General features: G+C 37.9%; 48 protein-coding genes, 2 long non-coding RNA genes, 1 other non-coding gene and 1 pseudogene across 74 annotated transcripts; 30 read left to right on the top strand and 22 right to left on the bottom strand.

Annotated features, from left to right (window-relative positions):
- The first annotated feature begins 526 nt into the window (after positions 1-526).
- Positions 527-8,155, top strand: LOC114518052 (lisH domain-containing protein ARMC9-like). 2 transcript variants are annotated; one of them, XM_028537959.1, is made up of 28 exons: positions 527-717; positions 866-988; positions 1,513-1,683; positions 1,893-2,039; positions 2,410-2,502; positions 2,652-2,679; positions 2,807-2,907; positions 3,004-3,078; positions 3,345-3,431; positions 3,516-3,559; positions 3,671-3,779; positions 3,901-3,999; positions 4,211-4,301; positions 4,442-4,565; positions 4,762-4,901; positions 4,988-5,064; positions 5,176-5,250; positions 5,357-5,447; positions 5,551-5,615; positions 5,689-5,790; positions 5,960-6,001; positions 6,076-6,154; positions 6,338-6,523; positions 6,663-6,697; positions 6,810-6,865; positions 7,052-7,203; positions 7,330-7,393; positions 8,087-8,155. In XM_028537959.1, the coding sequence occupies exons 1-27, from the start codon at positions 667-669 to the stop codon at positions 7,359-7,361; spliced, it is 2,475 nt and encodes an 824-aa protein (XP_028393760.1). In that variant the 5' UTR covers positions 527-666; the 3' UTR covers positions 7,362-7,393; positions 8,087-8,155. The 2 variants fall into 2 exon arrangements, with proteins under 2 accessions (XP_028393760.1, XP_028393759.1); XM_028537958.1 differs by lacking the exon at positions 8,087-8,155 and having other exon boundaries at positions 7,330-7,563.
- On the bottom strand, positions 7,657-11,939 carry LOC114518060 (solute carrier family 35 member E2A-like). The gene is made up of 8 exons (XM_028537970.1): positions 11,577-11,939; positions 10,533-11,067; positions 9,937-10,052; positions 9,301-9,433; positions 9,160-9,210; positions 9,017-9,089; positions 8,675-8,805; positions 7,657-8,293 (listed from the first exon to the last, which is right to left on the bottom strand). The coding sequence occupies exons 2-8, from the start codon at positions 10,895-10,897 to the stop codon at positions 8,095-8,097; spliced, it is 1,068 nt and encodes a 355-aa protein (XP_028393771.1). The 5' UTR covers positions 10,898-11,067; positions 11,577-11,939; the 3' UTR covers positions 7,657-8,094.
- A 340-nt stretch (positions 11,940-12,279) lies between these two features.
- LOC114517950 lies at positions 12,280-13,791 on the top strand. Its single transcript, XM_028537803.1, has one exon. The coding sequence runs from the start codon at positions 12,280-12,282 to the stop codon at positions 13,789-13,791; it is 1,512 nt and encodes a 503-aa protein (XP_028393604.1).
- Positions 13,792-14,327: 536 nt separating this feature from the next.
- LOC114518071 (G2/M phase-specific E3 ubiquitin-protein ligase-like) lies at positions 14,328-15,403 on the bottom strand. The gene is made up of 3 exons (XM_028537985.1): positions 15,391-15,403; positions 14,905-15,190; positions 14,328-14,585 (listed from the first exon to the last, which is right to left on the bottom strand). The coding sequence occupies exons 2-3, from the start codon at positions 15,122-15,124 to the stop codon at positions 14,353-14,355; spliced, it is 453 nt and encodes a 150-aa protein (XP_028393786.1). The 5' UTR covers positions 15,125-15,190; positions 15,391-15,403; the 3' UTR covers positions 14,328-14,352.
- A 3,581-nt stretch (positions 15,404-18,984) lies between these two features.
- On the top strand, positions 18,985-21,853 carry LOC114518056 (probable RNA methyltransferase Y17G7B.18). The gene is made up of 4 exons (XM_028537964.1): positions 18,985-20,658; positions 20,750-20,968; positions 21,143-21,267; positions 21,446-21,853. Exons 1-4 carry the CDS (start codon positions 19,450-19,452, stop codon positions 21,567-21,569), a joined length of 1,677 nt encoding a protein of 558 aa, XP_028393765.1. The 5' UTR covers positions 18,985-19,449; the 3' UTR covers positions 21,570-21,853.
- Positions 21,854-21,997: 144 nt separating this feature from the next.
- On the bottom strand, positions 21,998-24,909 carry LOC114518066 (polyhomeotic-like protein 2). Of its 2 annotated transcripts, none has more exons than XM_028537976.1 (6): positions 24,625-24,909; positions 23,883-23,970; positions 23,540-23,811; positions 23,263-23,320; positions 23,066-23,168; positions 21,998-22,777 (listed from the first exon to the last, which is right to left on the bottom strand). In XM_028537976.1, exons 1-6 carry the CDS (start codon positions 24,712-24,714, stop codon positions 22,570-22,572), a joined length of 819 nt encoding a protein of 272 aa, XP_028393777.1. In that variant the 5' UTR covers positions 24,715-24,909; the 3' UTR covers positions 21,998-22,569. The 2 variants fall into 2 exon arrangements, with proteins under 2 accessions (XP_028393777.1, XP_028393778.1); XM_028537977.1 differs by having other exon boundaries at positions 23,540-23,802.
- An 87-nt stretch (positions 24,910-24,996) lies between these two features.
- On the top strand, positions 24,997-28,166 carry LOC114518061 (ribokinase-like). 2 transcript variants are annotated; one of them, XM_028537972.1, is made up of 3 exons: positions 24,997-25,596; positions 25,850-26,275; positions 27,727-28,166. In XM_028537972.1, the coding sequence occupies exons 1-3, from the start codon at positions 25,275-25,277 to the stop codon at positions 27,966-27,968; spliced, it is 990 nt and encodes a 329-aa protein (XP_028393773.1). In that variant the 5' UTR covers positions 24,997-25,274; the 3' UTR covers positions 27,969-28,166. The 2 variants fall into 2 exon arrangements, with proteins under 2 accessions (XP_028393773.1, XP_028393772.1); XM_028537971.1 differs by lacking the exon at positions 27,727-28,166 and adding an exon at positions 26,446-26,736.
- Positions 26,936-27,828, bottom strand: LOC114518075. Its single transcript, XR_003686451.1, has 3 exons — positions 27,753-27,828; positions 27,415-27,594; positions 26,936-27,189 (listed from the first exon to the last, which is right to left on the bottom strand). It is a non-coding gene; the product is annotated as an uncharacterized LOC114518075 (long non-coding RNA).
- Positions 28,167-31,052: 2,886 nt separating the features above from the next.
- On the top strand, positions 31,053-34,090 carry LOC114518058 (cleavage stimulation factor subunit 2-like). The gene is made up of 8 exons (XM_028537966.1): positions 31,053-31,124; positions 31,366-31,444; positions 31,547-31,710; positions 31,902-32,038; positions 32,121-32,240; positions 32,355-32,712; positions 33,217-33,572; positions 33,762-34,090. The coding sequence occupies exons 1-8, from the start codon at positions 31,085-31,087 to the stop codon at positions 33,876-33,878; spliced, it is 1,371 nt and encodes a 456-aa protein (XP_028393767.1). The 5' UTR covers positions 31,053-31,084; the 3' UTR covers positions 33,879-34,090.
- Positions 34,091-34,165: 75 nt separating this feature from the next.
- On the top strand, positions 34,166-36,118 carry LOC114518062 (GPN-loop GTPase 2-like). The gene is made up of 5 exons (XM_028537973.1): positions 34,166-34,723; positions 35,106-35,262; positions 35,413-35,573; positions 35,680-35,813; positions 35,896-36,118. The coding sequence occupies exons 1-5, from the start codon at positions 34,331-34,333 to the stop codon at positions 35,972-35,974; spliced, it is 924 nt and encodes a 307-aa protein (XP_028393774.1). The 5' UTR covers positions 34,166-34,330; the 3' UTR covers positions 35,975-36,118.
- Positions 36,119-36,404: 286 nt separating this feature from the next.
- LOC114518068 (ras-related protein Rab-10-like) lies at positions 36,405-38,422 on the top strand. The gene is made up of 3 exons (XM_028537981.1): positions 36,405-36,674; positions 37,473-37,521; positions 37,644-38,422. The coding sequence occupies exons 1-3, from the start codon at positions 36,515-36,517 to the stop codon at positions 38,059-38,061; spliced, it is 627 nt and encodes a 208-aa protein (XP_028393782.1). The 5' UTR covers positions 36,405-36,514; the 3' UTR covers positions 38,062-38,422.
- A 423-nt stretch (positions 38,423-38,845) lies between these two features.
- Positions 38,846-41,460, top strand: LOC114517949 (prostamide/prostaglandin F synthase-like). The gene is made up of 6 exons (XM_028537802.1): positions 38,846-38,905; positions 39,400-39,535; positions 39,642-39,693; positions 39,815-39,878; positions 40,449-40,842; positions 41,059-41,460. The coding sequence occupies exons 1-5, from the start codon at positions 38,846-38,848 to the stop codon at positions 40,821-40,823; spliced, it is 687 nt and encodes a 228-aa protein (XP_028393603.1). The 3' UTR covers positions 40,824-40,842; positions 41,059-41,460.
- A 238-nt stretch (positions 41,461-41,698) lies between these two features.
- LOC114518069 (EF-hand domain-containing protein D2-like) lies at positions 41,699-44,114 on the top strand. Its single transcript, XM_028537982.1, has 4 exons — positions 41,699-42,001; positions 42,721-42,868; positions 42,964-43,117; positions 43,397-44,114. Exons 1-4 carry the CDS (start codon positions 41,841-41,843, stop codon positions 43,507-43,509), a joined length of 576 nt encoding a protein of 191 aa, XP_028393783.1. The 5' UTR covers positions 41,699-41,840; the 3' UTR covers positions 43,510-44,114.
- On the bottom strand, positions 44,089-46,514 carry LOC114518057 (2-phosphoxylose phosphatase 1-like). The gene is made up of 5 exons (XM_028537965.1): positions 46,258-46,514; positions 45,635-46,000; positions 45,318-45,521; positions 44,796-45,012; positions 44,089-44,702 (listed from the first exon to the last, which is right to left on the bottom strand). Exons 1-5 carry the CDS (start codon positions 46,385-46,387, stop codon positions 44,153-44,155), a joined length of 1,467 nt encoding a protein of 488 aa, XP_028393766.1. The 5' UTR covers positions 46,388-46,514; the 3' UTR covers positions 44,089-44,152.
- An 87-nt stretch (positions 46,515-46,601) lies between these two features.
- On the bottom strand, positions 46,602-54,040 carry LOC114518051 (calsyntenin-1-like). The gene is made up of 11 exons (XM_028537957.1): positions 53,873-54,040; positions 51,014-51,508; positions 50,521-50,747; positions 50,173-50,410; positions 49,574-49,864; positions 49,211-49,402; positions 48,930-49,096; positions 48,632-48,799; positions 47,814-48,446; positions 47,385-47,647; positions 46,602-47,116 (listed from the first exon to the last, which is right to left on the bottom strand). Exons 1-11 carry the CDS (start codon positions 53,943-53,945, stop codon positions 46,924-46,926), a joined length of 2,940 nt encoding a protein of 979 aa, XP_028393758.1. The 5' UTR covers positions 53,946-54,040; the 3' UTR covers positions 46,602-46,923.
- A 412-nt stretch (positions 54,041-54,452) lies between these two features.
- On the bottom strand, positions 54,453-56,503 carry LOC114518067 (protein LZIC-like). 2 transcript variants are annotated; one of them, XM_028537979.1, is made up of 7 exons: positions 56,413-56,503; positions 55,972-56,085; positions 55,744-55,879; positions 55,500-55,598; positions 55,297-55,392; positions 54,932-55,013; positions 54,453-54,763 (listed from the first exon to the last, which is right to left on the bottom strand). In XM_028537979.1, exons 2-7 carry the CDS (start codon positions 56,070-56,072, stop codon positions 54,705-54,707), a joined length of 573 nt encoding a protein of 190 aa, XP_028393780.1. In that variant the 5' UTR covers positions 56,073-56,085; positions 56,413-56,503; the 3' UTR covers positions 54,453-54,704. The 2 variants fall into 2 exon arrangements, with proteins under 2 accessions (XP_028393780.1, XP_028393779.1); XM_028537978.1 differs by lacking the exon at positions 56,413-56,503 and having other exon boundaries at positions 55,972-56,231.
- A 72-nt stretch (positions 56,504-56,575) lies between these two features.
- LOC114518070 (eukaryotic translation initiation factor 5A-1-like) lies at positions 56,576-58,874 on the top strand. 2 transcript variants are annotated; one of them, XM_028537983.1, is made up of 3 exons: positions 56,576-56,652; positions 57,329-57,517; positions 57,987-58,874. In XM_028537983.1, exons 2-3 carry the CDS (start codon positions 57,356-57,358, stop codon positions 58,293-58,295), a joined length of 471 nt encoding a protein of 156 aa, XP_028393784.1. In that variant the 5' UTR covers positions 56,576-56,652; positions 57,329-57,355; the 3' UTR covers positions 58,296-58,874. The 2 variants fall into 2 exon arrangements, with proteins under 2 accessions (XP_028393784.1, XP_028393785.1); XM_028537984.1 differs by having other exon boundaries at positions 56,584-56,652; positions 57,333-57,517.
- A 67-nt stretch (positions 58,875-58,941) lies between these two features.
- On the bottom strand, positions 58,942-62,275 carry LOC114518059 (prolyl 4-hydroxylase subunit alpha-1-like). Of its 2 annotated transcripts, XM_028537968.1 has the most exons (12): positions 62,089-62,275; positions 61,882-61,908; positions 61,455-61,506; positions 61,179-61,321; positions 60,790-60,960; positions 60,627-60,697; positions 60,374-60,479; positions 60,107-60,160; positions 59,958-60,020; positions 59,791-59,859; positions 59,320-59,416; positions 58,942-59,174 (listed from the first exon to the last, which is right to left on the bottom strand). In XM_028537968.1, the coding sequence occupies exons 1-12, from the start codon at positions 62,257-62,259 to the stop codon at positions 59,080-59,082; spliced, it is 1,119 nt and encodes a 372-aa protein (XP_028393769.1). In that variant the 5' UTR covers positions 62,260-62,275; the 3' UTR covers positions 58,942-59,079. The 2 variants fall into 2 exon arrangements, with proteins under 2 accessions (XP_028393769.1, XP_028393770.1); XM_028537969.1 differs by lacking the exon at positions 61,882-61,908.
- Positions 62,276-64,841: 2,566 nt separating this feature from the next.
- LOC114518053 (neprilysin-4-like) lies at positions 64,842-72,678 on the top strand. Its single transcript, XM_028537960.1, has 21 exons — positions 64,842-65,211; positions 65,617-65,748; positions 66,938-67,024; positions 67,369-67,611; positions 68,024-68,283; positions 68,594-68,662; positions 68,847-68,987; positions 69,063-69,134; positions 69,344-69,483; positions 69,601-69,823; positions 69,938-70,036; positions 70,157-70,234; positions 70,470-70,573; positions 70,659-70,717; positions 71,083-71,134; positions 71,371-71,438; positions 71,529-71,653; positions 71,810-71,875; positions 72,174-72,272; positions 72,387-72,463; positions 72,543-72,678. The coding sequence occupies exons 1-21, from the start codon at positions 65,124-65,126 to the stop codon at positions 72,640-72,642; spliced, it is 2,382 nt and encodes a 793-aa protein (XP_028393761.1). The 5' UTR covers positions 64,842-65,123; the 3' UTR covers positions 72,643-72,678.
- Positions 72,679-73,279: 601 nt separating this feature from the next.
- LOC114518018 (tetratricopeptide repeat protein 17-like) lies at positions 73,280-75,806 on the top strand. The gene is made up of 3 exons (XM_028537896.1): positions 73,280-73,662; positions 74,465-74,693; positions 74,757-75,806. The coding sequence occupies exons 1-3, from the start codon at positions 73,385-73,387 to the stop codon at positions 75,297-75,299; spliced, it is 1,050 nt and encodes a 349-aa protein (XP_028393697.1). The 5' UTR covers positions 73,280-73,384; the 3' UTR covers positions 75,300-75,806.
- Positions 75,807-76,217: 411 nt separating this feature from the next.
- Positions 76,218-77,931, bottom strand: LOC114518019 (cytochrome b5 domain-containing protein 1-like). The gene is given in 6 exon segments (XM_028537897.1): positions 76,218-76,599; positions 77,127-77,152; positions 77,155-77,265; positions 77,268-77,343; positions 77,480-77,556; positions 77,714-77,931. Coding segments are annotated over 6 exon segments (657 nt in total). The 5' UTR covers positions 77,850-77,931; the 3' UTR covers positions 76,218-76,368.
- Positions 77,341-108,951, top strand: LOC114518011 (arginine-glutamic acid dipeptide repeats protein-like). 5 transcript variants are annotated; one of them, XM_028537890.1, is made up of 19 exons: positions 77,341-77,422; positions 97,675-98,019; positions 99,032-99,102; positions 101,445-101,553; positions 103,341-103,434; positions 103,603-103,707; positions 103,898-103,946; positions 104,056-104,130; positions 104,473-104,528; positions 104,616-104,715; positions 104,975-105,073; positions 105,174-105,254; positions 105,359-105,497; positions 105,661-105,721; positions 105,863-106,152; positions 106,397-106,512; positions 106,649-106,741; positions 106,830-107,141; positions 107,292-108,951. In XM_028537890.1, the coding sequence occupies exons 2-19, from the start codon at positions 97,755-97,757 to the stop codon at positions 108,294-108,296; spliced, it is 3,120 nt and encodes a 1,039-aa protein (XP_028393691.1). In that variant the 5' UTR covers positions 77,341-77,422; positions 97,675-97,754; the 3' UTR covers positions 108,297-108,951. The 5 variants fall into 5 exon arrangements, with proteins under 5 accessions (XP_028393691.1, XP_028393688.1, XP_028393686.1 ...); XM_028537887.1 differs by lacking the exon at positions 77,341-77,422 and adding an exon at positions 92,763-92,879; XM_028537885.1 differs by lacking the exon at positions 77,341-77,422 and adding an exon at positions 96,241-96,347.
- Positions 79,362-81,854, top strand: LOC114518012 (high affinity cationic amino acid transporter 1-like). Its single transcript, XM_028537891.1, has 2 exons — positions 79,362-81,420; positions 81,576-81,854. The coding sequence occupies exons 1-2, from the start codon at positions 79,473-79,475 to the stop codon at positions 81,845-81,847; spliced, it is 2,220 nt and encodes a 739-aa protein (XP_028393692.1). The 5' UTR covers positions 79,362-79,472; the 3' UTR covers positions 81,848-81,854.
- LOC114518016 (hydroxyproline O-galactosyltransferase GALT5-like) lies at positions 82,260-83,547 on the bottom strand. The gene is made up of 2 exons (XM_028537895.1): positions 82,821-83,547; positions 82,260-82,731 (listed from the first exon to the last, which is right to left on the bottom strand). The coding sequence occupies exons 1-2, from the start codon at positions 83,545-83,547 to the stop codon at positions 82,271-82,273; spliced, it is 1,188 nt and encodes a 395-aa protein (XP_028393696.1). The 3' UTR covers positions 82,260-82,270.
- LOC114517948 (synaptotagmin-16-like) lies at positions 84,213-87,165 on the bottom strand. The gene has a single exon (XM_028537801.1). It carries the CDS (start codon positions 87,163-87,165, stop codon positions 85,675-85,677), a length of 1,491 nt encoding a protein of 496 aa, XP_028393602.1. The 3' UTR covers positions 84,213-85,674.
- LOC114518015 (translocation protein SEC62-like) lies at positions 88,311-91,704 on the bottom strand. The gene is made up of 10 exons (XM_028537894.1): positions 91,560-91,704; positions 91,289-91,415; positions 90,344-90,449; positions 90,029-90,146; positions 89,853-89,900; positions 89,657-89,710; positions 89,461-89,521; positions 89,098-89,217; positions 88,683-88,976; positions 88,311-88,610 (listed from the first exon to the last, which is right to left on the bottom strand). Exons 1-10 carry the CDS (start codon positions 91,593-91,595, stop codon positions 88,372-88,374), a joined length of 1,203 nt encoding a protein of 400 aa, XP_028393695.1. The 5' UTR covers positions 91,596-91,704; the 3' UTR covers positions 88,311-88,371.
- LOC114518538 lies at positions 90,603-90,731 on the top strand. Its single transcript, XR_003686500.1, has one exon. It is a non-coding gene; the product is annotated as a U6atac minor spliceosomal RNA (small nuclear RNA).
- Positions 108,884-111,368, bottom strand: LOC114518014 (D-glucuronyl C5-epimerase B-like). The gene is made up of 3 exons (XM_028537893.1): positions 110,493-111,368; positions 109,987-110,346; positions 108,884-109,775 (listed from the first exon to the last, which is right to left on the bottom strand). Exons 1-3 carry the CDS (start codon positions 111,310-111,312, stop codon positions 109,099-109,101), a joined length of 1,857 nt encoding a protein of 618 aa, XP_028393694.1. The 5' UTR covers positions 111,313-111,368; the 3' UTR covers positions 108,884-109,098.
- Positions 111,369-111,568: 200 nt separating this feature from the next.
- Positions 111,569-115,839, bottom strand: LOC114518013. Its single transcript, XM_028537892.1, has 6 exons — positions 114,674-115,839; positions 114,158-114,505; positions 113,683-113,922; positions 113,281-113,587; positions 112,653-113,055; positions 111,569-112,252 (listed from the first exon to the last, which is right to left on the bottom strand). The coding sequence occupies exons 1-6, from the start codon at positions 115,070-115,072 to the stop codon at positions 111,925-111,927; spliced, it is 2,025 nt and encodes a 674-aa protein (XP_028393693.1). The 5' UTR covers positions 115,073-115,839; the 3' UTR covers positions 111,569-111,924.
- Positions 115,840-116,151: 312 nt separating this feature from the next.
- On the top strand, positions 116,152-129,484 carry LOC114518010. Of its 2 annotated transcripts, none has more exons than XM_028537883.1 (10): positions 116,152-117,580; positions 118,648-118,985; positions 122,480-122,667; positions 122,881-123,106; positions 123,333-123,638; positions 123,825-124,315; positions 124,566-124,949; positions 125,079-125,169; positions 125,463-127,887; positions 128,778-129,484. In XM_028537883.1, exons 1-10 carry the CDS (start codon positions 117,550-117,552, stop codon positions 128,831-128,833), a joined length of 4,536 nt encoding a protein of 1,511 aa, XP_028393684.1. In that variant the 5' UTR covers positions 116,152-117,549; the 3' UTR covers positions 128,834-129,484. The 2 variants fall into 2 exon arrangements, with proteins under 2 accessions (XP_028393684.1, XP_028393685.1); XM_028537884.1 differs by having other exon boundaries at positions 125,463-127,896.
- On the bottom strand, positions 129,484-131,188 carry LOC114518020. The gene is made up of 3 exons (XR_003686447.1): positions 131,113-131,188; positions 130,423-130,608; positions 129,484-129,959 (listed from the first exon to the last, which is right to left on the bottom strand). It is a non-coding gene; the product is annotated as an uncharacterized LOC114518020 (long non-coding RNA).
- A 140-nt stretch (positions 131,189-131,328) lies between these two features.
- On the top strand, positions 131,329-141,814 carry LOC114518215. Of its 2 annotated transcripts, none has more exons than XM_028538169.1 (9): positions 131,329-131,607; positions 135,857-136,086; positions 138,100-138,682; positions 138,889-139,356; positions 139,513-139,686; positions 139,802-139,947; positions 140,080-140,371; positions 140,609-141,270; positions 141,469-141,813. In XM_028538169.1, exons 1-9 carry the CDS (start codon positions 131,568-131,570, stop codon positions 141,499-141,501), a joined length of 2,628 nt encoding a protein of 875 aa, XP_028393970.1. In that variant the 5' UTR covers positions 131,329-131,567; the 3' UTR covers positions 141,502-141,813. The 2 variants fall into 2 exon arrangements, with proteins under 2 accessions (XP_028393970.1, XP_028393968.1); XM_028538167.1 differs by lacking the exon at positions 131,329-131,607 and adding an exon at positions 136,501-137,641 and having other exon boundaries at positions 136,001-136,086; positions 141,469-141,814.
- A 343-nt stretch (positions 141,815-142,157) lies between these two features.
- LOC114518531 (UPF0415 protein C7orf25 homolog) lies at positions 142,158-145,589 on the top strand. The gene is made up of 11 exons (XM_028538568.1): positions 142,158-142,381; positions 142,490-142,739; positions 142,930-142,973; positions 143,051-143,144; positions 143,324-143,453; positions 143,555-143,636; positions 143,785-143,860; positions 143,933-144,023; positions 144,163-144,256; positions 144,599-144,679; positions 145,157-145,589. The coding sequence occupies exons 1-11, from the start codon at positions 142,226-142,228 to the stop codon at positions 145,232-145,234; spliced, it is 1,176 nt and encodes a 391-aa protein (XP_028394369.1). The 5' UTR covers positions 142,158-142,225; the 3' UTR covers positions 145,235-145,589.
- A 10-nt stretch (positions 145,590-145,599) lies between these two features.
- LOC114518530 (trithorax group protein osa-like) lies at positions 145,600-147,876 on the bottom strand. The gene is given in 3 exon segments (XM_028538567.1): positions 145,600-146,818; positions 146,820-147,245; positions 147,414-147,876. Coding segments are annotated over 2 exon segments (1,461 nt in total). The 5' UTR covers positions 147,222-147,245; positions 147,414-147,876; the 3' UTR covers positions 145,600-145,759.
- Positions 147,877-147,883: 7 nt separating this feature from the next.
- Positions 147,884-151,482, top strand: LOC114518527 (protein REDUCED WALL ACETYLATION 1-like). 3 transcript variants are annotated; one of them, XM_028538564.1, is made up of 8 exons: positions 147,884-148,135; positions 148,758-148,855; positions 149,000-149,208; positions 149,358-149,677; positions 149,775-149,868; positions 150,027-150,226; positions 150,376-150,527; positions 150,705-151,482. In XM_028538564.1, the coding sequence occupies exons 2-8, from the start codon at positions 148,770-148,772 to the stop codon at positions 151,306-151,308; spliced, it is 1,665 nt and encodes a 554-aa protein (XP_028394365.1). In that variant the 5' UTR covers positions 147,884-148,135; positions 148,758-148,769; the 3' UTR covers positions 151,309-151,482. The 3 variants fall into 3 exon arrangements, with proteins under 3 accessions (XP_028394365.1, XP_028394364.1, XP_028394366.1); XM_028538563.1 differs by lacking the exon at positions 147,884-148,135 and having other exon boundaries at positions 148,423-148,855; XM_028538565.1 differs by lacking the exons at positions 147,884-148,135; positions 150,705-151,482 and having other exon boundaries at positions 148,423-148,855; positions 150,376-150,531.
- A 191-nt stretch (positions 151,483-151,673) lies between these two features.
- On the top strand, positions 151,674-155,253 carry LOC114518532 (annotated as a pseudogene).
- Positions 155,254-155,338: 85 nt separating this feature from the next.
- LOC114518529 lies at positions 155,339-167,054 on the top strand. 2 transcript variants are annotated; one of them, XR_003686497.1, is made up of 9 exons: positions 155,339-155,730; positions 155,939-156,243; positions 156,316-156,456; positions 156,717-156,857; positions 156,939-157,159; positions 157,478-157,609; positions 157,773-157,931; positions 158,015-158,341; positions 166,952-167,054. XR_003686497.1 is itself a non-coding variant. In XM_028538566.1 (8 exons), the coding sequence occupies exons 1-8, from the start codon at positions 155,519-155,521 to the stop codon at positions 158,189-158,191; spliced, it is 1,488 nt and encodes a 495-aa protein (XP_028394367.1). In that variant the 5' UTR covers positions 155,339-155,518; the 3' UTR covers positions 158,192-158,374. The 2 variants fall into 2 exon arrangements, 1 of the variants encoding a protein (XP_028394367.1); XM_028538566.1 differs by lacking the exon at positions 166,952-167,054 and having other exon boundaries at positions 158,015-158,374.
- LOC114517947 lies at positions 163,079-165,121 on the bottom strand. Its single transcript, XM_028537800.1, has 4 exons — positions 164,843-165,121; positions 163,754-163,981; positions 163,361-163,631; positions 163,079-163,243 (listed from the first exon to the last, which is right to left on the bottom strand). Exons 1-4 carry the CDS (start codon positions 165,016-165,018, stop codon positions 163,079-163,081), a joined length of 840 nt encoding a protein of 279 aa, XP_028393601.1. The 5' UTR covers positions 165,019-165,121.
- LOC114517945 lies at positions 165,265-169,006 on the bottom strand. Its single transcript, XM_028537798.1, has 9 exons — positions 168,421-169,006; positions 168,200-168,271; positions 167,975-168,055; positions 167,747-167,840; positions 167,331-167,567; positions 166,131-167,219; positions 165,743-165,983; positions 165,561-165,671; positions 165,265-165,466 (listed from the first exon to the last, which is right to left on the bottom strand). The coding sequence occupies exons 1-9, from the start codon at positions 169,004-169,006 to the stop codon at positions 165,353-165,355; spliced, it is 2,625 nt and encodes an 874-aa protein (XP_028393599.1). The 3' UTR covers positions 165,265-165,352.
- Positions 169,007-170,403: 1,397 nt separating this feature from the next.
- Positions 170,404-172,574, top strand: LOC114518184 (galactosylceramide sulfotransferase-like). The gene is made up of 3 exons (XM_028538126.1): positions 170,404-171,125; positions 171,224-171,702; positions 171,876-172,574. The coding sequence occupies exons 1-3, from the start codon at positions 170,836-170,838 to the stop codon at positions 172,529-172,531; spliced, it is 1,425 nt and encodes a 474-aa protein (XP_028393927.1). The 5' UTR covers positions 170,404-170,835; the 3' UTR covers positions 172,532-172,574.
- Positions 172,575-179,076: 6,502 nt separating this feature from the next.
- LOC114517944 (protein PFC0760c-like) lies at positions 179,077-181,223 on the top strand. The gene is made up of 7 exons (XM_028537797.1): positions 179,077-179,272; positions 179,428-179,486; positions 179,598-179,897; positions 180,149-180,379; positions 180,477-180,669; positions 180,810-180,850; positions 181,079-181,223. Exons 1-6 carry the CDS (start codon positions 179,077-179,079, stop codon positions 180,842-180,844), a joined length of 1,014 nt encoding a protein of 337 aa, XP_028393598.1. The 3' UTR covers positions 180,845-180,850; positions 181,079-181,223.
- Positions 181,224-181,810: 587 nt separating this feature from the next.
- LOC114518077 lies at positions 181,811-185,324 on the bottom strand. Its single transcript, XM_028537988.1, has 9 exons — positions 184,554-185,324; positions 184,233-184,380; positions 183,888-184,086; positions 183,516-183,603; positions 183,322-183,369; positions 182,921-183,081; positions 182,618-182,690; positions 182,373-182,520; positions 181,811-182,019 (listed from the first exon to the last, which is right to left on the bottom strand). Exons 1-9 carry the CDS (start codon positions 185,154-185,156, stop codon positions 181,952-181,954), a joined length of 1,536 nt encoding a protein of 511 aa, XP_028393789.1. The 5' UTR covers positions 185,157-185,324; the 3' UTR covers positions 181,811-181,951.
- Positions 185,325-185,469: 145 nt separating this feature from the next.
- On the top strand, positions 185,470-194,423 carry LOC114518076 (ATP-binding cassette sub-family F member 3-like). Of its 2 annotated transcripts, XR_003686452.1 has the most exons (27): positions 185,470-185,640; positions 185,937-186,078; positions 186,161-186,237; positions 186,366-186,424; positions 186,532-186,635; positions 186,751-186,867; positions 186,967-187,071; positions 187,293-187,344; positions 187,428-187,537; positions 187,815-187,857; positions 188,074-188,120; positions 188,247-188,306; positions 188,385-188,441; positions 188,590-188,612; positions 188,836-188,891; positions 188,982-189,098; positions 189,172-189,255; positions 189,381-189,457; positions 189,546-189,590; positions 189,803-189,851; positions 189,933-190,013; positions 190,101-190,189; positions 190,298-190,389; positions 190,688-190,820; positions 191,046-191,133; positions 191,510-193,323; positions 194,335-194,423. XR_003686452.1 is itself a non-coding variant. In XM_028537987.1 (26 exons), the coding sequence occupies exons 1-26, from the start codon at positions 185,565-185,567 to the stop codon at positions 191,657-191,659; spliced, it is 2,133 nt and encodes a 710-aa protein (XP_028393788.1). In that variant the 5' UTR covers positions 185,470-185,564; the 3' UTR covers positions 191,660-194,423. The 2 variants fall into 2 exon arrangements, 1 of the variants encoding a protein (XP_028393788.1); XM_028537987.1 differs by having other exon boundaries at positions 191,510-194,423.
- Positions 194,424-195,855: 1,432 nt separating this feature from the next.
- LOC114518263 (tachykinin-like peptides receptor 86C) lies at positions 195,856-198,126 on the top strand. The gene is made up of 3 exons (XM_028538228.1): positions 195,856-196,888; positions 197,070-197,283; positions 197,718-198,126. The coding sequence occupies exons 1-3, from the start codon at positions 196,163-196,165 to the stop codon at positions 197,720-197,722; spliced, it is 945 nt and encodes a 314-aa protein (XP_028394029.1). The 5' UTR covers positions 195,856-196,162; the 3' UTR covers positions 197,723-198,126.
- Positions 198,127-198,606: 480 nt separating this feature from the next.
- Positions 198,607-202,473, top strand: LOC114518262 (myosin light chain kinase family member 4-like). Its single transcript, XM_028538227.1, has 2 exons — positions 198,607-199,488; positions 200,530-202,473. Exons 1-2 carry the CDS (start codon positions 199,359-199,361, stop codon positions 201,843-201,845), a joined length of 1,446 nt encoding a protein of 481 aa, XP_028394028.1. The 5' UTR covers positions 198,607-199,358; the 3' UTR covers positions 201,846-202,473.
- A 2,362-nt stretch (positions 202,474-204,835) lies between these two features.
- On the bottom strand, positions 204,836-206,172 carry LOC114518416. Its single transcript, XM_028538406.1, has 2 exons — positions 205,878-206,172; positions 204,836-205,171 (listed from the first exon to the last, which is right to left on the bottom strand). The coding sequence occupies exons 1-2, from the start codon at positions 206,076-206,078 to the stop codon at positions 204,872-204,874; spliced, it is 501 nt and encodes a 166-aa protein (XP_028394207.1). The 5' UTR covers positions 206,079-206,172; the 3' UTR covers positions 204,836-204,871.
- A 746-nt stretch (positions 206,173-206,918) lies between these two features.
- LOC114518477 (nuclease-sensitive element-binding protein 1-like) lies at positions 206,919-210,026 on the bottom strand. Its single transcript, XM_028538477.1, has 9 exons — positions 209,853-210,026; positions 209,541-209,631; positions 209,308-209,341; positions 208,554-208,643; positions 208,379-208,442; positions 207,993-208,302; positions 207,612-207,915; positions 207,383-207,484; positions 206,919-207,280 (listed from the first exon to the last, which is right to left on the bottom strand). Exons 1-9 carry the CDS (start codon positions 209,908-209,910, stop codon positions 207,215-207,217), a joined length of 1,119 nt encoding a protein of 372 aa, XP_028394278.1. The 5' UTR covers positions 209,911-210,026; the 3' UTR covers positions 206,919-207,214.
- A 331-nt stretch (positions 210,027-210,357) lies between these two features.
- LOC114518102 (msx2-interacting protein-like) lies at positions 210,358-220,305 on the top strand. Of its 4 annotated transcripts, none has more exons than XM_028538024.1 (13): positions 210,358-210,585; positions 212,796-213,020; positions 215,015-215,145; positions 215,324-215,548; positions 215,629-215,740; positions 215,887-215,969; positions 216,122-216,309; positions 216,403-216,528; positions 216,634-216,861; positions 217,043-217,647; positions 217,822-219,130; positions 219,208-219,366; positions 219,468-220,305. In XM_028538024.1, the coding sequence occupies exons 1-13, from the start codon at positions 210,497-210,499 to the stop codon at positions 219,594-219,596; spliced, it is 3,609 nt and encodes a 1,202-aa protein (XP_028393825.1). In that variant the 5' UTR covers positions 210,358-210,496; the 3' UTR covers positions 219,597-220,305. The 4 variants fall into 4 exon arrangements, with proteins under 4 accessions (XP_028393825.1, XP_028393826.1, XP_028393829.1 ...); XM_028538025.1 differs by lacking the exon at positions 210,358-210,585 and adding an exon at positions 211,951-212,032; XM_028538028.1 differs by lacking the exon at positions 210,358-210,585 and having other exon boundaries at positions 212,927-214,575.
- A 282-nt stretch (positions 220,306-220,587) lies between these two features.
- On the top strand, positions 220,588-222,919 carry LOC114518427 (myeloid leukemia factor 1-like). Its single transcript, XM_028538420.1, has 6 exons — positions 220,588-220,731; positions 221,180-221,420; positions 221,558-221,762; positions 221,842-221,928; positions 222,207-222,278; positions 222,653-222,919. Exons 1-6 carry the CDS (start codon positions 220,688-220,690, stop codon positions 222,889-222,891), a joined length of 888 nt encoding a protein of 295 aa, XP_028394221.1. The 5' UTR covers positions 220,588-220,687; the 3' UTR covers positions 222,892-222,919.
- Positions 222,920-223,374: 455 nt separating this feature from the next.
- LOC114518428 (carbohydrate sulfotransferase 11-like) lies at positions 223,375-224,658 on the bottom strand (the record flags this gene model as incomplete). The annotated part of the gene is made up of 2 exons (XM_028538421.1): positions 223,375-224,248; positions 224,569-224,658. Coding segments are annotated over 2 exons (924 nt in total), but the record flags the coding sequence as incomplete, so codon positions are not given.
- Positions 224,659-225,434: 776 nt separating this feature from the next.
- LOC114518236 (protein RER1-like) lies at positions 225,435-227,939 on the top strand. Of its 2 annotated transcripts, none has more exons than XM_028538195.1 (8): positions 225,435-225,580; positions 226,253-226,332; positions 226,444-226,548; positions 226,676-226,775; positions 226,851-226,938; positions 227,063-227,198; positions 227,354-227,428; positions 227,592-227,939. In XM_028538195.1, exons 2-8 carry the CDS (start codon positions 226,258-226,260, stop codon positions 227,628-227,630), a joined length of 618 nt encoding a protein of 205 aa, XP_028393996.1. In that variant the 5' UTR covers positions 225,435-225,580; positions 226,253-226,257; the 3' UTR covers positions 227,631-227,939. The 2 variants fall into 2 exon arrangements, with proteins under 2 accessions (XP_028393996.1, XP_028393998.1); XM_028538197.1 differs by having other exon boundaries at positions 225,436-225,580; positions 227,354-227,457; positions 227,592-227,938.
- An 834-nt stretch (positions 227,940-228,773) lies between these two features.
- LOC114518534 (NAD kinase-like) lies at positions 228,774-236,593 on the top strand. Of its 4 annotated transcripts, XM_028538576.1 has the most exons (12): positions 229,751-229,969; positions 230,151-230,290; positions 232,008-232,112; positions 232,960-233,092; positions 233,220-233,328; positions 233,456-233,538; positions 233,625-233,727; positions 234,082-234,191; positions 234,469-234,568; positions 234,693-234,850; positions 235,163-235,245; positions 235,872-236,593. In XM_028538576.1, exons 4-12 carry the CDS (start codon positions 232,982-232,984, stop codon positions 235,996-235,998), a joined length of 984 nt encoding a protein of 327 aa, XP_028394377.1. In that variant the 5' UTR covers positions 229,751-229,969; positions 230,151-230,290; positions 232,008-232,112; positions 232,960-232,981; the 3' UTR covers positions 235,999-236,593. The 4 variants fall into 4 exon arrangements, with proteins under 4 accessions (XP_028394374.1, XP_028394377.1, XP_028394376.1 ...); XM_028538573.1 differs by lacking the exons at positions 229,751-229,969; positions 230,151-230,290 and adding an exon at positions 228,774-228,973; XM_028538575.1 differs by lacking the exon at positions 230,151-230,290.
- Positions 236,594-238,221: the final 1,628 nt, after the last annotated feature.

Here is a 238,221-nt window from a genome sequence, read left to right as displayed (position 1 = left end):
GTCTTTCTTTGACATTTATGACTATTTTTCAAAGACCGCAAACTACTTGTTTTTACTCGGTAATAAAATATATATGGGAACAGCTGCTTCGGTGTCTTGTTTGATTCATAAGATATAATATATATGCGCATAAATTCATAATGCTATGTCATTCTGATAATTGACAATATCAGTTATATGCTAAATTGAAATCCATTCGCATCTTGCCATAGATCCGGCTGAATCCTGATAGTTTTTGAAAAAAAAGGCAGTTTATTTTGCATCCACCTGTGTGTTCTCTGCAGGCGAAACAAGTATCTTCCATAATTTCATTTCTAACTATTTCTAGTTGTTAATTGCTCAAACAAGTAAACGGAAGTCGGAATGGGATATCTTAATTCCTAACATCTTCATTGTTTGGAGTTTGGACCACAGTGGTAGAACTAAACATCCGTTTAGACAATTTTGAGAGATGGGAAATAAAAACGACAATTTTTATATTCGTGTCCAGGCCACCGGTTTTTTGGCCGTCGTTTTGGTGCGAATTTCAAGATGGCGACCAAAACAAGTTTCTTGTTTATAGGTGCTTGGTTACTGTAAAATATTGAAAATACCTTTAACCTGTAAGTTTGATGATTTTAAATCGGCTTTAAAGTTTAAAACAGCACCTTGACAGCTAGTTACAAGATGGACGCGGTGATCGGAGTAGAACCACAGCTTAATGCTATCGTTAAACAGGTCTGTTTTATATAAATACCGACTTAAAATACTGTTTGTAAATTTGATTCACAAAGTATGTGATGAAATTGATAACCGATTGTGTTAGTGTATTAATGAAATCGGACTGATCTTGGTTATCAAATAATACCTTTTTTTCCCTCTTTAGTATATGGAATACATGAATTATGTCTCAGCGGCAGAAGCTTTTGAGGAAGAGTTGTCGTCCGTAGGAAAATCTGCTTCAAGTCCAGTAACCTCCATTCACGGTGACCGAAAAAAGGATGTGGGGGTATTGAAGTTTGTGTTATTATATATTCAATTGTGAATACTTCCCTAACGTTATTTTTCACTCCGATTTTGACCGTAAAGGCAGACTGGAAAGTTTGCAAAATGTGCAAAGGAGGCTAACCTTTCGCAAAAATATGTGCATATGAAATTTTGAAAATTGCGCAGATAAAAAATTTTTCAGGTTTGGTCAGCGCACAAAAAACGACCACAACATGGCTCTTAATCTGCATGCTAATGGCACACAGTGGCAAATATACTATCATACACTTTTAAATCATATCCAGCTGTTATTAACTTATTATTATATAGGTTGTAATGAATTGCTGCGCATATGCGCTCAGTTTCGTAAAATGCGCAGATGCAAACGACCGAGGGTTTAAAGTGCGCAAAGGAGAAATCCTTTGCGCAGTACAAACTTTCCAGTCTGGCGTAAAGCCGCTATAATTTAAATTGTACATGGAACTGCTGTCTTTTATAAATTTTCTTGTTTCGTGGTAATGAAATGATGATATGCCTTTGCTGCAGGAATCACTGTTGAGTTGTTTCGCAAGTGGAAACTACCAACATTTCTTTAAGTTGTGGACAGCAAATATCTCGTCCAAAACGCTGCATGAAGATGTTGAGTGTCGGAAACTGGAGTTCAATTTACGTCTATATTTTGCAGTTTTTCCATTGGTTAATAATATGGACAAAATGGTATGTTCCTCCTGAGATTTAAGAAAAACTAACCATTAGACCTTTCATTAGGTTTAATACAGTTTCATATGTTTTACCTGCCGTAGAATAGTCCAGTAATTTGAGTAAACACGTTTCGCGAAATAAATTGCTATGGCATTAAACGTTTCTGGCTGTACTTGTTTCAGTTCACAATTATGTTTCTTGACAGTTTGTATGTTTCTTCTTAGGAAATAGAAAGAAGGAAAAAGCATTTTAAAACATATTTAGAAACAACTGGATCTTCTCTTAGTCAATCTGAAGAATTTCTTCCATATTATGCATTACCATTCATTCCAGATGTTATGAAACACCCATCATTTAAACCTCTTTTCACTGTAAGCAATGCCATTTTTAGTGTATTTGATTTTATCAGCTATTTCCCCTGAATTTCAGCTAATATTTGACTTGACTTGTACATGCCCAGTCTCTTGAATAGGAAAAACTATGATTGCAGGTTGGAAAGTTTAAGGCTAAAATTTCAAGCAATCTCCTTTCATAGTTCCCACTATCCATCCAATGTTTGCCACACTGATCTATATATATTATGATGTATAATTACAATATCAATGACTGGGAACAGTTCAGCTGCTGGAAGATTGCATATTGTCATCTCATAATGCAGTTATTCTCCCTCGTGTTTTCCCCTTTATCCAAATTCATATTAATCATAATATATTAAATCATATAACTTGACCATTCTGTTAGGATTCCTGGAGAAATGACCTCCAAAAACAGCTAAAAGATTTTTTGTCAGAGCAGTTGAAATCTGACGAGAAACCAGAGCTTTATAATCTATATGTATCCTTCAATTTAAAAAAAATTAAATTATACCATTCATTCTGGAAAACGATGAAAAATAATAGACAGTTCAAGGCACAAATTGCGTGGTTCTCAAACATGTAGTAATCATATATTTTGTACAAAGTTTTCTTTAACTGTGTGTGTAGAAAGCACGACCAGCGATTATCGAAAAAGGTGAGTAGAGGATAAAATAATAGACGGAAATATTTCGGTGAATACAAAAACTCACGTAATTGCCGGCACTTTTCCGTAATTGATAGTTTCGCATAAAAATTTGTCCCAAATTTGATCGTATTTTTAGAACGTCAGCAATATAACGACCATATCAAAGTTTTGAAAAACCAGCTCGCCGAGGCGGAAACCAAATTGATGAGTTACTTTAAAAAGTTTAGCCAAATACAGGTATGGTTTGTCGACTAATCTCATGATAGGAAACGGATTAATTTATCCGTCGGGTGGGATGGGAAAATTCTTAGCATTTTTCAATGTTATTTCAAGGGAGACTATCATAAGCTAATTGGTATTGCGGCTGAATTAGTCGACTCGTTGGAGGATACAATTCGGGGTAAATTGGTACGTTTAGTAAAATTGTACATTCTATAAATGCTGCTCATGTGCTCAGTTCGGCCTCGTAGCCAGACGCCTTATCGGAAAACAGAGAAGGTTGCATTCAGGTACTATATAGATATCAGTGGCTATGAATATCGTGGTTGCTTAGGGATGGGGTAGTAGCGCACTGCTTGGGATGGGGGCTTACTTTTCTCAGGTACATTGTGTTGTGGAGACTAGTTGTGCCGGTTATCGGAGACAAAGTCAAAATGGCTGAAATATTGTTTCAGATTTCTTCAGAGTATATTCAAGATCTCTGCGCCCGGCTGTTCAACGCTCCTATGCAGCAATCATTGGACATTAACAAGCCAGGAATGGTAAAATCATATTTCTATTTCAACGAAATGAAACACTAAGAGGTACATTTTACTGAGGCGTATTACAATTTGTTTCGTTTGTAGACTTCCAATATGCTGCGAGCCTCGATTGCCCAAACTAGTCTAAGGTAAACAACAACAACCTGGCCCTGGGGGAGATTTTATCAAATCTCTATTAAATTTTTGGTAAATTTGTCAGTGTGAAAACACTCGATCATCCTCATTTCTTCTCATCTCAGCGGTATGGACAACTTAAATCATCAACCGTTGGACTTTGAAAAAATCAAAAACGACTTGACGAATTTACCGGAACGAAAGAAGGCATTTTTACTGCAAGCTTTGAGATGGGTTGGTGTAGACACTTGAAATTATGTTTGAACTGTTCTGACAGCAAATGTTTTGAATTCAGAAGCTGCCTATACCTAAAACGTTTCACAACTGAGATGAATGATATTTTTCCTTTGTCTAGCGACTTACTCGCAGCCCAGGAGAGGAACTAAGACACTCAACAATGAGAGCCTACATTGGCAATGATTTGCTTGGTTGTGCTTTTCGTGGAGAGTACCAGGTAAAATTATTTTGCTGTTACTTGCCAAAGGACCGCGCAACTGCACGTGCTAAACGAGCTAAAATTCAATGATTTCTCGTTTATTGGCATCGACAGAAAAGGTTTTGAGTGTGTCCCAATAGTTTTTAAGCGTGTACCGACCTTCACAAACGATGTCGAAACTCGCCGTAGACAAAGATATGGTATTTTACTACATTTGTTTTGTTTTCAGGACACATTAATTGAGTTTCTTCAGTCCTCCAGCGCGGTCGTGTGTCAGTATTTTGCAGGGTTGTTAAATACCATGGCATCAATGTCTGCCGGTGGGTGAAAATTAAAAAATATAAACAAACTCCCGTCAGTTCTACCCAGCTGCACTTTAAGCTCAGAGCATTGCTATGTATATTGATGGGTTCAATGCATCTTTGTTGTTTAAGTTTCAATTATTTTTTTCCATACACAGGAAGAAGCTATTTATCCCAAAGCGTCAAGTTAGTCGAAGCTTTGCAGAAGACTTTGACAACTGAGCCAAAAAATTCGCTCACGAGTGAAAATATTCTTGGATGTCTGCAGAAACTGAGTTTGAGGTAAGGGCGGATCTGATCTCATAATAAACTGGATTTGTCATAAAAGACCTCCGACCCGTATTCAAGTTTTACTCAATCCATGAATAATAAAATCACTTTTAACTATCCATGCTCAATCATAGGCGTTCATCACATGCCCCAACATTCGTAGAGGAATTGCTCAACTTCAACACGTCCTCGTTATTTATTACTTTAGACGTCATCTTCAAACACAGATGATTGAAAGTGACCTCGTTTCCTGGCTAATTGATGCTTTAGAGGACCATGATTCACTTTCGGATTACACTTTAGAGTATTCTGTCGCTTTGCTGATGAATTTGTGCCTGAGGACGTCCGGTAATTTACTGTATTTCACTGCGAAAATTGACTTTTTAACTCCATTCAGCAGCAAGACAAGAAAATGTATTTATTCCGTAATTTAGGAAAGCAGAAGTGTTCAGATGATGCCAGCCATATTTTAAGAGTTTTAAGTGACCTTTTGGGCCACGAAAACCAGGAGGTATTAATTCTTTGATTTGTTAATAATTCGGACTTTATCAACTCATTTAATCTTTTATACCTGCGGTTATCTTGCAAACAACTTGTGTTTTTTTCCATTGCTTATATATAGATCCGCCCCTACGTAAATGGATCACTTTACAGCATCTTGGCGCTGCCACATGTTCGAGAAGACGCCAGAGAGATGGTAAATATCTTCTAGTCTCTTTCACACCTTGTTCAGGTGATCCAATGTTAGTTTTAGATGCGGGAAACTTCGTACTGTAGTTTGACAAGCTGTGTTCAATTTTGAGGGGATGCAAGAAATTCTGGAGTGTTTTCTTAAAGACGAAGACGTTGACATGCAAAGACAAGTTCAGTTTATCATCAAGCAACTAAATCTTGGTATAAAAAACCTCCTAACAAATATTGCGGCCAAATTATGATTCAAATGTCCAAGTCAGGCGAATTATGTCACGACCAATGGCAAGTTCTCGTTGTTCTTCAGGTTCCGACGAATCTCCGATTAATTACGATGTCGATTCCGACGACGAAGATGATGACATTGACGAGGTAAAGCTAGATTGCTTTAATTTTCATTCCGGGGACTACGATGGATAATATGGTTCTTTTTTCGGCTTTTTAGGAAGGTGACGCAATCGATGAAGAGCTGGATAAGCAGGAAATTCTTGAACCAGGATCCAACGAATTAGCTGGAGAGGAATTATTGGAGAGGGAATACCTGATTGTGAGTTGATGAACCTGTTAGTTGAGAATACAACAAGTGATTCTGGCGAAAGGAAGAACGAATACCAATCGTTTGATAGACCGGGACGTTCCATGTCAATTTTAGGATATTGGTAGTCCATAGCCTAATCAATTATGGTCTTTAGTAATATTTCTTTTTCTCTTCTTAGCTTCCTTCTGACTCCAATAATTTCTTGCGAAAATCGCGAAAAGTGAGTTACTTTGCGACCTGTCATATTTTATATTCATTTATTTCATCTCATTGTCACTTCTCCAATCTTGTTAGAATCACCTTCTTTTGAGCCTCGATCAGCCACTTAGTCGACCAGTAACACCAGGAAGCAGAACTGGCGACAATAAACATGGTAAGAGAAGTCGGACGACTGTAGAAAGTGCTTATGATAGACTACAATTCTTCCTCAACATATGGAAAAGGTCTATTCTTTCCCTCCCCTCCCCTCCCCCCATCTCTCCTTGAAGCTTTACACCAATCGCAATACACGAAGACTTATAGAGAGGTTACTAAAGATTTGATTGGTCATTTCCAGATAATATACCTCGACCGGCAACTAATGTTCTAGTTCAAATACCCGAAAGTATTTCGCCGCCAATGTCGAGCAGTAGACCTGGGGCTTCGTCAAAACCAGGTTCATCCAGACCAAGTTCTGCTCGGTTAAACTCTGCGAAGCCGAGCACTGCGGATCCAAACAAAAACAGACCGCGGTCAGCAAAAGGTAAAGGTTAAAGGAATCTTTCATTTACGGAGAAAGGGAAGTTAGTAAATGAGGTTGATAGAATTTTAGCTGTGAATACTGTAATTAGAATTGTGAGAACGAATGTGAAAATGGTTTATTCTATCATTACTTTTTTAAGAAATGTCCGAAAGCCACGAAGAAGCGATTAAGGTGGTAAGTGTTGTCCTAGCTTGCTTTGAATGTGCTGATGAGAATGCACCAGATGTTTTTCGTATGAATTCCAGGTTGTGTTGTTGGTTTATATGTGATATACCGGAATTTTTAGGATAAAAATTACGCGGCAGAACAGGAGGAGAAGATGGAAAGACTGTTGCAAAACAGGTGTGTGGATTTGTCTTTTTGGTCCACGTGTCTTGCAGTAACATGAAATATTTGTGCAATTTTAAAATGATCTCTGAGTTCTCACGAATGCTCGCACAAGCAGAGCTACAAGCAGGTTTTCTAGTCCGTTGCAATGTTCTCTCTAATCCTTTTAACCTAATAATGGTCTTTCTTTATTTTTTCCAGCGCTCTTACGCAAAGTGAAATATTTGGAACGAAAAACAAACTGCGTCGGTCACACGATTCACGTAATAACTCGCCAAGATCTGGACCTCAATCTATCCCACCGTTGACCCGCTCTATCTCTCCACCACCCCCCAAATCCACAAGCAGACCAGGTACGGTTCAATGCATGGCCCTGTCTGTCTCCATACAAGTACAGTATAGCATGGCATGCTTACCAGTCCCCCCCCGTCATAATACTGAATCGTCTTTAATAACATACACCTAAATTTAAATCATAGGATCAGCCAATAGGGCTCATAAGAAGAGGTGACGTCATGCAATCTGACGATTAGTGATTGGACGGTGAGTACCTGTTTGTTTCCCGATGTAATGAACGAATACGAATCACGCGATACTAAGAACACATTGAAAAAAAGTTCTCCGGGCTAAAACCGCAATCTTTAGAAATTGTTTTTAAACAGTGGCTATGAAAAGGCGATATCTCGTATATTATAATCGCATTTTATCGTTTTGAATAAATATTAAATCAAATAATCTTTTACATTTAAATTACTGTATAAAAAATAAATGTAAATATTAAATTGAAAATTATATGATATCCCTTTTCCAACACGAATGGCCAAACTTTTTTTATTCATATTATTATATTGGGTGTTCATATATCCTACAAAAATATTAAACTCACTCCGAGGTCCAAACTTCAATTCAAACATTTATTCAGTTGTTTCCCAATAGTTACGTGCGCAATAAACAACTGCACACTATGGGCAATAAACAACTCCGCATCGCTTAATTAGGGCTGGGGTGTATATTCATATATTCATGTCAGTTGTATACCGTTGGAACAATAGCGTACAAAATAAATCAGTCGGGTATGAGACGAATATATGAATCTACACGTCAATTAAGCTTCTAGCTACGAGCCTGCTTCACACATGGTGAATGGGTGATAATCATTGATCACAGAACAACCCTTACTGTCCTCAGTAGAACCGTGCATCTCTCACACTATTTATTACTACATTATTATTGCAGTTTAGATGCTATCTGTGGGGATGATCCACATTACTGTTATTAGATTGCTGTTCTCTATCCCTTGCCTCGATTTGTTTGGCTTTTTGATAGAGTACAACGCCCAGGGTCACTATCATTGTTCCCAGTCCACTGAGCCACGTCACGTGGTTCGCGAACACCACAACGGACAACCAGATAAGCAAGGTTCGTTTCACTGTGTTTGCGACACTGTAAAGAAATAGCATAATTGTGTCAAGAATATATATGTCTGGAATGTTATTACCAGATCCAATAGAAGTGCAATATTTAGCCCTAATTTAGCAATGATGGAGAGCACGTTGTCACAGAATACCTAACAGAAGTGGAACTCCTGTACTTTTTTCGTAAGTGTGATTCGTCACTTAGCAAGTGCATTTTTTTGAGGCTGTCACCCCCCTGATAATGTCCAAAATGAGCCCATTTTTAGTATTGGCAGGGGGGTGACTACGTCAAAAAAATGCACTTGCTAAGTGACGAATCATGACGAATCACACTTACGAAAAAATAGTATAGAGTTCTACTTCTGTTAGGTATTCTGTGACGTTGTGCATTGCGTTACAAAATACAAACCTGAATGTTATGGGAGATATTAGCGCCATTAAACCGTACGCCGTGACACTTTGAAGATAAAATGAAAAACTATCCAACATTAAAATTCCAACATAGAAATAATCTGGTTTCTCAAAGCTTTTTTGGAAATCCTGAAAATATTACAAGATTTAGGGCAAAGTTAGAAAACATGTACAACAGATACTGAATCTTATATTCGGAGGGCAAATCACGGCATATTTGGATATAGTATATTTCCATGTATAGTATAACCTCACGTATAGCATATTCCCACTTGGCAAGTTTGGAGATATCATAGGGTTGATCACATTAATGCATGCATCAATATCAACTATGACTTACAGTTGTGTAAACCCAATACGGTATCTGCATTAGCAGCGCTGCGGCTCCAGTGTAGAACTGGAGTTCTGGTGGGCTACAACGATAATTGAAATAATTTTCAAATCCAAGTCCAGGCCATGCTAAAGAAATCTCTCATATTTTACCTGTATGATGCTTCACCGGAAAGAAGCTTCTTGGAAAAAACATTTTGAATGCTGGAAAAAGGACGTTTAGTTCGTAAATAAACGGCAGTGTTGATGCTAAAATTTGCTTCATTTTAAAAACAGGCGAAAATAACTACTAACCAGTCCATTATGTTGTTTAATATAGCAGCAACAAAGCCGATTGTATTAAAACTAATTTCATTGGCTGAACACAGCGATAGACCAGCCATGACTGGGATAAGAGAAAACATAACTAGAAGACCAACTTTTTCCCCTGAAGAAAAAACATGCATGGTCACAGGTGAACCAACTTAAGGCCAGCCCTACCCGGGCCATGTCGCAGCTCTCGGAAGCTTTCGTCCAATTGGATAATGCTTTTCTATTCTTTCTAAAGAACGAAGCTATGCTATTGGTTGAAACAGAAATGTATTGTAAAGTTCAACCAATGAAAATCATTCTTGCGAGGAGCTGCGACACTAAGGGTACGCCGCAGGGTACGCTTTAGGCCTCTCACACGTTTTTGCAAAGCTGTTCTATTGTTTTTACTATTGTTTTTAGTCCCCCACATGGTGTGAGCCAAGATGGCGTCGTAAACCTTGAAAAGGCGTACTCTTTATGGTACGCGAATTCAATCCTTTACTGCACATTAAATTATAGTTAACTTTATATAACCAGTGTGGACAAAACAATATCATGAGAACACGGTTGGCGGATTTATATACTTTATAAAGGTGAATATCTGTAAGGTATTCTCTTGTACCATTGCACGTTACTTACTGAGGATCATAAATGAAAGAATTACTGTGAATAATGGAGCAGAAGCCTTCACTGTTTCTGTAAACGATGCTGCAACATGTTTGAGGCTTATCAGCGAGCAAACCACAGTTCCAAACCTACATTGATATAATTGGTGAGTACGATTTTTATCATTTAATATTTTTCACACACAGTAGCATAGCTATGCAGTCTGACAATTTCATCACACTCAACAGTATGCTAATATTTTGATGTGTTCATTGACCGTGTAATGATGACTTAGCAGGACTAAATGGTTAGGCACTATCGATACATATGTAAAGGAATAGAAATGCACACATGTTGTTCCTGGTTGGTGCAACTAGGAAAGAACAATGTTGCGCTGCACCCCACAAACATGGTTATCAACATGTGAAGTTGAACTGTGAATAAAACTTAAAGGATGAGAAGTGGGAACCTTTCAGCCAGGTTGAAAAACTTCTATGAAGTTTGCTGTGTTGTTGTGAGCTATCTGAAGTGATCAGTTTCAAGGGGCAAGTGGATCAGTAATCTAATGTGAAATGTGACAAAATTACAAAAAATAAAGCCATGTACAAAGGGGCTAATGAATTGCTCACCTCAGTACACCTAGAATTGACATGTTCCTAAGAAAGACTAATTTCTTTCCCACAATGCCAGTTCTCCTTGCAAAACAAGGCAACCCATATATTGTAATTCCACCAAATATCACAGGCATTAGCATTTGGGTTCTTCCAAGATGACTTGGGTCTCCTCCAAGCATTGTCAGTATATACTTATTCAAAACAATTGTGAAAAAGCTAAACATATACCATAGTCCAAGCAGTGTTGCTTGCTTTAAAAATAGATTGGACTTGCTTTGAACACTCACAGTGTCTTCAATGTATGTTTTTTGGTTTTCATATGAGTTGAGCTGAATAGTATGATTCTCATGGTGGTGAATATGCTTGATTGTTGGTGACATGACTTTGTTCCTACTCTATATATTTTGTTATCGTTTGAATGATTTTAAAACATATATGATCTTGATACTTCAAGCTGTTATTTCCTTTGCATATATTGATTCTGTTCTATATTCTTTGATTGGATGTATTCAAATCATTTGTTGTCAATATCAACAAGGTGGTTGTTCAGCTGTAAAATTAAAAATTAACAGATTTAAGTTGAAAATATGAATGGCTTAAAAGTCTTAAACATTACAGCATGCATTCCACTATCACAGTAATTCTCCAGACCATAATTACCACTCATAAAGCACCTCCCACAGTCCCATGTCCCCCACCCCTCTAAACTTTGAAGAGATGTTAGATTGTTTTTACAGCTGAATTTATTTATCGATTGTCCCCCACCTGTATTAGAATAACACTATAGACCCATTGCAATATATAAAAATGGCGCCGAATTCTTTGGAAGAATTCATTTACAGTAAGTTGATTGTTTGAAAGGAAGTTTTTTAATATGTATTAATTAAAACGTATATTTTTCAATTGGTCTACAATTACATAAAAAACCCGACAATCGGCAAAAATAAATTAGCTGCTGCAGCAATCAGAGTAGTCTGAAAACCAGTATAAAATTAAAAGTTTAAAATACTTTAACCGGATAATATAAAATTGGGTGAAGTCGATCGTTGTAGCCCATACCTTTACAGTAAAATCCGTCGATCAGTCGATGATCTTTTCAAATACCTTCAATAAATTACTTATCTCCCAAATGAAAAATCAATGTTCCCAACGAGAAACCCTTTCGTGTTGTACTCTCTGAAATGCTACAAAATTTAAATGCATCATTTACAAAGAGACATTCAAATTGGAACAAAGGTCTAAAGAAATTATTTCTAGCGAATCCTATCCAAAAAAGAACATCTTTGATCGTTAATTTTTTCCCACTGAAAATACGTATTTTTACGAATATCGACATCCAATCGCGAAAAAAGTCGAATGATAACAAATGGCGCAAATGGCTTCTTTTCTCAGGCAACATCGCCCGGCCAATCACAATCATTCGACGAATGTTGGCATGTTGCATCCTATGGTTGCCGAGTTGTAGCAAAATTCAATACAGGCAATTTATATGCAATACACTGTTAAAATATTCAATAAACTCATATAATATTCAATAATCACAAAAATGTTCAATATACCCCTTTGTGTAACATTGTGTAACTGCGTTAAATATTCAATGCGACAGGCGAAATCTTCACTAAATTACACTGTAAAATATTTAACTCGGCAAAAAATATATTCAATAAAATCTCGAAAAATATTCAATAGCTTTGGAACAGCGGTCAGTAGCACCCCCTCTGCTTTACTTGGCCTTTTCACCAAGCGAAGTGTTATTTCAAACATGGCCGAACAAACTTTTGAAAATGAAGAAAATGACAACCCCTCATGGATCGATGTTTTTAACGGAGTTGATCAGTTACTGCAGATGATTAACGAAAAAGTCGACGATGGAAGGATATCCTTTCATGAGGCTTCTTTAATTTTCAACAAGCTTGAGACAGCTTTATCAATGGTTGTAAATCTTACCACATTGGATATCGATTTAACAGAGAACACTAGACTTGTACTACTGCAGCTTTCCCAGTGTTTGACAGAACTACACAACTACTGGGCAACTAGAATAGCTAATATAAGACGAGCGACAGTCACTCTGCCCAATTTAAGAATTGAAAATGTCAGCATGTCAAGTGATCCAGGTAGACCATCTCTATCTATACCAAAGGAAATTCTTGAAGACCTAAGGAATTCTGGGTACTCATGGACTGAAATTTCGAAAATTTTACAAGTATCGAGATGGACTGTACACCGTAGGGTACGGGAATATAATTTGCAACACCTTGACAGATTTTCTGACATATCTGATGATGAACTAGACCAGCTAATCATGGGCTATATATCGAGACATGGCAATACCACAGGTGAATCCTACCTTATTGGCTACATTAGATCTCAAGGTATTCGTGTTCAGAGAGACAGGGTACGTTCTTCCCTAACGCGTGTTGATCCTGAAAATACTGCCCTTCGTTGGGCATGCGTAATTACTAGGAGAGTTTATACAGTTCCAGGACCAAATGCTCTCTGGCATATAGACGGTAATCATGCTTTGATTCGATGGAAGTTTGTGGTGCATGGGTGCATAGATGGTTTTTCCAGGCGGATAATTTACCTTCTATGTGCAGACAACAACCGGTCCGACACTGTTGTGAATGTTTTTGCCGCAGCAACTGACGAATTTGGTTATCCATCCCGAGTTAGAGGGGATCACGGAGGGGAAAATGTTCAAGTAGCAAGGTTAATGGAAAGAGAGAGAGGTGAAGGGAGAGGAAGTTTTATTGCTGGGCCATCGACAAGAAATCAAAGAATAGAAAGATTATGGAGGGAGGTATTCCGTTGCTGTCTATATTTATTTTATTGCATATTCTATGCCATGGAGGAAACTGGTGTCCTTGATTTGGACAATAATGTCGATCTATTTCTACTGCATTATGTATACTTACCGCGAATTAATCATTCTCTTCAAGAGTTCGCAGCAGCCTTTAACAATCGCCCCATGAGAACTGAGAACAATTGGAGTCCAGAAAAAATTTGGACAAATGGAATGATAAATCACGCCGTTAGACAGCTTTTAGAAAGGCATGAAATTGAAAACATTGAACTATATGGCGTTGACTGGAATGGTCCTATTCCTGCCGAAAATCAAAACATTGTGGAGGTGGAACCACCGAACTGCCCATTTCCAATTGAGTACCTTCATCAACTTCAAGATCATGTTAATCCGCAACAAGAATCAAATAACTATGGTATAGAACTGTTTACACAAGCGAAAGACTTTCTGAATGAACTGTTCGAATAGCAAAATTGTTAATGTTAGTGTAATTTTTGCAGTTTAAGCTTCGCGTTTTCCGGAAACGGCAAACGGCAGGGCCTGTGCCTAGGGTTTTCGGAAAACGGGTCCATTTGCTCTTTATTGCATGCCTTTGTCGTTACACGTATATCGTAAACTTAAACATTCTAATATAATGTGAACATTTAGTCATCAACGGCTCATCAACAGCTAACAAAATTAGGCAAGCAGAATACAAAAATGTTTTCCAGATGCCACAGATGTAGGATTGCCTTATCGGATTATCTATGTTGAAATTTACAAAATTTCTATTTTCACTATATCTCGTACTACAAACTAAGAAAAAAGGCATCTATAAAAAAAGGTAACAGAATGTAAACGACTTAAAATAGGATACACTACACTGTCAGCTATTGTGCAACAACAGTCGACGACTTTCTATCCATTCAACTTCAAGACTGCATCATAGATGTTGCCAAAAACAGCAATTTAACATAACAACATTAAAGAAACTACTTTTTACTAACAGTAATTAGAACTGGATACTTTAAAGGATAAGTTCAACAATATTCATGGAAGAGAAAACGATTTATCTTTCCTGGTGGTGGAAATTACACCTAACACTGCTGCTTTAAATAGCTCATAACTTTCTTGGCTGAACCTTGATGGAAAAACCAGCTTGAATAGGCAAGTAGACGCAAAAATACTTGCCGCATCTGGTGATACTTCTACGACAATATTTTCCGTTGGTGGGGGAAGAACGTAAGAACAGCCCGTTGAAAATTTTATGAACTTATCAATATCTAAAAAAGATACCATTATAGTGATTATTGATATAAATATGCATCGTGAGTTGCTAATCTCTACTTGCGCTCTAGGGGGCTGTTCACATGAGCCCGGTCACAGAGATTGAAATGAGTAAATAACACGATTCTGGTAGTCCTGTAATCATACTCACAATAGCTTGTGATTGTTCTGTTTCAACAAGACTTTTCAGTTCTTCAAAACCATTCCACGCTTCGTTAAATCTCGTTAACCGGGCTCATGTGAACAACTCCTAATTGTTCCATGCAATCTTCTGTTGTCTATAGGTAATTGAAAATTTTTCATGTAATCATTTACCTTCTTCAGAGCATTCTTCCACAAATTTCTGTAACATGTTAAACACTGCCAAACCACTAGCTTCAATCCCAGTTTCTTTCAACTTTAATAATCCCTTTAAATATTCTCGCGTTTTAGTCTTTGCACAGTGAACAAAATGCTGTAAAAACTTGTCTGGATAACGTCTGATAACATCAATTACACCAAGAGTTTTTAGACCACTAACGAACTGCTCCAACATAGGCACATTTTTCACTACAGCGCAATGTGCAATTATTGCTTGGACAACAGAAAGTCTATTTTCATTCTACAAAAGAAAAATATAAAATATAGAATCTATTCATCCCGTTTAATCAGCACAGCAATTCATTTATGTTTTGGCATGTAGAATTAGTAGAAAACAATTAACACTATTAACTTTTAAAACTAAACATAATTGATTCACTAGCATTTAAAATAACCAAAGTAAATTCTGTTGGCAGTTGAACTAAATCGATCAAAACTTACTGTGACTTGACATTGCAATCCAGAGTTTGCAGCACTTTGAACTCAGGTGACTGGTTCATTATGTCTAAATCAGACTTTTTGACATCATGATCTGTTGGTAGAAATACCAAATACTCTCTTTATTTCATTCAAATTTATGATTCAAAAGAAAAACCTAACACAACTGCCAGGCACAACCAGAGGGATGCTTCCAAACAGGGTATTTTGCCCCAGGCAAAAAATCAATGTTAGAAATATGTAGTCCTCTTTTCTAAGTTACACTGATAATAAGTTCTGCCCAGGTTGGTCAGGTAAAGCAATATATTAGGTTTAATATTGTAAAAATGTAACCCAAAATGAAGAAATTACATTTTGCAGCTATTTTGCCCTTGGAATTGCAGTCCTAATGGGAATTTTCCCCCGGCCCCAAATTTCTTCCTAGTACCCCTGATCACAGCCAAAGAAAGCATGTTAGAATAAGTACAGCTGCAAAATGTTCTGAAAAATATAGCTCTGCAAAGTTCATAAAAGTAAATATTTGTGCACAAAAATATATTTAAAGGGCTGGCTTAAAGCAAACTAAATTAGAGCATGTTTTTTCATGAACTATTATGCTATATGTTTTATATTTATATTGACTTTATTACAATATTTACCTGTTCAACATAAGACTTTATCTCATAATCATGAATGTCATGGATAGATGCATATGCAATGGCTTTATTGATATCTCCAGTGGCAACATAATAATATTGGGAAGGTGCGAGATAGGGAAATCCTGGCCCATTTTGACAAAGACTGTGTGCAATCATGGTGCCTAGTTTTTGGCATACCACACGTCAATGCAGTGTGGTTGTAGTGGAACTGTAGCTTATCAGAGGGGCCTTCAAAGATACGAACTGATGGGTTGTTGACAAATTCCTTAAAAACATCAGAATAAAACTCACGAAGGACACCACCAGTGTCTACAGCTGGTTGTTGTTTGTACTGGACAATGAATGGATGTGTAGGATCAAAACTAGGATGCTTATATACTTGAAGTGCATCAGATAGCAAGTCCTCTGGATCAATCTTTATCTTTCTTGTATCTTTGCTGATCTTGATACTTAACAACTCAAATACACTCTTGGTTGGAACCTTTTCATCATCTATTCCATCACCTTGGACACTTTCACTTGTGGTGACTGTTTCTACAAAGCAGTCACAAATTATTTCACAAATTTCCTTCTTGCCTATTTCCTGTTCTTTACTCCAAACCAACAAATTTACAAAAGTCACTGTATTTGAAAGAGGATCCAGCTACTGAAAATCATGTAACTTTTTTAAACAAATTTGTTACACTTACATTTGTCCTGAACTAAACAATTTTAATAAATTACAAATAATTAAAAAAAGAAAAGACCAATCTTAATTGGCCAAATTTATTATAAACAAACTTGTTGGATACACACACTACAAAAACAAGTTTGTTGGGTTGTGTAAAAAATGGTCAACAAGATGACTATGATACTTTCCGTAATCTCAATGGATCAATAAAGGAAATTATTAGGTTATACCTCCAATTTCAGTTGTAGTATCTAGCCCTTTAATAAGCTGAACATCATCATCTAAAAGATCAGCTATGGAAAGGTCTATATCTTCATGATTTCTTGATAATACTTCTCTGATTTCTGACTCTGTTTTTGTGGAAACATCATGCAAAGTTGAACTGTACTGCTACAATTTGATGTGGAAGAACCTGGAGAACCAAGATCAGATCCATCTTTTTGAATATTGGACGATCCTAGCAAATCAGTTGACTGATTCAAACGTACATAAAGTTTTCCTTGACCAGCAATCACTTTTACTCGTGAAAAATCCCAGAACTGGCCAGGGCTACACACTGGTGTTGAAACAGTTTTCCTACTAACTTTCACAAAATCAAAGTCAACTTCTGTAACATTTGGAAGTCTAACACTGATAACTTTGCATATTTTTTCTCTCATTAGTTGTTCACTGTCATCTGTCATGACATCCACAGTCCCGCTAAACAGAACATCATCTTTGCATATAGAGTAGTCTGGGACAATACCACCAGATTCCTGTGATTCCTCCTCAGCTAACTGGGAAACATGATTTAGGCATATAAGTTCAAACGTCTTCTTTTCAGGAGTTTTTTTCTTTTGCTCTTTTGCATATGAATGGCTTACTCTACGGCGCTTTGGAATCTGAGATGATATATTGGAAGATACAGAAATAGTGTTTGCTCGAAGCAAGTCACGAGCTCTGCGCACCACCCCAGTCACATTTTGTGTGTCTAAAGTAAAATATTTAATTAAGGAAAAAGGTAATTCATGCACAACTTAGGTCTAGCCATTTAGCCTTCAAGGTAGGCAAGAATAAAATTTAGAGGAATGATAACACTTCAAAATATATTCATGCGTATATACCTAAGTGATAGGGGGTTAAGCTGAATATACTGTAACATATCTTGGTTGGTATATTTAATATTTATACTTGTTTATAATTAACTATGAAACAATGGTCGTTGCTGTATTTATGTAGCAGTTTATAACAACATGTTGTAGGTTTGATTTCTGTCAACTCATACATACAAGCATTAATAAAATAGGCTGTTTGATTTTAAACGTTACTATAGTTTGCGTTGTTTAATACTCTTAAAACATAGCGATATTATATTATAAACGATACTGATATGGTACATACCTAGACGACTTTGACTCGTTACTCGACTATCTGATGTATTTGCCACAGGAAGATTGCTAGTCGATTGCAATCCACCACTCACAGCCGTACGATTCCTTTCGGTGATAACCTCCTCTACAATTCTGCGTATTTCAGACTTTCTGTCCATAGATTATAAATGTAAATTTATACTGCTCGCAAAAGAAACGTGAAAAAAAACAAAAAAACGGCAGAGCACATGCAGCCTCGCTCGCCTCGTTTCCAGGCGACAATGACCGTATATGGACTATGCTATGGTCAGTGAACTGCTATCGTAAATTGGGAACTATGGTCCATTAATTCTTTCGCTGTAGACCGCTGTTCCAAAGCTATTGAATATTTTTCGAGATTTTATTGAATATATTTTTTGCCGAGTTAAATATTTTACAGTGTAATTTAGTGAAGATTTCGCCTGTCGCATTGAATATTTAACGCAGTTACACAATGTTACACAAAGGGGTATATTGAACATTTTTGTGATTATTGAATATTATATGAGTTTATTGAATATTTTAACAGTGTATTGCATATAAATTGCCTGTTTTGAATTTTGCTACAATTCGGCAACCATAGCATCCACTCATATTCTCACTGAGTATTCATCCCTGACCAAAACATTTTCAGACAAGTTCTAATCGTTTTATGCGCTAATGATTCCACCGTTCAAAGAAAAATTACTGAAGTACGAATATATTTCCAGTTTATTCCGTCATCGATGATGTTTGCACTTTTTGTGCGCGGAGACACAAGGCCCAAATGAAAACGCTCGAAAACATTGCCATGTGCACGTACTTTTTATATCGCGGCTTCCGCGTCGATGACTCGGTGAAGTTTCGCCTTCGCAAAGTGGAAGCACAGCATGCATTTCTAAAATAAGACAAAAATATCGACGTCTCGAAAACGTCTCAAATTCCGTGGACTAATCGTGTCGGGAAAACTCGCTAAAGAAGCAAGGCAAGAGCATTTTACATGCAACACTTTTGTTCATAGAAGAGATAAAGTGTTCCCAAAGACATCTGGGCTGCTCAATTGCAATTAGTTGTAAATTTTAACGGGAAAATTTGAGTTTCCGAACGGTGTGTATCCATCGTGACGCTATAGGTTGGAGTTACCATATACGGTAATAAGGGTATGTAAGCTATATTAAAATTGGAGATTTGGAGTTCAAATTTCATCAGAATTATTTCCGCGACAAAACGGACAGATGTTACCTTAGAGAACTCCTATTTATCTTTTATGCAACCGTTAGTCAAGTTTGCCTTTCAGATGGAACAATTTTGATATTTTTGAAATCCTGTTGTCTGCAATTTCCCATTCTCATATCGAATTCTGAATAATTAATGAGCTAAGCACAAAATGGAAAAGGGCCTGAAGACTCAACACCCGGGTGGGCAAAAAAAGAAATTCCGCAGTCCACTTAGCGGGAAACGTCCCCACAAGACATCTATCTTACCAAAATTTGCAGTCAACCTGAATGAATCTGATAAGCCGGTAACAAAAACAAAGCATGGAGGAAAAAGGTCAAAGTTGATGTTTCAAATGGGCGGCGACAGTACAGACCCATTGAATCTAAACAGCTTAATTGATAGAGACCCTGCAGATGTGACACCACAGTGTTCCCCTCTTGTTGACCGAATGAAGGAGTTGTCACCACAGGTTGTTATTGCCAGGGATCAAACTGATCCGTTGAACCTGAAGTGTGATTTGTATCAGGATCTGAAGGGAATTGTGGTCATGACACCAGCAAAAAAGAAGAAGAAGCGTAAAAGGAATGATAGTGGTTGTTTTGACGACGAGCAAGAAAATAAAACGAGAAAAGAAACGGATGTAAACAAAGAAGATCTTGCCTCACCCAAATTAAAAAAGAAAAAAATGCAGAAACCAAAGGATGGAAAAGAAGGTAAAATAAAGGAGAAAATAAAAGATGTAAAAGAGAACAGTAAAGTTGCAGGATCAGAAAAAGAAATAGACAATGCAAGTGGAGCTTCAACTGGACAAAAACTAAAAGAGGAGGGAAATTTTTCAGAGGACTTGACTGACAAAAAAGAAGAGAGCATAAATGATAAAAAAATTATTTCCAGGGAGAATTCTGTAACAGACAAAGATACATCTAGTGTGCCAGAGAAAACACAAAAATTGGAAGAAAGGAATAGCTCTTCCAAACATCACAAAAAGTCCAGAAAGACCTTCCATTATGGTAATTATAATCGCTACTATGGTTACCGTAATCCAAAGTTCTTACAAGATCCTCGCCTAAAACTTTTCCATCAGGAGTGGTTTGAAGATAAGACTGTGTTGGATATTGGTTGTAACACAGGCAATGTTACCTTAGAAATTGCCAGGGATTTTTCCCCGAGGCATGTGCTTGGCATTGATATTGATAGCTCTTTGATAACGACTGCCAATAAGTGTTTAAGGTGCACCATTCAAGAAAACCTTAGAAAGAAGCCAGCAGTCTCTGCAGAATTTCCAATGTCGTTTATGGTTTGTCATGGTCCAATTGTGGCTCGGACATCTCCAACTGAGGGACGAACTGGATATCCTTATAATGTACAGTTTAAAGAGGTTTGTTGTCTAATTTGTATTAATTCCTGTAATTACAGGGAAGGTTTGCACCCAGTATAACTTATTGTGTTTTTTTTCCTATTTTGTCTAGGAAAACTTTGTTCCGCAAAATGAAAAGTCACTGGCTAAACAGAAGCCAACATATGATGTGATTCTTTGTCTAAGTCTAACAAAATGGATTCACTTGAACTGGGGTGATGAGGGACTCAAGAGGGCATTCCAAAGAATGTTTCTGTTATTAAATCCAGGTGGAAGATTATTGTTGGAGGCACAACCCTTCAACTCTTATTCCAGAAGAAAAAATCTCAGTGTAAGTTAAATATCTCATTTTTTTGTATAAGCAAATTTCGTATGGGTATTTTAATAGAAATAATGTGTTCTATAATTATAGACATTAAATATAATCCATAGTATACAGATGATTTAGAAGATGATTAATATATTGGCAATTATATTGAAGAAAATGTGTACAATATTTTTGTAGGAGCAAATTCGAAAGAATTACAACTCCATTAAATTCACACCAAATCAGTTTGTGGATTATCTAATGTCGGAAGATGTTGGATTTGCGTCATACGAGGCGTTGGGAGTTGCTGAAAATAATTCAAAGGAAGGTAAATAAGATGACTTAAATTTTGCCATGAAGATTAATGTGTTAGTTTTTATGAAGTTTGAAAGTTTTATTCTTTACTTTACAACTTAGTTTTCATGAATGAGTGAATCTGAGGTTTCTTGGTCACTTCATCTTCATGACTCTAATACCTAACATTGTCATTGATCTTTCTGCAGGATTCCAGAGGCCAATATACGTCTTTACAAAGAGTGTTTCAGGAGAGAGTTACGATGCGTTAGGCGTAAACATCGCAGAGAACAGAAGAAACATGAATTTGAAACTTTACGACGATTATTAAATGTCTGAAGATGAAGGAGAGGACGGGATGACATGGTCACGGTCTGGAACATCGATGTCATCAGTTTCATTGTTAAATAAGTCTTGTAAATAGCTTGGGTTCGTCTGTGTTAAGAGAAAGTTATGAGATAGCAGAAAATGAATGCTTCAAGAACAGGAATTTGCGACGAAATTATTTGCGAAAGTTATTTTAAAGTGTTATAAACAGAGTGTGACACAGTCTTTGTACAAGTGTTGTTTTTTAAGTGTAATATGTTTACTTGATATTAAAGAGGTTCTGGGGTTGTACACGTGAATATTCCTGTTAAAAAACTTTTTTGCTTCACGCTGATAATACGTACTTTCTGACAAACAAAAGCTTTGGTTTTTTAAAGTAATTTTTTAAAAAATAACAATATTTTTACAATGAACCACATAAAATGGTCCCAAATATATAATTATATGTACAACATTCTAACAATATGAAATTAAAATTAAATAATTTCAACCACCCTCAAAGGTTCATATCACCACACCACTAGAGAAATAGGAAGATGTTAAACGCAACACCCTTCTCAAATGCATGCTACCTCTTCTCGTCAACATGGCGTCATCATAATTATTGACCATGAAGGTTTCAAACGACACGTGATGCCGGCGTTGAATATTCCAATTCGTGTCGCAAAATTACAATGAAAACCGTCTTCGAACTTATGCGATATGTTGAAAAAATACGGTATTTGGGATACATAGTACTTATCGTATTTGTGAAATCTTGAAGTTTTATGTAATACACGTTTACCGATATCGCAATGACCCCGTTTTAGAAACGCGATTTTCATTGACCGTGCGTAGTGCGCGTCTGCGCGACACGATACGATTACCCTTGTTAAACCAAGCATTCGTGTCAAAAAACTAATTTGGTCTTTCGAGTTAACTTTCAAATTGAACTTTTCGGAGGGGTAACTATTCAAAAGGGGGGTTGACTTTTCCTCATATATAAAACTAGGGCTTCTCCCCCCCTATCCCATTCGAAACCCGTTATTAAAGTTCATGTTTTGTAAGGCTTCTGTCTTCATTTGATTCACCCGACCAACCAGTTTCAAAGCTGGACCGAGTTTCATCTGCAAGCCCACGACCAGGTGCTCTTCTTTCACCAACATCAAAGCGTAACCATCGATTTCTTGAGAGACAAAGCTTTCGGCATATTCACTGCATCCGCTAACATCTCTGGAATGATAAATTGCGCGCGAAAATTTAATGATGGCGTGGAAGACTTAGAAAGACCACTGGATCAGAAACGGGGGGGGAGAACATATCGCCAAGCAAACAGGAAACCGCACTTTCTCCAACTTTAGAGCTTCACAGAATTCAAAAACCTGGACGAAAAAGTGATAGCCCGGATCACTTAAATTAACTTGCTTTTTTCACCAGTGAACTGGGTGACGGCCATTCTATCACTTCTTCTTCATGTACCGAGACTCTCCGCTTTACTGATCATTTCAACGTTATAATTACCTAACAAAAGCGGCCACTTCTTTGACGTTCCATTTGGCAGCTGGAACGTATTCAAACTGCCATAAACAGTCAAGTTCATTGTCACTTCTGCCGTCAAACGCTTCTAAAGCAATAGGGAAGAAAATTATATCGAAAGAAATTTGCGCTTCTCAATCAAGCAATGGAAACTGATGGCTATGTTTCTCTCTCAAACTTACCTCTCAAAATCGTCTCGTCCACTTGCGTGGAGGCTTCGTATGATTGATTGCTGTACGACTATAACGAGATGAAAACGAAAATCCTGTAGCTCGTTTCATCCTAGATCTTAAAATTCAAGTCTTCTTTGTATGTGCAGTTTTTGAAAAATAAACTTATAGAAATGCAAACTGCCTTTTTCAAAGAAATTCATCAAAAGATGTTTTAAATAAATTTTATTATAAAATCTTTCTGTCATGATATGATGCAGCTGGTTCCCAAAACAAAACACCAACTTACTCTGGCCATTTTTCTGGATTGGGTAACACTAGGTTTTCTGTTGAGATAATGTTTCCACCCTCCCCTCCCCCGACCACCAATTCCGCTGCCAGAATAGCCTCCCCGCTTGGGCACAGGTATGCCAAACAGTCTAGCACATGTATTTGAACAGAACTTCTTTGATTCAAAACTTCGTGCCATGGAGGTGCATGCTCTGCCACAGTATGAACAATTGTCCAAGTCAAATGAACCTTCGCTTGATTCTTCCTCACTTGTTGCAAAGTCTGTAAAAACTATGAAGATAAGTTCAGGGTTTTGGTGATTGCAAAACACTAAAACCAATTCCAATTGATATTCACTTTACCTTCATTTTCTGTTTCAAAGAATGGGGTGCCCATAATATCGGGTTCATCTGTTGGCAACTTTCCAAATTCATATGTTTGCCCTTTTACCTAATTAAAATAAGTCAAAAAATTGAACAGTTATAATTTTGTTAACATCTGTCACACTTCCATAACTTTGTCAATAAAGTATATGACAAAAATTGTCGAATAAAAAACTTATAAAATGTTATTAGTATTTTTCATTTGAAGTTACACTTAGGCTAAGGCTTACAAATGCATTGTATTACACAGGACAGGTTTATATTTGGTGAAGTTTAATACCACAATATAACTTTTATATTCAAGATGTCATTCATGAGTGGAAAAAACCAGATGAGGTTGTGGGGTTTTACTACGCTACATAATTGCAAGACGTTCCAAAAGTATATCTTCATATTATTTCAATTCAGCCCCCCACATAATCAAGATGTTGACACATCCAGGGGGGGCAGCCCCCTATGTACATCAAATTTGTCATAGCCATCACACTCAACATTTGCAACTTGAGAAACGAGTTCCTATTTCTTTTACCACTACGACTTAAAAAAACATAAATGTAGAACTAGATTTAGACAATCCAATAACACATATTTTCAAAGATATAATTAGCAAAAAAGCGAAAAAAATATTTTCGCAGTTTTGTAGAATTTAGAAAATTTAAGACGATGTTCGACGGAGGCGTTTTTATGCGACATAAAATCAATGTTATAGATTAATACTAACGGTAAACGGCCAGCTACTTTCTTGGATAATAAAATTTTCAATAAAATGATTTAGCACACACGGCTCTCCATTGGTTGACATGTCAGCCATCTTGAATTTGAGTTAAACTCTGCCACGAAAATTTTGGAAATTTTCTAACACATTTGAACTTGATTGAGGAAGCTTTATTAGCACGACGACATCTAAAATCCACCAAAGCGAAAATTGTTATTTCCACACCGAAACTCTTCAAAAAGTCCAAAAATAAATTCGTCGAAAATTGTTTTTCGTTTTTTGCTCAGCACGATTTTTTGCATAGTGATTAGGATCACGTGCTCAACCTTGATCTCTGCACCAGACTGGATGGATGTTCAATTCTTGACGACAATTTTCAGAGCGAAATAAGAAAATAGAGGATTGTGATTATTTTATACGTGTTTCACGTTCACGAAGAAAATCACACACTAACATTGCGGAATTCGTAATTTTGGTAATATTCCTAACACGATAAATACGAAAAGAGCGAATTTCAGCCAGTGCTTGCTCGACCAATCGTTTCCATTTAATTTGTATGAAATTCTAGAAATGCGGTTTTAATTCGAAATTTAGGCGATTTAAAATTCCCGGCGCGTAATTCGCATATTGACATTCTGCATTCTAGGAATTTCCGCATGGAGATATTCAAAGTTATAAAGGATCGTCGGTTCGACGTCGTTGTGGTTGGGTCTTGCTTCTGCGATTTGCAAACTTACATTCGGAACCTCCCGAAACCCGGCGAGACTGTTTTAAGTGAAAAATTTCAAATGGATTTTGGTGGTAAAGGGGCTAATACTTGTGTAATGGCAGCAAAATTGGGTGCCAGGACCGCCATGATTTCCTCAATTGGAGACGATGTGTTTGGAAGAGAGACATTGGCAAACTTTCATAAGTTTGGGGTTCACACAGAATGTGTTAAAATCACTAGTGATGCTGCAACTGGAATTACTAATTGCAGTATGTATCAATTATTAACATTTCATTATAATACATAACATTCCTGTAAGAGTTACCAGTGGCATAACACCATATCTGGGCTGCTCCCCCCCTGTAAAAATTATTATTAAAAGCCCCCCTTCCATAACCATATTATAAATTGATAGCCTTACCTAACCAAGTAGTACAGTACATTCTGGAGAGGGCCCTCTTAGTCCAGTTCTGAGACCTTAATAGTAATCATACTGAAAGTGACTTTACTTTTTCTTTGTAGTTGTTAATGAGGATGGAGAACCTTCATATATAAGTGTTCCAGGTGCAGGCAAATGCCTCTCAATTTCAAATATAAACGATGCAAAACACATCATCGAACAAGGCAAGATAGTAATCAGCAATAATGGTATCCCACTATCTACAGCAATAGAGGGGTTGAAACTTGGCAAACACTATGGAGCTATAACAATGTATAACCCTTCACCCAATCTGCATGAAATGCCTGATGATTTGTGCTCAAATATGGACATTCTTTTGCTGAACACAACAGAGGCAACTACTTTGACAAAAATCAAGGTTTCAGGGCCTTCTGATGCTGAGGATGCCTGTGCTTGGTTTCATGACAAAGGTATACAATGTGTTGTCATGACAATGGGAAAGGATGGTGTTGTAGTGTCTGCTGTATGCTTAGAAAGTGCTGATAAAGGTAAGTTTTGCGTAACTATTTAACAACCAACCTTACTTGTATTGACATCAAGTGTGGAATGTCTGATTTACACAAAATCATTATAAGTAAGGTTTATTCGATCGTGAGCTTAAAGAAATAATAGTGTTAAAAGTGAAAAGAATAGTGTTAAAAATGGTTTAATCTTCTAGGTTCTTCCAGGATGGTATTTCATACCCCTGCAAGGAAAGCATGTGTGGTTGATACAACAGGTGCAGGTGATGCTTTAGCAGGGTCCTTTGCTTTCTTTCTTTCCTGCTATCCACAATTATCCCTGAAGGAAGTTATTAGGCGTTGTGTTACTATAGCGACACAGACTGTTGAAACAGAAGGTGTACAAAAGAGTTATCCAAGCTGCAAATTATTGCCTCAAGAATTGTTTGAAAGATTAAAAATAGCTTGAAATTTTTATAATTCACAAAATTAGTATATTTTTCCAAATTTAAGTTTTCCAAATCTAAAGTTATAGTCAACTAAAATATTTTGAAAATAAAAAACTTTCAATGGAACAGCAACTGGTAGAAAATCAATTTATTCACTATTACAAGTTGAATATGCAATACAAAATGATATTTTAAACTATTCTACTTCAGGTTAGGTAATCGTATGCAAGGATTAATTAAAGTTTTGCCTTAATTTATTTACTCTTTGAGAGGACTAGGAGCCGGAGGCAATTTCTTTATAATGCTCCTGCATTGGCATATGGTATCAAGCGCGTTGGCATAGCACACCCATTCTGGTTGGCCCGACAAAAGAACACACTTTCGATAGACACTGCAGGCTTTCAGACAGCATTCGTGAACCTCTTTATGACAGACGTAGGCAAACTTTGCTATATTGCCCCATACGAACGGAATTTTGACGACACACACTTTGCCACAGTCAAATGGACATGGCTATAAAAGAGAGTAATTGCATTACTTTTACATGCGAGAGTCAAGGCGATTCCTCGATAAAAATTAAACATCTGATTCAATTTTAATTCCACGTTTTTCTAACATCTAGATCTAAACCCGACGATGATATTTCGGAATTGAAAAATGACATGTCATTAAAGTTCCCCTGCCCGTTAACCTGTTTAAGTATATTTTATAACATTCTAGTTGATCAGGTCAACCTACCGGCCAAATTGCAGGTGGTACGACGTTATTCGGAAGTGCCGCTTTTTTCGCCATTTCAACATCTTCAACCATCGTCTCCGGAAACTCTGCCTCTGGTCTAGCAGACACAAACATGACCGCCATGGTCAAAAGGATTATTTTTATGACGCTGTTAGAAAGCATTGTTGCCTATGAATGAATCTAAAGGGGAAGCATAATATCGCTTTAGTGGCAGTTCGGCTGTCATATGTACCATGTGTTTCCTCCAACCCCTACAAAAGAAACTCTTGCATGGTATACTCTGTTCTCAAAATCTTATTTAATATGTTTCAGTAAAACACTGTCAACGACGAACTTACTCTTCCGAAAGAAAGTCTTTGGTTGTTTGTCTTCTCGTCTTCGGAAAAAATGCAGTTTCTTCTAGCTATTCTTCGAGGTGTATGGATGAAACTTGCTTCATGTGGTTCCCTTTTATATTCGATCATGCTGTTTTCAATCTTCCTATTTACGTCAGAAAAATGCGTGGTGCTTTTGGTGCTAAGGATACGGTAAGGGAGCTTAGCTTGAGGAGGTAATTGTTTACAATTGTTGCAAAGACCTTGCTCGAAACTGATATTTTTGCCAAGGCCAAGGAAGAATCAGATTCGGTATTTGAGGTAATTCCGGTAGATTCAATTACCACCCACAACTGGAACAAGAGTTCTTTATAAAACTTTTTGTTTTTTCATAAATTAACATCGAAACCCACATCAACATGTTTGTTATTTACAGGATTACGGGTTTTTTTGCTACTCAATCTCAGATTTGTAAATTTTAACCGTGGTACTGGTACAAAGGATAGACTGATATATTATCGCCATTTTATCAGTGACAGAATGGAATAAAACTGAGCATTGTTCTTGCTGGAGAAAAGGGCTTGCATCCTGAAACAAATTTTTAGTTAAATTAAATTTTCATTTGTTGGTGGTCACTTAAAGCTCCTCAGCTTATTCTACTGTTCCTCTACATTAGTTTGACATAGGTGAAAACATCTATCAACCAAAAGTTTTTCTATTTGGATAAAACTTTTCTACTTTTTTATTTTTTATAGAAGTTTTTTATGTAGTTTAGAAAATAGATTGAACTTCCGGCATAACAAGATCATTAGACCTTAAGAAAAAGATTTCTTAGGTCCGGTAAACTGGGATCATTTAGTTTTTTAACGGCACATAAGCCCTTACAAATTACAAATGTTGAAACAAATCTCTACAAAGCACAAGCATTTTTTTCAAATTAATCATTGTTCAAATTAATAAAACTAAATCATTGTTCTCTTTACATATATATCTTTGTTTAGATTGTATATCTTGATTTTATTTTGTTGTATAAGATATTTTGTCTTTACTGTGAGGATATAGAATTAGGGATTGTAACAGAATTTTCTATCCCTCCATGCAAACGTGTGACTTTTAATTTTTAACAGAACGGAGTTCTTATGAAAAGTCCTTGTTGTGGAAGGCATTTTTTAATAATTGTGCCTTTGTGTCCGGCAAGTTGGAACCGCCTATTTGCGAGTCTGATCACACTCGCCAAGACCCTGGCGCGGTCTAAGTCTGGAAGCTGCGAAATGCGAAGGCTTCGTCAGATTCCGTCTTGGCCTGACAATATATATTGTATCGGATGGTACGCTTCATTTAAGTTTCTTGTTGTTTTTTTCGGTTATTTGTGAATGTCTTTGTGGGTTGATATTTGGATGAAATTGCTTTCAATATTGGTAGGCTATTACCGATACAAACTATTCCGTGACCAGGAACAAGCTTTTTTGCCGACACCGGCGGCAGGCGTGGGGAGTGCATAGTATATTAATAGTTTACTGAAAGACATTACCCCGCACTACGAGAACTATAGAGTTAATGGACGTGAACGAAACGAAAATGTTGCACGTGAACAGGTAAATTTGGTGTTGTTGACGGCGGAGTTCATTGAAAAAACCGAACGGAAGAACATTTTTTCTTTTGCTTCATTGACGTGTTTTTAAATAAAGGTTGTTTTGTTATATTTCATAATTTCATTAACTGAAATATACGGTATAAATTAGTGCACATGGTGATACCTTGTGTATGGAATACATGGTCACTCGGATATGAAATTATTTTTTTAGATGTAGTCTGCGTATGACGTCAAATCAGCTGTTTGTGTTCCTGTGCTCATCCTGTGCTCACCAGAACATAAAATTTATAGCTTTTCTGTTATGTTTTCGTCAATATGGCGGAAATATGACGTAAATGAGAAATATCTATTACCAGAACTGTTCTATTCTGATAATAAAACCTTTCTATTATCTTTTGTGAAAGATTTTGATGTAGTCTAGACTCTAGAAAATCGACTACCGGTATTTACAAGTTGCACTACAGTCTAAAAATGTTTGAACCAATCTAAGTACAAGAAGTTTTTTCGGAATAAAAATTGTTCTTTGTATCATTGTTTAACATTTTTTTGGTATATTCGACAATGGTCGAGTATACCATATTCCGGTATATTCGACTATGGTCGAGTATACATCTATTTCATCCATTCGACCATGGTCGAGTATACCATATTCCAGTATATTCAACCTTGGTCGAGAATACCATATTCCGATCACGTGATTGATTTTGACCATTGCACGCAGGCGCACAAAGATTGTGTATTAAATTTTGGTAAATCATGGTCATGATCATGGTCTATTTAACAAATAGATTACAATGAACCGTTGTCTGTTCAGTTATACAGGGTGTCCCAAAAAAAACGAAAACTATTGAAATCACTCATTGTTAAAATTTGAATGCCGTGTGCACGAATTTTAACCCGTGGGGATTTAATGCAACTCAGTGAAATGCTAGATGCTTTGTGTTGCTAGAGAAAGGGGACATGTCAAAGGTCATGGTGATTGAGATGCACATTTAAATATTGTTAATAAATATCATTTTCGCGTACGAGCAAATTTTACTGCATCATATGCATGCATAAAAATGCTTATGGCAAACATTTACACACTTGTGGGTCCCAACAGAGTGCTTAGGCATTCAAACTTTAACAATTACATTGTTATGGGTGATTTCAATAGTTTTCGTTTTTTTTGGGACACCCTGTAGATACACGGTATGACGTCATATGTGATAAGAACAAAAAAAGTGGCCACGAGCCGCCGGGGCGAGTGGTCACTCTTTTGTTCTTATCACATATGGCGTCATACCGTGTATCTATAACTGAACAGACAACGGTTCATTGTAATCTATTTGTTTTATGTAATAAAACTGAAAAAAATCCAAAAGTAATTGAATTATTTGTTTGCAATTTAAAAACAAGAAAATTGCTGTGACGTCATTCCGTGCGTCTGTCCTCTTATAGATCATGGCTCTCGACCAATGAAATTGCTTGAATTCTTTACGTTATTATATAAAGAATCATATCTTAGTTCCTTAAATTCCTTAGTTTTCCGAAAAGGCATCAAATTAATGCCAGCATTTTATTATTTATTCACATCATTTTTTTTACACAGAGATTGATTCAATAATTTTGCGTCTAGAAACTTCATCGATGTGCAATGCTTGGTGAAATTTGAAAAACGTTCCTTGAACAACTGACTCTTGATCCTGATACAAGATTATCACAACTCCTTTTTTTGAGGATATCTCCATAGAAATGAAGTGAGCAAAGCTCGTGTTGCAAGATGGCGGTTCCACCAGAGCGTTCTTTACGATCTGTTTTCGGTAAAACATTTTACACGTTTTATATTTTGTATTCACTTAAAGATCAGTAATGATTCTTTAGAGTTCTATATTTTTTAAATACCCAGTAGTTTTTCAATATTCATTAATTTATGAAAACTATATATATAATAATATATTTCTTCATAGAATTCACAGTCGCTATAAATTGTTATATAAATATTAACATTACTATCTTTAGTGATGTGTAAAATATCTTTGACCATATTTATGGTTTATTTAGTTGGAAATATTCCTTATGAAGCTTCAGAAGAGCAACTGAAAGAAATATTTTCTGATGTGGGGCCAGTTGTTAGTTTCAGGTGCATACAGTTATTCTATAGTCTATACTATGAAATTTCTAAGCTATTGAACTGACGCATGATTTCAAGCAAAAAGAGTTAAAACGCTATGTTTCAATTAAGGTTGGTGTTTGATCGAGACACAGGTAAACCAAAAGGTTATGGTTTTTGTGAGTACAAGGACCAGGAGACCGCAGTCAGCGCAATGAGGAATCTGAATAATTATGAACTCAATGGCCGCACTTTGCGTGTGGACAGTGCTGCAAGCGAGAAAAATAAAGAAGAAGGTGAGAAATTTAGCTTTCAACCTTCGAATTGGTATTAACTCTTTTGTAATTATCGGCAAGATACATCCTCACACAAGTGTCACATTAATGCTACGTAATTGCACTAAAATGCTATTAATGTACGTAAGTGCTATAGTGGGTTACATACATACAAGCTAAGAATCCAATGTAACATGGTTTGATTTTTTTAGAGATGATAGCAGCTGCTCCTCCGGAGACCAACCCTTTTGGACCTGCAGTTCCTCCCAGTGAAGCTCCTTCAGCTATCACACAGGCTGTTGCAAGTCTACCTCCTGAGCAAATGTTTGAACTGATGAAGCAAATGAAGGCATGTTATTTAGTTTGTGCATGGATCTTCATGCACACGTATTTTTTTGTATCACCACCAACTCATTTGGTATCCTTTACAGCTTTGTATTCAAAATAATCCGGAGGAAGCCAGACAGATGTTGCTCCAAAATCCTCAGCTGTCGTATGCTTTACTTCAAGCTCAGGTTGTTATGAAGATTGTCAATCCTGAAATTGCACAGGTTCGTACAAAAGAAAAACATGCATGTCTGCTAAACAGCTAAACAAAACAGCTAACGTTAGAAATGTGTATTCTTTTTAAATTCATTTTATCAGTAATCGTTATTTCTTTCAAGGCCATCTTGTATCGTCAGGCAGAACCTCCACAACCATTGCAACCTGAGCAACCAGGGGGGCACCTTCCTCCTGGTCACATCCCACCTCATCCAGATATTCAAAGAGGTCCACCTCCTGATATGCGAGGACCCCCAGACATAAGAGGTCAGTCTGACAGAAGACCTCCATCTGATATGCGTGGTGATGTGAGAGGTCCACCTTTGGATAGAAGAGATGGAAGGGGCCCCCCAGATGACAGAGGTCCCCCACCAGATAGACGTGGACCACGGGATATGAGAGGATTTGATAGACCATCAGATGCTGGGGATCCGAGGCGGAATCCTGACTTTAGAGGGCCTGCTGACTTTAGGTCCCAAGGTACTTTCTGCATTGCTTATCATCTAACCATTGAGATGAATAAAGCATGTTTATACTATTATAACCATGTTTATTCATATCAATGCATTTTGAGGTAGGCAGGTTCAATTGGGGCTATGCTCTGTCTGCTCACCTATCATCTGCGTGTTGTAACTCGTTTTTGATGATGAAGTTATTAAACTAAGCTAAACTAAACTCCACAACTTTTCCACTTATTTATCAAGTCTGATGTTCACATCAGCCATTATCAGTGAAACGAAACTGTTTTAGGTCACTATAATTCAGATTCTTGTAGACATATGTGCCTATACATTTGTGCTTATGTAAGTGTCCTTCATCTGGAAATCACATCCCAAAGTGTTGTATAGAATTGCCGTTCGTATTGCCACCAATGGTTCTGACAAAGTATTTAGGAATATCAATTTGATTTGTTTCTGTATCGCTATGATTCATTGAGGAAAATTGAATCAGACAAAACTTGATAAATATTTTACCAATCTTCAGATCGTGGAGGCCCGGATTATCGTGATCCTCGTGGCTTTGATCGGGGTCGCTCTGACGACCGTCGAGGACCACCGGAGACACGTTCTGGTCCCTCAGATACACGTTCTGGTCCTCCTGACCCACGCTCTGGTCCTCGTTCTGGACCTCCAGACCCCCGGAATACACGTGGACCTGATCCAGGCGGCAGACGTGATCGTCCTGAGGAAAGATTTAGTGGTCCACCACCCCCTTGGAACAAGGCAGGACCACCCCCAGCCCCTCCTACGAGTGTCCCCACGTCTGTACCATCCGCACCCACCGCCCAATCCAGTATAAACCCAGCAACAGGTGACGTCACTTCTCAGGATCAGGAAAAGGTCAGTGCTAAGTGAAATATTTGGTCTTTTAATCGTGTTTGTGATGGTTGTTTTGTCTCGTAAATATTTACAGTATTTCAAGTTTTCATCTCCCATTTTCAATTTTGAAAATAAAACATTTAATTTTTGGGAAGATGTACAAGTCCTATGACCATCAGGATTTTCTGATGAACTCTTTTGTGTCTTCAGGCTGCTCTGATCATGCAAGTCTTAAGCCTGACAGATCAACAGATTGCGTTACTTCCTGAGGATCAACGACAGAGCATTATGGTACTGAAGGAACAGATTGCTCGGAGTTCACAGTAAAGCAATATCTTCAATTTTTTTTCATAATTTTTCTGTGTAAAACATTGTTTTTGCTTTTAGTAAATGCCTGTTAATAGCATCGTGTGTTTAGTTTTCAGAAGATTTAGGTTTCTTTTACAAAACGTCTTCAAAAAAAAGACGTAATATACACCAAAGTCATAATCTGTTAAGGTCTGTTCACACGATCCAATTTTGTTGGATCCAATTCACTTCTGACGTATGAAATATAGTTAGTTATTGATAAAGCACTACTGCATTGGATTTGCTGCTCATATACATTACAAAACAACAGACTGTAAAACATTCATCAGAAGTGAATTGGATCCAACAAAATTGGATCGGACTTATATAGCTCAGTGGTTTGCACGTGAAATCCAATATGGCCGCCAAAGTGGCTCAATTTCACTGTGTTTCATTTATTTTGAGTTTAATTACAATATCGTGAATTAACGATGACAATTTTTGGACAAGTTGTTATCGGACCTCCAGGGAGTGGAAAGAGTACATATTGCAAGGCAATGAGGGAATTTTTGAGTGGTTTGGGTCGCAAAGTTGCAGTCGTTAATTTAGATCCAGGGAACGATATTTTGCCCTATGAATGTGAAGTTGATATTTCCGCACTCGTCACGTTAGTAGACGTGATGGAAAACTTGAAATTAGGTCCTAATGGAGGCCTTATTTACTGTATGGAGTACCTTGAGACTAATTGTGACTGGTTAATTGAAAAATTGGAACATTTTAAGGATTGTTACATTCTGTTTGATTGTCCTGGCCAAGTTGAATTGTATACACATCATAAATCTGTCAGAAATATTGTGCATAGACTGCAAGAGAAAAATTTTCGGGTAATACTGTAGTTTAAGTAATTGTTTTATATGGTGTTAAGTTAGTTGCACAGACCTCTTCACTCAACACAACCATTCTCACTTCTCAGTTGGTTATACCAAAAGACAGAGGTGTGCAGCTCATCTGCTCAATCTAGTGCACTATGGGTGTGTAAAAATATACCACAACACCTCAGGTGGCTCCTGGCATGCTAGTTCTTGATAGGAGCAGAATTGACAATATTTTTTGCACATAATTACAAGCCTGAAATAAATATATATGGGTTTGACCACAGTATTTCAAATTTTCTGTGGAGGTAATCTCTACACGGTAAAGGGTAAATAAAATATTAAATAAAACACACCATTTTACAATCATGTATTGACTGATAATTTTTTTTAGTTTGCCGCAGTTCATTTAGTTGACTCGCATTACTGTAATGATCCATCAAAGTTTATTTCTGTTGTTTTAACTTCTCTATCAACGATGGTCCAAATTGAGCTACCTCATGTTAATGTTTTGTCAAAGATTGATATCATTGAACAGTATGGAAAGTTAGGTATACATTTTTTGTCTAACCAGTTTTGAATAATGAAACAAGTACTCAACACGTCCAGAACAAATAAAACAAATGTCTACTGCTTTTCTTTCACCTGCAGCCATTGTAGTTACCATGATGAAACAATCAACCCTTTTTTGTTCTACTTAGATTTTAATCTAGACTACTACACAGAAGTTCTAGATCTTAAATTTATCTTGAATGAACTTCAAGATGACCCAGTGACAAGAAAATTCAAGAAATTGAATGATGCTTTGATAAGTGTTATAGAGGATTATAGTTTAGTTTCTTTTTTACCTCTTAATGTTCAGGTACATAGTAACAGTATTTTGTGTTCAACATGAAATTGTTGAATTTCTTATTTATCCACCAAATGGTAATTTTATGTTTTTATTAATATGATAATCATTATTAAAGGATAAAGAAAGTATGTTAACATTGGTGAAGAAAATTGATAGCGCCAACGGTTATGTTTTTGGTGGTAAACATGAGGAAGGAAATTTAACTGAAATGTTATCTTATGCAGCTGGAGCTGATTTTGAGTATTTCAAGTATCCTTTTATTGACAAATTAAAAACCCAAAAATGAAGAGTGATTCAACTTAGCTAATAGTTTGATTTAACTGAAAAAAAGATCGGCAAGTGTCCAAGAAAAGTATGGTCAACCTACGTCAAGAGAAGAAAATCAGTTGAACACTCTGGATTCAAGTTAAATGTGAAAAAAACATAATCATAAGTAGAACTGGCTAACCTACTCCTATTTTGAAATATATTTTATCTAGTCGACCTTCTTTAAGATCAGTTCGTGAATGTGGAATGAACCTTTATGTAACGCACAGCCTATTACCTAAAAAAATTTTGTGCCAGAGACTTGTTCTTTGTGGTCATGAAGGGTGTAATAAAGGTTTTTTATAAAAGGATAGAACAGAAATTTCCTTTCTCATGGGTGAGAGATGCTTAGATCTGTACACATCTACTGAATACGGAAATCTTTTGCGAAAGGTTTGGTTTGGATTTAAACTAATTATATGCGACGCGAGTTTGTTCCTTTCCCTTGGTGATTAGAGAGAGGCGATGAGGAACCGAATTACCGAACCACTGGCGTAACACAATAAGGCCACACCTCTTCCGTTTTGACTTTGAACGACATCCGCCATCTTGTAAAACTAAACCACAAATCGTCAAATATGAAACTGAGAATGATGTATCACATTTTCCTCTGGTTGTAACCTTCACATTTACAAGATCTATGCATGGCGCAAAGCGACTTCGACTTGTTTTTCAAATTTCTACTCATTGGGGACAGCGGCGTTGGAAAAACCTGCATTTTGTTTAGATTCGCTGACGATGCCTTTAACCCTAACTTCATACACACAATCGGAATTGATTTCAAGATAAAAACGTTGAAAATAGGTTCGTAGAATAGTACGACTTTTCATTATAGTTCACTATGTTGTATTTCTTGTATATTGAATTCTTATTGAAAAAGAATACTACAGCTAAATTTATAATATCAAGCTATAGGGGGCTCTTTTGCTAAAGGCAGATTTTCTAAATATTGATCAATATTTATTTTTGACATTTTCTTAATATTTTGAGTGATTAGGGTAGTGGATTTCTCTAGGCCTTGCTGTATTTTGCCTAGGTTCTACGAGGCAGTTTTGCGATTTGTCACGTACATTCCTGCCAAATCTTGATAATACAATAACAATTGAATGTCAAGGCGACTTCCTTGTACCGTCTATTCAGGCACGATATTTGGTGTAAAATTCAAAGTTATTTAAAGATTGTCTTTAGCAGTACTTCGTGCACTATTTTATAATGTGCTTCTTTGGTATTACTGACCATATTTTATAAATATTATTTAATCTTTCGTTTCTTGATCATTGATAAGAACTGCTTTGTCATGCATATATAAATAGTGATTATCGTAATTGGCATGTATCATGGTCATAGACAGAATGTTTCATGAAGAAAGAAACTATTACAGTAAAGTTTTTTGGACATTGTGCTGAGGATATTGTGCACTTCATACATGGATCATTAGATTCTGCTTAGTTTAAATTATTTGGAACATTAATTAAGGTGACCCAAAATTGGCATAAATACTTTTTTATTTTGTCTTCAAACAGGACATGTAAAAGTTTGGGGAAATTCAGAGGGACCTTGGTAGTATAATTAGGTCACATGTTGAATCTGTTTTATACTTAGGTGAAAAAAGAATCAAGCTACAAATATGGGACACAGCCGGACAAGAGAGGTAAAGTTAGAGACAAGTGATGTTGTTTTACTAGTTCAATCTCTAGCATTAAAAGCATGGAACTCCAGTGTTGCTAAAGATGAGTTTATTACATTATCCACAATTATTTTCCATTTCACTAGATTTCATACAATCACAACAGCTTACTACAGAGGTGCAATGGGGATTGTTCTTGTTTATGACATAACAAGTGAGACCTCATTTAGAAATATAACAAAATGGTTTAGAAGAATTGAGGAGAATGCCAATGAAGATGTACAGAAGTTGATAATTGGAAACAAATGCGATCTGGAGAGCAAAAGAGAAGTCAGCAAGGAAAGTGCAGAACAATTTTCTCGCAGGCATGATGTGAAAGTGATGGAATGCAGTGCAAAACAAAATATAAACATAGACAAGGCATTTCAAACTATTACAGAGGATATCCTGAATAAAGTTTGTCCACCTCAGGAAAAGGAAGAACAGTCAGTTGCAAAGAAGAAGAAAAAGAATAAAAACGTAAAATTAAACAAACAGAATAACAATGGTGGTGGCTGTTGTTGATTATGAATGATAAATTAGGACAATGATGGGCATTATAGGGTGTTACCAGTTGGTTTGAAAGAGTTGATGTATAATTTATATATTTGTTTTCAATCCTCACACCCTAAATATCAACAATGAGGTGTAATAACTTTGTTCTAATATTAACAAAGATAAATTATGTATTTTTATTATCACACCAGCTATTACAAGGGCTGAATTTACCACAGATATTCATTTGACACTTTTTAGTTCTAATATATAACATTCAACTTTATTGTTGTAACAATAATTAATGCGTATATTGTAGGTAGTGGGTTGTTTAAAACCTTGAATTATATTTTGATATGTTTATTTTTATTAAAAATTGTATATAGTAACGTGAAGCACGATTTCATGTGATCAAAATATAAGTGAATGGATTAATGGAAATTTAATTGAAATTTGAAAATTGAATAATTTTAGAAATAATCACCTGGTAATCACGTGCAAACTCGTGTGCTCCTGAAGGGCTGAAACTGGAATGTGTGTGGGCGTGTCGCCAATATATGGCGGACTATTTAAGAGCGAGTGCACAATCCTGAAATTATAATTTTGCTGAAGTTTCATAAAGAAATAAGGTAACGTCAAACTGTTTTAAAGGTATTTTTAAAGTAACACAGTGGCTTGTTTCCTTTCTTATGAGTCATCGTATAATGGGAGCTACCAATTCTTGATGTTCTTGCAAAGATATTATGTGGTCTATGTTGACGGAGTTTTAAATATTTCATTTTGATTTAGAGGCGTTTAAAATCAAGGCGAAGCGATGGCAGTCGATCTGTCAAAAATAGCGAACAATATGGTTCGTTCTGTCGCCAGTGGAGAGGTATGTGTTTTTAAAATTTTCTGATGTAACCAATCAATCTTTGGCTCTCCTGCCTCTCCAAATGTGCTTATAACCTTATACGCACCATTAATTTTATTATCAACCATGAAAGTGTTTGTTATATTCTCTATCTCATTCTTTAACAAAATTACCAGCATTGGTCATATTAATAAACTGTTGCTTTTTAATATGTGGTAATAATCTACCATAATCTAGTAAGCTACCATGACAATCCACCATCAATCTCATGGTGTTTGCTACCATCACAGTCCATCATTCACTATAACATGTTTGATGGCATTTTCTACAATAAGCATTATCACATTGCATCAACTATCTTCTGAAGATATCAACCTATAAGGGATGATCATCTGTGCTTGCCATAAACACCAATGATTGACTTTGAGGAATGTTTCTCTCTACAGATGGTGGCAATGAGTAGTCTCTGGGCAAAGAAAACGGCAGTAATTGTATTCCTACGCAGGTTTGGATGACAACTGTGTCGACTGTGGGCGGTCCAGCTGAGTGAGATCAAACCACAGTTAGACGAAAATAACATTGCTCTAATTGGCATTGGCCTGGGTGATGTTAGCTTGGATGAGTTTGTGAAAGAAGAGTACTTTAAAGGAGGTCAGTACAATAAAATATTTGGAAAATTTTCCAAGCTGCAAAAATGGCACTAATAGCCCAGGAATTCAGTAGCTTATTGTGATATTTTGCCACTTTTATATTTTAGACTTATATGTTGATGTGGAGAAAAATAACTACAAAGCTTTGGAGTTTAAACGGTGAGGTTATATTGATATGCTAGTAGAGTCAGAATAAGCTTTTTCATTTTCTAAAAGGTTTTGCTATTCCAAGTGAGTTATATAAGTTTCTCTTAACACTGTCATCCAACTTAAAATAAAGGTACAATGTTTTGTCCATCATACCAAGTTTGGCTACCAAAGAAACGAGAAATGCAGCATCAAAGGTATGGGTACTAGCTAAATATTCACATGGTTTATATTAGATGGCTAGGGTGGCTGGGATGTACATAGCAATGGGGTGGGTGTATAGCATCATCTCAGATTTTTTTCAATGGTTTCTGTAACATTTTTTTGTTGGTAAAAAGGCATTTTTAGCGAATTGTTGATATAATCAACAGGGAATTTTCAGCAAATGGATTTTTATCAATTCTGAACTAGTGCGTAAATCAATATTACACATCATAATGATGTTAAACACTGAAAGCGAATGTTACACGAAGTTTTTAGGCTTTTATTTTGCTGACCAGCATTGCATCATTGCCTGGGAGATGTTCATGCATTTTGAGTTTTGACCATTGAGTTCACTGATTTTGACTGCTTATATTTGTACAGATTCATAACTTGTAAATATGCATAGCGCGACTTGGGGAACTCGACTGAGTTTCTTTTTCTTTTGTTCAAATCTGGCATGTTTGAAACAAAGCTCAATAAAGCGACCTAAAGCATTATTCTGTTCCACATCCTTCAAGCTATTCTGAACAGCTACATGTCTGCGTGTTTTTATGTACCTTCAGGCCAATCTAAAAAAGATTACAGGCAATTTTAAAGGAGATGGCCTGCAGACAGGCGGTTTAATCATAGTCGCAGCGGGCGGTGAGAAAGTTCTGCTTAGTTTTAAGCAGAAATCACCTGGTGATCATGTGGAAAATGACGCTATTTTGAACGCCCTTGGGATTACGTCATCGGGGGCGGAAGCCGTAGGAGGAGCAGATGGTGCAACAAAAGCAGAATCGAAAGAGGATGATGCAACAGCAGGAGACGAGGGAGCGGTGGGACCTAAGGCGGAGAAGGGTGAGACGACAGCAGCAGCTGAAGCAGAAAATAATGAAGGGGAGAAGAAAGAACCCGTTGAAGAGTGTAGCATGGAACCAACGGGAGAAGGTTGCTGAGGATAGCTGAGATCAACTGGTGAGTGTATTGTAAAAATTTGTGACCTTGTTGTATAAGTTGAAGTGAACTACACCTTTTTATACCACCGGACTAGAAAGCGTATATAGAATAGCACAAGAGTTACCAAATTTAATAGTAAATAAATTATTGTGCGTTTGTTGTAGCAGAAAGTTTGCGAAGTCAAACCGACTCGAACGTTTCCATTTATGCAGTTGACTTATTTTTTCTTCTTAGGCGTTTGTTGAAAGATTTCGCGTGCTAGTTGGTCTCTTCATGTTGAAAATTTATAATTAGAAATTGATTTGGTTTCGACTTTTACCCGGTATAATCTAATGACGCAGTTGTGTTCAAAGCTTGCAGGCATAACTGTTGATGAATTTTGTAATTATGCCACCGCATTTAAGTCACTTTAGTTAATTTTCTGTAAGAATTAGAATGATATTGATACGTACGGAACGACACACGGTAGATTTTGTCGATATTCTCTGACCTATTTTATGATGCAATTGAATGCAAAGTTTACTTTTATAAACGGATTTAATTGTTGATGAACTCAGTTCATATTGTCGGACGAAGAACGGCAGATTTGTAGCATTAGTTTCTATATACAAAATTAAAAAAAGCAAAAAACTTTTTTCTGTCGTTGATGATTCATTTGTCGGGGCATTGTTGCTTGTTATTATGGTGTTGGTGAACGAACCAGGAAACTCTGCATATACTGCTGATAAATCAATTATCCATATTTGTATGGCATAACTATCACAACATACAGAATAAGTATGAAAATTTGAAAGGAACCGGCAACATTACTCCTTCAGTGCGTGCAAAAATGCCCATGTTTGGTGGTGAATAATTAACATAATTAGCGGAAGCAACACCCTTTTGAGTTGGATAATTATGAGTCGAATTACAATGTGACTTATGTTAGTGCCGATCAGAAAGGCTAAATTTTTCCATCGTATTCACACAACGAAAGGTTTTAAAAATATAATAAGCTGAACAAGAAGATCTTAAACATGAGCGAGACCAATGAACTAGCTCAAAAGCTTGCCAGAAGAAATCAAATTAACGAGGGCGAAGATGTTCCACGGAATCAACTGGAGGTTTTCAACCCGTATACAGAATTCAAGGAGTTCTCGCGCAAACAGATCAAAGACTTTGAGAAGATGTTTAAAAAGTAAGTAGAGATGGATAATACACTATTAATTTGTTGTAAGGTACTAAGGTTTTAATCCCCGTTATGAGTGAATAGCTATCATGTTCATATTTAACACTGGAATGATTTGTGGCATTTTTGGCATATTGGAATGTAAATTGGGGAAAACACGAGATCAAGCGATAAATTAGACCGTTTCAATCCAATTTTTTACATAGTTAAAAAATGTTTTTATGCTTGTTTAATAGCGTATTAAAACATGTCTTTAGCTCAATACTGTGATTACGCGTAGATTGATTACTGTAGTCCTACTGCGTTTATTAAATTTTGTCAAAACTCATTGTTGGAATCTGTAAACAAGGAAGTTCAGTTTGTGTCTAACGATTCTTACGCGAAATTGCATTTGAAATTGCACTTCTTTTGCTCAAAGTTCAAAGATCGTAAATTACATTACCTCAAAGTTTAATGTTATATAAAATATATTAACTCAGTTAATATTTAAGCAAGTCATTTTAAAAATGGTGTTGATTTCACAGATGGTGGAGACCCTAATTAATACACATTTTCAATAAGAACTTCCTTATAAAGTAGAGCAATTTCCTGGTCTAATTTCTCTTCAAAAATGGTTACTATCTTATTAGATTATTTCCATACAGTCTATGCAGCAATAATGTGTGCTTTTTGAAAACTATCTGTCAGCAATGATGATTTTATTCTTATTAAAAAACCCTGGTGTTTAGGTATGATGTCAACAATGACAAACATTTAGACTTAATGGAAATGAAACTGATGATGGAAAAATTAGAAGCTCCCCAAACACACATTGGTTTAAAAAACATGATCAATGAAATCGACGAGGATCATGATGGCGAAGTCAGCTTCAGAGAGGTAATATTTTGAGGATAGACCACATGAATTGCACAATGCAGCATATTCCAAAACATCCAGTTGAGAATCAACACAAATCGACATTGTATTTTCAGTTTTTGCTGATATTCCGCAAAGCTGCAGCTGGGGAGCTGGTTGATGGTTCAGGCTTAAGTGAACTTGCCAGGTTATCTGAAGTTGATATAAGTGATGTCGGCGTTAAGGGTGCAAAAAGTTATTTTGAGGCAAAAGTAAATGAACTTGCACAAAGTAAGTTGAAACATGATATCATTATATATTTCTTTTTAAATCTGGTGTAAACTCACTTTGAGTGCTTGCATAGTGGTTAGAGACAACAAATGCTTTTAATTGCATGAAAACACATGGGATCTGCAAATATTAGGAGTAAGCAGTACTAGTTGATTGAGACAATTATTTCTCTTAAATCTGTAAAGCATAGTTTATGCAATAGTGGGTTTCAAAGTTTTATTCATGTATTCATACTTTTCATTCAATCTTCTATACTATGGTATTTTATTGCGCTTTTAGGTAACAAATTTGAGGCAGAGATCCGGGCCGAGCAAGAGGAGAATCGCAGAATGGCAGAAGAAGCCAAAGTTAGAAAACAGCAATTTAAAGAGAAACAAGCTGCCTTCAAGTAGGAAAATTGAAAGTAGAAAGTAATGCACACTTCAAATTGAAAAGTAGAAAGTAATGCAGTCAAAAAACAAGTCCTGATTTTTATATTCAAATGAACATAAAGGTTTTGCAAACGACTATGGTGATGGTGAGTTCACCAGTCTCAAAGCTGTTATACAGATATGTTAGAGATTTTATATTTGTCTTGTATTGTTCACTTGTATAAAGTTGCTTGCATCTATGAATGGTAAAAGTTCTGGGGCTGGTTGTGTCAAGCCCAAGACACTGTTTACATATTCAGTGCATAATTTCAATTTATCCACTGTTTAAGCTAAAGAGCTCGATATAGAACTGGCCCCTGAAGTATACCCATGCATGGCAGGGAAAGTGCATGTTTGGTTAAGAGGTAGTTATACTCTGAAACCGTTTTTGTAGATAAATGCTAAAAATAACAGTGCAGATGAATTGAGAGGTTTTAGGGCAATGATCCTTGTGTGTTACTAAATGCAGTATTTTTAAGCCAGTGGTAATTTCCTGTTGCCTTTTATAACAATAATTTAATTATTTTATTTGAAAAGAAAGGTTACAATTAAAACCAAGTCCTGGAGATCTGATTATGGCAAATTAAGATTTGTGTATTTTTCATTAAATTGCTAAATCTTCACATTAGCCTGCACATAACCTACTATACTCCACATCCATACTTTCAGAGTGGCCCTCTAGTGCCTTTATAAAAGCCTTCAGTGGACACAACTTTCCAAACTTTAACTTTCCATTACAAAACTTTAACTTTTTTGTAAAGTCACGTCCATCATATAGCACTCTAATAAAATACTTGTCCATATTTTCTCCTGCAAGTTTACTTCCCAGCAAACCTCCAGCCTCCCAAAGCTCAAACACAATTCTTGAAGCATAACTTGGCCATTGGTTCTGAAAAATGCCCAGGTCAATCAGCAATGGGGCAACAGTAGAGTCATGTGCAGCAAATAGAACCAATCTTGTATAACCTCCATTGGTTATGTGGGTGAGCATTTGTTGTGCAATCTTTGACAGCAGAGGGTGGGCAGCAAGTGTGGCAGTTGCTGTGTATTTTGTCGTTATAAACTCGTCTATGGCTTTCAGGAGGTCCAGTTTTACTGCATCGTCAATGCATCCCCCAGGGCCACAGGGAGGTGGGTGATGATGACATTGGTGTGTAGCAACTATGTCAAACAATCTGACAAACAAAAACAAGTGCAGGTTAAGAATTGAGAACTACTGGTATCCTAAACAGTCCTATTTGAAGTGTAAGATATCTTTGCAGGCTTACTGTGTCATTGTGGGAAGTTTTTGTGCAGCGAGATTAAATCTTTCGGAGATTTTATTAGACAAAGGTCCAAGGCTGCTGGAGTGTCTTTGCTCCTTTTTGATTAGTCGCTTAAGTTCCGGACAAGATGGGATCTCATTGTTTTCATCTTCCCTAAAGTAACCCAGCACATCTGATGATACTTGAATCTTTACTGTTGGAGAAAGATCTGAAATGTTTGCTGCAAAGTGAAAAATTTATAATACTTTTGTTATTTTTGCTTCTCAGTTTTATTGCCTTTACCTTAGCAACCCTGCTTTCTCTGCTAAATTTTCTGTTGTTCCTACATTTGGAAACAGGCCATTGACCTCTGACATTCTACGCAATACTCAACCAAAATAGCTACTCGGTAAAGTTGGTGGTTTCAATATTATATCAATATTATATTAATGGGCATGTAGGATTTGACAAATTTTACCAAACCAAGTTTTTTCTGCTGTTCTATTTAATGTATAATATATAATTTCTGAAGCAATCAATATGCACCTGGGATATTCTTGAACATCCTGTCAAGCATACCAACTAGGAATGCTGCAGCACTCTGCTGAGTTCGTTCAAAAGGGGTTGCAAACACAATTATTTGCTCTTCTTCAACACTAGCAAGGTCCAAGTGAAGTCTTCGTCCATACATATTCTGCATATATTCTCCAAGATATATGAATTGAAGGTAACCTCTTCCTGTCAACTGACCTGGAAATAAATTACTTACAGTGATCTCAACTCTCAAATGGAACATAAGAGTTGTTCGGTCAATGGTATAGGGTTATTCTGTAAAAATAACTTATCCAGATGGCTTCACCAACCTGTTTTACAGATTTTTCTCTCATTCAACAAAAAATCTGAGTCGACTTTTTCTTGTTCCTTTACTTCAACAATTCTCAAAAACTTTGACATTTTCTTCAACATTTGGAGTTTCTGGTCATGCTGCAAATTTGGCGACCTTAGCTCACAATTAAAATGCATCATATTTGGGAAATTTTCTACGATTGATGACCTGTCTCCATGACGAGTGACGACCTGGACTTGCTTCAGTGTAAATTGGGCATATTCCATTGGTTCATTGTGTTCGTTACCAAGCGGTGGTCCTGGTGGATTGCAATAACGTAACAGTCTCTTCCTTATCAAAGACAGTTTACTAGTGTAGCTCTTCTCTGAATGGTATTTCCAAACTGGAAACACACAAAGAAATTGAAAGAATTTACTTCATGTGAAATGTTATATTTTAGTATTTTTACTGCAATCATCGAACTAGTAAAATTTTACGTTGCACAGACAATGAACAACAAAACACGCACGTGCGTGCACCGTGACTGGCGGGACAGTCTGCAAACTGGATTTATTGAGCACCATAATTGCCGTACTCTGCTATATGTGAAGGCTGGACTTTTAGCGACAAAACCTCAGCGAATATTTTAAGGAAACCTACCGGCTGAACTCACGAAAAGGTACGCGACAATACCTAAAGTAATATATAGGAATTTTCTTTTTCCAGGGGCTCGCGAAAAGCGTTGTAATTTCACCAATAATTTACGGAGAGGGTTGCCATTTAGATCCATTTAAATGATTTATTAATAGTATTATTTCAAATTCTTTGCACAATATATGAATTCGAAATCTTGCGGGAGTACTTTTTGCATGTCATTTATTTCACATTTTATTGTCTTTTTTTAAAGAATCGCCATATTTAAATCCTATTGAAATACTTCATGTAACAATTTGAACATAACCTCAATCTTTGATCATTAAAAAATGACAAAACACTAACATTACTCGAATTCACTCAAATTCTTTCTTATTCAGTACAAAAAATGTTTACATAGGTGTTGCTAATTTTCTCCTTTACTTTTTAAGAATATTTTTTACATCTAGGGTAAAAGCTTCACCATTATTACTGATCAACTATGAATGTAATATACCAACATGTGCAAAAATGGCTATACTGTTATACACTGCTACAGTGCTGTGCTTGTTAAAAAAGTCTACATTTATTTCGCGTTATTTATACGCGTATATACTAAGCTAGTTTAGGTTCGAAAACTTCCAAGTGGACATACAAGGGAGACCATGAGTAGATGGTGGGTAATATGGTACACTAGGCGATGTAAGCATCATCCCATTCCAAGGTCTTTTGGTTGGTTGCCCCTTGAGATCCTGCTTCATCCTCTACGGTGTCGAATTTCTCCAGAGGATTCATCGTAACGTTCATCTTCTCCTGTTCACAGCTCTCGCCTTCAGGAGCAGTTTCGTCTTCCTTCTGTGAAACATCTACGTAGACATTTCTTGAGCTGAAAAGTAAAAATATGCTTCTTGGCTGAGCCATCGTCACTTTATGTATGAAAATATCTGGGGAGTGCTACGATGATAACTTCATAATTTCATCATTATGAAAAAGATGAAGATATTGTGAAGAATGATGGTAAATGATGACGATTATGTGGACCGTAATGAATGCCTGCCTGTTTATGACAAACATATTAAAAGCAAGGAATATCCCTCTCTCGTTGTCTCCCGCTTCGCCTTCGAGCTAACGAGGTTTTCCTATAACTTATTTACCTGTGCATGCGGACAGCCACAACGAGAACGATGAAGACGAAGACGCAGGAAGCAGCGACGATGACACCTATCATCACGCCAAATGAATTTCTCTGTTCGTGTGTTTCATGCTGTTCTTTGTCCACCTCAACTGCTCCTGGTAATGCTTCCTGCTCTTGCCGACCCAAAGCTTGCATGTCGAATTGTGGAGTTGTCTTGTCCGTGGTCAATTCTGTTTGCAGGACGTTGCTGACGAAGCGGTTCTTGAGGTTAGATATCGTTATCTGGAAATTTGAAATTTTTTCAGACAAAGGAATATGGAAAGCATGGAACGCAATTGCCAAAGCTTTATCAGTTTATCTGTTTAGCCAAACCGTTCTTTTATTCTATACATTTTTTATCAATGTTTGAAGTTAGCTATTCCATTTGAAAAGCGAAAACACACGATACCTTGAATTTATGACGAACCACTGTTGATGGATTTCGAAGGTCTTCTAAGCCCAAGTGTACAAACACCATCTCTCGAAGTACCATGTTGTACTCTTCTAACGTTGCAAGTCCCCTGATGATCAAACCTTTCCCATCGGGAAGACTGTCCTTCCAAAGATTCAGAAGATCCACGAGGGGTCCAGGATTAACCAAGGCCTCATCACTGCTCAAAGGTGGATCGACTTCTACTCGAGCAGAATCGACATACTTCGAGCATTTGTCGGCAGTGATCGTTAACTTCTTAGCGATGAGAATTCCATACTTCTGTAAGTCTTTCAGATCTATTACTTTCCGGCCGCCTCCAGATAACTTCAAAGCTCTTTTCTCGTTATCCGAGACGAGAACATCCAGATTAAGCATGGGCAGCGGTTGATTGTTTATCGTAGTTTTGATCTGCAATGGTCTACGGCCACTGGTCGGAGAGCGTCGGGTGTTAACGTAGACTAGATTTCGAAGAATGTTTTCGAAGTTTTCCGGTGTTCCCCGGCCATTGATTTCAATAACTTTTTGACTCTTTTGTGTGACCTCGAAACCGCTCGGCGCTGGACTGTCGATCTTAATCTGTTCTTTGCATTCGTAAACGCAGTTGATAGCCTGGAATGGTGCAAATGATTTAGCTATTTTGAACCAGGCAATCTCCTCAATTCAACCAGGCAATATCGCCTTCATTGAAACACTGCAATGACTAGGATCTGATCGTCTCTTTCGCTACCCAGCAATACAATTGTACACCCAGCTCTGTTACACAGAGCAGTCCATTTTACCCCGTATAACCTCACCTGTTCATCGATCTGTTCCCCAAAGTTCACACTCAATCCACCAAGGTATCCATCAAAGTAGTCGCCATACCTTTGTTCCCGCCCTAACCAGCGAGCACCAACCGTAACACGCTTTGCCATGTTTGTCCCATGTAGCGGCCAGTTCTCCTTCTCATTTTCGAGAGCAACCTATAGTTGAGATCGATCGAATATTATTCTATATTAATGCCACTCTAAGCATGTTATCGTTGAAATCAACTGAAACTCCAGTCCCTAACCTTCCCTATTATTTCTACTGAATATTACTACATTCTCTTACTTGTTTGGAATCGACATAAAGTTTTGCAGTCTGACATCCATTCACCGTGACGACCACGTGATGCCAGCGAGTGTTGAATATATCTGGTTTCCAAACGAAGACAGACTTACAGATATCTTCAGAACCAGCACTGGATTCTTGACGATGTATGAAAACAAGTTTGTCATCTGAGAGAAAAGTGCAAAATCACACATCATTTTGTAATACAGCCAGTGGTCTTAAACACCCAAATAACCATCGGTTTTTAGTATCCAGCATGGTAACCACCCTGCCTTAGTTACCTTCAGTGTACAGGGCAAAGTGTTTTCGGTCCAGACGCTGCGGGTCCGTAGCAGAGAGTATATATTGCTGTTGATCTTTCTTCGGCATCCAAATCCATGTCGCTATTGTCATGTTTTCATTTCCTGTGTACTGCAGGAGGAATGACGGAACATCAATGGCTGTCTTATCGTCGAAACGATAAACATTGTCACCTGAAATTACAAAAAAGTTCGCCCTACTTCAAGCAACTTATATAGCAAAAATTGATCAGTCTATAAGCATTCGTGTCATCATTACCAACATTATGGTCATCTTTATTACCATCTCACCCGCCCAACACCCAACCCACACCATGCCCCACCCCGCCCAACTTAAATACCAACCTATAACAAAGTCGTCTCTCATAGTTCTCCCCAACCAAGTCTCCTCACGATAATTTGCCGGCAACAAATCCATAGTCCTGTTAACGTTGCACATTTTGAAAATACCCGATGCTTCGTACGTTTCTCTGTCGCAGCCTTTTAGGACATGAGCGGTCTCCAATTCAACCCGCGCGGAGAAGTTGGCGTACTGTCGGCTCTCGCCGCACATATTGAGGCGAATATTTGGTGTGATTCGGACCATGCCATCACAGCCATTCAGTTCAGGTGATTTGTTCTCAAGTTCCATGAAACCTAGCGAACAAAATATTTTGCTGGATTGACAAGTTGTATTGTCTTTCAGTCGGCATTCAGCCAGTGCTTCTTGCAGTTTAGAAAAATTTTCATGGTCCCAATAATCCCAGATTATATCGAGTTTAATTTTGAGGAATTGAAAAGAGTCTTTATGGAAGGAAATAGATACATGCTAACATCACTTTCAACAAAAATCAATGCCAAACGTTTTTGTTCATAACCACAGGTAAACACAGTCAACCAAACTATTTATTATCATGGACGCAATGTACTTATGACCTATATATAATCTGACTTCAGCAACAAACCTGGAGTACAGTCCTTATCCACGATAACATTCACTGTGGTAGCTTCCTCGGAGATGCGTCCTCCACAGTCCTTGGCCATGACGGTGAAGACAAAGGTATCAGAAGCATCATTACCCAAAGGTTTTGGCAAACTGATCACACCTTTGTTGTTGATGCTGAAAGGCATGTCGGATGTGCGAATGAAATATTCGCAAATATTGCCAAAGTCTTTGTAAGTGTCACCGTCTTTGGCTTTGACCTAAAAACGGCAGACCATTGGATGAATTTCTCCGGTGATATGCACAAGTCGTCATGATAAATAACTTCACCCTGGTGGAGTAAATCTTATATAATTATATAGCTCAGTACCTGAACAATATTCGAGCTCACTTTGCCCTGTTGCACGCGACCGACGTACATTTTCTTCTTAAACACAGGAGAATGTCTGTTCTGTGGCACAACTAGACAGTGGATCTTGATTGGTGGTGAATTCCTCGGCGGAGCACCATTATCCCAGGCTTGCAATGAAAATTTGTACGCAGCCATACGCGATGCATCAAACTTGTATCCTCGTGCTGGTTTCACAGTCACGATGCCTTTAAATAAAATGGAGATTCTATTGAAGTGACATGCTTTTTTGGCTAGTAAAGATCACAGATTTCATATATATTAGTGGTAGAGGCAGTATACGGTACAACGTTGATCATGATATTCTAGAGAGGACAAAACTGTGAAATATCTCAAACTTTCTTCATCAAATCATTTTGATAAAATCGCAACAAATCTTACAGTTTTCAAACTACAACCATCTTACCATGAAAAGCGGTTGTGTAGTTAGTTCAACTATTCTTTGACAACATACCTGTTGCTTGCTCGAGTTCAAGAACAAAAGGTTCATCGCTTTCCCTCACTTGCACCTGTGAAATCATTCCTGCAGGCCCCGGGTCCATATCAGCCGCCCTAATTTGCGGGGAGATCTTAATATGACCGGTTTCCTCCTGGATACGACAAAAATATTTCTCCTCGTTGAAATGGGGACGATATTGATTGTGTTGTAACACGTTGAAAATAACCCAGGTTATAGCTTTTTGGTTCTTGCATTTTCCGTTATTCGCATTGGCTATAACGACGAAAGTATGTTGGGTATTCCTTGTATAGTTGAGTCTTCCTCCTAGGGCTATCTTGCCAGATTCAGGGTGGATAGTGAAGAGGGAATTATCTCGTATGGTGTAACTGACTCCTTTATTCCCACAGCCAACAGCCTTCACTATCCCTTTAGTGAATCCAATGCCATGGTTCTCTTTGATTTGGAACGTGAATCGCGTATGCTCGAACCTCAACATGCTTGGCAAACGATCTAGGAAAGCAAACAGCGTTCATTTTTATGCAGCAGTAATCCAAATCACTTTCTGCTAATATAGGGACTTTTGTAGAAATTTTCATTTATTGACGGATTTTTGTTCACATGCATATTGATAATATTCTAGGTCTCACTATTTTGATTTGCTGTATTGTTGTTTGAGGTTATGCCATGCACGCAGTGTATTACTTCACTATTGTTTAATAAAGATACACTCTGCAGGCAGGATATTCATGTATTTGGTTTGTGTTGTCTTTATATTACATCTTTGTCTTTTTTCATGTACGATTTTTGTTTGTTTCTTCCTTTTCGTTTCGCTTTAATTGTCAAACCTGCTGCAATACGTCACTGTTCAGTGTACGTCATTGCCGTTGGCTGATTTTTTTCCACTTAGAATTTGTCGGGTCGATTCGAATGCACGTTAATAATGTCTGTAATATACGTGTAAGCGTCTGAATGGCGACATCATGCGTCCAGCAAAAGCCAAAATCGGTCCGACAAATCATAAAAGTGTGGACGTGGGTGTGCACTATGCAGGATTGAAAAGTGCTTTTCACCGGTGTCTGAGAGAGAGAGTCTTATAGAAATATTCGACAGGAGCATTGTGACGAATCCTCTTCGGGCTTTTGCATGTAAATTTTTATTGATGGACTTGAACAATATCTTCCATTTTAAGAATTTCCGGGGCAATGACAAGAGATCCGCTGGCATAAAGGAAATTGGCAATATCCAACATCCTCCCTTTGTATCCTTCAAATCTTGGTAAAAGGGGGGTATAACCTGTGACGCCACGTTTCTATTCTTATAAGCATCTACTCTGCCAGATTTATCTATCTATTCTTCATCGTCGGTCGCTTAATGTACAACAAACAAATAAGTCAATTTTAACTGTTGTTGGGTAAATTTTGTAAGAAATCTGTGAAAAGCGATCGGTAACGATCGGTAGACGGTACAACACTCCCTTGATGTGATCTGCCGATTTTAGCGCCTGTGTGCGCACGATAAGATTTAGGTTCGCGATAATTGCCATGCGGAGATTATAGTTATATGAAAATATGGATTCTATAAGTGAAAATAATGAGACGCTGTATAATTAGGATTGCTATCTCTTGAATTGACAAACACTTTGAACCACAAGTACGATGAACACAATTTAACGCAGATTATTATGAAGACACGCTACTGCAAGTAAATAACGTCTTATTTCAACTTTTAGTTACTTTGCAACTTGGCATGTTTCGAAATTTTTCAATCTCTATTTAAAAAGTGCCATTCTGTGACAATATTCGAGTGTCCAAAAAAAACAACAATATTGGAGAGGTGTGCTTATACAGCACGCTACTTTACCATGTTTTGCAATCCCTTTTAAGGTCCTTTTGAAGTGGTAGGAAGGGCAAAGTAAACGTTAGATCCCTGCACAGTTTTAAACAATCGATTACACGGATAGTTTTGTCCTGTTTCTTGTTACAAAAATAAACTATGATGCAAAACATTATTATACTTTTCGTGGTCAATCATGCACAAGAACATTACCGCTGTATTGATCAGCCTAATATACAAAAAAATCTTAAAGTAAAGTTTACAATAGTATCATAATATATTGCTCAAGACTACCTTGATTCATTAGATGTAAAAAATTAACGAAAATGAGAAGGTTTAAAACCACCCCATTGGGCTCGGCTGAGCTTGTTTCCCTTGATGTTAGTAACAGGAACATGCTATTGACAATAAATTATTAACTAACCAGTCTTAGCAAGTTAATATTAAATTCGAATGATTTCCGAGTAGAAATTCTAAAATATCAAAAGATATAAAAGGCTACATCGTTTTGTATCGTCTAGTTTCTTCTTCGGAAAAAACCCTTAACTTCGGAATTTGAATGCCCTCATATCTGCGAACACGCGATGTTTTAAACACAGTTTATCAAGCTATTCTAAGTCCATCACAAAACAATAAACCACATCAACTACAAAAGCATTGTTTTGCGATGCTTTATATACTTGTAGACCTCAAACAAGAGGGATACAGAAGATGAAGGGGCATATTTCTTTTAATCCTTACACGCAAATAGGTTGAGAACCATTGAGCATTTCATACAATTCGGGACAGAACTGTTTCCAATATGTAATTCAATACACAAGGAAAAGGGACAAAGATGATGATATTGTTGAAAACATTTTGTTTGAAAGAAAGTCTAGATTCGTTTGAAACAAATAAAAGAAGGAGGAAATTGCTACATTTTGAACCGAATTCGGTTCGATTGTTGCAATCAGGTTACAAAGACGGCGCCATACTTGCATATTTGTTGGCAAAATATGTCAAATTTGTGAGCGCTTTAAAGAAGTTATGATCAATATCTACCTTGTAAATTGTTCCCAGAAGCAACTGCTAAACAAAAGGCAAGGAATAGGTTTGAAATCTTTGGAATTCCCATAGTTTTACGGTCTTTTAAGTTATAAATTCTGTGTCCGTGTTGACAGTAGACTTTGTTACGCTAACCCCCTCGAAGGCGCATACTAATAACTTGATATTTCACTCGGGTGAATATTTAACTAAGGTGAGGTGAAAATTAGCATAATTGCTATCACGTGTTACCCCACCTCGTCGGGTTCCTTTCGATGCTATTTGCCAATTTGAAAGGGCCCTAAGAGCAATTACCGCTTTCGCAACTTTCGCTGTATTAGTTGACTAAGGAGGTAGAGTTGTTGTGTAAAAATAGCCAGTAGACTTCCGGAAAACGTTACTAACTACTCTTGGTTGCGATGATGAGGCAGAGGGTATATTCTTTACATATATGGCACAGCCACAGTTCTTCACCCAATACAGAGGAAAACACCACACATAACGACATCTTGATCTTGTATTACCAAGATATGCATGACAATTATTCGGACAGGAAAAGAATGATAAATGTCAGTCGGAACCATTAAAATGCTCAAGACAATTTTGGAAAAGTTTAATTTGAAAAATTTAATACATCACTATTCACTAGAGCCTGTGTTTCTTCGCTTTGAACCTATCCTACTAAAGCTAAGTGTCTGTCCGAGGCTAGCGAAAAACCTACAGTATAGCCCTTAAACATTTCCCCAGTCCCAGTCAACATTTATCAAATTCTGTACAAGCACCATTAGTTCATAGGCAATTCAATGTTCTCACAAAATCAAGTCTAAAAATTAGTAGCGAAAAGACCGAATTATCTTTGAGCTTTTTCCACCTGAGATCCAGCGACTGCCAGTAACTTTTCACCAGTACCTTAAAAAAAATTGTGAGAGGTTATGAAAGTTACAGTGCATATACGGTTCTATGAAAATTTCTACGCAAGTTGTCATAGATCGTTGAAAGACAGAATCACCAGAGTATCATATCACTAAAATCAGCGAGGTGCAAATCATTTGAAAACGGTTTTTTAGCTTAACTTACCCATCGATTCTGATATTCGTTCAAATTCACTGAGAGCAGCGCTTGAATTTTTCGCCAAGAATTCAACCTCTCCAGGTTTCAGCTATACATAAAGATTGATAAGAGAAAAAGAAGTTGACTCCGACAATTTAAAAGATGCTTATACATAATATACAGTTGTTTCACTCGCTTGACGGTGGCCTGGAAAGTATTTTTTCACGCGACGCTAGTAATCGGATAAAATAATGTACCAAGATCCAAGGCAATGGTTTTCAAAAGTTCTATATGATACATTATATCTGCAGCGTGCGATCGTTCATAGTCCAGAATGCGACTGGTGTAATCGCTATGAAATTCGAGATTGTTAAAAAATCCTGTCCACCTACAGTTTCTCCTAACTTTTTTAAAGCTGTGAGCATTTCGACTGCTTGTTGGGTGTAAACATCTTCACTAATGTGACCAGTTTTGACATCTCTTTGTAACTACGAGAATAAGCGAAGAAGATATGTACATGAGCATGACTAATACCACAGTTAATACTCATCATGATAGTATAATATCACACACATTAATCAATTGATTAATATACCTCAGCCAATCTGTTCCTGAGTTGGCCTGGTTGTTTTTTAGCAAACATTCGGATCACTTCAGGAGTTTTGAATGCATCGCTTATTGCTGCTTGCAGGGCCTATGGCAATAATTAACTTGTTTTTCGTCTGATTCAAGAGGGTCATGTGTAGAAGTTGTTGATGGATACAATTAGTTAAAAAATGTTTTCATTGCTCTCATATATGCAGACTGATATTTCTCCAATTGGTAAAAAAAAGCTTTACCAGTTGCATGGCACTAATTTCATCAATCAAGGTCATATCTCCTGCAGCAAACTTTACAAGAGATTCTTTGAATTCCTTTAGTTGATCTACGGTCTCTCTCTTCGTCTCTTCATATTCATCTGGATCTAAATCATCTCTGTTGATCAAATGAAGATAATGATAACACAAAACCAATCAACAAAATATACACCACAGGTAGTTCTTTATTCAGTCCATGTTGACACACACCTACATTCTTCTAAGTCTGACAACTGTACCATCAACCTATCAAGTTGTTCTTCAAGATTCTTCTTAAGTTTCTCAGTCTCGGACTTTCCTCTTGAAGCCATTATTGGATCAACTCTTAGATAAGATACAGGAATGCTGTACAATGGTGGTGATGCTTTTTTGAAGCATGTCTTTAGATGATGATAATATTGGTAATGATGGCAATTACAGATATTGATGATGATGGTAGCTCGCAGATATAGCAGTGTTATCATGATGATGCCAAATATGGATAATAGTAAGAATGATAATAGCAAATTATATTGATTGTATCGACAATGAGGACTTTCTATTATGAAAATACTGTTCACAGATTTCGATACATATTTTTGCAGGTGAAGGTCAGAAAATACTCCACCATATATATGATAGAATATAATAACGAATCAAGGCTCTCCTTACCTCTTAAAATGCCTCTTATCAAATTCTAAATTTTGTTTACGAATATATATAATATGTATACTTTATACGTACTTTATTTACATAATAATTGTGTTCGACTGTTCGATTCCTACCGTCGATTTCCGACGTATTCCGAACGAACCGGCCCGAGTTTTCCACGTGCCTGATTTGCCCGATCCGCATCTCGTGGCCTTCCTTTCCCACGTTGCGTAAAGAATCGCAATTTTTTCAAGATAAAAGGTAAGAAATTGAAATATCCTCTCAAATTTTAGGCTATTGGGGACCCGATCTCCGCAATAGACTTCGATAATTGAGTCAATATTAACCTGGAAAGTTTAAATGAGTGCGATAAGGCATCAAAGTCTTCCTATAAGAATTGTAAAACCCAATTTCCATATGTGATTGTAGAATAAGCGTGTGTCTTTGAATGTTACATCAAATTCGGATTGTTTTCGTTACTTTCGTACATAATTATGGGTACAAATTGAAGATGAAACAATCGCTTTTCATTAATTTAAGTTAGTTGCAGGAATGTGCCAGATTAGCAGAGAATTTTAGTGCGGTGTAAATGATTTATTGCAATCGGGTTTCTTGATTTGGGTAAAATGATCATTTCGTTTGCGTGATGGTCAAGAGATGAGTTGATATCGGTCGTAAAATGCGTATGTAAATCCATCGATCGCCCGGAATAAAAAATTGGGGAAAAGTGTTATTTTCGTTTATGATCCGGAGAGGTTTTTGTAGAGTTCGTACCAAATAGCCTTAAAAAACGGGTGGGGTTTAGTTTAGTACAAATAATACTGATCTCTGATCAAAACTGGATAGTTGAATATTCAGTGCATGAGTAAAAATAGTCAACCAAAGTCTTTCCTATTGGGATTTATGTGATTTATGCAGGGACTATACTTTTCCATTGTTAGAAATTTTGGTGCGATCTTTCATTATGGCTGACGAGGATTTTGAAGGTGGAAGCTCAGGTGCCTCAGACACCTACCCTGCACAGTGCTCCTCTCTCCGTAAGAATGGCCATGTCATGATTAAAGAACGTCCCTGCAAAATTGTTGAGATGTCAACATCCAAAACTGGAAAACATGGACATGCAAAGGTATGAAATTTTTTCAGTTTAACCCTAAGTGACTTTTCCTGCTCCTCCAGAAATATTGAAGTTCTCTAAAAACTCAGAGATGCACTCAATTGTTGCTTGTTCCTGAAAAAGAAACTTTTGTTATTATCTTTTAAAGTTATTTTTATATATATTATAATATTTTTGCCTGTCCGCTCATAAATATGCCCGACTTATGGCTCTGACCTGTTGATAGTGTGCATTAGCAGCTAAGGGTTTGGTGAATTCAGCCCCTCTATTTTTACTGTGGTGTGATTTGAATTCTGACTTTTTAAACTTATCTTGTATATGAGTTCAAGTTATTTTTTCAAAAAAAATACCAGAAATTCCTCATTTATATTTTTGTGCAAAATTCTAATAAAAATTATCTAGTATTTCATTCTATATTTTTATAAATTTGGCCAAAAAAACAACAATTTCCTTCATGATTTGAGCACCAGTTCTCACCCAGGTACACTTGGTCGGCCTTGACATTTTCACTAACCGCAAGTATGAAGATATCTGTCCATCCACTCATAATATGAATGTGCCAAATGTCAGCCGCAAAGATTTCCAATTGGTCAATATTGAGGAGGGCTTTGCTCATTTGATGGATGATGCTGGAGATGTGAGAGAAGACCTCAAAGTTCCTGATTCAGATTTAGGAAAGGAAATACAAATGAAGTTTGATAATGGGGAGGAGTTCATGTGCACAGTTCTTAAGGCTGTTGGAGAGGAACAGATAATTGCTTTGAAGGCCTCAGCTAATAAGAGCAACTAACCATTTGAATGTTGGGTTTTTCTCTCGAATGAGGAATTAAAAAACTATTTTGACTTTTGATCATTTTGCGTTCAATTTTATGTTTTGAGATGGATGACTTTATTTTGTTTTATGATAATATTCTTTCTTTGGATCATTTCATAAAAAAAATGCCTGTGCACTTGCCAAGTTAGTTGAAGTGTCTGGATTGAAAGTGATGTTTTCAAACTAGTGGGTTGGTTGTATTATGGAGTGCTAATACCAAAGAAAGAAAGTTTTTTATTACCTAATACTAACTTAATGTAACTGCATTATTATTAAATTGTATGTTAGGGATAGTGTGTATTTACCAGTTTAGGAAATAATCTCTGGGGCAAATGCACAGGCATTTTGAAAACGATTATGTAAGTGAGGTAAACCATAATATAAATGTAGCTCTACTGGCGATACTGCTCTCTGATATATTTTCTCTGGTTTGAAAATCGCTGTACTAGAAAATGTAGACATTGTTTTGCAGTTGTTTGCAAATAAATTGTTAGATTTGTCCAACTGCTCCAAGGGAATGCAATTGATTGAATTGAATAAAGTGTCTTTCGTGAACCAGTAGTTTTATAGTAGTTTTTTCCATTTTTCTTTGGGTAATATAAATAGTCCGACATAGCAACTGAAATTATATTTATTCTATCTTCTCTTTACAAAATGACGTTAGAAAATTAAGCTATTGGCGTAATGCTAATTTTGGCAAGCCGTTTGTCAACAACGACTGTTTTGTGCAAGCAAAGCAAGTGAGCATAAATTGAATTTGTTAATAAACTGTTGTTTCCCAGGCAAGACCGTCGTTCTGAAGGCCGCAAGGTCGCCGAAATTCCTGTCCATGTGAGTGAATCCACTTGTTGGAAACTATTAAAAAATGAAATGCCGGTTAAGCTAACCGAACAACCTGCCCTTGGAGCATTTCTGTCCAATCTCACTGTGGTCCGTGACGCACACAATTCGTGCGTACGTTACCGACCCGTTTTAATACGTCTTTATTCTGTTACCTTACCCCATTTGGATCCAACGATGACAGGGCAAGCTGCGTGCCTTGTAGACGAGTCTCCTGCCCCCGACCTGCGGAGGTTGTACCAGAACACTGCATCACCCTGGGAAAGTTTCATGAACATACAGTTTGAGCATTTCACTAAATGACGCTCATTCAACAATTTATGGAGTTATTCTCTCGTGAGTCGGGTAACTTTGTCCTAAATCATTTCCTCGCTCAAAATGAATGAGGCGTGTACGCGTATGCGGGTGATTATTAGCTGATGCGATTCAATGAGGTTGTACTTAGGTTATTTCCCAAACTGTTGAGTTGTTTTTACGTTGAATTTCTTCTTAAAACTACTTGATTCGTTGTACCAGAACACTGCATCACCATACGCAAGCGTTTACCTCATGCACCCAGATAGCAGAGAAATTGCTCTCAGTACTAATTGTTAGTTGAAGTTTTAGATTGACTATTACATAATGCATGTACCTTGGATGGTTTCACTATTGCGTTTGCTCTCATAAAAACTGTGTATCCACCTGATTCAACATCAGACATCTAAACAAATAGATTTAACATCGCATACAAACCGCACTAAAAACAGAATTGAAATTGAGCTTTGTTTAATATCAAATGCACGCTCGTCCAATACCCACATAAATGAGGAACGTAGCGAGGCGGTTTCCTTTGTGTATTCTTAAAATTGATGCTTTGGGATTCTAAAAATATGAGTGTCATTAAACGACTGATGTTGTTCAATACATTAAAAAATAGCATGTTGACTGAAAATGAATCAGTAACTTACTATAGCATGATCCCAGTGTGGTTCATAGTGACCTCCTATACCATAGTTTGCAACCTGAAAATAGACATTATCTGGTTCTTTAATTCTGGTTCGCTAAGAATAGATTAAGTTGTCGAGCATCAGAGCTCAAGGTAGCAAATAGTGAAATACGTCAAACATTCGTTGCTGCATGCATGGGAAGAAATCGGGAGAGTTATGTTATATCTATTCTATATACGAGTACAGTAAAAGGATTATTTACGAAACGACGATAAACGATTATGTGACCTGCATTGCTTCAGCTGATTCAAGAATCGTAGATAAACCAGTCAAACTGGAAATTCTTTTGCTGATGCGATCTACCACTTCATTTTCGTAATCTTCCAACCAACCTCTGACAGCCGGAAAACACAAGCATTTAATAACTTGACTAAGCTATATATATGTACTATTGGATCCGTTAACACGCACTGATTAACATTCAACCGTTCCTATACCACCAAATACCAGCAAAAGAAACATAATGTATGCAGTAACATACGTTTTGCTTACTCTATATTTGGCAAACTCCAATTTGCCTGTCGCTAAGTTATTGATCGTCGCTCGTCGCAACTATTAATAAAACACAAAATATGTTTCGATCCTGTCTGATGGCATTGGTAGTAATCATTATCCTATTTATATCTGCATTCAACCACACTTACCCTTGGTGTAGCTAGCGTCTTCACCACTTTGATTTCCTCATCAGTGATTATATTAGAATATTTAACAATCCTTGGTTTTAAATTGAGAACCTCGATTTTGGCTGGTTTTATGAAAAGTTTTGGCGTGCTTCTGTCATAATAGCATGTCAACAATGCGAGTTCTTCTGCTGTCTAAATAAAAAGAATCGAATCGGTTCTTTAAGAGAAGGGCAGGTCACTACCCACGGACCACGAGCGCAGCTTATCTATATAATGTGTCACAATATCAACCTTTATTACCCCCCTCCCACAACACACATGCCTAAAGGTTTGAGCAAATTGCTCCACCTGCCCCCAACCCCATGAGGGGCGGTGGACAGTGAACACAGTCACAGTGAACAGTTCTCAACCTTATTAGTTTGCCCACGGCAAAGACTGCTGTAAATATCCATGTAAGGAGGTCTTTTCTTCGTTTGTGCTTGTTTAACTTCGTGTTTTTCAATTACAAGTTGGAAGAATGCTTTGTTTTCTTTCGCGTTCTTGTTGTCTGGTTCTAAAAAACGAATATTATTGCTCTCGATATTGAAATGTTCAGTGGCACTAACAATAACGATGATGGCGATATAATCAATCTGGCTGTAATCTGACGGAATCGACCAGGGACCAAAAGGCAAATATATACAAACCTTTTTCTAGTATTTCATTTGTGATTGACAATGCTTTATAAGCAAAACCAGTCTAGAGAAATGAAGAACTTTTTCAATAACACGCAGTGATCTTTTTACTGCATGTAATTACATTCTCCTTTTTTGAGCATAATGCTGTGCGATCAGTGGTCTTTCAAATATATGATTTTCTTTAGTGTTGGCAGTTGGCGGGCGTTTTTGGGACCTGACATTGTTCAAGATGCCAGGTTTACTGATAAAAGGCTATTCGAACGTGGTTTGTGTTTTAGTGGTAACAAAAGCCGATTATCAAAAGCCGGGCCGTGTTAGGAAGGTTTGCAGGTCACTTGGGCTTTATATCGGCACGTCATAACTTTCCGATGTATCTCCTGGATTATAGTTAAACTGACAGACCGCGTTCGACGTAGATTGGGGAATATATATTTACCTTAGTGGAGTTGAATCTTTGAGATGTCTAGGTGATTAAAATAGATGATAGATTAAAGTAAAGAGATTCAAGCGAGGCGATGTCAGAAAACTGTGCTCGACGCCTGAACCTCTTTGGGGACAGCCGAAAAACATGATCTTCCTGAAAATTTTCATCAGACTCAGCTTCACCGCGGCCGGAGAAGAACTTATCCATATTCTCACTCACCTCATATTCACACCAGGCAATAAACTCCTTCAGCACTGTCTTCGTGAGGTAACTACTGTAGATTGTCGGTTGGAATTTTCTCAGTCCTTCGATCATCCATTCCTTGGCTCTGGAGTAGTCTTTGTCGTGATAAGCGATTAATCCGACCTGGAAACAATCCTCTGTCTCCATCTTTGCGTGTGGATAGTTTGAGGAAAATTTCCTTCGGCAAAGTCTTGTGGTCGAAGATGATAAATTTCTTGCAAGCGAAAAATACCTTCGACAGCACCAACTAGGTCTTCATATTGTGGAAAAAGAGGTAGGTGTAGGTTGATACTTTTGCTTAATTCTATAAAAATGGTTTGCAAATGATTTAATACATGCATCATGCATGTTCAGCTAGTTTTTACTTTTGTTTCGCCTTTGCTGACAAGCCGGAACTATTGAACTTGTCCACCCGGTTAAATCGTTTCACAGCCTGCTGTAAGCAATGGCTGTAAGTGGAGGTGGAACTTTTTACTAATGGAGGAACTTGTGCTTCTTGCGCTGGGCATCAACTATATTACAGCATAACATTCTCCACTATTGCATCACAAGCTCGCTTGGATACAGATACTTTTAGTTCTGGTTTAGCTACGTTGAAAGTCGAGAAGTGGAATGATAAGTAGAAAAGAAAAACTGATGAGTAAAGAGAAACAAAACGATAAACGAAAGTGGGAAAGCTAGGATATGCTTGTGCTACGCGTGAGCGATTAGCTTAACCTGATTAAGCAAGTGAACATCTTGGTCATAAAGACAATGCTATGGACACATATGTGCTAACTTATACTTATGCTTACTCATTCCATTCAAGGCCAGTGAAGACCTACCTGACTTAGTGTCATCGTTTTTGACGATCTCATCAACTTCCAACCAATCTGAAGTGAATCTCTTTATCATCAACAAACCATTCACTGGATGTGACACGAATCTCTCGTGGCCTTTCGCCGCTTCCAAAGTCCACGGTTTTACTTTGCGAAGGAACGTCTTCAGATCAATCATCCTTGGAAAATCATCGCCTTTATCCACAATGAACTCCTCCAAATGTCTCACGAAATTTGTCTCCATTCGAATTAACGTTTCCCATTGGCTAAGCGCGGTAAAAACCTCGCCATCGATAATATAACTCTGTCGTAACAACGAAATGACGGTCAATAGCGCTACGAATGTTGATGAAAAAAGCGAGAATAATTTTCTCTCCCGGAAGTTAATGTTCGCCATTGAAAGAATAGTTTATTTTGTACTGACTTCGTCTTATTTAATTGTATAAATGCCTATATTTTGGTTTCGATTTCTCTGTGAATATGAAGCTTCGCTTTTGACAGGGCAATGAAAAGTTCTGATTTTGTTTTGTTATAATAAACAACCTGCCTCGATACCTGTTTAAGATGGAAAGAATCGTGTTGTGTTATCTAGAATTATACGTGCCTTAACTCACATTTTGACAAGTTGCCTATTGCAGTCGCGTCCGTGATGGCAAACCAAATATTCAAGCATAAAACTAATAAACAGTTTTACACATGATTGCGGAGGAACTTTCCGAGTTGTGACTCGACTATTTCATGTTTTCAATCGACTAACTTCAAGTTATTTCAGTAGGTAGCACAAAAGCCGGGAGTCGTTTTATTCGACAAGATCATATATTAACACTCTCCCAACTGAAAAGTCGGAATATATCTTTATCAGCCATTCAAATTGGCTAATAATTCTTAGTTTCAGTTAAATGAGGGCCCCCGACTTGTTTGGTCGACGACATAACAATATGATTATCAACAGGTTATAGTTGCATTAGAAAATATACATGCCCGACGACTAAAAAAAACTAGAGAACTCGGGAGATTTTCGTCTCGTCAGATTGAGGAAGGAAATGAAGATCTCAAAATACAGATCGGCAGGCGTCCTTCATGTTAATCAGTACGATCAAGTAAAAAAAATGTGGCTAGAGTAGAGATCACCGAATCCCTGGATATGTACATGGAAAAAACTCTCACTTTGTCCTAAAAAAACAATATACATGTATATAGTAATTGCACTATTGTGTGTTATGGATGTAAGGTTTTCGCCTTACTTCAACGAATTCTTTAGCTTCATGTATAGAAATGCCTAGCAACTCGCTTCTAAATCCGTATATCACTGAATCTATTTGTATAATTGTTAATAATTCTACGCTGTACAAGCGTACTGTCTATAAACAAAGTTTGATTAACTGCAATAAATTTGTTCTATTAAATAACTTATAAATACTTTTGATATCTATATATCTCTTTCACAAGAAACAAACATCCTAAAGACGACGCGTTTGTCTAATGAATACTCCCATTTTTGCTTTCAAAAAGCCTTTGTCTTTTTCTCGTTATATATGCGTAGGCAGGTAAATCCTACGTCTTTTGGCAGCCAAAACAAAGGATTTATGACTTTTGAGCTATTTTATACCCGGAATTAGTCAACAACTTTAACTTTATACTAGTTATACACTCCAATATGCTGGCTTTAAACGGCAAACGATAGCTTCTTTTCACAAAAATTAGGGGAAGATTTAATATATTCAGTGTTATAATTTGATTGCGGCTACCAATCACTCAACCTATTATATCGACTAATAGCGTCTTCTTTTGTAATACAGCGGTAAGATTTCAGCCTTGCATGAAACTTTTTCTTTCAAAACAAAACCAACTATAGCTGCTTAATTTCGTATAGCGGTTTATTTACGGTTACACGTAACTTTTGATTTTCGACATCGCCTATTTCGTTTCGGATTCAAAAACAAATCGTTCAACACGGATGAATGCCGTGTCGTCTTTGTGCATGGGTGAAATTTGCTAATGCTCAGATACTTGCATAAATTAGTCGATCTAAATATTGTTGTTAAGACTCGACCGATATAATGACACAACATGAATTGGTTGCTGCTCTATAAAGATGAGATGGTGAAGCTTTTATTATCAACTTCAATCATAGATCATGTTTGAATGGTTATGTACACCAGGAGTTAGTGATAGCACATAACTGTTTATACCATGAGATTTTACCAGCTCTTTTCAGTGATTTTGATATGCTGGAATGTTCGTGCTTCTTTAGACAGCGAAGGCAGTGGTATAAATCACGGTATGTTACTTCGTTTTACTAAAACTAATACATTCTGTATACATATAACTGACCTAAACGAGAGTTACAAGTTTTCTTCCTTGAGGGTTTAGTAAAATACACAAATGTACAGCTTTTAACACTTGGCCAGACATTGTAAATATACCGACGGATCCTTCTTATAAGCTTACGTATAGCGCTACGTATCGCCATTTTGACACTAAGCGGCTGAATAAAAAGATATATACCGGCCTAGATCATCGACCAAATATTTGATTTTATATATATATCTATATACAAGTAAAACAGTACTTGACCAAGAAGCTTTATCGGTAATTTGGCTGATGTAAAAACATCAACAAGTGGACATAATCAATTCCTATATTGATATGCCCTCATATATATATATATACGCTACTTTCATAGGCTACCCTTACAATATTGATGTGCCCTCAGTTCTTCGTAAATATGACATTTACGACACCGGCAAGTCTATTGAAGCCAAGCGAGCTTCTGATGAGAGTAAACAGAGTGAAGAAGATGATGAAACAGACTATGGTAAGTCATACCGAACCTCCATTTTGAAATATTAATAATTAGCCGTCCTTGAATTACCCTATCCGCATTCCGCAGCAATTCTTTTAACGCGTGCATGCAGATTCAGTTCAACTTTAATTTTATAGCCTAGCATATAGCTTTCATTAATTTTAGCAAGAGTGATTTTTTTGGCCCTATAGAACGCTTAGGAAGTCGCGCACCTTGTGCTTCTGACGCCTGATCTAAGGAATAAAACGATCCACCTTGGCAAGGCCCCACTAAGATTTAATGCAATGGATTTACCAACAAACCAGTTTGACAAGAGAGATCGCTAAGACATGCAATCGGGTTTGATTTGGGCATCGAAGCTACGGCTACGATTCGTGGCATGCAGGATTCCATTAGTATAGGTAATAGTATGGTTTCGAGTGCAATTTGGAAAAAACATGCACGAGTGAATTTTTCAAAGACTCAAAATAGCACGAGTCCGAAGGACGAGTGCTATTTTGGGTCTTTGAAAAACTCACGAGTGTATGCTTTTTTCCAAATTGCACGAGAAACCATACTATTACTTGTTAATAATATACATGAAAATGTTCGAGACAAACACACGAGTATTTCTTGTATTTCTTGTCCCTATGTACATTTTGTTGATCAATTTTTCCTTTATATTGAATATTTCCTTTAGCGACGTTATATTTCTTAAATATTTTGTTGTGAAACCATTGTTTTAACGTTAAAAAGTCGCGAAAATCCAAATTTCCGTTTTTGATTTCCGTCGCCATCTTGGTTGTTTTGTTTGGGGCAAGCATTATATTTTTCCCGCCAAAACGTAGCTCAAATTTGATTGGCTGATATATTTATGACAGCCAATCAGATTGGTCTGTTACAAATTTTTGCACTGTTGTTACAGATTTTTGCACTGTTGTTACAGATTTTTGCACTGTTGTTACAGATTTAAGACATGCGATCGGGTTGATTTGGTCATCGAAGCTACGGCTACGATTCGTGGCAGAATGTTTATAAATCCAAGAGACTGAAACTCATGAGGTTTATCAGAACTAGCCGACCGATATCGTAGGATGTTCGGTCACAGCCGAATGCGCTTCGTTTACGCCACCTCCCAGCTTATTGTAATTGTTTTAATCGTGCGGTTAATCCGTGATATCAAACCCATAATCTGAAATCAAGCTACAATATTTCTCTCCAGGAACATACGAACATACTGATGAAAGTCATCGTGATTATGAACGAGAGTATTTGAATTGGAATTGGCGAAGCTATGACCAATCAAACGGTAAAGATACGAATCAAACTTGCAATGTGGATGGTTTGGTTCAGACGAGGAGAACGAACGAGACGTCTGCACTTTATTCAGGGTGGGGAAGTCGGGCCAAGGCTGTGCACATCTCCTCTTCTCCTCTGGTCTTAACCTGTAAACTCCGTGTCAAGTAACTCGTTAGTTTTCAAAACAAGTAGGCTCGGCAATCGATCTGCATGCGTAGGAGCAAATGCCGAGCAAATGCAAATTTAGATCGGTATTTCACGTATTATCAGATTTTACCCGCAATCGTGATTGCTAATCTTTTAGACCGCACAATGACTTTCTAATAAATTCAATTTTTCCTACAACATAACTAGTTTATCAAGCCAGAGGGAAAACGTGCAAAACAAAGGAGTGTTACAGCGCTGCTGAAGAAGTAAAAAGTGGTCTTGACATGTCCATAGACCCTTGTCAAGATTTCGATAGATTTGCATGCGGCGGATGGCGATCTCACAATCCTATCCCCAAGTCCCAGTCTCAGTGGACACAATTTACGAAACTCTGGCAACAAGAGGAAGCGCTTTTGAGGGATCTTATCGAAAGACAAGCTAATAGTTCAGGTGAGCGGCAGTATATAGCTATCACGTATTGTGAGGATCACAGGTCTATACTGACATGCAGCTAAGTACGATTAGCCAGTTCCACTCCATCTGGAGATAAGATAGACGAAAATGGCGACATACACGTCCAGACGCAGGAATGTCAAGGGTGGCAGGGAAGGTCATAAAGCAGTGCATCTCACGTCAGTCACGTGCACGTTATCTTCGTTTTCTTAATTTAGAGCAGGCAAGCATTTAGGTCATGCATGCACGTCACATGAGTATGAAGAATCATACAATTAGAGGAATATTTGCTGCTGCCCCACGAGTGTCTGCCCTCATCTGATCTGTTTGTGCCCACCTGTTATACCTTAATTGTTCGAATACTTTCCATACATTCATCGTCTTTTATTAAACTTGTCTATTTTTCTAGCCAATTCCTCAGCGGCACTTGTCTACGCTTGGTATTCTTCATGTTTAAACGAAACAGAGAGAAAGAAGAGCGGTGATAAACCCTTACTTGAACTTATATTACAACTTGATTCCTGTCCGCTTATCAGTCCAAGCACGTGGTCCCCGCATCGCTGGTCGTTCGTGGATCACTTTGTCTGGCTCAACCGCCTAGCAATTCATCCATTTTTTCTTCTCTATCCAAAAAATGATCTTTTCAATAGTTCTAAAGTATTGTTGACGGTAAGAAAATGCCGCTGTTCTTCCTGAAGTTCCTGTCTGTCGTCTGGCGTGTTGAATCAATGAGCCAACTCATCTGTGATTTTAGGACTGACTTTCTTTTACCAAAAACCTTAAGAAAACCCTCTTAGGGCGTTAGGTCGCCCCCCTCCTCCATGCACACTCTCATGAATGTGAAGCCCTTTCGTTAACGATGTCGTTGCAGTTTCTCGTCATCATGCCGTTGTAGTTTCTCGGCGTCCTGAGTGAGTGTCATCGTCTGTTGTTGTCAGTCCTCTTTTAATTTTGGTTTTTAATTGTTCACCACGTGTAGCTGAGTCCTTCGCAGATGTTGTTGGAGTCTCCAGGTTTCTACATCGCCAGTGGAACATATTACAAAGAAGTATGACAAAACGAAATTATGTTCAATTAATTAGTAAAGCTAGCAGACAGTGTGTTAGAAAGCATGTGCTAAGTATTCTCTGGCAATGCTTTAAAGAAACTGCAGTGATTGTATCGTGTTAGTGTGGCAAGCTTGCATGCATGGTTCGGACAAAAAATGAATTCGTCTTTAATCTTTCTTTCAGGTGCGAAAAGCATACATCAAAATGATGATTCATCTTTTTTTGAAGCTTCGAGAATCTCTTGGTCTGTCTCATATAAATTCTGTTTATTCATTTCGAAATATGATCGTGAATATTTTGATATTGGAAAGCAATATTGCAAAGGTAAGTGAACGTCCACGTTTTAACTATTGAACTGAAAGTCTTGTCAGGAAAATGAATGTGAATTGCTTTTGATAGGTGTTGCTTCGCTGGAAGATGCCGACTTACCAAAAAATGACTTTGAATCGATTACAACGTGAGATTCCAGAGGTTAGATTGCTATAAGCCAATAACCATGATCAATATTTTGGACCCGACAGTCCAGTAAATCAATGAAAATGAGAAGAAATGCAAAATGTTTTGGATTTGGACTGGCGTGATACTCTGGCGGGACCAAGAGTTTAATCAATTTTAATTATTTGAAAAGTGTTTCATTTTCAACAAATTGCAAGAATAACTTGAAGTATCTTTCTTTCTAGTTTCCGTGGAAGCTTTACATTCAGAAGTTGTATTCCAACATCACTCAGAAGAAACCGATTACCGGAAATGAGATGATCGGAGTATCAAAACTGGGTGCATTGAAAAGAATCGCGCATATTTTGAGATTTACACCAAAATCGTATGCATTCGTTTCCATTTTGTCCCGCCCATACATCTTCTTTAACATTGATTCCGTATATATTTATGATCGACAACCTATTATTAACTTAATCCTTTGTATTTCTATTAATTCAAGGATAAAAGCAAACTTTTTAATGTGGAACATTGCTTACCACTTCTCGGGGGATATCAGCTCAGATTATGAAATTGTAAGACATCGCTTTGTCGTCGCGATGTATGGTAATCAGCAGCGCAAGGCCAGGTGGCGTGAATGTGTATCATCCACAAGCGCAGCTCTTTCAATGGCGCTTGGCAAATTATTTGTCGAAGAGCATTTTGACATGCACAGTAAAAATAGAGTAAGTTCTTGAAACGATACCTTGAAAGTAAACACCCTAGCGGTCTAGCAACACCCATCAGTCAATTAAAAGCTGATGTCCAAAGCTGAAGTCTTACTAAGCTCTGTACTTTAGGCGGAAAAAATTATTGAGGATATCCGACAACAGTTGATGAAAGATTTTGAGAATATATCATGGATGGATAACACTACAACAAAGAATGCCGAAGAGAAGGTAATTTTTGTGCAAGAATACAATGAAGTCATATTTAGTTTATGTGTTCGTATATAATTAATATAAAGAATATAAAATTTTATGTCTCGCGGCATAATAATGCATTATATATTTTTGTAGGCAGAAGCAATTGTTAAGAATATTGGATTTCCAAAATTTATTTTGAACGATACCTTGGTTGGATATTACTACAGTGGAGTAAGTTAAACAGTCTCAACACCGTATTTGCTGGCATACCATGATACTCAATGCTATAGGTGTGACGTATCAAGTTAATGGTTCATAGTTGTTCATTTGAAATGTGACTATACGTGCATCAGTAAATGAAAGAATTTTGGCCTTCATTTGTGTAAACACACTTCTTTTATGTAAACACACTCCTCATCTATTATTAGCTCCTTTCCTGATTTTTTCTGATCAATTTTTTTCAAAGATGTCATTCAGCCCAGAGAACTTTTTGAGGAACATTATAGTGCGTCGTTTAGTTATATCACGGAATACATTGATGTCAAGAGAAATAAAACCCAATCGAGCGAGGTGAAAATACATGTGTGGAAAATACTAGCACGGGGGGCTACTTCCCCAGGATGTTTTCACTGAGAAATTATAATTTCTTCTTTAGATGGTCGATGGCTCCACAGGAAATCAACGCCTATTACAGTCAGGAATACAACAAGATAGGTAAATAAATTAGTCAAAATGAAGTCGCAAGTGTCCTCAAAAGGTACTGCATTGCCATATTAGAATAAGCCATTATCCGTAGGGACAGTTTAGATCTGTTTATGCTGATCCAATTTTGTCAGATCCAATTTACTTATGCCGTATGAAATGTAGTCTACTATTGATAATGCAGTAGCTGTTTGACTTTAGTTGATTAGCCTTAAACATTCCAAGTCAACAGACAACAAAAGACTATAAAATATCCGGCCATCATGCGACAAAAATAATAAAATTGAATTGTGTGAATTACAGTGATCGATGACCTAAGTCGTGAAGCCACGTATAGCCACATAATTTAATGTATTGTACTACTTTTCTTTTACTAGTATTTCCAGCTGGAATTCTGCAGCGACCATTTTGGCATGCTTCCTATCCGATGTATGCATATTTTTACTTCATGCTTTTTAAAAGATCTCTACTGATTCAACACTTAAAGCTCTTATTCCACTCATCGCAAAAACAAGCTCGCGACTTTGTGCTAAGTACTCAATACAACCAATTTTATAAACCTGCATGTTGAGCTTTCGCGAGTGAGTTTTGTTATGAGTTGATAAGAGGCTAAACTGTTTTATCAGAATGAGGATGATCATGTTTACGTCCTGTATTTTGATTAGGTCAATGCAGTATGGTGGTTTGGGATATATTGTGGGCCACGAGATTAGTCATGGATTTGATGTCAGCGGTGAGATGCTATAATATGAATATGACACCCAAAATAGGCAGTTTTTATCATCATGGGGAAACATCTTGTTCTATATCTATGTATCTGCAGGAATGCACTACGACAAGAACGGAAATTATATTAGTTGGTGGACTAAGTCATCGAAATATGCCTTTTTGATGAAATCCCTGTGCTTGAGAGACCAATATTCAAACTACACGATCTTTGGGAAACACGTAAGTATATTTCTCCAACAGTGGCTACCCTGGTTCACTGCCACATCAGTCCTGAGCCATCAAATCGTCCCATTTCATGGTGACCAGTTTTTGTTCTTTTAAATGGTTCATGAAACCCAATACCATTTTGGATTACTTGTCTGACTCTGTCTATAGATGAATGGGATTGCAACTTTGGGCGAAAATATTGCAGACAACGGCGGAATACGCTTGGCTTATAAGGTTTGGACATATCTTCATACTATGGTCCGCATACATGCCACAGAATCGAAAGTATAGTCAGATATGGTGAAGATTACTGAACGCAAAAAACTGAGCATTTACTGGCCCTGCCTTACCAAACCTTGCCACAATAGGCCACTTGGCTAGAATTCCGTCTATTCTAGGATTACTCAAAGAACTGATCATGAAGTGATCAAGAAGTCTGAACTTCACAATCCAACCTACAGTTATGCATAATATTAGTTAGTTAGTATACGTAACTTCCGAACTGTGAGCTCCACTGTCTTATTACGCATAGGCATATCAAAAATGGAAGAAAGACAATGGCAGCGATGAACAACTTTTGCCGGATTTTCCTTTTACAAACGAACAGTTGTTTTTCCTGAAAGGTGCACAGGTAAGCATGATGAACGGTCAGCTTTGGTCTCAGCATTCTCCAAATAACAAATTACGTATCCGGTAAGAACAATGTCATTTTATTTTCGTGATCATTCTGTGTTGTCATCGATAGATGTGGTGTGCTAATATCCGCAAGAAAGTTGCTCTTAACATGATCGATACTGATGAACATACGTTGAAAATGTTCAGGTAAATTAGAATTTTTTATTTATATCGAATGAATTTGGTTTTTTTCTACCGAATACTTTGAAATTTGCATTTTTATTAGGATCATTGGTCCGTTTTCCAACTCAGAAGCGTTCTCAAAGGCTTTCAAATGTCCGCCAGGAAAGCGAATGAATCCTGTGAAAAAATGCCGCGTTTGGTAGAGGAATATTTTAAATGAAAGATAAATTATATTTTTGACGCATCAATTTGTATTTTTTTATTTATCTGCATATATATTTATGTGGATAGAATCGTTTATGTTTGGACCAGCATTATTAATGTTCAGCGATAGGGGCCATCACAAAATTCTTCATCATACAGATAGTCAATGTATGCCCTCTGCTGATAAAATGAAACAAATTATTGCGTCTAAAGTGATAAATGAAGCCCAAGAAATGTGGGGACTCGGAAACTGCTTCCGAGGACTTTGTATTACGTGTCGCGTGTCTTTTGCGCAGTGAGCTGACTGAGCTCTATATAATAATAGACTCGTGCAAAAGTCTCCTTCGGCAATACGAGTTGGCTACTACAACACGTTTTTGTTGCAACAAAACCAAGAAAAGATTTGGCAGTACTGGTATGTATAGTAATACTAGAATTTTGAGGTCATCACTCATCAATTTATAAATTATCGTCGACCTTGGTCTGAATAATTCTTGATATCATACTCAGCCTCATCCAATATTTGTAAATTGATTATTGATTATTGGTTTGTAAATTGAGTAATTGTTTATCTATTGTTTATTGATTGTCACTCTTCACCAGACTTCTATATACCCTATGACGTCACGGCGAACGAGTTGTACTTTGCCGAATAAGTTAATATTCAACACACACAGCAGCGTATGTTTACGCCAGAGCACGTTGTAAACTTACACAAAAACTTCGCTCATAAAGGCGGAAATGGCCATGGATTGCCCTTATATTAATTTTATGGCAATCTACATTATTTCTGCTAGCTTTTTAGGCACAAATTCTGGCCGTGGAGTCACGCATTGGAAGCTGAACGAGCAAGGCAGTAGCATAGTTGAAGGCAACGAGAGTGACAGGAATTATGTCAAAACTGACCCGGTATTTGCCTTATTGATTGAACATTATCCACCTAAGACAGCTCCTGCAAGAAGGCCTAAATCGGGAAAGAATAAATCGAGCAAGAAAGCATCTCCAGCAAATCATTTAAGGTGCGTTTTCACGACAGAAATCGCGTTTACAGCGCCGTGTCGGCAGTGACTTAGTTAATAATTATAAATATTCAACTGTGTTTCTTGGGCATATTGGATGCCCCGTTTATTATTATTGCCCTCTGGGAAAACATCTCTTATCCAATCTTCCATCAAACGTTTTGATTAGGAAATAAGGACTTTATAATCTTAATTTATTCTATTGTGAGAAAGTTTCAAGAGGATCATGAAAGAATAAAACTTGCTTCTAAGGCATTTTTGTGTTGTTGTAAAATATGTACCTGTCAGGCTGTTACATTTGTCATGTACTAACAATATTAAGAGAATTTGGAAGGTTTGAATGCACTTGATGCATTGGAGTGATGAGTAGTTTTAATGCATTGTAATAATTTAATTTTAATCTCTGCTCACATGCAACAATGTTTTTTTTATGTTTAGGCTTAAGGCTACTTTGTTTACAACCCTTCAGATGTACATTAGTATGTCTGATAACCTACTTATTACTTATTATTTTTGTGAATGCTCTGAATGATATTTCCTGCAGTACCAAGCATTAAACTCAGTGTACTGCTTATTCGCGTTTATAGTGGCTTTGGACTTTCAACTTAAGATAACAAAAGTCTTTATTTGCGTATGATATTCACTCATCTACGGAACCCAATTATAGGCAGTACAAAATTATCTTGTTTCAATTTAATATCTGAGGATATTACTGTAGCATTTATATCAATAGGTTACACCTTTACAACTAGGTTGTGGATTTCTCCACAGTGAAGATGATAATTATTTTGCTTTGCTGCAGTTCACCCACAATGACAGGTCCACCAGCATATGAAATATTCCAATCGTCAACATTCCACTGTGGTGATCCTGTCAATGAAACAATGTACGACAGCCTACTTGGAATAGCCAGGAGAAAAACCCACCCATTGTTTGAAGAACCAGAAGTCTCCATGATCTTTAAAAAGAGTGAACTTGACCAGCTAGATATGAAGGCGATTGAAGAAAATTTACAGAACTCTTTAGAGGAGGTAAAATAAATAAAATGCATTTGCTTGAGAAAGATAATCTTCTACATCTTTGTGTATTTTTAGAGTCCCATGTCTGTTGTGGTATGCAATCAAATTGGAAACTATTTGAGAATGAAAGGCAACACATACCATGCTATTGAGTGTTTCAGAAAAGCATTGTATACCATGCCAAATAATGCAGACATTCTTCTTAACCTTGCAAGAGTATTGTATAACTTGAAGTACCTTGATGATGCGATCTATCTTACCAGAAGGTCATTGGAAATGCAGCCAGCCAACCTAAACTGTTGGCTACAGCATTTCACTTTGGGTGAAATTCTCAAAGCAAGCGGGGAGAGGAAGGAGGCAGCAATTCATTTCAGAAATGCATTGGATCTCAACCCATCCTTTCAACCTGCCGAGATTCAGCTGCAAGAATTGGGTACGGTTGTCGATGAGTCATTCGACTTTTATACATATTTAATCATCGGCCTTCTTGTCATTGTCGTGTTGTTTTGGTTGTACATAACTAGCCCAGGGAAAGAGCAAAGTAGCCAAAGCAAATCAAATATCCGTCCTCGGATAATACCTGGACCTGTTAGAAGATCAATCAATCGGCGACTGTAATAGGGGGTGACATGGTTTGTTGTCGAGGTTAGCAAGAGCTGGCAATTTGCTGCCTGTTTCACCAGTAGCTAAATAGATTTGAGATGACCTCTTTAGCAGAAGGGAAGTTTCAAAAGAATATATTTATTTGACATAATATAACTTTTTACTTGGTAAGGCAGAAAAAGATTTGGAAGAAAGAAATTATTTACTGTCTAAAGATATTATTTTATGATAGAGCAAGTACTCAGTTCAAATTTTATCAGATGCAGTGAACAGTGCAACAAATTCAGCTCTTGGTAATTTTATGCACCTATCCGTTTACAAGAATGCAGTCGCACTTTCTTAGAATCAAGTGTTCGTAATATGCGCCGTACAGTACCACGACAACATGAACTTTGTTGATGTGATTTTGTCTTATTTAATAGTGCTTTTCAAGTTGTGTAAAAATTTTTAGCTTTCACGTAATTTTTTTCAAATTGAAAACAGTCAAATCTGAACAAAAAATGAATTAAAAAAATAAAGTTTTCCAATATTATAAAGCGTTGTGATGGTTGACAATCTCATTTTCTATGATAATTAGCGGATGGGAAATGGATGGGAAATTGAATGACGAAGCCGATAATTACAATAGATTCATAAAAACAAACAAAAGGAATGATTAGTTGAAATCCCACGGGAGTTTAGGACGTCGTTTATGGCCTGTTTCAGCGGCATATTGCATAATTTAACCTTCCGTACTGACCGTACATTAAGTTCTGTTTGAAACGGCCGCCATTATGTACAAGACTACAAGACGGATGAAATATTACTGTGTTAGAGATTTTCCTAACATTAACCTCGATTTTCACTAAGTCAAACTATTAAATCTACATATCTAAATGGTGAACTAGAAGTGTGTTTGCAATATTTCATGTGAAGCTGTTTGTTTTTGCCGTTTATTCAACATAACTACCATCAGCTTGAATTGACTATCAAGCCAGGAATACTCAACACGAAGGCAAGTAAATTTTAACTAAATACAAGTTGCATTTGTTCGGTACTTTTTATTTGAATATTTACAATTATTTATGAAAGTAATTCCTAACAATTAGGCTTCCGTAAGATCGTCATTGAAGTACAAATGTATAGCAGGCAAATAGTGATCTTCATTAATGCTAAGTTGATAAAAGTCTTCACTCTGATCTGCGATTCCATTTTCTACCAAGGTCTTCTTCATGTCAAGATTAACCCCTTTGTATTTCCAGGTGTAGCTGCCTGCATGCAGGTTATAGTTGATATAACGGTCTTGGATCTCTGTCAGGATTTCTTCAGAGCAAACCTGCAAAGGTAAATATATAGTTTAATTTTTTAAAAATTATGTAGTGGGAATAACAATGTGGCATCATTTTATTGAATGTAAAGAACTCTTGTGCATTTAGCTACTCTATAATCTCACAGCCCCTATCTCACAGCCTCTATCTTACAGCCTCTATCTCACAGCCTCTGCCTCACAGCCTCTGCAAACAAGCTGTTGACGAGGTTGTTTTTGCATTGGTTATGAAGCAAGATTTACCAACCTGTTTGTTGAATGGCAAAGTTCTAATAACTTTGCATGCAATTCACCTGTAATTTTGTAAGTGTGGTGGTTGCAAAATGCAATATTGGAACAAATTTGTGGTGTGAACTGTGAAACAGCCTCTCCCATAAATCATGGCTGAATTTGGCTCTAAAAGAACCTCATGACAAGTCGATAATGCCAAACCATTTTGCATTGATCCACCTTGCAATGTGCTGAGTGCAAACAACTTGTTTGGATGCTTGTTTTAAAGCTTTGCATTTTTATGTGCATGATAGTGTGATGCTAACCTCTAATACTTGTTCCTGGGAGGTCAAGTGTTTATTATCCTAATTTTTGTTGTTTTTCCAGACAACCGACCAATACAGAAAGACTCGTCTCTCCACCATGGTCGTCCAAAATCATTGTCCCAGTCTGTTCTTGGCATTTTGGTGGAATGTGAATGAACCGTCCTCGTGGAGTGTATGGGAACACACAATTAGTTTCTGGGTCAACACAAGTTCGAATCTATATTGAATGTGGTTATAAATGTATGAGATTTGGGGATGCAGCCTGAGGAAGGCATGGATATCGAACCTGATGCTAGGTAGGTCTTGTATCTGTGCATGGCTAGGAGTATACAACAAAACACGGTGCATAATACCTCTTTTGTTTTGCGATCAAACCAATGAGATATATCTTTACCCGCTGCTTCAACGATTGGCTTTAACAGAACATCCCCTGAATAATCATGAAGTTTGAAAGTAAATTTCAGGTTTTTCAGGATTGATATCGGCAATTTAAATGCGGTAGTAACTGCATGCAGTACTTGCTTCGTTTCCATTCGCAGTCACAAACAATAAAGCAGCTTTTCTCTTCTCAATAACAGACTACTTACCTGCGTATTTTTTGCATAACGGGGTAAGATCATACACTTTGCCAAGAAACGAAACCCAAATATCTTTCAGAGTGTTGTGAATGCTGACTTCGTTCGGTGTATAATATTTTGGTCTTCGAGTCGGATTTTCTCCCATATCTTATAAAGAGAAATACAGCGTATTTCTTGTCGAAAATGAAATTGTTTACGATAATTACAAATTTAAAGTTTGGGTTCGTTGTTGCCTAGCAACATGAATCCGGGGGGAGTTCTATATCTGTGGATTAGGCCGTATTCAGGTTCAGCATTTTTCTGCCTCATCCATCACGATTTTCATTTTGAGATAAATGCGAATTACACTGTATCATGAATGGTTAGATCTACAGATTTATGGCTTAAATAATAACAAGGGCGCTATACAAGCATTTGAATAATCATCGTCGTCGGCGACAAAACTTTGGGCCTAGTCTTTTCATGCCAAACACGGACACGCGCGCGGAAGGTGTCGACAGTCGACTGTCGATGAAAGTAGAATTTCGGATGGTATCGTCGTGGTATATTATTATTAGTCCACAATAAGAGCCTCTTTAAGCTAATCTCTGGAAGTTACAACTTATTAAATTATAACTCAGAAAGCTACTAATAGTCTAAGTAATAGGGAATGCTGTTCAGCGGAAAAGGACTGAGTGAAATTGAGATTTATTTCAGCCTTTATACAGCTTAGAGTTAGTAGCTGTTGCTAAGCCTTGCTAGGCTACTTGAACTGATCAAACTCTCGGTTCTGTAAGTCGCAAGTTGATTCAATTTTCACTGAAATTAGAACAACAAAAAAAACACACAAAAACAATAAAAAATACTATAAGAACTACTTAAAAATACTTAGTCTTAGAGCACGTGTACTTCATTATTACAACTGGTTAAGCATTATTTAAGCTCATTGTCTCGCAGCAGGTGCTAGAAAGCTGACCATTCTTTCAAAACCAGGTAAATGCGATGACATCAGAAAACTTCATTGAATAGCATTTCTAAACACATTAAGAATATTGTAAATGTTTATAATTCGGTCGCCCGTTCCGCGGCTTTTCATCGCAGAAATTTGTAAACAACAATTACAAGCAAATACTTGCTAATTGTTGGCGTTGCCTTGATACTTTTGAACAATTGCTGGGTTTCGAAGATATTTGTGTTTTCAAGAAGAGGACAAGTTTTGAACAGTATTTCAAATTACATTTTGTATGCACTTGGATTAAAGTTGAAAGGGGAAAGTTGAAAGGGGAAATTGTCGGAGTAAAAGGCTTCAGTAAAAGTAGTGGTGTATTCGGACTTGGTGACAATTGGATATTTCCTAGTCATAGACATCTCAGCTGAAAATACATTGATTACCAAACCGATGTGACTTTACGATCTAAAGAGAAGTCGTTGCTTTGCAAAGGGTGCTTCATTTCATTAGTGACCAGGCAATAGTAAAGGACTGCATCGAGTGTTAGAGGCTGAACTATCTTCTTCAAGTTTGAAACTTGGATTTAATAAAACGAAACGACTGAAGAACCGTAAAAATAAATACGTCCATTTAATAATCTTTTGACGGTACACCAGATTCGTTTGAATAATTTTTAACAAGTATTGATAGGGAAAACTTGGATCTGGGAGTTTTAACGCGTATGGTAGGTGAAGCTAAATGTCACTCTTGGAATTTGATGAACACAATTAAGAACGTATTGCTTCAAAAATAGTTTATTTGTGAATTTGAGACCGTGCGGACCTCGGGATAAAGAAGATAATGTTCGGTTTACTTCGTTTATTTACAAGACGAAAGGAGGTGTCATCTGAAGTAAGTTCGTCAAACTTGAGCCGTTGTCTGACGACCTGGGACCTTGTCTCGCTCAGTATTGGAGCCACGTTGGGTGCTGGGATCTATGTTGTAACTGGCCAGGTAGCGGGGAGCATCGCAGGCCCAGCCGTCATAGTCTCTTTCACCATTGCGGCCGTTGCTTCAGTCTTGTCTGGTTTATGCTATGCAGAGTTCGGTGCTCGCGTTCCACACACAACTGGGTCAGCGTACACGTACAGTTACGTGACGGTAGGTGAATTCGCTGCGTTCGTGATTGGTTGGAACTTAATCCTAGAGTACATGATTGGCACGGCTGCAGACGCAAGAGCGCTCAGCGGTTGCTTTGATTACGTCATCGGACACGCGATACGCAACTTCACCCTCTCCCACATTGGCACATTTCATATTCCTACCATCGGGGATACGTACCTGGACTTCTTATCCTGTATCCTCACACTAGCAGTGACCGGGGTTCTAGCCTCGGGGGTTAAACAGTCCTCGGTGTTCAGTACTGTATGTAATGTCGTTAATCTTGCCGTTGTTGGGTTCATCATAATCGCCGGTGCCTTCTATGTTAAACGTGAAAACTGGAGTGTTAAATCAGGATTTTTCCCGTACGGTGTCTCTGGTGTTTTAGGCGGGGCTGCGACATGTTTCTACGCGTTTGTCGGCTTCGATATTATAGCTACGACGGGGCAGGAAACGAGGAATCCACAACACTCTATACCTTTAGCAATTATGATAAGTCTCTTTATCGTGTTCATGTGTTATTTCAGTGTTTCCTCGATTATAACCCTGATGTTGCCCTATTATAAGCTGGATAAGCTATCCCCAATTCCCAACGCCTTTGCGCAGCGTGGTCTGCACACAGCAACGTATATTGTTGGTGTCGGAGCAGTTTGTGGCCTTTCCTCAAGCCTCATGGGCTCCCTGTTTCCGCTACCGAGAATAATCTACGCGATGGCAAATGATGGTCTGTTGTTTGAGTCGTTCAGAAAAATCAGCAGTCGCAGTGATATTCCTTTTGTCGCAACAATTTATCCCGGAATCTTAACATCGATTCTTGCTCTAGTTTTCAGCTTGGATGAGTTGGTTGAAATGATGTCCATAGGAACACTTCTTGCTTATACCCTAGTGTCCCTATGTGTTTTAATACTTAGATATCAACCGAACACCCACCTGAGTCCCGGGGATTCCCTCTCAAGTGGTAGTTTTGACTTTGGCGAACTTGCCCTGAACGATAACGTAGACTTTGAGAAAAGATCATCCAAAACGACAGAAAAATTGGAAACGAACGGAGTGGAAAGAAGGAGCAAAAATATCGTTAATCCGAGAAAAAGTGAAGTCGCTTCTATAAACGGTATTGATAAGGATTTTGTGGAAAATGTGTACCACAAAAATGAAAAAAGTACATTTATGGATGGTAGTTCTAATTTGAGTTCGCTCGACATGGACAGTGTTAGTATGTCTAAAAAGAATGGAAAGAGTTTATATACTGATGACCAGGTATCCGCAGAAAGGACAGTTCTCAGTGAAAGTGATTATCAAAATGAGTCAGTTTATTTCTCATTTCCAACGGAGAAGACTGGCCGCATAGTATGCTGGGCGTCGCTGTTGCTGTGTATTTCATCGTCTGCATTCTTCGCCCTCATAGTCCACGCTATAGACTTCATATTACACAAGAACATTGTGGTTATCGCCCTCACTTTAATCGTGGGATTTTTATCCATCATCTGTATCGGAGTCATCGCTGCAATGCCGCAAAACACAACCAGGTTATCCTTCAATGTTCCTTGTGTCCCAGGAATTCCTATTTTGGCGATATTTTTCAATACATTTCTCATGATCAAGTTGTCACGAGTAACGTGGTTACGATTTATCGTTTGGATGATTTTAGGTAAGGAATATTATCATTGTTATCATAAGATAAAGCTCAAAAACTGGCAGCTTTGCTTGTTTTCAAGATAGCTAGACTAAAACTTCTAACATTAGTATAACATTAAGCGATCCATTGATCCCAAAATGACATTTTATTCCTTCTTTTAAATCTAGGTCTGGCTATTTACTTTCTTTATGGTTTACGACACAGCTTTGTTGGATTACAATTGAAAATGAGAGCTCACATGGAACTAGAGCAAAGACCGTGTGTCCTGTCAAAAAATCTTTGTCAATTTGATTATGACATGGACGTGATACCAGCTCATCGCGAGCAAGACGGGGGGAAATCTTCACCGATTAGTCCCATCTTCTGGTCCAGCTTACAGAAGTACCATTTCTTCGCTAGCGATTATGATGAAAAGGACGCCAATCATGAGATGCATTAATATATTAATTTGGCTTGATAACTGTTGCAAAAAATGTGGCTAAAGATGTAATCGTGTAGCATTTGTGATGGCTTGACACTGCGAGATACTCGATCATCTCGTGGATAGCAACGGCATTGCAACTACTGACTCTTTTCTATAATTACAAGTTCTGGTGATGCTGATAAACCCAGCTTATTAGTTTGGCAAGATTTCAAAACCGTAAATAACTTTGATCATGAGATAAAATTGTGTGACAAACCGCAAGACAACGAGACAGAGATAGACATGGACTGTCCTGTAGTGTAGTGCATTACTCTATACAAATTATTAATAAAATTCTAAATTTATAAACTGGTGCTGTAGCAGGCTAGCAGAAATAAAAATTTACGTTCTCTCCCTGTGAGGAGATCGTATGATACTACTACTTTCACTATTCCTCTATTATCCACTTCTACCGCTATAAAACCCGGCTATTTTCCACGTAGGGTTGTTCCTGCATGGTTTTGGTTTAGCGTTGTACATGCCTGCGAAACTCATGTAGTTAAAAGTTTTGTCCATATTACCACATGGATACGTTATAGGAGGTATACTATACTTCTTCTTCGACCCGTTGTTCAAATAATTTAGCCAAAACATTTCAATCTCTAGCGGATAACTACCGTGTAGGGCCAGAAAATTACTGCAAATATCTTGGTAGTACTTTAGCATTTTGTCCTCCGCAGCAAGGTCATGATGTACCCTACGGTCTCCGAAGTATGTCACCCCCGGAATGTTGTTTATCCACATGGACATCGCCTGATCACCGTATGGGTGGCACATGAGTGTCTTGTTTTCTTCACGTAGAAACCGCTGTGCAAGATCATTGCTTACTATCACAAAGCCCTCGTCCACTCGGATGCCACCTGTAGTGGGAAGAATGATTGAATATAGATTTAAAACTATATACTAACAGGTACTTTTGTCAGCTTCAAGGTATTATGTTTTTTTTTACCTGGTGGACTACAATGAACATGACCCCAGTACAATTTCTTCTTCGGCCGATACGGCAACTCGAGCAAAAGTCTATCCACGCAAATAAAGTAATCATCATCGACGCGCAGGAAATATTTAAACTTATACCGCACGTTCGCCCAGTTTAATATCCATAGATATCGTCGTGCGAAGTTAATGCCCCCGGGACTTTGTGCTAGGATCATATCGCCGTGGAGCAATTGTTCCTGGTGCAACGGCACGTAGATATGCTCTGGTAGTTTATTTCCATGCATGTCCTGATAATCGGAGAAAAACAAGCAAGGTATCCCCTTCTTCTTACACTGTTTCAACCAACTTCTCCTCACCGCATTTCGTCGAAATATCAACTGTGGTGCGCTGATGATACCAACAAAAATTAAAACTTCTTTTCTTCCTTCTTTCCTTTTATGTGTCTTCTTTATCTTTTTAAACGATTCGTGTTTTGTATGGTTTACAACATGTTTCATTGTAAAACCTTTCTCGAGCGTTTCCGTCCGGTTTTTTCTTGTTAAGCGTTTCCAGTATCTTCCAAGATGAGTCAGATGACTTCGCGTCCAATTCGACAAACGTGTTGCCTTTGGATCAATGGAGAGATCTCTCTTATCGCGGTCGTAGGAATAATTAAACAGAACATAAACAATAGATATGATTACAACAGTTTTGAGGAGTAAAATAGAGCAAAATAGATTAAAATTACGACTAACCATCGTCAGTCCGTCACTAAATTCGAAACACTATTGCCTTGTTTATATAGTGACAATAATCATTTTATTGTTGATGATTTTGTTTTTAAACTTTCCGCAGGTATAAGAAAGGGAGAAACAGGTTAGCTAGGAAACGGTCATTAGCAAATCTGTTTTTTAAAGTCTGTTATAACCGTTTTTTAAAATTCACGACCTATTATTCAAAATATTGAACTGAAAAGAAAGATGACACTGATTGAAACGAATCATTTCCATCCAGTCCCCCATGCAGCAAGATCCGTCTTTCTTCTTTTGTTTTAAGATTTTTCAGATATCATTTGAAATCAGCATGGGTGCATATAGGAAATGCACATGGCACAATAATCAAACCATGCTAGTCTCGACAAAATTTGATAATTCACTTTTTATTAACCACTTCAGATTAATATGTTTTAATTAATTTGAGCTTCCGTCGAACCTGAAATATTTACCTTTACCTTTGTGTGAGCATGAAGGGTAGCTGTATTATCTTACCACAGTTCTGTATTATGAACATCATTATATTGCTTTTCACATAAAATAACACTGATTACCCTGTTATGCACTGGCTCAAATAAGGTTTCCTAATAACTTTGTAGTCAAATAAATACCCATATTTTTTATCGTATACTTTAACATTTTGTGTTTTATTAAAAATATCTACAAACCGCATATGATTATTTTGACTTTACACCAATAGTAATAAATAAGAATCCCATTTTCCATCCGTATTCCTAACGCTATATAACATTAGGTATATATGCGCTAACATGCATGCAAACTAAATGAAAACTACTGCACAAGGCATACTTAGAAGTAAGAGAGCGCCAGCTTGCAGTATAGCTATCAGAGCAAAGGTATTTTACACACAGCTATTATCAAGATAATTATTCAGATGCACGTGGATGGTTTGTAAAATATATATATGTGGCAAACGTCAGCATGACGACAAAAAATCCTCTTACGTTAACATCTGGCGTGAGAGAACGTCTGTCAGACAAGCATGCATGCAGTATATGCATGTAAAATACCTTAACACAGCTACAAAATGCATGAAATTAATCCCACAATACAGTGCATTGGTTATTACTCATTTCGTGTAGTCATTTTGTGCTACAATACGCGGATTTGTAAAGTGATATAAGAACTGGCGCTTTCCAAAAGCGGCCAAAATGGTCAGACTGGTCACATTTCAGGCTGAAATAGAGTATTTCTTTAAAAATATAGCGGTGAAACTGCATTTTCCGTGCTAGGCAGATGTAAATAACGATATAAATAACAATATATCGGAATGCAGATGTCTTGAAACATTCTAAAATATCAGTAATCTTTCTGTATTGAATATTGAAATACAACAGGATCAGTCTGGCCGTTGTTACCGTATACTGAAGGAAAGCGCCCGTGCATAGTCTTCGACTCTTCACGCCTACCGCGTCATTGAACGTTGGCAATGATTTGCAAATTGCCTTTGCCTTTGGCAAAATAACTGTAAATTTGCTGTAATAATTGCTCTCAACTAGGCAGTTGCGATAGCTGCCTTTATAACATGGAAATAGGCGACTGCGAACGAAAATCTGAAGTTAAAATAATTCACACGGAATAGATAAATTTTGATAATTCCGGCCTTATACCTTCCTCCTCGTCGTTGTGAAAAAGTTTTCTCCCTCGAAAAAAATTAAAGAATCCCAACACAAAAATTTTTTCCTCAACCCCATTTGTGCAAAGTAGTATATATATGTATGCTTCTATATCCCTCACCTGTAAATATATTATGTAGGTTAAAACTACAATATATTGTTTGTTCAACGCGATATCATGCAGTCTCATGTGAAACAATTGGCAAAATATTAATTCAGTTCTGTATGACTCGATTCCTACGAAGACGTTGCAGTCTTTGTTCATCATCTACAGTGGCCTTGTGCCAAAATTTAAAGGTGTTTTAAACTATTATTCTATACATATATGCAAATTTCATACTATACGATACACAGTCATTTGTTCAGCTGTCAGCGTTAATGTATAAATGTATAGACATACCCATGGCTTCCACTAGCGACAGCTGTTTCCATTAGGAATATAGACGTAGACTGTATAAGGTCTGTATACTCAACCTTAAAGCTGAAACAACTTGTGCCACTTTAAAATCGGTGAAGATCCTTGTCCAGCTCTTACGATTTCGTTCCAATGCATCTCCTCGCTCTTGTCGCTGTTATTTCGTCCGATAGAGAACCTCCCGACCAACGACTTTCGACCGAACGGTCGGCTCACGCGAAGAAGCGTCACCAAAAGTGTTACACTTAGTAAATTATTATCGGGCAGGAAAAATGAAAATTTCTCGTTGAATTCCGGATTCGGGGAGTCTTTCTGAATCGAAGTCTTCGTGTCGAAAAGCAAATCTCCGCTCGAAGAGATTAGTTTGATTTCAACATACATCGGTGTTGCTTTGTTGTGAACTAAGGGCCCGCAGCAACGCGTTTTGAGTATTTCAATATTTAGCCGTTGAACGGTGGAGCGATGCTGTAGGGACACTAACAGTTCGGCGTCTTCGGTCGTCGAAAGACGCGAGCTTATATCGGTTGACATTGATACCGGGCTCAAGCTTCGCTCTTCTAATCGGTTTCCATAAGCCAAACCTCTTGTCGGCGGGAACAGTTCGATGTCCAATGTTATCAACTCAAAACCAAGTCTCACGTTCTTCAGAGCAAACACTCCTTCGGCTAACAGCACCCGTTTCAACATTCGTCCGCCTTCATACAGTCGAAATCTGAGCCTCATCTGAGGTAATCGTTCTCTCGGGTAGATATAAAAAGCATAAGGCTCGGTGAAGTTTTTTGTCTTGATTCGATACGTTTGTCTCTTATCCGGCAGCAGAACTAGATCAATTTCCATACTTTCTTTATCTCGAACAATTCCCTCGTTTGTCAGTTCGACTTTGCTGATCGTCGTTGTAAGTTTAGACCTGTGAAACGTGTAGTCTAAGACGAAGCGTAGCTTTGCTACCGTAAAGTCAAAATCGCTGCTTGCAATTTGACTTGATAACGTGTAAGTGGACGAGGCCGGACTGATGCTGCCGTTAATGTTCATAGCCTCGAAGTTCGAGCTCAAAGAGAGATCGGGTGAGACATTTCGACGCCTGTCTTCCATCGCTTCTCTGGCGACATCACGCGAAGGTCTGAAGTATCGTCCTTGAGAGACATCGGAGAGTGAACGATATGTATTAGTATGAGCACTATTTGAAGTCTTTGATCTATACGGTTCTGTGAAGCGTCTCGCTGTTGCGTTGTTGTACGATGGAGGGGGGTAGTTTCGACTACTACTTCTTTCGGTCGAGTTCATCTCGGCAAAACCCTCCCCAGATACACCGACTTTTCTTATGGGCTTTCCTTCTACTCTTTCCAGTTCGAAAACTTCCAAATTTGAATCGTTTTCCGCGTTTGATTTCGAAACCTTGTCATCGTCGCAATTTTTTTCCTCGACAGTTACTAGAGTTTCGTCGTTCGGCGAATCAACGGTCGTTCTTTGACCACGTGACCGTGGGCCCAAAACACAACAGCAGGCGGAGAAAAAAGAGGCATAATTTGCCATCGCATTTGCTATCGCCATACGCCATCGTAGACAAAGATTACCAAAAGGCATTTTAATAACCCGCATTAATCCGCATATACCCAAAGTATCTTGTAGTTCGAGCGAGTTAACCCGGCGATAAAGTTGAGTTAGTCAAATTAAACTTCAAAACGATGAATTCTCGAGCTTGCCCTTTGCTAATCATTATGAATTAGTCTGGTAGCTTGAAAAAGTCGCTCACAATTACGTACGCATTCGCGTTGTTTTGATGGGGGAATATTGGCCGTGAATTAATAAGTTTCATTTAAAATTAACGAGCGTGTAAAAACGAATAAAATTGTATCGAAAACTGTAAGGCCTTTAGTTTTGGGCAGACGTGATGTTGGGAGATATTTTAGAGATTTCAACCGTCGCCTTTTGTTCGTTGTTCAAATAAAACTCATTAGGAGGGGGCTGTGTTTTGAAGCGGGGATCAAATGCAAATAATAAAAATGTTTGCCGATGAATTTTTCATGCGATTGTGCACGATATTTTCCTTCGCGTCGTTAATATTCAATGTGACACGTAGATGTTTCTGGTCGCTAGGGTTTGACTTAATGAATTTGGTGAGCATTAAAACGTTGACTTATAAAGAATGCGGTTAGTATGACATTGAATTCTAAAGTTTCGAATAAATCAGAGAAGTTGTCGCGATAGTGCATGTCACAGGAACCGACAAACATGTTTTGTCTTCTCGTTTTTTAAATTTCAATAGCTGTTTTATTGCTTCCGTTAACCGATAGTTTTCTTTTTGTAGCCGTTCTTTCACAAACCCAAAACAGAGACGTTTGTTAGGTCGTTTTGTGCTTCGTGATTTTATTATCTGCTTATTATCTCTTGTGCCTTGTGGCTGTTACGCGCCTTTTTTAACGAATTTTTAGTGTTTGGCGTGTTTCTAAACGCGGGGGAAGACTGGGAAAGACTTTAAACGCTGTGGAAAGACTGGGAAGGACTTAGCTCCAACAAGAATTTATTTGGTGTTTTGTTCCATTTTGTTAATGTTAACTTTTCGCGCCCTTTTGACTTAATGATTTTTGCTTAGTTTTTCGCGCCTTTTTTAAAGCTTTTTATCGCTGATTTCGCTCGCTGGATTTTCGCATTTTTTCCACTCCAGGTTTTGGTAAATTCCTACTATTTGAGCGTCGTACCAAGTAAATTATATTTATTAAACAAATCTTTCTGGCTGGGCATGTATACAGGTTTGAATCAAAGTATCTGACTTCGGTTCTTTACCCCTGTGCTAAAATACAAATTCGTAACACCTAATATATCTTTTTCTGGTCTGTTAACATGCAGCAGGTGACGTTTTTGTTTCATTGTCCGACTTCCCAGTAGCCTGTTTTGCTTGCGCGATATCTTCCTCTGTGACATTGATCCAGGATTCCGCCTCGTGTGGTTCTTTGGGTCTCGGTAGAAAATGTTCATCTTTCTTTTCTTCCGAAGTGCTGTAACAAAAATCCATCATTCAATCGCTTTCAGCATTATAGTGGTTTCTCAACTGATCCGACACAACTTACCCTTCATCACCCTCATGATCATCTTTATCCTCTTCATCTTTGGTGTCCTTGCTTCTTTTTTCTCATCCTCGTTTCCCTCCTTTTGATCCTTTGGAGTCCCATCATTATCGTCTTTATCATCCAATTTCTCCGTTTTGCCATCATCCTCCTCCTCCTCTGTCCCCGCAGAAGTGTGTGTATAAAGCGGCACAAACGATTCAAAAAAACCACAGTCCTCTGTGAGGTTTGGCAAAAGCCAGAAGTGATGTTTTCCAACTGTTATCACCCACACGAAACCAAACAACACATAACGCACTAAGGGAGAGAATTTACGGACGATTTGTTTGAAAGATTGCGAGCTACCTTGTTCAAAGACTCCTCTTGCTCTATTTTTGAAAGCGTGATTAAGAATCGTAATCATAGTAAGAAAACTTACACAAAGCCACTACAATTAAGGATCCAAGGAGTATAGCAAGTCCCACGCTTATGTACCACGTGTATTCTCTCATTTGCGGTGGCCACAAGGGGAACAGGCAGATGACGACTGCGCCGATGACTAAAAATACAAACAAGCTGATGAAACGTGATCTAGACCTAGTAGTTTTTTAGTCTTCCTTATAACGTAGTTTGCAGACAAACCATTCGTCAATCAGAAACATGTTTTATCCGCAAACTACGTCACAGCGCAGTCCTTTTATAGGTCTATAGAGAATACGATTTATATACGAAGCTCAGGGGTATTGCTGGCAGGAGTTGAACATAGTAGGATAACTAGATATTGCTTTGAACCCTAACTTACCAACTAAAACTCCATAGATAATCGTTCTGGGATGAACCGGATCGAATATCCACATGTAAACCTGAAACAAACATTTATTCGTTTCACTGAGTTAGGCGTGATAAAGAGGAGATCAAGAAAATTCGATGTTCTGTTTTATACTCAAAGCATACTGAAACATTTTCTCTTTGATTTGAAACTACGATTGTACACTTGCCTCATCGCCATCAAAAAATTCCTGCATGTCATGAATTTCCAACTTCACTTTAACCTGGTAACAACAAGTTTGGATATCACACGGGGACGTTTCTTGTATCCAGTTTCAATACAATATTTGTTGAACTGAGAACCATGTTGTATGGAAGGCATGAACAAAGAGGTTTTGTTTAAAAAGTTTTGGTTATATTCCATACCTTTATCTTCTTGCCTTCTGATTCTCCATTCTTTCCGTCGTTCGTTTCCTAAGTGGAAGGAAAAATACTCGAATACAACCACTATTGGTGAAAAGTGTTAAGTTTATTTGTCATCGACCTCGTTGTGACGGAGTAACCGCAGGCCGCATGCAGCGAGTCTAAATATCCTCACAAACCTTTTTGCTTTTGCCTGGTTTTGGCGAGTCCTTGGTACCTTTCTTTCCTTCATCCTTCTCTCCTTTCTTCTTTTTTCTAACTCTTGTCACACGTTTGAACATCTCCATTTCTAGCAGTCTAAATTTCCAACAAGAATTACATTACAGCAAAGTTCTATAATGCTGATCGCAAAGATCACTTTCGTGCAAAACACAAGCACGATACAAGCTAACTAGAGATCTAGCTCAGGGTTCTGCTAAAAATCTAAATTCGTTACTGTAAAATGGTGAAAGAGAATTTATGTCAGCATTATTATCTAATTAGGTTCATCATACATTTTAAGATAATCTCGAACAGATTCTCTGTCTGTGAACAGGATTTCCGTTCCTCCTTTGCCGCTGGCCCATTTTGAATCGAGGAGACAGTCAATAGCCTTTGATCCTAAACGGTAGAAAGATATATCGTTTCTGTTGTTCTGCTTATGCGCAGAAGAGTATGAATAAATTATGCATAAATTATATTTATTTCCTCCCACAATCATTACATGAGTAACGTGTTACGAACATAAATAAGTCCCCACAACATACTAACAACGTGTTGTATGAGCCGAGAGAAGGTTAGCATCTCCCTCGATAAGGACGAGAAAAGTCTTCGGACTTTGAAACTAACAACACACGGTTAAGGCAATGCTACCTACTTCGTAGCATCTAACCAATTTTTTGAATAAAAATTCACGGGAAATTGCTCCTATTAACCGTGGTTAATTCGTCGTAATATTCAAGACACTACAATTTCATTTAACGTTCATGACCAACCGATTTATTAGACTTCTAAATGTTTCATATTTAGGTACATAACACTTTACACGTTTGGAGGCATGTGGATCAAGTTATACAACAATTGTTACAAGCTTTTAGCTCAAATGAAGTACTTTCCTTGGATATCACACTGTAATTGGGATACGATCGCATGTATTCATATATGAAGATACATTCAATTTCTAAATATACATCATTCTAAACAGATAATTTTTTTCCGAGCAATTATAGTTTAATATAATGTAAGTGAAGTCTAGAGCTTATTCACCCAATTTCCGGACTGTTATTATATTTAATACCAATCCTACTGAATTATATGTTGAATTGTATTAAAAGCGACGAAAGGAGAAAATATATATGTAAAAGATTTACGTTGTATTTTACTTTTAAAGTTGGTCAGAGAGATGGAACTTTCACAGAGAACGATCAAAGCCTTGCTGTTTATATCGCAATATATTTTACCTTTAAAATATTCCACTTTTTGGCTCTTAAAATTCGATGATTTTGTTTCGCAATTAAACCTAAGATATTTGGCGATTTCAGTTTGTTCATCGCTTGCTCCATCTTCCTCTTCATCAGAATCCTCGTCCTGCGATTTGTGTAACAAATAGATGATGAAATTATATGCAACAAAATGTTTAAATGCTTGCTCTGCGTTGTTGAAATATAAGCTTTTTAGCGCGTGTTTATTTATTACGTTCACATTTTGTTATCGTCTTTCGCGAAAGAATACCTCACGTTTTCTTCGTCTTGACTTTCTTTCAGTCATTCTTGAACTCGATCGCTCGTAATATCTAAAATGACTTGGAAAAAAATGCCAATTCGAAAATTATGAATCATTAGCTTTGTTGTTTATTTCATCTTCCGATCGCTTCCGAAGATATTCCGACAAATCACGAAAGTGGATGCCCCACTGCACTTGCACAACTGGTTTTACTGGATGGTTTTAGAGAAAGATTGTAAAATACGTAAAAATATTCTTCTCTTGTCTCGATTGTTGATAACTAGCAATTACTCCCCCCTGCAAAATTCATTCAAATCTTGAATTGATGCCAAATTGCGAAAGATGGGCGTATTTTGCGTAAAGAAGTGTATGTCATGAAAAAAATTTATTGCTCTGAAACTAAGCTTACAATTTGTGTAAAGAGTATTACGTGATGAAGCTCATGACTATGAATTAATGTCAGTCAATTAATGAATATGAAGTGAAAAAGAAGGATAACAGATCATTTTGTATCACACCCCTGCTGGTTCCACAGAAAACACCCGTATTTTTCCCCTTTCAAACTAACAAAGCACCTTATTGCGAAAGTATGATGAACATAGTGTATGTAAAACGTCTTGGATAAGATTATACTCAAACAGTCGACTTATTTACATTTCCTACTGTGCTTATCATTCGAAATCCGTCTTAAAAACAGTCTAGACGCGCAATTTGTAATTTTGATGGAAAAGACTCCTTTTTAAATCCTCAAGACAACTTTCAAATGCATAAAAACCAGCATATTCATGCTCAGACCTATATTGAATCGAGAATACATCTCTGTGGGAAGATTCTCTTGGTGGCGAGAAATAATAACTCTTTGTCATCCGAGCCCCATCAGTAATCGAAGAATAAACTTTTCCGGTTAATTGTTTATTGTCGGACAACTGTAGTAATATAGCCCTGTGATCGTTTAATAACAAATGATACAGCCCAGCATGATGTTAACGGGGAAAGCTAACTTTCTTATGGTGCCACAATAAACCTTATCTATTGTGAGAACGTTTTAGGAAGAAATCCCAATCTTGAGTTGTGGGTTTATGCCATTAAAAAGAGAAAATATTTATTCTGATTTATATACCGTGTTGACGGCCCACTTCCGGTGTTTAATGCCTCCCAGGGGACGAATAGGGAAGGCTAATATTTCAAATACAAGATATTGTATTGGCACTGTACGATATCTCTCCCCTCAAAGCCTAACAGTGTAGACTATTTGTAAAAGAGATAAAGGTCTAAGATTCAAGACTGAGGAATCGAATCGAATGCGGTTAACTTTGAAAATCTATTAGGGTAAGTGAAACGTTTTGAATCGGTTACATATTAGTCATGTCTATTGAAATCGATAGCGTGATTATTAATACTTATGTACCATTCACATTAGTGTATACTCTGGGCAGAAATCAAGAGGTTTATCTTATAATATTGTGCTGTTTTGGATGACTATATTCATATGATGTTTCTTATTATATGATCTGTGGAAAGATTTGCTTCTTACTCGATCTTTAAGCTATTTTGACCCGACTTTGTTAACACGTTTACTGGAGTGGGTTGGCACTTGCAATTGTTTAAATAAATGATTAACATCAGACATATTTTGGGCGAAGATATGTTATATAAAAATGGGTTGTGCTGCAACTAATATTGGTATCAAGCATCGAACAATGTTTAGAAAATGTAACAGGTTTGTGAGGCAGTCCTATGATAGTATCTCTTGACTCGTTTTGTTCCGTGTCTGTTTGAGTTGTGTGATTCCCTGCCAAGTCGCTTTTATGTAAAGATAATAAACCCTAATGTCTTGTAATTAAAAGGCTTTGACGTGGAATTTATGCTATGTCTTAAACTATCGCAAATCTAAACGATTTACTTGCACGACATAGGATTAACACAATCAGGTCTCTGAAATACGTCTAGATTCGTTTTTCGTTTGCATCATATTCAAGCACTAGATTCGAGTGGGCATGTTTTATGTCAGATGATATAAATACGTTTAACCCCTTATCTATTACGGATCAAATCGCTACACGCTGTGCCATGCTACTGTTTTGCTGTTGAACACTTTTGACCGAGCTATCTTGCGATATTAATCATTTTCTTGAGCATTATGACTATTGAGTAGATGATTATAGATGGTGTGTTTTTTCCAATCGATAGAATCAAATCCCGACTTTCTGAAACCACTTTGGGATATCTATCCACGCTTAGCCTCTCGTCTTAACAAATTCTGGGCAAAGGCGACTTATTGATGTCTACGATTAAAAAATATCCTTCAAACATCTTTCAAAACATCTGAATTCGCTTACTATAAACATTCGAATGTTTCCGAATTTGAAAAGCAGCGTACAATTGTATCAACTTGTCCAGCCCGGAAGAATTTTAAAGCTTAGCTTTTAGCGGTTTTATTGAATTTGACCATGTCACCTCAAATTAATTAGTAACACATTCGAAGAATGAGACTAGTCTTCCATTTTTCTATACACAGACGGGTTTTTACGGGTAAATATTTAGGGTATATTTTGTCTCATATTTTACGGAATATTTTGGCATAGCACTTAAATGGCTTTGTAATAATTCTAATTTGCGTTTGGAATGTAAATAGGTTTGTTCTATTATTCTGAGGAATTCTGCGGTTAAATTTCAGTATCGTTTCCATCGTAAATGCTGTTGATGGAACTAAACGGCAAACTTATTTAAATCTAGCATTTGTGTACAGTTCAATAAGAACGAGAGCTAACAAGCAATATAGATATTAAATATATCATCGTGATTTTATCGTAAAATTACACCATGAAATCAAACGCTGTTGCCACTTACGAAATGTCGGAAATCGCATCCGTCGTTTCTTTATTTATATGCGCACACATAGTCTGACATAGATATATTTATAAATATATATACAGCAGGTAATGAAAAAGAAACATTTTGGTATTTCAGTATTAAGTGCATCTTTTTTACAATGAATCATATATAAACAATAAAATGTAAATTTTTAAGATTCGAACGTTATTTTGAGAAGCTAGAAACCCATTCCAGCTGACACTTTTAGTTTGTTTAAGACAAAAACAGGCGTTTACGACCAGTTCTTGTGTTCTCTCGTATGAAAGTGCGAACCATATCTTAACTAAACGATAAATATTTATGATAAATAAAGTTATATTAAGCCTGGTTTCCATATGACGCCGACGTCGGCAAAGTATTATTGTCGGTGATTACTGATGAGTGAAATCTTTTGTCTTTCTGAAATCATTTTCTCCTTGGATGATTACAGACAATGAGTCGGCGACAGGTCGGCGTCATATGGAAACCAGGCTTAAAGCATTTATGATCTATATAAATGTTCGACCACGGGTCTACGCCGATAACCGAGCACTGGTTGTGTATTTTTGTTTTGCGTTGAAGTGACAAGGAACGGGCGTTTTGTGGAAGATCTGTGGCGACCGCTTATGGCACAAAGTTGTCACGGAATAACCGCAAAACGTTAGTCTATGATTGCATTGTTGACACAATTGTATGTCAACGCACATATCGGTTTATGAATTGCTAAATAGGCGCATTGGGAGGGGCTAGTTATCCTTAGATCTGCTACTGTCGTGATCTTTATATGGAGGGTTTCAGGACGGATTTTCTTCAGTTACCAATCGACAGTGTCACGTAGATGTTATTTATGCTTATTATTGATTGATATTAAATTATTGATTGTAAAGTTTGGGAGGCATGACAAGAATGAATTTGTTAACGAAAATAACACCATTTTTATCCTGATATGGTTACCCTTGATAAAAAGGAACTATTGGCTGTTTTTTGTGAATGACTACATACAAGTAATACGTAATTTATATAATCGAAGTGATCGAACATACATTGTCTTGTCTCTTGACGACGAAATTTTTAATTATTTATGTTTCGTGAAAGTAATGAAATTGTGTCTTTCGGCTGATTTGCACAAGAATTGGTCATAACGTCGACGGTCATTGTAGTAGAAAGATATCTGGGTGAAGCTTCGTGTTTCCTTGCCTTCTACAAATCGGACTTCACCTTCGGTCAAAGAAACTTTGATTATGTTTACCGAATTTTTGGCTTGAAATTAAATAAAACTTGTATATTTTAAAACTTTGATTCGAAAAACCCAGGCAGATATACTCCCATAGCAATGAACCCGAAGCGGTTAGAAGTGAAACCTGTTTAAATATTTCCTAAACCCTTGCCAAGCCTTCAATATCGATAATACGCGATAACATTGATGGATGTGTACTCGAGTTGATTATGTATATAATTATATTGGCCGATCTTCGTTCGATTGTATTATAAACATTTGACATCAGGAAAAGTATTGCCTAGCATTGGGCAATAAATAGACCTGATTGCTTATCAGGATACGAACAAGTGTTCGTTTTCCTCCAAAACGTGGTCTGATTTATCTGGAAAGATGTAGGGTTAAATTTCACGATCTAAAATAGTGCAAATAACTGTCCCTTTTAAAAAACAGACACGCAATTGACAGCCACTTATGAACACACAATCTACGAACAAAGAAAACACGGTGTGTTTAGTCATTGCAGTCGCGCGCTGTGATTGGCGGAGACAGTTTAAAGTGTTATCCAACACCTGTATGGCGTTGGTTTTAGCCAATCAGAATCGGTCATGCTTGTTGAAATTTGCAGCCAGCTGTCGTACACATTAGCACACATAATCCGCCGTTCAACGCTCGGAGAAAAGAAAAACACACATTGGATTTGCTCTGAAATTTACTATGTAATAAAGGTCTGTATTTTAAGCTTATGTATTCGTCTTTATATGTATTCATCGACCAACGGCAATTTATGAAATCGTATCTTGCTAAACCTGTATATTTAGGGCTCATATAAATGCAATCAACCATTCATAATGATCGGTAGTAAATGTTTTGGCGAAATATACATGCGGTAATGTTTAAAATCCCAGCAAAACATTGAACGATTTCCTCGCATCCGATTGGTTCATCGTTTTTCGGAATTTTATTTCGAATACTGACGAAGCTGATGTTGCAGAGTTGCATGTCTGCCTGCGAATTTTTTCAAAGCAATAGATCTAAAATTTGGCAGCTTATATCTGCTCAATTATGCAAGTAATCGGCGGAAACAAATAGTATTTTCAAAACACAGTTATGGTTTATGTAAGGGACGGACGATAGCGGCGATTACAAGCAAGGTAGGGTGATTTCTCCGAGCTTTTTATGTCCATTGCCGACGTGAAAGCGACACGGTTGTAAATTTCATTCTTTATTTACACGGTTTTAAGTCTGCTAAACTCCGTGTGCTTTACTTAATCTGTTGAATTTTTTAATTTTCTAAACAGCATTATTACCGGTGCGACCACATTGTGCTTTAAACACACGGGGTTTTTCGTGAGAGCAGCTACACGCCACTACACTACAGATGCAATTTTAACTGTTTCTCTGTGTACATTCACAGCATATTAAGAAATTTGAAAGCATAACAAAGCGTTGTGGCAATGGGCGGTCTATTTCTATTTTCCAGCCTTCTGTGTGCACTCCTTTCAATCTAAACAATAGCCCAGAAACGTGTGTTTTGTCTCTGGCGAAATATACTGGAAAAGCCTCATAGTGAAATGCAAAGTATACTGTATATTAAACACGCCATCAAAGTATCAGGTATCAGAGATGCCAAAGGGCTTTTAATATCTTGAGGAAGTTAACCGACAACTGTATCAAGCATTCCACTTTCGAGAGCTTAAATCCGCAGTGCTGTTCACCGATGCGGGTCAAACAATCGTAGCCAGTCTGCGGTGTAAAGTTCGGTATTTTGAGATTGGGCAAAACAAGGAAGGTTAATGCGTTTAGGTAGGCTGTTCTAGGTTGTCTTGAAAAATTCTTATTGTTGGTGTTAATTGTCGTATATAAATTACACACGACTCGTGAATTATATCGTGTCGTGCTGAGAGACAATTTCAAAGAGGTTTTTATCTGTTCTGTTTAATAAAAGGAAGGCTATTTTAGTCGTCTCTCGATACAAGGTCTTCGTCCCCGACCTTCCGCGAGATAATATCGCATTTTCGTTAAACTGAGGTTAGGTTTGATGTAATTTTACAGGGCAAAGGTTTTGTGGCTCGCGGAAAGACGTGTGATAAGGCGATAAAGCGAGAAATTTGACGCGTGTATGGGCTTGAGAAATGGTTATGAAAAAAGCTACCGTGGATGGGAAACCGAAGAACGTTACGAACAAGTCGACTCGAGGAAAATCAAGCGAATCCTCTCTTCCGTTGGTTGACAAAAATGGCAATATGCTACCCGCAGAAACGAAGGGGAAACGCGATGAGAAATGTCAAGTTAAACGCCAGGGGATAAAAACTATAAACACCATAGATAGCAAAGGGTCCAACACTCAGGAAATTACAACTCATATTGCAGAAGATGGCACTGTGTACGAATTGGACGGTAAGACTAGCTCACTCTGTATAAATTGTACAGCGAAGACAGCGGTTTAATAGATTTGGCTTTGGGGTTTTTTTGGTTTTCGACCGTAAATTGTTTGTCTTATTATTGTAATTACTTATAATTAATATCTCGCACCGACAGACTTAGGGTTTCGCTTTTTACAACCTTCGCAATTGGCGAAATTTGTAGATGATTTTCCTCGGTTATCTCACTCTACTAGCTAGGATTGTTTATTTGAAGCTTATACGGTGTTTTCGTCATATTATTTCGCCACAATGGTTAAACAATTCCTAACAATAGGGGGAAAATTACTATGTTAAATGTTAAGCAAGCATGCTGCTTAGTTCAAAAGCAATATAAGCTTTTTGTCTGGCTTGAATTCTTTGCTCACAGAAACTTGTCAATATTCCTGCTTGCCATTTCGGGTGCTGTAAAGAAAACGCCGCTTTTTCAGGGTAATTTAAAAGTCTTCTAAAACACTAGAATGCAATATACTCTATCTATTAAAATGCAAAGAAGCTTAAAAAATTATTCAAGAAGATAAACAATTGAATATTAAATGATATTGTAATTTTTAATTCCAAAGTCTTAAAGGTCTTGGAGCATTCAGTTCAGAAAATGTGTTGAAAAGTTAATGCTAAGATGATGAATGAATTTTCATTTGAAAAACCACCTTATGAAGAAAATAATTTTGTTAAAATCGGAAATCCGTGTATTTTGCGGAACATGTGCAGTTTCTTTCCACTTGTATCATTAGGAATCTCGTCTTTTGTCTCAAAGATGATGTCTTTAATGAGAAAAATGGCATCGAGAAAGTCGATAAAAATCATTTTGATTGTGCAGTAAAATAGAAAAAAGTACGGTAGTATAGGTAGGTTGAAGAGATATAGATTGAGGTCGGGTGCCTTACACCGCCTGTCCCTACCTCAGTATTGCCGATATACAGGAAAAGTAAAGCAAAACTGAATGTAATTTTAAAGAGTCTTTCATAATCTATTTGTCTCTTATTTAGATTGTGTCTATATTGATAGCCAGAGACCAGATGTCCCCTTTTTCATTTGTGCCATCAAGGAATTCAAAATGGTAGGTCCTTTGCTTCTTTTGAAATCAGACCGGATTTCACTGTAATGTCCGTATATTCACTAACTTAGCTAATTTTTCCTCAACCCATATCCGTTCCGGTCATCCTAATTTATAAAGCATTTCCTTACGCAAACATGCCAGTGTGTGTAATTTACATCACACTTTTGAAGAACATTCATTTTTACATAAAAGTATCAAATTATTCGTTGGAACGTTCTCTTTTGAAAAGAACGTTCATACAATAGTATAGTATACATTTATCGAACACTTCTGCATGATATTTTCGTGTTTATCAAGAGCACCATAAGTGTAGATTAAATCATTGAAGACTATAACTACTTTGCCTCGCTCTTTAAATGCGTGTCAGGTTACGATGAAATTGCTTTTTTATATTTATGAATCCTAGCCTAGATGCTATTCTAAAATTGCAATTTGTAAGTATTTGTGATAGAATATGTTACACGATTTGAATGAAGTACAGCGGGTATATTTAATGAGTAAATGCTTTGTATAGCCCTTCTGTTAGTTCACAGCGTGATTTCTAATATGTCAAACATCATATAAAAATGGTGATATCAGAGAAAGATTACCGTTTTGTTATTGACTGCAATCGAAAGGTTAAAGCGGTATTTGGGTTCGAAGGAATGATGCTTTTCTTTAATAGAAAGTCTGTTTGATTTTTTCGAAGCGTTGGGAACTTCAAGCTGATTTCTCCTTGCTTTTGAAGTATTTGGAGTGGGCGTTATAGAATGAATACTTTATATAAATTAATCTCTTTTTGCCCTCATTACATAAACTAGCAAGTCAACCGGTTTTAATTGCCCCTTTCTTATACGAGTTTACAGTTTAGCAGAGCCAGTCAACTCTGTATATACACCGTGTATTTGTTGCGGAAAATATCGCGGAAATTCATCATTGATACACGACCCGCATGTCACAGCAATCAGAATGTATAATAATAATATAATAATATAATTGATGCAATATACATTGTTGTCAAATCTCAAATCTGACCGTGAATCGATAGCTCAGGAGCGGCTACAAAAACAGCCCGCAACCTGAACTTAACGCAATCATTGATAATAGTTTCTTGTTGTTTTTTCGAATAATCACTGACGCAATTAAATTATATAACACACTTTTTATACAATTGTTTTGTAATTGAAGAAGTTTGATCAGAAACGAATGCGGAATTTATTTGTGCGCTACAAAACGTTTATTTGCTTTTAAAACTGGCCTAAACTACGTCTATCACCCAAATTACTGAAAATCACGTCAATCGGAATTGAAAATGTAAAAAATTTGATCTTGGTGATAATTTGATTTTGCCATGTGTTCAATGTTGTATAAATTGCTAGACGCGCATTTCCGTCTTCTAAACAATCGGAAATATTTATGTTTCAAGCATCACTCAGCACTAGAAAACGAGCAAACAGTTCTACTCTTTAAACAGACGGCTGAATAACGACGTCCTGCATCAAGAATACCTTTATTCGGCTGCATATTTTTGTGGTTTTCTCCTGACGCTGTAATGAGCATCTTTGACAAAAGCCCAACCGAAATTATTCCAACATGATGTCATATGATTTTACTCTCAAAGTTGCCTTTTAATCTCTGATGGATTTGGTTTATTACATAATAGTCTTCGTCGCAATCATTGTTGCCAACGGTTTTATTTTGATGAGAATCGAAAGAACATAACTCTTCGCCATTTCCTGCGGCAAAATATTTCTAAACCAATCACATCGATTCAAACTATAAAGTGCGCTGCTGACGTGCACGTAGTAAAGGTGACATGAAAAATATTTTCCATATTATGTTTTTACGTATACTGCGCTCACTCACAACTCACTATTGGGGGGCGGATCTGTGCGCAATGTTTGAGGAGCCTGGCCTGTTTTTAGCAAAACGTTTGTGGTTATTTTTATCACAAGTCTTTGATCAATTATTGAGGGAGCGGCATTTTTATCCCATCATAGTTCCCATGTATCCCACCCATCCTTACGACACCATTGAAAGATGATGGCCTATCACTTGAATACTTCTTTATTACCTACCCGACTTCTTTCCCAGAGCCTAAGTATGCTGAGAAACGTTCCCAAACCCACCCTTAATTAAAACGCAGTTCAAAACAGGAGGAACAATAATCCCGATCATGCTGTGCAGTTCAAACGATTATGATAAATTATTATTTGATCGGATTATTGTTGACTGGTTGAATTGGCTGCTCTAAAGAAAAACGGTTTTTCAGTTCACCTAATATATCTTCAGTAAATTTCTCAAATGTAAACTATAGAACCATATTTATCATGAGTAAGATTTTCTGCTTTTCTTTGCATCAGGCCCCAAAGCGGGAGTGCGTTTATGTCGGTGTTAAATGGTTCTATCGGCCATCAGAAGTCCCGGAATCAGTTTACCAGCTTCTCGTACAAGATCGGAATACTGAAAATGGTAGGCACATGTCACGGCTGACTAGTTTTGTAGAGTAAACAATGCAAAGCCAAAGGTTAGGCAACCGGGAAAATTTGCCAGCAAGCAATCCATATATGCAATGAGTATCACCATAGTCCATAGAAGCATAATCGTCGTATTTATAGTTCAGAAAAGAAACTTTGGCTGGTTTGTTATCGCGTTTTCGTGAGAAAAAAGCTCTTTATTTTTGTTATGGTGTTAAATACCGAAGTGCCGGGGTCTTTGTTTGCAATTCTCTGTCCAATATCGATATTTACTTGCGTCTTTCGGCGGAGTGTCGGCAAATGAATACACATAATTAATGAGTTACGTGCGTAAAATGGCGAAAATGCTAGGTTTTTTACTTTTTTTTAAAGTAGTTGACTATAGCCTGACTACCGTCGCAATGAGACGCCAATCATTTGTAAACTGTTCTTCCTAATGGCCTAACGAGGATAACTTCCTATTGTAACAGTATTGCAACAGCATGACACAGTACCCAAAGAGCGCCTCTCGTGTTTGACAGAGGCCGCAGAGCCTAACGCCAAACACACTCTAAAACAATGGGAACGAAAAGAAATGACGATCAGAAAGCTGCATGTTACAGAATTCAAATTCACGGTGAACAGCTCGTGCACGAACTACTGCACTGAACCACTACTATACCACCACCACCAGCACGGCACCACCATAGCAAAGCTATCCTAGGTAAATAACAACAACCCAGCAAATGCTCGCAAGTGGCAGGATTGTCACACCTAAGGCCTAAGACGATCGATCATCCATGGTGGTATGATGCTTCGTATTTCCAATCACAAGCTTTTGACCTTTATTATGAAGCTGTGAACCCTTTGATAGCCTCTTAACACATGTGTGTGGTTTACGAGCATGACAGCTTGTGTCAACAGCGTAAATTGTGATACAAGATGTCCCTATACCGTATATCAGGCGTCTTTTATCTATTTCATCATCACGACAGCATGTGTTTGACCTCGTTAGCGTTTCGGTGTTCATTTTGAATGCCTTTCCCGGATCAGATGCCAGCGCCACGAGGATCATTTTGTGTCCATTTTGCTTTCGTGGCACACTGCCACTTGAATCGCGACGATACCTCGATGTGTGTTTACAAATTCAACCTCAATCGCATGCGGAAAGAAATCAAAGAATGCTTTCAATATCGTGATATCAGACACCGCATGTGTGACCTTACTAACATACATCTGCAAAGGCTGTAATATTTCACCATGGAAATAAACCGCGGGGCATTATTCTCACCGCTTACTCCAGCTGAGAGAAATTATACTTTTTTGACGTCGAAATTGAAACCAAGATCGGATTTCGATATCAAGTAGCTTCTGCAGTATCGGTCTTCGGATTATTCGCGGCGCAATGTGTCCGTGTTTTTTGTGCATGCGCCTTTCCCAAGCTCCCTTTGTTTAAAAGCGGTATATTCACTTTCATAACTTCACAATAGTTCATCTAAACATCGCTTATTCATGCAATATGCAATATTTCGATAAGGGTCCGTGTGGCAAGCAACGACCTATAACGCTAACCCTTGCTGAGAAAGTATTCAAGGCCTTAATAGACACCTGTTTATGCAAACACAGACGAATGCGTTTCAGGAGGTCATTCACATTTTACAATTCTATTTCCTCGTTCCTAGGCTATGATCGTGTGTGTGATATTCTATTTTCGTGTACGAAATCGGCTTTTAAATGACATTGGTATTTTGAAAGGAACGCCTTCCTTCGAATTAGGCTCATAAATGGTGTTTCATTTCGTAGGATCACAGGACCATATCCTGGAAGATCCGTCCGTAAAAGAGCGGGAACTGTTTGTGTCTGATGCCGTGGATTCGTACGCCGTGAGTGCGCTCAGGTTAGTTCTGACTGTATGATAGTAATTCAAACCACTTCAACTGTCAAGGTGATATTCCTGTGAAGAAGTTAATCTGAATAAGAATTTGCCCTAAATGCATTCTTTTTCGAATAAAAAAATGAGGTTAATGGAGTTCAATTGAAATTTTAAAATCTTCTATTTTTGTAGGGGAAAATGTCGTGTGAAATGTCTCTCGGATGTTTCCAGTTTAAAGGAGTTCATTTCTCAAAATGATCATTTCTTTTTTGTCCTTCGTTACAATCCGGAAACAAGGTAGCTTTTCGTGTCATCAAATTTCATTCTACCAGTTTTGGAGAAAATTGATAACGCTGTCTACACACTGCAGTAAAGCAATTCAGTTGTCTGCTATTTTATTCTACCGGGTCGTGGCTATCAGTGTAATAAGTTTAGTATGTTTTACACAAAAAAGGCCAAAAGTAAAGTATGTGTTTTCTTTTTTTAGACGTCTTGCCAATCACAAAGGTGAAATTCGAGTTGGTCCCAGTCATCAGGTATGTCTGGGAATGATCCTATATTTTTGTGTCTTTACTTTCTTTACCTCTGTCGTTTCGCCATTTCTTCATCTATCCGAGTCTCGACATTTGTCGCTGTCTTTTTCAGGTGCCTCTTCCTGAATGCCAACCAAAACCTTTAGCCGTCGACGAGCTAGCTCGCGAGCCGCCCAAGGAGGAACTGGTAAGAACAACGTTAACTAATGATGATGATGATAGATTGTAATGATGATCGGATAGTGATCATCGTGGCGATGATGATATGTGATGGTAGATTATGACGATGATCTATAGGACATTATGGAAGATGATGATGATAATAAATGATAATATAATAATGATGGTAGATAATATAATGATGATGGTGAATGATCGTGACAGTGTTGGTTGATGGTCACAGCGATGTAGATAACGATGATGGATGATAATTTAATGATTTTGATGGAGAATTGTGATAATATATAAAAAAATGAAGTAATGGTGTTCTATTGAACGTATAATAACAATGTTGTGCTCTCCTTATCAGACGTGGAAACCTACACTCGAAGATTATGACTTGATGATGTTTATTGGCGCAGCGAGGTAAGTAAAGTTTTGCATACATGAAGAAGTGGCATTGATCCTACTCGTTAACGATATTAAAGCTGTTTCGTGCTTTGATTCTTTTAGAAGTATGGCTCAATACGCAGGAATATGCAAAGAAGGAGATACCAATAAAGGTCTGACCGCTGCCGCACGGGATGCAACCACCATCAACGCTCTCAAAGTTGTATGTAATTTCAAAGCATTTGCCCACCTTAACAAAGACATCATAACATCTCCATCATAACATTATCATCACATCATCATCGTCACATCAATTTCACCATCACCTGCAAGATCATCAAAATTCATCACAATCACCCCATCTCCATCATAATATCAACGTCAAGACTTAATCGTCACAATATTTTCATCAATTCGAGTTATTCGACCAATCATCAATCACCACGTCATGTAACAAGTATTCTTTTAATTTGCTCTTCCAGCTTCACAAAAGCAAATACGACACGGCGCGTGCTTTGCAGTCCCTGGTCAAACGTCCTTTTCCGAAGACCTCAAGAATGGACTGGAGTGAGGATGACAATGTATGGAATTTAATAAAAAACTGCTGTTAGATAACTTAAACCACAAGTTCCCGCTTTGTTTTTTGAATCGTTAAGTAAGACTTCTGTGTTCTGCTTGTAGAAAAAATTTGTGAAAGGATTACGACAATTTGGAAAGAATTTCTATAAAATCAGAAAAGAGTTGTTACCAGAGAAAGAAACGGTATGACGGACAATTTCTTCGCGTGATTCTGATTCTCCATTCACATGTCTTGTTAGCTCTATGAATTTTACCGACTTGTTAAAATAACTTTATTGTATACTTAGGGTGACCTGGTGGAGTATTACTATATTTGGAAAAAGACGCCATCAGCGATGAGTTCCAGACCACATCGGCGACGACGTCACAACGTTCTCCGTCGTCGTAACTGCACTCGGTCGACGAAAACATCTTCAAGTGAATTTGGTAAGACCAGTTTGTATTTCCAAAAGACTTCTAAACACGGCCATTCAGAAGTACATGGGTTGCAATTTAATCCAAAAATACCTGGGTTACAATTCAACACAGCTATCTTCAAGCTTGGTACAACATTCCCTGATGGATATTTTCCATTTTATTTTTGGTGCAGTTGAACTCAGCTCGTGCAGTGAAGATGATTATGATAGTGAAGACAGTGACAAGGACTTTAGGTGGGATTGATTTTTTAAATGAAGTTTGATAATGATTCTACCACTGAGGCCTAGTGTATGACTGGGAGTCAGTACTCCAGTATAAATAGAGTTCAACAGCTCTAGTTATGACGTAATTTTTTACTTCTTTTCAATATCTAGCCTTTACTGCTGCCGACATTGTTACTCGTCCAAATCAAGAAGCTGGCATCATGGTGGCTATGAACGTTCGATCCTGTGCTCAACTTGCCTTGAGTACTTCAAGAAATACGGAGTGATGAGGAAGCTAGAGGGTCCTCGTAATCCCCCAGAGCACATGTTTAAAGGCCGTGGTAAAGAGAATGAAGTCGACTATTTTATCAACGGAAAGCAGTTGCGCAGCCGCAGAAGCACACCTAATACTTCAAGTAGTCTCCGATATGGACGCACAAAAACATGCAGCCCCGTTGACAGTAAGTTAAGATGAATTCGTTCTACCGAGCTGGAGGCTCGATTCTCACCCTCGTGTATGTGGTTGAATAAACACACGTATAATCGTCGCATTTCAAACTTCGCCATCGGCGAATGTGCGTGAATGAAGTGAATGTAATATCCGCACTCAATTTCAGTCGTCAAAATGACAGTCACATGCACACAAGTTATCGTATCGTGTGATAATAGCCACCCCTTGATAACCTTTTTATGTTGTTGTTTCAGCCACCACACGAGAGTCGCCGATTTCTGGTCGAAAGTTAACACGATTATCCAAGCCTGGTTCTCCTTCTGGCGCTAGTACCGGGAGTAACACCAGCAGTTCCGGAAGCAATAAAAAGGTAGGTTGAACCAACCTCTCACCTCAGGCCCCGACGTTAACGGTGGACGCGTGAACCACACAATAAATGAAGAATGCTGTTTCAATTTTTGTCCCACTTGACATTCTAATGATACATGATTTCTTTCTTCCCTCAGACGCAAGCGAGTAAACGAAGACGACCTAAGAGAAACACCGATTCTATATTAGAAAATACATTACCACAAAAACGGAAGAAGTCTGTCTCGCGGGTAGGCAAAATGATCTCTGTATATTTCTGGAGTACGAACTTTATATGCTGTGTTATAAGCTGAGTTATTTTAAATGCTTCTTTCACAGGAATCAGACGAGGAGCTCGAGACTGATCAAAGCGAACGGAATAGCTCCCCCATGGTTGAACAGGTGGCGACTCCCCTGGGAGGTGACGTAACAAGCATCAGTAGTAGAACGAGCACGAACGAGGAAACTTGCCTCAGCCCCTCGCCCGAGTCGATCGACGACGCGGAACGTGTAATCGATTCGGGTAAATTTGCAGCGCGAAACGTTCCTGATGGTAAATCGTGCGCACGAACAGGCTTGCCTTTTACGTGCAAAAAGCTGGAGAAAACCGCGGTAACTGGGGATAGAAGTTTAAAAGAGAAAAAAATAGAGGTAAATCAAATACGATCGGCGGAATCTTAATCGTAACAACATCTTAATCGAAGGCATATTTTTTTGCAATTTACTGAATTTTATCACATATTTCGGGTAACCCTGCGTGTAAATTTTTTTGAATTAACATTTGTGAAAATCGTCTTGTAGAACGAGGGCTCGTCCTCGTGCACAGCGAGGAGTCAAAAGTCAGAAATGAAATCATCCTCAGAGATTATTACTTCGTCAAATATGTCATTACATCAGGAAGAACAGCGAAAATATTTGGCGGGAGGGATGCGGTATCCGTATCCGGGAATTCCGGGTGCTCACGCGGCTTCGATCATGACCCATATGCCAGTTCAACTTCACGGCGATACGAGCGTCCTCCCCTGGCTCCGGCCTGGCCCTGGGGCGATGAAAGACTTTGAAACCTGGTACTCGCCTCACAAAGCAGCATCGTTAAACCGTGGAAATTCCGGCATGCCGCCAGCGATTTTACATCCGTCCTCATTGCTCGATCGGAGCTCTCCGCTTCACAAAGATGGCGGAATTTTGTTCCCAGGAGGTCATATTCCCGGGGTTCCTCCTCCGGTCGGTACCGATCCCATCACGGGACTTCATCATTCGCATTCGCATTTTCATACTCACTATCACGTGCACCCGGATCATCAACCGCGAAGCCCATCAGTCGCCCTGGAACCAAACTTACTGTGGCGAAATCCGCAGCACGAGATGTGGCTACACCCGAATGCAGGCATTCCCGCCGGTCATCCACATGCCGGCTTGCCACCTACTCATCCGCGACACCTAGTTAACCATACAGACGATATTCCCAGCGTTCCTCCACCATACTTTCATGGTCTTTGCCCACCACCCCCTAGGGAGTTTCAATTTCAACATGAACTCATGATGAGTCAAGGCTTGAAAATGGAGTACAATCTTTCACTGTACCCACAACTGCTTGCACGTGAACAGCTCATGCGTTTTGCACGACCCCAGGGCTCTAGGATTGAAAACGAGTTGAGGCGTTTGGAAACTGGAGAGGAGCCTAATCTGCTGCATCGCACGGATCCACGTGTCATGCGCAGTCCAGCCTTGAGGAATCTCGAAAATGGTATTTTTCATTCGTCAAATCCAATACTCGAAACGATAGACTTATCAAAGGACGATTAAAGTCAAAATATTTTGAGAAATATGGCTTTACGAATGTCCTTTGGGTATTTGCCTATTAAATTCGACCCTCAGATGTCGGTGAGACGTTTTTATAAATTTCAAATCATCTTCATAGAATTGACACTTTGTGTCATGCAAATTTACAGGCAAATGCTGCAATAAAATTCGTAAAACTGTATTTCTCCTAGTTTTCCTTCTGTGTGCCATTCTGAGATTGCAGCACAGGACTGTAAAGATCGAGTTTGACAATGCATTATGGAACTGTTTCGGAATCCCTTGAGCCGCCCTATGATGCATTTCAAATCCTATAGCCAGTACTCTTCTGTGATATCTGGAATGGCGTATTAGCCTTTTCCCAATCGAGCTGTGTAATGGGTCTAGTCGCGAACCGGAATGCATCTATGGACTGTTTGCAGGGACAGGAAATATAAGTCTGAAGCCATTTGTCCCTCCAAATTGTCCATAAATGGTTAGCGACTAGATCCAGTTGGGAAATGGCTAATTGATGATTGGCTTTGATAGTTTTCGTATTAGTTTAGCAAAGTTTTCGCAATTGAAACACACGTTTTGTAAATATTTGATTTCTATTTATATTCTGTTTTAAGAACTAGTCATGGTTTTTCAATTCTAATAAAGGTTTTTGTTTTGAGGTTAATATTATTGTGTGTTTTCTTTTGGGAATGGTAAATACAATATATATATAGATGTATATTAATATATACAATTTTTTTTGCAAAACAAATATTTAATTTTGACCTTTTTCCAGATCACAAATTCCGCAAGCAACGCGCCAGTCATGTTCTTAGTTATGTTTTGCTCTGATGCCTTTAAAATATCCCTTCCAGCGTTCCAGAACTTTTTTGTAAAACTGATCACTATTTATCATTGTAACCCAAGTCAGTTGATTCACATGTGTGGCGTGATAGTCCCACCGGGCAAGATTCGGCTCGACACCCATTGTGAGGTGTCTTAAATCGTATATCGTCCCAGAACCGCTATCGTACATTAAGATCATCGCTCTTAGAGACGTCATTCCATCTTGGAAGAGCCTCTCAACATCAGCTCTTTGATCCAAAGGTAGTGTCATCTTCAAATCATACAGTCCCATAAGGGAATACAAGAAGCCATTAAGAACAAAGAGTGGTGGAGTCATCGGATACTCCTCGTACCATCTGTATTTATTCATGAAAGTAGCTAAGATTCCATGTTTTTTTGATTCTACGTGAAATAATCCTATGGCCCGTTTGGCAGCGGCAAGAAAACGCGGTTTTTTTGTGACATGATAGGCCCTTGTTAAGACAGAGATGGCCTGGCCTTGTGCCATTGCTGAGTACCAACCAGGATCCAATTCTACTCCAGTTTTGATCTTTCGTCTCACTGGAATGGGCCACCCACCTTTCTGATCTTGATTCTTCAAAAGCCACTTTGCAGCGGCCATGAACGCATCCCTGTGACCATGTTCCCTTAGAGTAATATTATCTAAACAATAAATTAATATTATTGGCATAATAGGCAAACGCGCTGAGCCCAGAACGCCATGATTTCTTCGATCAAAGAAACATATTTAAAACACTTTAAATTATCCCAAATTTATTTGCCTCCAAAAAGTACATTTAACAAAAAACTAATATCGGCACTTGCCATTCTAAATGGCCGCCAAAATACTGATTTCTTAAGACGTCAACCTTACCTATCAACCCTTCTCCTTTTAGTGCTGCACTTCGAATCTCAGTTATACGAAGTTTGGTCCGTTTTTTAGTGTCCCTCTTTCGACCTTTCTCCCCGATGGCTTTGTTCAAATCTATCCACAAATTTCGTGTAATCCTTCGCCATTCCCGTGTTGGCCCTATACCGTAGGTTGCTGTGCTGTGTTGTTTGTGCACCTCAACAAGCGTCTCGCTGGTGTCGTAAAGAAGTGTGTATGCTTTAGTGTCGTCCACTTCGAGTGCGATGGAAATGGATCCAGATGATTTGAATAAAATGTCAAATGAGAGAACGTATGTTTTGCTGGAGCTTTCAATGTTTAAGGTGACGGAGTCTTCGGGCGAGCCTAGAAATTTGACGAATGCAACAGGTATGGATTTGGCTCTGTCGGGGTTTTATCAAAATACAGCAGAAAGACGTGCTATTGAGTGCATGGCTATACAGGAATTGGAAAGCAATGGATGTTTGATAAAAACTGCATCAAATACTTACCATTTGTATTAAACTCCATTACCCTAGACTTCCTCTCCTCACTGTACACATTCTTCACTTCTCCTTGTCCACTGACAGACCATTCCTGGTTACCAGTATTCTCACAATCATCCACAACCTTAACAGCCGCTTTTGCTCCCTCAACCCACATACTGAAATGACTCAGCCCATATTGAGCAATCTGTATGGGATACCTATACCCCTGGTCACCCCACTGGGTGGATATAGGGACCTCATCTACACCTGTTATACACTTCACCCTGGATCGACCCTCTACATTATAATTCACAAACCACAAAAAACTACCGTTTGGTTCATAGGTGTGGGTGTTTGGAGTGAAATATTCATAGCTAGTGTGACGCACATGGAACTGTTTTTTGAAATCATCGCGAACAATTTTGCCCTCAATTTCAAAATAATCCCTAATAAAAGAAAAAGGAATGTAGACCTCCTTGTTTTCGAGGTGGCCTTGTATCTTCGTTTCACCGTTTACTAATACTTCTATATTTTTATATGACAATTCCTTGCCAGTTATGTGTTCTGAATCTCTCTCATCTTTCGTGCCGTCTTCATCGTTTTCATTGTTTTCTAGTCCGGCATCATCGTATCCGAGTTTCGCTTTATCTCGATCATACTTTTCGCCTTTGATTTGCCGTGTGCTCGGATCATCAACCAACAACGCTGGGCGACTTTCAAGTTGCGCAACTTGACAACGGTTCCACGTAAAAAGAACAGCGCCCAGGCAAATGATCACGAGCGCTATATTCAAACGAGATGTATACCTAAACATTTTCAACATAAACCCCCAACAAATCCGCATAGTTTTCAGTTAATAGGGCAAGAATGTATGGAAATCCACTCTCTCTGAATGTTCTTGGTCCGCCATATTGAATATTTTAACAATATTGTACAAAACGATCGAAGGCTCAAAAATTTAAAGGCGCGTGCTTTTAAAAGTTTATATTTGTTGCAAATGTGGAGAGGAAAATGCTCTTAATTTTGGCAATTTACGATCAATTTACGATTAGAAGAAAGATCGTTTTGGTATAATATTTGCTATAAAAGGGCCGGCATTTTTACAAGGTCAGTATTTGATTTAAACCTCTTTCATTTGATAAAGTTGTAAAATTCTGTCACTCAAAATGTCTATTTTATTACATGTATATTAAATGCTCTAATGTTCTCACATCTATTCATCATACGTTTAAAAACAAATTCTAATAGATTTCAAAAATCTACAATTGCACACATATATTGACCCAACCCCTAATTCAACAACATTTTCAGCCATGGTAGCTGCAGGCTACCCACTACCACATTTCCACCTCCATTTATGACTCAATCAATGTATCATCTTTGATTGCAGTGACCATAGAAATAGCAGACATTATTTCTATGATTTCTATGCAGGCGACCAAGCCTAAATTTGATATCATTTCTTCCCTTTTAACAACTTCTCAGTTGAGCCATCATCATCATTCCACCATGGGCTATTTGGCTCTATGGAGAAGGGATTTTCATCCTCAGATTCGTAATCGTAATTATTCTCGCGTTGCCGACCTCGGACATTGACAGTATAGTATATAGCAACATATATGATAGTCATGAGTAATGCTCCGCCCAGAGTGACTGTTATCAGTATGATGTACACCCCAGGCACACGCACGGCAGTTTCCTCTCGCACTCTTGCAGAGTAGCCTCGTTTTGAAGTCTGTTTATGGTGACCTTTGGTGCTTGTCTTGTTGACTTCAGTTTCTGATCTAGAATGATAATATCAGTAAGCTTAGTAAGTATATACGCACAATAAACACCAGCCTGACTATTTGTCCCGCTATGCTAATATTTTGTTGTTTATTTACTGTGAAAACAATAAATTTCTAAGGAAATGAATAATTATAAAAACTCTAAATTTACATAGTGGGACAAAATCCTCAGGCTGGCTATGCCACTGACAATAAAGCTGACATGTTTATGCATGAAAGAAATTTAGAAAATTAAAATGGAACCAGTGGAGAGTAAGGGTGAAAAGAGAAGTGTTTATTTAAAACAGAAGGTTCAATAAAAACCAATAAAAATACATCACACACTTTGATAGGCAGATTGTTTTAAGCTGAGGATTAGCTGGGAGAAATTGGTTATCTATTGTAAAATAAGGCTTACTTTTCTTCATCATCTGTTTGACTTTTGTTGCTTGTCTTTCCATTAAACATTTCTAGTACTTTACTTCCATTTTTCCATCTCAAAGATTTCTTTATTGAATTATAATCAATCTTGTGCTTCTTCTTATGACCCAACACGCTATTTTTATTCCAATATATGTCTTTATCACCTGTCTTCTTTGTTTTATTTGGTCCTGAGTCCAACATATCAACGTAAGCCAGTAAGTCAGAACCTGTCGAGTTTTCTTGTGATAGATTACGTCTTGAAGTTAAATTTTCCAGATTTCCTACCGTGTCGTTTAGGATCGTTGTGTTTTCTTTTGCAAATGCGGTGGTGTTTTTTCCAAATAGCTTTTTTGATCGGTATTTAACCGTTGTGTTCTGCTTGAGAATTCGTTTTTGTGCTTTAATAAAAGAGAGAGAGAGTCAGAGAATTTATACTGGTTGTTTCAGAAGGCGGGAAAATGGTAACGGACTTCGTTTATATCTGGATGGCGAAAGATTGATGCACTTTTTTTATAATATAAACTTAGACGCTTACGTTTGACAAAAAGTTTATTAATATTTAAAAAACTAAAAAAGGTAACTTATTAATATTACGTATTACTTAAAGGTAAGCAATCTCCTACCTGAAGTTGTATTACCAATTTTAAAAACACTTCCATATTTGAAGATTGTTTTGCACGACCTCTTACGGCGACGTCTCAGAGCTACAGATTTTTCAACACATCTCCCGTTACTGAAACATTTTTCTCTGCTGCACGCATTCTGCTCTTCCGTACGTAGGGTGATGTAGGGACCTAGCTTGTTGTTTACATAGTCATTGTACTTCAGACAAATCTCCCTGGAAGTGTGTTCGTCGTAATGATTGCCCCAGAGTATTAATCCAGCACTACCAAAATTCACTGCTTGCCCGATTGCATTCTCTAAGTCATCCTGAAAGATGAAAGTTCAGATTTACATCCAAAAAGGGTCGAGTTTACCTCGTCCCTAAAAGGAGTATATTATCAGCTCTGGCGTCCTACACCCACCTCGTTCAGCATCTTGAATTCTCGCGCTCCATAATGATATAGAGGTCTGAGATACGGAAAAACTGGCAGGTCATTACCAAATCCGGGAGCAGCTGCCATACGAGACACTCTAAACGCCTCTTTCAATCTGTCAGAGACGTATTTATTATTATCTGTGAGATCATCCATCAGGTAGATAGACGGAAACAACGCTGTGCTGCTTTTGTACAACCAAATCAACTTGTTGTTCCACATTTTGTTCTGGAAAATAAAATTACGATGGTTTCAAATAGATTATGAATGAGTTGCTTCTAATTGTACTAAATTTTCATCTGACCTGATAAGATCATGGAGTGTTTTGCAGATTACACTGCAGTTCTATGTAATTCTTGAAATCGTGCATAAAATTCGATTTAATTAAATTTTCTGCAAATATTTATTTATACAAATTCACTGAAGAAATTCACAAATGAAATGAACTGATGACGCAACCTACTTCTTTTGAACAGTTCCCAAGGCACTCCGGGAAGCCATAAAACCCCCATAATGCTCTTGGTCTCAATTGTTTCGCAAATTTAATTGTCTCCAACATTAACCTTTTTCCAGCGCTTTCAAATCTTTTCTTTGCTTCATCCTCGATTTCACGTTCATTTTTAAGTTTTCCTTCTCTCTTAACCAACTCGATTGACTTAAGTCGATACAGACGTTTTTTCCCAAAGTTGGTATCCCACAGTGGTCTCCAGCCCTCCCAGTCAATGACCGCGAGGCCACTGTACATTGGCTCTGGTATCTTCTCAGCAATATGTTCCGATGCTTTCTTTAGATGTTCCTCAAGATCAACCAACTAAACTTACACATGAAAACAAATAGTAAACAAGCCTTAGAAGTTGAACACCTCTACCAGCGAAACACGTCAGTATTATACATCTCCGAATCAAGTCGATTACGTAAGTAAAATATATTTAATTGTCACGGAAACAAAGTGAAAGAGACCATACCAGCCTTTTCTTACCTGAGGTAAACCAGTATTATATTTCAACTTTTCATCCTCGTACCGATAATACGGATACAATCCTAGCTGAGCGTTGTAAAATACCGTAACCACTTCACCGTTCCACGACTGGTTACTATTTGTCAATATTCCGTGCTTTTCCAGTTCTATGTGAACACTAAAATTATTATGGCACCCCCCTGTAGGGGAGTTCCATACCACTACAAACGGTTTACCAAATTTTGATTTTCTCGCGCATCTGCAAACGGCCGAGTTTATGTCTAAAGATTCAACGTGGGCGAGAATGAAAACTGTCAATGTCAGATATATGAATATTTTCCAATCCTGAAATATGTTTACAGGCGAATAAGAGTTCAAATGTGTTTGAAAATTAAAAATGGAAGGTACACCTGTCTTCATGATGTAGACGTTCTCTCGTCAGTTGAGCTATGTCCTCTATTTTAGACTATCGACGTGGGATTTGGTTTCGATATCTTAAAATGATCGTTTATTTTTCATCTACTATATTTCTTATTCATCCCGTGACCTTGTTCTTGACAAGAAATGTCCCATTTTACAAATTTGGCATCACATTTTTTTCTTGGAATTTAATTAATTTAACTCCAGCAATTACGACGCCGATATTCAATCCTGAAAACTGATGCAATCTTGAATTGACTCTTTATAATATTCTTCAGTCGAATTAAGCTTGTTATCCTCCTTGATCTCTTGGCCTTCCAATTGAATATACTTCACATTAAATACGCCTTTCTTCAATTTTTTATCAATTTTTATCCACAGTAGTTCACTGGACGTTCAGCAAGGATAATCTTATTTCAAAATTCCCATCAAGTTCCCCGTTCTATAGTATTTCACTATATTCCTTGAGAGTCTAACTGCTTAAACTTCAAAATAATGATGTTATTAAATTCGCTGTGTTAGGTCTCTCAAGCGTGACGACTTATTCAATATTTATACACTACTTGTGGCTCATTTTTCTGTCAAAACAACAGACGGATAATATTGTACGTTAAACCATACACTATTAGCCTTTCCTGTGTGGTTCAACAAATGTGGAATTTGCATAAAAATATATATGTTGAGGTAAAGAAACTCTCACGTCTGAAACGCACAAATGATTCTCTCTGTTGCCTGCCTAACTTTTTCCCAAAAGCTCGCAGATCCAACCGCGCAAAATGGAGCAGGAAGATTCTATTACGCCTGGTAATATCTCTATCCGGATTCCCAACTGTATGAAATATAATATTATTTCACTAGATTGAGGCTTGAAGCGAAAATTTGGTCTTTTTTCATTTCATCAAGACACTGTTAACACAAGAACGGGTGAATTACGGACTATTGAACTTGTTCAGCCAGCGTACAAATTTATCTGGTTGCGTGCTCACGTGAATAACATCAAGGCAAATGCGTGCAAATCCGTTTCGCTTTCGTGCGTAGCAAAGTACTCCAAGTTCTTAAACCTCGCGTTCCGCGTTTTCATGCCGGCGTCACATGATTATTGTTTGTAAGTTTTATTGGCCGACAATGCGGGATAAATCGGCATTGTTTGATTTTGGACAAGGTTTAGTGTTACGATTTATTACCCTTAATTTCCGCGAGTCAAGTGGCAAATTGCGCGTGTTAATCTACCATGGTTCCGAAGCTCCCTTGTGTGGAACTGCAGGGTGCGCGAAAAATTTTTCCTGCACAAAACAAAGCATTCTAAAGGCTAAAGCCTTCAACAAATTAGCCTGAAGGGCTGATTTTGGTTGGGGCGCAATTTTTCTTTGTATTTTGAAACTCGTTTTGCATCCCACTTGAACTGAAAAATTCCACCCTGCGTGCAAAATTGCGGTCAGTGTGGAAACAACCTTCATTTGTTATTAGGATGAGAATAAAGCAAGGTTCTAGCAAAAGCTACCGCGAGGGTTCTCGCGACCGTTCCTCGCGCGATCGGTCCCGAAGACTTGCAACATGTGTCCAAGTCTCACTCAATGAATTGCAAGAGTGAATAGCAAGAACTAAAAATAGTTTTATAGTTGTCATGAGAAAATTACGAATTACATGGTCGACTTCGTAACCTCTTTACGGCTTACCTTCAAGACATCAATTGTCCGTCTCTCAGTTTCTGTCCGTCTCATGAAAATTTGATCCAGTTCAAATTAACGGTAAAACGCAAATGAAAGTTGGAACTCTCATTCACTCTCGTGTGTTTTCATCATCGCAGCCAAAGATTTGACGTGGGATAGGAAACGAATTTTTATATCAATAGCAATTTTTAAGACGGGTAGAATTTTATCATTCATGCCTTTTTACTTATTTTTTATCTCACGCCCTCTCGTGACGTTCAAGCCTAGTTTGTTCCGCTCAATGTTCGTGCCTCGCTGTTTGTTTTTGTCATTTGTTTCTGCTGTATATTGGTTATGGTAATTACAATTATTACATGGACTGAGAAGAGAGCGATATTTAACCTGGAATGCAGTGTAAAAGGAACAGGGTGAGCGTGGTCTAATATTTACGGTTATTGTAATTTTTTAACACCATTGGGCCTGGCTAGAAATGATGGTAGCGTGCTTGTGTTGTTTGCTGGCAGACTACCGGCCTACAACTTTACACGCGACGTGTGAAAATCGCGTGGAAATTGCGTGGGAGGATCCGGAGTTGAAGAATGGAGTGGTCTAAAACCCCGTGTTCCAGACTCCGGTACTTACAACGTACACCGCTTAGCTGGAATTTATTCCGGAAAGCTTGTGTATATGGTGACACGGACGACGCTTGGGACATTGTCTTGTAATATTATAAACTAAAATGTCCTCTCTTCTGTACGATCAGAACTGATAATGGCCTTGTATTGGTGCTGTTTATATAATAAATACGAGCCGACGTAGAGAAGTAAGATGATCATGGAGAAGAACGAACGAATTATTGGTAAGTCAAAAATTTAATTGTTATGTTCTTGCAATCAGCGTGATATATTATTGTCCGGCTTTGTATCATGACTGTTTATGTTAAAATATGCTTCTTAACTGAAACCCATCAGGCGAAACAACTGCACGCCATTTAAATACCGTCGATGTTTTAAAACCTACTTGTTTAAGGACAGGATTAAGAGACTTCGATGTAGCAATTAAGAGAATTTGGTGTAAGATTCATTGAAGTCAAAATCTTTTTTCATTCAAATGATCAGCTAGCATTTTCCGGTTTTGGGCATTGTTGTGCAGGGTCCAAGCTTTGTAATTTAGACTGTCTAAAAACCCGATTCATGGTTGTATGTTCTATATTTGTAAACATTTAGCTAGTTTCCTCGATTACGAGGAACGTTGTGTTTTGCGGCGTGGTATTGATGTTGCATTCTCGTTAATTTGCCTTGTGTTTGAATACAATGTATTTTATATAATTCCACTATTTTGCCTTAATCATAGCCAGTTGTTTATGCTAAAAACTGCATTGATTATTACTTGCCGTTAAGAAATCTTATGTGTGTATTCGGTATAGGTCACAATCTTGTTCGTATCATCAGTGTTTGTTGACAGAATAAGCTGTGTACGTCTTCATACATTCAATTTCCTTTTACTATGAAAATTTATTTGATCTTCGCATTCTGTTTGAGCGAATGAGGCATTGACAGACTAGACTATTATTGCTCTCGTTTGAAGCGCGAAACAAACAATTCTTCAATTGATAAAATGTCGTTTGTATTGTCCGATACGATGTACCGTCGATACGATCAAAATCGACCTTTGTGCGCTATGGCCATGTGAACGTTATCGAAATTGATTCGAATTCTGATATCGTTATTGCTTCTGCAATTAAAAAAATCGATTACATGAATCGAGGCTATCATGTAGAATTCATAATAAACGGCCGATATTCCATGAGTACTACCTTGATATTGCTGCGACTTAGCAACCCTATAATATGTAATCGCGTCGATGTTGTATAAAAGTTGCATGTGTGCGAAGCAAAACTTGTAATTTGTTCATTGTTTTGTATAGCAATAACTCGCATCCTTCCTGGCCTCGAAGCGTTCCTACGCGAGGTATTGGCCAACGAAAATTTGAGCCCTGAAGCGGAAAAGCAACGTTTGGGTTTTGTTAAAGAACTCGAACAGCTTACAAAGCCGCCTAATCTTCCTCCTCGTCCGACGAATCTGAAAACGCAAAGTCGTGCCTCTGTTGACTCAATAGATAGCGTCGAAAATGACAATGATTTTGCATCTGTGCAGAGAAAGCTATCCAATATATTTTATCTGAGGCGCGATTTTGACGAATTAAACGAGCACTTTGCGAATGGGTTCGCTGCCGATGAAACAAACAAGGGTACAACTAGAAAGGTATGGTATTATATTTTGAAATTTGAGTCGGGTTTCGGTGAAAATACATAGCATATTTGTGGGATAAAGTCACCCTTTGAAACGGGCTACACCGTGTTGAAATTACATCGGTTTAAAAATAGAATATTCCTATTTAAAAAATGAAGCTTTCATTCTCCGATTTTTTGCACTGGTTTTGAGTGATTACTGTCATAATTTCAAAACATATGTTTGGGAAAGTTCCTAATTCCAATTAGAACACTTGAAAATCATTCTAATTGAATTGTTGAAAGTTGAATTCAAATGTATCTGACCAGTTTGATGTACATTTGGCCGTCCAAACCGCGCGAGACTTTTTATCTACGCTCCGTCAACATTACACCTTCATCAAAACAAATTTCTTTGACACGCAAACGTGTCGCTGCGGAAGACGTCCTTACCGAACACAACTAAATATTTATTGAGCGGCTCAATGACATGATCGGCAATGCCTTTCGACCTTTGTCGAGAAATCCGAGATTCGAAACGAGGTGATGTTGCAATTTTAATAACTCGTATAACGAAATTAGAACATTAATTCAGAGGTCGCCGATCGATTTCATGTTGTGTCGATTTCAACAAGATAGCGGGCGAATATAATAAACGTATTAGTAATAGACTCCATGTGTGTTAAAGTATAATCAAGAATACTGGGGTTTTGTTGAATTTGCCAACGCATTTGTTTCTGCTTTGTTATTTATTGCTCATTTTAAAAATTTACCTGAGATCATGCTGTGTTTTACAGTATTTATGATTTGTTCCTAATTACCCCCTACGGTTGCCGCTGCATTTCTTTACGAAATGTATACCGTATCAAACAACTACAGGCTTTTACATGTTTTTTTGTCGTTCGCGTTCGCTTTTTGTCGCAATTTGAGCTGCGTGCTTTGCGACAGGCCTTTTTTTAAATGTTACTTAGTATTGGGCTTATCTACTTTTTATGTTGAAGCCTCCATTCCTGTAGTCTGCGGTTGTCTGATAATTATTTCGCCTCAAATGTTGTGGTTGTGAGATTTGTGACTCCAGTATTAACTCTCTGCAGTCGTTCCCCCGCGGTCCGTACATCATCTGGTCCTCGCGTAGTTCAAACTGGTCTATCTCGATCGACCAAAAGGAACAATTCAGAACGATAAAAACATCGAGAATTTTCCAGAAGATTAAAAATACATTCCGTGGACACTTTCAAGTGCGTGCGCAATCAATCCTCGATCTTTAAACACATAGACTCACTTTAAAACACACATGGAATTCGTAGGCTGAACTCTTACGCGCCTTCCGACAATTTTTAAATACCAACCCAGTATAATGTAATCTAAAAAAATCGTCACCATAGTGCAGAAGTGCAGCAGTGCATTTCAGCGAGAATTTTTGATCGATAACATTCATCGAAGACCTGCTAAGAATTTGAAATATAAAAACAATATTCGCCTATTGAGATTTTTTGAATTCAGTAATCGAATAGTTTAAAGTAATAATAAAGCATTCGAAAACGTCGAAATATTGTGCTATCGGCTTCTTTATTTAGTGGCGGCATTCACCCGCAAAGGTTAAAAAATGCTGTCGTCTACGGTGGAAAAAAACTTGTTTATAATCTAAGGAATTATATGATATCTACTAAGCTATATTTCAGTTCTCAAGTTGATGTGAATTTGTGATATTGGGCCTCGATTTTAATGTAGCTTATGTTCTTTGTGTGTCATCAAAATTGTATGAATATTATGTCCATCAATACGCATCAAAATTTCTTTATAAACATCGATCACTTAGCGTGCGTGTTGATTGGGAATGAAAGGGATCTTTGAACTGCCCCAACACGCAATGAAAATCTTTGTAAATACACCGATCATTTCAGTCCATCGATGTTATAAACATGTTATGGGGTCCAACTGAATCCAACTGAATTATAGTTGTTTTATAAATGAAATTTGCTTACAGTCTTTGTTTGCTGGATCTTCTTGAAAACTCAAGCCGAATTATCAGTTACATTAATTTCTGGAACTTGCAACAAAATCCTTTTGTCAATTGTTGAATTTTTAATCAGCGTTGCCTGGCAACTCTGCCGGAAAGTCATGTAAATTGTCTTTAACTCTGGACATTTTGGCCAACTTCATGTTTTGTCGTCAAAGACAGAATGGCTCATTCCCAAAACATTGAACTTGAGAACGAAATATAATCTGGTATTTGACTTAAAAATACGCAATCGCAGTCGTGTTTCAGCCTAAAAAAATCTGCTGGAGAAAACACATATTAGTCTTATTAGCAAATTAACGAAACGTCTTCATTCCTCTTTGTGAAATATCTCGACGTTTTGCCGGCTTTTTCTAGGGTTAACTCGGGGTAGGCTTGCCAGTAGTTGGCTCTAACGGTCTAACTGCACGTTGCAATTTATGTTACTATTGTATCTCATTTTTTTTGAAATCAGTTTCCCACGATTGTTCTATCTGGGCAACACGTTAGCTAAAGCGGGTGGGTTCCCCCGGTTGACGAGAACTAGACAGAACAATGTAGTGCTGCACCTATGTCTGCGGGTATTGTTTACTCTTCTTTCATCGACCTGGAACGCGAAAAGTTTGATTTCTTCTCACGGGAAATCGCCTGTTTTTGATGTCACTGCAGGCAAATCCTGAACCAGTATAGTGCGCTCAATTCTACGTGGTTGGTTACTAATTATACAATTCAGTATGCCAGCCAATAATCGGTCATTAATCTTCGGTTATTTGAGCCCCCCTTCAGACTTGGACGTGAGGTAACAAAATAAAAGTCAGACTAATTAACAGACGCCTACAGACTTAATTAAAATATAAGGCGCGGTATTGTTATAACTATATGTGCTGAAAATATACCTCACGTAGGCTACTATCCCAGTTGAACGTCGTCATCTCAACAATGTTTCTATGATATGACCTGAAGTAGTCTTTTATCATTATTGAAGGGGATAGCGTTGAGGAATTTTTGGGCATGCCAAAATATTTTCAGATAAAGAGCCCAACCCGAGATGTAATAGCCAAAATATGTACTTGATAAATAAAACATTCCCTCCCACTCTGATAGGTCGTGCATATCTTGGGATCAAAGGACGCCTGTGTACATTTATTGTTTTAATAACAGAAAGACGTATAATAGGAAATGTTTATTATAATTTACTATTCCTGGAATTAACGCATGAATTAAAGGACCTTTTCCAATGCTTCGAGGAAATGCCTATTACAATCAACTATTCCCGGAATTAACGCATGAATTAAAAGACCTTTTCCAAGTTTTCGTTTCGGTAGCTTTTCCTTAGTTTTAGGATGTATTTTTTGTTCTTTTTGGCTTTCCAAACTTATCGGAATAGGCTATTTGAATGGCCGTTTGCTAGAGAAGGTCGAAAGGGAAGGCCGGCAGAATTGCAGTAAATCTATCTCTTCTAGATAAGGAAAATTAGAATGACAAAAAGATTTATTTCACCATTTGATTTCATCTAATCTTTGACATAGGTTCCAGCAAAAGTCGGGAAGAAAACAAAAACAGGAAAAGGAATTTATGAGCCGCTCCCTGGGACGGGTCATGATGCTGAGCCTGACCTGGAACCTGGAGTGATCAGTGAGGAAGAGGCATCCAGGATTCATAACCGGTCCCTTGCACGGGGAACTCAGATCAGGCAATCATTGAGTAGAGGAAAATGGTAGGTTAATGATTAATAATTGTGATTTATAAAAGCAGATCATGTAAGGGCACGATAGTAAGTCTGTAACAAAGATTCCTACCACTTGCATTTGATATAATTTCAGTTCAGAAGAACATATTTACATTCTTATCAGTTTGAATTACCTCTTAGATTCTTTCCAGGTCTCCATTTACCTAATTCTTGCTGTGAACTTATTCTAAATCTAATTAGGTTTGCAAAGAAAGAGAAGTCAACTTTACAGGAGGTTTTTGCCTGCGACCTCCAACTACCAACAATCTCAGGGCATCTTATGGAAGTTAGGACAAACAAGCGTAGATGGTGTGTCTTGAAAGATCAACATTTGTACATATTTAAAACCGTGGAGGAACCAGCTTTGTTTCAAATTGCATTACCAGGCTGTGATATATCAACTGTACCCAAGAGTGATAAGACAAAGGTGTGTGTTTTCCTAAATTGAAAATATTTTCTACTCTTACACTTATCTCCTTTCCATCTCCTTTCCTTTCGTTTTATTTCACTCTTCCTTTCTGTAATGTTTTCCCTCAAATGATCGACTAGGAAAGGATTGCTTCAAAATCTGAGTGTTTTGGAAAAAATTGTCCTAACTGGCACAGAATATATACTACGACAGACAGACTAATATCACTGTCATTTATGAATAGGTCAGTTACTCGTTTAAAATCACACAAAATGGCGTGGCAGCTGTTATACTTGGTATTGAAGAGGAAAAGGATTTATCTGCTTGGATGAATGCTCTCATCACAGCTTCAGTGTCTAAAAATTCTGTCAGCCCTCCAGGTAAAACGTTCAAATCCCTTCCACGCGCCACACCCGCTGAATCGTGGACAGAAGAAGCGATGCCGGAAGACGCTTCTCAAACTCGGAGGCACACCGTGGGATCAAAGGTTGCAAAAGAGTCATACATTGAAGTTGATATTGCTACTTATGAAAAACCGGCTGACCTTTTGGTAAGATGATTTGAAGTTATAAATCGAATTATTTATACAGTTTTACCTAATCAATCTAGACATTTCCCTCGGCTTTGAAAGGGATATTCCCTCATATACAGAGTATAAAACCAATAGTAAATTATCATCTAGGCTCTTCGCTATTGTGTAGTAGCACTGTCTTTATTTTGCTTTCTTCCTTTTTAGGGTCTGGGAGTATCCCTGGACACTACGAAATACAATCCGCCCCTCCCTCCCCTTCCTGGGGAAATTACCAACATGCTTGGGCAAAATGGCGACAGCGCGCACACTCGGCCATTGTCGAAGTATTCCGGAATTTACGAAGAAGTCGGCGAAGAGTTTATCCTAAAGCATTCAATGGAATCCCACGAAGACCTTTCCGGTGAAGGTACTATAGATGAAAACCATGGAAGCACAGAAGATGTCAATAATGACGACACAAATGCTGTTACGAATCATGACGATGTCATGACGAATGGTCGTCGTGGGTATTCCGAGGTTGCTACGAGTGATAGTGAGTATTCATCTGATGACGATGAGCTCAAAGACGAGAATGGGAACAAAAGGTTGTTTCACGACCGCTGGGCAGTTCACAGTGGAGTATTGTATCAGAAGAGACAGACAGGCTGGAATCGGAGATATTGCAAGATTGTGGATGACTGTTTGCGAGGATTTAGGTGTGTATTAGTAGCTGAACCCTTGTCTTGCATAACTGCATGTTTTCTTACTAAACCTTGTGGTTAACCTTTCGTGAGATATGTTTAGTATTTGATTGTCTTTGCTCTATTAATTAATAACGGGAATCCACTGTCAATGAAAATTGAATTATGGGTCATCAAAACAATATGCAAACCCGTTAATGGTTCCTGAAAAATTAGACATTAATTGCATCACTTGTGGTTGTGACATTGATGATTTTTTATTTAGAAATCCCAATGACCTTGATCCAGTGTTGGAACTTAACCTTAGCGCATGTAATGTCCGCGCCGCCGAGGCCGAAGGCAAGAGAAGGTTTATCTTCCAACTAAACACAGCAGAAAGTGAATCTCTCTACTTCAATACGGATTCACAGGACTCGCTGGAACGCTGGATTGAGGTGATTTCAGTGGCTGCGACCTCGAGACGGGATCTTTCTGTCGCCATTTCGGAAGATGAGCTAGACGTGGGGGTTGGGGAAGAAACCAACGAAGAGACTGCTGACGAACGTAATGGATCACGTGAGAGCATACCTTCACCAGTCCCTGAGAGAAGAGAGTCTTTGAGAAAACGGGATGCTGCCAATAACAACGAGGAAAACGTAGACCAAAAACGGTAAATATGCTAGGGCTATGCCTCTTTACTATTGAATCGAGACATATCCTTAAGTTAACTTTATTTATTTTGTCGTGTTTCCACTTTAAAAAACACGGGTTGATGACTTGATGTGCTTTTTCTTTTCAGGGAATCATTGTCAAATAAGCAATATGACAAACCGGAGAAATTAATTGCAGACACTGGATCCAAGCCATCTGTGTTTCCAACTAAGCCCAAGGTATCGTATAATTTGATTTTAAAAACTCACTTTTTTAAAGTCCAGTTTAAAATGTTTCTTTATATTGTCGTATTGTAAAGACAGAAGCATAAACACCAGTCAATATTGCTTACCATACTTACCGAAAAAGCCGCATTTACTAAACTTACGTTTGTGTAGATACACTTGCTATCTGCAGTGTAATATCAGTGAAGCACACAAATGCGATCTTTTTAAGAAGTCTCTCTTTCATGTTCACCAGAATCTTTATATAAATGAACCATGAATTTTTCATTAATTTCATGTTCTTTTAGGCAAAAGATGACCAGGAAATTTGGCGACGACGCGACCCACATCCTTCGTACGCAACGACCCCCCGGGCAAAACCTGGTTTGAAAATCACGAAATCAACCTCTGTCGAGGAATCCTACTCAAACGACAGTTTGAGTATTTCCGAGAATCCCTTGAACTCCCCTCAAAAAGCCTTGCAACTTTCTACAAAACGCAAGTGCTCGGAAAGGTTGAAGAAATATCTGGATCAGGACGGGCAGTTTAGCGGGTTCATTTTGGAGCTACGTGTCAAAAAGAACAGCACCACTTTAACCAGACGCTGGGCCGTCGTCCAGAATGGCTTTCTAAGAATTTACGAGAACTACGGCTGTGCTGCGCCTTTTCTGAGAATATCCTTGGTGGAGGCTTTCCTAAAAGACTTCAGCAATATTGCAAAGTCGAGGTTTTGTTTCATGTTAGAGTATGGCGCAGGGCAGTCGATTTTGTTTCAAACGAACACGCATCAGGAGCTCAAAAGGTGGATTAATGTGATCACACTGACCATAGCTTGTCATACGGATCTTTTTGGTTCTGGATTGGATCTAACACAACGGGAAAGGATAGCAGACGAGTTTTCGGATGGGCTAAGTAGTCCTGCAAAATCTAAACAAACGAAATTTGATGACGAAGTCGATGGACCCGTTATGGCACCACCAAGTGCCGTATGCGAGTGTGACCATGACGACGAGGAGATGACGTGTACACCAACAGTGGTCCGCGAAGTAATTCACCACAAGTCGTACAGTATGAGCAGTAATGGTCATGATAGCGATGACGTCATTGCGAGAAAGGAAAACGAGTCGTTCACGTACCGAACTTCTCTCGTCCATAAAGTAAAGCATCGTGGCTCTTTGCGTGTACTCCAAAAGGAATCTCGCGAGGGAGACGCGCAAGAGTCACGCGTGGATTCAGGTTTGAAGTTTTGTGAACTCAAGGGAAGCTTGTTCAGTATCTATGAGAATGAAAAATCAGAAAAACCCTCTCTGGTTTTCAACCTTCTTTACGATAGATACCGACAGGTTGCGAATGAGACACTCGCTTTTACGTTGACTTCCGACCACGTAGGCACTGTAGAGTTCACGTGCGAGTCTGAGGAAAATTTCAAGGCCTGGAAACAAGTCATAAACAACACGGCGTTGCAGGATTGCAATTCTGATCTTACGCCAAATACTGGTCGCTGTGGAAAATGCTCGAGTGATTCGCCTATCGTACGGAAACGTGCGTCGTTACGAGCGAGCTTTGCTGAAGAGGAGGCGAAGCATCACGAGGTTTTACGAAGTTTATCCGACAGTTTTACGCATTGCGATCGAAGTCCGTATAGTTGCTACGTTTACGAAGTACGAGACTCGTCTGGGAATAAAACGATCATTCGACGATGGTGTACGGTTGGTTCCGATGTGATACGAATCTTTGAACGAGAGACTTCGCGAGAGGCCGTGGTCGAACTACACCCGAGCGCTTACCGATTAAAGGATATCGACAATCCCCGTGGTTTCCCGTTCGCATTCAAACTTCAACGCCTACAACCCCAAGAGGGCGAAGATGGATTTCTAGTAATTCAAGCTTCGAATGCTAAAGATTTCCGTGAATTGTTGTTGCGTATTAAGAGCATTCAATCCAATAGCAAGAAATTAATTTCTTCAAAGAGTGAGACTAATATAAACTTGGCAAAAAAGCCGCAATTATTAACGCACTCGAAAAGTGATCTCTCTTTGAAGCGAATTTTCGCTTTGGCTCGAAGAAGCTCGAAAGACAACCTTGTCGCTGATGCCAGTCCACCTGGTCACGACACCTGGCCGAAGGTCATCCGAAGGGAACGCAAGTCGAGCCGAAGGGCGCTGAGTGATACGAGTACCGACCGGCCGGTGACGAACTCTCTTATCGAGAACTTACGGGATAAATCTGAAGCAAGAACCTCTATGGGTTGCTTCCTGTTTGATTCTGAAGGAAAATTTGGAGGATATCTCACAGAGGTGCGGGATAGCGCTCTTTGTCGTAGCGAAGTGCGAAAATGGTGTGTTGTTCAAAACGATAAGTTTTTAGCTTTTGACGACAAAAACGAAAAGTCGCCTTGTACTGTCATCGATTTAACCCATCACGTGCAATTGGTTGATTTGAGTCGCGTGAATTCAAAAAGTTTTGAATTACGTATGACTAGTGATGGTGATGTTCAATCTCATGTGTTTCGAGCCGCTGATGATTATCAAAAATGGGTAACGGTTTTAGCCCTGGCCATCGACTTAGGGCAAAAGGGAGGTAAAAGATCCCAGAGCAAAAGTCCCGAGAACGGTAGCGTGCCTGGAATAAGCAAAGAGGGAAAAACCGCATTTGGTAAACCTCCCCGGGTTACAAGTTCGCCGGGTACAAGTTCCGAGGTACCAAAAACGATGCGAAAATATGGTCGGAAAGGTAATTAAAGTGAGTCAGATTATATTGTGTACTAGACGAAGTATTTTTTAAGCTTAGTCTACGTGTACATAATACATGCATTCGTTGTGTTGAGTATATTCGTTTTTCCAATAAACGTATTCTTGTAGAATTACCAGTTCACCTTAGAGATGTAATTTGAAAATAGTTGATACATTTTTAATATATCGAAGAGATCAAGTTTAGGTTGTGTGCAACCGTAAAACAAAGGGTTTGGAATAAAAAGAAAGATTTTCCTGTGATAATTTACCGAAATTTTTATTCAAAGAGAAAAATATGATAAATTGTTGCACATAACTTATTCTTCCCACATGTAGTAAAAAGTGTTAGGTTTTCACCAGCGATTGACGTAAGGCGCCAATATATAGACACAGTGTACCAAGGTACTCTGCAAAAGAGAATTTTTCAGCATAACTAAGAAGTTATATGTATGCAATAATTATGGGAATAAGGGAAGAATATGGCGCGCACAAAGTGAACACATCGACGCATGCGCCGACCAGAGACACTTCGACACATTCGTCATTTCATTGTTGAATAATTTTATACAAGATATGCTATAACAGATAGTGTTGCTATTAGGTATAATAATTATATTTTATAACTATATGTTAATATTTTACTGTTAATTTATTACAAAATTACTGATTGATCATATGATCATGCGATTGATTTGTGTAATGATTTTCTGTCATGGACGTGATTATATAATTGATTGATTAATTACTTGATTCGTTGGCTAATTCGTCGATCGTCTTCAGACACCAATATTTTTGATCTTCTGATCATCAGGCTATCATCGATAAATTATTTCAAATTATGGAATAATTATTCTTTTTCTCATGCCTGATTGTGACATCTTGTATTTCTAGATTTTCCTTCCCAGACTGCGTCGGGCGCTCCGCAAGCCGAAGATACCGCATTTTGAACTTAGCCGGAATAAACTTTTGGGCTATGTCAGAATGTGAGATTTTAAAAGGAACTTTGCTCTTTGCTGTTTTACTTGTTAGCAAGCCACGTTCGATTAAGTTATTTTACTGATTTCTCTCTAATGCAAGTGAACTCTCCTCCATGGCTCCATAGCTATTCGGTGTCGGTCAGTTAGGGCCTGTTTTCATGGAGCGACCTATCCCGGCTAGGCGAGGTGAAAACTGTATATAATGAAAGACTATTCAGGTTAAGTCTTTATGTGATGCGCTTTTTACCTCGCCTAGCCGGGATAACTCGCTCCATGTAAACAGGTCCTTAGTTTCTACTGGCTATGCTTCCTCGCAAACACAACTGCAAATTGTAATTACGATTCTTATGCCTAGTTTCCATTCAGTCGTTAGTTGTTGTTGCATGTCTTTCCGTGTCTTTGGAATAATCGTGAAAGACCGATAACGACTGAGAGAAACAGAAAACACAACATGGAGTACATCTCAACGACATAAAAAGACAGGAAACGACATGATTCTTTCCGTAATTCGTTATCGGTCTTTCACGATTATTCCAAAGACACGGAAAGACATGTAACGACAGCTAACGACTGGATAGAAACTAGGCATTACAGACAGAAAGTGCAGTGGTAAGCACAAGGCACCGGCTTATAAAATTGGCGAGAGGTTTTTAATTGCAGAGTCACTGAATAATTCCTGGTAATTGTAAATGCAGAAAAATTGGATAATTATATATTAACATTTAAAACCTATATTTTGCTGTGTGTCATTGCCTTAGATGGGCAAATGAAATTTAGAATATTCTTTGGCTTTTCAATAGTTTCATTAGTTTGAGAGGGCGGCTGAGTGCTAACAACAGCAAACTTGTTTATTTTCTTCAAAGCAAGTCGTAATCTTGAGGCAAACAAAGTTCTTTGATCTAGAAGACAAAGACTTGAACCATGTCTCAAGATGTTGTAGTGGTGGAGCAAAGATTTGATATCCGGGGATGAGTACCAGGAAATACGTATACATGGTCATCCATGGTCACTTTGCCACAATACTGATTATATGGTTCCAGTGAAATTAATAATTGACTTCTGTGTGTTGCATTTTATCCAATTGATACAAAATTACCTACGACATTGACCAAATGAAATTCATGAAACGTCAGTTTTTAATATTTTTGACGCGATAGATTGCATCTATTTAGAACAATGCTTATAAATCGGACTTTACCAAGGCCGATTGCGTGACGCCTGCGCATAACATGTTCAGGAATTTGCAATTGCAGTTTCAACGCATGTCACACAACTTTTGGTAAGTCGATAAAACACTAATTCAGTGATTAGAATCGTAGTATAATAATCATTGATTTGGGCGCAAGCTGAGGAAGGCGAGAAAATGGCGCTTCCTAAATCCTAAGCATAATCAACTGGGCTTCTAGAAAGTCTTTTGGGTTCTCACCCACGCATTTGTATTCGTCTTGTTACAATAAACAAGAGAACAACAAAAGTCTTTGCGGTTAATAGTCGAACTCTTTTCAAATGAATAAAAATGCATACGTGCATGTGTATGGTGGGACAGTTTAGCAACCTACGTGTTCAACACTCACAACCGGCTGGTGACTCAAAAGAGCGCATTCTTCCTTCCAAGCACTAAGCCAATACATTATATTCAGTCAACAACTTTGCCACTGCGATTTCCTTGTCTCGCGACGCCGCATAGAACTCGAGAATACCAATCATCAGCTTTCCAAAGAGTTTACTCACTGGAAATGCAAAACCTTAAAGTAAAAAAAAGTTCCTACGGTGATAACAAATATTAATCAGAACTCACGTACCAACAATATAATATATGCGCTGACATGTTCATACTGGTACAATCGCAAGAATATTTATTTATGATTATCGCCCCAAAATGATGTTCTCATTATCAGCAAGAATGGTAAACAAAGTTCGTCTTTAGATATCGACCAACTTTTCCAGGAATTTGTGGACAAATATATAGCCCCATCATTGATACACATCCTTATTGTTAAATATGCGTGACGTCACAACACAATATAGTAAAACCTGATCATTTATGATATCTTATATTAGGATGTTTCAGTGACATCGAAAATGTCCTGAACAGTGAACTGATCATACCCGTCTTTTAAATAAGCAAAAGGATTATATCGAGACACAAACGATATCTCATTGAATTGTCCGCCTACAGATAGATTATCCGCCCACACTATGATGCTCGCGCGTTGATTCATATTCTCCGTGAAGGAATTCAATCCTACCTAAGATACTCAGTAGTCTCCTTTCTGACACGTTCGTCAAAACGTGGATGCCATTACGCCGACGATTCCAACCTCCCACCCAAAATTTTTCGCTACTGTTGCAAGTTCATCTCATTAAATAGTAATTTTAATTTTCAATTTTAATTTGCGTATTTCCGCTGTATGGAAATCCCTAAAAAATTGCCATCTGCACCCTGCTATGCGCGTCCCCTCGTCTGCTTGACTCATGACCTTCGGACGTGATCAGATGGTTCTGCTCTGTTGCATAAAAAGCAATGACACATCCTATATTCCCATTTTATATTCGATTGTAGTCGGTCACAGATATTTGCCGGACATTCAATCATAGCGGTTATCAGGTAAAGCCGGACTTTTGGGGGTGAATACTAGGAATTGAATAAATCTCTTCAGTGACAATACAACAACAATATACGAAATATCACCAAGCAGGTGCAATGAAGTTTGAGGAAAGCTTGCAAACGCCTTCGTCTCAAGGTTTGTGAAACATTTTTTAACTTAAACAAGAAATATTTTCGGGCAAACCGATAAAAAATTACCAGAGAGAATTCGACACTGTATATTTATCCATATCTACGTACATATATATGTGCTTGTGTTTTAAAATCAGAATGAATACATTGTCAACATAAATTTGCACGAATTTGAACGCGTCTATATTTACTAAATCATTTGACGTTTGCTTCTTGGTAAGATCGAGAGGCAACTATATATAACACACAGCTAACAGCCGCGCGGGTTAGGCTCCAACATCATTGGGTATCGTGTTCAAATTTCCGTTTCGATATTATGTTTGGTGAATATGAATATATCTATTGACGTTAATATAAACACTGTGGGATACGATTAGGGATTGGATTTCGTTGCTTGAGAATCATGTTCCAACTTAGATTTTACTATATTTATTGATGGAGAGTACTGCGCGACTTTGGCATATTTGTCCCTCGGTGGGAAGGATGTCTCAGTGTCGTATTGTAGGGTACTTAAAAGGTTGTGTTCCGCCCATCTTCCTCAATACATTTCACACTTCGTACTTCGTAGAACGATAGTTTCTGGGTTTAGATCTCGCTTGAATTGCGTATCAGCGTTCAGCTGATGAATGCTAGTGAATTAGCGATGCTACCCTGTTGTGTTTTGCTTGTCTTACATATGCAGGCCTTCTTAGAAGAGAGGAAAAAAACGAGGAAACTGTCAGACGCAGTCCTAGGGGGATAAAAACTGAGATAACAAAACAGACTGAACGGATTAAATTATACATGAGCCAATCGTTTTTCTTGTACGTATGCGGCAGAATCACACAATAGTCGCAGCTATATATACTTATATAGTCTGTGTTTCGAAACCAGATCATAGGTTTGAAAAAACATTAGAATGCAGCACAAACAAATACTGTTAGTTTTCCAAATTGTCGGAATGCAGTCTTAATTGTGTTGTCTACAATGAGAATATATACTTAAATATTTATGATATTCAAAATAAATGAAAATCTAATGCGTTTTCCAGGCGATTTTCATATATAGTTTTGGAAGTTTTTGGAAATTCATTTTTCACATACTTTTTACACTTTTATCGCTATATACACAAAAAGCGTGCGAGTCTTCAACTTGGTTCTTGTTGAAAAATTACAAATACAGTTGGCAATTTGCATTGCAAAATTTGCCCTACAGCTCTTAGAACAAAACATCTTTTACAACCAACAAGAATAGTTTCCGGTTGGTGTCTGAAGTTTCTCAGTTTCTAACCGTTCCTATAGTTGTCTGAAGAAGATATCTCAGCACCAGTGGCCCACTTAGTCGTGATGATGAAATTCCACCGCTATTTCCATCAAAAAGTCAGAGGTCGAGTTTGATAACTAGGCAACTTGAAAGACGTTTATATCACAGAAATACATGTCAAACATTCTAGGAAAATATCTAATCACCATTTATTTTGTATCCATGTAGATAAAGCCAACAGAAACAAGCAACTTTAAGCTTATTATACTGTATGATCACAGTGGGTCTTTACGAATAGAATTTGACGCATGCTGTCAAGGGCGATTTTTATTCTGCTCAGGACAGTAATTTTCTGCCTTATATAGTCTGCCTTATACAGTCATTCTCTGCCTAATATATCCCCCCATAGCAGCTAGGGCTGCTAGGCAAAGCTTCTTTAAATCGACCTTAGTTTACCCAACGTTAATTATGAGCTAATTCGGGTCTTCAGGACACCATGGGGCCTTCTAATTTGAAAAGATCTTAATAATCTACCAAACAAAGATGCTATAAACAGTTTTTCTATATAGATTTAAATGATATATCATAATCTGTAGCCGTTTTAGGAAAACATCGTTTCCAAATTAAAATTCTTTGAAATGCGGAAATGTCACAATTCTGCGAAATATGATGTGGGAGGTGTCATTTGAGAGATAGCTTGGCTTATTTGACACCAAAACAACAAAACGTGACAGAAGTCGATTATTTCTACGAGAACTGACACAGTCAGTTCAAACGCGTAATCTCGCGTTTTGGCAATTCATGAAAAATTCGTTTTTACTAATAACAAATAGTTTATGGGAAAAAATCTGGTAAACTCGATACATGAGTTAGGCCTGGTTCATACGTTGCATTTTGATCGCGTGGAATGCAATTCAAACAATAGATAATGAGATGATACTGAAGCTGAATAAGGTTTACCATCTCATGATCACATATTGTTTGAATTGCATTGGACGCCATCAAAATGCGACGAATAAACTAGGCCCTATACTATTAAACAAGACAATAATATTGCAGTGATATTTCCATTTTCCACTGTATTTCAATATGTCATTCTCATGCAAACAAATGAATATTTACAAGCTTGTTAAGTTGCATTCATATATATGTATATGTATACACACCAAAAGGAATTTTTTTTTTATTCGTAGGAAGCTGTTACATTCCGCCGGTATATAGTTTTTCTTTATGAATGTGTTTTTAAATTTCATATGGACACGCTATAGATTAGGAAATGTAAAATATTCGAAAACTTTATGAAAAAATTCGATAATCGTAGCCGTTACGAAATAATTGTTCGCAATTTGCTTGAATGATATGATCTGATCTGATTTTTTGTCCCCCTTGATTTTTCACCTCTTGTGAACTACCATTGAAATGAAATACCAACAATTCGCTTGTGCAACTCGACACATGCTAAGTGAACTCTGACAATGACGTACAGGTTAGTAAAAAAACGTTTGTGGGGTGTAATAATGGCGGTGTACAGGGCATGCTTGGAATTCTTCTTTTTAATTAAGCTGACATTGTTTATATCTTAATAGGTTTAGACATTACATGCGTATTTTAAAAACACATATAAACCAACCATCTTTACTCACTATTCGGGTCTATTCCTACAAAATACCTAGGGCTAGGGAGCACTTTTTTAATGTATAATTGTCTTCTACAGTGTCAGTGTACCCTACGCCCAAATTAGTCCGATCATGAAAATATTATTTCCACACAAAGGGCTCTACAGTTAAATATCTTAATGTTTTAGCAGACGATTTCAATACTGTTTTTACCGCTATTACGGATCAAGATTATTAATCAGTGTTCGTATTGATTATTGTAATTTTGACGTGTCTTTTACCAAGACTATTCATTAAAAAGCTGTATTTTCCTGCCACAAAGAACTGGCAATGTAGCTAGTAATTATTATAATATATGCTAATCCAATACATAGTTTAAATTATTTATCATTGTTCATTAACCTTCTTTCTTTTCGCCTTGAAAAACTTGACATGTTCGTGGTCTGCATGAACTTCACTCCTGACTAAAACATGTATACGTCAGTGCTGAATCCGAAATATCAGTTTACATATTAATGCGATAAATCAATTTCCGCCGGCTTTTCATGAACCAAGGTTATAACTATATACAGCAGATATACACTGTCTATAGACATATCGATTAGTTATATATTCGGATTCAATTCATAACAATTATATTTTTGTACTTTGTATCGTTCAGTTCTAATAACATTATACACGTATAGTATCATCTATACTGTAAAGTTAGTCTTTTACAAGCACAGCCGGCTATAGCTGGGTGAGCGGCATCGGACATTCTATTTGTTCTCGATGCTTACAATGTCAATGTCTAGTCTAGCCAATCCTCTTGACGTCAAAAGTCTTTGTTATTTAAGTCGGATGTTTTTCTTCTTTGTGAATAAATCGATCTCAATCTTAAAGACCTGAAGTTCGTTGAAAGATTAAATATAATTTTGGTGATTGTATTCTTAATACAGCCTACAAAAGATATCTTCCTTATCTGTTCTGAGAAGTTGAGAACTCACATTGAACGAGATTAGTTGCATTACGTGTTTCATCGACGAATTGCGTTATATAATTAATTGATAAAGATCCTAGCTCTTTTCATTTAGAATCTATTTTTAACAAGAGTTTAAGAAATACATAATATAATATATCTTTCAATTGTCCCTGCATGGTAGCGGGGAAAAATGTCTGTAAACAGATTACTTCTAGGGTGATCGATTAGCATTGATTTTGAATTGACGCCAATGTTACGTACTCCCCGGAAGAATTTGGGATCGACCATTCAACACCCACTAATAGGAAGTAACTGCATATAAATTGAGTGTACAAACACCAGATTCACTGGTTCATTTTGTTGAGTTGGTTGTATCAAAATCAGTGTTGTGGTTTTCCAAGTAAAGGTATATACATATGTATATATATTTCTAGAAATGGCAGAAATGCTCTCACGAATGAAAAACTTGCTCATTGATGTCTTGCTGGAGAAATCCCTCCCAGATGCGTCGAAAATCAAGCTCAAAGACTGCATATCAATGATCGAAACTTTTTCAAGTTTTTTGAGCAAAAAAGAAAGGCAGGAGAAATCTCAGCCGCCCAAGTCTTTGGCCGATAAATTGAAAACGTCGAAGTCAGCTTCGGACATTTCACAGGGGACCTTGGTTAGTAAATTAGGTTTATAATAACCTTGTCGGACTTATTTTCATACATTGCAAATACCTGTTTTAAATTATTTGGCATTATTCTCGACATATAGAATGAATTCTGAGATGGTATTACGGCGATTAAATATTTATATGCCCCGGGGTCAAAATATAACAGAATTTAAAGCAAAGTTAAATGTTTTGAAGTTTAATAAATTTCCAATCATTTCTTTTTACTTATTTCATTAAACTATTTAAACTTGTTTTAAACGACTGGGATGAAGACTTTTAGACAGAAATTTATGTTCTTGGGCCGCCTCACAAAAGATTTCAGTGCGTTGAAGCTTAACGATATATTAAATGCCCCAACCTTAGTCTTACATTTACCGGCACATTGTGTGTAAACTTGCAGCAATATACTTATCGTTTTAGCTTAATGGTGAAGACGATCAGGTTGAAATAAACAACTTAAAAGAACATTGTCTCCAAGCAATTAAAGAACTTAGCAATAACTCTGATATAAATGCCGAGTTAGACACGAAGTTAAATGATATTAAATCAGGAGTAATCTTTGCTAACTCGGGAATGAAGATGAAACCTGATATAAATTCAACCAAACCTGTTGTAATAAACGACAAATAATGAACAAAATAATACTAAACCAGATGTGAATGATGTCAAACCCGATCTCGATGCGATGAAAACTGGAGTAAATGGTAGCGGACAGGAAGTCGTGAAAAGAGATGCGAAAGTTCCAAAACCTCGCCGAAAACGAGACAGCTCAACCCTTTTCGACATTTCATTAGACGACATCACCGAGCCTGACCACTCCGGCTTCCTTACCGAGAAGCATTCTGGGAAAGAATGGTGGTGTGTTTTGCAAGATCAGCATTTGTGTATGTTCCCTTCCCAGAATCCTCAAGAGCTCGCTTATGACGTATTACTCGTGCCATGCTGTGAAATCTCGCTGGACGATGTGTATACGGAGTCCCCAGTGTTCCGCCTCACCCAGGTAGGTTCGACACCCTGGGTGTTTTCAGCCGGTATTGAGAGAAACCTCCGGGCCTGGATACGCGCTCTGTACCGCGCATGCGGGAGAGACGATGCTGACTGGAGCTTGCGCAGTTCGAAGAAAGGTCGCGGAAGAAAGGACAAGAAACAAAAACGAAACATGAAAGTCCTTACATCGACCATAGATGAGTCAGAGGAAGTGGAGGAAACGGAAGAATGTGTTGAAGAAGGAGAGAAAGATGAAGCAGAACAGAAGAAAATAGAGGGAGTTGACGAACAAAAGAATCAGACGAAGAAGGAAGAGCTATCGAAGAGTGGACAAGATTGTGAAGAAAAAGATTTGGCAAATGTCGCTGGGTTTAAAGATTCAGTTGTAAATCAACATGATGAAGATGCTAAGTCTGAGAAACTGGAGGAAAAGGTGAAAATTGAGTCTTCTTCAGAAGTTAGTAAACAAGGAGTAGCCAGCGAAGCATTTCAGAAAAACGAAAGACAAAAACCGCCTGAGGATGGAAATTTTGCCGACGAGAAATGTTTGGGTAAACAAGGGAGTGCTAATGAGGTATGGTCTAGCTTTAAGCAACCAGCATCTTTACAGCTGGGTTAAAACGCAATTAAAAATAAACAATTACACAATAACTGCGAGGGAAAGCATATTGTGTCTCGTGATTTACCAATTCTTGGCCTAATATCAACCGTGATTTGTTTAATCTTGAAATTCTAAATTCGAGTAAAATTTCCAATGGAGACGGATAAAAACTAAACCCGAATAAATGTCAAATGCGATGAATGCAAGATACGGAATGGTACGTAATAAATGAATTCGAAGTAATTGAAACTTGGGATTGAAAGTTGATGATGTTTCAAAGTTAGTCAAGGCAATAGCACATGATCTTTGCATTATGCAATCGCCTCATTGTAATTTTAACTCCCAAAGATATTTTGCCAATTGCTTGGACGGTTCATCTATATATGGGAAATAAAGGTATGCTAATTAGTATGGTTTTGTTTCCTTCTTAGAACGGAAGTCAAACAACGTGCCCAGCAAATATCTCTTTCAACGATGATCACAGTGATTATGTCATTTCCTTGCAAGAAGCAGAGAAGAGCGAAAGACGACAATCAGATTGCTCCGAGAATCCAAAAATCCTTAACCTGGAACGTAAGGCGACAAAAAAACGTATAAAAATGTTGCGCTGGTTGAAAAAAGCGTTTGTCGCCAAGGGGCAAGATGATGCGACAATTATTGGGGATATCTATAAAATCGAAAGCCCTGACAAACACGTGAAACTTTGGTGCATGCTTCGTGACCGCCAGCTGTACGGCTACCATCATGTTTCGGACACGACCCCCGTTTTCAAGTTACCGCTGGACAATTGTATTGCGGTCCCACGTACCAATGTTCCTGGCAAAAAGCACGCATTTGATATCGAAAAGGAGGGGGTCAAGTTGGCAACGTTTGCTTCACAGACCGCTAAAGAACAAGCCAGGTGGATAGATATTGTAAAAAACAGGCGAGGAACGATTCGCATTAGAGAAATTGCAGATGACAGCGGAGAAGAAGCTGAGGACTCGAGCGAAGATGAGGATAACTATGTGAAAGGTGTGTTTGCTGTACTCTATATGTTTTTTAGTGTGGAGTGAGAAATTCAAATTTCCACAAATAAGCTAAAATTGTCAAAGTAAAATTTGCTGGGTTCTTCATTTACATTGAAGAACCTTGGTTCTTGGATGGGGCATATTAAGAATTACAAATATTGGGTGGGACGTATTAGGATATACAGTGAAAACTATTGTGTATTCCTTTAGTGGACGACATACCTCAAACAGCTGCTAAATTCCAAGCGTCAGGAGAATACGTTTTGCCCATGTCAGAAGACTCTAAATATGACGACGCTGGGTACATTTCCGTTATTGCCTTAGAAAGCGAAGTCGACCGTCGCAACTCGTATAGAAAACAAAGAAAATACAATCCGAACATCCCCAACAAGTACGGAATTGAACATTTAATCGAAAAGGATACACCTTTACTTATATCGACAATACCCCGCGAGTCACAGGGGCAATGTAAGAATCGTTCGCCCGCACCCCTGCCCAGGGATTTAGCCCTGCTTTCGGGCAAACCAAAAACGGAAGTCTCAAAAGGTTTGCCTGCGATTCAAGTAGACCGCGGCATAGAGAAAGAGCCTGGGAATGGATCAGATGAAGGACTCGAAAATAGCATGGATTTAAATAACAACACAGACGCAGAATGCTTAGAAGAGGTTAATCCCGATGGTAAGCACGAATAAATACTGGGTTGCTTTTTGTTTAGATTTTCCAGTCTTTTTTGTGATGGTTTTTTGTTCAATATAAAATCTCTGTAATCTCACTGGTCTTCATGATCCCCTACGCTATAAAACAAGTTAAATTACACGATGTAATATGTTTTAGACGAAGAATTATCGAGCGATGACGAGGGAATCTTTCACTGTCAGATGACAGCGTCGTCATGGTTGGCAGATAGCCCGCCAAGTCAGGCAAGGTTTGGCCCGTGTACTCAGAATAAAATTGGAGCGTGGAGGCCTGAAACGAACGATAAAACTCAGTTCCTTGAAATTGATATAGGTAAGGGAAACCTGAGTTAAGAGCGATAAAACCTTCTCTTCGCTATAATTTTTGAAGGACAGCTTCATCGGGTCATGCATGCAGTCTAAATTGTAGTCCATATTTCATTTAACAGGCGATTTCATGACAGTTGGTGCAATTGGTGTTAAAGGCAGACCCGATTTTGACGAGAAAGGAGGCGAATTCATCAAATCTTTCACAGTTCACTACAGCATTGATAAAGAGACGTGGATACCGTACAAGAGTCACGGGAAAGTGAAGGTGAGTGGGTTTGCTTTGAACTGCATTTAATTTCATTTGGCCGTGATGTTCTCCATGCCAGGAAAATAAAAAGCTAGTGAAAGCACCTGGCTAGATTTGTACTCGTGTCAAATGTATACATATTCTTTGTAGGTATTCCAAGGTATTACAAGTGCTAGTCAAGAATGCAAGAAATATTTCAAAAGCAAAACAACAGCTCAATATTTTCGCGTCTATCCTCAGTCTTGGCAAAATCATATTGCTCTACAAGTTGCTTTATACAAGGTTGATATTGGGTCGAGTACCTTGAAGAAGAGTGGTGACAAATTAACGCTAGCCTCCCCTACTAGAAGACCACTTCTGAAGAAGAAAGATATTTCAGATCCCATGCACCCGTCCAGCGATTGTCTTCGAACTGAATTAACAGAGCCTGCAACTTTCATAGGTAGGAACAACAATGTATCTTTGATCTTCTTGAAGAAGATCAATTATATCAATTACCTATAGCAAGTGCTTCTTTGATTATTTCCACTCTATTCAAGCCTTGTATTTCAAGTAAATCATAGCAAGTTTAACGATCATTTCTCCACAGATATCTATGGTCTAATCTGGCCGTATAAACATTTCCATCTGAGAAAGACATTTTCATCAATAGTGACTTTGCGAATCTTTTTCCCTTCAGACACTGGCAGAAAATCCCCGAGCAATATCGAGCCACAAAACTGCATAGAAAACCCAGCATCGATGGAGAGCCGTGCGAAACTGAAAGAAAAACTTCTCATCAAAGAAAAGCGGGAACAAATCACGAAACTTGAAGTTTTGGCAAAACTCGTAGACATGGCCAAGGACAAGATGATCGTGAATTCCTCAGGTCAACTCAAACGGGAAGCCATTGAAACAGAGCACGATTATCTCGTTGCAAACTTAGAACTTGTCAAAGCCAAAAAGCGACTCATAGATATCGAAACGGAAATCAGAGAACTGCGAGTATTTGAGGAGAAGAATCGTAGCGAAAAACAAGACGAGCAAGAGACCCACGAATCCCACGAAGCTGCACCCGAGTCCCACGCTGCCCGCGAAGAGGAGGAGGCCCTTCAAGTGCAGGTGGGTCACGTGGCGGCGCAGGAGAAACCAGAGAGCCGTGAAGATCGTGAAATACAAGAATCCAATGGCAATGAGGTTGATTTGCCAAAAGTGAAACCACGGCCTGCAAAACCCCTCAAACGAAGACCTAGTAAAGAGGTGATGGTGTGTACCGACGTCGTGTTACCGGAAGTAGATCCCGAGGGGTTCAATTCCGAGGGAGAACCTCCACCCGTAAGAAAAGTTTTAGATAATGTAAAGGTGAGAGGGCTTGTTGTTTTCACGTCAGATATAGCATTTCAGATCTCATAGTTTAGGGGAAGGCATCACGCAAATCACACAAATATTATTCACAAATATAGGCTTGTCAATGACTATTTTATCTTCAATTTATATATAGATTATAAAGTACAGTATGACAACGGGAGGATAGAGTTAATAGTTTTTTTTTCATTGCAGCTTTTCGAAAAGTTTCAAAATCATCCCCGATAAAGAAATGTATCATTCTCGATTCTGGACTCTGGAGCTTTCTGATCCGGATCTTTCGTAAATTAACTACTAAAGTTGGCCATGCAATATCTAAGACAATAGTGCGCCTTAGCGGCCTAGATACTAAGTAGGCTTATAGACAAAGAAAAAATGTTATGAAGAGAGAAAAACAAAAGTAGCCACCGTAAAGTAGACTGGATTAATTTTGTTTTAAAAAGATCGATTGTACAGATGTTAGAATATGTAAGAATGAAATAAGTACATAAATAGAAGCAGTAAGAATATAATATTACAGTGAATTTTGATTGTATATATCTTAAACAAATGATGTACAATCGTAATGATTAAATAGAAATATCAAAACTGTTATATAATGATTTAAACGTAGAACCTTTTGCACTGGTGGAACACGAAAACGTGGGAGAGGAGCACCATTGGGGAGTGGGCCGTGGGGAGACCAAGGAGAAGGGGCTATGTTCGTAGGAAATTGGGGAATGGAGGTTTGGGCCTCCCCAGATATTCCCCCTATATAACCCTAGATAATTTTAAAAATTGAAATACCTGAGCCGCTGTTCAAAAAGGATCGCAGTTTCAACATAGATGGGTGCTCCCAGAGTAGACACTAACTAGTACCCAGTCACATTTGTTCGAAAATTTAAATGCCAATTTTAGAAAATCTCAATTTATCTCATACACGTGGAAATGTTTTGAACAGAAATGGCCAGAAATGCAAGCCGAAAACGAAATCTTTACGGCACTTCAGACACAGATAGATAGAGCTAAAGAATACGTTGTCAGAGCCTTGGCTTTGGAGAAAAAAAACATCGATGGATCGAGCAAACTCACCAAGCGAATTCGAGCAGAACTGAAGTTTTTGACTGGGGTAGGTGGAATTTGAAGCTTTGTTAGTATATTTGTCCACGACATTTGTGTGCAATTATTGATACAATACAATTAATAAAACCAATAAATACAATATTTTATTGTTCAGCTAAACGATGATCATGTACAACTGAAGCCATGTCATTTGAACAGCACCAATCTCTCCCACCTGGGGGGCATCCTTGATGTCGCGGAAAAACTAGAGGTTGCATCCTTGTTAAAGCCATTCAGTTGGCATGCTGGGGAGGACAAAGCATTGGGGCAACCTCCATCATCTGTTGTTGTTGATGTGGCCACATTTAATGGATGGTTTAAGGTGGTTGCACGTAATCCAACTGCACTTCACTCTGCTTGGAAAGGTATTTAATCAAAAGGTGTATAGTTAATACCCTTAGGTAGGCCCTTGAGTTCTGACTATTCACATTAGGGCAGTGGGGAAGGGTAGCTCAAAATGACATGAAACCGACTGCCTGGTTCATGTGATTTTCCTGGTGTGATTTTGGGTTATAGCTATGTTACCTACATATAATGTGTATTGATATTTTTTAGGTGAAGGAAATTTTGGGGAAAAATCTATTGATAAGCAGGCAAAGGTTGTTAAAGTGTTGAAGTGTATATTTGACAACTATACCGTGGCTTACTGATTCTATTTTGCTGCCATCAATTTCAGGAATACCTGGGTGCTTGTCAGCAAAATAAAGCAAACTTTTTGACACCAAAGGTGACTTTTGTTTTCACACAAGGAATTACTGAAGATTTAGCAGGTAGACTAGCTATTGTTACACCTGTAGGAGCTTCGGTTTATTGATTATAGCTCATTTAATTAATGTGAAGAGTCTTAAATCAATTAACATCATGTTGCCAATTTGTTGAAGCATTATCAAAAATCAACTGACTGTGCACATAGAATCATCATTTACGAATAACGGATGATATTTTTCAGAATGCTTGTTGAGCTGTGGCATCTTCTTAGAAGGTGACATTTTGCCAAATCCTGGTTGCAATGCATTGAAAAACAGCAACCTTACCTCCAGATCAACAGTCAATCCTAATGTGGTTGCTGTTTTGCAATGGTAGGCATTTGCAGTGACTATGAAAGTCTACAGTGTGCCTGCTCAATAGAAATATACATTCAATACACAATATTTATTTTATTTTCAATCATTCGTTTTAGTAATAAAATTAATCTGGATGTAACAGCTATGATTGCACTGGTGTCAGCCTTGACCAATGGCTCTTGTCACTTACAATTTCAGGTGCAATAATTCATTTACAATATTCAGAGTAGTTCAGTTCAATTTCTGCAATAACCGTGATTGTCAGTATTATTCTCCACATTGTATAATCTCCATCACTCCATGAAGGGACATTTAGTGCAATTCTTGTTGCGATTGTTGTTTTCAGGATCAAATTCTTACTGAGCAAGCAGAGAGGGAAAGATTGAATCCAGTTTTACCAGAACTCAACAAAGTCCTTGAAGGTACAGTACCTGGTAATTAGTTATACATATTAACTTTGGCCATTTATCTTGTTATTCTTTGACCATTTTTAGATAAAGAATTATTCGCCTGTTCTCTGGCAATTTCAAGTTTTCAATCCATTTTAAATACGTTAGGAGGAGAAAATGAAATAGAGCGTGCGAGGTACGGTGGATTGTTCGACTTCAGATCGGAAAAAAAAGAAAAAAGTTTAACTGCAGTACTTGGGACCCTTGTTTTTCCTAGCTTTAGGGAAGTGATAGACACTGTTCATTGAAAAAGTTAGTTTATGTTGCATGTTTAGAAAGCTTCTCAGTAAAATCACGGAAGTAAGCGACGATCCTTCAGAAAGAACACAAGAGTTATCATCAAGCGGAACAATAAAGGCGAGGCCAAAGGTATGAGATGCACAGGAATTCTCCATCGACGCAATACGTAAACGATTCAAAAACAAAATTTACGTAGAGTAGAACTATTTGTGTCCCAATCGTACAACGATTTTGCACTGGGAGTATGGGACAAATCGATTTCTGCATCAGGCATAGTTTAATTCTTTGCTCAACTAAATGAACGCGTTTGGTACAAAATGACGCACACTTTTATAACCAATTCGTTGGTGGTCTCAAATTTACTATCAATTAACCCTGTGCAAATGAAACTCTGTATACCCTGGTGCAACAGCAATGAAGATTTTACCAAGAAGAATCGGTGGTTTTAGAAATTTATTCAAATTCTTTTAGATCGTGTTTGGAACAGGGGATCGTCTGCAGGCCGTAACAGTCACCTCAAACAGATCATTTGTTAGAGCTGCGAGAGAACAGGTATGCTGGAATACGATTATATGAAATCAATGTTTCTAGCAAACTATAGCTATGGTACAGTATGAATAACACGAAGTAGACTGTACTAGGTAAATTAAGACTAGTCTGCTCGGTCTACACGCGCAAAAACGCCCCGCTGAACAAGGTTGTTCAGGCTTGTCAACCTCATTTCTGCAAAATTGTTATTTCAACGAACAATATTGCAACAACCTGATCAATTTTTTCGCATGTTAGTCCATTGAACTCAATGGTCTAGTCCTGCTTGCGGGCCAATTAAGACCACTGATTAAGATTTAATTTTGCAACCTCGTACCAGGATCTTTTACAATTTCGGCTCAATTCTGTGCCGAGGTATCGCAAAGTTGCCCCCTTGGGCTACGTAATGTTACTTTTACTATAGTGGATCAATTCTCACCGAAAACGAGAAGACTTGCAGCAAGTCTAGAATCGGTTGAAGTTTTATATTCTTTTTTCAAGGGCGTGGAGTTTGCAGTTTTTCTTCACGAGCCGAGAGCTTTAACGGAAAACAAGGAGCGGTTTGCTTCGCCAATTTGAGAAAAGTTTGCAACGAAAATATAAATGCAGGTCGAAATAAAAACACAATACTTATTGGTCGATATTGAAACGCTGGAGTGATGAACGGGTTTAGCTATCACTCGCTGCTTTACTGGTAACAGTCTTCTTCGCCTGAAACTGGACCATTCTTCCGTTGGGTGTTTCAGAATAATGAACTATGATAGAATCTTTCCTAAATCACGTTTTGGATTTTGGGAGGTCAGAATTTGGCTCTCGATCAGGAGGTCTGAGAGACCGTCCTGGGGTGTGATTGTTATGTGATGATTTTGTTACCCAATTTAAATAGTTACAAGGGGTTGTTCATAAAATAGAGTGGATTACAGTATGACCAGTCTGATGGCAATTGATTGAATAATTTTTTTTTCTATCATACAACATGACACTCTCTGACAGTCACAAAATGACTAGTTATTTTACCACTGCTGCAACTCTCTACAAAATAGTCAGAAACTGGTGTTCACACTATGCAAAGAACCCACGATCCTTAATATGTAAACCTGATGTCTAACTCTCGTATGTTGTGTTATTAGCATCACTCGATGCTTTCACAAACATAATTCTCTTCTTCGGCGGTTGAATGCCGGTTTTTATTTTTGACAGTTGATCTAACATGGCCTGGGCAGCATTTCGTTTAGCAACCTTCTTTGACCGTCCTAGACCAGAGGCCTCCATGTTATTCACTTTCACCTTGATATCAAATCTCTGCAGGGCTAGTGGTCCATTCTCACACACCGAAATATATTGTGGTTCCCCTAACTTGTGTTTTCTCGCTACGTGTTCCAACAATGATATCGGATTATCCCCACCGTCGGACTGCACGGATACCGGGCTAGTTTTCTCGTCCGTATTTTGGGGTAGCTGTGGTCCATAATCTTCTGAAGTGTTTCCAGATCGACTTGTATTGACTGCGGTAAATCCTGGCAGTCCCAGAATATCTGCTACCTCGTTACCAGACGCTTGAGCTACAAGCAACTGTGCCGCGTCCTGTTTTGCAAGTTTTTTTGATCGACCACTTCCGCTAACCTCGTAAGGTCCCATTGTCACCTTCATGGTAAACATCTTAGCATGAGCCGGGCCCGTTTCCGATTCTTCAAACCAATTTGCAGTCCATCCGTTTTGACGAGCAAGGTCGTGTACCGTGCTCACAGCAGATTTCCCCCCTTGAAGGGGTTGCATTGAAGTTAGGGTTTGCGGAGGCAGGGCAACCGACTTTTTAGCCTGTTTGAAACTCGTTTGAAATTTCTGTGGCATGTGTGGTCGCTTTGGTGGTCTCTGAGGGCCTATAGTTGGACTGTATGATGGTTGGTAGTTTGATGTCTGAGGAAACTGGCCCACCCCCTGTGCATTGTCTTGTGTGGGGTAGGATGGACCTTGTTGACCTTGGTAGGGTTTTAGTTGGGGATAGGAAACCCCTTGCTGAGGGTTAGTTTGGCCCTCTGTGTAGATAGATTGACACGGTCCTTGTTGGTGGGTAGGGCCCTGCTGTTGAAATGGCACCTGATGTGAAAGCATGTTCTCAGTATTGGAAGGGGGTGGGACTTGATTATATGAGGGTAAGGGTGCGTGGTTCATTATGTTGTGGGGGTACTTGATTAAAAGTAGGTGGGGATACTTGATTAAAAGTAGGTGGGGGTGCTTGGTTATAAGGTTGATTTAAAGGGGGTCTCAATCCATCTGAATGATAAGATTGACCGCCTTGTGTAGTTGTGGGGGGCTGCTGCGCATACGGACCATTTGGCGGGTATGGGCTGCCACCTTGGGATTCTTGTTGTCCATATGTGTTGTATGAGGAATTTCCATAAGCTGTATTGTAGGGATAATATTGGCTAGCAGTATTTTGTTGGGGAGGAGCCATATATGGGTTATATGGTGGCATGTTGTATTGATTCTGAGACTGTTCAGCAGGAGTATACGTTGTTGCAAAGTTGTTGGTCGTCCCATAAGGGTAACCTTCACCATATGACATTGTTTAATAGATGACAGTCAATTCCTAGTTTGAGAAATTAAGCTTGATTTTTTTACCTTTTTTACTAGTTTTGGCACTTTTGGGCCGAAGGGTCTTTCCTGTGAGTAAAGTTCCCCCTAAGCTCTTTAAAACGCAACAAGAGTTGCGAGTGGGGGTGGTCCAAAGCGATCGAAATTAATATTCTAAACATACCTTTCAACTCAAGATTTCGCCGCCATATTGTAAACCGCGCGCTGCTTCTGTGCGATTCGGACTGGGTACGACCAATTCAGACGAGAAAACGACAAAAACGACGATTATTAACAAAAATTAAATTTATCAAGATTCCAAGACCTTTATTTTTCTTTTAGTTTTGCTTTGCATTTTTTCCCGCTTTGTCATTTCTATGTCAGATGTTAATACATACGTATTTTATGATTTTATCGGCAACAAGTTGATTGTGCCGATTAGGCAACATTACGGTCTTGGGTTTAGAAAAACCACTCTTTTGGTGCAGGCTGCTGGGATCGAGAGCCCACAAATACCCAAAATGTGAACATGACCGCGTAAACGCACGTTCCAATACGATTTCCTCAACCTTGATTTCTTTCTTTTTGCCATTAATAAGAATTTATATCTGTTGTTATAAATTTTCGGAAATTTGACCGGCTAGGCTGCAACAAACAGTTTTTCCAATTTTCAAAGACTGACTTCAGTGGCAAAGAACGCTATTTATCTCCCAAACCAACATTGGTAAGGTTTTGTAGTTGATTTAGGCATTTGTTTTGGCCCTGAAAAGTACCTGCACAAACAATAAGCAAGTAGTATGCGGGTGTCTTTATTTAGATTTTACGGGATATTTTCTCGCATGTTCGCGGGTATTGTATAAATCCGTATCTTCAAGACTGGCTGGAAAGAATCCTCGATATATAAAGGTATTTTAAAATGTTAAATTATTTCTCATTGTATTTCAGTTAAACACAAACGCTTGGAGTGTCCATGATGTTTGTTGTGCAGCGAATCACGTGGAATATTATGTTGTTATTATTGCTAATATTATGCTTATTATCAGTAATGTTATTTATCCGGTTATTTCTGTTAAAATCATGTATGCATGACTAGCGGGTTGAATCTATTCTTTGTATAACGTTACATATACATCAGCAGGATATGCTATAATCTTGCCATGTCTGAATAATCTCTTAAGGTTTTCATCCAAATCCATTTCCGTCTATATCAAGTCATTGATATTATGAAATATTTCGTAGTTTATAGCTATAGACTCGCCTTAAAATGGCATGCATGCGCGATATCATACCTATGTATTATTCCCCAAACGGAAATCAGGTTGATCTTGTTATTATTAATATAATTTTTATTATTATTATGTTTTTGACCTCTCGACTGATCTAAAGCATAACCAAAACTTTGCCATGTTCTTGACCATTTTTTTTCTTCACTTTGCGAGAATTAAGAAGTTAGATCTGCAATGTCATGTGTCCTTCATCCAGTACAATAAATATGCTCATTTATGTTAATGCTCATTTGAACCGTTAGATTTGAAAAAAAATGGGGGGAGCCATAGGTAAAGATCATGGAGCTATGGAATACAAAGAAAGAAACATTTACCTTAATTCTGAAAAAACATATGGAAGGTTTGTGTCTGGTTTTCTATATACCATCTTGTTTTGCACAATAAAATACTAATTGCGATGAAATTTGACCAGTCAAATGTCACAGTTATGGGAGTAACGTTTATGGGAGTAAAACGTTTTACAAACGGTCCGCTTTCTTTTCAGACTAAAACCAGTTCGACCTATAACTATCCATCAGAAATCTTTGTTCTGTTTATGGATGATCATAATATGCTTGTATATCTTGGTTAAAATCCTGAAATTTTGGAGATGGATTCTATCCAAACGGAAACAGGAAGACACCGGACAACAGGACATGATAGAGTCACAACGACAGGAAGACGAGAAAATGAAAACTGGTTTGGCTAATGGAGGTATTTAGAAAGTGTTCAAAGAACATGCAAATAGTGCTCCAAGTGATTTAAGACCATGTTATTGTGGTGTGGTATAGTTTTGAATCTTGTGGTTAAATCTACTTGTTTTTTGCACAAAGTATAACATTGATTCTTTCAAATATTCCTAGGAACCAAATCTTTAGAGGAAGAAAGTTCACCGAAGGAGGCTATCCCGTCATTATGGGAGAGGTTGACAGAAACCTGCCCAAAACAACCAACATTTGAAAAATTTCTAACACAAGCTGTCTTGTTTGGTTGTATCATGCTGTACTTCTGGCTTTGTGATTTTCAACATATCTGGCCCAAGACAAACAAGCAATATTCAAGGGATATGTTCATCTTTATTTTCTTTTTGCTCGTTTTCGTTGCTGTTGTTTTGACAATTAAACAAACTGCGGATGCGATTTTGAATCGAAATCAAACGGAAGAATGGAAAGGTTGGATGCAGGTGCGTTTATTTTCCTCATAAGAATCGAGCTCGGCCATTGTGGTCGTTTTATTTCAAAATGGACACTCTAAAGACATTTTTGTGCTGTCTACAATAGGTTCAGTTCGTTTGGTATCATTATTATGACGCGCAAGAGGTTTTCAACTCAATTCGTTGCTATATTGGGGCTTATGTTTGGATGACTGGTTATGGTGAGATTATAATATATTTTCCTAAGTTTAGCTGCCTTTACGGAGACCAGGTTCGATATTTTTGGGTAAACTTTTTTGTTAATGGCGCCCTGTTAACGCCCCTCACTTGTGATCTGTCATTTTCCACTAAATTCATCGTGATTTCTTTTTCATTTAAGGAAACTTTTGGTATTTCTACAACAGAAAGGATTACTCGTTCTTTCGTTTGTGCAAAATGATGTGGAGATTGAATTTCTTAGTTGTCATGGTAATGGCGATGACCAATCATGAATTTGTACGGTATTACGTGTGCGCCATGCACACGTATTGGTTCCTTACCGTATACGCAATGTTGGCTGTCTTTGCCAAGTATAATAATGTGAGTAAAGTCCGTTTCATCGATAAAGCGCTGACGTAAGCCAGCGTATTCATGCTGCTGTCGGTTTGGGCGGGAAAATGAAGGACAATTCGTGTGTTTGCATCAGTAAACAAAAGCCGATTCGTTTATCGTCTTCATCTTTATTACAGAACCGAAAAGTTATGGCTGCCAAGTTTGTCCTCTTCTTTCTTTTCAATTCAATCATATTTGAATTTCCTTACTTAACGTACAAGATATTCTGGCCTTTTCAATTTGTACTCAATGTTCGGGGAAATTTGGATTACTGGGTCTACCGAGCAACGTAAGTCTGACCGCTTGCATATAAAAAGTTGTTGACAAATTTGGTTGCATTTGTTGTTAACTATGATTTAACTATACGCGGCAAGAGATAGATAAGATTTGGACTGTATTCCATGCTTTCCTATCAGTTTTTTATTGCAATGCAAGTTTTCTGAAAGTTTTATCTATTGTTTTCTAGTTTGGACCACTGGGCGACTTGGGTTGGTATGTTAGTTGCTTATAACTATCCGTATTATGACGCGTTTTTGAGATACCTCGAAAAGAACGACGACGATAGACGACAAAAACATCTTAAAAACGGCATAAAAATCGGCCTTACCATCATCTGCCTCGTAATTATCGGGCTTTGGTTTCATTATTTCTTACTGGTCGATCGTAAATGGTATAAAAGGATTCATCCATACACTTCTATCATACCAATACTGTCCTACATATGGCTTAGAAACCTGTATCCTTCATTGAGAACTCGTTATCTAAACCTATTCAACTGGTTGGGAAAAATCACGCTGGAGACATATCTATCCCAAATTCACATCTACATGATAGGGGATGCGAGGAAGTTACTGGTTTATATCCATAAATATCCCATGATGAATTTTGCTATCGCTACGATACTATACGTTTCTGTTTCATATTTGCTATTTCATCAAACGGTTTTGTTTAGCTCATATTTACTGACTGAGAATACGAGAATTCGTTGTAAGAACTTTATCGTTAGTGTTTTGCTGTTACTGCTTTGTTATGCTTTCTCGTATCTTTTAACTTGGGCACAAGTTTGGTGAGGCAATTCATGCGTGGAATTTTATGATATAAATCTTTGATTCAAGGATATTTCGTGTTTAATAATGGTGTAGGATTACTATAGAATAGAAAAGGGGTATAACAGTAAAATAATTTTTCATATTGACATTCGTGTTTTTCCTTGCTCGAAACTAGGTTTGAAATTTGCGCTAACATCTTCCAGCAATGAAGTCTACTGCAGTTTATACTGTTGAGATGCCATCGGTTACGAATAGTGTAAATGATAAGGAATTTAAAAATAGGTCTTATATTCTTTCATTCTCAGCAGGAGTATAGGACCAGGAATTACTCAAAAGCTATTGTGAAAAGTACATTGCATGCCCTCATTTAAACAATCTTCACGCATCAATGGTTCTGACCCAACGACCTGTCCAGTATCATGGAAGATAACTACCGAACACAAAACTCGCTATGAAATGGCCTTCAAAGCATCAAGCCCGTGAACTTTTTATGGCCTTCGGCTGAGGATGTTCATTAAAACATTACTTTTACTTTCCCTACTAATCTTTATAAAGATATATGCGGTATTTTCCAACGTGTACGGTCGGGGATTCGACGTAATGGGATTTAAACGAGACTGGTGTAGACAGAGGAAGGCAGCCTTGGATTGGTCAGCGATTCTTGAGCCTTGTAAAAGAGATTTCGAGTACAGTGTAAAACCAAGATCAGTAAATTTAACGTAGGTTTTCTCAATTTTTTTATTGCACTAATTTTCTTCAGACTTGTTTACTTTTCAAAGTTGTTTATTATTCGAACTCGCAGACAATGACAACACTTTGTTCTTTGAAGCAAGGGACATTTACAAATGATCACTGAATAATGACTTTTAGTTTTACCAAAAGCATGCTTGCAAAGAGGGCATGAGACATTAATTTAGGTTTGGTTTGCCGGTGGATTGCCGGCAAACATCTTCAGTGCCAAAGGCAAAGAAAAGAAGAGAGTGCTATACGCGTAACCGCATGATTTGGTTAATACCAAAATGATTTACGTCCGAGATCCTCAGGGCTGTGGTTCTGTTGGACACTAGTTTACTTGGATCTATATTTACACACTTTCTCTTTAGTCATGTTAACATCACAATCCAAGGCTATCTTAGGCTAGCTTTGAGGTTGGTTTTTGCGGTGTAAACGCACGTCGGTGGGGCTTTGATCAAGAGACCCAGGCTTTACCAGGCATGTGGTTACTTGTAGGGCAAGGCTTCGCCCAATGCTTTTCCAAAAAAATCTATTTCAAAATCAAGCCTAGTTGATCTTGTCTTCTCCTCCTTCAGTGAAGGCACATCTCACGAGAAGAGTTTGCTCTTTCCCCGTGTGGCACCAGCCGGTCAGTTTACCCATATATGGATAGAATCACGTGACAAATTAGGCAACCCCAAGAAATATGGTGGGGACTCGTGGCGGGTGATGATCAGAAGTGAGGGGGCAACCCTGGCAGCTGATGTGTTTGATCACAATAATGGCAGTTACGAAGCTCTGGCGCTGATAATGGAACCTGGGTTGTATACTTTGGATGTGAGGTTGGACTACACATTATGCGATGGATTTCGCAACCCCCCGGTTGAGTGGTTTCATAAAGGTCTGTTGATTTACCCATCTACAGTCTATCATCATCTATAATCTTCAATCTATTCGTATCATTTATAATCTTGCATAATGTTTCAACATATATTCAAACATTAAACATATATCACGATTGTCTTTATCCTTTTGTATGTTTGAATGTAATCTATTGTCTAAAACTCGACTAATTCAATGAATAATTGCGATGTGTTTTAGTTCATTGTTCTGGAGTTTTAAAAAACCAGAAAGATATTGGAACAGAGCTCTTTGCTGACATGCAGGATTATATTAATCAGAAAATACCATGGGGACAGGCTATGACTATAGAAGTTCTGCCATCAAATATTGATGCGTTTGGTAAGATTTTTATAAAGCTTTATTCAAACTTTATTTAAAGTTCATGCCCCTTCAAATCAAAAAGGTAAAGCATCTTATTCTGAACAAGTTTGAGAATGTCTTGTGAAAGAATAGTAATTATCAACTCTTATTCGCTTCAAAAAACTTTCTCTTGTATAAAGATACAAACTAAATAACGTGATGTACATCAAGGAACAAAGATGGGACCATTATTCACATTCACATAGTAGTTGATTTTATAATTTCAGGTCTCGCTCAACTCATGGTGGAAGCCGATAATAAATGTAACGTTCCGTGTTCGAAAAAATTATGGGATGGGTACGGTCGTTGGACTATTGCTAATCAATGGAAACCTTTCGTGGATGAGATCAATTTACCATCTTCTTCATCAGGTTTTCCAAATATTCATTTATCCTTTTCCGTTGTTTTAAAAACTTTTTTGTATAGCACAACGTGGCTGCAACGTTATAAAGTTGATTCTATATCTTTAATCCTATTAATCTTTTTATTATTCCTTCTATTAATCCTTCTATTAATTCTTCTGTTAATCCTTCTGTTATTTCAGAGAGGTGGCGAATGTTCGAAGGCCGACAAAGAAAAAAAACCTGGACTACATCGGAAAGCATAAAAAAGGACAGGGAATATTTTGGATATATGGCGACTCCTTGAGTTTCTATTTTTACGAATCATTTTCAACGACTAGAAGGCAGTTCTGTGAGACGAATTTCCAAATGTGCAATGTGTCTTACAACTGGATTTACCCTAAGACGTTGTACGAGTTGGTAAGCAGCGATGTTTGTTCAGTTTTACTGGATGTGTTGTTTTCGTAATGATATGGTAGGATCAAATTGTGTGCAAATATCTTTGTTTAGACAGAAACATGCAGTGAAACCAAACTAGAGGTCCCTAAGGTTCTCTATTATCTTCGTGAGGTCACAAACAAACCAAACATGGTGGATGAGAATTCTGCTTTGCTCTTCAATGCCGGGGCTCATTATGTCAAGGTAGAAATATACTGTTGTTGTTACATACGATACAATACTTCCAAATTCTTGTTAAATTTGAACACTATTATATCCTGGGATTATTTTGTAGACTGAGTTATACATTTTCATTATAAAATTTCAGACAGCCAGTTTTGCCCAATACAAAGAAGCAATCAGGGAAATTGCTGAAGTCCTAGCCAAGGAATTCAAAGGAAAAGCAATATGGAAGTCGACAGCAGCAATGCACGATCAAACGGCTACAGTCATGGGTTCATTTCGACGGTTTACCACGGATCAGGTATGGGATGCCTCTTGTGTACTTCAATAACCCCCTGTTTCCCAAAAGATCACCGGACCGTGGCATGTGCACTTGCATGTAAGGCGCAGACTACGTAGAGATCCTCATACAGCAGCTTTGTCCTGTAACAACGGAAAATAATACAAAAGATCTTTTTTGATCTCATCTCTTCTTTTTAAGCGTGTAAAACTGTTCAATGCCTACAGTAACGAAGTGATGTGCAAAGCTGGTGTTCCCTTTCTTGATATTTACCCAATTTCTGCTTCTTTTCCTGGTGGTACAAAGGATGGTATTCATTATGAAAGTGAAGCATTTTACCCGGTTGAAGAACTCCTTGTTAGTTATTTCAGTCACGGATAGACAGTATTTGCTTGTGGATCAATATCGTCGCTGTCAGTTAACTTTTTTTATTTCAGCGATTTTGTGTTCAAGTGGTAGAATCATTCAATCATCAATCATTTTTTGTTTACGAATTAGGATATAAACGTCTTTATATAAGCTGGGTACATATTAAGCTCTAGACCAGATAACATGCATCGATGAACATGTGCAATTCAAATTTATATCATTGGACGATATAGTATAGACTATCCCACCCACTTCTGATACACAGATATTATTGATTGCAAGAAACAATGCTTGTAATTTTTCTATAGGTTGTGTAAATATGACTTTCTAAATAGACCCTTCTGATAAAACATCTTCTTCAAACTTTATATGGCCATTTTGAATGTAGATGAGAAAAACCATGTTTCATCATAAAGAAAGTTAAAGCAATGCTATAGTCCTTGCTTCTCTACTTGACCTACCCCGTAAGGGAGCGTAATTACTTCCCTAATTTGGGAGTTTAGAGCGATTAAAAAGGCCAATTAATGTGATCAATAATTTACTGATTTCATTTATCAATCTCCTGCTCATGCGATCTCACGCTTCACTGGATGTTCAAGTTTCTAAATAACAAAACCTGCCTGCATTCTAAAACGAAATCAACATGTATATTGAACTTTTATTTTCAATTCTAGCATTTAGTTGTCTTAGGATGCATTCGTTGTTACTAAAGACTTACGCTCAGTATAGCGATATTTGGCAATTCAAACAGGATTGGTGTAGACAGAGAAAGGCTGCTTTTGATTGGCAAGCGATCCTGGAGCCTTGCAAGAACGATTTGGAATACAATAAAAAACCAAAATCGTTAATTTCAACGTAAGTCTTGATCGTGAAGTCTTCCTATTTTTGCAAAGGTTATTATTTTTGCCTCCATGTTTCTGGCTCAGCCACCAAGTCAACTGTAAACAGTAAACACAATCTTTTTATCACTGTGTGAATGTGTACAACGGTGTAAAGAGTGTATATACAGTACGTACTCACTTAACTGATCGTATTTGTCAACGTTTCTCGTCGTTTTTTGTAGAGAAGGAACATCTCCTAACAACAGCTTAGTTTTCGTCAGAGTGGCACCAGCCGGCCAGTTTACCCATATATGGATAGAATCACGAGACAAATTAGGCAACCCCAAGAAATATGGTGGGGACTCGTGGCGGGTAATGATCAGAAGTGAGGGGGCAACCCTGGCAGCTGATGTGTTTGATCACAATAATGGCAGTTACGAAGCTCTGGCGCTGATAATGGAACCTGGGTTGTATACTTTAGATGTGAGGTTGGACTACACATTGTGCGATGGATTTCGCAACCCCCCGGTTGAGTGGTTTAGAACATGTTAGTAGATAAATGACTGAGAATATTAATCATACTTCATTATATTTATACAATGATTATTTTCCTATACAGTTCACTGCTCAGGAGTTATCAAAGATCTCAAAGACGTTGCAGATCCAATTTTTGCCGACTTGCAAGACTATATCAATAAAAGAATAGAGAACGGACGGATTCTGGCTATAAACGTTCTTCCTTCAAATCTAAATGCTCTGGGTAAGATTTCTGTTAACAACTGGTGGTAGTTCAGCCAGTATCCAATATCAGAATTTATCGCAACCTAAAATAAACAACAGTGTTTTGCTTTTTACATATCGTATAATACATGTAAAGAATGAATTACATGGCTACGATTCAAACCGCTGTTATTTTGGGGGGTGTATTTATTCTACTCTATAAGAATTTTGCGTGATGTTCATCAAGGATCATTTACCGTGGGATTATAATTCACACACCCGCTAAACTTACAATTACAGGTCACGCTCAACTAATGCTACAGGCCGACAATGAATGTGATGTGCCGTGTAGCAAAAAATTATGGGATGGGTACGGTCGCTGGAGTTTTAAAAATAAATGGAAACCTTTCATGAACGAGATCAATTTCCCATCTTCTTCAGGTTTATAGACCTTTTAAATATTGATGCATGTCGCTTCCATCGACACATATATGAATATTCTCTAATCTTTCGGTGTTTCAGAGGAGTGGCGAATATTTGAGGGACGACGGAGGAACCTGGATTACATCAGAGGACATAAAAAAGGAAAAGGGATGTTTTGGGTATTTGGTGATTCTCTGAGCTATTACTTTTACGAATCGTTGTCAAAGAACCGACGAGAATTCTGTGAGACGGATTTCCAGATGTGCAATGTGTCGGCTAACTGGATTTACCCCAAGGACATGTACCTGCCGATTGAATCGGTACGATTGTTACGGGACATGACTTTGAGGTATTGAAATAAGTCTTTATGGAACCAAACAAGAACATGCAATTGTCAGGATGAATACATCACTGCCAGAATCATGTTATATACTCATTTCAATACCTTAAAGTCATCTCACGCCTCGTTGAATCTCGGCTTAGCGGGATCATGTAAAAATCATCTTCTGCATGTGAGATGATTACATTGTGTTGTGTTTTAGGATGTTTTAGCGGATAAATGCTATTGTTAACCACTTATGGTACAGGTCACTATATGATATCAATATCCATTCTGATGAATGACACCATTTTGCTAGATAAAGACTTGCAACGGTACAAAATTAGAGGTTCCCAAAATTCTCAATTTCCTTCGTGAAGTTACAAGGAAGCCAACGATGATGGACAAGAATTCTGTATTGCTCTATAACGCCGGGGCTCATTATGTCAAGGTAGCTCTGAATGTTAGCCAAGTTTACATTTACTAGATCAGTTTTAGGATGATAACCACTTTAAAACTCTAAAATAAAATAACCATTTCCTTTTTTTGACACCATTCGGTGGGAAAGGTTCATGCATTCATTTGACTGTGAGAATCCACTTCATGTATTTCAGTCAGTCAGTTTCGCGCAGTATAAAGAGGTGATCAGTGAATTAGCAAGAGTTTTAGGCGAGGAATTCAAAGGAAAAGCGATATGGAAGTCCACTACTGCGATGCACGATCAGACGATGTCTAAATATATTGGTTGTTTTCGACGCTTCACCACGCATCAGGTACGATAAAATGGTTGGGAAGGTTGGGAAAATCTTGAGTTGTAGAATATATCAGTCCTAAATCATCTCCCGGCCTTTTCTAGCGTATAAAACTGTTCAATGCGTACAGTAACGGGGCGATGTGCAAAGCTGGTGTCCCTTTTCTCGATATTTACCCAATCTCAGCGTCCTATCCTGGTGGAACGATAGACGGAGTTCACTACCACGAGTCAGTATTTTATCCTGTGGAAGAACTGTTGGTCAGCTATTTCAGTAAATAGTTGCTGATGATAGGAATTGTTCCGTGAATGTCAATGGTTGATGATGGTAGGCGTTGAAACTGGGAATGTCAACTGGGTAGCCGCTGTTCCGAACTATAATACCATCACATCAGTTCAAACATGTAATCCTCTTTTATTTACAATTACAAGGTTAGTAATATTATCTCAGTATACACACAGTATACACCGCTATTGAACACATACGTAGTAAGTAGTTCGTAAATGAGATCTCTATTTGTTTTGAATATACTATTCAAATAGCCTTCTTATAAATTGAATTTAAATTGATGTTAAAGCATGTAAACAACCAGCCTTTCGAAATACCTTTGTATGGGTGTATATGCACTATTAGACCAGAGTAAGTACCCTCCCCCCCCCTCTTTGGCACCAAAATCCCGCAACCCGTGAACTCCATGCGAGACCTAAGAAACTGTGAAGTCAGAACCGGAGCGAGGACACAGACGTCACGCTCGCAATGCGTGGATTTCACGCAGGACGCTTATATAATATAACTGATGGTTGAAATATAGGGCGCTTACATACAGTAAAATAAATTTGAAATTTACCTTTGCGAACCAATATAATAAGTGAATGTTTAATAACATTAAACTTTGTTTGAGAATATTAAATGCACATATTCTTTTCACTCTAGGAAAGGACATAGTGATTTTTATCATTTTTAACATACCACATAAAGTATTCCCACGCTAACAGATTATTTCACAATAACAAAAATATCCAAATTAAAATTCTTTAGGGTAATTATTTTATCAGTTGGATACAAGTTTCTTTTTAGGAATCAATGTTGGTTGTGATGATATTATGACTTATGTTCTATTATTTTCGATAAATACATCTTATAAATAACAAAATCTTTACAGAAATCATTCGCTTGATACTTTGAAGTGCACATGCAGGGGATAGTGGGTTGTGGTCAAACCACTCCAGTCAGCGCTGTTCTGCGAGAGTGATTCTATATATGATTGCTCTGTGGCTCTCTATACCGGCTGCCTTAAGTCACTACCAGTCTACCGCTATTTATAATTGTGAACGTAAAATATCATGATATTAATACAAATTGATTTCTGTACATTTTACGAACAGCTAACGATTTTTACTTTTTTGCTTAGTCAACAAAATCACAGCATGCAGCCAAATAGCTAACATTCACTGAGGTAAAAAATGCACTCAATAGTCAATACCACTGATAATATTTGAAAGACAAGGAAGTAATTTGCTTTAGCCTTTAGTGGCCTTAAAATTGTCTTGAAGTAAACATGTCTGTAATAGTGAATGGTATATTAAATTCAACGATCGGTTTATTATGCAGTAAACTACGAGACTATGCTGCAGAAAAACTTGATGACGGAGACCTTACGGATGCCGCCTGCAGGCAGATTATTGTTCGAGAAATCGATGATATTAAGTCGAAACTCGATGGTTTGTCCAGAAAGGATTTGCTTGCTAGTCTCAGCTTTTTCAAAGAAGGCGTTACCAGGTTGTATATTTCTTTCCAAACATCTGACCATTGCGACAACGCAAGTACTTCAAAAGAATGCATAGCCATAGAAGACGAAGGTGAGGTCCGTGGAGCGTCTGCGGTGACTAGCGTTGACCAGCTTTCAGATACAAAATGCGAAGCTTTAAAAACAGCATCTGAACTTTCTACACTCGTTAAGAACTTGAATATTGTATCACAGGAGCGCTACAAATTAGCCAAAAACTCTTTCAACGAAGCAAGAAGACTGGCAACGGAAGCATTCAACAACGTAGCGCTAACCACAGAAGATAGAATAATGGCAAGCAAACTTCGCATTGCCAGCAGAATTCTCGAAGGTTTAGGCGACACAGAGGCAGCACTTCAAGATTGCTTACTCTATTTGAAAGAGTTGCACGATTTATCAGCTGTACAATCCATGTTTTCTGTATGGATTGGTTCTGGAAAAGGGATTACATCACACTTACGTGCTCGTTTCAACAAAATAAAAAGGAATGATAACATAAAGTCGATACACTTAATTAACGCTGCTTTGGTTCGTCTTGCCATAACATTTGAAGTGCGAGGGGTATGCCCTTTTAACTGGCCTCAAATAAAGACTGGCAAAAGGTCTTATCATCCACTGTTTGAAAGCTGTGCACTAAGAAAAAAAATTAGCGATGATAATGTCCCTTGGTCCTGGGAAGTGAATAGTAATATAGGCAATGGGAAGAACTGTGCACTAACTAGTAAAGGAGAGTTACTCAAAATGACAACTAGTTGTATTGAAACCATAACAAATGATGGGCCCAAGATGTTTTTTACCGTTAACCCGGAAAACTATACTAAAGGCAGTGATACCGAAGTACAGAATTCCGAAAAAAGTGATGACGACTTTGTCCTGAAGCATATTTGCTGTTTCGCTGTTGATAAGAATGACAATGTGTATGTTGTTGTAAAAATCACTTCAGGCTATGAAAATGCTCCTATTCAATACAAATTATTGACCTTGAACGCAAATGGAAATGTAAAAGCGGACAGATTTCTTAAAGTGATCGATAATCCAATAAAGCTTGCCGTGATGAGGGTGACCAAAAATGGTAAATTGGTCATCTACGACAGCGTTGCCGGAATCATGTTTATCTGCGATGTTATAACGGCCAAATATGACTACAAATTTCCGCTGACATTTATAGATGAACTTCTTTATAACGCTAACAGGTTTAGCCTTAATGTCTCCAATAAAAATGAAATAATTATCGGTTTGATGACAACTAATGGTGAATTCTACATGTACATCGTTACAATTGATGGTAAGCTAACACGCCGAGTTCATGTGCATGTATCTGATTTAGAAATTTCCGCATATGTTTACGTTAATGTGATATTTAATCATGTCAACGAAACAATTCTCATCAGTGTTTATGCTGTCGACTGGATTGATTGTAGTGATGATGACGTTGATAACAATCGCCCTAGAAAATTTAAGATTAGGAAACTGATTCATTTTTTCAATAAAAAAAATGATTCTTCTGACAGTGATACTGACACTGATAGTGACGATGATTCTAGTAATGATATATTTCGCCAGACCCATCTCCTCGTGTACTCGAACAGTGGTGAGTTCCTCAACCAGTTTAAAATCCCGGGTGCATATACTTCAATGATATCACATGAAAAAGGTCCAATCTTTTTTATTGAACCTCAGGATGAAGTTTGTAAAGTATATATGCTTCAAGTTTAATGTATAAACACTTACATACATGCATACAATATGTAATTACCAATGTTTAGTTAGGATATGTTAAACTTGTGAACAAAAAGACCATAAGTCAACATGGTGCCATCTCGAATTATTATCTTTTTAGCAATCACAAATTCACAATATATATTATATACGTCTTCTATATTTCTTCATGTTTGGTAATATTCTAAAGCGTATACGATTATATGCACATGGCGTCAACTTCATTTTTTAGAATATACGCAGAAACTTTAAACATTCCGAATAAATTAAACTACTGAATAAAATCCAAGGTTGAAGTTGAGCCAGTGCGTGTATATCATCCAGGGGTCACGGTTGCCTTGGTTCCTTGCGTCGTCCCACTCGTCTCTTGATAAATCGTTAAATAAAATGTAAATCAGATTCTCAAAGTTTCGCATGTAATGTCCAATCAATAAGTTATGTGTACACTTCTAAAACGCATAACATTTGAGACTTAGAGCTTTGCTTTCATGTTTTTACTGGTGATATCGATACATGCTACAGTTTAAGTCAGTGGATGATGTTTGTATATACTGTTTATACACCAACCGACCAAAAAAAGGCTATATGCTTTCTTTAACCGATAAAACTTGAGGGTTTTATCAAACCCCCTAGATAAGATCTATAAATCAGATCATTTTTGGCACCATGCAATTCCGGCTCATTTATTTATACCATGCATGTATACCAAACTTGATATATCAACTTTGAAACAAGCGTTTAAATTAGAACTCAAATAAACCCCTAGCTAAATACACTTAAAGCCTTTTAGCTAATAAATATTAAGGCACGTTTCTGCACGTATAAACAACCACCTAACTTTCTAAATACCGTTGTATTTCTTTAACCGTTGTATTAAAATAGATATCTAATGAATTCTTAAGAAACTGTAAGCCAGAATTTAACTCAGAGTTTGACATAGCTTGGTATTTCTGCTTGAGATGAATGACGTATTCTCTTTCGTCCCATTTCATCTTTTTGCACACCGTATTACGTTCTCTATTTGTGGTGATCTCGAAAGGTGTTTTGCAAAAGCTTGCGAGTTTTTCATTGAAGCTCTCAAGTTCTTTGAGATCCGACAGGAAGTCAGACCCAAAGGAATTCACTGTTTGCCAGAATGTCTTGTTGAAATAACCGTAGATCTTTTGATCCAACTTGTTGTGTTCCACAATTGCATCCTTTTTGAAAGATAAAAAAGGTATATTAATACTTGCTATATGAATGCTATTTTCTATATCTTTCTATTTACCTCAGTCTGTATTCCACCAAAATTCATATTCTTTCTGGGAAAATGGACGAGATCCGCCAGGGACCAATTTAGGAGTTTTTTTAAAACAACCAGAGATTCGTCCAAGTAATCTCCTATCAAAACGATTTTGAATTGTGCTTTAAGTTCTTCTATTATTTCCTCTGTTGTTCGGTTTAGTTGCTCCTGCCTTTTTGAATAGCCAAATTCAGAGGCCATTGCTAAAAATCAGATAAACGTGCGTGTTAGTGCATTTGTCACACGAAATCCTCCAGCATCAAGATAAGTTATGGAATTTTCTGGCTGAATATGCTGTCGATTTAGGTGTTGCGTGTTTAAAAGGCAGAGTTGCAGAACTTGTTGCTAGTGAAGAAATAAATTTTCGATGGAAGTTCAGTACTAACAATTTGTGTATTCATCTCCAAAAACTTTCCTTCTTCGAACCAGTTTCTTAACAATCTTCAACCGTTTTTTAAGTTTATAATTTCCAAATAAGGGATGGCTAACCAATCTTGAAATTAAGGATTTAACAGGATCGTATAGAACAGCGATGAACACAGTGTCCTGTGAACAGAAAGAAGTATGTTGACCATTGAAATAAATATCTTCATTTGTGCACTGATTATTCTCTCAAATAGAAAATATAAATCTGGTTTCATACAGCACATTAAACCTAATTACCATTGGCATAAACCTTCTCAGCGTCTCGTATCGGTACGTGGGATTGATCAGCATATTAATTTGGCTAGAAAATGTCAAGCTGGTATCTACAAAACTCGGATGAAATCTCAAAGGCCGATATCCCTGAAAACTTGGTTTCTTTGGTAGAGCGAATGTGAGCTGATTCTGGTCACCGTATCTGTACATGATGTTCGTGATTGGACTGTTACTATGGTAACGCTCTTGTACAAGAACAATAGTGTCTTTGGGTTTGTCGCTAAGATCCATTGATCTGAAATTATAAAATAACATGTATATAACGCGTGTTCTGATTGGTCGAAGCCTGTGCTTGGATCAGGCCATCCCAAACACGGAAACTCTTATTCCAAAGGTTATCCTCCGCTAATATCATACCTTTTAGTTTCATTGAAGGCGATTTTTCCGTAGTGATCATAATCAATCGTCTCATCCCACTCGATGCTGTAAGGATTTTCTGTACCCGCGCTGCTGGACTCGTAATACGACTGGAGTGATGGAGTAGAAGTGACGTCACCGGGTGTATTAGTGACTGCCTTTTTAAGACGTGGGTCTTCAGTGTCCTCTATATGATCATTATCGACGTAGACAATCTTTATGTCGTTGCTAAAAGAGAAAAGGCAGTCCGAGTGTTCAGGCTTTTGCAGGCTACTCTACCCGAAGGCTGATTCCTTGGATCATCGATAGACATATGATGATAAGTGTCACCTTCCAGTGATAAGGTGATAGAGAAGTTATATTCTGATAAAGATATTGATAAAATCTTCTTCTTGATGTTTGTACGTAAAATGCTCAAAAACAATCGCACAAAAGGGTATAGAAATTAGGTCATGAAAAAGCTTTAAGATAACTTTGATCGCTCACTGATAATGCAGACGTTTCGTCAATGAAACGTCTAGTTTCTTAATTGCCCGTGAGAGAAACAAAAATGATGCCAAAATCAGGCAGACAGTTTAATTGACTTTTTTAGATCTGTTTGATTGATTTGACTCATTAAATATATAAAGAGCTTGAACAATTGATAAAGTTACTTTGTTTGTTCTATGTGAATTGATATTAACTTTTTTTACAAATTAGGAGGTGATAACTGATATAAAGGCAGGCATTATAATACGCGTGTTTTTGACACACTTTGTGTCCTTGTAAAAGACGAATGTGTCCTTGTAAATGGAAAAGTGTGTAGTTAAAAATCATGCCTCATGGACAAAAATGTCTAATATAATTTTAATTTGACTATTTAAAATAATTATTGTTTCTATTATAAAATTGACATTATTGAATATATTATATATTAAAAAAGGCTAGAGACTGACGGACCGTGCTTTGCATGGCTATGCTCTTTTTTATATGCTTGCGTTGTAATTTCACGTTGTAATTTCTAAGACTAAGTGATTATTGAACCTAAAGACAATGTGTGTCCTTGTAAAAATTCCGTATTATAATGCCTGTATAAAGGTATAAACTTACTCTTTTGACAACAATGTAACGAATTTCCTCTTTTCCTCGTCTACGTGTTCAGCGTCTAAACTACTAACCGTTCCCTCGAACCTCGAGCGAGTTTCGAACAGCCAACGATACACAATGAATCCTATCAGGCCACTTGTCGCCATAAATAACAAAATTTTACTAAACGTGCATTTCATGGCGGCCTAAAATCAACGTTCTGGCCGTATTTTGAAAAAGTCGACATTTCATATTCCATATTTGTCTGAATCAGTAGACGTTTACTATTTATTATAGTTTTGTGTCTATGACATGCATATTGTTTTTGCAAAAACGCACGTGTGTTCTTTGTTATGAAGAATAAATAATTAACAGTTTACCTACAAGAACCAGTCTTTGAGAAAATAAAGAATAAATTATTATTTTATTTCATTTTCGCAATTATTGTTTAAAATTCAATTATGGTCTGTACTAGAACAATGTTCATTATCCACAGTTGAGAGCGAAAATGAGTTTTTCAATAAGGTCTTTCATCTATGAGACTGTTGACGTTCTTGTTCTTAGGATTCTTGTCCGAGACTGAGCACAGTTTCCTGTTATTGCGGAACCTGTTGAGTAACGTTTCACTAATGTCGGTTTCCGGTTCGGCTGTAAAATAGAAGTCTTTATTTATTACATGACTGCTACGGATCCGAGTAATGAAAATTCTCTGGCGAAACCAACAATGGAACAAACAACATACCGTTTTTTCTTCCTCTGACCAACTTTGATGCCTTCTGATAAGATCTTTCTTCTCTAGTATCTTCTGAATGGAATCTTGACGTTTTATCATCTTGTGTTTTCTCTGTTGCGGCTATGAGAATACGGAATACACAACTTAATTCCTTCCTTTGTACTTTATAGAAACCGTTTTCACATTCTCACCTGTTTTGTTTTTGTGATATCGATCTTTCGCTGTGGTTCAACATCCTCTTCCAGCATATCTTCATTGCTACTTCTGCAACTTCGTTTTCGTCTTTCATTTCGTATCCTCTCCTTCTCGTTCAGCATATCAGGAGTCCAGCCAAGCTGGAATAATTTCTTCTCCAACATCTCGATGTCATTTCTCGCTTGTTCGATACAATGTTCTGCCTCGTGACGTGTTTCATGCACAGACGTGATCCACCTTAAAAGATTTTAATAAAAAATTATTCAGGATCAGAAATATTACTCGAATACTGATCCAAAATTTGATCTTATTTAAAGTCTAGTTCCACTTTCATCTGCCTTGTTTTCCATCCATCTATGTCGTGACGATTATTCAGCTACTTACTCATCCTTTCTCACTTCTTCTGCCACATTTTCTTTATCACTGTCTTCCAGTAACATCTCCATACTTGCTGCGCTATCTTTGATCTTTTTCTTTCCATGTGACTCATACCCACTCTCCTCATCCCATGTTCCCTCATTCCCGGCACAAAACTCTTCAATCACAATGATAGGACTTCTCCCGGGATTATAATCCCTACCTCCCGTTGCCAGCTTCTCTTTGGCTTTCTTTAACCAGATAGCAGACTTGAGCTTTGCTCCGCACGGGTCGATCTCTTTTTCCTTGTCAAAATTATTGATAGTATCGAGGTACGTAAACATACTGGGTTCGAATCGCCGGTACTGGTCTTCCACCGGGTTTTCCCTCCCTGGAATTCGTGTATTTACAATCTGTTTGACTTTGAATTTCTTATCATGCGTCACCCATCGATCGTCAAACACGCCCTTTTTCTCCTGGCCACGCGCGTGCGAGGTTGGCGTCGACCTGGGGCGGTCATCTCCACGTGCTTCCAGTTGACTGCCGTTCTTTTTCTTAATCCTCGTGAAAGAACATTGGTTTGAAGCAGGGTTACCATTGAGTGTCTGCGGGTTCCCATTTGGTACGGTCTTTGGTCTATTCCTGTCTTGTTTGCAAAGTAGTTCTTCAGCGGAGAATGCTTTAGAAGATATGCCTCTCCTAGCAACAGTTTTGCTTCTTTTGTGAACGAGGTTTGAGCTGGAGTTTTCATACTGCTTCCGCGTTTGTCTTTGCCCATTTCCTTTCAGTTCTGTCATGCTTATTTTCCCATCCACCTTGCAATAATTCTTACCTTTCCAATGTTTTAGTTCTGGCGCGGAATGCAAACCGTCTCTCTTTGAACTTGGCTTCAATCTATTTCCATGGTGCTGATTAGAAGATGAAAGCATATCTTCACTGTTGTCCTTTTGAATAGAGCCACGGGATCGTTTCATCAACATCACGGCTTTCAAGACAGATGTAGTGTTGTCCTTAACTGTGGATTCTCTCGACTGTGACGAAGATGCCCGGGATCTTCGCGAACTTAGATCCAAGTCATCAGATGGAGTACTGATCATGTCCTTACGTCGTTCTAGTCTAGTAAGATGAAAGGCAATTCAGGAGGGGAAGTGAAATCCTCGCAAAGCATGCACAGTTCAAAAAAAGATTGAACTAGTCCCAACATGCAAAACCGTGATTTGTTCTAACCTTAACGATATTCCGTGTTTGATTGCTGCGTCCAGTGCTGGTGGTATATTACTCTGAGGTACGATTCTGGAGGTTGCTTTCTGTTTTGTGACAAAAGCATCGCACACAGCATCTCGTTTATAACTTTGCCATTCATCACTTTCTCTTACTAAGCATTCTATTTCCTTATCAGTCGGAAATGACGGTCTGTTGGTGGCGAAAGCTCGTAGCAGACTTTCACTATTTTTTATCGTCCACCTGTTTAAATGAAAATTTAAATGGATTGGAATTCACTTGTTTTTGTTGTTTTTTTGATGTACCATCGATAACCTATCACTCATGATCTACAGACGTTTTATCTTTGGGCTAATGAGTAATGATTCAAAATCATAAGGACATTCCTTTATCAAGGAATCAATGACGTGTTTTCTACTTACTTGTTCAGTAAATAACATGTCACTGGTCCAACAGCACTCACCGAAAACCTGCTATTTTGGTCATCAAGGATGCAAGTAGCATCAAAATACGAGCCTATATCAATGTATGAAGATCATATATTTATAGTTTGTGACTTTGTGATAGCGTCAGTTCAAAAGCTGGTCAGCCATCCCTATAAATAGAGATTTCGATGCTTCTTCACAATCACAAAACTCATTAGACGTTACCTCTTTCGATGTATCCCATTTTAAAAAGCTCACTTCGGTTTTGTTCTGGAAGATATATTCGTCGATGATACACGCATCTCCCTGAAACGAAAAATTGAAAAAAATAGAATTCGCAGTCAATCCACTGACTATACACTACAATTTGCATTCACCGTTTGTACGAAATTAACAATATTATATTCTTGTTGATAATGCAAACGAGCAAAACAGATGACTCGTATTTACCTTTTGCTACGAAAAATGCATGTTCTTGCTTCTGTCCTTGATACAAGATCTGTTTTCCAGCAGGGGGAATTCCTGAAAAGAATGCGTTGTACGTTTCATTTTTTTAAAGTGTGGCTAAACACTGAAACGGAACTGTTTTCTGTACATTCACACAGCAAATTACAGAAATGAGCAGCACGACTCTACTGTAGCGCTGCGCGCCATACTTCATAATTAATTACTATCCGTACATTCAGCCTGAACTTGCATATATTTGAAATATTCTCCTACCTGTTTAGCCATTTGCAACACGAGCTTCGCCCTATCTTCTTCAGTAATCTTGCTAAGGAATGTTGTCTCATTTAAGAATTGCACTATTTCGTTCCGAAACAACCGTTGAGCCTCTTGTATCTTTTCGTGGAACACGGCTCTGTCGATTCGTAGAAACTCGCAATGCCCTATAGTATTCATTGACTCCGGGGAGGGTAAATCAAAATTTGGCCCATCAGCTGAGAGCTGTCCTATGTAATCGCCTGCAACATTTGTATAAGAAATCGTCCTCTCCTTATGTGGCAGACTCCAGCTATTATTCCTGACCGTGTAAAAAGCTTCTATCGACCCACTCAGGATATAATAGCAAGACATTTGAGCCTCGTTCTTCTTCTTTTCAATCCGTACGTCGCCTTCGTGTTTTTCATAGGTGACAGCATGACTCAAAGCCGTTTTGACAAATTCGAAATTTTTGTGGATCTCTCTTAACCCTGAGATGATCGAGCGAATTTCACGAAGATCGACTTCACTTCTGGGTTTGTTTGCACTCCGTTGCATTATGTCACTTGCTCTTTTTGATATTGTTATCCCAGCGTGGGCTTTGTATAACCTTTTGTTAAAAATTGGCTTCGACTGCATTGTCAAAAAACTCTGCAGTGTATGTCATATACAAACAATAAAGATGTGAGCTGTGTATGTCTATTCTTCAGTATGACTTTAAGATATCACGAAACGATATCCAAATATTGATGTGACAAACAAAGAGCTGTTTATTCTCTACAGGATGTCTTCTGTCTCGTAGAGAAGATTACGGATTTTTTTTCAATTCAAAATATGATTAACTACTGTTGCATCAAAGGAATATCATATGAAGCCAAGCGAAAAGGTATGCTTGCAATTGAACAACTCGCGTAATGTATTGTTACACTTCAATAAGGAAATATAATGATGTTGTTCTATGTTTCGAATATCAATTCACCTGTCCTCGACCAATCCTTCGTCTCTTAGTCGCTGTTTCAGTTGCTCACCAACCCATGTGAAGAATTCGATGTAATGAATTTGGACCTTGACGAGACGTGTGGATTTAGTACTTCAATTATTTAATATATCCCAAGCCGCTTGATGCAAGCATGCCACCGCTTTGAGCAAAGAGAAAATGGCCTCGACGCGAGCTAATGAAAGGTTGATTTAATTCCTTTAAAGTTACAGGTTTTCTATCACAACTTGCCTTTGAAAATCTTTTGTGTCAATCTTGTAATGCGATGATTTTTTGTCAGAATATATGCTGAATTCTGTCGTCAGCTAATCAAAATAGTGTTGTTTTAGTTGTCAAGCAACAGCAAAAGCAATTCCACTAGCAGGTGGCGCATTATTCAAATCATGTTCCAATTAGTGTAGGGGGAGTTTGAAATTTGCGGACGCAACCGTGACCATGTGCTTGCTGATTAGACGAACTGATCTTAGAATATTTCACTGGAGCTGTTCCAGGGGGAAATGCGTTACCTTTGTCTGACTTCCACACGAAGCTAATCTCGTTCTTGGTTTTCCTGAATACTTTCACTTTCTCGATAATGTCTATCAACTGCACCAGAATTTTTCCCGATTTTCATTTTTTGTCTACCACTGATCTCTTCATTTCATAATGTCTGTCATAAGCTCTCATACATCTCTTGTTATTACATCTCCCCGACATCTCAGCTATGATTCTTAATCATCTCTTCCTCAATGTTATCCAGACTACTCCCCAGCTGTAATATCCCATAATGTCTCTCACGATCTCATCAGGCCATATTATGTCCATGAACATCCGGTCATATCATTGCCAATCCCTCGATAAGCTTAAGGTACCAGCAATAAAACAATGAATACAATTAGGTTGAACAGGTAGTTGTTACTTATGCCATGAAACATTATTTACAAATTCCTTTCTCGATACATAAACACCTATATTCAAAATAGTTTCACTACACATTTCCTTTGTCCGATAACGAATGACAAAATTAATCCTTACTTCAATATTATCATCTATTTTAACGGTAATTAGCCAGAAGTCTTAGACTTAATATCCATACTTGCTCCAACGATTCCAAGAGGCCGTTACCAGACGTTTAAAAAAAATCGCGGAGGAATATATAAATAGTAAAGTGGATTCTCCTTCAGAAATTCGACGGTACAGCGTGAATCCTATCGAGAAATTTGCCTGCACTTTGAAGACAGGCCGTAATGAAGAGTTTGTTGGAACTTTTAGACCGAAACTAAAACACGACTCCGTGATATAACTGTACGTATCAAACATCTGAGCTTAATCTGCTGATGTTTATTGGATTTCCTAGGATCACTATCATCTCATTGATAAAAGGTTGACCCTTGTATGGCTTGGTATTTCAATGATTTTGCGAAAACGGGGTATAAGAGTCTGCATTATGGCAGCTCTAGTGGTAATTATCGTTTGTATCGTAAGTAAAATTTTCAATAAAAATACCCTGAAAGATGAGAGCGTGGATTTTAAGCTAAGCAAAAAGCGATCGATACAAAAAGATCTCACAAGTTTCGCCAAAGAAAATGACACAGAAATAGCGGTCAACAAAGATCTTCCAAAACGTCATGAACGGCCGAAGATGGAATTAAGTGGATCTGTAGATTTCCTGCGAAGAAACGAAGACACTTACAAGCGAAGGTACGACAGATGACCTTCTACCAAAGTCAATTATTTATTTCTATATACGTAGTATGTTTTTATATCGACTTCAAATTTCTATGCTATAATATTTTTAGTTGCAAGAAACATGAGGTTGTTGTCTTCATAAAAACTCATAAGACGGGAAGCAGCACAATCACAAACATCCTCAACCGTTTTGCCGACATGAACGACGTAAAAGTTGCGCTACCAATGGGCTACTTCCTCCGTTTTTACTGGCCTGCTCTATTTCACTGGTCAGCGGTTGATCTGTGGAGACTCGATGGCGACACGCCCAGCATCCTTAGCAACCATGCTCGATATAATCGTCCCACAATGCAACTGATCATGAGAAAGGGCGCGAAATACATCACAATCCTGCGAGATCCAGTCGACCAATACGAGTCTACATTTAATTATATGGGGTTTGAAAAATTTTTAGATTTGAAAGATTCGAAGAATCCGCTGGCAGATTTCTTGAAAAATCCAGTCCCAAAGTTGTACCAGCTGCGAGACAAACATCACGGAATTCCAGAGCCGATGCAACTGGTGAAGAATCCAATGTTTTTTGACCTAGGTAAGGCTATTTCTAACAGGCTATCCTACGAGGTTAAGGAAGGTCTGTCCACGAGTGTGGACTGTGCTGGTCCAGAAGACCTGTGATACAGGAGTAGAGAAATGAATTGAAGAGGTTGAGTAAGTTATGAGGCTTAGGCACCCAGGATTGAATTTTTGTCTTTACCCACACAGGCATGTACCCTCCTGCTTACAACAACATGACGCGAGTAAGGAACGAAATTAAGAAACTGGATCGCGATTTTGAACTGGTTTTGATCATGGAGTACTTTGATGAAAGCCTTCTGGTCCTAAAAAAGGCATTTTGCTGGACGATGAGCGATATTTTATACGTGAAGTTCAACCAAAGGCGTCATAAATCTGCCTACCACCGTGACGAGCAAGTGAAGAAAAATATTCGCTACTGGAACAAGGCTGATGTAATACTTTACGAACACTTCAACAGAACTTTATGGAAGAAAATTGCTGACTATGGACCGTCTTTTCGGAAAGACCTGGATAAATTTCGTCAAATGAATTCGAAAATGCAGGCGTCCTGTGTGGAAAAACGCCAGTTTACTGAAAACGCGTTCAATTCAAGCGGTGATATTTTGAGCTTTCGTTTAAATCCCGAAGTGCGGTCATATGACCGGTATTTTTGCATGAAAATGTTGCGTAATGAAGTAGATTATATCGACTATTTTCGCAACAAGTACAAGCCGCGAGGCTCTTATCAGACGTTACTGGAGAAAGAGGGCAAGAAGCGACCTTCAACGAGGGAGCTTATTGAAAGGCTACAAATTGCAGCGAATATCAAGTTTGCTGAGCCACCCCGTGCTGTTACGTCATAACAGCAAAGACTATAGGTGCTATACTAGTAAACAGTATGTCACTACTCGTCTTGCAATGTTGCAAATGATATAACGATTCCAGCACTACTTGCTGGGTCACTAAAACGGCCGCCATATTTTTTGGTTTGTTGGTCTTCATGACTTCATGAACAGTGGCGTAACTAGAACGGTAATTAGGCGGGTGGGGGAGTGTGATATTCATATATTCAGTTCTGCCCGACGGATTTCTTTTGTAGTTACGCCCCAGTTTATCAAGAAGGAGCGAAAACCGTAGAACTGGTGAAACCTCTGTCGGACCTCTGACGAGACCACGCCTTCACGTTTTCTTAGAGCTTCGCGTGCCTTCTAAAGCCGTGTCGTGCACCATAATTCATAAGATACACCTGAATAATTAAAATTTCTGTGCATTATTTTTAATTATAAGTTTGGGATGTTTTGCAAGCAATCAACAGGTATTGGTTAGAAATCCAATTTTCTCGTCAACACCCAAGCACTCACCGACGAAAAAATTGGGAGCTTTAGCTTTAACTACGATGAGATTCGTCATTCATTATGCAGAGCTGGTCATTGTCGTCGAGTTTTTGTGTTTGTCGGCCAATTTTGTAGTCAAACGCCGACAACTACGAGTTGCTTCAGACTGAGATGGCGTGAGCATACAGCGCACATTTTGGTTAAAAAATGACGAGTCTGATCGTATTCTGTCGTAGAATCTCGGCGGTGCATGCTATCGTTTGCATTTAAAAAACGCTTAAAGTTATAATAGTTTAAGTTTAGTAAGTTACCCCCTGCTCACGTGTATGTCACGCATCGCGCATGCATGGTATTGCAAACCGAAAGCTCAACACCTTATTTCCAGAAGAAGAACGGGAGAGAAATGTAACGGTCCTTTCGTTAAGGCGCGAACATAAGCCTGACACTAAAATTTCCGGCGAAAGTTATTTCCCCCGTTCATTAAAATCTCGATGATTCCTAAATGTGTACAATCATGGTCATTTCAAAACAACGAGGCGCTTCATGATTGGTGGAAATCACAAGGCCTCTAATCCATCATTAAAATAAACGATTTCTGTCCGCAGTGGGGCGCTTTTTTTATCAGGTTTCGACACGAATGTATTGTACACACTTATATCTGAAAACTTCATGACTTAAGCCGAGGTTTGAATTCGTCGGTTAAGTTTATTGTGTTGAGAAATACTAGTCAATCTATTCGGCAGAAAATCTCTAGGAGAGATTAAATTGCCGCATTTTGTTCAGAGGGGAAGTTTGTAAGCCGCTTCGCATCAGAGAATACGTAATTCGATCTATGCAAATTTCACATCTTCCGTACGCAAATTGCTGAGGGTGGGCGGGCACAACAGCGGAAAAATATTATTCTATTTTATCACCTCTCATCTGCCAAGCCCATCATATAAGACCAACATCTACACAAGAACAGTTCAATTCATTTTTGTACAAAAAATTTTGTTTTCGACATGAAGACTTTGGTGGTTTTAATCTTCGCTTTGGCGGTTAGCCGATTTGAGGCAAAACCAATGTTATTGGGAGACGAAACGAAAGGTTCGTAATGTATGACATTAAATTCGCTATTTTGAGTTATTCAGCATATGTTACCTTAAACGTTATTTTCTTGCGGTTTGTGAACTATTTTAGTCGCGCGTAGCCTAACCTAAACCCCTCGTAAAACTTATAATTTGTAATTCAAGTAAGAAAACGTCGATAAGCAATATATAAAGTAAGTTCATATACGTTATATTGAAAAAGCAAACATCGACTTAAATTTACTGAAGCGGAAACCGAGCCACAGTTGGGCACATTGGCACAATGAGACATCGAAAAGAAACCTTGCTATAAGGCTGAAATTTGTAGAGGAAAAGCGTGGATGATTTACCCTTGCCATATGACACCCGAGGCCGAGCGGATAAAGTTTAATTTGTGTTATTCAAGTTACATATGTCATCGAGTTTGGTCCATTTACACCTTTCGTATAGCGGTATAGCGCATTTCAATGAGATCTTAAGGCAAAGTGCTTAACAGTATAAATTATTAGGCTTTTGACATAATTTCACCGTATTTTAAACCTAAGTTATTTCGCTCAGTATCTGTAACATCGAGTAAAGATCAATTCTACACGATCACTGCTCCTGTGTGAAGTGAAAAGTTGATTTCACAATACTGACAGTGACCTCTGATGTGATCCCGTATAAATGTTCTGCATTAAACTCGCATATTATGGCAGTGGTGGCCACCGCAAATCAATAGACAAGAAGCTAAAAGGATGAAATAATTCTACGAGTTAACTCCTGCGGATATCCATTTTGCTCTAGCTGTTTGCCTGGACTAAACCCGAACAACTTCAGATTCTGTTTTCATAACAAAAACGCCAATTAAAGCAATTACGTTGATAGTTTATTTTTGAAATTTTATTATACCGCAGTTCAGCAGTTCTATATAGAGAAGTCTAGCTCGGTCTAGCATAGTTAACTCTCGTATTAGATGTCAGGCTTTCAAGGACCAAGGTGTATGAATAGTTATATAATTTTGTTGCATGCGTAGGGGTATTTTAAAAGTGTACTTGCATGGATTAAGACGCCTGTTCATAAACTTTGAAACGGTTGAAAGTCTTTTTTACATAAGCTTACAATCAAACATTAGAATTTTCAAAACGTAATGTTTTCATAATGTTTGGTCGTTTGGTAATTGTCAAAAACTCTTTTTTTGGCAGTTTAAAGTTTATATATGCCGACATACAGGAACTGAACATTGAAAAAGCTCTTTGGGGTGTCAAGTGCTGTATATGTAAATTATATCATATATACTTAATGGCGTAGCTTCGCATGCATATATTACGAATGCTAGGCCTAGAGTTCACAGTTATAAAATATAATCATAACGTATGCTGACCCAAACTATGAATCACATCTTCACTTTTTCGGCCAATGTTCTCTCGTTCAAGAAAATCCTTCAAGGAAGTTTTTCGACAACCGTACAAGTCCCTGAACAGGAGCTGAAAGTCTGAGGATTGTTCCCGTTGTATATTGTGCCATTATTTGACAGACATCTTTGTTTTAAATTTAATTTGTATTCAAATGAGTAAGACAGGACCAAATTTTCCATACGCTCTTCCTTTTTCAATTATTATTGCATATATATACTGAAAAATTGGCTTCGCCGTGCATTTAAGAATTTAATTGCAGGAGTTTAGTTTATATATATATGATATAATACATAAATAGCTTTTGTGAATTTTGTCCGCTCCGGCGGTATTTGAGATTTATCTAAACAAAATTTGGGAAGGGAGGGTAATACTTTTCGAATTCTTATTGCTACTGAACGCAGTACTAGTTACTGACCTCAATATGCAACTTCGCCAGTGTCTGGCCTGAGATAACCGATTGACAGGTGCAGACACCTAACGACTGACATTTGGCATTGCTCCGCAATGAGATCGATGCATATATAGTTATATAACTTCTCTTTTTTCTGTCGAAAGGGCAAGGAATTATTGATACATCACATGCATGTACGTGTTTTTATACTCGTAACTCACACCGGCCATGCACACGAATTTACAACAATATCATAAGAAAGCATTTGATATCAACCGAAAAATCTTATATATATTTTTATATATATAGATTTTTGATATATGAAAAGTCATTGACAATATAGCTGTACATGCATGCGGGGAGACGATGCCACCTAGCTTTTGTACATTGTGTTTATTCGCTATTCAAAATGCTTTTTATTATCATTATCATTGTGAAAAGTGCAAACATAAAGAATTTGCCTCTTCCCCCGATTCTATTTAGATTAACCGTCCGTAAAGATGTTATCCATGGCCATGCAGATGCGTGTGGGTTGAGAATTTATAAAATTTGTGCGTGGCCACATAAACAATGATTTACAACTGAATGAACTATATCTATACATCGACTGTTCGTTGATTCTTGAACATAGCTCAAGTCTTATGTTTAGAACTTCTACAACCTAGTTTATCATCTGTGACTGCATGTGTGCTGTTATTTACATAGATAACATATCAAGTTTAGTCAGAGAGTCAACACATTTATAGCTATACTAGTCTATACCTTTATACCGGGTCGTAGGAGACAAGTCCTTATTTCAAAATACGAACACAAATGTTACTTAATTGTTAATTGCCAAAATCCACAGTAACTTTTACCCTCGCATGCACTTAACGGAAGTTTTGATAATTTTTTCTCCCGAGAAGACAAAGACAAACCTCTTGCGATTTGCGTGTGGAATGCGTTGCATTAAAACAGAATAAAGTCGGTTTTACTCAACTCTAATACTGTGGTACTCTAATACTGAGACTATCACGAGAAACCAATCCTAGAAAACCTTTGCCAAAAAAAACCCGAAATCATTTTCTGCTGTTTTCTAGATTTTTTATACGATATCTTGAATTGATGTAAACCAGTAAAATATCTGGTTCTTTTTAACCATTATGTTTCAGTGTCATTTTAATTTTTGTTTGTTGAATAAGCTTATGAATTCACTTTGTCGGTGCAGAAACCTATCGACCCGACGGTCAATAATCCCGCTACCTCGATTAATCCTAACCATTATTTTTCAAAGTTTGTTTTTTCTATTCTCTTAATATGTCTGCTGACTAGTGTTTTATTGACTGGAGAAAAAGAAAGGTGTATTAAGAGCCAGATTTTCTTCAAGAAAGATAATATCTATTTGCCATTTTTCCCCGCAATTAGGAATATCATAAAAATATAGTGCGAGAGATCTTATCGGAGAGAATATTGGTAAATGAAAGGTTTTTTCCCGCAAGTTAAGGACAGTGTTGGGTACGAACGCTTTATCAAACCTCTTCTTCTTGATAAGATCACTGCAGGACACTTGTTTAGAGAATGTGTCTAGAGAGCCTCTAAAAATTATCTCGTAAGATCAGATTGATAAAACTTCTGTATGCCCTGGGTTTGCTGTGTGGCATGCATGCCAGTTGCTCATGTCTTCGTCGGAGAGCATGCAGAGTTAAATTTTAACACTTTGTCCTTCTATCTATTCCACCATTCCTACTATATATCCTATCGATTTTTTAGCTTCAAAAACATTTTAACTGTGACATTTTAACTTGCATGGAAATCTAGTTTCCTCTTTCCACCAACCTCGAGCCACGCTGTTCTTTCCCGCATGCTGTTAATCAGAATCCTCTAGATTAATTTGCGTATTGTCCTTCCTTCAGCTCGTAGCTAGCCGTCTTAATGTGCACTGTGCACTATATGCTAATCAGCTGAATAATTTATGACTCGTGACAAAAGACCTTTACCTTAGCGAGATTATAGAAACTATTTCACGAACTTTGAAAGGGGAATTCAGTTTATAGAACTAACTGGTACAGAGCTACATTAAGTGCAAAAACAGCCACTGTATAATTCAGTGAAGCTTCGAGCAACATGGTGTATTTGGATTTATTTTGAAGAGATTACTCTTTGTGTCCAATATAAGAGATTAAGCTCCTTATATTTCGCAGATGCGAACCACGATTGCGGGCAAGATGACGAGTGTACACTAAACAAATAGGCATGTTTATATCAAGCTTGCTTCAAGTGTACTGTGTACAGCTTTGCTATTTATAAAGCCCTCTGACTGAAAAGAAACCAAATAGGTAGAATAATAGTCTCCTATAGATACGAGATAATGGTGACTTTTTGTTTTCGTTCAAAAACAGATGTTTCACACATGTGTTTAGTTTTCGTTGTTGCTATATTAATTTGGGCGATTTATAAATATAGTTATTTTGAATATTTTCATACCGGATGACGTATTCAGTTGGGCGATAAAAATTAACATACAAAAACAGCGGATGTGTGAGAAAAACAAGGCTCGACCTAAGGAAAAATTCTGCAAATGGTGAAATTGCATAAAATACGGGCGAAGCGTTTTACCGGATATATTTTATTATAAATTGTGAACCTGATTCATCCGCCAGGATTTATGCCCTGAAGTACTTAAAACAATATAAGATCTGCACATAACATCGGTCTTTTTATTCGACAAAGAAAGGGCTTTGAGTAAAGCGATGCTAAAAAATACGTTCAAAACACGGGACGGAAGGAACTTCTCAGAAATGACGAACTAATATAAACTTGTGGCGGAGAGGTTAATTTCTTAAAATGTATGCTAGGATTGCTTTGATGAAGTGGATGTGCATGGAATGACACGTAGCCCGGATGAACATCAGAAAAAGCGTTTTATTAAACTGTCCTGATTCCATGAATTTATAAAAACCATTGTTAAGCGTGAAACATGAAAGCTTAATTGCCAAATTACTCCAAGCAAAAACATATTTCAAATCTTCTCTTTGTGCACGCTATATTTTTTGATATTACATTACTTCCATATTGCCACAAATTACGGTTCTCTTCACAGTTTTTAGTTTGAAATTGAAAATGAGTCGAATATGATAATCTTACCTTTAGTGTTGCGAAAGGCAATGTTTATCGACACAGCCTTTATGTGCTCTACAATAAATGTGTTCAATTCGTTTCACAGTTACAAATGATGAAAAAATGGAAAAACTGTACCGATTGTATCAAGACTACATGGACAGAAAGGGCCAGCCATTAGACAACGAAACGCCTGTTGAAACAACGCCAAATGATGAAACAGAGAAGGAACCCGAGACTGAGGCAAAGGACGTGGAAGAAGAGAAAGAAGCCTTCAGAGATGAAGAGGATGTGGATTCTTTGTTAGATGCTAAGAAAGGTTTGTTGACACATTTCTAAATGAATGAATGAAGTTTGAATGAACGAGTTGAGTGCGCAGCAAGAGTGAACTTTACAAAGATCACTCTCATTCGCACAATAACATAGGTACATTCACTACATTGTTCCAAAATAAAAATACGTTCATTTAAACAGGTGAAGTTGACGAAGATGAGAATGATGAAGATCAGGAGGGAAAGGATGAGATGAATGATGTAGGGTTAGATGATGATGATGAAGAAGATGATGATGATGATAAAGATGATGATGACGATAAAGATGATGATGAAGAAGATGATGATGATGATAAAGATGATAATGTAAAGCTAGATGATGAAGAAGATGATGTTGACGATAAAGATGATGATGACGATAAAGATGATGATAAAGGGTTAGATGATGAGGAAGATGATGTTGATGATAAAGATGATAATGAAGAGTTAGATGATGATGAAGAAGATGATGATGATGATAATGTAGGGCAAGATGATGAAGAAGACGATGATGATGATGATAATGAAGAAGAAAAAGAAGAAGAAGAAGATAATGATGATGATGAAGATGATGATGATGATGATGATAATCCTGATGCAAAAGAAGATGAACCAAAATTGGAAACAAACGAGGTACCAGAGAGTGAACCTCACATAAGACATATATTACTTGTATATTAGTCTTCCAAACAGTCTGGTAGTCAAGGCGTTTATGGTATTGTAGGACTAAACTACTGTCGTCGTATAGACCTGTGGTCACATTATTGTTATAAAGTTGACTGAGAACAAAAGTGTATATAAACTCTACTCTCCTCGCTGTTTAGTTGTGGATTCGAAATCGCACGAGTTCTTAATCCTGTGTATCAATATTATATGTGTTGCAGGATGAAGAGAAACTTGCAAATGATGAAATGGAAAAGGAATATGAAGAATATAGAAGAAAAATGGAAGAAATGAAAAATGATGAGGGACTTGATGAGGTGGAAGAAAAGCCAGATATTGAAGATGTATATAAAGATGATGAAGACGACGAAGATTTCAAAGATGAGGATGATGATGAAGAAGAGGATAATGAAGAGAAAGAAGACGACGAAAAAGATGAAGAGGAAGAATTGGTGAGCTTACTTTTACCTTCAAACACCGATCCCAATGCTTAAGTACTACCTCTGTTATCATAAACGACTTTGTTTATCTTCCTATTCTTTTGATCAGAAAGAATTAGAGAAGGATGAAGAATCGAACGAGGATGAAGAAAAGCCTGAGATCAAACCTGAGGAAATATCTGAGGATGAAGAATTAGATAACGAGACGGAACCAAAAGAGACCGTCGAAGATGACGAGGAGGATAAAGAAGAAGATTTTGAGCCAATGCCTGAGGAGGAGATGGATGAAGAGGGATACGATCGTAAGTTTTATTGCTGTTCCAAGTTTGTTGTTTCTAGCTTATTGCATTTGGCTGTTCCATAGCATGTATGTTGACTGTATGATGCCTTGATTGAATACTATTCGTGATACCTGTTTACAATTTCTCAAATTTTATTTCAGCTGATGTTAAAGATCTTTTTGAAGAAGAAAAGTGAATTTAGGTGAGCGCTTTTACAACAGCCTTGTGTGCCCCTCCCCCTATAATGTTGATTAATCTGTGATCAACTGTGCATGGAGTTGCAGGAAGGATTCCCTAACGGGAGAAAAGAATAGAGGTCCCTATGTCTACATCCCATTTTATACCATCTTATTGGTTGTGGGTTAGCGAAGGTGCTTTTGAGGCACGATTCCCTGACGAAACTTGACGGGATTTCCATATTTTATTGTAGAATTGGAAGACGTTCCAAAATACAGCATCTGCTATTTACTTCACGTATAATTCATATAGAATAATGTAGTCCTGTAGAAAACATATAGAGAACATTGTGTACTTTCATCTTCTGGTTATAATATAATTGTTCACACTTTTGTAAACATGGCCCTTTATTTTCTTTGCGAATATTTCTATACTTAAAAATAAGAATATTTATTTGAAGTATACGTACAGTCAACATATATTTGTTGTTAACATTTATCTATGTCCCCTCGCTTTTTTTTCATTCACCGCGAAATTGACTGGAACTGAGATGCAACTGATAAGTTTGATTAATTGCAACTGAAAATGCAATTAAAACGGGAAGCGAGACGGTTACGAAGTGGGACAATTTGACTGACTCAGTTAAGATTAATTCACCAGCAATGGAGGAAAGGAACTATTTCTTAACTGATGATAAATATAAAACACTTCCCCGTAATGGTATGTGATATGGAGGGTGTGTTAGATTCCTCTGGCTGGTGCAAGAGGAGGAAGTGTTTCTACTGTTCGAACCAACTAGTTCCAAAATATACTGCACCTTACAATGGGTCCCGAAATCGAAGCCTAAGCTTTTCACAAGAGAATAAACAAACTAAAAGCGATTATAATTAATGAAGACGATGGAAGACGATACAAAAGGGTATTTATTTATAATATAAATAAAATATTAATTACTAATTATCGCGGCTGGGCAAGATAAAAAAATAGAATAAAATTAATGTCGCGTTTAACGCTGGCTTAAATACAAAATCTTGCAGTATATATTTTGCGGAAAAGTTAGCTTAAAAAACAAGGCCTTTGTGAAAAACTCCTAATTTGGAAACCCTAACTACCAATTGTTCTCTCGTTACAGTTCGTTATGTATTTTTTCCATCATTTCCTTGTCCTTTTCTAATTCCCCGCGATAGTAATCATCTGGAAGAGAAATATTCCATCATCCTGTTCAGTATGATTATCACAATGGACGGTATAATTATCAACTTTTATCGACTCTCTAAGTCATTCGGCGGATGTCCTACACTAACACACTCTTATTAACGTATTTTGACAAACATTTCCCTTCACAACACATTTCATAATGTCTTTTATCACCAATCATTCTTAATCAGCTTCCTACAACTATCGTCGCCTTTTATTACCTTCCAACACCTTGTTCAGTCTCATCTAATTTCCTTATCTCTCGCGAACTCGTACCTAACCTCACAACCTAGAGACCATCACAACATAGGCAACACTCGACTGTCTCGACAATAAAAACATAAACATACTGGATGGATCATGATTGTATTTCTTCTCGAATTTGTTCAACACATCTTTCAAGGTTTGTGATACTTCTTCCTCAGTCACTACCCCGTTCTCATCTTTATCCATGTCGAAGAATAGCTCACGAGCGATATGCTCAGAACCACCTAAATTCTGAGAAATAGGAAAACTCGTTATAAGTATGAGATTATTCTCTATTCTAGTTAAAAACATTTTGTGCTATCATATTTCCAGAGATAACTACAGTCACCTGGTATGATTTGCTTAACATCTCATGACTAAACTTCCCGCTATTTTGAGCCAATGTTTTCTTAATCATTTGCCTGGCGAATAATAAAAACTTCAATGTTAAGATACCCCAGATGCTGGTGATAATGGCAGTGATAATTATAGTGATAATGATGACCAATGCACCGTGGCGTGGTAGGCACGTTGACGGTCCTGGTTGTTGTATAAATGGCAATGACATCTTAATGGTGATGATGGTGCTGATGGTTATGATGATGGTTGTACTAGTCAGGTATGAATGAAATCTGTGGATACCATAGCGTACCCTATTTCGTCTGGTGTGAACACGGCATGTTCGTATTCTTCAGAGTTGGCAGGATCACCTTCGATCAACATGGCCAGCGATTTCAGCATTTCTATCGACAGATTCCTGATAGAATCTGATGACATTGCACCGTTTGTAGATATCTTCAACTCTTCGTATATCTGTCGAAAGAGACTTTTTACTTAAGGAGATGCTTATATTCCATGTATGTAACCAAAACCAATAAAGCAGGGGACAGAAAGAGTGTTTGGTCACGAGAGAAAAGGATTATTTTTTACTGGCTTCTAATTACGATCGATTTTCTAATTACGCTGCAGCAAATGAGAGGGGGTGGAGACGGTGGACTCCTGGGTAAAAGTCTTTTCTCAATGCATGAAACTCATGACCATATATGCGCTCACCAGGGTTGCCACACTCCTTCTTTCATCTTCCTCCTCAAGTAAATCTGCCTTTTAGGAAATAGAATATGATTTATCATCAGCGCTGCTAATATCAATTTAAATATTTTACTGAAGCTAAACGCTTTAATTTGCAAAAAGAGAACATTGTACTTTCCTAATTTTTCCTGCAGTTATTGGTAAGAAATCCGATGTACCTTTGTGAACCATTCAAACAAAAAATCAGCACTGTCAAATTTTTTGTTTTTGTTTTCCAAATCAAGAACCATTTCTGCTAAGCCATCTCTATAAAAAAATTCGCTGGTAATCAGAGAGAGAGAGAGAGTATAATATTTCGATCCAAACAAAAATCGGGGGAACAATTTAGATATATTTTGCAAGGCAATGTGGACTAGATGGTAAATGATGGTAAATTCACATGAGGAATATGGTCAAGGTTATGGTGATGACATTAATTATACTAGTAATGAATATTATGCATGATGGTGATAGTAGATGGTAGGGGTCACAGCAATATGGTAGCCTCTTGTATGATAAGTGTGTTGTGGAAATCAAGATGATGGTATAACCTTAAGTCAAATGGATCACTATTTCCAAGTGTCTGTGGTCCATGACCAGGGTATGTCCAGATCATGTTAGCATTGGAAAGAGGGATTGATGTATATTCTGTCCTATTACAACCAGTGGCACTGAATTCTTTCAATCTTGAGAATAACACTGAGACAGCCATGTTCTTGGTACCATATGATCTTACTTGATGCCAGTACCCTGTTAGTAAGTTATTATGTACAGTGTTGAGTTATCAGCTGCCAACAAACAAACAAACAAACAAACAAATGTTGATGTACTTACCAGCACATCCAGAGAGGACACATACTATGTTAAAGAAGAATACAGAAGGCAAGGATTCTTACCATAAGGCAAAAATAAACAGTCTCCAGCAGTGAGGTTTGCATACTGCCAGGGAACATGTTTGAAATCAGAATACTTTATGAGATTGACATTATCCACATCCAAGGTGGCAAATCCACCATAACCTTTATCACCTTGGGCGATAGGAATCTAAAAATACCTGGCAGTTAATTCGACTCAATTTTTACAAGCAAGAAGCAAGAAGCTATTCAAAAGGTGACCTAGTACTACTACATTTGATAGAGATGCATGGCATATGATTAAGGATTAAATCAGGAATATATCAAGGAATAGAGATTAGCTGGCTGGGTCTGGGGTTATACTTTATCTTCATGTTTTGGATGGATCAGAATCCAATCTTTAGTCCCATTCAGTAAACAGTTAATAGCATTATCTGCATCACGATGCAACAAGCTGGATGTACCACCGCTGCTCAGCCAGAGATTGGCCTCCATAATCCTCTTGGAAAACGTCCCACAAGACAAACACGACAGAAGGTTGACATCGCGTGCCATTGGATCAGGTAACTGCGAGACAACATACGAATCCTTGCTCTTGTAATCATTCAAATAACTTCTAATGGTATCGCGACCAAGGCCTTTTTCCCCAATCGGAATTTTATTTTTCTCCTTTTTCGATTCTAACTTCACTTCGAGGTTTCCATAATGACGAATTAAGAATTCATCTGTCCAAAGCTCAAACGCTGGAAAGTTCTTTGCAGCGTCTTTGAAAACAACTGGCGTTCCCTTGCTTGCATATTTTTCCCAAAATTGACCGGGATTGGGAATTTCGTATAGCTGTTCAACATGGCCATCGCTAAGTTTATGTTTTCCCAATTCTCTTCCGTGCCCTAAAGGCAAATCCAGATGGATATCTTCCGCGGAAATTCTTGAAATACACAGTACATATATCCATAAAGTATTCATCGTTTGATAAATGTTTTTTGTTTTTTTCCCAGCTTGTAAGTTCGAAGTTTTACCATTTCAATCACAGATCAGTGATTTCAATGCATTGTCCCTTTAAATTTTTTGTTTACATCCTGTTGATTTTAGGTACGAACAGGTGCCTGCAGGCTATTTCATACCGGGATCTATGCCGAGCAAATGTTTCAAATAAAATGGGCTTCGCTGAGATCACATACAACCGAACTTCCGTGAATTATAGGTTAAAGCATGAACAACCCTTTAGACCTTTGTGAAAGAGATAATGTGTTTCTATTCCTTTACAGTTACCTTTCATTTACCAATATAGCCTTTGGATCAATTGTATTTTCATTAAATAAAGTATTCGCATAATCTGCTGGCTCAATTTAAAGCTCTAAAATTTTTTTCAAAATGTCTGCCACATGTGCTGGAATTTTACGCGAAACATTTCCCCAAATCGACGAGGAAATGTTCAGTTATATAAACGGTAAGACTGATTTTATTTCCTCTTATTATGTAGCACTTTTGAATTAAATGTCCTCGTTAGAATACATTTGTCGCTGGGATAATTAGTGACATTCTATGTTTTGAAGGTTTTTGTGACACGTAATAGAATTTCCTAGATTCATATTTATAGAGTTCCTCAATCCTTATAAGATACATATTGTCGTTTATGTTGTGCGTGTCAATTTCCTATGTTTTTTAAGATACTATTTACTTGTCTAAATATTAATTTTGTTAGTCGTTATTAAAATAGTATTTGCCCATTGATAACATTTCCAGGAATTTTGGAATCAAGCAGCGATGATTTTGTCGATGCGTCGGATGTGTTTGATGCTGTGGGTGATCTATTCCTGGAAATCTCAGAAAGTGAACCAAATGTCATCCAAGAACTTTGTGAGCAGTTGATCGGAGTTTTGAAAATGTGGGTTATCGTTTTACCCTAATTTAATTGATATGTATGCACTATGTACAAGTTATATGTATGTAATTTTTGTTCAATTTAGAAATTCCCAGAATAGTACAAGTGAACCTACAAAGCTTCATACTCCGGTTCAGTTAAAGGACATTGTAGAAAACAATGGTAAGTTCAGTTATTAATTGAAGAATTATATTATCATACAAGTACTCTGTATATAAGTCATTGAAATGTGTTAAGTTAAATTGTGTTGTAAATCTGCAAAGTTCATCACCTTATCATTTAATTTATAGATGAAACTGTGGAAGAGAATGCTAGTATTTGGCTTATAAAGAAAGATGAATTGAGGGAGGTAATTATGAATTAGTTGATGATGAATTTGCAAGAGAATTAACAAAAGTGTGATGTACATATAAAACACTTTCTTATTGATTGTCTGATTCATATTCTTCAATTAAGACAGTGGATTCAAAGAAGCTTGAAAAAGCTGAGGCAAAGATTAAAGCAAAACAAGATAAAAGAATATTGAAAGAAAACTCAACTGGTCCACCTCAAACAAGAAGGTACTATATATGTACATTAAATGCAGTACAATTGAAATGGCTCAACACATACAAAGATCTATTAAAAATGATGATATAAAAGCATATACTAAAATTGACTGTTCTTTGTACCCAGTTTAACAGACAATGCATCAGTGAGTCACACAACAAACAGACGAGATGTGCATTTGGAAAAAGTTGGTTATTCTCAAGATATCCATCTGGAGAATATTGATCTAGCATTTGGAGAAAGGTAAACATCTTCATTTTGATCAAACAATATAACAGTCATTATTAGATATCTCAATTTGATACTTGCATTATTTGAACATTAATATTTTGATACTAATAGAGTGTTATTAACTGGGGCCAACTTGATGTTAAATTTTGGACATCGCTATGGTTTGATAGGTCGAAATGGAGTTGGAAAGACCACATTGCTGCGCTCGTTATCAAGGTACGCTCTGAGTCTAGATCTTTGTAATTTCCTAAAAATTCACAACCAAAATATCACAATATTTATAAATCACAAATATATATAATTATAGCAATATTTTATAGTGGTTTTGAGGCTGCATGTGAGTGAGGCTTGATCTTGCTTGAGAGATAGCAAAGTTGCCAATTTGCCCCTGACCCTCCCCACCCCTGCATGGCACTTATATCATTTTTGTGATGCAGGAGGGAGGTACATGTCTCATCTCAATTGTCAATACTTCATGTTGAACAAGAGGTATGTTTCTCTGCATGTTTGTGTAGATGCATGGCTGCATTACCAAACATTATCAAGTGTCCCAATTGTGTCATATTCTGCAGGTTGTGGGAGATGAGACACCAGCTCTGGAAAGTGTCTTAGAATGTGATGTAAGGAGGACCAATTTAATCAAAGAGGAAAAATCTCTTACAGCAAAACTTCAGTTGGACAGGTGAGAAAGGAGTCATGAGAAAGCCAGAAGCGGATCCAGACTGATGCGACCATGGTTGAGTATACCGTTTTTCGGCGCATTTAACAATGGCCGAGTATACTGTTTTCCAGCCATATTTGACCATGGTTCAAAATATCAGTTAGCGAAAATGCCGGATTCGCCCCTGGAGAAAGCAGATGGTCATTGAATATTCAGTACATCATATAGTTAAATACTTGATAAATTTTAGAAAGTGTAAAATGATATATTCCATGTGTATTCTATTCACCCTATCTAGCCATTCACAAGATAATACAAGTCATGAAAGCCGTCTGGCTGAGGTACGAAGAATAAGACACGTGCAGAAAAATTCCGTGTTCTCTGTCTAGGTCTGACACAAAGAACAAATAACGGGAATCATGTTCACATACAATTAATTATTGTCCTTGTCCCATTGAAGGTTAACACAGCTCTGAACACTTTCTTGTTGGGTGTTGTGTAGGACATAATTCTAGTGATATGCACCTACATGCAATGTAATGTAATGTATATTCTAGGTCTATGCAGAAATGGAGGAAATTGAAGCAGACAAAGCCCCTGCAAGGTGGGTTTTGCTAAAGTTTGCCCTTAACAATGCACTCAATTATAAGTGTAAGATAGCTACCTTGCATGTCTATAGTTTGATGACTTTGTCAAGTGTTATCGTATTTTTTTAATTGGTTACATCCAGAGCATCAGTGATTCTAGCTGGCCTTGGTTTTTCACCCAAAATGCAAGGACAGCACACACGGTACGATTAAAAAGTATTATTTTAGATCATATGTACAATGCAGTTGTGATTGCAAAATCCTTGTGCTGATGTGTTTAGGGAATTCTCTGGTGGATGGCGAATGAGACTAGCCTTGGCAAGAGCTTTGTTTTCAAAGTAAGTTAATGCACAATTACATGACGATTCCCGGTTAATCCTGGTTAGTGGAGAGGGTATAGTGGGTGTATCTGTAGTGACCGATCTGCTTCCCCGCACGAAAACTGTCATAAAAACGACTGTTTCAGTATATTTTCTTACTTTTTAGGCCTGATTTGTTACTCCTTGACGGTATGTCATCAATTCGCAGTATTTTGCATTTTTCATCTTTCGTTATATCCACGTGCTTACACTGCCTAGCACGTAAAATACAATTTTATCGCAACCTTCACTACTTCACACGCTTGGCCGCGTGAAAGAACTTTCTGGGTCGCTTGAAAGAAAGCGCTGTAGACTACGGATTGCACTATATAGCGTCGTCGTTTCCTCATATGAATATTTGCACTCGCTTTAGAACCTACAAACATGTTGGATTTGAACGCAATTATTTGGTTGGAAAATTATTTACAGGTTAGTCAGCGCAATCATGCATCTTAATGCCCTCCACGACCAATGTCTCTGCATTCCGCGCTCGATTTAAGCTCTATCCTATAATTTCAGAAATGGCCGTCAACTCTATTGGTTGTTTCTCACGATAGAAATTTCCTGGATTCCGTGTGCTCTGACATCATTCATATGCATTCCAGCAAATTGGACAGCTACAAAGGAAATTATGAGGTGAAAATAAAGAATATGCCGCGCGGAAAGTGTTACTTGATGATTTAATTGATCTGAAATGTTGTTTTCACAGACGTTTTTCAAAACGAAAACAGAAAAATTGAAGAATCAGCAGCGAGAGTACGAAGCCCAACAACAGTACAGAGAACATTTACAGGTATGCATGAGCGATGGTGTAATACGGAAGCTACTGTAGGATTGTGAATTTCTTTTGGTGTAAGAACTTGTGGAGAAAGCATTGATGATTGAAGTTCACAAGGCTGTATTGTGTATCTGTTTCAGGCATTTATCAATAGGTTTCGTTACAACGCCAACAGAGCTGCACTGGTTCAGAGCAAAATCAAAATATTGGAAAAACTGTAAGCTCATGTTTACTGATATAAATACAGGCTGGTTGAGGAATCCAATTTTGAAGGCTAATAAATTTTCTGTACAAAATTATTTCAGTCCAAAGCTAAACGCGGTTGAGAAGGAAACAGAAGTTGTTCTAAGGTATACTTGAATCTAATGTTTGTAGGAATAATACAATAATTTAAGCGAATGAATCATTGACGGTACTGCATCTAGCTTCCCCTGATGTATTCGTAATTTTTTCATTATGGTATATATTGATGTGAGTTATTTATTTCTCCATGTTTTCCTGTTTAATGTATAGTTTCGTTCATTTTGCTTGCATTCATATTTATGTGCGAAACTCTCTGCAGGTTTCCTGATTGTGAAGATCTGTCGCCACCCATCCTTCAGCTTGACGAGGTAAGTGGGGCAAAACAATTAAAAATCTCCTTTTGAAACATGTTTTTTATAAATATGATAATGCATATTACCATTTTCCAGATTTCGTTTCACTACACGAAAGATAGAGTTATATTTGAGAAAGTCTGTATGTCGGCGACCATGCAATCTAGAATAGCAGTGGTACGTAACTATCCTCTTAGTTATTTTAGCCGCAGGGAACTCGAGGCCCTGTCATGTGCAAGACGATGCATTTTTCGTATATTCTAGGTGGGAGAAAACGGTGCTGGTAAAACAACGTTGTTAAAAATTCTGCTTGGAGAACTGGAACCAGTAACGGGACTTCGACATGTTCACAGGTGAATGAATGCGCGTCGCTTTTACAAAATTCTCTCAAAATTTGTAAATCCCACCATCAAAATTATCACCGTCATCATCATTCGTACTTTGGTACTTTATATTTTCAGGAACTTGAAAATGGGTTATTTTAGCCAACATCATGTCGACCAACTAAGCATGAATACGAATTCAGTTCAGTTATTACAGTCGAGGTTCCCAGGTATAAATATATATCATAAAAAGATTTAGGGAAGGAGGGGTGGTGGCAATGTCTGTAGGAAGAATCACGAACACAAAGTGATAGAAACCCCTAGGTTGCTTTCCCTTCCCCCTTCCCCCTCTCCGTGGCATGGATTAACTTCAATCGCCCTATAACCATGATTTTATTATTTGAAATGGATTTTAAGCAACTTCTGTGTAACGCGTAAGAATTGCTTTATTTTGATAAGATAGGCGACTGCGCCTCACTTGATCGCCATTTTCATACCTACAATTGCTCGAACGGCGTTCTATTTCAGGTAAACAAGAAGAAGAGTATCGCAGACAACTTGGATCCTTTGGTGTTTCTGGTGAACTAGCATTACGACCTATTGACAGTCTGTCTGGTGGACAAAAAAGTCGTGTCGCATTTGCTATCCTTGGCATGTTAAGGTATAAATTTGAATATCAGCTGGTTGTGATAAAATCTTGTGTTTCGTGCGAACAGCTGCAATCGAGCGATTTATAACATGATCTCTATTGCACGTAATATACATAATTGCTGTATCTTGTGAAATATACCTTATGATTCTTATCTCATTCTGGTACCTACCTCAGGGCAACACACTGCATTTTTCCACAAATGAACGTCTTTTTTGTATGTATATTTCATGTTAGACCGAACTTTCTTATACTCGACGAACCCACAAATCACTTGGATATGGAAACGATTGAAGCCTTAGGGAAATCATTGTTGAAATTCCAGGTAGGTTGCAGTTCTTCATGCAGAAGATGAGATGAATCATTTGTGGAACGTAGGCTAAAATTCCACTGCCCATTTCTCCCAAGCAAACGTCGTGATTCAATATCGTTTGGTAAATGCATGTCTTTGGGGATATTAAATGTGAGGGGAGCGGTTTAGTAATTTTTGAGACCGGTTTTGAAAAGCTCGACGGCGTTGTATACCTGCATGACCATGTCAAGCAATAACTAGAATTTCGCCTGTTAGACAGATTATATGTATATTGTAAGGTTCACTTTGTGCGAATATTGTAGCTATAGCTAGAAAGTGATGCTATAGTTTATAACCTTCTTCTATGCATACGAGGTAATTTAGTGTCGAATTGCTTCTACCAATATAGGGTGGTGTGATATTGGTATCCCACGACGAAAGACTGGTACGAACTGTTTGCAATGAGATTTGGATCTGTGGTCAGAAAAATATACGTTCAATAGAAGGTGGCTTCTCAGAATATAGGCGAATTTTAGAGGATGAATTCAAAAGATTATGAAATTAGATAAGTACATAACAAATTTCAAGAATATTATATCAATTCGCTCCCACTGGTGACACAGCCATTTTTAATTTAATAATTCCAGCAATTGAACATTTGAATGTTTAATTCCTGCTACGGTTTTTTCAGTAACAAATCCGGATCAATATAATTTGGCGGTGCTTCTCATATAATGGAGGTTTTAAAAGATGATTTGACCAAGAAGATTTCTTGGACAAATATCTTAATCTGCCGCATGCATGCATGTGATTGAGTGGGTGCAACTGCAACACACACTGCAAAAAGATTCCTCATGTAAAGCGAACTATTAAAACACATCGCATGAAAGCGCATTGAGTGATGAAGATTTTGACGATAAATTTTTGCCAAATACTACGGAATTTATAAGCCCTTGTTTGTTTTCGACGCAACGCTCGTTTGTCAAAATTTCTTTTAAAATCCCATCCGTCTTTCTAAATAGAAAAGCCAGGGCTTATCAGTTATCCAAATACAACATGCTGTTTGACGTATGCCGGCCTACGTGTTTGCATTTGACTCAAAACTTCAAAATCGCCCTATTTATATTTTGCATTTCAAAGGAGGCGTGCGTTCTGTGAACGCAATCTCTGTGACTGAGTTCAAAACAGCTTGATAATGCTGTTCTCAGAGCACAATTAGGTTTTAATTTCAGCAAGTTGCCTAGAACAGGATAGATAAATTAACATACACCGAATGAATCTCATTTTTATACCTTGTTGATTCAAATATAATTGCCATGGAATGCTGGCATAACATGACCGCTCAATTCTATCCGGATTTTCTCTGAATTTAACCATTTTGAGAGGTATAGTTCACATCTGTGTAGGACAATAGAGGTTAATATTTAGCCTACAGTTTTGGCCATCTTGTCAATTACCGGTCCATTCATTTGCACCGCAACCGAACAGCCTCACCGTCGCACAATTATTGCATCAGATGAGATGGAACTGCCGGTGATCTTTCATGACTTGTATTTACCTAAATAGGTATAAATAGAAGGGGTTTTTCTTACATTTGACCGATGATACCTGATGGTTTTCGTCCATCAAAATGAAGAAAAAAACAGCTTTAGTTGGCCAATATATTTTGCCCCCATGTTTTGAGATGCACGCGCAAACAAGTGAAAAACTATAAACATTCGACGTTGAGAATATTGATATTCATATAGTTTTAGCGTATAATTAGCATGTCATATTTCAGTTTCATTGGCTTACCACGCGGGTTCGACTCAAACAGAATAATTTAGGGCCTGAACCGTCGTTTTGACAACCAAGATATTATTAATTTTTTTGTGCCTTAACACTTTAACATAAATCAAGTTCAGATGTAGGGATGTCTTTCAAGAAGATTTCTCTTCGATGTCGTATATGTTTCGATGTTTTTGTGAACAAGAATATACTAGTTCAATGTAATCTCGTTTGAATTTTGTGCCGTGCGGCGTGTGTTTTCGACGGGTTCAGCAGTAACATCGACGCGGTTGCTAACTTGCTCATTGTGATTGTGTGATGCTAAATTGAAATGGGGACAGCCTGTTCAGTTGATGCAAAAAACACCTCGACTCGCATGAAAGATGAAAATGGACGAACAAAGGAAGACCTCAACAGGCCGAAAAGCATTTCAAGTTCAATTGTTTATAATACGCTGTGAGTAATATTGCATGCGTAGGAATATCTATAATATATATCTTAGTGTGTACATTGTTTTATTTGACATCGCTGAGAGCTTTCTTAATGCGTCGTAAGGCAGAGATTATCCAAGAAATTTTAGATCGTGACTGGGTAACTCGGCCAAGGAATTTATGGTCAACTGAGCATTTTGCGAGATATTAAGTATCAGACAGTTAGAGCAATGACATGGCGACCGATCGCAACAAAGATATAAATAATTACAAGATGAATTATTAATCTAATGCCACGAACGATTGTGAGACCCTTGCATTGCACCGAGCATGCGTAGGTTTCAGTCATGGTGTCATATACAGCCATCATTTCACCGCTGTTCCATTGAGTTCACTCCCTAAAGTTAAAGTTGAGACTTTTCATCCTACGCGTTTTGGAAATATGTAAGGGAATGAAACAGTGATTATTACACACGAGTTATTTCACCCAGATCATGGTACATATTCTTCACTGCAGTCTAGAGTTTATCGACCTTATTACTGTGATCGCGTGTTAAACATTGATCGTGCATGTAAACTGAGTTTACAAAATTTAGATTGCGGGATTTGATTGTGCATATTGTTGATATCTGATTACAATTTCACATTGAAACACAGCTGTTGTTAAAATGTATAATTATATTCACGAGAGCGGTAGTATAGTGATTTACATTTTCCTGAAATTTTTCGTGCGATTTTCTTTTCTTCATCCATGCGAACTAGCAAATTGTTATCAATGCTCTTGTTGAAAAAGTGCTTTTATCAGAACTTCCGAACATCCATAACCGTCCAATCAGCAATTTACTTGTATTATAGCAGGGAAAATTCACAGCAGGAATTGCAGGTGCAAATGAGTGGCCATCAGGCTGCAGCATAATAGCTAAATAAGCTAATATCGTGCCCTGTGTACATAGAAGCTCTTTGATATTTAAACTTATATATTTATATCCTATTGATATCCTATTATATCTTATTGATATCCTATTGATCTCCTCAGGTGGAATCCATTCCGAATCACGAGAGACGAAGCAGAAAATCTTCTTCAAGGTTCTTACGCTGGGGCTTTCATTTTTTCCTACAGCATCACGTCCGAGATATTTTTATCCATGAGGTATGGCACAAGGGTACACCACTCTTGTAATTATTTCATATTGGCGATCTGCACTAGTGCCCGGCACTCATGAAGTAAGGTTCAATACCGTTCCTGTAAGGCTCAATCAATCCATCTCGTCTATCTTTTCATTTCATTTTAGCACGGGCAAGTATGTCTGTCATCACCCTGTACTGAAGCAGTCCCAAAGTTACGTAATCGGGGGCAGAGAGTTCAAAAATATTGATGAAGCTGTTTCTTTTTACCGAACGAGTCCTTTAGGAGAGGCGATACTCACAGAACAGGTAATACAGGTTAAGGTTTATACATAGAAGTAGGGGGACATTTTGTCCAAAATTTCGTATTGTGCTAAGAAGATGCTGATGAAAAGATAAAAGGGGAATTGAGACGAAATGAGTTTTTTTTGTATATTTACTCTTTGTATCTTTTATTCCATTTTTAGTTTCACTCAGGCCAGCAGGCACAGAATAAGACACAGACGAGCAATACGGCACTGAACAGTCCTCCTGCAAAACCACATAGAACTAACGGTAAGCGTGTGACCTTTAATTTACCTCATTCGAAATCGAGCACCGTTTCTGGGCCAGCTAGTGTTGATAACACTGGTTCCCCTGGTATGATCACGAGTAATACTGGATCGACAGGGTTAAGTATGGATAGTACCGTAGGGAAGATTACAGACGCGGAGATGGAACAGGAAATGATAAAGAAAATTTTGAGTAAATCAAGGAAGTCGATATGTAGGATTCAGCCAGTAGACTCGCTTTCCACCTCATCTGGAAACATGTTCGAAGAAGAGGAGTTAAAATGTATCAAAGATAAATGAATTTTGCTGGACAAAATGATTCGTCCTTTGAAGGAAGCAATTAAGGAACGAAATATCAAACCTGAGCTACGCACAAAAGGTTACCTGGGTTAAAAAAGAAAACAAATGAAAAGAATGCTTTGTTGTCCATGGAAAACAGCTAAAGTCTACAAACGACGTTATCGTCTTGTTATATGTTCAAAGAAAGAGAGAAATTTGACTGAGTTTGAATCATTGAACGATGGAATTTGAGAAAAAGGAATGGCCTAAGAAGACGTGATGCTGTATATATATTTTAAAATGAGAAAGGTTTCACTGAAAAAATGTTTTTACACGAGGAAATTGTGGTAACACTGCTGGAACAAAGGAGAGCTTTATTTGTTATAGCGTAAGAAACAGAATACTCGTCTATAAATGTGTAAATATATATAAATAAACTTAAATCCTCCTGTAAATAAATATAAATAAACTAAAATTTTATCTAGAGATGGAATAAAAATTGCCATGTACGCATGCTTGTTTAAAATGTAGCAACTGGGTACCCAGAACACAGAGGAAGAATATATCTTTAGTTTAGTTGTGCCCAGATCTTAGAAATAACAGTATGCAGTATGTACTTTAGTTTACTGTATGCATTTTTTTTGTTTCCTTTGTTTCAAAGTCAGCTTTATTTGGGCAGCTCAGGAAATACGTGGAGCTGGCAAAATACAAAGAAGCCTTAGCTTCTGATAAGGTTATAAGAGCCATGCTAATAGGTGTAATAGACTGATAATATTTAACCAACTTTGACGTCATCTCCGGACCTGTCGTGGGTAGTTTGTTTGCCAACTTGCATATGGCTGTAATAACTTATTCGTCAAAAAAAGGTATAAATTAAAATAAACTGATCAAGACAATTTTACATCGAACATGGATGAAGACAATTCATCTCAACCGAGATATTTAGCTGCAATATGGCTTGTTTTGGGGCTATATATCTTTCTTACAAACCTATTTTCAAGTTACGTGTTGTGGCTGACTAAAGGTACTCGAGAGAAAGCCGAGTTGGGACGTCATATACACTCGCTCTGGAATCAAATTTGTACGAACATCGCTTTTTCTTTGGTCGGTTTGAGCCTGTTTCTAACCGCGGCAATACTATTAGCAAGTAACAGTTTTTCTGATAGATTGTGTGGTTTTATCACTTTTGTGCATGCATTTAGTTTCAATTTTGCTGCATTTGGAATTCTTGTCCAACTAATCGACAAAGCTTACAACTTTCTTAAGCCTTTTGAATATAGATTTTATTGTAGAGTTGAAAGCAGAGTTCCTCTAGCTATTTTTGTTTGCAGTACATTATATGCTATTTTCATTGCTGTTTTACCCTTGACAACATTGGGTACATACTACCAACTAAAATACACCAGTATATGTATGATGAAATGGGAACACAAGCGGGCACCTCTGGTCACAGTGTGTTTCAGTCTTATCCTACAAGTGACAACAATTGCTTTTATCATCTTTGACGTACAGCAAGTGTGGAAACTCTATAGAAGCAGAAGACGGTTAAAGGTGCCATTCATTCGACATAAAGAAACACAGATCTTTATGTTAGTTCTTACAAGTCTATTTTCAATTTGCTGGTGCCCATATATTGTAAGTATTAAAGCAATTCAAGTTATTAGTTTCAAGTTGCACTTGTTTTCCACAGCAGTTTATTGGGGGGTTTGGTTGATCACAAATGAATTGCCCAAGGCTACCAATATATCTTTGAGATCCTATTTTCCAATAAAATGTGTTTTTCATTAATATTAATGAAAATCAATCTCTTATTTAGATTGCAATGCTGGTATCTGTGATACCTTCAGGTGGGCATCCAGGTGAAGTGGGGATCGCTGTGTTATTTGGGATCACATTGGTACCCCTGTTGGTATCCCCTGTGCTTACATACTTTCTTCATGGTCACTATCAAGAGGAATGCAAGAAGTTATTGGGTGATCTAAACAAGTACTTCATTTACTTCATGTCCAAGAAGAACCCTAGCACAACAGGCATGTTTTTTCTAATATTAGATTTTCTCTAAAACTCCGATTTGACATTTTAACAATGATAGGTTTGTAAGGATAGAGTAAGAGGAACTAGAGGGTTCCATCTTAAATTGGGATTTACAATGTCTTTGTTATTGTTTATTTTTTTATTTATTTATTGTGCTTCGCTAGTTCGCTTCAAACATCATACATTAATTGCATTAAGGCGAATAATGCATAAAAATAAGGAAGCTAGGAAACCCCAACAGCTTAATGCCAATCACAGTGGGCCCTTTGCAAAATATTAATGTAAATATTGAAAGCAGAAATAAGGTCATTTGAGATATGTTTACCTGGATCCGCCATGTACGACCCGCAGTCTGGCGCATGTAATGAAGTGTGTATCATGTGTAGGCATGCCTCAATTCCATGTAATGTATATAACTATTGTTACCTAGGTTGAACTTTGGAACAATCTCTGGTCTACTCAAGTGGAGATCACTATTGGCATTGTTGTTAAATGGTATGGAGACAGTGAACACTAAACATCATATTATAGACCTAAAATATGAAGATATTCAAATGAAACATATTCTAGTTATTATATCTTCAGTAGCATTCATTAGCAACTTCAAAAGTTGTTCTTATATGAACTATATGATTATATAATTATTCCCAGTGTAGTTATCCACATTGTGCCATGTTCATCCAACATACTGTTTGGGTGATTCCCCGCCGTGTGTGCGACACCCTGTGTGTTTAATGTACACGCGCCTTGAGAATTGCTTCTTACATATTATCATATGTATTTGACAATTATACACGCAAGGTGAATGCTTTATATGTAAAAACCTTGCTTTTAAACAAAGTTGCTTTTCTTGGTTATTGTCACTCATCGTGATTATTAGAAAGACGTCAAAAACGATCTGAAAATAGCCTGGGATAGCCCATCAAGCTCATCACGTCATTTTTCACGTTGATCCTCTCCGTTGACGTCTCCGACCCTCCCCAGCCGAATCCTTCCTTTCGTTCATTCATTCAAAGAGACATCCTTTTCAGTTTTGAATCAACTGAGTTTTGATGGTGGACTGGTAGACGGTGCTAGTAGTTGTTTGTTTCTTGTCTGCGTTTGCTCGTACAGCAAAAAGGGATACAAAGCGTAGAGATAATACAAAGAGATAAACATTTGGACAAATTCAAATAGGACAATCGACAAATATTAGTAATAAAATCATCGCTCTCAGCACAAAGGCGAACAGTCAAGAACATTGATTAATTATTTCGAGAATTATTAAGCATTTATCCGGAAGCGATTGATATATCCTCTTCTGTTTTGCGACATGAAGCATTCTGTCTTGTGTTTAACAAAGTGAGCGTGAAAATCCTCGCTGATCTTTTTACTCATTTCAAATCGTCCCGGAACAATCCAGAAAAGACAGCATTAGATCTTTTGTGGCCTGTGATCTCACCATCTCGGTCCAAAGGGTAGCGAACTGGATGTATCAAATTACAACATTGAACATCAAAGACAAAGAATAGCGTTGCGACGTTGCCGCTGGCGACATAGCCGTATCTCTAATGACTGTCGCTTGGGATGAGGTTTTTCCGCGGTAGGGAACTATATCTGATTTATTTTTGATAATCTCAGCCATAATGCTGTGTGTGCTAAGTGCATGTTAGACGCTGTTTCTTACCCAATGAAGAAATTTTGCGCACAGATTCCGTTATAAACAAACCCGGCGTGAATGCGCGCATGCTGTGTTAATTATAACATGTTGGTATAAGCCGTAGACGAGCAGATTACGGCAACATCTTTTACGTGAACTATATGAGAAGCAATAAATCTTTTGCCACACTCTGAACATCGCGTTATTTTGAGATATTGACCACAACACGCGCTCTGTGTTATCGACTGGCAGTTGGATTTCATTCAAATTGGTTTCGAGCAGATTTTCCTTCAGTCGCAGAGCTGTATATTTCACGACCGAGCGCGTCTAGTCTCGTTTGATAAACTGATAAGTTCAATTTGTTTCTGACAACAAGGGTCAAACAGCACACCGGCGTATTTCGCGTTGCAGCAATTTTGGCCGAACAGCAAGATGAATAAATTTGGGAAAAGTCTCGCCGTGTTCAATTGGGCCTCCCAAAAGGCTGAAAAAGATCTTGTCAACACGATAACCAAAGAAAAGTTACAGGATTGCTATGAAATTCGGGAAGAAATAGGCAGAGGTTTGTATAATCATCTTTCTTAAACCTTATTTACAATGGTTCGTTTTACATTTAGTATGTCGTAAACTGTGGTTATATTGTAGAGAGTGGCGTAATTTATGAAGTAACCGACATTTAACCTCTAAAAACGCGGGAACGTTCAAAAGGTTAACGGCAAAACGGTTTTGACCAGTAGACCCTTGATAGAAACTTACCCCGGATTTCCAGTATCGCATTTTGTAGACAGACGTATAGTGGAAAGTTTCAATGGCAGAGTTGTAAAGCATTTGAAATTTGCATTAATCTGTTTTTGTTAAAGGCATTTATTAGTCGTTTAAACTTTACCGAATCGAAGAGAATCAGCGATTCAGCCGTAATTTCAATACTATACTTTACAAATAGATCAAGTTTTGAAATCTTAGCTGTTTGTGCACCTTCGATCTGGCTCCACATTATTACCACTGCGATGTTCCTTATCAGAGCCGCACACACGACACATCCACAAGATGTCTCCTGACTAAGCATTTCTAAGACTCTGATGCAACAATATAATTCAATTAATGTTATCTGGCGCAACAAGAGTGGTATAAATCTTTCCTATGCTATTTCATCACAGCATGTAGCAGTCTCAATGAGAATCATAAAAGATTGGAGGTGTTTCGGTTCCAAAATACCAAAAAATATATTCAGGGTTGTTTAAAACTTAGACCCATGCATGGTGTTCGACAGTGACTCAAAAGAACCGGCAGTATTTACTGTGTTGCTAATTTGGTTGAACTTAAAAAAACATTGCTAATTAATGGCACTATCGCCTCTGTTAATTGGAATACTTACTGGGGATTAAAACACTGAGCCGGGTTTTCTATCATTGTCGTCGACATTTTTATTATTAGCATTGTGGTTTATCGCCTTACCTTCCTGTGATATTTCATCTTTTTGAAGTCTTTATATTTTTGGTTGATCAATGATCATAAGACGTCAGTCTGGTTGTATACGTTGTGTGGCTTGCTATTGTCCCAAGATTTTTCATAAAGTGGATGGTTTAATTTGATTTTTTTGTAGGAGCATTTGGAACGGTGAAAAAGTGCGAGAAAAAAAAAGATAAGACGGTGTTTGCAATCAAGGTGATCCTGTATAAAGATCCCAAACTGTTGAAAGATATTGAACGGGAGGTGTCGATGATGAGACGACTGGAACACGAGCATCTCGTCACCCTCTACGAGTCCTACGAAAGCGCGGGAAGTTTCGCTTTGGTCATGGACTACATAGCTGGCGGTGAACTCTTTGAAAGAATTGTTGAAAAGGAATATTTGGAGGAACAGGAGGCCGTCGAGTATCTACGTCAGTTAATCCAAGGCCTGCAACACATGCACAGCAGGAATATTGTTCATCTGGATATCAAACCAGAGAATATTTTATGTGTTGATAATGTCTCAAATCGTATCAAATTGATCGACTTTGGTTTGGCAAGAGAGCTTAAACCTGGTGAAATCACGCGATGTGCGTTGGGAACACCTGATTTTATCGCCCCAGAAGCGCTTTCCTTCAACGAAATCAAACCTGAGACGGACATGTGGAGCACCGGCGTTCTCACCTACGTTTTGCTCAGCGGTTTAATGCCGTTTGGCGGAGAGAATGATCATGAAACGTTGTGTAATATATCCAACGTGGATTGGGAATTTGATGAGGATTCGTTCGAAGAGATTTCGTCAAATGCCCGAGATTTCATCGAGAAACTTCTAACTCTTAATCCGGATGATCGACTGAGCTCGACCGACGCCATCCAACATCCGTGGATGAGAGAGAGCGAACGAGGCGGGAAAATAAACACGAAACGGCATCGTACTTTTCTGGCTCGAAGAAGATGGAAGAAATCTGTCCACGTTATCATGGCTGTAACGAAACTTTGTCGAATGTTACAACTTTCGACGAGCGGAAAGTCCGAGAGTGGTGTAAATAGTCCCATTGACAAATCATCTTCGCCGAGTGGGTCAGGTAACTGTAACTTCATCCCGAAGCCTAAAAATGCACTTGATCATCAACCTGAGACAGATGCCAACTTAAACCCTAAACCTTCTGAAATGACTAGCTGTAATCTTCAGGAAAGCTTCACGAAAATGAACAGTTTAGCAAATGATAGCGACGGTACAAGAACTGAAGGAAAAACTGTGTCTTTCACTGAAGCAGTTGTTAACGATTCTTCGGAAGAAAACGAAGATGAAAGCGCAGAAGTTGCAGTGAAAAGTCCTGCTGTTACTAAAACTTTGAACAAGGGTCAGAATGATACGAGAACAGCAGACAGTAAGTTGGTAAGAAATGTTGCATTTGCCACTTCAAACGGAGGCGGGGAGAAGAAGATGTGGAAGATACTGAAGTAGATGAACTCTCATTGATCATTCATCGTTTTGAGGAATTTTTGATCATTTCAAAATGTAAAAGGGAATGAGACTAGTTGCAGAATGGAAATCCGTTTTTCAAGTAGAACAACTTAACAACTTTTCACGACCCTTTTCATTCGCCGTATTTCACATGTGTCGAAATCATTAAAGACAAGAGAAAATAAGGCGTCCCATCTCGTTATCCATTGTCTTTAATGTACTCAGCACATGTGGTATACAACGTTTGACACCGGGTTCCGAATTTATGTGAAGCGTACAGTTCCCACAGTTAAACATACCGGTAAAATACGAAATTTCAACTGCCTGGTTGGATAGAGAATGATGAGGCCGAAATGTGATGGATTTCTATTTGGTCGCTAGTCTCAGATTCGTTCCTCACGTTCAGCCAGCACGATCACAATTAGTTGCACATGTTTGTTATTCTGACGAATAAAGCGCTGATACCATATTTTGTTTACTTTACGCCAAGGTCTTCTCTTGTAATGGGGCAAAATCCGACGATAATATTTAAAGTACGGCTAGTCGTATCGGGTGGTGATTTGGCCATCAATGAACGGTAAACAGATATGATCAGTGTTTGTAAATCACTTTCTTACTATATTTATATAAATATATCGTATGGAAATCGGAATTTTTTTCCAAAATCTATGAATAAATATATTCTATTATTGAATCGGTTTATTCGTTTTACCTTTGATCTAAAGCGGTGATTTCTGGAGTGAGGGGAGGACAGGGGGGAGAGGAATGAGGTAGAGACAGGGGGGGATAAGAAAGAGAAGGAGAGAGAAAAGGGGAGGGAGAACGAGAGTGGGAAGACTAGGAAGGGAAAGAAAGAAGAAGAGCGAACGGAAAGAAAGCAGTGGCCAAGTCGCAACCCCTCTCTATATTTACCATCCCCATGCATAGCAATACCAGTTGGACCATTTCCTAGCAATCAAAAACACGCGAAAAGCGACTTGCAAAGTTGTATTAAATTATTTCGGACAAACGTAAAACTATAAACTTTCTTTGACAGTTCAGTTTTCGTTGTACAAAATTCGTAAAAGTGCTTCAAGGTTGCCAATGATTTCCCCCGTTGTCTCCCGGATATTTTCCAAAGTTACAGGAGATGGCGCCTTGTCCTCCAGCAATGCTTTAAACTTTTCAACTCTCGTGATGCATTTCTGAAAACCTGGTATCTTTTCGCTCGAAGCCTCCTCGAGAGTACGCGAGAACTCTCCTTTGGGACCCATGGCAATTTTCACATTTGTGGATAACTCTTTGAGCTTACGAACGTTGGGCACCCCCTGACCGTGCCTTGGAATTTTTACGAACTCGCTTTCCCAGTTTTCGAAGGTGATTTTGAAATATTCGCAGAGTTCTTTCTGCTTGTATCTGTCGTCGGTGAGGGAATCAAGTTGCTGAAGTTTAACGAGGATGTTCTCCTTCTCAGAAGCGATTTGCTGTAGGGATTTTGGAGGGTTTTGTACTGTTTCCGATGTAGCTGAGTCACCATTCATTGTTCGATGTTTTGGATCTTTTATTCTGTCCTGTTCCATGAGAAAGGTATAATTTTAGTGGCAGGATCAATCCCGTCAACCTTTTTATTACCAATCACCAATGTCGAATATACCATATACCAGTATATTCGACTCACACTAATTTTTTTTATTTACGAAGGTGAAATATACTGCCCATGCAGTATATGGTATATTTGACCTTCCCTAAGTTTTTTTATTACCAAGGTCGAAGATTGCACCAAAAAAAAACGCCCTTTCCCCCCGAGTTAACGTTTAGTTGTACAACAATGTATGCTCACTACTATACACTACCATTCACAGATGTATGTGCAGGATGCAAGGAGACATTCCTCAAACGCTTCTTTTAGATCTCTTGAGCAAGCTGAAGGAAGATCGCCCGTTTTGAATGAACGTGAATGGAATCCCTTGAAAAAGACCTCAGGTACCAATTTGTTATCCTATTTTTCATCTTGCATGCGTCTAATATTTCGCCACATAAATTCCTAGCTGTTCCAATCACATGAATGAACACAACAACACATCATCCCAAGCTTGCATGCTGCATGGAATCGCTTGTAAAAGGTTTACTGACTTACCGTAATCAATAGAACAGAATATATCTTGAAACAACTAATATTATAATAAAACAATCGATAGTTATAAGCGAAAATAATGCACAGGATCTAGTGCACAGTTTCTTCGGATGAAAGATTTCTAAACGGTTTTTTTCACATCAGTTCCTTGACGCGTCTTTTCTCCTTAATGAGATTTGCGAAGTTTTGTCTTGTGCGGGGCGAAAACAGCTGGTGCTCATTATTAAATAACTATTCATTTCAGAAAGCTATATCGCTTTGCAAACGCTAATATTTATTGAGGAAACATGAATAAAAAATGAGCCCGGAAAATTAAAGCAAAAAAATTATAGCAAAAAAAATTCGCTGCTAAATCTCGTCTTTGTCATTCGCGCTTTAGAACTCTTGAAACGAAATTTTTTGAAATGAAATGAAATATAGCTCTTTTTTAATTCGAAATGCTGTATGGGCTGAGACACTTCACAAAGCAGTGCTGTAGTTTTTCACGGCGTTCCTAATTATTTCTCGGATGATATTTAAATACCTCGGTAAATGAGTTTAATATTTTAACGACCACAGTGAGTGTTTAGGTGTCTTTTCAAACCTTTGCATGCATATAAATCAAGAAATACTGGCCTTCCTTTGGCTAAGGTTTCTTGGGGTTGTAATCCTTATCCAAAAAGTGATGCATGCATGGTGAATGACTTTCACAGGTTGGATTTTTGGTGTCCCGTTGTAGTAACAGTTAGGAATGAAATGTCTTCTTATACTTGTTATCTATGACAAAGATCTAGAATTCCCTTTACTACTGTACTATATCTATCCACAATCTCGTTCTCGTGGCAAAAGAATGCATGCACAAGTTAACGTGAACAAAATAGGCTCATGGTAGTTCACAAAAAATGTATTAAACATAAACATTTGACATCAATCTTCAAAAATATACATCCAGAACTGTCCCAGTTAACCCCAATATCGTTCCCAAAACATGATGCATATCCTCAACAAACCCAGGCTTGTACGTCACTTCATCATGGTCTATCTTAGTCACGAGCTTTCTAAGTTCTTCCAACCTCTCGCAAACGAGGGAAACTCCTGGGACATCTTCAGCATAAACGTGCTTCACTTGGATGTAGAAATCTCCATCTCTGTCTCCCAGCGTTGAGAGGATCATCTTGCAAAGATCTTTAATGCACCACAAGTATGGAACTTGCTGGTTATTGCGGTCCACCTTCTGAAAGAAAACGTTTCGGATCCTTTCAAATTTAATTTTTTATAGTGATTCATATCACAGCAGATATTTTGTGTACATGCATGTATATGTCTTTGCGCACGCCTTAAATTCTCGTGTTCAAATTCTGGCTGAATGATCATGCATATGAGAAAGATATTTCGCCGGAATTATATGTGACTCTGCACCCAAACTTCAAAGATTTTCGAGCCCAAACACTCAACATGCCTCACTCTTTCAGTCTTTCTCTCCGTTAAAGCATGCAGGCACACACGGGAACTTTTGGCTCAGCTGACGACCCTAATATTTAGTCAACTCAGCCCTATAAGACCTTCCGCTTTCGAGAGCTCGTGAAAACTTGCCTGGCGATGTGAATTCTCACAAAAGCCATCCGGCATACTCGAGATGTCAGGATTGCCGTGAGGTGGCCGTTGCGAGGAGGGCAACTCGTAACGAGTTGCTTTCGTTTGCAGCAGGTTTAATAATTGTAACTTGTCCTGGACAAGTTGTCCATCATAGGCTTTACTTTCGATGGTGATGGCAAGTGCACTACAGAGGTTTCTTGCTATAATTTTGTCTAAAATTAATCACCTCATATTTGCGCCTGGCGCTTACCACTTATCTGTGTGTGGACACACAAAGCTTGAGATTAATGTCTCACTGTTTTAAATAGAACCTAAAAAAATAGATAAGCAAGGAGCTACCTTACCTTTTGCAAATGTGTCAACCAGTTTCTGAACGTTTTATTAATTCTCAACATCGCATCTCTCTGCTTTTCCAAAAAGCTTTGGCGATCATTTACACTTTTCTTCTCATTTTCTAGATCTTTCTTCCTCGCAACGACTTCAGATAATGACATATGATTGAGAAGATCCAGCGATGATGCTTCAACGATGTTAGTCGATGTCATTTCGTAAGTGTTTAACGTATTTTATCGGCTACTTTTTTGACCTGGGCTTTATTTCGGATTTAGCGACGCTATTTCAATATATATTATATATATGCTTGATTCTGTATACAGTTAATACATGCAAAAACTGTCCTCATTGATGATTTTAAAATTTATGGCCTTTGTAAGATGCGCAGGTGCAAAAAACGCGTCGTTAAAACATACCAGATTTTGTGGCTTAGATTGAATGGGCTAAAAAGTCGCATTGAGAAATTGGGGCTTTAATACAAATAATGATAGATTCTAGAGTTTGCTGCTTGGAATATACTTTAATTCTGGAAAGAAAATCTGGCTGAACTAGTTGCACCTTCATTCCTCACCATATATAGGCGGGTCACGAATACGTCATTTATACATATGTGGGTAATCCCAGGATTTGTGGTGGTCGAAAGACATCAAGGGGCAGGCTGTACAATGCTGGATAGCGTTACCCAACCACCGGCTAGCGATTTTTAACCGTCTAACAAGCAATTGTGCATACAGAAATGGAGTCCAACTTTCAGTAAAAAATAGTGTTTATTTCGAACGCCAAGACTATATCCAAATGCAGTAACTTTATGCACCTTTCGAATAACTGGCCCCTGGTGTATAATCGTTTATACATGCAATGACACGAAACTGAAACGAAACCATGGGCAATTTTCGGGCGATTGAAAACACCCCACCATCCAGTAGATAGATAGCGCGCTATCGTACAACTGGCCTCAGAAGATTTGATAAAGCATGCATGCAATGACAGTGCACTGCTACTAAAAAAGTTCATGTGCCCCCTTCCCAAAAGCAAGACTATCAACAAGCAAACACTTTTTTAACAAATCTTTATTCCGTACCGCCACAGGCTTCTCATATTATTACAGGTGAATTATTTAGCATATACTACGTTTGCAACAAAGATACATACATACAACGGGGCTTTTCCCGACCCGAGAGCACTCAACCTGCCGCGAATATCAAAATATCTCGCTATCACAACAAAGTGCGGTCGGAGAAAAGAACTCTATAGATATAAATTAAGGTGTTTTTAATAAAGGCGCGAACGTGTCAAAATACAAAGAAATACGGAGCCATATATGTGCGCGGGCGGTACGTCGCGGTGTTCAACTTGCATTCTCGGGGGAGGCACGTTCCTCCAGCGGTCCGTTCTCCCGTGGAGGGGCAGATTCCTGTGAGTGAAAAAAAAACAGTTAGAAAAAGTGATTTTCAACGTGTCCCCAATCGTCGCCAGGCTTGACACCCCCAGAGGATTCACCCACCTATATTCTTACCTCTAGTTCTTTACCACGGTCTCCACCATCATCTTGTCTACGTGGACGATACCTTCTTCTTGGCTGCTGTCGTCTGCGGCGAGGGGGAGGACGCTGGCCATCCTGTGAAAACAATACACTCATTCATTTGACGATGATCACTCCAGTCCAGCTTTCACAAGCCAGACTAATTCACGCGAGATACGTCTCCCGCATTTCAGGATTCTGAGAACAAGATGATTGCACTCACTTTGTGTTCCTCGTTGTCATGGTCATTTGGTTCTTCATGGTCCACTCCATTTCTGTCACCATCCTGTGGGCTGCTGCGGTCATGGCCATCATCCCTGTCCTGTGGCGGCTGCCTTTGACGGTAGTATGGTCTGCGTTTCTGCCGAGGTCGATAGTTCCGAGGACCGTTCTGCGGGGGTCCACCTCTTTGCTGGCCTTCACCCTCTTGCTGGTCACCCTGGTGAGTGTCACCAGGTGGGGCATCGCTATGCGGTGCATCACTTACCTGTTGACCATCACTTTGATGACCATCGGCTGGTGGACGACTATCAATGTAAACAACACTTTTGATATATCACCAACCTCCTTTTATTAACCTACCATCAATTAAGGGCTGACTTACCGAGGTCTACGTCTGTTTCGCCGGGGTGGTGGTCGCCTGTCTTGGTGGTCCTCTTTTTGCTCAGAGTCAGGTTGATTTTCATTGCCTGATCTATCAGGGGCACTATCATCTGTTTGGTTTTCTTGTCTTCTACGAGGATTGTAGCGACGTCTGTTGTATCTTCGGCGGTCTCTGGGAGGTGGGTTGCCATCATCCCTTTCTTCCTGATCTCCCTCATTCCCACCTTCACCATCAGTGTTTGCAGGTCGGGGCCGCCTTTGCCAAGGTCTGTTATAGTTTCTGCGCCGATTGTATCTAGATCTTCTATCAGCTGAAAAGTATTAAGAATGTGTTGAGTGCAGCTCAGCTCAGGATCACCCCTTTCCTGCTTTTCTTACAGAACTTACGGGCATATTTGCTTCCCTGCACAGCAGTGCCATTGGGGCCTGTCACATTTTTGGCCTCCTTTCCCTAAAAGGCAAAACAATCCACTTGTTATGGCTTGTGAGGTGAGACACCCAGTGATACACACACCAAATAATCTAGAAAGCCAGCAAAAGTCTTGTATCATGTCCGACAAACCTTTTGACCTTCAACAACATCAAACTCTACAATCTCATTATCCCCAACACTTCGCAAATATTTCTTGGGGTTATTCTTTATGATAGCAGTCTAAAAATGAATACAACCTGACAGTGTAAATTTTTTACTGCCGTAAAATAATTGCATTGGAGATTTACAGAGATTTCAAAATACTGCTAGGCAACTAAACTTTTTGACAATCAATTAGGAATAATGAAAGAAGAAACAAGCAAGTTTGTAAACAATGTTTTTATTGGCTACTGGTGACAAATCTTGCAACATATGAGAAAGAACAACTTTAAAAGAAGTCAATTTCTTTAGTTAGAGCAGTCAAGGTACAGCAGGAGAAACATCCGTGAAAAGAAGGAAATAACTATTTAATTTTAACACTAATTTTGAAGGCCTTTAGAGGCGTATTTTCTCGGTGATCAATTAAGTTAATGGCCAAGGTCAACAAGCCCCCAAATTCTTGGATACGAAATCGATAACCACTTCCGTGAGCCGTGAGATATTATATTTTTACGCTGGCATCCCCCTTGTAAAACGTGAAGAAAAACCAAAGCACATGCCTGAACGGGTAAAGACACGTATTTCGAAACAGTTTTGGATTTGATCGCGCAAACAACACGAAATCAAAAACGCCATTTGAAAAATGCAGTAACATGGCGCGTTTTGCACACGCGACACAAAAACTTTTCAACCGAATATTTATTATTTTCTGTTTACGATCGCCGTATTTTTGCACTTTTTTTACCTGATGAACGAACACGTCTTCGTTGTTGTCGTCTCTAAAAGATAAGGAAATCTAATTAGCGAATGTTAAAGAACGATTTTAAAATATATTTCATAACCGGGGGCCATAAAATTTCGGTTGTGTTTTGTCAATCTAATTTCTAAAAGACACGTACGCACGTGGACAATCGACGTTTACTTTCCGCAGGAAAGTAATATTTTTTTATCAATATTTGAAGACGACAACAAAAATACCTGTTTATAAAACCATAGCCGTTCCTAACATTAAACCATTTCACTTTCCCCGTGACTTTATCACCTAGCTTGGAGTCGTCTTCGTTCAAAACTACAAATGAGCACGGAAAAACAGTTAGATCACGACAGATTTTGAACGTTAAAGAATAAAGATTTGTTTAAACAAAGCATATCTAAAATTGAAAGTGTATCAATGGTTTGTTGACGGAACATATGAAATTAAGTGATTGGCCACGAAGACACAAAATGGTGGCATGTGAATTTGCTGGTGGCATAATCAACGGCTTTCAAACCGCGTCTTCTCGCTCCTACCTTCCCGATCGTTTTTCTCAGGAGCTTGCTCGGCAGCGGTGTTATCTGGATTACTCATTGGTGTTTTTGATGGTACATTTAAAGCGCAAATACGGCGCCTAGATGGTGGACAAACTTTCCCTCACTTCCTTCGCCTTGCTCTTAACATGTACTGGCTAACTACAAAATATAAAGCGACTAACCAGTGCCCAGATCCCTTTTATCCACGTCCAAATACTGTGACCGGGGAAAGTATACCCGGAATTTGTGCTTGGAGCCTTTACTTTCCCACTGTCTTCTTTCTTCCTATCCAGGCTATCCTGAATTGTTTTCATTACAATTTAGTCATTTCTATTTTATAAACTTTCGGCGAACATCAAAACGTATCCTTTTTAGTGTGTACGGCCAAAGTTGTGCGTCTTCTTTCCGTTTTCCGTCAAGTCACTCTAGTTTCCGTTTTGCAACAGTTGAGATCAGTTTTAGCTCGCAATGCAATGCATCATGGGGTGCACGTAGCCCAGAATACACACCGGGCATGCACATGCAGGATCTCAGAGATACTCTAAAATACCACAAACTTTTCCTCAGAAAAACAACGTTTTTCATGCAAAAAGTACGCCGAAAAATAAAGATCGTAAAAGGATAACTCTTAAACTTTACTAAGGATGCCACCCGTACGTGAAACAAGGCATTTATGGGTTGGAAACCTTCCCGATTCGACGACAGAACGTGACGTTATCGAATACTTTCAGAGGTATATAATGATTTGTTGTTCAAAGTTTTGCAGGTTAAGCGGTTACAGCACGAGTAGCTTTTTACCATGGGTGAATCGTGATTAGTTATAGCAGTATATTCAAATAGTTTTGGCAAGATCGGTTCATTGAGCTGCAAACAATTCGTAGGAGAACTGAAAAGTAGAAGAAAAAGTTGCAGTTCGCTGTGTTGATTTTGTTTACTAGCAGAAAACGTGTTCCGACTGGTGTCTCGCTTTCATTTATGCGATAATATCAAATGCATGGCTGTAAAACGGTGGTTGATCCGCTTTATGTACAACAAGTTAGGAGTTTTACATGCGGTTAATCCAATCCCATGTAAAGCGTGTATCGAGTGTCAACTGTTGAAGAATCTTATATCAAAAAACCTTTGGAGATAAAACTGGAAATTGGTGACTTCACTGACTTCTTGTGCTACAAACTGCATTATTGGGTGCATTTATTTCCAGTAAATCTTGTTTCAGTTGAAACCTATAATTGGGGAATATTAATTGGGGAAAATTGGGTTTTTTTGGAATTCATGCATACCTAGGCCTATTCAAAAGTCAAAACTATAAAGCATACTTTCATTCCAAATGAATATTTTTTACTTAACAATTTTCTGGTAAAGTCTAAAACATACAAATTCAATGAATATACTATATATCCTTGGACTAGCTCTTCAAAGCCGAATCAATAATTTTCAAAAGCAGCTTTGAATTAGGTTCTTGTATAAGTGGACTTGTTTTAAACTTATGAAATTAAAATTCCTTCTAATAAAAAATGTAAATCGAAAGGTATATATTTAAGTTGGCAAAAAAAGGTGGTGAAAAATTTACTTGGAATTTTGGCATTAATTCTGAGTTTTGGTAACTGGCTTTAAGAACCAGATCCTGGGCAGGTTTCCCAACTGAATTTTCAAAGTGTGATGAACTTCCTTAGGGTTTATTAAGAAAATTTCACAAGCTTTAATGAATTATATATATTGCAGTGTGAAATTTGTTATTTGACAACTAGTCCCTGCCCTTTTCAATGCCATCCAATCACCTGGTATAATATTCAAAGACAATCAAACTGTCAATTACTGAAGCAGCATTTTTAAGTTGATGCAGCTGTGTTTAGTGATGGCTCATTTAAGAATTTTGCCAGTGGCCCTTTATTTTTAGGATTATGTTATAGAAGTTGATAGATTGTATGAGTATTCTCAAAATTTTGCACTAGTTTGATTGAGAAGCCTATAGACTAATGTATAACTGTGAATCGAGGTATAAGAACAATCTTTGTTTAAAAAGCCAGCTGTTTGTTAATGATGTCTGAGTATTCATATGCTAAATACTCCATCGCTATATTGCTAAAATTCTATATGCTAAATACTGTGTTGTGAACTCTTCATATTGAGTTGTATTGCAATACTTTTCAAGCTTAGCATTTTTCAGTAATGGATAGACGGTTTGTACTTCAAAAATTTATATAGCTTGCAGATCACATAAACTAGTTTATGTGCCTTTATGATATTAATAAAATATCTGCTAACTTCTGTTTGTATTTTTTAATATCTCGTCTATTTCATGTTGAAGTAGTATTTTTATTAAGGATTTTTGTGCTGGTTTCTTCCCATAGTAGCATTGCCTTAATATGCCTATTAACAAATTCTTGTATAAATAATTCGATAATGGTGGAGCTATCCACCTTGATTTGACTTAAAAAAGAATATTTTCGGTTTAGCTGCAAACCATCTGCTACTTCAAGGAAATTATTTGACATGCTTTAGGATATCTGATATACAATATTTTATATGCTGTTTGGAGACTTGCTTTTAAAAAATTCTTTTAAATACTTTCTTATTGAGAATTTTATATCTATTTAGTGTCCCCTATATTTTAAACACTTGAAAAATTTGATCCCTCTTTGTTTTCAAAAGACATTTTCAAATAGCAAAATGTGACAAGTGGAATAATAATATTGAGGTTGTGAAATAGTGCTGCCGGTTGATATGCTAAGAAACACCTTTTTATGTCTTTAAACCGATTTATTGCATTAGAAAGTTATGTAGAATAACATTGTGTGTGTTTCGATGACCCAAAATACATTTTTCTTTCAATGGGAATCAAAAGATCAAATGAATAATAAAATATGATGTTTATTGATACAATACATCTTTGCATATCCTTCTGCATGCCTTCAAAGAACTGATTTGATAAAAACCTTTCAGGTTTGGTCGAATTGATTCAGTAAAAATCTTGTCAAAGCGTTCAGCTGATGGTGGACAGGCAGCATTTGTGGATTTTGTCGACATTCGATGTGCCATTAAGGCTCATGAGACACCAAATCGCTTGGGTGATAGAGAACTTAGGACCGATTATAATGAACCAGCCAGTTCCACTTTAACAAGATCACATGATGACTTGGGTAGGCGTTATGACAGGGGTGGACGAGGGTGAGTACATATGTTGGCTTAGGAATGTTTTTTGTTCATTCTTTCCTTATTGAGATTCCTCCTAGCCTAGAGTCGGTTTGGTTGCTCCATGCAAATGCACTTGTCATTACATTTGATAAAAGCAATGAGATACCTGTACAGATTTTCACCTAATTCCTCAATTTGCTAGTAGTGATTTGTTTGTACATTTCATTACTAATATAATTCCCAATAAAAAAAGAAAGTTCAGGTTTCCTACACAAGCATAGTATACGTCTGACAATGGTATCAGGGGTGTATAACAAGTGGAAGCCTGGTGTTTTTCAACCAATTGTCCAGGCGTTTTGGTGCTTATATATGGTAGTAGCCTGCCTATGTTAACAGTTACCACAGGATGTATGGTTCCTCTATGATATGTGCCATACAATGTTCAAGTTTATGGAAAAGGGTATTACCTCAGGAATGGTCTATGTGGAAATCAGATATCTGGCAAAAATTGTGGAAAATTTATGTGCAGACCTTTGACAACTGCCAAATACAACAAAATACTTATTTTTTTCTGTAAATTTTACATTTTTGAGAAGTGAAAATAGCAAAATACCTTCAAGAAAAGTTTATCTGCCGGCAAATAAATATGGTGCTAATGGTAATGTACTGTCCATTGCAAAACATTGATTTACATCAAAATTTTATTAATAACAAATCAAGATGTCAGTACATCACATTCAATTTTAATCTGGCATTAAACAAAAGGTTTCAAAGTACTTTCAAAGGTTTTAAATTTTTGGCAGTTGTCATGTGGGTTCGCAGCCTATCAAGGGGAATTATGCTGGGTAAAAGAAGGATTCCTTTGCTACTATATCCATATTTATTATGGCACAAGTTCTTTGCTGAAAAAACAATGGCATAGAGGAGTATTAACTGATGGTATGGAGGGGTATATAGTTTGATATTATGGTATGGAATGGCAAATGGTTTCTAATGGTAAATGGCATTAAAAGGTTATAGTCCATGTTTCGTGAAGCTAATGAGGCACCTGGTATGGTCATCCCAATATGATTGGTTCTTTATGGTTATTCCAGAGGTCGTATAATTGTATTCAATTGCAACATGGCTTCATGGTTATTCGGTTTCTGGTTAATGATTGCAACATGGTGTTTTTTCGGCAATGGCTATGGTTCGGCTGTCAGTAATGGATTAGTGTTTTTATGACCCACAAAGATTAGGCTTCCAACCTGTGCAAGAGTATCTGATTTCTTATTTTATGGCAAAGCTGCATAAAAGGAAATGGTTAAGAAAAATTGTAAAAATATATGCAAGAGAGCGTGTTCTCGTCTACAAATGTATTATTTTATGGACTTCATTGTATATCTTATTTTCAGTTATCCACAATGGTACTCAGGGCATGGTGGTAGATACTAATTCATACTAATATCAAAAAGGAAATATTTTATTAACCGGTTGTTTGGTGTTGTTTCTAAAAAAATGTGCTTTGTAATAAGTGCCCCGAACTGGATAATATCAGTTATTTCCTTCGTGGAATTGTGTAGTAGATCAGTTGTAAGAATAACATTCGGTGAGTATGTCTAAAATTACCTCCTAAGACATAAACTGTTCCGAGAAATATACCTAAGACGTAAACTGTTCCGAGAAATATACCTAAGACGTAAACTGTTCTGAGAAATATACCGTTTGTGTACTGATTCATTAAATAACATTCTCAAGTGTTACTTTTAAAGTCTTTACGAATATTTTTTCGTTTCAATTCGCTCTGCTAGGTAGTTTGAATACCTAGTGTGTCGAATTAAAAAGCTGTCAATGTTTTGAGACTTAGAAGTATCACGTGAGAGAGAAGACAACATTCTGTATTGATTTAAATGTCTGCAATTACAAGTTTTTTGTTTATAGCGTGGATTACAGGGTGGCAAATGCCTGCTCTCTTTACTGTAACGCTCTTATTACTTTTAAACACAACCAATATGATAGAAATTGAAAATTGCGATGTTTCCATTTAGGCCTGGTGATGAGGGGTACGGCGGTAGACAGGGTGACGGGTATTCAGGGTCTTATGGGTATAAAGATGGTCCACCAAGGAGGGATTATGATAGAGGAGATCCTGATGAAAGAAGCTCGTCAAGAATGATTGGTTTGTCCAGTTCACACTCTTTATATTGGTGTCACAGGCTGGCCTCATATTCACTGGTTCACTCCCTCCCCGCGTCAAGAACAACAAAACTGCCCTCCAGTAGTGATATTGCATTGAACACAGGGAGGGGGTTATATTCCCATGACTTACAACGTTACTTCAAATTTTCTTGATGTAGATGAAAACCCAGAGTCATTCCGCCGTGTCGCACGCAATCCACCGAAACGCAAGGAAAGCGAGAGTGTCCAGAGCGGTAGTGCGGGCTCAGACAGTGGCAGTGATTCCAGCGGTAGTGGTGATAGTGACAGCGACAGTGAGAGTGAATCGACGACATCAGAGACGCCACGAAATGTAAAGAAACCAATAGCTTTGCAGATACGAAATTTATCTGCGAGATCAAATGGTAAGAGTCATGTTCGCCTAAAAACGTATTGAGACCTGTGTTTTCTTGTCCCAAAAAGCTAACAGAATGTCTTATTACAGACACGACCATAAGAGGTGGACTATATCACGAGTTCAAAAAACATGGAGACGTTGGTCAGATTAAGGTTTTTGGACGGGACAGTAACAGATATGCCATTGTGTATTTCAGACGGTAATGCTTATCAATGACTTGAAATATATAACGTGCTATTTCGATTTTCCGTTTGTGCCTTGTGCTACAATGGACTTAGAAAAGCCTGGCTTGTGAGGCTGGACTGAGCTATGTAACCAAATGCTGTTTATTTTACGTATTCCTAGACCTGACGACCTGGTAAAGGCAATGGAATCTTGTCAGAGGAAAATGTTTCTTGGCTTTGAGATGGACATATCTTTGTATGAAGGTAATGTATTTTTTTACAAACGGATTCAAGACACCGTATTGTGACTAGGAAGTAGTAACTCGCTGTTTCATAATATCGGTTGTAGCCTTATGACCAAAAAAAGTGAAATTATCATGTGAGATTGAGTCTATCTTTGTCTTGTTGTAATCCAGGTGACGAACAAGAGGAGAGATCGTTCCACCGCTACAAACGCCGAGGAGACAATGGGGGGCCTGGATTCAACTCCGCTGACGACGTCTACCAATTCAACGCAACCAGAACAATATTTGTGGGAAATATCGAGAGGAATACGAATTCAACCGAGTTAAAACGAATGTTTGAACGATATGGGGAAATTGTGGTAAATTATTCTATTCCTGGCTCGTTTGTAGTAGCTTTATTTGTCCTGAAACCCACTCCATTTAGAGAACTTAGATTCCTTTTTATTTTTTAGGATATTGATATCAAAAAACAAGGTACTAATGCTGCGTATGCGTTCATTCAGTATCTGGATATTACGCACGCTGTCGAGGCTAAGAAACAGATGAATCGAACTCTCGCTGGACGCAATAGATTGAAGGTAAACACTGAATGTATATGTAGTACCGTCATACCGGATATTACATCGAAATTGATAGGTAGCAATGGTAGACTAAAACAGTCAGTAATTTTTGTCACAATATAGATTGGTTTTGGTAAGGGGATGCCAACAAGCACTGTATGGGTTGGCGGTCTGGCGCCAAACGTAACCGAAGACATGCTAGATCGCCACTTCACGCGCTATGGTCGTATCAAGGGTCTGGGACTGGATCGGAAACGAGGCTATTGTATGGTATCTTTTGAGCATATTGCTGGTTCAACGTCCGCGCACAATGATTTAAAGGAAAGGAATCTTTTCGGAAAACGAGTTCGGGTATGTATACGTTAGTTATGACTGCGTTATTACGTAGGTTAAAGACAAAGCTTGCTTGTGATTGGTCAATGCTTGCGGTTGACGAATCAGAAACATACTATATCCGGAAACAGTCGGAAAACTAAATATTTCTACCACATACTGTATCAAGTCTAAACGTGTGTAAAACCTCTCTCTATAGATTGACTATGCAAGTCGTGAAAGTCAAATATTCTTCTATGATTATCTGGTCAGCACGGGTCAAAGTGAAGGTCGGCGCTATGAGCCCTCCCCTCCGCCTCCTATGCGACCCAGGGGGAAGATGTACGACGAACCTATGCGACCTCGTCATGGTATGCGCCCAGGACCGAAGTACCATCCTTATGATCACGGATACGATCGACCGCCTTTCGTCGATCGAGGTCCACGACCTTATGACGAGTATTTCCGAGGAGGGAGCGGTGGTTACGACAGTGACGATTTTGGTCAAGAACTGCGTGAATACTCGCGAGAACGCGCTCGCGATCGTGAACCTGATCGACGGCCCGAACCCCCTCCCCCTCGTCGGCGACATCATCGGGGTCACCCTGCGGATATGGACAGCGATAACGAGAGGTATTACGGTCGTCCTGAGCATCCCGATGTCTGGCCGGGTGATGGCGGCAGAGAACGTGGATCGCCCGATATGGATCCGAGGGAAGACGGTCATACTCGCAGATATAAAGAAGGAGATAAAAGAAGGGACATGGTGAAGGATCGTGTACAGGAGAGGAGAGTTGATGATAAACGACCTCCTGTTAGGATAAGGTAGGATATAATAATGGTGCAAAAAAAGTACTACAAATCACCCACCTGGTAGGAAAGTCTCCCATAGTCAACTCGTACTTTTTTGAGTCATTTTATAATGATTGGTAGTGAACTTTTATATGTCCCTTATCTTTGTTGACAAAAATATATTAAAAGCTATTCGTCTGTTTTTAGATATGATAGCGAGGAAGAAATTGAGAATGCCGAACCACCTCCCCCCGCCGAGAAAAAGGAACGTAACCGAGATAAATCTTTACGCAAGAAGCCGATTGATGCGCGAAATGAGGACGAAAATCCCGAATTCTATCCGACAGGATACGACAAGACTTACGATGAGGGTAAAATAAAAAGTGTAGTCGCCAAGCGTAAAGTGAAATCAAAGGACGGGACGTCTGCCGAGGAAGAAAAAGTCCCACCGGAGGAAGTGCCCTTACCACCCGAGGAAGATACTCTCATTCGGAAGGAGGAACGAAGTGCTGATAAAGCAAGCAAGAAGCTAAAGAAGGAAGCCAAAAAGAAACGAAAGAATAAAAAAACACCGGAGAATATGCCTCCCGGGGAAGAACCCTCGAAGAGTAACCCCCCGGAGCCAATAGACTTTGACACGAATGAGAAGAAGTACGATCACGATGCCCAGGAATCTCGGGTGGATAACTCGCGTGTTAGTCCCGAACGCGCGAGAAGGGCTAGAAAGTCAGATGTGGTTATGAAATCGGTTGTCGTGGAACGACCAAGATCACCGACTCCTGAAGAACATTTAACAGCACGTAAACGAGTGCACTCGCCTGAACGCGACGTGGTGTACACACGCATGGACGATATGCATCGCGTGGACTACACGCGTGATGATCGTGTGGACCACACGCGTGGCGTAAAAGGTTCTGGTCACCATGATAATGATAACCGGTATGAGGAAGTTAAGACGAAGAAACAGCGCCCGTCAACAGAAGCACCACCGCCCCCACCTCCACCCCCTCCGTATAACCAAAATGGATCTAGTGATTCCGCCTTCCAAAATTCGGCTGCTCCTCGGAATGCGTTCGTACCGACCTCGTCGCCGACTGTCGAGCCTTCGGTCCCTTCACGGAACACGTTCCAACAACACTCAACAGAAGCAAATCCAAGTGCAACTTCCAGTGGAAACGGAAAACCTCCCAAACCAACTTCCGGCCATCCTTCGCCTACTACTTCTCCTCCGGCCGCTCAAAGCGGAAGTGGCGTGGTACCAAATAGTGACGACACTTTAATGGAACTTTTACGCCGGCATCCGGTGATGTGGCAAGGACTTTTGGGATTGAAAAATGACTCGGCAGCTATTCAAATGCATTATGTATCTGGGAATTCGAAATTGGCCGAATATTCGTTGCCCAAGGCTACTGGAGCTACCGGACCAAACGGGGTCACGCTCCCCCCGATACTGAGAATTGCTCAACGCATGAGAATGGAAATCTCGCAGTTGGAAGGAGTCACAAAGCGCATGCAGGTAACCACAATATAAGTCTATGACTCGAGTGTTACACAACTTCTTGACAACGTATTTAATCCCCATTCTGTTTCTAGTTTGATAACGAGCACTGCTTGTTGTTGGCTTTGCCATGCGGTAGAGATCCGCTTGACGTTCACGCGCAAACGAGAGCTTTGAAAACTGGTTTCATCGCATATCTTCAGCAGAAACAGGCAGCGGGGATTATCAACATTTCTCAACCTGGAAGCCAGCAGGTAAATGCTTTGAATTTGACTGAAATCCTATAGTGTCTGTCGGGTGTGAAATGATCTTTGGTTAACCGTGGAAGGCTCCACTAATTAAGTTATCTTTTTAGGCAAGTTTTGTTCTTCATGTGTTTCCTCCTTGCGAGTTTACTCATTCGCATCTTTCAAGAGTCGCTCCGAATCTTCTCGACAGTGCTACGGACTCTGGACATTTGATGGTCGTCGTTGCAACCGTCTAAATCCATAATAAAGATCTCGCCGCTTCTATTAGGACAAATTCATTGACAACCGTGTAAAAGAGGCCTTCCACAATCGCAATGTTGAACAACGTTTTAGATTTTTTACTGGTGGAACGAGAAATGCGCAGATGATCACCAACAATTATCACACTATGGAAATTTTATTATCGATTTCACAAATATCACTCCGCCACAGATCAGTCTTATTCAAAGAGCTGTAGTCGTGGTAAATGTACTGACTTTTTATGCCTAAGAAAGCAGCAAAAAAACGAGTGGAAATGATTTAACAGATGACTTGAAACACGTGTCGTTTTTATTGGTTTTGTTGCCAGTATCCATACATTGTTCTGCGAAGGACTTGCATGCTTCGTTATCACGTCACAATATGAAATAGTCTTATTCCGTTTTGTTTGGTAGTCTAACAAGTAGATCCGCATGATTGTCAAGGCTGTGCACTTTATGCAAATTACACCAATGGGGTGTTGAGGTTTCTAGACCACGGTACGTCAGATTTACTGGGAAATGATTTAATAGACGTAAAAGAATTCTGTGAATTTTAACATTGGACGAAATCTATCGTCTCTCTAATTGGGCAAAGACAATTTTGGACCCGATTTTAATTTGTGTCTTATTTTAAGTGCTGTAGTGTGTGTGATGTCCTCAGAACTGTAATGATAAAACTGTTTGTAAAACTGAACATCTAAAAGTGCATCTTGTTTTGTTTGTTTTCACCATTTTTTTCTCCTAAACAATGGAGAGTTCTTTGGGTCTTGTCTTCTCTTATTGTTTGAGAGTTGTTTGGGTTTTGAGAGATAATTTAGCCACTCACTGCGATTGATACATATATTAATATATTGATATATATGTATATATATATAGATTCATTCTTCGAGATTCGCTCATTGATTTTACCAGAACCTTCTACCGGAATGACTCAGCTTTTGTAAGAGAACTGGGAACAATAAACATATATTATGACGTCACTGCATAAACGAACGTATATTGTGTTGTGGTACGGAGCAAAGTTTTCCTTTTAAAAACCTTTTAAAAACGTTATTGTACTTTGCTCCGTGTAATCATTTAATCAAAAGATGTTCCGTGGCTTTGGTGCTTTTGATGATGATCCTTTTTTCAGGTAACTTCAAATAGATTTCTTTTAAATCACGTTGAAATATAGCAAGTGGAAATAGAAAGTATTTGATGTAGGAACATATAGTGAAGTGGAATCGTTTCTCTGATATGCTGTAGTAATGAATAGAGTGATATGAACATTTATTGCACTTAAAGGTGACGAAATTTAATGGTCACTGTTAATTTCATAAGCAATAACATGTTATTACTTTTTCTTCAAGATTGAAACCAGATACCTTTCAAATCTCTTTAGACATTAAATAATACAAAACAGCCCTAATCGACTGTAATAGTATCCATGATGTCATTTTAATCATTTATGAAGTTGATTTGACAACTAATTCAGTTATATTTTGATATTACATTCACTGTACTGTTTCCTTGTGAATACAATATATAAATACATGTTCTGGAACATCAATTTTATTATTCGCACCTATTTTTATCACCAGTGCTCATCAGGCTCACATTCGTGAGATGGACAGGATGATGGGTGGCTTTGGAAGTTTCGGAGGCTTTGGTTTTGGCTCACCATTTGCTGGTCCGTTTGGCATGTTGGAAGGCCCTCAGCATCGGCATGAAAGACATAATAACAGAGAGGGAAGAGTGGTTCCTAGAGATCGACCGAGAGACCCTTTTGAGTCGATGTTCAGTAACATGAACTCCATGATGTCACAAATGCACAGAAACTTTGTAAGAAGTTACTTGTATATTGGGGAAATTTTTCATTATAAGCCCGTTGAAATAGCAATGGTTGCTTGTACACAGAGTATCATTACTTTTCTCCTGCAAAATTCTGCCCTATTTAAAACTTTCCTTTTTTGATTTAGGAAAATATGCAATCCTCCAATCCAGATGGTTATTCTTACTCTTCAAGTAAAGTGATGTCATACAGCAATGATGGCAGAAATCCACCCAAGTATTTTGAGGCAGCAAGTTCGACCAAGCGAGGGCCAGGTGGCGTCAAGGAAACACAGAAGTCTATGAGAGACTCTGAGGCTGGCCTCCATAAGATGGCAATTGGGCATCATATAGGTTAGCAGTCTGACTTTAAAGTAGTCTTTCACTTAAATTCCCATTTCGTCACCAACCTCTTGTTTCAATTTTTTTGCAGGAGAGAGAGGACATGTGATTGAGAAATCAAGAAATACAAAAACAGAAACGGAGGAACAGAAACAGGATTTCTATGGAATGGATGAAGGTAATTAACAATGTTTCTCCACTTCCGTTTTGGTGTCAGCAATATAGAGGTCAAGAAATGATTGGAAAATAATGTCAAAATGATATATATATTTGACTGTATTTGACCAAACTAAATTTTCTTCGAAATTCAGACCGTTGATAAAGTTCTTCAGGTATCCCAAGATTCTCCTCATGCTGGATTCTCGCCGCGAATCACTTCGGATATTCCAAGAATCTCTCCCGGGCATTCCATGAATTTCATTGCGTATATAACGTAATTCCTCCTTTCACCTTTAGAGGATGCGTCAACATTTGACAGAGAGTTTAAAGAAAAGACCAGAAATTTTGGTCGCCACAACGAAATATCAGGTACCGTAGTTTGCGCGTAATTATCTAGTAATTAGTTAAACTTTGTAATTTGTATTTAATTTGGGACACACTTAATTGATTAATTAATGACACACTTAACGAGATAAACTCCTCTTAACACCATGTCTTGCGAGAATCACTGGTGTAGGCAAGGAGGAGGGGGGGGGGTAAGGTCGCCCTATTTGACGAACTTTGTGTTACACAATCTTTATTTACTCGGACAGAGGTGGTGCCTGACGCCCCCTTAATTATGTTCGCCCTCCCAAAGTTAAAGCCCTTGCTTCTCCCCTTGCGAGAGTATTCCTATAACCCTTTCCGTGGTGTTGGCGTACCCAGTGCCCTTTTTAATATGCAAATCGTATTTTCTCGGTTAGGGTTCAACGACTCTTCTCGACGACATCACGAGCAACGAAGTCGAGCGACGCCCGCATTAGGCCACAGAAGTCACCATCGCGAGCGCGAGGGTCGCGACAGAAACCACGCGGGGCGCGAGGCAAATCGCGCACCTGCACCTGCACCTGCACCTGCACCACGCGAAGAAAATCACGCGGAAGAACGTAAGAAAAGAAAAGAAAAACAGGTAAAGATGACGGAGCCTGAGTCACGCTTATAAAATGCAACCTCTGCATATTTGTGGTGGGAAAATACTTAAGTTATATAATGCTTCGGAACAGTGATTTTGCTTTTGCTAACAAAGTAATATATTTCAGTATGTTAGATGAGGATAAATATACAACTAAACTTGTGTGAGGCATTTCAAAACAAACTTTAATAGGTGAACAATATTCGCTTTCTGAATGAACATCTTTAATCATTATTAACCTAAATGCTTGCAAACGAAAACAAGGTTTAAATACAGCGTGATTGGTAGATTCATAAATGAATTTGTGGCACAAATTCATGTAATAAATACAGTTAAACTTATCTTAAGATATTTTGCTGTGTTGCATTGAAAAAGGACGGGGTTTTCTTGTGAGATAGTTGTTTCATTCCCAAAGTTTTCTTTAGAGATATACGTGATTCATCACATGTATTGAAGTATTCAGCTTTTTGGGAGAAAAATTAGTGTAATATTGCAGCAAGAATTTCAGCTCGAATTTATAATACACTAAAGTAATTCTATGGTTAACATGAAATCAAATATTTATTGATTTTGAGTAGCTAAACATTTCAAAATCATGCCTATACTTATTATAAAGTCTTTGTTTGTACAACCTGGGCAGTTCTGTAAAATATTTTTGCATAAGAGTAGAACTAGGCACTGTGTAGTTGGAGGAAAAGTTAAGTGGGAACGCCACACGATCCTCGAGACCTAAAATTTTTAAAAGTACGGTAGAATCTTTTCTTATGTCTTCTAAATGGCCAATGAAGTCATACGAAACTAAACAGGGTCTACACAACTCATCGTACAGTTGCCAGTGTGTGTTCATAACTTCTGATTTGCCATCCAAAATATAATTTATAAATTCTTTAAAGCTAATCTTGCTACTTCGCGAAAGATTTGTTCGAAACTTTCGAATAATATATCGGCCGTACGTCCTTTCGAAAAAAGTCATATTGTAACTCTCCACAAATTTATTTCGGTATGCTGAAGCAAGTCTTTCGAAAGGGTCACGTACGAATAAGAACTTGTAGTACGTCTTTAGCCTTACGACAATTTCCGAAGCGCTGTACTCGTTTAAGTATCGGAAGTAACTACGTGACTTGTTGTGGATGTCACGGGTTTTGACGTTCCAAGGGGATCTCGTGTGTCCACTTAGGGTCATCAATACTCGTTTCCAATTGGATGATGCCACCTTCGGGATTTCGCAATACAGAAAACGGTTTTCATCGTCGACTATCACGTGACTGAATATATGGCGTGGCAAGCCGTTTACATCCGAGCCTGGCGGTATGATTTCCTGTCGACTGCGGTTGAGACAGCTAGTTTTCAACCGCTGTCGTCGAAGGCTTTGTCGTTTGTCTTTGTCCTATTTTGAGAGTGGAGTGTTCGAGATATTTTAGTGAACTTAATTAGTTCTCAGACTGCAACTAGTACTAACTAGGAAAGCCATTTGGTCGAAACATCGGGTGGGTTTTACGGGGTATTTTAGGCAGTTGTTAATTGTTATACAACATTTTATAGGTAGTTAATGATTTACTTGAGTGGGTCTCATGGAAGTGCAATAACAGGAGGAAACTCCCAAATGAGACCGTAGATTCTGCCTATCTAAGATATTCTTCTTAAAAAAATACATACAAAGTATATAATAAGTATTATAAATATAAATATTATATATACTTGACTTACCAACAACTTTTCTCTTTCGAATCGCAGTTGTAAGTCTGTCTCTGTAAGGTATACGAACACAAGATGCTCAAGACAAACTTTAACAAGTAAAATAAACAATAAATAATATTATGATTTTCCCCCTACTACCTTCGCCAGTTTGTTTCAGTAGGCCGCGAAAGTGAATGATTCCAAGCATGGAAAAAAACAACAGAAATCTCCGATAATTTCGCCGTTCTCTGCGGAACATACTTGGGTAAGGACGTCAAATACAGTCCGCGCAATTTTTATCAACATGGAACTGTATTTTACGGTGTTTCATGTGAGATAAATAATCGAAGAATAGTGATTGTTCAACCGTGTAAAAGGTTTACAATTTGTTGATAATATAAGCATTTTGGATATTATATTACACGTCTTGAACAAAAGACCACCAGTTTTGATTCACTGCGGGAGTGATCAGCCGTCACAAGGCTGTGGCGCTAGCGACACGCTAGGTCTGTTGGCGCTAGACGACCATGACCTTCCAAGTGATAAAATAATAAACCTTTCAAATCTTTCTAATCACTTTTCTCATAAGTAAATTAGCATGTAGGTACACCAGGGCCTTCATCAGTGCAATACCCACAAGCTAATTTACTTACTTGATGTCACCATGCAAACTTACAAGAATATAATCACTTTTCTAATCTTTTGAAAATAAGGAAGAATATTTCTGTACCCGTCTTCTATTATTAGGGTCTCTACAAGCTAGATATAAGTCTTTAAAACCTCATTTTCCTGGCCCAAGATGCGTTTTGAAGAGTCTCATTGTAACACCCATCCAGAGATTCCCATCCAGTATCTTCTTTCGAGGTCAGTTTTTTATGTAATCGCCGCTGTGCGGGCACATCACAGGCTCGTGTTTATTGCAACGTGTCGAGATTTTTAAATTGGTGGAGAAAACCAATTAATGTGTTTCATTTTTTCCCCTCAAATGCTTTCATTCGTTTGAAAATACTTTGGTGCGTTTGTTGGAACGAATACTAGAAAGGTGAGGCTATAAGTAAGTGAAGCGGATCTCTTCAATGGCTCGTTATTTGTGCCAAAAATGTCGTTGAAAATTGAACCACTGCTAGTCGGCTACATGTCTAACCGTAAATATGCTGTTGTGTACTATCTATGATTGACCCTCCCGGGTGCAATTATTCGCTATTCTTACGTGGCAGTTCAGTTAAGTTTTAAAATATTAGGTTTGTTTTTTTTTGCAAGTCGTATGTAGTGTATCATTTTGTACAAATATTTTTTATCAGTGTGCATTGACAGTGTTCTGGGAAATCTATGTTTGATGATGTCATAATTATATATTTTTTCATTGACATCAAAAGGCAACTTTCTCATTGAGTACATCTCAATATAGGCACAACTACAGAATTCCCTACAAGGTCAACTGTCAATTCATATAACTAATTCATACCTTACAATAACTATTTAATTGTGGGTGAGTTTTTTCTTAGGAAATTTTCTTTTCAATATTTAATATTCAAGCATTCATATTAATTGTACTTATATATATGTGGATTTTGATACAGTTTAGATCTGAGTTGTGTGTTTATTTACTGAAACATGTTTAGAACTTTTGTGGCAGAGTATTCTAGCTTACTAGCTATAGTTATTCCTCAATATAGACATATTTTTGAATGCATTTCCTCCAATAAACTTCTAGTTAACATGGCAGATTCAAATGCTGAAATTGGTCCTGAAAAGCCTTCATTTATAACAAGATTTTTTACATTTCTAAAACAGGTAATATATGATAAAAGTTTAAATATTCTTGCGGTCCTCTTGTACTAGTCTTGTTTTTGGTAATTGTAATTAGGGATAAAACAATATATTTTCTTAAACTTGACATTTCAGAGACATCAAAAGTTTCTAGATGATGTGACGCCATACATGCCGATACGTTGGATAGTCACCTTAATACTTTTTATTGTTTTCTGTGTAAGATTTTTGTATTTACAGGTATGTTGGGAACATATTTTTTTCATGTGTTTGTAAATAATACCACATTGAATTTTTGTCACTAGTATGATTATGAGATATTATATACCTTTTTTACAAAGTAACCTTTTTTGTGATTCCCATTTAGGGCTGGTATATAGTTTCATATGCATTGGGCATTTACTTGCTCAACTTATTCATTGCTTTCCTGACGCCACGAATAGACCCTGCATTAGATCAAGACTATGGTAATTTATATTTAAAACTGTTGGTTTATTTGTAACAACCAAAATGATGTAAACTACATTTCTTTAACTTTCCAGACGAGGATGAAGATGGGCCAACATTACCAACAAAGGCTGATGAGGAATTTAAACCATTTATACGAAGGCTACCTGAGTTTAAATTTTGGTAAGAATTAAGATTCGTTAACATGCAAAGGCACTATTTGCAAGCATAGTTTATGTTGAGATTTATCGGTTTACCATTAGAAGATATACACATCTGACTAAATTAATTTTTTAATTTTCCACAGGTATGGTTGTACACGGGCCATTGTAATTGCTTTGATATGTACATTTTTCGATGCATTCAACATTCCTGTTTTCTGGCCCATCTTGGTGATGTACTTTATCATTCTGTTTGTGTTAACCATGAAACGACAGATAAAGGTAAATGGATAAACAACTGACCATACAACCCAGAACATGAAATTTCCACTTAGACACATAGACATGTTCTATCTGTAAATATACTTCTGCACGCAGGCTAAATTAACACAATTTGTATTCCCTCTGATGTAATTATTTGATTGTACTTGATTTAGCACATGATCAAATATAAATATTTACCCTTCACACATGGCAAGAGGAAATACCAAGGCAAAGATGACGGCAAATTGGTAAACTCTTAAGTCACTTGTTTTCACAAGTATGTTAATATTATTTGCTATATCTTGAATATTCAATTCTATTCAACCCTTTGCATGCTTTTTACTTTTCCTCAGTTATGAAAGCATCAAAATCTAAATTTATGAAAAATATTTCATTTTTTACAATATTAAGGAAGAAGAGGGTACAGAGGTGACCAGTGAGGATATCTAATGACATCAGATGATAACTTAACAGAACATTATATAATTAAAGTAATTCTGAGCCCTCAACATTTGAATGTGTAAAAAAGACTGATGATGGCTATGGACCTTCTTTTATACCACATGAATAATTGTGAAATAATTATATAGATATATTGAATGGTACAATTCTTTATTGTACTAAAAAGATTGGATAGTCCTCATGTTTAGCTTACAGCAATACAGAAACACTTTTAATTTAAGTTAATTACATTCCTTTTGTGAGATTCTTTAAGCTTTCCCAGATGATAAGGCCTGTGACCCTGTCTTTCTGATTTTACAAACTTTAACATGAGTTACTAAACCTGATGCCCATTATTCTCATTGTGTTTCTAATGATTGGCAAGAAACGTGCTTTTTACTAGGACCAAATCTGTTAGTTATGTGCCTCATCTGTAGTAGGAAAATAAGAAGAAAAAAGTGAGCACCAGACAGCAATTTTTGGCCAAGAATATTTATAGGCTTATGCAAAAGCATCAAATGTGGTATAACAACCGCCTAAAATAGACAAAACACTTTTCGACCTGAGGGCATTCGTCAGGAGAGTTAGCACCTAACGAAGGCCCTCAGGTCGAAACGTCGAGATTCGAGAAGTGTTTTGTCTATTTTAGGCAGTTGTTATAACACATTTGATGCTAAGTTGTTTGACGACGCTGCCACGCTGCTCCCTGGTTATATTGGGGCTTATGCAAATGTCTACACATCCAACGAAGGGGTCAGGTGAACTACCTTTATCTAAAGTTCTGCTAACCTAACCAAAATTGCTGTAAGACAACTTTGATCATGCAGGATCTTTATCATCAAAGTTATTTGAAGTTGATATAATCTAGTTGATATAATTTTCTTCTATAAACGTTAGGGATGGATGAGAAAGACAGAAAGGTGAGCAAGTCGAGATTGTTTTTCTCGGTTCTCCATCCATGCTTTCCTAATGTTAGAACTGTGGAACTTAGAAATTAGATTTTTGGTCAATACGAAGTTGGATGACAAATGTTGTGTGGATATTTAAATAATTTAATGGTAAAATATTGGTTGAGGACTTGAGGTTATGAGTTTCACGATGTTGGTGATATCAAGTATCGCGTTATCAAAATATCTTAACCGCTCTCTTGTTTGAGCACCGGCTCGCATCGGAAAGGCTTCACAATGTCTAAAGTCCTGAGTGTAAATAAGTTTATTTTGCTGTATCTCGTCATAACTTCCTGTTGAAATAACATTTTGAGCAACATTGAATATGGAATCCACTGAGCAAAGAAAAACACTGGTCAACGGCCACGCAGATGAAAACATTACAACTTCCAAGGAGAGCAAATGGTATGTATCAGTGGGCACATATTTGAGCTATTCAGTAAACAATTCTGTTTAATCTTGAGTCCTTGACTGTTCAATATAAGTATATATCTGCCCAATTCAAATGCCTTTGTAAAAAGAAGCCTGATTTTGCCACATTTGATAGTTCTAAATATTAATTGCAACACATTCGTGTTCTTTTCTTACATTGGAAATGTTGCAATTTAATATGTACTCCCAGTCTCTCTAATGTCGATAAGATCTTAGAGCAATAAATAACCGCACTGACCACAGCGTGTCAGTATCCTGAAATACAACCAGTGATCTGTCTTGGGACTGGTCATATTTTTGTGGTCTTGCCCGTCTGATTCGTTGTATTGATTGGAATCGATCGGCATTGAGAAAATATGGCTGCTCCGCCTTTAATTTCACAAGTAAAACGCCGCGAATTTGATCGATTGCAAATGTATCTTGAAAATATATCATGTAAATCATTCGATAAGCTACTTTGTATTATCACACTTGTGTATAATCATCATAAATTAAAACCCTGTTTGTGTACTGTCTGCTGTACTGCGAGCTCAAAATCTTTATACACCGAGTGCCGAGCGAGTTTAATTATTTTTCTTTGAATACTCGTATCGATTCCATATTTGCACGTTTCTTCGTTGTAACTCGAAATTGAATTGACGATCGACGTGATTATAAATCCTGATTATAAATTCGTTTGTATTGTCTTGGATTTAATATTTAAATGACCACAAAAGAGTGGCATTGAAAGACCATTATATTTTTAGCTGGTTGCATTCATTTCTGCCTTTGTTCGCCTACGCTATAAGCTTCTGTACCTCCGTGTGCTGCATGAATAAAACGTTTGCTGGTATTCTACATGAAAAGTCTGAAAAGGCGTATAAAATTCAGGGCCTCCGAACTTCTATCACATTAAACGCAGAGCAAAAGGTCATATTTATTAAATAAGTCAAATATCGAAACTTTCAGTACGGGATTTCAGTCTGAGTCGTAAGTACTATTCTTCAGTATTATTATATATGATATTATGCTCTATTTATAATATGATTGTTGTATTTTATTGTTGTAAAAGTTGTACTCTTAATGTTCCGTCGACTGATCGATCTTATATAACAAATATGTGAAATCTAGTCAGAATTTTGCAGTTATGTAATTCTTTGCGGGGTTCCAGACGCCGTGTTTACATCTTGGCGTACTCAACACCCTCTTAAAAGTCGATGAAGCCTATTTAACTCTTTATTGGGCGCTTGATTTGGTGGTTTAATTTGTTAAACACGTCATATTGCCATGGCAAAATTATTCGTTTGAAAGGTATTTCTGTTAACTCAACTTATAATAACTGTCGTTTTATTCAAACTATACTAATCTTCACACACGAAATGAAAATAATGCTCGAGGAAAGCTGTGGAGATTTTCTTCATTCCGGCATTTAAAATTTATATGCATTTCAGATTGTTATCTCTTTTGATATACAATCTAATTTCATTCCTAGAATACTGTGTGATAGTTTTACAGCAAAACTCTCAGTGTATAATTGTCGAAAGCCGATTTATCATCTACTGTATATTAAAGACGTTTTGTATGGCAGAGTAAAAAATAAAGTTACGATATCCGGTGGTAATATTAATTAGCAAAGCTTTCTTATATAATGTGGCTATTTTAGATTTACACAAATGAAAGCGTGTACTTCATATTGAGGGCCCGAGTGTGAATTTTCATACCTACAAAAAAAAATTTCGTGTGCGGGGGAAGAATTGCAGTATTTTTGTCATTTGTTACATATTTGCCTGATATTAAACAGCCAGATTTGATAATTTTTGCCACGAGTAACAAAATTTCTTAGTGTGCAGCAGGGAACGACAAGTTAGTTTTTCTGGAGGCAAGGCCACAGATTTTTGGTGTCGTGACACGCCTGCTTGTTTAATTTGCTTTCGGAACAACTTATCGTTCGTTGACCGCACACTAGGAATTTGTTTTCACTAGTGGCAGAAATTATCAACCAAGTTTGATATCAGGCCAATGTGTCACGAATGACAAAAACACCGCACATGAGAATTTTTGTTGCAGCTAATTTGCTACGAGTGACCAGTTTGCGTGCATGTAACTTTCGCTAGCGTGCGTCGGGCTTCGGGACAATTGGTTCTTTGTGAGCTGGATTGATTAGTTTGAAATGAAATTTGTCGTATGATGGATGGCCATAGAAGATTTGATGTTTATAACCATGAGTCACAGTTATTTGTCTCTGATATTAGATCGAGATTACTGTACCGGTTTTCATTTTTCACCTACTCGATTGAATTCTTTCAGTTTTAGTTGCTATGGCATTGACATTGACCATAACATCCTGTTTTTCACCTATTTCCTGGTTCCTTTTAATACGACGATCTATTTTAATATTTCACGCCCGTGCACGCATTCGTTTTTTAACTTCCTGCGGGATTTGTTGATAAAAGTTTGTGTTCGGAAAACCTTTGAAAACCGTCTTCATATTATTGTGTTAGAACCGTCGGCCACGAACGCTTCCCTTCCCTCACGTATACAGTTCACGAAATCAATAGATTAACCCATGCCGTTGTCCAATGATTTATGATTTACATGATTCTAGTTTTGACAGCTTGTCGTAGAGACCTATATTCTATAGGAGTAGGAGAACTTGTATAGCTATATGACAACTCATCACCCCATGTCAAATATATCGGCCTTTTATATGATGTCACTGTACCCGTTCAAAGTACAAATTAATGTATAGCTAAAATTTCGCAGAAAACATAAATATTTGGTGTAGACAAATAAAAACTTTGGCGTTAATTGTCTTTGTCAGTCTATAAACCGCCGGCATCACGACTCTTTTTAGTAAGGCAAGGAAATATCTGGAGGAAATTATGACGTCCATGCATGAGGTCGTTTATGTAAGAGGTTTTATATACGCAATATTGATTAAACCTGTCTTCATGCAATACCAGCGATATCCAGATATATAGCTCGCCAGTCAAACCAATGTTATAAGATGCCGTGGGTTTTTTTGTAGGGTGATCAGTAGACGGCGATCATGCCATGGACCAAGACCTGTGACAAAGTTTGGACCAAAAGCAAAACTCGTTGATGATCATTCTGTAGCTGATAATAGTATCAAGTAAGTTGAAAGTATCTCCTGCGCATTCCGTTGGTTTGTCAGAAGCAAGGATTTGAAAATACCCGGATGAATCCAGCCAGCGCCAGTCCATTCGTTTTCTACGAGTCTTATAGTCTGTCCAGATATGATAGATATAGAGACAGCATTTAAGGCAATCTAGATCATGTCAATGTAGACTTATTTTGCCGCAATTTGTTTTAAAAGGATCTATAGAAATTAAGATAGATTATTGAAGTACATGCCCTGAAATTTATTAAGAAATACTGCTCTGCAATAATACGTTACACTCGCTGAATCCGGCTTTAAGTCAATGCGATTTGGTGGATTTTTTTATGCAATATTGGCATCGCTATTTCATGACGTTGTATACCGTTAAGAGTAAATTTCTCGATGGCTGAAAATAGTATAAAACTATTTTGCATTCTTCTGAAAGTGGTACGGCATTTACGAAATGACCAGCATATACCACGATTAACCGGCCGTACAATTTGATCAATAGGACGTGTTTATGCATCGCCATACCCTATGTATGAAATTGCCATTATGCTAGGAAAACCATGCCGTCGATAGAGTTTCGTATTCGTTTTCACTAAATCTGACATATGAAAGCAGGGGAGTGGTAGTAAAGAAGTCGGAGGGAGAGGGAATGAGACAGGGAGAACCGAAACGAAGAAAGAGAAGCGGGAAAAAAGAGAGGAAGAAAGAGAGGGGAACAAAGGAATAGTGAAAGAAAAATGTAGAAAGAAAAACAGAGAAAGAGAGGAAGACGGAAAAAACCGAAGAAATATTAAATAAGAGTATATGTCTGAAATCAAGTAAATTAATCCCACTCTTTCTATCGTTCAAGTTCCACATGTGATCCATCAAGTATGATTCTTGGCTGGAAGAGTCAGCCAAAACAAGTTTTAATCATCAGAAAACCTGGCGAAGATGACGATGTGAATAATTCATTCAAGGAATTGGCTTACTGGCTAGTTACGGTACAGCTTATTAAGAACATTTGAATCTCAACTATTGACATTCAGCAATGTTTTAGCACCGTAATCCACGTTCCACAAGTTCTTCGTAGAGAGTTACCTAACAGCTACATTTCTTTGTGACTTCAAGGAGATGAATTTGATGCTTTACGCCGAGCAGGCGTCTTTGTCCGAACCAAGCATTGCAAATGACAAACGTGTTCAAGACATTCGAAGCAATATTTTTACTTGGCGTCAACGTATGTGATTGTACCACAATGTTATCTCTAAATAATAGTTTACAACTGATAAGGCGTCCAATCCAATCCAACAATTACAGTTGATTTTCTCTCTATTGATTTTATATGCTACATTTTTTTGTTTCAGATGAAGGATTAGAAAGCAGTATCGATTTTATAATATGTCTAGGAGGGGATGGTACATTGCTGTATGCTGCCTCGTTATTCCAGGTCCGTGGATACTTGAGTAATTCGTGCATCATTTCGTCCATAATGAAACATCTGCTATAAAATACGCTCGTCCACTTTTATTTCAGCGTAATTGCCCACCAGTGGTGGCGTATCATATTGGATCACTCGGGTTCTTGACTTGTTTCAAGTTTCCTAACTACAAACAGGATTTGACATCTGTAGTCAACGGTAAATATTCATCTTGTTGTAGCGTCTTCCTGTTCTATCATTTTGCCTTCGATATTTTGCTTATCGTGGTTGTAATCTCTGATATCGTTTCTCAATGCATCTGCAAGTAATCCCTTTTCTATGTTCTTTATTCTCTTTTTTTCTCCCATTTTCACTCCATGATCCTTTTATTCTCTCATTTCCTCCGATTCGCGTCCCAGTCTATCCTTTCTTTTTTTCCTATCCTTTTTCTAACTCGCTATATTTCCTCCTTCGTTCCTTTCTCTATTCCACCCCTTTCTTCCTTTTCTTTTTCCATTCTTTCCTGCCTACTGACGTTTGATATCGTGGACATTTTTAATCCCGGAACAACAGGAAGTGGAAAACTTATTCTACGCAAAAGATTGGAGTGTCAACTGATGTTCAAACGAGGAACGGACGATAAGAACCACAACGAAGACGACAACAACATAACGTCTTACACAGTATGTTATAATTTGCTTATCTATCACGCGGTGTTTTCATTTCTGCACTAACAAGAAACTTCACCACAAGTCCACAAGGACCAGACTCCAATTATATTTAGCAAAGTTATCTTAGGGTTCATATGATATTAAGTAGTTCCTTGGAACTTCTGAGTTCTTCGTGCAACAGTTTAAAACAGTATCGTGGACGGGCCTCGCTGTGCCTAGGATTCTGGTTTAATCATGACTACAAGCTCTAAATTTCTGGTGTCGGTGTTTGATGGACTTTCTTATTCAGGTGCTAAACGAATTAGTCATCGACCGCGGCAGTGCTCAATCATTGTCAAATCTGGACGTGTACTGCAATGATCGCTTGATCACCTCTGTGCAAGGAGATGGTAAGTTTTTTGAACACAATAAACACTCCCGATCATGCTAGATTAGATGACTACAACCAAGATGGTACCATGTATGATATATGTAGTTTATCATCCATTTTTAATGCCTCGCTTTCGTTCCCAGGTCTTATAGTTTCTACTCCAACCGGAAGTACGGCGTACGCTGCAGCCGCTGGTGGTTCTATGGTACACCCCAGCGTCCCGGGTATCCTACTTACCCCTGTGTGTCCTCACTCGCTTGCCTCACGACCTGTCATTGTCCCCGCTGGCGTGGAAATTAAGGTAGCGCACTGCCATTTATCTCGCAATAACAGACAAAGCAGATAAGATCTTGGGCCATGCCTAATGAGGTATTGGTGGTCTCATGCGGCTATCAAGGCAGGGGTATTATCAGCAAAGTTAGCACTTATAGGAACAACGATATCAAGTATCACTGCCTTTCAGGCGAGGCTGTTATGTATAATAAGAAGATTTAAGCTGTTGTCACTTGTCACACTAAGATAACTTTACTGCAAGTTCGTCAATTCTTATCTCACGTCTGCCAGGTCATTCAGAAATATCCCTCAATACGTAAATGAATGTTTACCCTTTCAGATTATTTTATCCCAAGAAAGCCGTTCAGGTGCCTTCGCATCTTTCGATGGTCGTGATAGGCAGGAGCTTCGAAGAGGAGATGGGTAAGTTTTGAAAAGTTTTAACGTATCGGATTATCAATTCGTTAATGATTCCATGCTCAGAATCCAAATATTTAATCCTTAATCTTAACCTTCAGGGTTAGTAGTTGGGCGATTGTTATGGTCAGATTTAGGATTAAAGTTCGGATTATATCCGTGATTTCTGGTTTCTGGGCATGGGATTTCTGCCATTAATTCAAGCTCATCTCTAGGATGAGAAATTGAGTTAGGGGTAAGTGGGGTAAAATGAGGTGCGCAGGTGGAACAAGATGAGGTGAACTGTTGTTAGTAAGAGGCATTGGTAAATGGTAAGAGGTTGTTAGACGTGTCAAGTTCAGATGAAGATGAGTCAGATGAAGGTAAAGGAGGTGAAGTGTTGAGTGGATTGAAGAATTGAGGTAAAGGGGTGGATGGGATGAGATGGAGTGGATAAGATGAATTGGACTGGATGCTTTCAAATTAAGTGGTAAGAGTGAAGTGGATCTAATTCAACCTCGCACCCAGGGTCTCTTCCAGAGTCTGAGCACGGAGAAAAGACCCTGTGTGCGAAGTTGATTCAAGATGGACTTAGGGGAAGTGAAAAGTGAACCAACATGAAGTATCCGTCTCATCGTAGTATCTGTTTTTAGTATTCGAGTAACAACATCAGTGTATCCTGTGCCATGTCTCACACGCGAGGATCAAATCACTGATTGGTTTACGAGCCTTGGCGAATGTTTACATTGGAATGCTCGTCGAAAACAAAAACCTTTTTAAACGGTATCATGAATAATAAGAAATGATTTTAACAATGTAGATAGAATATTCCGTAATTTCGTTTTTCTTACTCGTAACGTAATTATGTGAAGCTCTGAGCCGCAATAAAATGTGCGTGTCGCATTGCGTCCAGATTTACATAATTTAGGTAGCAGTTTGAAAAATAGACTTGGCTGGCCCAAGTCTCAATATTATTGTAATTCATGTTTAGTATAAACTGACTAATAGCGATGTTTAGTATAAAGTAATAGCGATGTTTAGTATAAACTAAACATGGGAAATTATTGCTCGTTGAATACACTCCGTGTTTTATAAATATTCATGTCATAAATATATGTTGATGGGGGTCATCGTTTGTAGTGCGCTCATTCTCAGGTTTGTCTGAACAGACATTCCTGGAACCGTTATCACGTATCTTAAACCAATAAACTACTGCCGTCAAAGCCATTTCTAAGATCTCAGAAAGCTTGATATCAGATGACCATCCCCTAAAATCAAGGACTGCATGTCAAAGATGAATTGAAGTTGGAAGATCGATCAAAACGTAAGGTAATTGAATAGTGAAATCGAATATAAGGATATAAGTTAAAAGTACAACTGTAGTTTGTACGAAAGTCATCCAATTGCAAGATTTTGCGGTTAACTGCATGTATTTTCGTAACACAATTTACGTTGACGGGTAAGAAGGGGTAAAGTTAAGACGTAGTTCAGTAAGAGTTTACGGGACTTTTCCGAGAGCGAATTAAGACGAGAAGTAAATTTATTTAAAACGTATCATGGATAGTTAAATCTGACGCATGGTAATACATGCATGTTTGAATAGCAATCAAGGATTTTCTATAGTTAACTGCATTTTGTGTCATCTGATTGCATCATGGGTAGTTAAAACGTAGTTCATAATAGTCTCATGACCTTACTTTCACTGAAGAGAGAATACAATACGGCCATTTAAAATGCCAGCCTCTCCTACGGAATCGTACGAGTCAGCCAGCGCACGGGACGGCCATGGGAGTGTCAGGGGTGGTTACCCCGTTTCCTCGTGATATCAAAAATTTGAAGTGTGATGTCCGAACTAACTGGAAAATACCAGAAACTTCCGTATCCGCAGCAAGTCCTCCTTCGGTAAGAAGTCAAAAGGTTATGAATTGAATAATTAGAAAAGGTGGCATGGCAAAACTAGAAAGGACACTAGCTGCAATGCTCATTTGAAAACAATGACTAGAAGAAGGCTGGTTTTCGTATTTTGTATTTTGCGGTAATTCTCATACCGTTCTCGTATCTCGTGGCAGGTCGTTTTTAGAAGTGATTCGACAATGAAAGCCGGACGACTTACGAAATACGGTGATTTAGGGTGTAAGAGAACCAGCTTAACGCTAATCCAACTTTGCGTTTGCACCCTGATCATGAAACCGCAAAAAACTTTTGGGCCATTGTCTCTGTCCAGAATACCAACACACATGATCTCATCGGGGTTTCGCATTTCCTGGACAAATTTGCCAAAGAAAATTTGCTCGTGTAGAAGAGACACGCGATTGTTACTCTATGAAGACCACACCAATATGAATCTATCACGATTCACGAAGGGACACTTAGCTTGCTTTCAACCTTTTTCATGTTTAATTTTATGGCATCGACATTGGTTTTCGTGGTCCTGGTTTTAAATCTTTACATAGCTAGAAAAATCATTCAGTTGTATTTGTTCAACACTGTTCTTTTTTCTTATAGAAACTGGACGTGAGCGGGTGTCCTGACTTCTGTTTATTCGTATGTCTGTTTCGTCTTTCTCCTCCAGAAGAATTTCCAGTAGAGAAGCATTTGACTTTATTTGCCAACGCAGGTTAATTCATGAAGTACTCATTCCTCACACAGCCGAGACGATCAGACAAATAGATATTTTAATTTAGATAAGACGTTTTCCGTTTTTAACTTGCCGTGGTCGCGGGCAGACAAAACATGGTGAGTCATTTACTCTGCAATTTCCTACAAACGAAGTAAACTGAGTTGTGCGTTAATTTTTAATTTGTTTTATTCCACTTCTAAAGATGAATGAAACAGAGTTTTGTTAAAGGCAAAATGAAAATGCTTAAACGATACTGTTTTCGACACTTCGGCTGGGCTACAAACACCCATATTGATGATCAATAAAGTATGCGCAACGTGGGCTGGTCGGAACGTCGTGGGCTGTATCGTAATTAAATTACTGTCACTCCTTGCTAGGGTCAT

The sequence above is a fragment of the Dendronephthya gigantea genome, unplaced genomic scaffold (assembly GCF_004324835.1).
Source record: "Dendronephthya gigantea isolate DGI-Jeju-01 unplaced genomic scaffold, DenGig_1.0 000010F, whole genome shotgun sequence".
Lineage (NCBI taxonomy): Eukaryota > Metazoa > Cnidaria > Anthozoa > Malacalcyonacea > Nephtheidae > Dendronephthya > Dendronephthya gigantea.
This window is presented reverse-complemented; position numbering and strand designations above follow the sequence as displayed.

What these genes read in the sequence shown, in the direction of transcription:
- LOC114518012 (XM_028537891.1), top strand. Translation starts at nt 79,473, where the DNA reads ATGTTCGGTTTACTTCGTTTATTTACAAGACGAAAGGAGGTGTCATCT. An exon ending in TATCGTTTGGATGATTTTAG is followed by an intron (nt 81,421 to 81,575) that starts GTAAGGAATATT and finishes TTTTAAATCTAG; the next exon opens with GTCTGGCTATTTACTTTCTT.
- LOC114518477 (XM_028538477.1), bottom strand. Translation starts at nt 209,910, where the DNA reads ATGAGTAATCCAGATAACACCGCTGCCGAGCAAGCTCCTGAGAAAAAC. An exon ending in TGAGAAAAACGATCGGGAAG is followed by an intron (nt 209,632 to 209,852) that starts GTAGGAGCGAGA and finishes GCTCATTTGTAG; the next exon opens with TTTTGAACGAAGACGACTCC. An exon ending in ACCGTGGTAAAGAACTAGAG is followed by an intron (nt 207,281 to 207,382) that starts GTAAGAATATAG and finishes TTTCACTCACAG; the next exon opens with GAATCTGCCCCTCCACGGGA.
- LOC114517945 (XM_028537798.1), bottom strand. Translation starts at nt 169,006, where the DNA reads ATGCAACGGAGTGCAAACAAACCCAGAAGTGAAGTCGATCTTCGTGAA. An exon ending in TCAGGCTGAATGTACGGATA is followed by an intron (nt 168,272 to 168,420) that starts GTAATTAATTAT and finishes CATTCTTTTCAG; the next exon opens with GAATTCCCCCTGCTGGAAAA. An exon ending in AAACACGGAATATCGTTAAG is followed by an intron (nt 167,220 to 167,330) that starts GTTAGAACAAAT and finishes TCATCTTACTAG; the next exon opens with ACTAGAACGACGTAAGGACA.
- LOC114517949 (XM_028537802.1), top strand. Translation starts at nt 38,846, where the DNA reads ATGGCAGTCGATCTGTCAAAAATAGCGAACAATATGGTTCGTTCTGTC. An exon ending in GTTCTGTCGCCAGTGGAGAG is followed by an intron (nt 38,906 to 39,399) that starts GTATGTGTTTTT and finishes AGGTTTGGATGA; the next exon opens with CAACTGTGTCGACTGTGGGC. An exon ending in AAAGCTTTGGAGTTTAAACG is followed by an intron (nt 39,694 to 39,814) that starts GTGAGGTTATAT and finishes CTTAAAATAAAG; the next exon opens with GTACAATGTTTTGTCCATCA.
- LOC114518262 (XM_028538227.1), top strand. Translation starts at nt 199,359, where the DNA reads ATGAATAAATTTGGGAAAAGTCTCGCCGTGTTCAATTGGGCCTCCCAA. An exon ending in TCGGGAAGAAATAGGCAGAG is followed by an intron (nt 199,489 to 200,529) that starts GTTTGTATAATC and finishes ATTTTTTTGTAG; the next exon opens with GAGCATTTGGAACGGTGAAA.
- LOC114518059 (XM_028537968.1), bottom strand. Translation starts at nt 62,259, where the DNA reads ATGGAGACAGAGGATTGTTTCCAGGTCGGATTAATCGCTTATCACGAC. An exon ending in AAAGATTCAACTCCACTAAG is followed by an intron (nt 61,507 to 61,881) that starts GTAAATATATAT and finishes TCATTTCTCTAG; the next exon opens with ACTGGTTTTGCTTATAAAGC. An exon ending in CAATAGTGAAACCATCCAAG is followed by an intron (nt 59,417 to 59,790) that starts GTACATGCATTA and finishes AAACTTTCCCAG; the next exon opens with GGTGATGCAGTGTTCTGGTA.
- LOC114518018 (XM_028537896.1), top strand. Translation starts at nt 73,385, where the DNA reads ATGGCCATGGATTGCCCTTATATTAATTTTATGGCAATCTACATTATT. An exon ending in TCTCCAGCAAATCATTTAAG is followed by an intron (nt 73,663 to 74,464) that starts GTGCGTTTTCAC and finishes GCTTTGCTGCAG; the next exon opens with TTCACCCACAATGACAGGTC. An exon ending in TACAGAACTCTTTAGAGGAG is followed by an intron (nt 74,694 to 74,756) that starts GTAAAATAAATA and finishes GTGTATTTTTAG; the next exon opens with AGTCCCATGTCTGTTGTGGT.
- LOC114518427 (XM_028538420.1), top strand. Translation starts at nt 220,688, where the DNA reads ATGTTCCGTGGCTTTGGTGCTTTTGATGATGATCCTTTTTTCAG. An exon ending in GATGATGATCCTTTTTTCAG is followed by an intron (nt 220,732 to 221,179) that starts GTAACTTCAAAT and finishes TTTTATCACCAG; the next exon opens with TGCTCATCAGGCTCACATTC. An exon ending in TCGCCACAACGAAATATCAG is followed by an intron (nt 222,279 to 222,652) that starts GTACCGTAGTTT and finishes TTTCTCGGTTAG; the next exon opens with GGTTCAACGACTCTTCTCGA.
- LOC114518061 (XM_028537971.1), top strand. Translation starts at nt 25,275, where the DNA reads ATGGAGATATTCAAAGTTATAAAGGATCGTCGGTTCGACGTCGTTGTG. An exon ending in AACTGGAATTACTAATTGCA is followed by an intron (nt 25,597 to 25,849) that starts GTATGTATCAAT and finishes TTTTCTTTGTAG; the next exon opens with TTGTTAATGAGGATGGAGAA. An exon ending in CTTAGAAAGTGCTGATAAAG is followed by an intron (nt 26,276 to 26,445) that starts GTAAGTTTTGCG and finishes TTAATCTTCTAG; the next exon opens with GTTCTTCCAGGATGGTATTT.
- LOC114518014 (XM_028537893.1), bottom strand. Translation starts at nt 111,312, where the DNA reads ATGCGGATTTGTTGGGGGTTTATGTTGAAAATGTTTAGGTATACATCT. An exon ending in AATGGAGTTTAATACAAATG is followed by an intron (nt 110,347 to 110,492) that starts GTAAGTATTTGA and finishes TCAAATTTCTAG; the next exon opens with GCTCGCCCGAAGACTCCGTC. An exon ending in AAAAGGAGAAGGGTTGATAG is followed by an intron (nt 109,776 to 109,986) that starts GTAAGGTTGACG and finishes TTTATTGTTTAG; the next exon opens with ATAATATTACTCTAAGGGAA.
- LOC114518066 (XM_028537976.1), bottom strand. Translation starts at nt 24,714, where the DNA reads ATGGCTGACATGTCAACCAATGGAGAGCCGTGTGTGCTAAATCATTTT. An exon ending in AAAGTAGCTGGCCGTTTACC is followed by an intron (nt 23,971 to 24,624) that starts GTTAGTATTAAT and finishes TATTTTAATTAG; the next exon opens with GTAAAAGGGCAAACATATGA. An exon ending in GAAGTGGCCGCTTTTGTTAG is followed by an intron (nt 22,778 to 23,065) that starts GTAATTATAACG and finishes TTATCATTCCAG; the next exon opens with AGATGTTAGCGGATGCAGTG.
- LOC114518057 (XM_028537965.1), bottom strand. Translation starts at nt 46,387, where the DNA reads ATGGATCTAAATGGCAACCCTCTCCGTAAATTATTGGTGAAATTACAA. An exon ending in CCTTTTCGTGAGTTCAGCCG is followed by an intron (nt 46,001 to 46,257) that starts GTAGGTTTCCTT and finishes GTGTGTTTCCAG; the next exon opens with TTTGGAAATACCATTCAGAG. An exon ending in GAGAAAAATCTGTAAAACAG is followed by an intron (nt 45,522 to 45,634) that starts GTTGGTGAAGCC and finishes ATTTATTTCCAG; the next exon opens with GTCAGTTGACAGGAAGAGGT.
- LOC114518070 (XM_028537983.1), top strand. Translation starts at nt 57,356, where the DNA reads ATGGCTGACGAGGATTTTGAAGGTGGAAGCTCAGGTGCCTCAGACACC. An exon ending in GAAAACATGGACATGCAAAG is followed by an intron (nt 57,518 to 57,986) that starts GTATGAAATTTT and finishes GTTCTCACCCAG; the next exon opens with GTACACTTGGTCGGCCTTGA.
- LOC114518069 (XM_028537982.1), top strand. Translation starts at nt 41,841, where the DNA reads ATGAGCGAGACCAATGAACTAGCTCAAAAGCTTGCCAGAAGAAATCAA. An exon ending in TTTGAGAAGATGTTTAAAAA is followed by an intron (nt 42,002 to 42,720) that starts GTAAGTAGAGAT and finishes CCTGGTGTTTAG; the next exon opens with GTATGATGTCAACAATGACA. An exon ending in AGTAAATGAACTTGCACAAA is followed by an intron (nt 43,118 to 43,396) that starts GTAAGTTGAAAC and finishes TTGCGCTTTTAG; the next exon opens with GTAACAAATTTGAGGCAGAG.
- LOC114518058 (XM_028537966.1), top strand. Translation starts at nt 31,085, where the DNA reads ATGGCGGTTCCACCAGAGCGTTCTTTACGATCTGTTTTCG. An exon ending in CGAGAAAAATAAAGAAGAAG is followed by an intron (nt 31,711 to 31,901) that starts GTGAGAAATTTA and finishes TGATTTTTTTAG; the next exon opens with AGATGATAGCAGCTGCTCCT. An exon ending in AACTGATGAAGCAAATGAAG is followed by an intron (nt 32,039 to 32,120) that starts GCATGTTATTTA and finishes TATCCTTTACAG; the next exon opens with CTTTGTATTCAAAATAATCC.
- LOC114518067 (XM_028537978.1), bottom strand. Translation starts at nt 56,225, where the DNA reads ATGATAACACTGCTATATCTGCGAGCTACCATCATCATCAATATCTGT. An exon ending in TCAGACTTAGAAGAATGTAG is followed by an intron (nt 55,880 to 55,971) that starts GTGTGTGTCAAC and finishes TTTGATCAACAG; the next exon opens with AGATGATTTAGATCCAGATG. An exon ending in TAAAAAAGTTAGGAGAAACT is followed by an intron (nt 55,014 to 55,296) that starts GTAGGTGGACAG and finishes CTTTATGTATAG; the next exon opens with CTGAAACCTGGAGAGGTTGA.
- LOC114518016 (XM_028537895.1), bottom strand. Translation starts at nt 83,547, where the DNA reads ATGGTTAGTCGTAATTTTAATCTATTTTGCTCTATTTTACTCCTCAAA. An exon ending in TGTTCATTGTAGTCCACCAG is followed by an intron (nt 82,732 to 82,820) that starts GTAAAAAAAAAC and finishes TTCCCACTACAG; the next exon opens with GTGGCATCCGAGTGGACGAG.
- LOC114517948 (XM_028537801.1), bottom strand. Translation starts at nt 87,165, where the DNA reads ATGGCGATAGCAAATGCGATGGCAAATTATGCCTCTTTTTTCTCCGCC.
- LOC114518062 (XM_028537973.1), top strand. Translation starts at nt 34,331, where the DNA reads ATGACAATTTTTGGACAAGTTGTTATCGGACCTCCAGGGAGTGGAAAG. An exon ending in TGCAAGAGAAAAATTTTCGG is followed by an intron (nt 34,724 to 35,105) that starts GTAATACTGTAG and finishes AATTTTTTTTAG; the next exon opens with TTTGCCGCAGTTCATTTAGT. An exon ending in TGAACAGTATGGAAAGTTAG is followed by an intron (nt 35,263 to 35,412) that starts GTATACATTTTT and finishes TGTTCTACTTAG; the next exon opens with ATTTTAATCTAGACTACTAC.
- LOC114518010 (XM_028537883.1), top strand. Translation starts at nt 117,550, where the DNA reads ATGATCATGGAGAAGAACGAACGAATTATTG. An exon ending in TCATTGAGTAGAGGAAAATG is followed by an intron (nt 122,668 to 122,880) that starts GTAGGTTAATGA and finishes AAATCTAATTAG; the next exon opens with GTTTGCAAAGAAAGAGAAGT. An exon ending in TGTTTCCAACTAAGCCCAAG is followed by an intron (nt 125,170 to 125,462) that starts GTATCGTATAAT and finishes ATGTTCTTTTAG; the next exon opens with GCAAAAGATGACCAGGAAAT.
- LOC114517944 (XM_028537797.1), top strand. Translation starts at nt 179,077, where the DNA reads ATGGAAAAACTGTACCGATTGTATCAAGACTACATGGACAGAAAGGGC. An exon ending in CAAAATTGGAAACAAACGAG is followed by an intron (nt 179,898 to 180,148) that starts GTACCAGAGAGT and finishes TATGTGTTGCAG; the next exon opens with GATGAAGAGAAACTTGCAAA. An exon ending in GGATGAAGAGGGATACGATC is followed by an intron (nt 180,670 to 180,809) that starts GTAAGTTTTATT and finishes ATTTTATTTCAG; the next exon opens with CTGATGTTAAAGATCTTTTT.
- LOC114518013 (XM_028537892.1), bottom strand. Translation starts at nt 115,072, where the DNA reads ATGAAGACAGGTGTACCTTCCATTTTTAATTTTCAAACACATTTGAAC. An exon ending in ATAATACTGGTTTACCTCAG is followed by an intron (nt 114,506 to 114,673) that starts GTAAGAAAAGGC and finishes GTGTAAGTTTAG; the next exon opens with TTGGTTGATCTTGAGGAACA. An exon ending in AATTCAAGATGCTGAACGAG is followed by an intron (nt 113,588 to 113,682) that starts GTGGGTGTAGGA and finishes TTCATCTTTCAG; the next exon opens with GATGACTTAGAGAATGCAAT.
- LOC114518184 (XM_028538126.1), top strand. Translation starts at nt 170,836, where the DNA reads ATGATTTTGCGAAAACGGGGTATAAGAGTCTGCATTATGGCAGCTCTA. An exon ending in GAAGACACTTACAAGCGAAG is followed by an intron (nt 171,126 to 171,223) that starts GTACGACAGATG and finishes TAATATTTTTAG; the next exon opens with TTGCAAGAAACATGAGGTTG. An exon ending in TCCAATGTTTTTTGACCTAG is followed by an intron (nt 171,703 to 171,875) that starts GTAAGGCTATTT and finishes TTACCCACACAG; the next exon opens with GCATGTACCCTCCTGCTTAC.
- LOC114518051 (XM_028537957.1), bottom strand. Translation starts at nt 53,945, where the DNA reads ATGGGAATTCCAAAGATTTCAAACCTATTCCTTGCCTTTTGTTTAGCA. An exon ending in GAGAGACGACTTTGTTATAG is followed by an intron (nt 49,403 to 49,573) that starts GTTGGTATTTAA and finishes TTGTAATTTCAG; the next exon opens with GTGACAATGTTTATCGTTTC. An exon ending in GTGGCTGTCCGCATGCACAG is followed by an intron (nt 47,117 to 47,384) that starts GTAAATAAGTTA and finishes TTTACTTTTCAG; the next exon opens with CTCAAGAAATGTCTACGTAG.
- LOC114517950 (XM_028537803.1), top strand. Translation starts at nt 12,280, where the DNA reads ATGGCCGAACAAACTTTTGAAAATGAAGAAAATGACAACCCCTCATGG.
- LOC114518527 (XM_028538564.1), top strand. Translation starts at nt 148,770, where the DNA reads ATGGGGGGAGCCATAGGTAAAGATCATGGAGCTATGGAATACAAAGAA. An exon ending in AATGGAAAGGTTGGATGCAG is followed by an intron (nt 149,678 to 149,774) that starts GTGCGTTTATTT and finishes TGTCTACAATAG; the next exon opens with GTTCAGTTCGTTTGGTATCA. An exon ending in TACTGGGTCTACCGAGCAAC is followed by an intron (nt 150,528 to 150,704) that starts GTAAGTCTGACC and finishes ATTGTTTTCTAG; the next exon opens with TTTGGACCACTGGGCGACTT.
- LOC114518015 (XM_028537894.1), bottom strand. Translation starts at nt 91,595, where the DNA reads ATGACTGAAAGAAAGTCAAGACGAAGAAAACGTGAG. An exon ending in AAAAGTGGAATATTTTAAAG is followed by an intron (nt 90,450 to 91,288) that starts GTAAAATATATT and finishes TCTACCGTTTAG; the next exon opens with GATCAAAGGCTATTGACTGT. An exon ending in AATTTTTTGATGGCGATGAG is followed by an intron (nt 89,522 to 89,656) that starts GCAAGTGTACAA and finishes TGTTTGTTTCAG; the next exon opens with GTTTACATGTGGATATTCGA.
- LOC114518529 (XM_028538566.1), top strand. Translation starts at nt 155,519, where the DNA reads ATGTATATTGAACTTTTATTTTCAATTCTAGCATTTAGTTGTCTTAGG. An exon ending in TGTACCTGCCGATTGAATCG is followed by an intron (nt 157,160 to 157,477) that starts GTACGATTGTTA and finishes CCATTTTGCTAG; the next exon opens with ATAAAGACTTGCAACGGTAC. An exon ending in CCGGGGCTCATTATGTCAAG is followed by an intron (nt 157,610 to 157,772) that starts GTAGCTCTGAAT and finishes CATGTATTTCAG; the next exon opens with TCAGTCAGTTTCGCGCAGTA.
- LOC114518060 (XM_028537970.1), bottom strand. Translation starts at nt 10,897, where the DNA reads ATGTCACCAACAATCAAGCATATTCACCACCATGAGAATCATACTATT. An exon ending in TTAAACAACATAATGGACTG is followed by an intron (nt 9,211 to 9,300) that starts GTTAGTAGTTAT and finishes TCCTTTTTCCAG; the next exon opens with CATTCAAAATGTTTTTTCCA. An exon ending in ATATCTCCCATAACATTCAG is followed by an intron (nt 8,294 to 8,674) that starts GTTTGTATTTTG and finishes ATTTCTTTACAG; the next exon opens with TGTCGCAAACACAGTGAAAC.
- LOC114518102 (XM_028538024.1), top strand. Translation starts at nt 210,497, where the DNA reads ATGCCACCCGTACGTGAAACAAGGCATTTATGGGTTGGAAACCTTCCC. An exon ending in AAGCTCGTCAAGAATGATTG is followed by an intron (nt 215,146 to 215,323) that starts GTTTGTCCAGTT and finishes TTCTTGATGTAG; the next exon opens with ATGAAAACCCAGAGTCATTC. An exon ending in CTGGACGCAATAGATTGAAG is followed by an intron (nt 216,529 to 216,633) that starts GTAAACACTGAA and finishes GTCACAATATAG; the next exon opens with ATTGGTTTTGGTAAGGGGAT.
- LOC114518077 (XM_028537988.1), bottom strand. Translation starts at nt 185,156, where the DNA reads ATGAATACTTTATGGATATATGTACTGTGTATTTCAAGAATTTCCGCG. An exon ending in GAAGGAGTGTGGCAACCCTG is followed by an intron (nt 183,082 to 183,321) that starts GTGAGCGCATAT and finishes CTCTTTCGACAG; the next exon opens with ATATACGAAGAGTTGAAGAT. An exon ending in ATACAATCATGATCCATCCA is followed by an intron (nt 182,020 to 182,372) that starts GTATGTTTATGT and finishes TTTCTCTTCCAG; the next exon opens with ATGATTACTATCGCGGGGAA.
- LOC114518215 (XM_028538167.1), top strand. Translation starts at nt 136,766, where the DNA reads ATGAAAACTGGAGTAAATGGTAGCGGACAGGAAGTCGTGAAAAGAGAT. An exon ending in TGAGGATAACTATGTGAAAG is followed by an intron (nt 138,683 to 138,888) that starts GTGTGTTTGCTG and finishes GTATTCCTTTAG; the next exon opens with TGGACGACATACCTCAAACA. An exon ending in AGAGTCACGGGAAAGTGAAG is followed by an intron (nt 139,948 to 140,079) that starts GTGAGTGGGTTT and finishes TATTCTTTGTAG; the next exon opens with GTATTCCAAGGTATTACAAG.
- LOC114518236 (XM_028538195.1), top strand. Translation starts at nt 226,258, where the DNA reads ATGGCAGATTCAAATGCTGAAATTGGTCCTGAAAAGCCTTCATTTATA. An exon ending in CTACCTGAGTTTAAATTTTG is followed by an intron (nt 226,939 to 227,062) that starts GTAAGAATTAAG and finishes AATTTTCCACAG; the next exon opens with GTATGGTTGTACACGGGCCA. An exon ending in GCAAAGATGACGGCAAATTG is followed by an intron (nt 227,429 to 227,591) that starts GTAAACTCTTAA and finishes TACAATATTAAG; the next exon opens with GAAGAAGAGGGTACAGAGGT.
- LOC114518071 (XM_028537985.1), bottom strand. Translation starts at nt 15,124, where the DNA reads ATGTTGGAGCAGTTCGTTAGTGGTCTAAAAACTCTTGGTGTAATTGAT. An exon ending in GGAAGAATGCTCTGAAGAAG is followed by an intron (nt 14,586 to 14,904) that starts GTAAATGATTAC and finishes TATCTTTTTTAG; the next exon opens with ATATTGATAAGTTCATAAAA.
- LOC114518068 (XM_028537981.1), top strand. Translation starts at nt 36,515, where the DNA reads ATGGCGCAAAGCGACTTCGACTTGTTTTTCAAATTTCTACTCATTGGG. An exon ending in GATAAAAACGTTGAAAATAG is followed by an intron (nt 36,675 to 37,472) that starts GTTCGTAGAATA and finishes TTTTATACTTAG; the next exon opens with GTGAAAAAAGAATCAAGCTA. An exon ending in GACACAGCCGGACAAGAGAG is followed by an intron (nt 37,522 to 37,643) that starts GTAAAGTTAGAG and finishes CCATTTCACTAG; the next exon opens with ATTTCATACAATCACAACAG.
- LOC114518053 (XM_028537960.1), top strand. Translation starts at nt 65,124, where the DNA reads ATGAGATTTTACCAGCTCTTTTCAGTGATTTTGATATGCTGGAATGTT. An exon ending in GTTCTAAAGTATTGTTGACG is followed by an intron (nt 68,284 to 68,593) that starts GTAAGAAAATGC and finishes CACCACGTGTAG; the next exon opens with CTGAGTCCTTCGCAGATGTT. An exon ending in TACAACGTGAGATTCCAGAG is followed by an intron (nt 69,135 to 69,343) that starts GTTAGATTGCTA and finishes CTTTCTTTCTAG; the next exon opens with TTTCCGTGGAAGCTTTACAT.
- LOC114518263 (XM_028538228.1), top strand. Translation starts at nt 196,163, where the DNA reads ATGGATGAAGACAATTCATCTCAACCGAGATATTTAGCTGCAATATGG. An exon ending in TTTGCTGGTGCCCATATATT is followed by an intron (nt 196,889 to 197,069) that starts GTAAGTATTAAA and finishes TCTCTTATTTAG; the next exon opens with ATTGCAATGCTGGTATCTGT.
- LOC114518531 (XM_028538568.1), top strand. Translation starts at nt 142,226, where the DNA reads ATGCAAGCCGAAAACGAAATCTTTACGGCACTTCAGACACAGATAGAT. An exon ending in AACTGAAGTTTTTGACTGGG is followed by an intron (nt 142,382 to 142,489) that starts GTAGGTGGAATT and finishes TTTATTGTTCAG; the next exon opens with CTAAACGATGATCATGTACA. An exon ending in CAATAAAGGCGAGGCCAAAG is followed by an intron (nt 144,257 to 144,598) that starts GTATGAGATGCA and finishes AAATTCTTTTAG; the next exon opens with ATCGTGTTTGGAACAGGGGA.
- LOC114518076 (XM_028537987.1), top strand. Translation starts at nt 185,565, where the DNA reads ATGTCTGCCACATGTGCTGGAATTTTACGCGAAACATTTCCCCAAATC. An exon ending in GGACATTGTAGAAAACAATG is followed by an intron (nt 186,238 to 186,365) that starts GTAAGTTCAGTT and finishes TTTAATTTATAG; the next exon opens with ATGAAACTGTGGAAGAGAAT. An exon ending in GAAACAGAAGTTGTTCTAAG is followed by an intron (nt 189,591 to 189,802) that starts GTATACTTGAAT and finishes AACTCTCTGCAG; the next exon opens with GTTTCCTGATTGTGAAGATC.
- LOC114518011 (XM_028537890.1), top strand. Translation starts at nt 97,755, where the DNA reads ATGGTTATGAAAAAAGCTACCGTGGATGGGAAACCGAAGAACGTTACG. An exon ending in AGATCGGAATACTGAAAATG is followed by an intron (nt 101,554 to 103,340) that starts GTAGGCACATGT and finishes TTCATTTCGTAG; the next exon opens with GATCACAGGACCATATCCTG. An exon ending in ACTGGAGTGAGGATGACAAT is followed by an intron (nt 105,074 to 105,173) that starts GTATGGAATTTA and finishes TTCTGCTTGTAG; the next exon opens with AAAAAATTTGTGAAAGGATT.
- LOC114517947 (XM_028537800.1), bottom strand. Translation starts at nt 165,018, where the DNA reads ATGAAATGCACGTTTAGTAAAATTTTGTTATTTATGGCGACAAGTGGC. An exon ending in GCCTTCAATGAAACTAAAAG is followed by an intron (nt 163,632 to 163,753) that starts GTATGATATTAG and finishes TTATAATTTCAG; the next exon opens with ATCAATGGATCTTAGCGACA. An exon ending in TGAGAAGGTTTATGCCAATG is followed by an intron (nt 163,244 to 163,360) that starts GTAATTAGGTTT and finishes TTCTGTTCACAG; the next exon opens with GACACTGTGTTCATCGCTGT.
- LOC114518056 (XM_028537964.1), top strand. Translation starts at nt 19,450, where the DNA reads ATGGAAAAGGGCCTGAAGACTCAACACCCGGGTGGGCAAAAAAAGAAA. An exon ending in ATAATGTACAGTTTAAAGAG is followed by an intron (nt 20,659 to 20,749) that starts GTTTGTTGTCTA and finishes TATTTTGTCTAG; the next exon opens with GAAAACTTTGTTCCGCAAAA. An exon ending in CCAGAAGAAAAAATCTCAGT is followed by an intron (nt 20,969 to 21,142) that starts GTAAGTTAAATA and finishes ATATTTTTGTAG; the next exon opens with GAGCAAATTCGAAAGAATTA.
- LOC114518534 (XM_028538573.1), top strand. Translation starts at nt 228,894, where the DNA reads ATGGAATCCACTGAGCAAAGAAAAACACTGGTCAACGGCCACGCAGAT. An exon ending in TTTGACATCTGTAGTCAACG is followed by an intron (nt 233,728 to 234,081) that starts GTAAATATTCAT and finishes CCGGAACAACAG; the next exon opens with GAAGTGGAAAACTTATTCTA. An exon ending in GAGCTTCGAAGAGGAGATGG is followed by an intron (nt 235,246 to 235,871) that starts GTAAGTTTTGAA and finishes ATCTGTTTTTAG; the next exon opens with TATTCGAGTAACAACATCAG.
- LOC114518416 (XM_028538406.1), bottom strand. Translation starts at nt 206,078, where the DNA reads ATGACATCGACTAACATCGTTGAAGCATCATCGCTGGATCTTCTCAAT. An exon ending in GGTTGACACATTTGCAAAAG is followed by an intron (nt 205,172 to 205,877) that starts GTAAGGTAGCTC and finishes GTTTTCTTTCAG; the next exon opens with AAGGTGGACCGCAATAACCA.
- LOC114518052 (XM_028537959.1), top strand. Translation starts at nt 667, where the DNA reads ATGGACGCGGTGATCGGAGTAGAACCACAGCTTAATGCTATCGTTAAA. An exon ending in ATACAATTCGGGGTAAATTG is followed by an intron (nt 3,079 to 3,344) that starts GTACGTTTAGTA and finishes ATATTGTTTCAG; the next exon opens with ATTTCTTCAGAGTATATTCA. An exon ending in CTGCAGAAACTGAGTTTGAG is followed by an intron (nt 4,566 to 4,761) that starts GTAAGGGCGGAT and finishes TTATTACTTTAG; the next exon opens with ACGTCATCTTCAAACACAGA.